At 50.7% G+C, this 205,722-nt stretch overlaps 3 protein-coding genes across 19 annotated transcripts; 1 reads left to right on the plus strand and 2 right to left on the minus strand.

Annotated features, from left to right (window-relative positions):
- The first annotated feature begins 638 nt into the window (after positions 1–638).
- Positions 639–73,709, plus strand: Srcin1 (SRC kinase signaling inhibitor 1). 5 transcript variants are annotated; one of them, XM_074045905.1, is made up of 23 exons: positions 2,243–2,260; positions 14,035–14,097; positions 29,772–30,073; positions 33,015–33,113; positions 39,844–39,867; positions 43,772–43,967; positions 44,579–44,777; positions 45,183–45,276; positions 45,828–46,681; positions 47,569–47,661; positions 47,916–47,959; positions 48,267–48,454; positions 49,522–49,697; positions 56,137–56,267; positions 56,405–56,552; positions 56,859–57,105; positions 57,587–57,821; positions 59,294–59,448; positions 59,759–59,911; positions 60,670–60,792; positions 63,045–63,620; positions 64,448–64,594; positions 70,312–73,709. In XM_074045905.1, the coding sequence occupies exons 3-23, from the start codon at positions 29,795–29,797 to the stop codon at positions 70,444–70,446; spliced, it is 4,296 nt and encodes a 1,431-aa protein (XP_073902006.1). In that variant the 5' UTR covers positions 2,243–2,260; positions 14,035–14,097; positions 29,772–29,794; the 3' UTR covers positions 70,447–73,709. The 5 variants fall into 5 exon arrangements, with proteins under 5 accessions (XP_073902005.1, XP_073902008.1, XP_073902007.1 ...); XM_074045904.1 differs by lacking the exons at positions 2,243–2,260; positions 14,035–14,097 and adding an exon at positions 639–1,040; XM_074045906.1 differs by lacking the exon at positions 14,035–14,097 and having other exon boundaries at positions 2,017–2,260.
- Positions 73,710–80,887: 7,178 nt separating this feature from the next.
- On the minus strand, positions 80,888–169,505 carry Arhgap23 (Rho GTPase activating protein 23). Of its 11 annotated transcripts, none has more exons than XM_074045910.1 (25): positions 142,195–142,665; positions 140,405–140,555; positions 129,059–129,220; positions 126,331–126,370; positions 124,925–125,020; positions 124,648–124,726; positions 124,468–124,522; positions 120,463–121,627; positions 118,825–118,980; positions 118,497–118,608; positions 118,289–118,346; positions 116,838–116,981; positions 110,019–110,336; positions 108,813–108,874; positions 108,449–108,579; positions 107,469–107,590; positions 106,957–107,112; positions 103,462–103,540; positions 100,506–100,579; positions 100,183–100,272; positions 99,443–99,568; positions 91,465–91,506; positions 90,888–90,984; positions 88,920–88,951; positions 80,888–83,199 (listed from the first exon to the last, which is right to left on the minus strand). In XM_074045910.1, the coding sequence occupies exons 2-25, from the start codon at positions 140,522–140,524 to the stop codon at positions 82,183–82,185; spliced, it is 4,533 nt and encodes a 1,510-aa protein (XP_073902011.1). In that variant the 5' UTR covers positions 140,525–140,555; positions 142,195–142,665; the 3' UTR covers positions 80,888–82,182. The 11 variants fall into 11 exon arrangements, with proteins under 11 accessions (XP_073902011.1, XP_020014777.2, XP_073902013.1 ...); XM_074045914.1 differs by lacking the exon at positions 142,195–142,665 and adding an exon at positions 90,468–90,490 and having other exon boundaries at positions 83,094–83,199; positions 140,405–140,771; XM_020159188.2 differs by lacking the exons at positions 140,405–140,555; positions 142,195–142,665 and adding an exon at positions 169,368–169,505.
- On the minus strand, positions 167,308–205,176 carry Socs7 (suppressor of cytokine signaling 7). 3 transcript variants are annotated; one of them, XM_074045915.1, is made up of 10 exons: positions 204,116–205,173; positions 196,912–196,976; positions 193,990–194,094; positions 193,446–193,547; positions 192,469–192,599; positions 191,802–191,970; positions 188,795–188,923; positions 174,292–174,427; positions 173,741–173,894; positions 167,308–172,703 (listed from the first exon to the last, which is right to left on the minus strand). In XM_074045915.1, the coding sequence occupies exons 1-9, from the start codon at positions 205,087–205,089 to the stop codon at positions 173,771–173,773; spliced, it is 1,935 nt and encodes a 644-aa protein (XP_073902016.1). In that variant the 5' UTR covers positions 205,090–205,173; the 3' UTR covers positions 167,308–172,703; positions 173,741–173,770. The 3 variants fall into 3 exon arrangements, with proteins under 3 accessions (XP_073902016.1, XP_073902017.1, XP_073902018.1); XM_074045916.1 differs by lacking the exon at positions 193,446–193,547 and having other exon boundaries at positions 204,116–205,170; XM_074045917.1 differs by lacking the exons at positions 193,446–193,547; positions 193,990–194,094 and having other exon boundaries at positions 204,116–205,176.
- Positions 205,177–205,722: the final 546 nt, after the last annotated feature.

The raw sequence follows: 205,722 nt of genomic DNA on the forward strand, positions 1-205,722 counted from the left end.
TCCCTCTGAGACAGACTGAGAAATTGACTATACTTCTCCAAGCCTCAATTCTGTAATGTCATCCTCTATAGGGTTGTCCCAATTGGAGACCATGGGCAAAGCACCTGCTGATTCCCCTTAGGTGGGCACAAGTGGGGGAAGGAAGAAGTCTTGTCACTTGAGGGGAGAAAAGTCTTGTGTAGCATGAGTGGGAGCCTGAGCAGATGAATGGTGTGTTCCTAAGCTCTGGATTCCCAAAGGCTTGTGGTGTCCTGCAGATGAGGGGAAGTTACCTCTACCCACTCTGACCCCTCCCCTGCACAGAGTCTGCTGCCTCACATGCCCAGCCTGGGCAGGCAGCCAGGCAGGGAGCTGGAACGGTGCCCATTGGGTGCTCAGAGGCCAAAAGATGGGCACCATCCAGTTGGCAGAGAGAGGCGCAGCTGGCTCAGGAGGGGAGAAGTCAGGGTGCCAACTGCTGGGGTCGTGTGCCCAGACGGTGTGTCAGGGACACAGCTCTTGGCTGCCCTCCTGAACTGTCCAGCTGGAGCTGGGAAGGGCCCCTCCTCCAGCCCTGGCCCTGCCACCTGAGTTACTGCAACTGGACATTGATCTGTAAGGGGTATCTGGGACCTTGCCCCTAGCTGGGCATGTGGCTGGTTTAGAGGCAGACCTAGGGGCAGGCAGGAAAGCAGGAGAGCCCAGATTAAGTCTGTGACTGGGTGGATCAAGAAGTGGGGAAACCGGTTTTTTGTTTGGGCCACTTGGGGTTGGGTCTCCTCTCCTGGGCTCCCTGCCTGCTTACCACTCTGCTTGGTGGCCTAGTGCCTAGTACCTAGTGTAAAGAGATGTATGTTCTTGCTCACCTGAACTGGCTTTGAGAATGCCAGAAGTAAATGAAAGGGGAAAGGGGGTCAGCCCACCTTCTGCTCCCCAAGACAGGCTCAGGAGAGAAGGGACAGGCCAGACAACCAGAAGGAGGGAGGGGCAGAGCATCCAGAGCACAAGGAGGGGTCAGTGCGTGTCTGGGTTGAAGCTACAGAAATCTTCGGAGTCAACAGGTAGGCCAACCAAAGTGGGCCAGGGAGGGGCGGGGCACAGATGGTGTTTGGAGGGCTCTGGCAGAAGTGGCAGTGACGCTGCCAACCTAGGAGTGAGAAGACAGTATCTGGAGGATCCCATTTTGGGGTCCCACTTGCCGGAGGAGCATGGAGTCCCCTCCAGCACGCGCCGCTGCAGTTCCTACACGCGCCTGCAGTAGGGGCAGCAAGGAGGGTGTGTGTGGGGGTGCCTAGGAGGCAGTCCGGCAGGGGGCGCCGGGGAGCAGGGTCGCTCCGGAGGAGAAGTGGCGGAGCAAGGCCGGGGGGGTGGGGGGGTGGGGGGGTGGGAGGGGGGCGGGGGGGTGCGGTCGAGGGGGAGGGGCGTGCCAGCAGAGGTAGAAGAGGGTCGGGACTCTTAAGTGCGTAGAACTGCTGCTACGTTCCGAGGTCACCTTGGCTGAAGAGTCCCCTCTCCCGCCCCCAGTCTCGCACCCGGCTTTACCTCCCGCTCTGCCTTGCGCGTCCCAAGTGCTTTTCCATCCTAAGGCCCGCTGGGGCATGGAAACCCAGGAGTCCCCTACCCTCCAGATAGCCTCCCCCCTTTGGCAGGTGCCTCCTCAGAGGCTAGTAGCCGGTCAATATATTTGTCTCTATTGTGGTTCTAGGAAAGCATGAGGCGGGGGAAGCAGGTGGAGTGGGGAGGGAAGCGTGAGTGCGCCCCGCACCCTAGCCCCGGCCGCGCGCTGCGGGATCCCGCGGTGCTGCTGGAGGGTGCGAGAAGGCTCAGTGCCCCTTCCCTTCCCCGGCTCCCCATCACCCCCGGCGGCCCTTTGTACCATCCGGCCACACGCGCGTGCCCGCGCCGGGCGGGCTCCCGCGCGCAGTGACACACCCGCGCCGGCTGCACGCGCGCGCGCGCGCGCGCGCACACACACACACACACACACACGCTCTCGCACACTCAGTGACACACGCGCGCGCGCACACACACACACGCCCGGCCGCCGGCGCCCTCCCAGCTGGTCCACCCCGGCGGGGCACGCGCCCCCGGCCCGTCCGCCTGGCACAGCGTCCCGGAGCTGGGGCCGAGCAAGAAGCCCACGAGGCGGCGAGAGGGAGAGCGCCTGGCAGGCCGGCCCGGGGCCCCCGCCCCCCGCGCCCCCGCCCGATGGGGAACGCTCCGTCCCAAGGCATGTCCCTGTCTCTCTCCTCCCTAATGTGCCTCCATGCTTAAGTGGAAGGTATTTCTGTTTTCTTTGTGTGTTTTCCCCACGGCCGGGGGCGGGGGCGGCGGCCGGGCCCGGGAGGCGGTGGCCGGCTAGGCAAGGGATGCTCCGGGCGCAGGTGTATGGGGGGAGGGGAAAAGGGACAGCTACGCGCCGGGCTTGGGGAAGGATCCGGGCGGGAGAGTGCTGGGACCAGAGAGGGGATCAAGGGTTGGCGAGACTGGTGACCGAGCGGGGATGGAATCGCGATGCCGGGGGAAGGGGGCTTGAGGGGTTAAAATGTAGAGAGGTTTATGTGGAGGGGGAGGGACGGGAGAAGAAGGACGGATTGCGAGAAGTGGAGGGGGAGGGGAGTGGTCCATCTGAGGTAGAGGCCAGATAGATTGAAGGGGGAGGGGGAGGGGGAGGGGAATGGAGTAGTGAAGAGCAGCACCCTTACCCCAGCTCCCAGAATAAGGTGCAGGCACTGGGTTAGTGGTGGTGGGCCCTTTGCGCCAGCCCCCCCCCCCCAGGGAAGGAAGGGGCTGAGTGCATTCTGGGGTTGGCTGTGTTGCCAGGATACAGCCTGTATTCCACACCCCACCCCCTGCACCTCGAGGCCCCAGCCCTGGAGACCTCTGAGCCTCAGCAGCAGTTGCAGAAACTGGGGACCTGCTCCCCGCTCTGCTGGTGGTTAGGGAGGGCCCTCCAGAGGGATGGGCTAAGGGAGGGGCTATTTGATCTTAAACACTCCCCCTGCAGAGGCCAGAGGGCAGGGGAGGGCGCCCCCAGCTGGCAAGGGCGTACCGGGTGAGGAGGTAGGGACTGGGGGGGAGGGGCTGAGAGGCAGAGGGCGGGACTGGGGAGGGGACTCGCTGTGGCTCCCCCTCCCCTCCCACGCACCCCCCTGCTACGTCAGAAGCTCCCAGGCCAGCTCCTAGTCCTGTCGGTGGGGGCAGCAGGATGCTGGTGGCAGCAGAGGGGGCCGGCCGGGTGCCTCCGCAGCTCGGCTGGCAGGGCCCGGCGGGGCGTGTGCTGTTGCTGGTACGCGCCCCCCGCCCCACACCTCCCCATGCAGCCCTGGCAGTGCCTCCGGCGCTTTGCCCTGGCCTGGTGGGAGAGGACCGCGGAGGGCCGCGCCCGTTCTCCCAGGGAGGAGGCTGGACCAAGGGACGCTGGGGGCCGAGGGGAGCCAGGTGAGCTAGATCAGCGGAGTAGACAAGGAGGGAATCCTGGACTTCCTTTCCCAGCCCCTCTCCTCAAATACTACAGGGCCAGGAGGTCCTGCAGCCCTCAACTTTGGGAGAAGTGGGATCCCCGAGCTGGGCTGAAGCCCTTCAAAAGGAGCTTCTGTCTGTTTGGGAGAAGAGGAGAGAGATGAGGGTGGGGATGGGGGAGGCTGACCAGACTTCAGGTCTGTGGTTCTGAATATTCCTTTGGGTGGGGCGTGAGCACTTTTTTGGGGGGTTCATTAAGATACCTTTTTCCTGAATCTGGGCTTCTGGGTCTGCGTGACCTTGGACTAACTGCTTTGCTGTCTAACTCTGGGCCTCAGTTTCTCTCATTCCCTTCCCTATCCCTCTGGTTGGTCTTTCAAAATTGATGATGCATTTGATGGAGACTGTCACTGTGAAAATGTATGGCTGTCATCCCCGGTGGCAGCTGGGACGGTGGCGGGTTCTGGCGTGCTTGTGTGTATGTGGGGGTTGTTGTGGTGTATGTGTTTGGGATTTGACTGGTTCTGATTGGTGTTGGGGACCTCTGGGCAAGGGTCAGGGGCCACATTTACACAGGAATGAGTGCTCCAGACAGACTGAGATTGTCAGGGCAGACTTAGCTAGTGACCTGGTGTAGAAGCAAGGGATGGGATGAGGGTTCTGGGCATAAGGGGAGGGGACTCCAAGAATAATATGCCCCCCCAGCTCCCCACCCAGGCTGCCTGGCATCCATGCACCATTGGCAGCAAGTGTAAAGGCTTTGCCCTGGCTTCCTGCCACCCTGCCTTGGGGACAAGAGGGTCTTTGTCCAGCGCCCCCCCCCCCACCAAAGTCCTGCTCCTTCCACCCTTTCAGTGGTGACTGGTTCTCTGTGATGACCCTGAGGGCTGGCATGGAGATGTGACTCGTACTATCTGTGCTCTGAGATCTATCTGGAAGAAGCAACTGTGGTCTCAGGCAGAGTGCAGAGGGGCACCTCATTAGGAGAAGGGTTCTAACATGAGCCATTTGAAGGCCTACCCCCATCTCAGCTTCACCCTGCCACTCTACTTGCCTTCTTTGCCTAATGCATGGGGCCTGGGGTCAGACTTCTTCAGGACTTTAGGCTTCTTAAAGATGTATAGCGTACCTGATACATGTATAGATGTATAGGGCTTCTCTGATACTTTCTTCTCTCTCTGGCCAGGGACCCACCCTGGAAAAAGGGTTTAATTAGAATCATTGATTCCTTCTTTGGCTGCGGGCATTGATCTCAACAGTGTGGTCAGAGCTTGGGGGTGTGTGTGGCATGGCTGCTGTCTGCCCAGTGCCAACCTTGCCATTCTCTGCCAAAACCCCCAGTCTTGGAAGTGCTGAAGAGGGAAGGTCTGGGTTCTTTGAAGTATTTGATTTGTTTAGCTCCCCATCCCCACACCAGGTTAGGTCTTGGGGAAAGGCAAGGAGACAAGGCTGAAGATCTGAATTGCAGGAGCTGTGTTTGGGGCTAGAGGAGGGACAGTTCCTAGTGTCTCTCCTCCTGAGTAGTGGGCTAGACCAGGGTCACAGGAAAAGGCAGCGTTTGTTGGAAGGAGTCTTACCAAGGGGAATTAGGAGGAATGGAGGGGGCCTGTGGGGGCAAGTACAGAGTCTAGGGAGGGATCCAGAGCTGGCCATAAAAGCTTCTCTTTCGAGGAATCCCAAACACTTATCTCCTCCAAGCCCTGGCAAGATCTGTTTTCTTCCTTCGTTGATGTCTTCCAGGCCCAGAGAGGGACAGAGACAGTCCTAGGTGCCCAGTAGGCTCAGGTCTGGTGGGTGAGCCTGGCTCTTGCTTGGGTGTGTGAGGTGCTGAAGGTGAGACTCCTGGCAGCCTAGGCTTGGTCCCCAAGGTAGGAGGAGTGGGGACAGGTCATGCCCCCAGTCCCCTGAGCCTGCCACGGGTGGGCCTCTACAGGTGCAGCTTCAATGAGGCACTCAACCGCTCTTTGAAGAAGCCCTCACTGGCTTCCCAGGGCCCATTCGAGCAAAGATAATAAAAATCTGGCCGTCAGCGGGTTTGAGGGCTGCACTCACTTCCCCTTCTTTCATTCCCAGCTCTGAAAAGCATAGATGAAGGCTTTGGATTTGGCTGGGAAGCAGTGCCTGCCCCCAGGGAGGGAGGCGGGTGGGAGGGAGAGCAGCAGGGAGGGAGGATAGATTTCCTGGCAGCCAGGATAGTTGCTGGGGAGGTGGACAGAGGCACAGACCCCAACTCCTGTCTGACAACCTAGCACCTCACTGTCAGGGCTCCTGTACCCAGTACTTGAGCTCCAGCATTATCTTCCCAGTCCCTGGGCTCCTGAGCACTCCCTCTCTGCACTGTCTTCCACTAGTCCCCTCTGTGCCCCTCAGGGTGCCCCCTCCATCTCTTCTCTCCATTAGTCTCCTCACTTTCTTCCCCCACCCGTCTCCCCTCTCCCTGCCCCTCATTTCTCTGCTCTTTCTTTCATGATTCCCTTTCTCACCCCCTCCCTTGTTTCCCCCTCTCCTTTCCTTATTCTCCGCCTTTCTCCCTCTGGCTGCCCCTCCCATCTGTCTGTCTTCCTTTCCTTCCCCTAGCTTTCATTCCTGCTTTCTAGGACTGTCTGCAAGGTTGTAAGCCAATGGTGGGGGGTGTGTGTGGAAGCTACAGCTGCAGCCTGGGAAGGGATGGCCTGAGCTGACTATTATGGTCTGTCCGGTGCCATAGTTATCAGAGTCCAGGCGGGAGAGGGCTGCTGTGCACTTAGGGGTGTGTGTGTGTGTATGTGTATGTCATGAGGGCACTGGCCCCTCCCTGCACTGCAGCCAGCACCTACCTTGCCCCAACATTGGGCTCTTTCTCCCCTGCCTCAGATACTTCAGGAGCTGAATTCCCAGTGACTCTAGCCCCTGACCCCTCAACCCCTCAACCCCTCTGCCCCACCCGCCCTCCAGCTTTACTGCTGCCCATGTGCACTGTTCCCTTTTTGCCCATCATAGTGCCTAGACTCGGGAGGGGAGGAGGGACAGAAGGATCCCAGAAGCCACTGGGCTCTGTCTGTCTCTCCCCACGCCACCCCTGGTCTCTGACAGGTTGGCCTGGAGCCCCAGCCAGGCCCTGGGGCTCCTGATTGCCCTGTTGTAACCCCCCCTCCCCACAGAAGAAAGACAAGACCATCACAGAAAGAGAGCTAGACAGGAAAGCTCACTCGGATCCAGCCTCAGTGCCCTGGTGTCTGTGTGACCTTGAGCAAGTCCCTTCCCAGCTTCCCCCTTTCCTCACCTGTGAAATGAGGGGGTGTGGGCTGGATTATCTCCAAGCTCTCTTCTGACATTCCAGTGGTGTTGTGTCTCTCTTCTGGTGGTTTGCATATGCTTTGCATATATTAATAGTGCCTGTTCGAAGGAGGAGGGCACCACCCACACTGGGCCCAGAGTCCCACCCACTGTTCTGACTCCCTTTGCCCATTGGCCCAGGCTCACACTGCCCCAGTTTTCCAGAGGAAGGAAGCTGAGCATTCCCCAGGGAGGTGCATCTGGCCCAGGTTTGCCCAGGCAGGATGGCAGGATGGCCATTCCTGCTCTAGAAAGTCCAAACAGAAAGTGAAGTGGTATGTGAACTCAGCAATGCTGCTTGGGGCCCCTCTAGAAGCTAGGAACTTTGCCAGATGCAAAAAGTCTCCTCTAGCTCAGTGCCCATCCATAGCCCACAGCAGGTCCCACTGCGTCCTGCCCCTGCCTGCTTCTGCCCAGGCCCCTGGACTCTGCAATCTGTGGGCTGGAACATGCACCTCAGAGATGGTCCCTTGGAGAGACTAGGTCATTCATTGTCTCTCTAGGCCTAGTCTAGCCACCACACCAAAGGTGGGGAGTCACAGACCTCATCAGGGAGGGAGAACCTGCAGCCTGGACCCAGCACTTCCTCATGGTGACTTACCCCAGGGCCTCCTCTTCTGCCACTTGGTATGTGCTCAAAACCTGGCGCAGCGCAGGGTCCGATCCCAGCCCTCAGTCCTGCCTTGGTTCCTTTCACCCACATGTCACCTGTCACATGGGACAATGCTGGGGTAAATGTTGGTAGCCTGGAGAACAGTATTGATGAAAATCTTGAAAGGGAGGGAGGGAGGGAGGGAAGGAGGGAGGGAGGAATGAAGGAAGGAAGGAAGGAGAAGGGAAGAAAGGGAAGGAAGGAAGGAAGGAAGGAAGGAAAGAAGGAAGGAAAATGTCCTCTACCACCAAGGAGAACTGGACCAGAGGAAATGCAGCACGGGAGATCAAGGTTAGACTCAGGCTTAGGGAGGGAATGTCCCAGGAGGCAGATTCATTTCTGAGCATGGAGTAGTTGTGAAGGACAAAAGCCATAATAGATAAAAACACCCAGCACCATGCCTGACACATAATAAACAATAAATGGTGTGGAGAGGGGCAGGCATCTGTGAACTCAGGCCTGAGCCGAGTCTTAAGATTTGGCAAGGATGAGGATTGGAAGAACAATTCCTAGAAGATCTGTCTCTTCCACACTGAAGCTACTGCTCCTCCATCTTGCCCTTCATGGCCCACACGTGCACCAGGCTCAGGGCCAGCCGCCCTGGGACACCCTGCCCTCATTCTCTCTGTTGGGAGTGGAAAAACAGAAGGGTTTGGAGGTTGGAAGCTTGCTCTTCTCCCCCTCCCCCATCTCTGCACAGGACAGCTTGAGAGGATACAGGCCCACACTGCAGCAAGAGGAACCAGGGTTAGATAGAAAGAAAAACTTCCCATGTGTGAAGGATGGCCACTTCCAGGTGGTAGTTTTGCATCTTTCACCTCAAGCACAGGTGTATGAGAACAGCATGATCTTCCAAGGTGACCTTAGAGCATCTTGAGGACTGTGGTTGTTGTGGTTGACAGAATGCAGGGGTTGATGATGGGGAGGGGTCCAGAGCAACCGGAGAAGAGAAGGGATGGGGAATTTACTCTTCCATTCCCCAGGGCAGAGAGGTAAAACACAGTGTTAAGGAGTAGCATGGAGCTGGTGACTCACACATGTAATCCCAGGTACTCAGGAGGCAGAGATCAGGAGGATCTCAGTTCGAAAGCCAGCCCCAGGCAAACAGTTCTTGAGACTCTATCTCGAAAATAACCAACACAAGAAAGGGCTGGTGAAGTAGCTAAAGTGGTAGAGCACCTGCCTAGCAAGCTTGAGGCCCTGAGTTCAAACCCCAGAACTGCCTGGTGTCAGGATGCCTCTCTTTACTGCTGCTGTGTGACCTTGGCAATTTCTTTATCCCCTCTGGTCTTCAGTGTCCTTGGTGTAAATAGAAAGTAGGACTAGAGGGTCTTAACTTCAGTTGTCAAGGTTCTACATACCTCCTCCCCCCTGAGATAATAAAATGCCTTGCCATATGAGGGTGGGAAGAATATTTCCCAGCTTTAACAACCAGGAGAAATGGAGATTTGAGCCAAGAAAAAAGTGGGTGTGCGTGCACACAATCTTGTCTTACAAATGTCTGTCCTGTTTCAAAGGCACACCTTGTCTCAATCTGTCCTTTCGTCTAGGGGATGGTTAAGGAGTGGTTAGACAGTTTGACTATCCCCTGAAAAAACTCACTGTTTTTTTCTCACCCCAGCAAACTGTCTTTGCCACAGTCCATTCCATCCAGGAACCAGAATCCAGTCTATGTTTTCTTCCACAAGACAGGTCCAGCTGGTAGCTCAGCTCCCCACCACTTCTGCCTGGTTCCTGGTTTTGTCAGCCAGCAGGCTCAGCTGCCTGCGTATCATGAAATGGAGTAGCCTGAGCCTGGAAAGGAATTGGGATTTTCCCTGTGCCTCCATCCTCACCTCCACAAGCATCCTCGTCCCAGCACCCTGACTTTTCTCAATCCCAGCCACAGAGCATGCTGGGGACCCCAAACTCAGAGACTAACAGAGAGGCCCCATCTGGAAGTATTTGTACAGAGCCTGGGAGGGCTAGTCTCCCCCATCCCAGGGTGCCTGCGCCACCAACAGGCACAAACAGCTGCCTCATTGGGGGAAGAATTAAAGATCCCAGCTCACTGGGAAGGCATTCAACAGCTCATTGCAGCCTTTGCAGACACAGCCCAGCCCATCTGCCTCCTCTCCTGGACCCTCCCCTACCTCCCCGACCCTGCCCAGTGGCCAGGGTGGCCTGAGTCGCACCCTGTTCTTGTCCTTAGTCCCTTGTAAATTGCAAGTTAGGCTTCTGAGGAAAAGCAGGGGCTGTTAGGACTGGCACAGATTCTCAGTGTGTCGACTCCCAGATCTTTTGACTCCCCAGCCAGGTCTTCTGGTAGGTTCACCAAAAAGGGACCTCTGAAGACTTGCTGCAGTTGCTCTCAATGGAGGTGGAGAGGCAGGAAAGGGGCTCCTGGAGAGCCAAAAGTCACCCAAAGACAAAGCTCAGGAAATACTGGACCTGCCTCTTCTGAGACTGACAGCTCATCTCCATCCCCTGGCCCATCCCGAAGCCCAGAGTCAGAATCATCTGTCTTCATCTGGGAAGATTCTCTCTGATTGGATGAGACAGAACCTGTAGGCCAACTCTGTTTGGTTAATACTCTTAGTGGGAATCAACCGAGGAGAAAAATGGATTGATATGGCTCTACCAACAGTGCAGTCAACAGACTTCCATTTCAACACATTCATCTTTATGGGGTTCATTGTCATGTTTTTAAAATTGTAACTGAAGAGCCAGGCAGGGTGGCATGGCCTGTAGTGAGCTATATGGAGGCTGAGGTAGGTTGGTCACTTGAGTCCAGGAGGTCTAGGCCAGCCTGGGCAACATAGTGAGGGCGGGGGGCACTGGGATGTAGTTTAGCAGTAGTGTTCTTGTCTTCTATGAGCAGGGTCCTGGGTCACAGCTCCAGCACTGCAAAAAGTTGTGACATAGGCCAATCTTCTAGTTCACTAATCCTCTCATATATGTATCGTGGTTCTGGGGATGGAACCCAGGGCCTTGCACACACTTGCTAAGTGCATTGCCACTGAGCTACATCCTCAGCCCTTAGATGTATATATTTTTCAAATGTTTAAATCTCATTTTGTTCTTTTCCAGTTGTGGCTTATAATATTTGTAATCTCTTGCTTTTTATGCATTTTTCTCATTTCTTATTTTTATCTCTGTAATTTTTTAAACTTTTTTGTTTGTTTGTTTGCTTGCTTGTGGCACTGGGGTTTGAACTCAGGGCTTCCTGCTTGTAAGGCAGGTGCTTATTGCTTGAACCATGCCTCCAGCCCTTTTTGCTCTGGTTATTTTTTGAAACAGTCTGGCTTCTTGCACAAGTCAGCCTGGACCTCCTATTTTAAGCTTCCTTCCAGGGCTGGAGTGATGAACACTGGCCACCCAGCTTTTTTCTGTTAGATGAGGGGTTTCACAGACTTTTCTCCCCCAGGCTGGCCTGGACCCAAGATTCTCCCTGTCTCATTCCTCATGGTAGGAATACACACATGAGCCCCAGGTGCCAGCTTAATTACTTAAGCTTCTAAGCATAATTCCAACATCAGCAGATTTAGGGCTATCTAATTTCAATGAACCTTCATTGTGACTTACTTCCTGTGTCCCTCCTAATTCCCAATTTGAACTCAGGTCTTCACAATTGCAAAGCAGGCGATCTACCACTTGAGCCAAACCTCCAGTCCAATTTCCTCTGATTATTTTGGAGATGGAGTCTTAGCAGCCAGGCTGGCCTTCAACCTTAATCCTCCTGATCTTAGCCTCCCAATTAGCTAGGATTACAGGCATGAGCCACTAAGGCCCGGCTCCAAATTGATTCTTATATTTGGGAGATCACAGTCCTTGGAACATCTCCAGTTTGTATAATTCTTTGTTTATTCCAGTGGACCGGAGAGTAAGCTGGACTACTCACTCACACAGGTGTGAGGAACACAGGATCAGCCAGTGTCCTGTGAGCTGGCTCTCAGTTTGATTTTTCCTCTAGATCATTCTCTTGATGTAATTTTATTTTAAATTTTTATTTCATTTTTATTTTTTCAGACAGGGTCTCACTATGTAGCCCAGGCTTGCCTCAAATTTGTTAACCTTGGGTCTCAGCCTCCTTAGTCCTAGGATTCCAGGCGCCCTCTCTGTGCTTGACTTAGTTTTGTTCCAAGGTAGTACCTGTATTTGTATTACAACTCGTAGGGAATTTGAGAAATCCTTCTAAGTTTTTTGGGTATTTTTAATTGTTCTACTAAAAGAGATTTGGGATTACATGGTATATTTTTCCAAAAGCATATGTAAAATATTTCACATAGATCTTTTGTGGAAGACAATAACATCTCATGAGAAATAAATTTTAATGAAAATTAATGCAAATACTATTTTTTTTTTTTGAGGCAGGATCCTGCTCTGTAACCCAGGTTGGCCTTGAACTTATGACCCTCCTACCTCAGCCTCCCAAGTGCTGGGACTACAGGTGTCTGACACCACATCCAATGACAATCCTTCACAAATACTTTCAGAAAAATTGAAGCCAAGGGAGCACTTCTCAATTCATTCTAGTAGGCTAGGGTTGTCATAACACGAAGAGTACACAAAAGCATCAAAAGAAAAGGAAACGTGAGAACAATATCGCTTCTGAATGTAGACAAAGGAATTTTCAACATGATATTTACTAACTGAATACCACGGCACATGAAAGGGATTATATGCCATGACTGAGTGGGATTGTGCCACAAATACGTGGTTTAATATCTAAAGCCTATTCATATATCCATCATAGCCATACTTCCAGAAGTTTCTGCATGTGTGTGTGTTTGTGAGTTGGGGTAAGAACACTTCACATAGAGGACTGGGAGCATGGCACAAGTGGTAAAGGGTCTGCCCAAGGCCCTGAGTTCAAACCCCAGTACTTCCAAAAAAAAAAAAAGAACACTTATCATGGATATGTTTATTACCCTGATCATGGTGATGTATCATGGGTGTATGCCTAAACTTATTAAATTGAATATATTTTTTAAAAAAAAGAACCATCTGCCAGGATGAGTCAGATGAAGAGAAATCTTGTCTGGAGCGTGCAATTGGAAGATGTTAGATTTTAGGCAGAACTTCCCTGTGGACACGAATTGGAGCTACCCAAACACTGGGGAGGATAGGTGGGAAGTAGTTTAGCTCTGGGCTCTGGAGTCAGATAGGGATGGAACATGATTTGCTTTCAACGAGTTTCTTCACCTCTGAAGTTGTTTCCTCATCTGTAACTTGAGGGTATTAACAATGACTTCTTCACAGGGTGGGTACTCAGATTTAATGAGGTATTTAGGCAGCATTGCTAGTGCAATCTTCAGTTAATGGTTCTTCTCCTCCTCCTCCCTGTCTGGTTGAATGACCCTCCACTGAGGAAGGGGCATGCATGAGAAAACCTCTTGACTTTTCTAAGACCCAGAGCCTCACCTTAGGCCATCTGAGGCTGGGCTCTGGGGCTGTCCCTTAGCTCCGAGCCTCTGCTGTTACCCTGTGTCCACCCTTCTGCCCCTGTCTCCTCCCAGCCTCGGTCCCACTGCACCATTCAGGGAGCCCGCCAGAGCCAGATCTGTTAAGAGCAGTCTCCTCTCCCTAGTCAGTGTCCTGACATCTGGGTACAGCAGCTGTTTCTCCCTGGGATGTCCGTGTGTCGGGTAATCGGTGGGAAAATTGGAGCCGTGAGATTGGCAGGGGGCTCGGAGAGTGCTCGCAGCCAGACGTGATGTGAGTGTGGATGGGCCTGCGCCAGCCCGGTGAGGGCTGCACCCAGGTGGGTGCCCAGGCTGCAGTGTCTCCAGGCAGGGATGGGCAGTACAAGCAATGGACAGTGACTGCAGCGTGAGGGAGTTGGAGTAGCTGAGGAAGGACTTCCTGCAGGGTGAGGAGGGCATGATGGACAAATGCAGGGACTCTGGCACGGCTGTTTGAGGGCTGGGACTGGTGAGGGCAGGCAGGAGCTGGGGGAAGGGCTTCGGGCTGGTTGGGGCACAGGTGTGTTTTCCCCATGGCTGGTTCCTGTGTGGATGTGAGTGCCTGTGGCTGCAGCTGTGTAATGCCTGCTCCTCTGTTGTGGGCAGGGGGGCCTTCCTCAGGGTTAGGGGTGAGTGGACAGAAGGGGTGCCTTGAACTGGGTGATCATCAGAGCAATGATGGCAGGTGCCTCTGACCTTGAACCCACCAACTTCCTAGAGTGGGTGATCTTGAATGGGAGAAGCAGGTGGACCCCTCAAGGTGCTGTCATTTGGGGTCTTGCATGGGTGCCCCGTCAAGAGTCTGCCCCTGTCTGGGGGGGAGAACCAGGCCTGGCTCACTGTCTGTCCTGGGAACCCAATCCTGGGGACCCCATGTTTTGCGTGTTGTCCTGCTGTCTGTCCTCCTGTCTGTCTCCTGCTGATGTCTGTCCATTAGTCCCCACTCTTCCTCCAACACCCAGTTGCTATCCTGCTGTCCCTGAGACCCTGGTGACCCCTAAAGGGAACAGCCCCTAAGGCTTGGCCTTGCTCTGTCCCAGCTTTCCCCCTGCCCTGTGGTCTGGCCCCACCCCAGTCCAGCCCACTTTGGGAGCCCCTGCCCAGCCCCTCTCTCCAGCGCCCTCCTCCAGGCCTGTCTGGGCATTCATTCATTCATTTCCTCCTTTCCTGTCCCTCACCCAGGGCTCCAGCGTGCTTCGGGAGGGAAGTCTCCAGGACTCTGTTCCCTCTGTTTAAAGTCTCCAGGTTAGTAAGCCAGAAGGGAGACCTCCCACCTCCATCCCACCTCCTAGTCAGATGCCCTCCCCAACCTGGAGGGCCAGATGGGGGAGGGGCTGTCCCTGAGGGACCCAGGCTTTTGCCAGGGGAGGGCACAGCACATACCTGACTTCGGGAGGGCACCTTGCCTGGAAAAAAAATGTTTCTGTGTGTGCACGTGTGTGCATGTGAGTGTGTGTGTGCAAGCACGTGTGCATGTACGTGTGTAAGGTTGCAAAGCCTTCATGTTATCAGGGGCTGGGGAAGGGACAAGAGGCAGGAGTCTTCTGCTGGGGGTGCTGACAACCTGGGGAGGGGGTCAGGTGCCAGGGGCTCTTCTATGGAGGATGCCCGGTGATGGCCAGAGGTGGGGGTGGGAGATGGCCCCCCCAATGTCAGGACAGCATTGTTTGGTTTATAGGCAATTGCAAATCTCTGCTCTCATTTCATTTATTCAATTGATTACTCACTCACTCCCCCCATTCACTTAATTCAAGATATATCGAGCGCCTTTTCCCAGCAGGCACCAGGCTAGGCACGGAGTCCACAGAGAGCAATCTGTGGAGTGAGCGAGCCCATGTGTGCTCTGTGCCTCAGTAGGAAGCGAGCATGGGGAAGGGCAGATGAAATTTACTGTCCAGCTGATGGCAGGTGACTTTATGTCCCTGGTAACTATTGGCCCCTGCTGCTGTTGGCGGTTCCTTTGTACTTTTTGTCCCTATAGACAAAAAGTCCTCTCATAGCGGGACCCTACCAAGCAAGCAGTGACTTGGGCTCCAAGCCTCCGGTGATTATGGGCAGCATGGTTAGGCCACTGCTGATGCCATTCCAGAGGGCCCAGGCTGGGGAAGGGTTTGGATAGGGAGTCCCCACCCTGTGCCCAGGACCAGCAGCCTGAAGCACTGGACTTAAGAGTCAGCCTGATCTGGGTTCAAATCCCCACTGACGTCATTTCCTAGCTGTGCAGCCTTGGACAAGCCCCGAGCCCCTTTCCCTCTCTGAGTCCAGTTGTTCTGTGCTGTAAAATGGTACACAAACACCCACCTGCAGGTCCAGCGCCCAGCCCCAGCAGGGGCTGCCTAAGCGCAGGTTCCCTTTCTGTCCCCACGCCCTGGAGTTGGGCAGACTGTGGCCTGGTACTGTCTGGGTGCTCTTGCCTCTTCCTGGAGAGGGAGGATGTGGGAACCCATGTCTTGGCAGTGTGCAGGCTCTGCACCTCCATCTCCCCTCCCAGAGCTGACAGTCAGCCCCAATCCAGGTAGGCAGCTGGGAGAGGCTGCCCTGCTCGCAACCGTGGCTGCCACTGCCTTGATGTCTTTTTAACAACTTTGCTCTCAGACAATCTGCAAAGCACTCATTTGTCTGCCTCTTAATTAAAATTACCGTTTTCCTAAAAGAGCTGAGATGCTGCTCCCTGCCCTTCCCCACCTTCGGCTACCCAAGGAGAAGATGGGAGCCCTTTTCTTCTACCCTCTCCTGGTCACTTGGGCCCCCCTAGACAGCAGAGGGGCTGAGGCTCAGCCTGTGGGATGGGCTCGGGCAGAGAATGAGGGAGAGGGCTTCTAGTAGAGGCCTGAATACTCTTCTTTCACCCACCCACTTCTGGGATACCCTGGTGAGAGCGAGCTCAGTACCTTGGAAGACTTCCTTTCTACCTCTGTAAAGAGCTGGAATAGCCTTGTCTTGCTTTTATCACCAGAGTGGAATTCGATGTGGATGGGCTTTGGGAACGGCTTGTTAGAATGCCAGTGAGGCGGAAGTGGGTGGTCAAGGACTCAGCCCCTCACTGCTGACCTGGTGTAGGTCAGAGAGCCCCCATGAGGGAGTGGGGGCCTGGCGAGGGTGTGGGGCACATTCAGTCACTGTGTTTGGAAAAAACACTCCTCACAGCTATCACGGAAACACTAGTGACCAGCTCATACTGCCTGTGGCTTAATCGCTGCACTGAGCTAGTTCACAACTTCCCAAGATCGCTGTGCTGAGGCTGCTGGCTCTTTTCTAGGAGAAAAAACAGAGACAGAAGGGGTTCAGTAATCTGCCTGATGTCAAATAGATAACCCCAGACTCCAGCAGGGCAGCTCCAGCCCTACACCCTCTCCCTCCATCCTGCTGTCTTCTGAAGCCTGTCTCAGGTCCAGGCTTTCTGCAGGTACAGTTCCTCTGTTGTTTGTGACAAGGAAGACTGACTCTGAGGTTCACCTCTCCCTTCCTGTCCCAAACCCATTCCTCCTGAAACATCTTTACTGTGACCAGGTGGGGGTGTCACCTGCTCCACTAGGCTTGACCATTCCTTCTGTGAGCCTGTGCTTCTGTGGCTCCTCATCTTGGACTGTGCCTGGTAAATGTATGGTTATATAGTCATTCAATAAGCATTCAGCACATGCCTGCTGTGTACCTGGGGATGGAGTGGGGAGGCGTTGGGGGGGGGTCCCAAGATCAAAAAACACAGTTTAGCAGGACACTATGGCCTCCCTTTATCACCTCCCCTTCCTGCTCTTCCTTTAGCCCTAGCTCCTTCCCTGACTGCTTCTGTGTTCATCCCTCTCAGTTTCAAGAACACCAGCTAATGTCTCACAGCTGTTTTTGTGATCTGTCTTGAACAGTAGCCAGCTCTGTATATCACTAAGCCTAGTAGTGTGCTTTCACTCATGATGGAAGCAAACTCAGTGCCCTCAGGAGCACAAAAATGTATGAAGCAATGATGAGGACAATAGGGAATGGTGGAGACTGTGGTGAGGAGAGGCACATATATGCTGCTATAGGCACTAAAATTCAAAGAAATAAAATACCACCTGCCACATGATAAAATCAAGGGCATACAAGGGAGGGGTGAGGATAGGTAAGACACCTAAAAAATTAGCTAGCATTTGTTGCCCTTAACGCAGAGAAACTAAAACAGATACCTAAAAGCAACAGAGGCCAATAGGAAAAGGGGACCAGGAACTAGAGAAAAGGTTAAATCAAGAAGAATTAACCTAGAAGGTAACACACACGCACAGGAAATTAATGTGAGTCAACTCTCTGTATAGCTGTCCTTATCTCAACCAGCAAAAACCCTTGTTCCTTCCTATTATTGCTTTTACTCTCTCTACAACAAAATTAGAAATAAGGGCAAAATAGTTTCTGCCGGGTATTGAGGGGGTGGGGGGGAAAGGGAGGGGGTGGAGTGGGTGGTAAGGGAGGGGGTGGGGGCATGGGTGAGAAATGACTCAAGCCTTGTATGCACATATGAATAATAGAACAAAACAAAAAACAAAAAAAAAATACCACCTGCCAGACAAAATGCCTGGCTGATCCCTGCTAAATCATGTTTCATTAATCTCGGCATCCCTCTATTGCCTAGCACATAGTGTGTACTCATTGTTTGTTTAGTGACTACATGACCATGAGTAACCAGGCATTCTGCTAGATATTTTGCATACCTTATTTCTTCCCAAGGTAGGCATTATTTGCCCTTGGGGGAAACTGAGGTTTCACATATGGGAAGTAGCAGGATTGAGATTTGAGTGGTGGCTTGAAGCTGTGTTCTTCTGCTTGCCTTTTGGTCATGGTTGTGTATCCAGATGGCAAGTGACACTGTATTCAGAGCCTGCCTTGGGTAATGGAGTGGTTAGTGGCCACGCGGCGGACATGCACTGCTCACCTGTAGGAAAGGAGGGTTGGGAGGTGAGGATTGCAGAGGCAGGAAGGATTTGGCACCCCTCAGCTTCCGGCCCATCCCAGCAGCCCGGGATGGCGGCATGGTGACAGGTGCCGAGCTGCAGAGATGACAAGCATTGCTCATTCCCCCATAATTACTGTCTGATGAGACGCCAGAATTAGCCACTGTGCAAGCATGGGATGGCGACGCGGGCATGGTGTGGTTCCGGAAGCAGCTGGGGGAGGGGGAGCCTCTTCTTTGGAGCCTGGGGCCCTTGGCAGCAGGGTAGGGCAGCACTGAGGCAGAGGAAGGAGGTTAGCAAAGAGGAAGCACTGTGTGGTTATTGTGCATCATTATGGGCTGTGGTTTTCCAGTATTAAGGGTGGCTGGGCATATCCCTGAGATGCATGGCAACGGAACAGAGCACACAGGACCCCAGGCCACTAGCCAAAGAATTACAGGCGGAACAGCTGCTCACTTAGACCCCGGCCATACCCTTTGGTGTCTACATCTAGGGGCGGCCTTGCTAGGAAAGCACAGCTGCTGGGAGCTCAGATTCAGAGCAGGGCCCTCAAATCACTGAGTGAGGCCTGTCACCGAGGCAGACGGAAGGGCATGGGGGGAGCAGGCATTGCAGCCAACTTGATCAGGAGAGCCATCCATCCCGGGCAGGAGGAACAAGTTGGCTCCTGAGCTCCAAGCTCAGGGGCAGCCTGAGACTCAGGAGCAGGCAGCAGGGAAGGTATGTGCTGAGCCCAGAGCACTGCTGCTCATATCCGGGGCATCCACGTGGGGGCAGGAGGGCTGGCACTGGCATTTTAGTAACAGAAAGGAAAAGAAGGGGGTCATGTGCTATGGTGCTGAGACCTTGTCCGAACCACTGGAGCGGTTTTGAAGGCCACTAGCTAAGAAGGGTGGTGACATCAGAGGACTTGCTCAACCAAGGGTAGTGTGATGGTGGGGGCTGGAGGCCCGATCACACAGGGAGGACCTGGGCCTGTGGACAAGGTGCCAGTTCAGGAGAGTCTGAAGGGACAGGTCATGGCCTTCCTTAGACCCCTGAGGGCCATGGGCTCAGACTCCAGCCAAGTTCAGGAAGGAGGAGGCCTGGGTCAGGGATGTGGTTCAGTGCTTGAGTGCTTGCCTATCAGACACGAGGCCCTGGGTTCAAGCCCCAGTACACAAAAAAATTTTTAAAAAAAGGAAGGAGATGCTTCACAAGATGATGTCTGGATGTAATGAGGCCTCCATTCCTGGAGGCATTGAAGCCCTGGCTGCTGGGGTTAGGAACAGAACAGGGAGGATTTCAGTACTGTCTGTGCTCAGCCTGGAGTGGCTTTGTACCCACGCAGTTCGAGAAGGGGCCTGAGGAAGGAAGTCTGGGGATAGCTCTTTCAGGATCGTGTTGCCCGTTATCGCTGGGCTTTGTGTTCCTGGGTGGCTCTTTTGCCTGTTCTCCTCCTGCCCTTCATCTCCACCCTGCATCCCAGGCCTGGGAACAAGGGCTCCCCTAAGGACATGGTGACATCTCTGTTGTGCTGGGAAGGATGTTTGTCTGAGTGCTTCTTCTTGGGGAGTTGGGCAGGCAGGGGCATGAGGAGCTCTGGCCCAGTGACTGAGACAAAGATTCAGGGATGAGGATGGCAGAACCAAGCTGTGCCTCGTGGACTGCAAGAAGTGTATAGAGAATGATGAGGGGTCTGGGCTGAGGACTCCATAGGTGAGATCAGGCTCCTCTGCTTAACCTCGTCTACCTTGGACAGGTCACCCCTTCTTGAGCCTCAGTCTCCTTACCTGTATAAAAGGGAGAGCAAACTCTCAAAGCAACTATGAGAATTAAGTGGCTTACAGCTGTCAGTGCCCTTCATAGATGGTCAGGACTGTAGGGGCTTGGGGGAGGGGATCAGGAGAGAGGCGTCACTTTATGGCAGCTCCTCCCCCAAGCCCAGGGCCATTTCAGTCTCTCTCTCTCTCTCTCTCTCTCTCTCTCTCTCTCTCAGCCATTTCATTAATTTATTTTGAGGTGTTAGGGATGGAACCTAGGGCCTGCCACATGGTCTGCTAGTGCTTTACCGAGCGCCTAAAGCCCCCAGCCTGGGGTCACACATCATTCAAGGCTGCTTCACCTAATGGATGTGCGAATGTGCGAAGAGGTGGGATTTGGAGACTCCAGCAGATTAAAGGAGACTCCACTTATTTTCCTGGCCTCCAGCTCTACCTTCCCAGATTCTGCAGTGATGGGTGATGAAAGGATTTAGGGTGGACAACAGAGAGAATGTTCCCTGGTATTACCTGGTCAGGCCCAGTTTCTCCTGTCTGTCTAGACATGATGGCAACCAGGCAGGAGAGTCTCTTCCAGCTCTGAGCTTCTCTCTTTCCCCCTCCTCTCAGTCTCTCCACATGCTGACCTTGGTATCCCTAGGGAGAGGAAATAATAGGATACAGCTTTGGCTGGCTTTTCTCAGTTGGTTTGCAGGGTGGTGGAGTGGTTAACCCTGGAGGTGAGGGCTGGGAGCCTAGTAGCCCTGTCCTCTACCCTTCAGCAGCAGCTGAAAGCTGGAGTGACCACCTGCCCTTGGCTAGGCCTGGGGGAGAGATCTGGGCACTTGTAGAGGCAGGACCAGGGTTCAGGGTGCCAAGACTCCAGAAGAGAGTCTCAGCCTTGGTATTGCCTTGTTGGTTAGAGCCGAGAGGCCTAAGCCCATCCTTCTATTTCAAGACAGAATGGAGGCATTTCAGTAAGAAGCCCCTGAACTTGGCAAAGTAGGAAAGGCACCAAGGAAGTTTCCTCCATGAGGAGGCATGACTGGACCCAGGATGGGCAGAGTCTTTCATGCCAAGCTGGCACGTGTGGTAGCCCTAGGTGCACAGCCATCTTTCTGGATGACCTGCATGCACTGACATGGGTGTGTAGGCACAGTGCACTGGCTGTCCAGGTGGCTCTACGATGGCAGAGCAGTGGGTCAGGGTGTTGTCTGGTGACCTTGGTCCTGGTCAGGCTCCTATGGGTCCCTCTGCCAATATTTGTGCAGTATGCAGACAGTGCAGTCTGGGACTGGGTCTACACTGGTGGACAGGACCGTGACACAGGTAGGATGACAGGAGCAACAGCCAGCAGACGAGTGTGCCTCGGCTGCTGAGCACATGCTGTGGGCCTACAGGAGCCCTGGTCACCCTGGTGGCTGAGGAGCTATCTGGTGCTGGGGCCATAGGGGCTGGGACAAGCAGTCTGAGGAGAGCCTGACCCTAGGGAGGATGGTGTCTCTGAGGACACTGAGGGGTCTGGGCAAGGCGGGGTCTTCTGCCCAGTACTCATGAGGCCCTCCATGAGTGCTTGACATGGATACCACACCCCTGTGGAAGGATGGACTGGCCACTCGGGCTTCTCCCCCACTTCCCACAGATTGGGGTTTCGGTCATGGAGACAGATGTCTTCCCTGGCCATGGTCCTCAGCCAGATACCGCTTTGGCTTCACAGTCTAAGGAAAAGCCCTCTGCTCAAAGTGCTGGCTCAGGTGTACCCCTGGGCTTCAGTGCCCTGGGGAGAAGACACTCTGGTAGTCTCCTCTAAGCTGCGAGGACAGACCAGCACCTGCCGCCATCCCTTCCCAGCCTTGCCTGTTCCTTCCCTCTCTCCTGGCCTGCACTCCTTCTTTCCCACTGCCTCTCCAAGGAGGCGTGGAGCTTTCAGGACACCTTCCCTGGGTGCCTGAGCAGTGGAGATGCCATGCAGGAGTTAGCTTGTTAACACAGCATCGTGTGGGCATACGCCAGGGCTGTTCCCAGCTTTTCCAGCTCCGGCTCCAGACTGAGGTTGACATGCTCCTTCCTGAATCTCCACCCCCTCCATTCCCCAGGAAGCCAATTAGCCAAATCTTCATTAGAAGCAAAAATGCAAAAGCCCAAGCCCTGATATGATAGCAGCTCTGACAGTGGAGTGAAAGCAAATGAGGCTATGAGCAGAAGGAACTGGCCCCGACTTACCCCCTTGGCCAACGCCCTCGTACATCTGTGATTAGTTTTGTTTTGTTTTGTAAACAAATGAGAGGACTGAGGCTCAGACAGGCCCCTGACCTCCTCAAGGTCACATAATTCATCAGTAGCAGAGCTTGGTTTGAGCAGAGCTTGGTTTGAGCAGAGCTTTTTTACCCGAAAATTCAGTGTTTTTTTGCTAATGCCATAGCTTTGCCTGCTGTGTGTGGGAGGGGAAGAGCTGGGGGAAGAGGGAGGGCTGTGTGTCTGAAATTCCAATTTGTAGTCCTTTTGGAAAGAGGGGGGTCTTGTCTGAGAGTGCAGTGGGATTGTCATCCCTACCCAGCTGGGCTGGGCACCTGGAGTCTCACTGGGCTATAACCCCTGCTCATGTTTTTTGGGCCCCGGGTGCTGCTGTGTGTTTTCTGACTTGGAGGTTGTTAGTCTATGTCCTCTTGGGGCCCTAGGCCTGGAGAGGAGCTCCCCTGACAGTTTCTTTCTGGGAAGAGGCATAGTGGAATGGAAAAGTCCTGTCCCTGAGGCCCAGGACACCTGGGTTCCACTTTGGGCTCTGCTTTCAGCTCCTGTATGACCAAGTCAGGTTCGCTATCTGAGTCTTGGTTTCCCTACTGAAAGGCGTTGGGTGCAGCAAGACCTGCAACACGGTTTTCTAGGTGCTGAGGGGGCCTCAGCAAGGTTAGAGTGCAGTGTGACTGTGTCTGGGGTCCTGGGGAGTAGGATAGGGGTTGGGGAGAAAAGCATGACTGGCAGAAGAGAACAAGGATTCCACCACCATGATAAGCTGAGGAGCAGGAGGAGGTGGCACCAAGGCCAGGCTTGGCATCTTTGTTGTCCATCACCTCAGGAGGTGGTTTCTGGGTCTCCTCACCACTACTCCAAATTTTGTTGTTCAGAATCACTCAATCTAGGCTTGAGGGTATGCGGAATGGAAGTGAGGCTCCAGCTTCAGTCTGGTGAATGGACAGAGTGAGCAGGACAGCAGCCAGGGAAGGGTGAGAGGAAGAGCTGGCAGGGGAGCCATCTGCTGCAGCCATGCCACCCCCACCAGGGAGCCCAACCCCACCCCCAAAATGCTCCCTCTCCTCCCAGTGGAAAGCTCCAGAATCTCTGCTTGGCAGCTACTGCTGAGGCCCAGCCCCCACCCTCACAGCACCTCCTAGGCAGGTGAGCGAGCTCTCCTTCCGCCCCCAATCCTGACAAGGTCCTTTAATTAGACTCCAACTCGTTTACCAACTAAGTGGCCTTCGGTGGGTTTTAAATCTGTGCAAATTGGTTTGTGTTTTTCTGCCTGCGTGAAGCTGTGACTGGCAGTGTGCCCTGCACCTTCCCCCACTTCCCTCTGCCTCCTCTGCTCCTGGCTTCCTCCAGGGCTCTGTCAACCCCTGTCCCACCGGAGTCTTCAGTCTTCGTGCCAGGCTTCCTGGGACTGGGGCAGCAGGGGGCCTTGGGCCTGGGCATGGAAGCACAGGGGGACGTAGGTACAATCCTATCCCAACCCTGTGGGAGGGAGTCCACACGGTGACTCAGGCTAAGTCACCTCCCTGGCCCTCAGGTCCTCTGGCTGACTCCAGGGAACTGGCTCCAGACTCTTCTCCATCTTAGCTCTGTAGACTAGCACAGGGGTGGGGGAGGGGCCCCAGGTGGGTCACCAGCCAAAGACCTCCTGACACCCTCTGACCTTGCCTGTCTTTCCTTTATCGCTGCGGAGCCCAGGTAGTGGGCAGGGTCTATCTGGGTTGGGGGTGAGCTCTGCCTGGCCTCTTCCATCTTCACTGTCTTCCCAATCATAAATTATATCTGGGGAGAGGGGAGCTGACCTTCCTTGGTGACCCAATGATGATAGCTTGCCTAGCCTTGCCCTGTATCCTTAGAGCCTCTGCCTCATGTCACCAGGAAGTCACCTTTATTGTCTAACCATCTCCCTCATGCTTTCAGCTCCTTTTCCTCCCAGTCCCTTTGTCCAATGGCCTCCCCTTCTTTCTCTCTGTCCTTCCTTCCAGCCCAGACAGGCTCTTCAGAGGTGGCCTGACATCAGGCATGGTGAGTTGCCAGGGGTGCAGGTGTGGGGCTCTCAGGCTGGGAACTGGAGCTCCTGTCTTGATCCAGCTGCCTCCTTTCCTCCAGTCGCTCTCACCCCTCCCACCCTATCGCTGAAGCTCTTGTTGGAGTGACAGGGAGACTCAACAGGGCGCTGGGCATTAGCAATTTGGGGGGATATTACACAGGAATGTTTACAGAAAGGCAATTGCCCGGAAAATGACTTTGGTTGCTGTGGTATGGGGCGGAAAAGCTGGTTCTAGAAAACAGACGCAGATGGGCTTCTGCTCCAAGGACTCAAAGACTGGCAGTGGGGTGGGGGGTGGGGCCTGGGCACCCAAAGGCAGAGGCCAAGTCCTTTGCTGGGCAGGCAGGGGGAGGGTGGGCTAGGGATGGCTCCCAGAGCCCCTGCCAAGCATGAGGCATCTGGTCCTGGTTGACCTTTGTCCTCTCACCTTCAACCTCCAAGCTCAGTGTGCTTCCTGACCATAGCAGGTACAGCAGGATGGAGTCATCAGGCACAATTGATGGTGGCAGTGCCTCAGGGCTCCTCCTGGGTGACTCTTGCTCTGGCTGTGGAGGGGGACAGAGGGAGCCTTGTGCTGCACGTGTTTTCCCGTGTTTGTGTGTATGTGTGTACATGTGAGTCTACATGTATGTGTACATGTGTGTGTGTGTGTTTGTGTGTGTGTGAATAAGCAGGCACTTTGGGATGTGAAGGAGGCCTTCTCCCCTCCCAGCAACTCCCATTTACCCCTCCCTTCCTGCTGCCTAGTACTCGCAAGCTGGTGCCACCCTGAGGGCTTCCTGCCCTTCCTTTCTGCCATGACCACAGCCCAGCTCCTACCTCTATCAAGACAATGGGTCAGGGGACACATATGTGACAAGGGAGGGACTTTACCTGGCCTCTGATCCCTTTAGGGAGACAAAGTCCTAAGCTTGGGGCCAGGAGAGTCCTGCCAGCAGAGTGCCCTGCCCCCAGTCCTTTTCCTTCCCCTTTCTGTAGCTTGCAGCTTTGTTTTTCTACTTTCTCCCCTTTGTCTCTCCGCCTTCTCCCTCCGCTCCCCTCTTCCCATTCTCTTCCTCTGAAGATGATGTCATGTGTGAATGTTGCCCAGCAGCAGCCAGAGGACAGAGTAGATGGTGACATCCAGGGTAAAGATGTAAAGATGCCAGGTGGGACAAGCCTGATGGCTTATGAGATGGTGTCACTAAGATGCTGGCATCTTAATTCTCATAATGAGCTTCAGTGATCTCATGCAAAAGAATGCAGTGAAGGACAAAAATAAATCAGGCCCATAAATAAACGTGGAATTTGGAATTGGTGGAACAAATAACAATGTCACTCTCCTCCCAAGCACCTGCACCCTTATCCTCAGCCAGCCACTGGGGGGCGCCCATGCTTCCTGGTTACCCCAGTCTCAGCCACTTTCATCTTCCCCATTGCCCAGACTGAGCTAAGGGTGACAGAGCCCCCCTTCCCCACCCTCTGCTTCTCTTTGCTCTGATGCCTCATTCACCAGTCCCTGGGATCTGCCAAGATCTGATTCAAGCCGGACAGGAGGCTGAGACAGGAGAATTGCGAATTCGAGGCCAACTTGGACTACATAGTGAGTCCCTGTCTCAAAAAAAAAAAAAAAAGCCCAGCATTGGTGGCTCACATCTATAATCCTAGCTACTAGGGAGGCAGAAATCAGGAGGATCGTGATTGGAAGCCAGCCTGGGCAAATAGTTCACAAGACCCTATCTCAAAAATTCCCAACCCAAAAAAGAGCTGTAATGGCTCAAGTGGTAGAGTGCCTGCCTAGCAAGCATGAGGCCCTGAGTTCAAACTCCAGTACCACCAAAGAAAAAACAACAAAAAAAGCAAAAACAAAAAAATCATTGTGATTCTTATATGAAGGACCTTGAAGAGAAGGGAAACCCTGCAGCTCCTCCCTTATCTCTCTGGCTCCCCTAATCCCTATGCCCTACCCCCCAGGAACCCCTAGTTCTGCCACCTTGGAGTTCCCCACTTTCTGCCTCTCTTCCTCAGGGTCCTCAATCCCCATAGCCCTCCCTGTATATGCGTCCCTCCCTGCCATTGATCTGCCAAAGGTCAGAGGTCTGCTGTTAGAATTGATCTCCCTGGCTTTTCCCTGTGCTGGTCAGTGCGGAGAGGGTCAGGGTCATTCAGGGTCTTGCTGGTGGCTGGAATAGGACAGGGAGAATGGGGGTCATCCCTTCTGGGGCCCAACACCAATAGGTCAGGAATGTCTTTCACAGAAAACAGTATTTCTCCTCCATTTCACAGCTTCTCACTTATCCACAGAACAGGGTTTGGAGGTTAACACCCTGTTTTCTAGATAAGGACTTCAGTTCAGTAGGGAAGAGGTGTGTTGACTGAATGAATAAGTAAATGAATGACCTGGGTTCTCTGGGAGAAGAAGCTGACTAAACCCAAGTGTCTCTGGCCTTGGGCTTTTTTCTTCCCCTGCTCTAGGAGGTGAGGTCCTGTCAGTCTTCAGAGCTGGTCACAAGGCTGCACTTGCCTCCTCTCCAAAGGGCAACAAGGCCAGGCACCGGTGGCTCAGGCTTGTAATCCTAACTACTTAGGAGGTAGAGACAGGAGGTTCAAAGTCAGCCCTAGGCAAATAGTTCGTGAGAACCTATCTCAAAAATACCCAACATAAAAAAGGGTTGATGAAGTGACTCAAGCGGTAGAGCACCTGCCTAGAATGTGTGAGGCCCTGAGTTCAAACCCCAGTATCACAAGAAAGAGGGGGAGGGAGCAACAGGATGGCTCTCCAACCAGAAGCTTAGGCTAGTCCTCCCAGCTCCAGCTCCACCCACCTCCTCCTGGCCCTGCAGAAGCACATTAAATGTGTACCCAGTGGGAGTCAGGAGGCCTGGGTTACCCAGGCTTGTCCTCCCTGAGCCTCAGGAAAGAAATAAAAAAAAAAGCCTAGGATCTTGAAAGTTCTTAAACTGATTCTAAAGCTTCTCAAACCAAAGCACTGCTCCTCTGAGGTAGCATATTATCTTTCCCACTCCTCTCCTTTCTTTGCTATACCAGGGATACCTCCTGCTCGCCTTGCCTGTCCCAATGCCTGGGCACCTAAAGGGTGAGCCCTGCCTTCAGGAGGCAGTGAGAGGCTCATTCCCGCTCCCCTCTCTGCTCAGACCTGCTCACCAGTCCCTCCTCCTGCCACCAGGAGGATTTATGAGACCGCAGTCCTAAACACAGCAACGCAGTGGAGTGCTTCCATTTTGTCCTCACCTGCTTTGGCAGCTGGGATTTCTCCCAGTCTGGAAAAGCTTGGGGTGACTCCCTGGGACCCCACAGCCACTGCCTGATTCAGACTGGTACTCAGTTTGCCCCACCCTAGACATGACAAGATCTCCCATGGAGGTAGGGAAGGAGGGCTGGCATGGACGGGCAGAGGAGAGGGTGAGGAGCTCTTCTGGGACCAGGAAGGAAGCAGCTGGAAGATAGAATTTGGACACCTGTCCTAACAGCAGCCATCTGTGTTCACAGCCCTAGGAGGGCAGACTAGCTTGACTGCTGGCACAAGGGGAGTTGTCCTAGTTTGGCAGGGCGAGGGCTGGACCCCAGAGCAAGGCCATGGACAAAATGTAGAAGGCCTAGGTGAAGAGAAGGCTCTGGAGGGTCCAAGGCCCTTGGCCTTGAAGGTCTCCTCCTGCTCAGACCTCCAGCTGGTGGCAAGGGTGGGCAAAGGCAGAAGGAGGTCAGGGTCACGGGAAGTAGCCCTCTGACTTTGGGGCTATTTCTCCAGTATCCAGAGTGCCCCTGGCCTTCTCTAGGATGTATTATTCAAGTGCTTCCTTTCAGCCGCACTTATGGGCCACCCTGGCTTGCAACAAGCTATCCAGGATCAGGGACAGTGCTCTCAGGAAGATGGCCCTGGTCAGTGGCATCTTCCCCAATTTCCTCCCTATCAGAGAACTGCTTGCACTATATCAACTCAATGTCGTTTTTGTTAATTCAACTCACTTTAAGTTTAAATACATTTATCTAAGAGGAATCCTTATCTCACTGCCATCCCAAGGAGCAATATCCATGAAACCATGGATGACCTTCTCACTGGGATTTGTTCTAATCCTTGTGAAAATAGAGATATAATTATTAAAATAGAAAACAATGTTCCTCTCAAAGTCATCTCTGTATCTGGACCTCACTTTGGGGAGCACAGCAGAGGATAGTTACTATAAGTAGAGGGATAAAGGATGCCTGGAGGGTGGAGGGAGTGACCCTAGGCCCCCAGCTGTGGTGGGAGACCAGTAGGTAAAGTCCACACATTGTGGTGCATGGTGCTTGGTCAGTCAATGCCTTTCTGCTCAAGAAATAATCGTCATCCTCAAGAGAAGATAACTGGGGTCAAATGGAGCCTCAACCACTCATGTTGGACTTGTCACTGAGCTTCTGAGCCTTGGCAGCCATTTTTCAGCCATATCTGAGATGGGGACCACATTTCAGAAATGTGGAGTGTTGGGGGCTTTTAGGTCATGGTGATGGTGGTGGTAGAGGCGGGGCGGGGCTGGGGGGGAGACGCAAATAACTGCTGCTCTTGGTGTCCATAGACCAGGGAGATGTGTGTGTGTGTGTGTGTGTATGTGTGTGTGTGTGTGTTGGTGGCAGGGTAGCTGTTCTTGAAATGTGGCTGAGTCTCCTCTTTCCTACTGTGGTTGAACAGGGGCTGACTGTGGCCTGGCAGCAGTCCTGATAAACAGTGGTTATGTGGAGGGGGCGGTGCTGGGGACTCAGCCTCATCTCCTTTTGCCCATTCAACCCTCGAAGGATCCCCTAGGGTATGGGGCATGAGGGTGGCAGCTGGCTGACAGGATCTGATGCCCCAGTCCTAGGCTATACTTGGGGGATTGCCACTCTGAGTCTGGTGGATGGTGGGGCTGTGGGTGTGCTCTGGAGACTGCTTGTCTCCCACAAGGGGTGACTTCTGGAGAAGAGGGTAGGCAAATCTACCTACCCTACCCATAAATTCCTGTTTTATGCCCAGAAATAGGGCTGAGGAAGGCCTCTAGCCAGGCCTCCACCCCTCAGGAAGGGAGGGTACCATTTGGCTAAAGGGCAGGGAATAGCAGGGCTAGGCCTGGGGAGGCCAGAAGCAGGGGGGTTGGCATTTGGGGAGGAATTCAGAGTTTTGCATGGGGAACCCCCGGCCTTCTCTTTTTTTCCTTCCTGCTTTTGTATTGTCCTTTGTCCCCTGTGTGTCTCTTATGAATCTTGAGCCTGCCTATGTGTTGGGAGGAGAGATTGAGGAAGGGGAGGAAAGGGTGGGGAAAGGAGGAGGGGGAATGAGCTGTTCTGTTTGCTTTCTTTCCCCTTTAAGTTTGTCACAAATCCATCTCTCACTGTCCTCTTTGTACCTAGCCTCTCCTGTTTGTCCATCTGTCTGTCTCTGGGGAGGGAGGGAAAGAGAGTTCCTCTGCCCCAGACCCTGGTCCTCTATCCTTGTCATAAGCCCTAGACAAACCCCAGCTTGAGGATCCTAGACCTGTGGATCTGAGGGAAGAGGCTAGGGCGCCCAGCTTCTTAGAGGATGATCTAGAACCAGTGCAAGCTCCACCCCTCCCTTCAGGAAGCATCTAAAGGACAGCTCCCCTCCCCAGCTAGAGAGGTGTTCAGGACACCTTCCTCCACCTTTGTTTTCACACACGCCCCTTGGTCTCCAAGGCAGCACCACCTGCAGTCATTAGGGCCCCAAACCCACGGAGAAAAAGCAAGCCCCCTACTGGTCTGCTTCCCACCCCACCCTTGGGCCCCTAGGTGAGATTTTCATCCCACCCCATCTACCTTTTTGCCTCCTTTCATCCCCAAGTGGGGAGTGGGGACCCCAGAGGCTTCTCTACCCGCTCAGGCCCGCCCCACCCCACCCCACCCCACCCACCCCACCCCAAGGGACCTCTTGTGGGGGATGGGCAGCCCCATGCCCTGCAACACCTTGACCCTTCGCGCCCCTCTCCCTTCCCGCAGATCCAGAGCGGAGCAGCCCCCCCATGCTGTCTGCGGACGATGCCGAGTACCCGCGGGAGTACCGGACCCTGGGGGGCGGGGGCGGCGGGGGCAGCGGGGGCCGGCGCTTCTCCAACGTGGGGCTGGTGCACACGTCTGAGCGGCGGCACACGGTGATAGCCGCCCAGAGCCTGGAGGCCCTCAGCGGACTCCAGAAGGCGGATGCGGACCGCAAGCGCGATGCCTTCATGGACCACCTGAAGAGCAAGTACCCTCAGCACGCCCTGGCCCTTCGAGGCCAGCAGGACAGGATGCGAGAGCAGGTGAGTGGGAGTTCGCCGTGGGCTGGGTGCTGCGGGCAGGGGAGGCATCTGAGCCAGAGCGGGGAGTGGGGAGTTGGGGAGCTGGCTCTCCCCAGGGCAGTGGTCCTGGTTATTCTTTTCTGGAGCCTGGGGGTAGGGCTCTGGTCTTGGAATTTGGAGCATGGGGTTGAGCAGAGGTTGTTTGGGCAGAAGGGCAGGAAGGTGTGCCTGGAATCCAAAGGAGTGGCTGGGAGGAAGGGAAGGGACAGTTTTGGGGACTGACCTGCTGAGCCTGAGGTGTGTACTCAGCAGTAGCATTGGGATGCTTGGTTATGGCACCTCTGTGAAACTGGTCCTTAAGAGGTCGGTCTTCAGAAGCTTCAGTAGGCTAGATCCATGTGTTCCCAATCCTTGTAAGAAGGGGGCCAGAACTGTGGGCCTGTCCTCTATAACCCACCCCCAAGACTCGCTGTGTGACTTTGAGCTGGAGGCCTCCTCTCTGTGCCTTGGTTCTCTCCTGCCACCAGGAAGGCTTTGAGAAGAGTTAGAACCTCAGCCTCAGACCAAGACCTGTCTCCTTCCAGATGGGGTGGGTGCTTTCTGGTCAATCTCCTCCAGATCCCTGCGCTCCTGAATGCGTCTCTCCACCCAAGTATGAGCTACTCTTTTGTGAGAAAGTTCTTGCTGTCTTGGAACTAGTATTCTGCCCTCAGTCTTTCATTGGGGAGGTGCCTTGTGGGTCACTTCTGCGGCTCAGGCATTGTCCCCTCTGGGAGACGGGACCAAGGGATAGTGACACATCCCATGAGCATACTGGGGTGTCAGGCCCTGCTCCCTTTTCCAGGCACTAGTGGGGATCTGTCGCTTCAGGGACATTGGGATATTTCTGGTACCTTGTCTGCCCCTAATATTACCTCCAGTTACTTGTGGCTTTGCCTTTTCCCAGCTCCAGAGGCCTCCTGGGAGTAGGGTCCTGGTCAGGATGAGGAAGAGTTGCATTTGGGCGTGTGTCCCTGGTTCTCAGAGAGCCCCCTTCAATGGGATCCCCTCTCCCTCCCCGGGTTCTTTGGCTTGGGAGTGGGACTTGGTCATTTGTCGTCAAACATCATCCATTCTGTCCAGCTAGGAACATTTGTCAGCAATGCCTCTAGCTGGGAAGAAAGAATGCTTAAACTTTGTATAAAGGACACAGTATACTGGGAAGGCATTTAGAGAAAGTACATCAGGGCTGGCAGAGTGGCTCAAGTGGTAGAGAGCCTGCCTAGTGACAGTGAGGCCCTGAATTCAAACTCCAGTACCACACACACACAGAAAGAAAAGCAAGCATAGAGGAAAGGCATCAAGTGGCAAGCTTGCTGAGGGAAGGCTTCCTGGAGGAGGAGGTAACTACACTTATTAGAAAGATGAAAGGGATTGAATAGGCAGAGGAAGAGAGTGTTGCTTTAGGAGGTGGAGGAGGTGCAGCATGAGCTCAGGCCTAAGTTGGTTTTGGAAATGGCACAGGGTCCCCCTTTACTGGTGTGGAAGATTGGGGAGATGTGTGGGGCCAGGCTGACAATATGGGGCCAGTCAGAGATGGATGGGAGGCAGGAACTGAGACTAAGCAAGGTTTTTGCTGCTTGGATCTAGGAGGCCATGACAGAAAAAACTAGGTGACAGGGAGATGTTGGTGCCTCAGAGAGAAACCAGAGCGGGAGGAGGGAAGTGTAGAGAGGTGGGGGAGGGGTGTAAGGAGAGGAGTTGAGTGGATGGGGCCTTCACAGGGACCCCATTGGGCACCAGATGTAGTTGTGGACTTCAGAGGGACTACCTGAGAGGAAACCTGAGCAGTTGAGGCAGATATGGAAGTGGGACCATGGGACCAGGGACAAAAGAGTCATCCAGGCCAAATGGAGTCTGAAAAGGGAAGGGGGACCAGAAACTTGCCTCCTTGGGAAAAGGAGAAAAATCCCTGAAGGAGGAGTTTGCAGGAAGGCAAACTGCACTTCAGAAGTTCAAATGGATAGGGAAACAGCCATAGGGACCAGGCAGGAACTGTGGATCCAGTTGGGGCTGAGAGTTCATATGTCATGAAGTAATGGTCAACTCAGGAGTTATGGAGACTGGGGGTGGTGAGGAACCAGAGCTATCCGGAGAGGTTTAGCTGGAAAAAGCTGATAACAGTGAGGGCAGCAGTTTCAAAGGGTGACAGGCCCTGGGAGGGAAGATGGGGCCATCTTCCTCATAGGCAGCTGGTGTGCTCCCTGACTTGAGAAGGATGACTGGTAAATACTCAGTAAGTACTCAGCAAATACTTAGGGAGTAAATGCAAACACAGCCGCTCATGAGTTCATTCCTTTCCTCTGCCATGCACCCATTTGGTCCCTCAGAGGGTAAGGGGCAGGGCCAGCGTGAGGTCATTGCCATGGAGTGGCCAATGCCATAGCGTGACTCTGGCTTGGCAAATAGTTGAGTGAGGGAGGAGTGGCTGACTGAGAGAGGAATGAATCTAGGGGTCAGGGGGCCATGGGGAACAAATAAATTCTGGGAGGATTAGGGTGAGTGTCCTTGGGATAGGAGAAGGAAGTCACTTGCATCAATATGGCAGGGAAGAAAGATGTGCTGTTGCAGTAGAGACAACTGGGGTGAGGCCACTCCTGCCCAGTGGGTCCCATGTCTGTGAGGTTGGAGGGGCATCCACAGTGAGGAGCAGCTCTCAGGGAAGCAGGGAGGAGCCAGAGGTCAGGATTTCGAGACTTCTGGTGGAAAAGGCTCTACCCTGTCTGAGAGGAGAGAGAAACATCCAGAAACAGACCTGGGGCTCTGGTTAGAGATCCAGCCAATATTGAGGGACCCAACACCCCTCTGCCGTGTGAGTCCAGTGCCAAGGCTTGCCCCAGGAATGCCCCTCCCTGCCCTGTCCCAGCCCTAGCGGCTCCTGCCCGCTCCCCCTAATGGGGTGTCCCCCGCTTCACACACACAGGTTGGCGGCTGGACCGTGGACCCTGTGTGCCTCCTCAGCTCCCTCTGCTCCCACCTCCATGGCGACTCCGCCCCCTCCGGGGCTGGCCAGCCGGCCCAGGTGAGTCATCCACCTCCACCACCACCCCAAACCCATGGTGGAGCTTGACTTTGGGGAGGCTTTTTTTTTTTTTTCAAGATGGGGGAATATTCAGAATTTTTATTTTGCATCCCTTTCTCTTTTACATAGGAGCCCCCCATTTTCAGGAGACTTCGATGCACTGTACTCACATCTCCCCTGATTGTCTAGTCCTTACCACTACTTTTTTAGGGATGTTATTCAGGATTAAAAAAAAATAATAAGTCTCTCCTTCAAACAGGAGAACCCTGTCTTGCTCCATGGGTTTTCAGGAGCCTCTTATTCTTTACCCCACTAAGATCATCTTAATCCCCTATTCACACCCTACTCTTCCATTTCTGAACAGAGCCAACCTTTCCCTGATTTCTGACCAGGAAGTTCTGCATGATGTCTCTCTCCCATCCTTCTTGCTATGTTCAAGGTTTAATCTCAAATTTTTTAAGAGGACTTAGGCGTTTAGCCATTGGTTCTGAACTTATTTCCCTGTTCCTCAGCAAGCCTCAGTTTCTCTGATGGAAAGATGGATCTCAATATAGACAGGGGCACATATATGGTGCTAAGTTGCTGGTCTCTCAGCTCAAGACATTGCCAGGGAAGAAAAATAGGCATGTGAGGCCCAAGTGGGGAGGAGGGACCAGGGAGTCAGAGTTGAATGGGAAAGGCACAGTCCAGGAAGGTCTCAACTTGAAGATGTCTAGCTGTACGTGCATGTGGGGGAGCAGTAGCAATGAATCCAGAGGGTGAAAGGGGTCCAGTTCCCCACACACCTATGTGTGAAAAGGCTTGACTTTTTCAAGGAAAATTAAATGAAAGGCAGTTGTGAACTGGGCATAACTAAAGTCTAGCAACAGATTGGCACACTTGGCGTCATTCACAGGGCATTGAGCCCACTTCTTTTCCAGCTCTCAGCTTCATCTTGGCTGAACTTGGAGAACAGGGATATGTCTGCCCCCAAGGCTGGATGGCAAGTTGGAAGGACTTGTCTTGAGTGACCAAGTATGTTTTGGAAACCAAACTGTGGTTGAACAGGTGATGGGGCAGAGGACAAGCATGGTCCAGAAGAAAGGTTCCAGGTGCCTGGAGTCCTCCAGATGTCCTCCCCAGATGGAGTGTCTTGGGATTAGGCTAGGGTTGGGGTGATGGGCAGGAGTGAGGTTGGACTCCCTGAGCTCTGATGTCCTTAGGGTCTGTTCACTTCTGGAATCTGCTGATGGAGCAAAGAGGAGAGCTTGAGGGGATCTTCACTCTAGGGGTTTGTAATTATCCAGGAAAGTGGTTGTGTGCACGATCTTGTCACCACTTCATACTTAGAGCTTAACATACTCCTTGCCCCCAGGAATAAATATGAGTTTCCTTTCTGTAAAGTGCAGGCCCAGAGGCGTTCAGCAAAGGGCCAGAGTCACACAGCAGGGCAGGATCAGAGCCTTCAAAGAAACCTGCATCCTAAGGCTCCCAGACTCAGCTGGGGACTAAGTCATGGAAGGATTAAAAGGGCAAAGGTGTACCGCTGAGACCCTAGTGAAGGGAGGCCGCGGGCTCAGAACGGGGCCGTAGGTCAGACCTTTGGGGAGGGGGACAGTGAAGAGGACCCTGGGAAGAATGAGAGGTTAGACCAAGCCACAGCCCCTCCCCCCCGCTTCCACGAGGCTGTCTAACCTCCCTCCCTCCTGCTGCAACCCGAGTCCTGGGCGGCGGGCAGGCATATCGGGTGACCGCGGCGACGCAGCCACCAGCCTCCGCCGCTCCTCGGCGGGGCTGCGCCGGCGGGGCCGCGCCGGGGAGGGGGCCGAGAGAGGGGATGTGCACGGCCGCGCGCCGCGCCGCGCCAGGTGGAGTCGCGGTTACCGGGGCGACCGGGGCCCGGGCCGGCTCGGCGGCAGCGGCGGCTCTCGCATTGCAGCAAAGGGCACCGGCGGCGGCGGCGGCGGCGGCGACGGCTGCGGAGGCGGCCGGGGGAGGGGAGAGTCCGGGCGGGTGGGCGTAGGGGGCTGCCCGCCCTGCCCCGCCCGACGCAGGACCTGGGGTTGGGGGGGGCCCCCCGCGCATACACCTGTAGCCACAGGTAAGGGGGACGGCTGTGGGAGCTCTGATCGCCGCCTCGAGTTCGGCGGGGGCAGGGACACGGAGATGGGGGTTCGGCCCCGCAGTACCTGGGGGCGGTACAGGGCTTGGGTCGCGCAGCCGTTGCGGGTTCCCGATCTTTGAGGAACGCCCCTTCCCGCTCCCCACTGCATTGGGTGCCTTCCACGTGGGCCGGCCCCCACCCCAAAATGCGGCAGGCGCCCCCTCCTCTCAGCCTCGCAAAGTCATGACCTTCCCCGGGTGCGCTCTCGCCCCCGGCGCCCGCCAAGCGGCTCCCGCAGCACATCCCCCTCCCCCACACACTCAGCGTCGGGCAGGGGTAGGAGGTGGGGTGCAGATCCCCACACACGGGGCGGGGGTCGTGCGTGTGCGTGGCGGTGGCAGGCTGGCGCCCGCGGGGGTGCATTGCGTAGCCCCAGGCTGGGGGCGGCTGTTTACGTGAACTCGTGTTCACGGGAGTTGAGAGGTGGGTGTGTGCGCCGGGCACACGGACTCAGGGATTAAGGAGCTGGGGGTGCAGATCGATCCATTGGCTGTCCTTCCTCCCTGGAAGATGCCTGGTCGGCCTCGAGGTCAAGGAGGGGTCACACACTCACCTAGCCCACAGGGGACGTCGACTCAGGGGAGGAGAGCGACCTCAAGTTGGCTGGGCGGAGGCAACGATGGGGCTCGGTCCTACCCCTCCCAGAGCTCGGATGGCCAGGAGGGTCAGCTGCAAAGGGCGGGAGGAAGCCCAAGACTAGAGGCCAGGGAGGGGGAGAGCAAGAGGTGTTAATTCCTCAACCCCTGGCAGGGGGAAAAACTGTTTTCTCTAATCACCACGGAGTTAGTTTGCTTCCCTGAGTCTCTGGAGAAGTCCCCTCCCCCATGAATGACAGTCTTGTCCCGAGGGATGGTTGACTTCCATATTATCCTCTTAGCACCCACTCATGTTGCCCCAGCTCCTGCAAGACTCTGGCACAGGTGGCCCCTGGCAGGGTCTCTCCTGCTCAACTCCTTATTTGTCTTCTCCCAGACTTCTGGGAAGGCCAGCTTCTCTCTGAGTGTGGGGGAGGGTCATAGCTTGGCCTTGGTGTTGAGGTTTTTGCTGGGGTGGCAGCCACACCCCTCCAGGGCCCTCCTGCCTTCTGCCCTCCTTCCAGGGGCTTTCTGGTGCTGGGGATTCCCAGAGAATAGGCCCAGAAGGCTGAGCAGGCTGAGTGCCAGGAGATGGAGATGGAGGGAATGGGGCCAGGCTGAGTATTCAGAGCCACCTCCTCTACTGTGGGCTGGTCCTACTTTGTTGGCATTTATTCATTGCCTCCTATTTGTTGAGGACATGCTACATACCAGGCACTATGTTGGGCACAGCAGGAAGTGACAACCAGGAAAAAGGGACTGGAAGTTGGGTGGGGAGTGACTTGGGAGCCATCCCCTTAGAGAATAGGGGAGGAGCCTCTGCTCTCAATCACCCAGGGCTGTCCCATGGGGTAACACCTGGAAAGAGAGAGGATTGGATGGTCTCTCCCCAGAGGCCTCTTCCCACTGCAGTGTTGTCCACCCCCTCTCCCAAGGACTGTGAGTTGCCAGCAAACCATGTGCCTCATTCCTGGTGGGACCAGTTGAAAAAGGATCATTCTCCCCACTTTTTGGAGGGAGGATAGGAGGCAAGATTCACTTCAAAGACGCTCAGCAATTCAGAACCAGAAGTCTCAGGATTTGTTCATAGCATCACTCATTCATCCAAGTTCATTGTATACAAATGCACTTCCTCTTCCTTCTGTACTCTTTTCCTAGGGTTAGGCTGACTTTTCTTGGGGGCATTGATGCCACCCATCCTCTCCCTTAGGCTTGCTTGTGACCTGTCCCTTCCAGGGGACTTAGCTGTTGATGTGTGCAGGCTTAAGATCCCCCAGAGAAAGGGGAGGGGGGCGCGGAGCAGGCCCACGTTGAAGGCATAGCGCTGAGTGACTGTAGTCAATCCCTGCCCCCTCTCTTTCTCCCAGGGACAGGAAGTAGGTCCTAGTCATCTGCTCAAGGTACCCTAAGTCCATTGTGCTGACACTGGTGTCAGCGTTCCAGGTGGAACATTTTCTTTTTTAATTCAAGAGGTCATGTCTCTAAAACATGATGTCTGGGACATCATAGTCATGGGATAGTGGCTAAAGTGGCCAGAGGCACCCGGACCTCAGCTAGTAGAATGAAGGAGAGGCTATGAGTGTGTGGTACTTTGTGTGTGTTTTTACAGCGGGAGTGTGTGTGTGTGTGAACAAGTATTCATGTTGTTGTCTGACTGTGCTCTGCGGTATGCTGAAGGTGGGTGTGAATGGTCCCCGTGCCTCTGCATTCTGTGACTTGGGTGTACTGCCTGTGAGTGTATGTGATCCAATCAGGGTCCTGGGGACAAAGGTGTGCATGAGTAGGGTGGACTCTGAATGGACTTCTCTGAGTAGTTTGTTTCTGAGGGTGTTTCTCATGGCTTCTCTCTCCTTGCAGTGTGTCTTGGTGGGTGTGTTTTGTTGGTCTAGGTGTGTTTGTGACATCTTTATCTAAGGATGTACCTGAGAGTTTGGGCATCTCTGTGTGGAAGGAAGCCTGAGTGTTTCAGGGAGCTGTGGATAGCCCCTGTATCTGCAGCCTGTGCCTGATGTGGTGGTGGAGGTGGGTGAGGGGCATGAGGCCTCCTCTGCAGAGTCGTCCATCACTCTGGGTCTGCAGACCTGACTTTCATCCTAAACCTTCCAGTGCCCTCAGCCTGCCTCTGCTGCTCCTATGTGTTCACTCCCTCTGCTTCCCCTCCCTTCCAAGACCACAGTAACTGTGGCTTGAGCCTATTCCCCTGGCTCTTCCCTCAACACCCGTGGACATACCCTGACCCCTGTGGGGGTGGCCTGTGTCCATGGATTATTCTAGGCATTAGCTAGGTACATGGCTTGCTGTCTCCTTCCTTTGCCTGCTATGTGACTGTTTTTTCATCTTTTGTAGCCAGTGCTGGACGGAGAGAGATGGGGAATTGTAACTCAGGTGAGGGTGGTACTGGCAAGGCAACTTTTTTTCTTTTTGGTGGCACTGGAGTTTGAATTCAGTGTCTCATACTTGCTAGGCAGGCGTTCTTATGGCTTGAGCCACTCTGCCAGCCAGCCCTCCACCCTGCCTTTTTTTCCCCCAGTACTGGAGTTTGAACTCAGAGCCTTGCATTTGCTAGGCAGGTGCTCTACCACTTGAGTCATGCCCTCAGCCCCAAGGCAATTTTTTATCCCAGCTCTAGCCTTGTGTCACCCCCACCCCAAAGGGCTGCCTCAGTTAGACCTCTATCCAACCATACCCCTCCTCAGCCTCTCTCCAAATCCTCCCCACCATGAAAGCATTTGGGTGGCACAAACACCTGAACTTGCTGTCCTTTCCCCTTCAGGGACCCTCATTGTCCCTCTCCTCTGCCAGTGGCTCCAAGGCCTAGGGAATCTTGTCTGCTTGTGCCAGGCACCCCAGGGCCCAAGCCATCTGCTCCACTGTTGTCCTGCTGAGGCTGGCACCGGTCAGCAGGGTGCCTTCAGCTTTGCCAAAAGCCAGCCCGTTCTCAGGACTGCTCCCTCTTTGTCACTAGCCATCTGGAAGGGCCTTCTGGTCTCTAGGGAAGGCAGAGAGACCCCAGGTTACTGTGAATAAGGAGGAATCTCAGGCCCCCCATGTGAGGAGGGATGCAAAGAACCCTTCTTCGTCATCTATCCAGCCCCAGGCACTCCCCAGGCCTCCAGACAACTCTCTTTGTTGTCCACAGCTCCCCATCTACTGCCCAGTGCTAGGGGGCCACTAACATCTGTCCACTTTTCTCCACAAACCCATCGTGGCACACAGGTCTGCTTGCCCTGGCCTTGACCTTAGCTACCCTCTTTCATTCCCTGCCCTCAGTCCTCCTGGCGTTCCATGCTGATCCCACTCTGCTCCATTCACTATCTTCTGCTTGCCCATGCAGTGAAGTCGGTGCACTTAATTCTTAGCATTAAAGCCCACTCACATCCCACCTGAGCCCCTTTGCAGCCTAACCTGCCACTTCCCAGGCTGCAACCCCATTGAACTGGACTGTGCACTGTTCCCTCACACAATCTCTGCCTGTTTGCCCCTGGGTGTTCTGCCATGTTGTCCCTTCCCCCTTAGCATGACTTTCTTCCCAACCTCCAGCTGGTCAGATTTTAAGACCCAGCTCAAATGGCATCTTTTCTAGGAAAAAAAGATGGCTCAAATGCCATCTTTTCTAGGAAAATGTCCCCTGGCCTGCCACAAACAGGTGCTTTCTCTCTGACCTTACAACCTATATGTATCTTTGCTCCTCTTTTAACTGTCTCACAGATTCTCTGTATCATGGTCATCTGTACCTTTTCATAATTGTAGCTCTCTGAGGGCAGTTATTATACCTAGAATGTGGCTTATAAACATCTGGGATGTTCTTTCCTGCCCACCAGCAGATCTGTAGCCTGCCCGTCCTGGGTGCATCAGGGTGTTCAGGTCTCAGTAGAGAATGGGATGTACTGCATTACTTCCTTCCTGCTTCTGGGAAGATGGAGGACCATGTCCCATGGCTGAGTACTGAGCTCCAAGGGTCTCTAACCTGCTCCCGCTCCCTCATAACCATCTCTTCTCTTATTTCCATCAGCAGCCAAACTACTGGAGTTTCAAGGTCAGTGTGTGATGCTTCTGCTCCCATGACAATTGCATGTGCTGCCCTCCCTTGCCCCTCCCCTGCACATGCTTTGCACCGGGGTGTGCCATGTGTGTCCGCACAGGCCCCCTCTGATGTGGGAGGTGGGCCTGGGGCTGCCGGCTGTGGCTGCTGCTTTGGGAGAGTCTGGGTTTGCCTGCCACGGGCTTTAGATCCAGAATGAGAGTTTGGCCACCCCTGCTGGAGGTCTAGGCTAGAGATAGATGCTCAGTTCACAGGCTTCCCCAGCGTACCAGGGACATTCTGGAATGGAAAGGGCTTCCTGACATTTCCTCCATCCCAGAGAGACTGCTGGATGGAGCAGGGACCTGGACTCATGATTTCATTGTGAGACCTGTTCCTTGAATTTAAATTTCATCTCCCAGAGAGGCCTTGCTCCATGTGGGGAACTGCTGGTCATTGCCAGGCAAGGCACTCACAGCCCTGCACTCTTAAACCTGATGTCCAAGTAGAGGGCTAAGCTCAGGTGTAGGGGTCTTCCTGCCTCATCTGGAGAGCTTGGATTATCCAGAGCTGGAGAGCGGTCTCTCCTTTCCCAAGACATCCTGCTGATCCATGGGGAAACACCCTTGGGCACCTCATCCATCTTTCCCAGCACCCAGTTCTAAAGCCAGGTGAAATAAGACTGCTGCTTGTTTCCTGGAGTCCCATGCACCATGACAGGCCACTATCCAGACTCCCTAAGTGTCCTGTTTGCATTAATTCTGGTAGTAGTAAATTCATAGGCCTGCTGGATGTGGTGGTGTACATCTATAATCCTGGATACTTGGGATTGTGGTCCAGGGCTGCCCCAGAGCAAAAGCACAAGACCCTGTTTAAAAATAATTAAAGCAAAAAGGCTGGGGGTATGGCTCAAGTGGTAGAGTTCTTGTCTGGCAAGTGTGAAGCCCTGAATTCAACCCCACACACACACAAAAGGGATACTAACTAGCTTGGTGACCTGAGGCAACTTTCATAATCCTTTGGGCCTTGGTTTCTCCTCTGTAAAGTAGATCAATGTCTACATCACTGAGTTATAAAGACAGAAAAGATGAGAAAATGTATGTCCTAGGCAGTGTCTGCTTATAGCGAACCTTACCTGGTAGCTAACCTCATTAGCTATCCAAGTCATGAGTTCTAATCTGATTCTAACACCTGGATACAGAATCACCTTAGGAACCTATAAAAAGTCTTGATTCCCAGGCCTCAACCTGAAGAGATTCTGACTTAGTGAATAATGGGGTACTAGAAGAATGTAAAAACTCCAAGATGCTTCTGCCCCAGTGTAGACAGCCTTTAGAACCTCAGATCCTGGACAGTGCTCATTGCCTCCCATAGCAACCTCTTTCTTGTTTTTAGAGAGCTCTGCTTGAATCACTGTTTTGTTTTCTTGCCATCTCCCTAGTGGTTGGGAAGTCCTTCTAGATGTCTCACTTTCCTCTGCTCTGTTGTCTCAGCCCAGGGACGGAGATGAGTGCTAACAGGTTTTCCCTCTTCTCAGGAGGGCTGTGTGTACAGCCTGTGAGAATGGAAGGGTGCCCATGGGGCCAGGATGGAGGCAGGAGCAGGTGGAGAAGGGGATGTGGCCATCATCCCTCCCAGGGCTTCTGCTTCCACAGTCAACCATCTCTAGGGTCTCTGCCCCCTTCATTCTGCTCATCCTATCCTCTCCCTGACATCTCACTTGTCCCTCCCGCCCTGGCCCAGTGGCCACCCTCTGGCTAGCTGCTAGCTTCTGCATTTCTGCCTCATTCTGTAGCCCCTCATCCACCTCAGCCTAGCAACCACTGACCTTTCAGTTGCCTGGCAACCCCATGCCCACCAGCCCAGCCCTGGCTCCCTACACTGCTGCGGAGCTCCCCATGTGTGGCATCATTGCTGCTGAGAGAGGGGCACAGGCTGGTTCTGGTTGCCAGCCTAGAGGTGAACCACAGGGTGTAAGTCTGGGCCCCTGCACAAGGTCCCTCCCATTTGGGCCCAGTTCCTACATTGCCTCCCTCCTTCCAAGACCTGTGCCCACCCACTTAGTCAAGGCATTGTGCTTGTGGATGGGAGCCCTTGATGACCTCAAACCCAGGCTTTCATGTCCCAAGCCCTCAAGGCCACCTTGGGATCAGCTGGGCACACTGCCCATCAGAGGAAGATGCCGTCTTTTCCAGAGTGCTAATCCAATTGGAACATTAAATGAAGTTAATAGGAAAATGAAGATTAACTGACAGTTAATCAGGATTTGGGGAAAGAGGGAGCTGGAGAGGAAAATAAATTATTCCTTTTTAGAGATACTTTCATTGTCTTTTTAATTATGAAAGTGATATATATATATATATATATATATATATATATGTATTTTTTTCTTTGTGGGATTGGAGTTTGAACTCAGGGCTTCACATGTGTAAAGCAGGTACTCTACCACTTGAGCCACACTTCCAGTCTTAAAAATGATATATTCTGACTGTACAAAAAATTCACTCAGTTTCATAAAGAAATATATAAAGTGAAAAAAGAAAGTTCTCTCAGCTGGGTGCTGGTGGCTCATATCTACACCTAGCTACTCAGGAGGCAGGAATCAGGAGAATCAGGACTCAAAGCCAGCCCCAGGCAAGTAGTTTGCCCAGCACCAAAAAAAGACTGGTGGAGTGGCTCAAGTGGTAGAGCGCCTGCCTAGCAACTCATGAAGCCCTGAGTTCAAACCCCAGTAGCAAAAAAAAAGTTCTCTCTCAGCCTGTAGATAGTCAATGTTAATGGTTTTAAGTGATTTGTTACAGATAATTTATTTTACAAAAAAATACATTTGCACAATGGTTTTTTTTGTCATTGGCTATAAATATATAAATATATATAATATATACATATGATATACATAACATAGAATGATGTAGGTCTGATTCATTCTTACTCTTTTAAATAATTGATTTTCTGGATAGCAACCAGGTTTTAGGGGAGGGCCTGGGTGACAGCCCCAGGCTTCAGCCAAAAAGTAGGCTCTTAATGTACAATTGAGATCATAGTGAAATACACCCCTTCCCAGGAGACAGCAATCAAGCTGTCCTGTGACAGCCTTCCCTACCTCTAAACAGATACCACCCTTGGCTATAGCTTCAGGCAAGGGACTGTCATGCTGGGAGCTTGGGAGTGAGAGAAGCCAGCCAGGTTGACTGGCCAAGTGGCAGCATGTGATTCGCAGGGAGGGACCCACCCCGGAACACATACTATGTATTCGTGTGCACTGTATATGCTATGAAGGTTGTCTCCTTGCCACTAGGACCCAGCTGGCTCTCCATGGTTTGGGATAGTTGTCCTAGTCACTTTAGATGAAGGACACTGGCTAATCAAGGACATTTTCACTGCCCAGCTCTGTGAGGGCCCACACCTCCCAACACTGGGATCCTGCAGGTCCTGACTTTTTTTGATTTCTCCCTGGGTCCTTCCCCCCATCCCCACCCCAACCCTCTGAACTCCATGAAGAATAAATTCGCCACTCACAAACTCACTGTTTAATTAATGTCTGGAACTAATGCCCCAATTTGCTCAATGATTCTGCTGCTCACCTCGGTGTCAAATTTGTATTGTTGTTCTTTGGAAGCTTAAAATAGCAGGCATGCCTATGGCTCCCGCTCAGATGGTTTCTTGTCTGGCTTCCCAGGGTGCCTGAGGCCTTTGCCCACTGCTTACCTGCTGGGTGTCCCAGGGAGGCTAAGGACCTGAGAAGTGGGGTACTTTCTTGCAGCCACACAGCGAATCTGGAGGCCAAGAGACCCTCCTGTGAATGTGTGTGTGTGTGTGTCACTGGCTGGTGGGAGCTCCCTGGGCCTGGATGGAGGCAGTGGCAGAGCAAAGGGGGAGGCTCATGCTTGGTGCTTCTTGCCATGCCCTGCTCCCACAGACCCGCAGCTCTCGTCACACTCAGGGAGCCCAGCCAGGGCTGGCAGATCAGGCAGCCAAGCTGTCCTACGCCTCAGCTGAGTCGCTGGAGACCATGTCTGAGGCAGAGCTGCCCCTGGGCTTCAGCAGGATGAACCGCTTCCGACAGAGCCTGCCCCTCTCCCGCTCTGCCAGCCAGACCAAGCTGCGCTCACCAGGTACTGCCCATCCTGTCCATCTTCCCTCTCAGCCATAGTCTCCTCCATCTGCTCTTCTCCCCACCCCTTCCTTATGCCTTGCACTGCTCCATCTCTCCTCCAGCTCCTATCCACCTCCCCCAGCCACTCCTTCCCCTCAGGGCTTCTCTGTCCTCAGCTCTTCTCCCCCTCTTGTCTCTTCCTTAAGCCCTGCCCTACCCCTTCCTCTCACCCAGCTGCTGGTCTCCTCCAGTCTTCTTCACTTTCACTTTTCTCTCTGTCTTCTCCCTCCTAGGACAGTCCCCACTTCCTACATCCCTCTCTTCTTTCTCTCCAGCCTCTTTCTTTACCAACTGCCTCTCAGGTCTGCCCCACTCCTGCCCCCAATCTCATTTTCCCCTCCAGGCCCCCACCTGCTTTGAGTCGAGCGGGTGCTTTGGGGGGCTGCCCACCGCCTGGCGCCCCAGCTGGCAGCATGAGTAGCGCCTGGGTGCACCTGCACTCTGGGGCGGCATCCAGCCTCAGACCCTGCCTCTGTGGCACCAGTGCTGCTCCGAAGGACCCCTCTCGCTCTCCCAGCGGGAGGCGTGGTGTTGGTGGCAGTGACAGTGGGGACGGCGTCTCCTTCGCAGGGGTGCTGTTCCTGCAGTTCGGGGAGGAGACCAGGCGCGTGCACATCACGCACGAGGTCAGCAGCCTGGACACGCTGCACGCACTCATCGCGCACATGTTCCCGCAGAAGCTCACCATGGGCATGCTTAAGTCGCCCAACACCGCCATCCTCATCAAAGACGAGGCGCGCAACGTCTTCTACGAGCTGGAGGACGTCAGGTGGGCGTGGCCCTAGGGGGATGGGTGGGCTTGCCTCTACTTTTTCTCAAGAGTCCTGGACTCTGGAGGCCCTGCCTCAGATACTTCCTGACCCTCCCTTTCCTCTCAGAGCCCTGGCGCCCCGCCCCCTCCCGCTTAATTCTCCACCCCTGCTGGTTCACTCTGGCCTAAATTAACTTGAAATTGGCGCCTGAAGCTGAGGAAGTGGATGGGGTGAAGGTTGTCGTGTGTGCTGGTGGCGAGCAGCCCCAGGCACCAAAAGTCACTGAGCGAAGTACTTAGAAGGGATTGGGTATCCTGGTCCCTCTTGCCTCCCTTTTCTCTCTGCCTGGAGTAGCTACCCTCTCCTCATTGTGCAAGGCTAGGGGCTGCATGGTGATCCCCCTGCATCTCTCTCTCCTCCAGGGATATCCAGGACCGCAGTATTATCAAGATATACAGGAAGGAGCCTCTGTACGCAGCTTTCCCTGGCTCACACCTCACCAACGGAGACCTCCGGGTATGGCTGGGTTTGCCCGGGGCACTGAGGACACTGGGCAGGTGGGGCCGACACAGGCAAAGAGTGTTTGGCAGTTGCACCTGTCATCAGGAACCAGGACCTGGTGATGGGAACAGGGCGCGGGGCCGGGGGGGTGGGGGACGGGGCAGTTGAGGTAAAGGTAGCCTTTCTTAGATATGGCTTTACAGAAAAAGCCTCTTCCCTACTGGCTACTTTCCCCTCTGTCCAGGCTTGTCCAACCAGGATTTCTCTAGTAGGCCTCTAGATATTTGAAGACTCTTTCCGGAGCCAACCCTTCCCCTCCCCCACCCACCATGGCTTGGGCTTGCCCTTTTGATGCTTCTCTGCTAGTCACTCCCGCCCTCCCCCCACACACCCATACTGGGAGCCCTGATAGAAAAGGGGTACCAGGAGCATTAGGAAAGAGGGAAGGCAGAGAACAGAAAGACCTCCTTAAGTGTTAGCGGGTAGATGCTCGCTCCTCAGGCAAGGGGAGAAGGGGACCACTTTGTGACTAGCCCCGTGGTGTTCCGGGGTTGTCTTCCGCGCAGAGAGAGATGGTGTACGCGTCGCGGGAGTCGTCGCCTACGCGGCGCCTCAACAACCTGTCGCCAGCCTCGCATCTGGCGTCCGGCTCACCGCCGCCGGGGCTGCCGTCGGGGCTGCCGTCGGGCTCGCCGTCGCGCTCACGCCTCTCCTACGCCGGCGGGCGCCCGCCGTCGTACGCAGGCAGCCCGGTGCACCATGCGGCCGAGCGGCTGGGAGGCGCCCCGGCTGCCCAGGGCGTCAGCCCCAGCCCCAGCGCCATTCTGGAGCGGCGCGACGTGAAGCCCGACGAGGACCTGGCGGGCAAGGCGGGCGGCATGGTGCTGGTGAAGGGCGAGGGCCTCTACGCCGACCCTTACGGGCTGCTGCACGAGGGTCGCCTGAGTCTGGCGGCGGCCGCTGGCGACCCGTTCGCCTACCCAGGCGCGGGCGGGCTGTACAAGCGCGGCTCGGTGCGCTCGCTCAGCACCTACTCGGCCGCCGCGCTGCAGTCGGACCTGGAGGACTCGCTGTACAAGGCGGCGGGCGGCGGTGGCCCGCTCTACGGCGACGGCTACGGCTTCCGCCTGCCCCCTTCGTCGCCGCAGAAGCTGGCCGACGTGGCGGCGCCCCCCGGAGGACCACCGCCGCCGCACAGCCCCTACTCCGGGCCACCCAGCCGCGGCTCTCCCGTGCGCCAATCCTTCCGCAAGGACTCTGGCTCCTCGTCAGTCTTCGCCGAGAGTCCCGGAGGCAAGACCCGCAGCACTGGGAGCACCTCGACGGCCGGAGCCCCTCCTCCTGAGCTCTTCCCCGGGCCCGGGGAGCGCTCCCTCGTGGGGTTCGGGCCGCCGGTGCCAGCCAAGGACACAGAGACCAGGTGAAGGGCACTCGAGAGGCCTCAGGGCGGTGTCTGTAGACGGGAGAGGAGGCACCGCAGAGTTCTTTGCACTCAGAGACTAAGTGATCTGAAGGGGAGGCGCCCTGGTTTCCTCCCACATCTCAGATGTGGCAGGGAGGGCACTGGAGAGAGGGCGCAGATAAGAAGGCCCCAGATGAGTACTCTGGAGACCTGAGTTGCATTCTCCCCCCACCCCCCGCCCCGCGGGCGTCAGTTTCCACAGCTGTAAAATCAAAGAGCTGACCCAACCCTTCCTAGGTGCCTTCCTTGCTGGGACACAACTTGTGAGAGCTGTCCAGCACGGGGCCAGCTGAAGTCTGCGGGGGTGGGGGTGGGGGCTGGTAAGAAACGGGGATGGAGAGAAGTATATTTGGTTGCACACCTTCCAGGCTGGGCCATCAGTCAGTGCTTTCCTAAGAGTGCAGGGAAAGAGGACAGTCAGGGTGGGAGACACTTTATACCCAGGGCAGTGCTGCTGAGAGATGAGAAGCTATTCATCTTCACACAGTTGTCTGTGGCCTGTGTGCTAGGCCCCTACCCAGTACAAAATTGGGCAAACCCAGTTTCCTCCTTTGATCTAGTGGGGTGAGACACTAAGAAAAAAAAAAATCCTTGCACTTCCCTTAGATGGGGTGAGATGCTCCTTAAGGCTCCTGGGACTTTGGGATGGCTTCTGAAAGGAGGTGGGAAGGAAGACATGGGGGAACATAAGCAAAGTATGGAGAGGTCAAGGTGGGGCCCCTCCAGAGGCAGTGGTGAGAGGTGGAGTGGGCTTGATCCTTAGGCATTGGGTCTCTGTGTGCTGGCAGTCCAGGTGGGACCCCATAATCAGAGAAGAGATTGCTCAGAGCTATCTCCCTCCCCAGAGAGCGCATGGAGGCCATGGAGAAGCAGATTGCCAGCCTCACAGGCCTGGTGCAGAGTGCCCTACTTCGAGGCTCAGAGCCTGAGCCGCCAAGGTGAGGCCTCTTTCTCAACACGATGGCCGGGGTCTGTGCTTTGGGCAGGATGAAGGGCCTCGGGCATTAAGAACCCTTGGACTTGGTTCTGTGTCTCACTGTGTGACCCTGTGTGAGTCCCTTCCCTTCTCTGGGATTCCATGCTAACTGAGATGGAGGGGCTGGAGAAGATGACATCTAACGTCCACTCAGCTTCAAAGGTCTGGGGCTGGCCTGGACTCCCTGATGGGCATCTTCTTTTCCCTGTGCCACAGTGAGAAGATTGAAGGCTCCAATGGAGCAGCCACCCCCTCAGCACGTGAGTGACTCTGTCCCCCTCTTCCCCTCGGGTCCTTGTCCTCTCCGATCCTCAGTGTCCTTATCTGTAAAGTGGGGCTCAAACAATACCGCTTCACTGGGCTTTCAATGGAGAAATCAATAGTCACCTTCGTCCAAGCTCTTTGCTTCGTCCTGGCTCTTTGCTCCCCACAGTTAGGGGGAGGGATTCCCAGCCACATGCCTCCCTGCCTGTTGTTTGGGGTCGGGAGTGAGGAAGATCTTGCCCCAGCCCTTCTCAGGCTCACTCTTTGCTCCCTTTCTCCCATCCTCCTGGCCCCTCTCTGTAGCGTGTGGGTCAGGCAGCAGAAGCAGCGGGGCCACCCCGGTATCTGGCCCTCCCCCACCCTCGGCCAGTAGCACCCCTGCGGGTCAGCCCACCGCAGTCAGCCGTCTGCAGATGCAGCTGCACCTGCGTGGCCTGCAGAACAGCGCCAGCGACCTGCGCGGCCAGCTTCAGCAGTTGCGCAAGCTCCAGGTACTGCCCCCTCCGCGCCCGCCTTTCAGTCCTTCCCACAAGTTCCGTCCTTTCCTCTATCGCCTCACCTTTCTCCCTTGCCGCCCCCACCCCCACCCCCCCGCGAAGCCCCTCACTGCTTACTGGTCTCTCACGCCCTCTTCTCCTTCACCTTCCTCGATCTCCAGCTCCTGGGTTAAACCTCCGCCCCCCCTCACCAAGCCCCATCCCTTGCTCCCGTCGCCCTTTCTGAGCCCTCCTTCTTCTTTCCTGAGTCCCCACCGTCCCCCCTCCCCTGTCGGTATTCCTTAGGACAGTTCCAGTTTCTCTGGCCCCGCATCCCTTTTTCCCCAAGTCCCCTCAGCTTCCCCTTCCTGAGCCTGAACAGTCTGCCCCGACTGGCAGATGGTCCCGCCTGTCAGGAGCCTGGCATCGCTGTGCCTGCTCCTCGAAAGGGGCCCAGGGCCCATCAGGTGAGGATAATGAGCAGAGACAGGCTGGGACAGAGGGGACACAGTTGCCATCTGGGCCACTGGCGAGATCTTGCCCCACCCCCGCATTCAGGGTTCTGAATCCCGTCCTTAGTCTTTCCTTCTCAACCTGAGAAACTATCAACCCCAGAATCCGAGTTGGGTCCTTCGTGCCAGGCCCGTCCCCATTCAGTTCTGCCCGAAGCCATAGCCACGCGGTCACAGTGTCGACAGGGCCCTACGTAGGGGACCCCTGGCCCCACGTGTTCCCATTCCGTTCTTCTCTGGCCTTTATACTTCTTCAGAACTTAAACCTTTCATTTGGCCCCTCCCCACTCCTTTTGCTGCTGCTCACGGCCACAACCATGCAGCGGCACCTTCTATGAGGCCCAATATAGCAAGCCCTACCAAATCCAGATCTCCTGTCTGTTTTTCCCAGAACTTAGCCCTCGGCCCCAATCCCCACCGTGCCACACCTTCGCAGTGGCTCGCGGCCGTGTCCTCTGAGGAGGCCCGGGCGCACAGAGCTGCCCTCTGCCCGCCCCGCCTGTCCTTTCCCTTCTGCGCGCCTTCTTTCCCTCCCTCCCGAGTCCACGCGTCCATCCTTGCGTCCTGCAGCTCCAGAACCAGGAGTCGGTGCGCGCGCTGCTGAAGCGCACTGAGGCGGAACTGAGCATGCGCGTGTCGGAGGCGGCGCGGCGGCAGGAGGACCCACTGCAGAGGCAGCGCACCCTGGTGGAAGAGGAGCGGCTGCGCTACCTCAACGACGAGGAGCTCATCACCCAGCAGCTCAAGTGAGGCTGGGCCCCGCCGCGGAGGGAGGGTGGGGGGCGCGGCCCGAGTGACCCGCAGCCTGGTTTTCCTGGGAGGCTCAGCTCCTTTCCTTCGGAATCACGGGTGACGTTGATCTGTTCTGAAGCCGATTTCTTTTTTTTTTTGGGCTCGGTGCTTGCTTTTGCTGTGGTCTTGCTTTCCTGTGACCTGCAGCTTCACTCTCCTGTGGTCAGCTGCCTGATTTCCCTCTGCCTACTTTCCTTCTGGCCTGTGACCCACAGACATTGACTCTGGTAGAGCATGCAAGAGAGAAGTGCTTGTGTATTGTCACCACTTCAGCTTGGTGCTGACCAGCTACCATTGCCATTTACTCCTATTCCCTGATTTCTAAGACCAAAGCAGCTGAAACCGCGTTCTAATGTTCTGGAAGGAAGGAGGACTAGAGAACACCTCACCCCAAAGGCTTAGAAATGGAAAGGTTAACAGAAGCCAGTCTGTAATCCATATTTAGTATATGGCTGTCTGGCCACAATTCGATTGTCTGGAACCTCTGAAGGGAGAAACTGCCCTTCACTTTCCATTCAGGGAGTGAGCAGCCCCACCCCACTGCATCCCTCCTCAGTTACCTGGGTCCAAGGCAGAGGCCCTGCTTCTTCCTGTGGCCTCCCTCTTGGTGACACAGGGCACTAGGGGATCTGGGGGCCAGCTCTAGTACTGAGCAGCTATGTGATTAGAGCTGTTCCTGCCCCTGTCTGTGCCTCAGTTTCCTCCTATGTCCAGTACTAAGATGTTTGCAGTTCTTTCTGGAGAGGGGTTGGGTACTCAGGGAGCCAGGAGAGCTGCATAAAAGAGCCAGGTTTCCTCACCATGTTGTATCGGAAGCCCTTGCCATGGGCTCCTTGAAAAGGTCACTGCTCATCAGCCTGGACTCCACACAGCCTGTATGCATTTCAGCAAGGTACAAGGCAAGACACCATGTGGCTGAGATGAAGTAAGGGGCTACCCTTGCATGGAAATAAGTCAGCAAGTGTCACCCCCATCACTCTAGTGTGATAGCTATGTGAAAGCTCCAGCCAGATGTCTAAGCAGACTAGCAGCTGCCATCCACCCTCTCCCAGGGAATTCCGTTTGCCCAACTTCCCTGTCCTTTCCTGGTCCCTTTCCATTCTGCATAGAGGAGCTGGGTCAGAATATTCTAAAGGAACTTTACCGAGACATTAAAGGAAAATGAAAAGAAATTTCAAAGCACAGAGGTAGAGAGATGAAAGGCCAGATTATAAGTGGCTTCCTGGGGGCCTCACTTCGCCAGAAACATTCAGATTTCCCACCTCCTGTCTCTTATGAAATCTATTCCTTGGACCATTTACTTATGAGAGCCCAGGACCTGAATAACTAACTGCTTCTGGCAGCGTTCTTCATCTTAGAGTGAATGCCTTTCTCTTTTGGGAAAGGCAGGGGTAGGCTGCGTGCCAGCCCTGTGTGCCATGTGGCCAAGGCCTTCCCTGCCTAGCTCCTATAGCTTCCCCATGTATTAACTCTGAAACTCATCCTGACCTCTCCTTTGGCTGCAACCCCTGGATGCTTGCTCTTGCTTCATTTTGCTGTGCCTCTTCCTCTTTCCTGGCATCTTGCTGACAGTCAAAACTGTTTCTGTGTTTTGTTCTGCCTGGCTCACTCATCTGTCTGTCTAGCCAAGCTCTTGAGTTCTGTCTTGAGGTTGCCCTTTAGGGCTGTCCCTGCACAGTGAGACATGTCCACCTTTGCCTTACTCAGGGCCAGCTTTGGAGGTATCTGACCTGTGCAGTTACACTGGGATCCAAGCTTAATATGGCCATTGCTTGGTTTAATGCTCCATTACCATCTTGAAATTCTGAATAATTTTTGAACTGAGGACAAAAATTCTCATTTTTCAGTGGGCCCTGCAGATTATTAAGGTGGTTTTGTTCTGACCTTTCCCTTTCAACCCTTCTAGGACTAAATGCAGGTCTGGAAAGCCCAGCCACTGTTGTTTGTTTTGTTTTGTTTGCAGTGCTGGGGATAAAAATCAGGCCCTCCTGTACGCAAGGCAAGCACTTGACCACTGACTAAACTATACGGACAGTGGTCAGCCACTTTTTTTTTTTTTGCAATACTGGGGTTTGAACTCAGGGCCTTACACTTGCTAAGCAGGCGCTCCACCATTTTGTAGAGCCTGTCCAAGTTGGGTGCCCCAAAACTTTGGCAGATTGAATGATTAGAAAACTAAGGTGCTGATGGAGCCTAAGCAGGATGACTAGTACTTTTTATGTGGTCCTTGGCTCCATGGGGACCTTGGTTCTCAGGGGGCCTCTGCCCCCACCATCCCACCCCTTTGCTACTGCTCACAGCCACAGCCAAGCAGCTGTGCGATTTGCAGTGTTGTCCTCTCCTGAAGCTCACCTGAGTCCTCCCTTAAATAAGAATCTCTTCTCCCCCAGAGTGATGTTTGGGAGTGACCATTTAACACAGCTGGCTCAGCCTGAACAAGTCAGGAGTCAAACACACAAGCAGGGCAGAGCTGTTTTTTTCCACATAGAGGAGCAAGGGCAGGGTAGGACAGCTGGTGGGCATGAGTGGTGTTAGTCCATTTGTGGTAGAATCAAGATGCAGCAGAACCAAGCTGGATGCCAGTGGCTCACGCCTGTAATCCTAGCTACCCAGGAGGCAGATATCAGGAGGATCACAATTTGAAGCCAGCCTGGAAAAATAGTTCCTGAGACCCTATCTCGAAAAACCCTTCACAAAAAAGAGCTAGTGGAGTGGTTCAAAGTGTAGGCCCTGAGTTCAAAATCCCAGTATGGAAAAAAAAAAAAAAGAGCAGCAGAAACAATGGCTGACGTGAATGAGATGTGAGATGAGTAGAAACCGCTTTGTCACAGAGTAGTTGTGTGGCCTTGGATTAATGTCTGAGCCTCTTTTTTTGTTTTGTTTTGTTTAATGTCAAAGCCTCAGATAGGGTAGCTTATTTTTTTTTTTTTTTCATTTTTCTTTTATTATTCATATGTGCATACAAGGCTTGGTTCATTTCTCCCCCCTGCCCCCACCCCCTCCCTTACCACCCACTCCACCCCCTCCCGCTCCCCCCCTCAATACCCAGCAGAAACTATTTTGCCCTTATCTCTAATTTTGTTGTAGAGAGAGTATAAGCAATAATAGGAAGGAACAAGGGTTTTTGCTGGTTGAGATAAGGATAGCTATACAGGGCATTGACTCACATTGCTTTCCTGTGCGTGGGTGTTACCTTCTAGGTTAATTCTTTTTGATCTAACCTTTTCTCTAGTTCCTGGTCCCCTTTTCCTATTGGCCTCAGTTGCTTTAAGGTATCTGCTTTAGTTTCTCTGCGTTAAGGGCAACAAATGCTAGCTAGTTTTTTAGGTGTCTTACCTATCCTCACCCCTCCCTTGTGTGCTCTCGCTTTTATCATGTGCTCATAGTCCAATCCCCTTGTTGTGTTTGCCCTTGATCTAATGTCCACATATGAGGGAGAACATACGATTTTTGGTCTTTTGAGCCAGGCTAACCTCACTCAGAATGATGCTCTCCAATTCCATCCATTTACCAGCGAATGATAACATTTCGTTCTTCTTCATGGCTGCATAAAATTCCATTGTGTATAGATACCACATTTTCTTAATCCATTCGTCAGTGCTGGGGCATCTTGGCTGTTTCCATAACTTGGCTATTGTGAATAGTGCCGCAATAAACATGGATGTGCAGGTGCCTCTGGAGTAACAGTCTTTTGGGTATATCCCCAAGAGTGGTATTGCTGGATCAAATGGTAGATCGATGTCCATCTTTTTAAGTAGCCTCCAAATTTTTTTTAGGGTAGCTTATTAATTAGTGCAGCTGCTGTAACAAATAAGCTCTCAAATTGTTTAATGGTTCAAAAGTAATAGATGTATCTTTCTCAGACAGGTTTAGGTGGGTTAGCTGGGTGGCTCCATGCAATTATTCAGGGACCCAGGCTGATGGTTCTTCCATCTTTAGCATGTGCCTTTCAAGATCACTCAGAGGTCATAGTCTTTCCAGCCAGCCAGCAGGGGAAAGGGCATGGGGGTGATCATGGGCTCTGACTGGAAGCAGCGTGTACCCCTTCCACTCATACTCCATTGGGTAACCTCAGTGGGATGGTCACTTTCCAACTGCAAGGGACATGTAGTCTAGTGTTTGAACCATTGTTTCCCATGTGTAAACTGGAGGTGAATAATTGTGCCCACGTCCAGGATTTGTTTTACGGTTAAAATAAGGTCATGAATGTCAAGGGTTGAATGTGGCACCTGGCATATTGTAAGTGCTTAATGCAAGATAGCTTTTTAACCGGTAATGATGGGGGTCAGGATTTTTTCCCTTGGCTCCACCATGGTCTGTCTTTTCACCTGCTAGCAGGATGAAGATGTCTTAAGGCGTGCCGACGAGATTTGATGATGACACAGAGCTTTAAGGGCAATTCAAATCTGTTGAATGGTAGAACAGATTTAAAAGTTGTTCACACCTGGACTGTTGAGCTGAAATCCAACAGATGGGATTTGACAGAAATAGACATAAAGTCAGGCATGTGGGTCAGGGATCTCAGTGACCTAAGTGCAGAGCCGTGGTGACCTGCCTGTGTCAGGTCTTTCCTTTACTTCTTCATTCATGCCACAGTTATTTACCAGGCATTTTGTGTGTGTGTGTGTTTCTTGTTTTGTTTTTTAATTTTTTTTTATTATTTATATGTACATACAAAGCTTGGGTCATTTCTCCCCCCTGCCCCCACCCCCTCTCTTACCACCCACTCCACCCCCTCCCTCTCCTTCCCACCCCCTCAATACCCAGCAGAAACCATTTTGCCCTTATTTCTAATTTTGTTGTAGAGAGAGTATAAGCAATAATAGGAAGGACCAAGGGTTTTTGCTGGTTGAGATAAGGATAGCTATACAGGGAGTTGACTCACATTAATTTCCTGTGCGTGTGTGTTACCTTCTAGGTTAATTCTTTTTGATCTCACCTTTTCTCTAGTACCTGTTCCCCTTTTCCTATTGGCCTCAGTTGCTTTAAGGTATCTGCTTTCGTTTCTCTGCGTTAAGGGCAACAAATGCTAGCTAATTTTTTAGGTGTCTTACCTATCCTCACCTCTCCCTTGTGTGCTCTCGCTTTTATCATGTGCTCAAAGTCCAGTCCCATTGTTGTGTTTGCCCTTGATCTAGTGTCCACATATGAGGGAGAACATACGATTTTTGGTCTTTTGGGCCAGGCTAACCTCACTCAGAATGATGTTCTCCAATTCCATTCATTACCAGACATTTGTTCTACACCAGGCACTGTGCCAGGTGCTAGGAATAAGACATGAATCTGGAAAACTTAGTCCTTGCCTGGTAGGAGTTAGTGGTCTAGAAGAAGTTTAGGGGACAAGAAGACCCCCAACCCCAAATGGAGAGATTGGAGGAGAGCTTCCTGATAGAACTTAAAGAAATTAGTGTGTGTGTGTGTGTGTGTGTGTGTGTGTGGTGTTTGTGTGTGCATAAAATTCTTGATAGAGCCCCTGCCTTGCATTTTTGCAAGGTCCTGAGTTCAAACCCTCCAAAAAGTTGTAGGCAAAGAAAATGGCAAAATAAAGGGCCAGAGAGAGCATCACATACAAGGACCTTAGAGAAGTTCTGAATGGCTTAAACAGAAGCAAGCCGGTGGGACTGGGGGTGCAGTGGGAGGGAAAAGGAACAGCTCCCAGGGGCCAACCCAGCTGCGTTACCTCATCTGATTCTCACGAGAGGGCCCTCTAGCACCCCATTTCTTGATTGAGACTATTTGAGACCCAAAGATATTTGGTAACTGTCCAAATTGTCCTTGGAAGGCAGAACTAGGATTGAGTGTGGATCTTGCTGACTCTGGAGCCGCATTTTCACCTGGCACCCACATGTCCTCCTTGGCTGCTCTGGGAAGTTTGGGTTGTAACCTCAGGATGATGGACCCAATTAGGGTTCAATGCAAGGGGTGGTGACTTGGTCTGGTTTACATTTTAGAAAATGTGGGGCACGAACACAATATAAACCAGCTGAATAGCCCTGTAACTTACAGCCTCTGGTTCTCCTTCTACCAAGAAGGGAGCAGAGAGGCTGGCAGCCAAGGTAGGTGGGCATGGCAGTATCTCTCGGATGGAGACTCTCAGGGGTGCATGCAGCTGCCCGCAGCCCTCTTAAAGGCTGCAAGTTACACAGAGGGGGATTTGGGCTGGTGTTGCTAAAGATCAGTGTTCCTGGTGGGGCGGGGGGTCAGACATTTTAGGGAGGTCTCTGGAGGCTTTTCATCTCTGAGATTTGACATTCCTGTTTTCACTCAGGCATGTGGCCTGGTAGCTGACTTACAATTTTGATCCGACTGATGGCCTGATTTCTTTCCAGCTGCCCAATTTCAGGGGGCTGGGCTGGGGCCGGAGGGGTTGAGAGGGTCTCTCTGTGGCCGCAGTGACCTAGAGAAGTCGGTGGAGAAGATCCAGAGGGATGTATCTCACAGCCACCGACTGGTGCCGGGTCCTGAGCTGGAGGAGAAGGCACTGGTGCTCAAGCAACTGGGGGAGACCCTGACGGAACTCAAGGGTAAGTCTGAGGCCACAAGGGGCTGCTCCATGGCCAGGGGCCAGTGTGAGAGTTCTGCTGTGCTCCCACCATCACCCCATGCCCCCCCAGTTCTCAGTGTTCCCTCCCGCCCAGCTCACTCCTTCCTGTCCCTTCAGCTCACTTTCCAGGCTTGCAGAGCAAGATGCGGGTAGTGCTGCGTGTGGAGGTGGAGGCAGTGAAGTTCCTGAAGGAGGAGCCGCAGCGCCTGGATGGGCTCCTCAAGCGCTGCCGTGGGGTCACGGACACACTGGCCCAGATCCGCAGGTCATTCTCTCCCTGACCTCTGACTCCTGTGGGGTCACACCCGGGGCCTAGATCCATAGGAACACCTTAACCCTTATGCTGACTTCCCAGAAGGACACTGGTGTGCCCTTCAACTGGATGTACACTTCAACTCTGACCTGTGACCCCTACACGCTACAGGCTTGGCTTTCCCTGACCTCCTCCTCCCCACCTTCTTTCCTGCAAAATCCCACAGCCCTTCTCACACCTTGCCTCCCTCAGGCAGGTTTCTTCTGATGGGCCACCACCCCCTGTCCTCACAGCTGTTCCCAACTCTCCCAACCCCAGGCAAGTGGACGAGGGTGTGTGGCCGCCCCCCAACAATCTCCTAAGTCAGTCTCCCAAGAAGGTGACTGCTGAGACGGACTTCAACAAGGGCTTGGACTTTGAAATGCCACCCCCCAGTCCTCCATTGAACCTCCATGAGCTGAGTGGGCCAGCAGAGGGAGCCCCTCTTACTTCCAAGGGCAGCAACCCCAGCAAAGGCCTGGATACTCCTGGCAAGCGAAGTGTGGACAAGGCTGTGTCTGTTGAGGTGCTGGGGCCTGGGACTGGGTGGCAAGGGGCCTGAGCTAGGTTCTCAAGTTCTTGCCACCAGTGCAAGTACCAAAGGAACATGTGGGTTCTTTTTCTTGGGGGAGGAGGGTCAGTTCCCTAATGGAAGTCTGAGAAGCATAGTCAGAGTGACATTAGTTCTTCTAGACAGAAAGCATACTATAAAGCTCTAATAATCAAAGCAGTATGGCGTTAGCATAAGAATAGGCGATGTGGTCAGTGAAACAGAATGGAATGCACAGGAACGAGCCTAAGAGTGTAGTATTTAATGTCAACAGCATCCCTCACCTGTGGGGACAGTGTATAAACCCAAGTAGAAGGATGAGGGTGTGCGGGAGACTGGTTCACTGTGAAGCTCCCTTTTCATTCTTTGCATGTCTGGCTGGGGGATGGATGGCGCCCTGGAGCTCAGGAGGGGCATGATCAGGAGTCCTGACCCTCACTCAGCCCCTCCTCTCAAGGCTGCAGAGCGAGACTGGGAGGAGAAGCGGGCAGCGCTGACCCAGTACAGCGCTAAGGACATCAACCGGCTGCTGGAGGAGACACAGGCAGAACTGCTGAAGGCCATCCCTGACCTGGACTGTGCCAGCAAAGCCCACCCAGGCCCTGCCCCCACCCCAGACCACAAGCCCGCCAAGTCACCCCATGGCCAGAAGGCAGCCCCCCGAACGGAGCCCACTGGGAGAAGGGGCTCAGGTATGAGAGTAGAGGGCCTAGGGAGAACCCAGAGTTGGGGGAGCCCATCCTCAAGGCTCTTGATGTGGTGGAGGTACTAGGGAGTGAGTACCATGGTGGCTGGAGTGCCAGAAATTGGGGTATTTGCCATCAGTAGCCAACCCTCAGCCACAGAAGGGACACCAGGACCCAGAAGGTCAGGGCAAGCTGGATCCCATCTGGGGTTCTTCCCACTGCCCTGAGAGCTGCTGAGAACCATGCAGGGAGGACAAGTCCATCCAAGCAAGGTACCAGGCTGTGCTGAAAATGTGTGCAGTGCTAAGCAATGTTGTGGTTTGTTCATTTATTCATTCCAGCAACACATGTTAACTAAGCACCTACTGTGTGTGAGGTTCAGGGGAAATGGAAAGAAGTCAGTGCTTGCCTTCGAGGCACTCAGGATTTAGTGGGGGATAATCTCACATTCCTTTTTGCCAAGCACTTACTACATGATGAGAACGGCCCGAACAGAATGCCTTCTGTATTAATCCTTATAATTTCACAACAGTCCCAGGAGGCAGAGACTGTCACTACACCCATTGTACAATGAGAACATGAAGACTCCAAACCATCAAGTAATCTGTGCACAGCCATACCTAGTGTGTAATCCAGAAAGAGAGTGCAGGGTCACATGTGGTCAGTGAGGTGAGCCATAGCTGTGAAGTCCTAGAGGAGGCCCTGGACAGCCAGGAAGGGTTTCCAGAGGAGGGGTCATTTCACTGGAGCCTTGGAAATGAGCAGGCACTTCTCCAGCTGGCCAAGGAGCAGTTGATCCAGGGAGTGGAAAAAGCTCAGGGGTTAGGGGATGGGTTTGCCTGACCAGGGTAAAAGCTGGGCAGTGATAAGCAGGGCAGAGGCTAGAGGTTGGCAGGGCAGAGGGTGCTGGGCTATGGAGCTTGGACTAGTTTGGGGTAGTGGGGAACCAATGGAGAACAAAAGGCAGAGGAGAGTCATGATTTGAGTGACCTTCAGCAAGTTGCCATGGAAACAGGGCTGGAGGAGGAATTGGGCTAAGGGAGAGCCTGGTGGGTGGGGACAGGCTCCCTAGAGAAAGGATAAGCCTAGCAGGGGCTGAGGGGTGGTGGCAAGAAGACAGATGGAAGCAGTGCTCCCCGCACTTGACTGAGTACATGACTCAGCCAGGAAGCTGTTCAAATGCATATACTGCTTTAGCAGCCCGAAAAGGAGCCCGAGCAACAGTTCTAATAAGCTTGTAGGGTACTTTGAGTAGCAAGTGCTTCGAGGGCCATTGGAGGTGGCAGACAGGATGGATGACTGGGGAAGTAATGCAGAAGTAAGTGGAGAGGGAGGGGCCCTGTGTCCTTTCCCCTGAGCCTTCCTCTCCTGATCCTCCCTGGAGGAGGGAGCAAGGTTTATAAAGCCCTTGCAGTCAGATGCAGTGCTTTGACTTCAGGGTTGCGGGTCCCCTGACTCAGTCCCTTGGTTGCTTACAGATGAGCTGACGGTGCCCCGATACCGCACAGAGAAGCCCTCTAAGTCGCCCCCGCCACCCCCTCCCCGCCGGAGCTTTCCTTCCTCCCACGGCCTGACCACCACACGCACTGGTGAGGTGGTGGTCACCAGCAAGAAAGACTCAGCATTTATCAAGGTACCACCCCCGACTTGGGCAGGGACCCCAAGGGCTTGAGTTAGAGACAAGCCTGAGGTGACCTCTGGAGTCTCTGGGTGGGAGGAAAGAGGGCGTGGCCAGTGGGACTGGACTTCTAGTTTGGGATCCTGGGTATGAGTATTTGCCCTCATTCCACCTGCCCGCTGGGGGTGGGAGACTTTCTGGCAGAGGACAGAGGCAGTGGAAGATGTAGAGCGGGGGTAGGTAGAACTGATGGGTGGGGCCTAGGAAGTGAACTGGTGCTGGAGCAGGCAGAGCCTGGTCTTGATGGGGCGCCCCGGCCTTGCAGAAGGCTGAGTCCGAGGAGCTGGAGGTGCAGAAGCCCCAGGTAAAGCTGCGCCGGGCTGTGTCTGAGGTCGCACGGCCTGCCTCCACGCCACCCATCATGGCCTCTGCCATCAAGGATGAGGATGATGAGGATCGAATCATCGCAGAACTGGAGGTGGGTCTGGGGCACACCAAGCCCTGAGGCCTCAGCCAGGTCCACTTCCCTTCCAGGCTGGCCCCAGGGTGAGGCAGCAGGACCAGGGCAGGTGATGAGTGCTGGGCCCAGGACCCTATCTTTCTTGTCTCCTTTTTTTCTCCACTGTAAAATGGGGGACATAAAGTCACTATTTGAGCCAGGTGTGGTGGTGCATACCTGTAATCCCAGCACTTGGGAGTCTGAGGCAGGAGGATCAGCCCTGGGCGACATAGTGAGACCTCCATGTCAATAAAAAAGTTCCTCTTTGCAGGTTTGAGTTTTTTTATTATAGTGTGCAAGAACTCCAAGTACCCCAAGACACCCATATTATGACAGCCCCATACCTGCATATTCCAAGATCACTGAGTGCTGAGACCTCCCCGCCCCGGCAGATATTCTGAGAACAGCTAGTGCTATGAGACCCTCACACCTAAGTATTCTGAGCACAGAATGCTGGAGACCCCCCCTCCCTCACTGCCCGAGGGTTCTGACCTCTCCAGCACTGTAAGTGCTCCAGTGTCCTCAGCACTCCAGCCCCAGCCAGCCCCCTCCCGGGATGACCAGGGGGCGATGGAGGAGGGAGAATGGAGGGCAGAGCCAGCCAGTGGCCATGGTGAGTGGCCAAATGGGGATGCCATCCCAGGCCACTGTCCCGTGGGTGCCTGGGCCATTGGCCAGCACGGCCATCATCCCAGAACTCCCATCCTCCAAATCTGCTCCCGCCTTCTGCTCCCCAGGTGTTTGAGAGAAGTTCAGTGTCTTCCCTCCCCCCCACGCCCCGCCGCCAGCTGATCCCCACCTTGCTGTCCCCCCAGGACCTGGGGCCCCCCGGGGGTTCAGCCCTGGGACCCACACGGAAGGTAACGGGCTTCCCCCCACTTCTCATGGCTCTCTTTGCCTGTGCCTCCACAGCTTCCTCTCTGCACTTCTCCCGCTAACCTGCTAACACGCATCACGCCAGTCCCGCCCGCCACCACCCCGGCTTCACACACATGGACTCTCCTTCCCCTGTGCCCTGGGAGTGCATAACTCATCTTTCTGTGGCCTTCTAGGTGGACCATCCCCTGAGACACCAGCAACCTGAGTGTCTAGTGACTCTTTGAGTCTGTGTTCTCTTACAGGCGTGGTGCTGAGTCTGGCTTGAGACAGCCTGGGTGTTTTATTCCAGTTTGCAGCCTGAGTTTAGGTTTAGCCCAAAGCCTGAGTGTTGTCTTGGGCTGAGAGTGGAGTTTGGATCTTGCTTACAAGATGACTTAGGGTCCAAGTCAAAATCTCATTTTGTTCTGAGCTCTTGCCTATCCCCCTCACCCATGCCCTGCTCTGCTGCTTGTGCTGGGGGAGTGGGCTCTGCTTTTTCTACTAGAATCTGTGCCTTGTACTGAGGGGGCCAGGGCAGCCTGGGGGAAGGGCTCCCCTACAGCCTTCCTCTTCCCATGGCCCATCTTGTCCCCTTGGTCAGGGAGCATGGAATGGAAGAAACTCATGCCTGCCCTTGGCTGCTAGTTCTGTCTTTCAGCATTGGGAAGTTCTTCCTTCTCTCTTTAACTTCAGTACTTGCTGCTATCCTGCTGCACTTATTTCTTCTCGGGAATTTGGGGGTGGACCTATTGTCTATACCCCATGGGACTGTGCTTGGGGAGGAGGATGGAGGGAGGGTTGGGGACCAGTTGCTCCCTCTGCCTGGCCAGGTGGGGCAAGAGGGCCTTTGCCCTGGGGAGGGGCAGCCTCTAGGACACATATCCCTCACCTTTCTTGTGTGATTCTTCCTGGCCCACAGTGGCCTCCATGATAGCAACCATCTGAATACTGGCCTGGCTCGAGGCCTGGTGGCACTTTGGTGTCCTGGCAGGGAAGCAGACAGGCATTGGATCCTGGGCAGTGCTGTACTGGGCCAGGGTGGCACACGGCAGTCTGAGGAGCCACTGGGGGCTGATCAGTGTGGAAGGGGCACTTCGTGGCTGGCTCTGCTCTCAGTACCTAGCTCTGACCCTTTCTGGTTCTGGGGACCAGACCTGAAGGGGTCCAGCAGGCAAGGCCCCTTCCTTGGCCTTTGGGGCCTAACTGTCCCTCTGCATCCTGAGATGCCATCAGGCCATGGAGCCGGGCAAATGGGAGATGCTCTGTCTTCCTGCCCAGTCTGCACCCCCCTCACCTCCAGGTAAGCAGGCACAGGACTGGGTGGATTGCATCAGAGGGGTGGGTGAGCTCCCCTCAGTCCCCCGTAGCTCCCCACAGCTCCCTTTAGTGGAAAGAGTACTAGACTTGTAGTCAGGCTGTCTGGGTTCAAATCCTGGCTCTGCCATAACAGCGACGGTGAGTGAGTCACCTAAAGCCCTCACCTAGGAGGTAGGAGTGGTGAGGGGGTCATGCCGTGCACGGAGGTAAACGTATATGACGGTGCCCGGCATAGATTGGTGCGTGGAATTAGGACTGGACTCACTCAGCTTGGGTGCTCTTTGGGGCCCTCTCTGGGTCCTCACATAGGAGCAGGCAACCAAGGGGGTGTGGCAGAGGAACCTGGCCAAGGCTGAGCTCCGCCCCTTTGCTGTGCAGCCCCCTTGGGAAGTGCTCACAAAGATGGGAAGGACTAGGAATGTCTGGCTTGAGGATGAGCCCCCCCCCACCGCCCGAGGCTGTGTCTGCTTTATGTCCACATAGGGCTGGAGGTCTGGGTCATTCAGTTCACTTCAGAAAATAGCTTGTACTAGCTCATGACGCACCAGGCACTGGGCTAAGCTCGTTCCCACATGGACTCATGAAATTTGCTACCAACTCCACATTGTTGTCCCATTGCACAGATGGACAAACTCATGGGGGTGACCCTGAGACCAGCTCCCAGGTTTAGCCTGGGCAATAAGAAATGAATGTGAATCTGTGCTTCAGTGTAAACTGTCTTTACCAGGAAGTAGGAAGGTGTGGGGTAGGGTGGAAAGAGACCTGAGCTCAAGTTCCAGCTTTGCCTCGGCTTACAACATCAGTCAGGACCATCCTCTGCCTCAGTTTCCCCATTGTGACAGGGAGGAGCTGGACTCACCCATTTCTAATACCCCATCCTAGCTCAGGGTTTGGCTTGTAGGGATCACGTTCTTCCTCACCTTCCTTCTACCCCCAGGCTGCCCCAGGCCCCAGGGTGTTTTGTGTCCCACGGATCATCTTGACAGAGTGCCCCCACAACCCTCCCTCCATACCAGAAGCCAGCTTTGAGGAACCAGATCCCAGGAAAACCCCCACACCAAGACCCCGGACCCTGGCTGTCAGCAGGAGGGCCTGGAATTGCCCACAGGCCTTGCCAGGGCAAGCAGCTGAGGCTCCCCAGTCCAGCAGCAGCCTGGTAATGGAGAAGGAAGGGTCAGCTCAGAAAAGCCTGGCCATAGGAGGTTGCAGCCTAGAGGATACAGGAGCCCGAGTTTCCCGTCCTCCGGGACCAAGTATGGCTGAGACTCAGAAGCCCGCCTCTGTTGAGACCCACTCAGAGGAGACCTCCAAGGATTCTGGATGGGATGACCAAACCTGCAGTGGGGAGCATCCTGTGGCCAACCCAGGCTACGCAAAGCAGAGCGTCACCCCGCAGCGGATGGACAGCCTGGAGGAGACACTCCGGGAGCTGGAAGCCACCCTGAGCGAGATGGGCACTGCCCCCACCATGGGGCATCCTGGCAGCCCCCCACCCCTGCCCCTCAGCCCCCAGGTGGCTGCTTTCCCCCAGTCCTCTCCTGCTTTCCTGCTCCAGTCTCTGGGCCTTCAGTGTGGAGGGAGTGGAAGCTTCTGGAGGACCATGCCAGCCCTCCTCCCTTCTCTCAGCTCACCACCTCCTGAGAGCCTGCTGTCAGGCCAGGGCTTGTGGCAGAGCCTGAGCAGGCTGGGAAGCCAGCCCGCCCAGGACTCAGCCTTCCCAGCCTCAGCAAGGTCCAAGAGGGGCCTCTCTTTGCTCTGTATCTTTAAAGTCAACAAATAAAGATCTCTTCTCCCCTTGTCTACCCCACGTTCCCCACACCTATCTCTGATTCTCTCTGTCGCTGTTATTTCTCTGCTTGCGTCTCTAGGTCCTCAGAGTCCTTCTAAGCAGGCCTGGTACCTGAGGGGGACTTGCCCATATCTGAGGAGACTTCATCTTCTGCCTCCCATTAGGGGGGGCTGGTGTAGGTGGACCTGGGGTCTGCCAATCCTGCACTGTCTGCCATTAGGGAATCCCCTAACCCTGTGCTCCTGGGCCCAGGGTAGTATTTCTTGCTGGAAGTGATGTGGTGCTGGGGACCCTCACTGTAGAAGTGGCCTCCCTGGGAAGGCACCAGATGCCCCTAGGCTACTCAAGAAAACCACAAAGGAGGTTCCATGAGGCTCAGGAGAAGCCCCGAACCTGAGTGGGACTGAGTGCTGGACTGGGTCATGTTGCCAGGGAGGGGTCTTAAGGTCTCCAAAGGCCTGACCACGGAGGTCCCAACCCCAGGGGCTCCACTCAGCACCTAGAGTTCCACACAGGAGCCTCCAATTGCATCCCTATTTCTCTTCCCACAGAGTGGCAGTGGCAGTGTGCCACCCATGAAGGTGGTGACTCCAGGGGCCTCTCGGCTGAAGGCGACCCAGAGCCAGGCAGGCAGCCCGGACAAAAGCAAGCATGGCAAGCAGAGGGCGGAGTACATGAGGATCCAAGCCCAGCAGCAGGTGAGGGTGTGGATGGGAGGCCCGCTGAGGCTCACTCAGGCCATGGGCACTGAGCCTCTGCCTATTCCCGTGAGCACTGTTCCTCACCGGCTGCCCAGTGTGACCCTCAGTCCTAGGCATAACTGGCCCCCCCTAACTCTGGAACCATCTTCTCCCTCTTCCCAGCCCTTAGATGTGAGTTCTCAGCCGGCTTCCCCACCCCAGGAGCCCCTGCTCGAAGGCAGAGAAAACCCACACCCGAACTGTGCTTTGCTTGCCCCTGGGGAGGGGGCATGGGCTGATTCATGATTCCACCAGCCCCAGTGACTGGGTCCCTTTTAAGGCCAGCCTGCCCGGGGCCACCTCTCCTTCTGCCCTCCTGGCTCCTCTCTGCTTGTTCCTTCCTGTGCACTGCTCCCCACCACTCTTTGGCTCGTCTCCTATCCCAGCCTTCCCCAGTACAGGGAGCAGCCAGCGTCGCACGTGCCCTTCCGCCTGTGTGCGGGTTTAGCCGTTCACCGCTGATCTTTGTAAAGAGGCTGGGGGTGAAGCAGAATAGAGAGGAGGTAATTTGGCCCCCAGGTAGGGGCAAATGCCTGTGCATTTCATTGGCAAGCTTGGAGCATGGGTGTTCATGGGCTTCAGCCTGCCATGTGGCCTGGTCAGAGGGCACAGGGTGATCCATGGTCTAGATATTGAGAGACCTTCCATGCACTTGGTCAGCTCAGTAACTACCCTGAGCAACCCCCGTATGTCAGGCTCTAAGGTGGGCCTTGATCTGACTATATGCTTTGATTTCCAGAAAGTTCTAGGCTCAGAAACAGGAGGTTAGATTTGGATGAAGCAAGCCACCTCCTTTACAGATGAGGATAGAACTCAGAACAAGAAAGGGACTTTCCAAAGGTACCCAGAAGATGCCATCTGTGAAATCCAGAGCCACTTGCTACCACAGATAGGCACCAGGGCAGCCCTGGGCACACAAAGCCCTGCCTGCCCGTCGGCTCCCAAAAAACACTTGGCCTTCCAGCCTCTGCTCGCCAGCCCTAACCTTCTTCATGGCCCCTTAGACACACCCCACCAGTCCCGTCCTCAGCTCTTTTTCTTTCCACCACCATGGATGAAAGGGCCAGGCTGGTTCCTCCTTTATGCCCATAAGAACAGCTAACATTATAGGTGTTCACTTGTTCCAGACACATACGTTATCTCCTTTCCCACCACTTAGGTAGGGTCTTACGCCCATTGGATAGATGGGGAGACTGAGGCTGGGGAGCAGGATGCAAATCAGCACCCCCCCCATGCATACACATGCTTTCACCTCTTCAGCAGCCCCCCAGCTGTGATTACATGCCAGTGTACCCACAGCCCAGCCCCTCTGCCACTTATGGAATGTCCTGCCCTGAGAGTCAGGGCACACATTTAGGCCTGACTCTACCAATGATCCTCGGCCTCCTTCAGTCTTTCGCCAGGCATGGCGAGGTCTCCAGGGGCTAACAGGTTCTCTTCGTCCCCTCTTCCACAATTGTGGCTATATAGACACCTACACACATGTCTGTGGACTGTGTGACCCTTCCTGCCTCAGCATCCTCCCCAACCCCCATCAGCCCTCACATCAGCCCTCCTGCTCCTTTCTGGACATTTCTCCTCAGCCCACCACTTCACTTCCCTATCCCTGGGTACATCAGCCCTGTCTTCTCTCATCACACAGTTCTTTCCCTGGGCCTGAGGCTCCACCTAGGCTCTGCCTCTCCTGCCCAAGTCTCTGTGCTAGGCTGTAGTCACCCCTCACCTATCTGCCAGTCCCTAGGCTCCTCCCCTCCCAGGGTAAGGGCTGCCCACCCCTGGGGCTCTTCTCTGTTCGTCATGCCTAAGAATGCTCAGTTGTCCTCTCTGTACCTGACCTCTGTCACTCTCACTATGCCAGTAGCCTTTCTTTTAAAAGATTTCTTCTTGGGCTGGGGATATGGTTCAAGTGGTAGAGCACCTGCCTAGCAAGAACAAGCTCCTGAGTTCAAACCCCAATAGCACCAAAAAAAAAAAAAAAGCAGGGAGGGAAAACCATAAGTGTCATATCACCTAAATACATGGTCTTCTAAGGTCACCCTGTGATTTCTGTCATCTCTGGCTGATTTTCTAAAACCTGCTGGGACTTGATAAAGTGCAAACTTGATTCTCTCTTTCCCACACACAGGGGTTTAAAACTGACCCCAACCTGAATCCCTTCATTGCTGTCCAGGACTCTTCATGGCTTGATTCCCCTTGCCTGGTCCTCCCACCAGCCCTCCTCCTTGTGATGCCAGAGGTGTGCTCCAGCTGCTTAGATCACATGGTTTTGCCTATCCAGGCTGTGGCCTGTCTTCTCCAGACTCTTTCTTTCCTCATCTGTACAATGGGAGAACAAAAACAGCCAGCAGGGTGCTGAGATCACAGGGAAGAGCTTTGAAAACCCACGCAGTGCTCTACAAAGGGAAGAGTTGCCAGTGTCCTCTGTGGGTGTATGCATTTGCCAGGGCCAACTCTGGCACTTGGCACTCAAAGCCACCTTTGACAATGATGAGATGAAGGAATAGAAGTGGCGGGACACAGAAATGGGGGTGGAGGAGAGAGCGTTCCCAGAAGGGGTGCATTGAAACGGCTCCTGATACTACAGAGGAGATGGAAGAAATGACTAAGAAAGAGTCTTGAGTGTTGTGCTCAGGATTTGGGGGGAGGTTCCAGAAGTAAGGCAAGAATTAAGGGCTTGGTGTAGACAAGAAGCCATGGATAACCCCCTCTTCTTTTAGGACTAAGAAACTCGATAGACTACTTATTCTGTCCCTGATGGCTCAGATGAAGAGACCTTGGTGAAGGGACTGCCCCAGAGGGTGGAGGGATAAACAGGGGATGTTGAAGCTCCCAGGAATGAGCAAGAGGGGGAGTAGTGACCTCCTGAGGGGGAAGAGCAAAAGGACATAGCACAGCTTCCTGCTGTTGCTCAGCCCTGGGTAACACAGGGAGTGACCAGATGAGGATCTACCTCATCAGGATAATCCACCTGCATCAGGATGGAACTCTAAGCAGAGCATGTGGTTCATTTCCATCGCTGGGCAGCGAAGGGGTGCTGGCCTCAGTCCAGCTAAGTGTTCTACGTCTCTCAGCGAAAACCTGAACATTTAGGAAGTTTCTGCCTTGTGACAAAGGAGACAAAGTTCTGCTTCTCTGGACAAAATTGGGATCCACAAGGGAGACTGGCAGGTGACACGGAAGCGAGAGAACCCCTGAGAGACAGGCCATGATTCCTGAGAATTCTGAGCAGCACAGGATGGAGTACCATTGGACCTACTGTCTCAGCTTCAGGACAAGGGGTTTTGGATAGAGCTGCAGCCAGAATCTCCTTGAGGTGGGGAGAAGAGGATGGCCCCTGAGGACCTCACAAAACACATGCTACATACAGAGTGACCCCCAAGTAGTCTTTGAGAAAAGAGGCTAGGGAGGCATCATAGAAACTCATGAATGTGGCCAGGTGCTGGTGGCTCACACCCATAATCCTAGCTACTCAGAAGGCTGAGATCAGGAAGATCATGTTTGGAAGCCAGCCCAGGCAAATAGTTTGTGAGACCCTATTTCGAAAAATATCCAACCAAAAAAGGGCTGGCAGAGTGGCTCAAGTGATAAAAGTGCCTGCCTAGCAAGTGTGAGGTCCTAAGTTCAAACCCCAGTATCACCCAAAAAGTAAGAAAGAAGGAAAGAAAGAAGTTCATGAATGCTAGATGTCTATGGTGGCATCTAAAGGCCTTGACTGGCTGTGAGGGGAGATGGGCATGTCTACTGATGACGACAGAAGCTGGAAGGCAAGCGTTTAGAAATCCAAAGCTTGCAACAGACCAAGGCCCTTGAAAAATGCTAAAGGGAAGGAAGAGAGAAAGCTTTCAACTAGAAAGGGCAGTACAGAACAAAGAGGACAGCCAGGAGGGAACCGACACCTTGCTTGGGGACGTGGCGAGATATGAAGAGACTCCCGAGAGAAAGCAGATGTCCTCTCCTATGTAATTTTGGGAGGAAGAACTTTAAGTAGGGAGGGCTGGAATGAAGGTGGGGGGTGCTGGGCTGAGCCCAAAGTGACTCAGTGGTAAGAGGGCTCTTGCCTGCCTCTTTTGAGTTTGTCTCCAGGCTCAGGTACCGGAGCCCCTTGAGGGCCAGGTCATGTCTGACCCATAGCAGTGGACAAAGAATGCTGGAAATCAAAGGTCGTGCGGCTATGGCCCAGGATCCCCGAGTAAAGGAGGAGCAGCCATGGTATAGAGGACAGCCGAGAAAACCTATACTGTTGCCTTGACCTTCATAAAAAGGAAACGTTGGCTGCAAACTGCAGTGTTGTAAAACCCAGATGAGTTACTGATTGGATCATCTGACTAGAAGAAGAGAGGTGATCCCTGCAACAGGGTGGCTCCCCAGGAACCAAGGCCTCCTGTTGCTTTCTGGCTGCAGAAGGCAGGACTTGCTTAAGACATTGTTCCTCCTTCCCCTGCAAGATACCTGCAAAGCCAGGAGCTTGGTGAGCACATAGGGCCCAGACCTGACCTCAGGGAGGTCTCTGTGACATGCTACAGGACTCTGCTTTCAGTCTTTGTTTGTTGTTTTGTTTTGGGGAGCTCTTACTATGTAGCTCAGGCTGGCTTCAACTTCTGTTAACCTCTTTCCTCGGCCATGTGCCACCATACCTGGCTTTTTCTTTTTTTTAAATCAAGGATGTTCAGTTATCACATTATTCAGCTACAAGGTGAATACACTTACAGGGAGAACTCAAGCCTGGTCTGCATCACTCTAACTCAGGGATCCCAAAGTTAAATGTGCAGCAAACTCTCCTAGAACACCTGCTTAAAATGAACACTCCTGAGCCGCACCAGAGATTCTGGAGGGGGTCCAGGAATCTGCATGAGTGACACATACATGTTGTCCCCTAGAGATGATGCTGATGTTTCTCGAACCACTTTGAGATCACAGATCCAGAGAGCAAGTCCCTAAGACCATTAACAATAAGGAAGTCTGTGGGAAGTGGGGAGGGTGAGTGGAATGCTCTGACCATCAGAACTGGCTAGGAGTACAAGTGGCCTCCCTGCTACCAGTGTGGGCATTTAGAGCTGGGGGACCCTGCCCTTTGGATGCACTGGGACCTCCTATGCTGGGATGGAGGCTGGGTGCTACAGTGCCTTCTCCCCCAGATTCCTAGCTGGGTCTAGGAAGGACAAGCTTACTCGTGCTTCCCCCAGAGGCCTCCTGCCAAGGCCGGAGGGGGCCATGAGTGCTGGGCTGGGCTGCTGATCTCTCTGCTTCCAGCTCTAGATGCATCCCTGTTGCAGCTAACATTTTTTACTTCTTCTCCCTCCCTTCCCCCACCCTCCCCTGCCCTTATGTCCCCTTTGCCTATCCTGGGCTGGGTTTCTCTTGTGCTCTGGTGTCTTTCTTCTGCCTTCTCTCTTTCCTATCAGTAACCGTGGACAGACCTCCCCCCACACTCTGGTTTCCAGGCCCTTTGGTCCAACCCTGCACCTCTCTCCCACCTTTCTGTCCCTGCTAAGCATTACCCCCCTCCAATTTAGGGGACCCCTCTCTCCAGATGCCCCTCTGTTTTCTCGCTTTTGCAGTTAACTTCCTCTTGGATTTGTTGAGCTTTTCCATTTTTCAAAACTTCAGCTGGGAGCTAGCATGAAGGCTCTCCTTTGCTCTCTCTCTCTGACCCCTGAACCCTGTTTTTGTTCCAGGCCACTAAACCATCTAAAGAGATGAGCGGGTCGAATGAGACCTCGAGCCCAGTCTCAGAAAAGCCCTCGGGTTCCAGAACCTCCATCCCTGTATTGACTTCCTTTGGGGCAAGGAATTCTTCCATCTCCTTCTAGAGGCCCCTCATACCTCTGCCCCAGCCTGTCTCCTCCCTCACTCCTGCCATCTCTCCCTACTTCTTCCCTTCATCTCCACCCCACCCCCCCTGTCCTCCAGACCCTCGGAAGGCTTGCCAGGGCATGGCCCTCTTCAGCCCTCTGTATTCATCACTTGTTGGTGTTTTTGGTTTTTTAGATGATTCTTTTTTAATTAACTTTTTTTTTAAGAGCAAAATTCAAGTAAAAACCAAACACACCACTTTCCCTTGACTTCCTGCTCCCAAATGGCCTGTCCTCAGCCCACTTCTTGTCATCCTCTCTCCCTCTTCTCTTTCACCCTGTTCCAAGTCCATACTGTAGTTCCTGCCTCCTACCTCCTTCCTGCCTTCCCTCTAACTTCCCAAGAATACTCGGAACACACTCTGAGCCACGGAGACTTGGAGCAGCAAGAGTCCCCTCCCCTTTCTGCATCCCTTCCTGGAGGATCATGTGGACAGCGGACAAGCCCAGCATCAGGCTGGACAATGTGACATCTCTGGGAGACCCTGGCCCTGGAGATGCCCCTCTCCCTGTCCAACCTTGGACAAGACATGAACACTGCTGCTTCTCTGCTCCCCTCCTCTCGTGCCCCAGTGGGCCTGGAGGCAAGATGGACAGATGGGAACATGGGACCAGCCAGAGACAAGGCCCAAATCTGAGAGGCCTCAGCTGGGCATGAGGCCAGAGGCCTGTGTCCCTGGGGAGGAGATGGATTACTGGAGCCCAGTGTCTTGTGCTGGTTGCTGCTGGGACGGTGCCATGGGAGGAAGGAGACCCTGTGGAGGGTGGGCTTGTGGACAGACTGCTGCTGGGGCTCTGCCTTGGGAGAGGGCAACCCAGAGAGGGACATTTGGTACTTTTAGTTTTCTAATTTAGCACTTTAAATGCCATTAACTTATTTAATGGGGTGGGGTAGGCAAGACTAAAGGGCCTAGAAAATTAGGTTTGGAGGCCTGTGGGGGGGGAGGGTCTAGTTGTGAGGGTACTGGGGAGAACAAAGGGGACTGGTGGGGGGCAGTGAGGATGAGGACAGCTCTGGCCCTTCAGCTGAGAATGACCTGACCTTCAGCCTTCCTCTGTAATTTGAGGGTTTTCAGGGAGGAGGTAAGATCTGTGGGGATCTGGTGACCACTAGTAAGATGTTTGAGGGTCCCCGAGGCCTGAGCAGCGGGCCAGTGCCCCTGCCTGTGAATGCTCTGCCCTTCAGACAGCAGACTGGCTTCTGGCCTGGCCCAGGAGAGGGGAGGAAGAGAATGATTTTGGTTCTCAGTCATGGCACCTGGGAGCACAGAGTGGAGGGGAAGCAGGGAGATGATGTGGAGCGGGTGGAGGAAGAAGACTGAGTAGACTCCTGAGGGAGCAGGTTCCATTTGGAGCACAAAATGAAGTAAGCACAGGGAGAGGGGGGCATTGGGTTTGGTCCTCCAGTAAGCACAGAACGGAAGGAGCCATTGAAGGGGACAAAACCCCAAGACTCTGGGGTCTGGTGGGGAAAGTCAGTGCATGGAGACAGCTGGGGGGAGCTGCCAAGGGCTTGGGGAGGGAGGGGAAACTGAGTTGTGTTTCTTCATTTTTTTTTTCTTTAATTTATTTTTTTGTTTCTGTTTTTGTGTCTGTTGGTTCATCCTTGTTTTCTAGCTTTGGATCATTTTTGTACCAAGGCAAGCAAACCTTTTTGAAAAATAACAAAAGAAGAGGGGGAAAAAAATCCCTCCCCCCCCCCCAAAAAAAAAGAAAAAGAAAAGAAAACCCTAGAAAATAGGAAGAAAAAAAAAGGACCTCATAAATGATGCAATTACTTTTAATTGCAGGCAACTCTTTACATTTAAGTGAAGTGTCTTAACATTTTATATTGTTTTAAAAATATATTTACATATTATATATATATAATATACGTAATATAAATATATAGAAATATTTAAAAAAGAAAACAAACCACGTCACTCTCCCTGGCCGCTGTTTCAGCAGGGGAGGGGCTGGGGGCCTGGCTTCTGTGTCCAGTGAGGCGGTCTGGTTTGATTTGGCTGTACAGAGACCCTGACTTGGAGGGGAGGGGGCGTGGTGCCCCCTCCTCCCTCCACTCCATTATTCTCTGCTTGCTTCTCTTTGCTTGCCCCCACACCCACCTCAGCCCTGTGACCTGAGTGTGTGCCCCGCTGTCATAGTCCTAAGTTGAATGTCCCTTTGTGGGGGTAGGGGATTGATGGGGGGCGTGTCCATCCATGCAGGGGCTATGCAGAGAGCCAGGTCCTGTCCCAGCTGCCCAAGTTGAGCCAGTGGCACTTGTGGCTGTCTTCACTTTGGTTCCTGCGCATTTATGGGCCAGGAGGCATTTGTGTGGGATTGTGTGCAGCCTGCGTGTGTGTGTGCGCATGAGTTGTGTATGTGACGTTTGAACGCTGGCACAAGTCTTTACCCATGTGTGCAAATGCAGGGAACGTGCGTGCACAGGCATGACCTGTCACTTGTGTGGACCTGTTTGAGCATCCATGTGGGGGTGAGAGGAGCTTTGCAAGAGAACACATGTAATGTGTGTGCACATGTGCTGGTTGCTTTGTGGGGACCACATATATATGGACATGGAGGTGCATGTGACCTTGTATCTCAGGTGTGTGTGTGTGCTGGTGCAGACAGGAGCGTGGGCGTGCTTGAGAGTGCATGCATGTGTGTGCGTGTCTACCATCCCTGCACCACTCGTCCGGCTCCTCTTCCAAGCCCTCCCTCCCTCCCCCTGGCCTCTCAAAGCCCACAGCACGTCGATGCCCCCAGCTGCATGCGTCTCGCTGCTCTGTCCATCAGTGTGTGCTTGACCAAGAAAAACTCTGATGTCCAGGGGACCCCTGGACCTGGTCCCTTTGCCCCTGCCTCTGCCCACTGTGCTGTGTTACTCGCATGGGGGGATTTCTCTCCTGCCCCTTCCACAATATGCTGTTTCCGAGGAGCCTCCGGGCCAGGGCTCTGAGTGGGGTCCCATGCAGGGCCCCCAGAGCAAGCCCAGCTCCACCCGCCCCGTCCACCCCGTAGGGCCCGTGTTGGTGTAACAGTGACGGCTTCTGTGGATGTTGTGTGACCTCTGTTGGTGTAACTTGACAATTTCTAAATGGAAAAGGGTTGCTGTGTTTTCTGTCTCTCTTTTTTAATGTCCTTTTTCTTCTCCCCACCTCCCTGCTCTCTTTTCTTTTTGGTTTTTCTAGCCAAGTGTTTGGGGCTTTAATAAAACTTTTTCTTTTTCTTCTCCTGGATCTCTTTCCTGTCGGCTGCTGCCTCATTATTTCTCCTCTTCCCCCTCATGGCCCAGAAGGAGTTGGGGTGGATGGGCAGGGTGGACAGTTAGGGCAGTCCTCAGGCCTCAGAAGGCAGGACATGGAAGAAGAGGGACAAGATGGGCCAGAGGACTGGTGCTGCTCAAGGTCCGTGAGAGCCAATACCATCCCAGGTGCTGAAGAGGGACCCCATGAAGTCTTAGGGACTAGCTCCAGGCTGGGACCCCAAGAGATGCACGTTTAAATTCCATGACCATCATCAAGGTGGCTCTGTCACTCCCTATGCCTGCAAGTAAGAAAGCCAGCCCTCAGCAACTAGGGAGCTGGAGATGTGGAATTTGAATCCACTCTGTCTGACCCCAAGCTGATGCTGTCTCCAAACCCAACAGGATCAGTGACCTCCAGCAGTAGCTTTCAGATTTCTGAAATTTTAACGGGAATACATGCACTACCCTCAGTGCTGAAGCTTGCAGGCACACATGCAAACACACATAAGGAAATGAGACACCAGGTACTTCTTTCACCCTTCAAATGCCACCTGAGCAACTCAGGCAGTGACATGAGGAGACAGGCCTGCGATGGTCATGTCAGTGAGTGATGGGGACCTCTTCAGGATGACTGGGCTCTGAGGTCCCTCCATCTAAGTGAAGAACTTAAGAACAAGGATTGGCTTTGTGGGAGCTGGTTGCTGAGGATCCAGGCCAAAGGTCCATGGATGGAGAGTTCTACAAAATGAAAACCATATCAAGCGAGGAGGGAGAGGTTGGGAGTTGGGCAGAAGCCCATCATGTGTGGTTGTGGGCTGTATTAAGGAACGTGGATTTCTTCTTGGAGAAAAGGAAAACGATGGGAAAGTTTCAAGTGAGAAAATGTCAGCAATCTAACAACTGTTTCAGCATTGGCTTCAGCTGCAGCGATGGGGAGGCAGAACCATGGTTTTGGGCCAGAGCCAGCTCCTGGACTCACTAACATTAACAACCCAAGCCGGGCACCAGCGGTCATGTCCATAATCCTAGCTACTCAGGAGGCAGCAATCAGGAGGATCGTGGTTTGAAGCCAGCCCAGGCAAATTGTTCATGAAAACCTAACCCAAAAAAGTCTAGTGGAGTGGCTCAGAGTGTAGGCCCTGAGTTCAAGCCCTGATACTGAAAAAAAAAAAAGCTAACAACCCAGTGGTTGAGGTAGGGAAGGCCGAGGTTTAGAGGCTATAGTGAGATAATGGAGCAAGAATGGAGCCCTGACTCATCCCTTCCCTTAGCTGCTCTTCACCCATGCTGGGTTTTTTTTTTTTTTTTTTGGTGGTATTAGGGGTTGAACTCAGGGTCTTGCATTTGCTAGGCAAGTTCTCTACCACTTGTGCCATTCTGAGAGTCCATTTTTAGGTTGCCTGTTTTTGAGATATGGTCTTCCTTTATGCCCAGGCCAACCTGGACTGAATCTTCCTATTTTTACTTCCCCACTTAGCTGGAGATGACTGGTGCACACTGTCACACCAAGTCACTGGTTGAGATGGGGTCTCCCAAACTTTTTGCTTGGCCTGGCCTTTAATTGTTATCCACCTGGTCTCTGCCTCATAAGCGGCTAGGATTATAGACATGAGCCACTAGGCCTAGCCTGTTAATACTTTGAAATACTAATCACTCTCGTTTATAGAATGGTCATTTGATCTTCTTATGACTCTGGCAGGAGACGCTGTTAACCACCATTGTGGTGGTTGGGGAAGGAGAAGCAAAACAAGGGTTGGAGTCAGGTCAGCCTGGCCTTAGAGCTCAGGTCCTACTGAGTAAGAGACGAACAGGAACCTGGGCGAGCCGTCTTCTCCTCTCCTTACCTACTCCACATCTTCTCTGGGTTCCTCAGGGTATTTTTCTTCCTTAGTTTTTAAATTTTTTTTTTTACTTTTAAGAGATGAGAGTTTCACTCTGTTGCCTGGGCTGGCCCCAAATTCTTGGGCTCAAGCAAGCCTCCTGCCTCAGCCTCTGAGTAGCTGGAGAGAAGTAGTTCTTCCCTTTGATTTTGTTTTTTTTTTTCTTCTTTTGCTGTACTGCTGAGGTTTGAACCCAAGTCCTACACTTTGAGCCACTCTACCAGCCCTTTTCATGATAGGTATTTTTGAGAACTATTTGCCCAGGCTGTTGCTAGGATTACAGGAATGAGCTGCCGGCACCTGGCCATGATGGTTTTTTTTTTTTTTCGAGATAGGGTCTCAGGAACTATTTGCTCAGGCTAGCTTCAAACCGTGATCCTCCTGATTTCTGCCTCCTGATCTTTGAGTGCCATAAGTGATCCCTAAGCACAAAAGGTACTGAGCTCAATCTACAGAGTTGGGGCCTTGGGCTGGTGACCTCTGCCCTTACCTGGTTCCCACAGATGCTGAAGATTAATGCTACCCATAACAACACACTTGGAAGGAGGCTACATCTACCCCATCACAGTACTCAAAAAGCTCTCCAAATTTTGTGACTCTGCTTTAGTTCAGTTGGTGGTATGGTCCTATCCTTGCCTCTGCCAGAGGGCAGGCTTCCCTGTGCCTTGGCCAGGTGCTGGTGGCTCAGGTCTATAATCCTAGTGACTTGGGAGGCAGAGATCAGGAATATTGAGGTTCCAGGCCAGCCTGGGCAAATAGTTCATTAGACCCAAAATCCAAAATAACCAGAGCAAAATGGACTGGCGGTATGGTTCAAGCAGTAGAGTGCCTGCTTTGTAAGCGCAAAGCCTTGAGTTCAAACCCCAGTCCTACCAAAAAAAAAAAAAAAAATCTATGTCTTTTCTTCACCCACAAGATTTGGAGTTTCCCCAAAGAAATGTTTGCTATGAAACATATCACACCCCATGCACAGGCAAAGAGAGTTTTAGAGTACAGTTTAAAGTCTACAGGTAAGTGATTTTTGGCATGTCCACGAAATGTGCAACCACTATAATCTAAGAATTTTCAACACCCCCAAAAAAACACTGACTCCTAAACAGTCATTTCCACTCTAGCTTCCCTATCTGTCAATTCCTTCCCCCACCCTCAGACCTAGGTACTAATTTACTTCCTCTGTGGATTTGCCAGACAGTTCGCTTAAATAGAAGTGCTCGTGTGCTCTGCCATAATCTTTTCTTCTTTTTTCTTTTCTTTCTTCTTTTTCTTTTTAATGGGGTTTGAACTCAGGACCTTGTTTTGCTAGGCAGGCATTGAACCATTCTACCAGCCCTTTTTTTGTGTTGAGTATTTTCTTTTTTTTTTGGCAGTACTGTGGCTTGAACTCAGGGTTTCACTCTTGCTAGGCAGGCACACTAACACTGAGCCACGCCACCAACTATGTTGGGTTTTTTTGAGATAGGATCTCAAGCACTATTTGCCTGGGCTGGCTCTGAACCTTGATCTTCCTGATCTCTGCCTCCTAAGTACATAGAATTACAGGTGTGAGCCACTGGTGCCAGGTTTCTTTCTTTCTTTTCTTTTTTTTTTTTTTTTAAGTCAGGGCATCACTATGAAGTGCCTGGGCTGGACTTCAACTGGTGACTGTTCTGCCTCAGTCTCCCAGGTATGAGACACCAACTTGGCTTAGTGTTTTCAAGGTCATCTGCACTATAGCAGATACTTCATCCTTTTATAGCTGAGTAAGTTTCCACTGTATGGATATTCTGCATTTTATTCATGTATTCATCAATGGCCCTTTAGAATATTAGTATGTAAGCAGTCATGTACATGTTGTGTGTATGTGTATGTGTGTGCCTGGACATATTTCAGTTCTGTTGGGGGGTTATATGTAGGAGTAGAACTGTTTCATAGTAGCTGTATGGGTCACATCTGAGGAGCAGCCAAACTCTTTTCTAAGGCAGCTGGTCACTTCATATTTCCACCAGCAGAGGGTTGGATTTCTCTATGTCCTTGTCAACACTTGTAATTGCCTATTTTTATTTTTTCACTCTCCCATCCTAATTTGTGTGAAGTAGCTCATTGTGGTTTGATTTGCATTTCCCTGATGAGGAAGAATGCCGAATAGCTCTTCATGTGTTTATTGGCCATTTGCATCTCTTCTTTGGAGAACTATCTTCTCAAATCCTTTGCCCATATTTAAGTTGAGTTGCTTATCTTTTATTTTTGAGTTGTAAGAGCTCTTTATATATTCTAGCTATGAGTCCATCAGATATATGATTTACAAATATTTTCTCTCATTCTATGGTTGTATTGTCTTATTTCTTTTCTTCTCTCTTTCTCTTTCTCTCCTTCTCTCTCTCTCGCTCTGCTAGGGATGGATGCTAGCATGTTAGGCAAACGTGCTACCACTGAGCTACCCACCCACAACCCTGTCCTCATTTTCTTGATGGTGTCCTTTGACACATAGTTTTTAATTTTGATGAAGTCCAGTCTATCATTTTTTTTTAGTTTATTTCTTACACTTTTGGTATTATGACAATGTCTAACTCAAGGTCACAAAGATTTATTCCTGTGTTTTCTTTCATAAGTTTTAGAATTCAGTTCTTACCTTTAGGTCTATGATCCATCTTTTTGTTTATTTTCTTTTTGGACTGTACTGAACTAGGACCTCACTCTTGCTAGGTATGCACTCTATCACTTGATCCATGCCCCCAGGTCCTATGACCCATTTGGATTTAATTTCTGTGTACATCGTGACAAGTATTCAAATTTATTCTGCTCGTATGTGGCTATCCAATTGTCCCAGCACCATTTGTTGTTACTTGTGTGTATGTGCATGTGTGTGTATCTGTGTGTGTGTATGTGTGTATCTGTGTATGTGTGTATCTGTGTATGTGTGTGCGTGTGTGTTGCTAGGAATTGAAACCCAGGTGTGTGCTGAGCATCCACTCTACCACAGAGCCACACCCTCAGCCCATCCAGTACTTTTTGTTGAAAAGATGATTCTTTTCAGGGGCTTGGGATGTAGGTCAAGCTCAGTGGTTGAGTGTTTGCCAAGCATGCACGAGGTCCTGAGTTCAATCTCAAAAAAAGAGAAGAGTCCAGGGCAGGGTGCCCATGGCTCATGCCTGTAATCTTAGCAACTAGGGAGGCAGAAATCAGGAGGATCATGGTTTGAAGCCAGACTGGGCAAATAGTTCTTGAGACCTATCTGTCCTGGAAAATGTTCCATGTGCACCAGAGAAGATGTGAATTCTGTTGTGTGGAATGATCTTTAGAACACCCTGTTGGGTCTAGTTGGTTTAGGGTATTGTTCAAGCTATCTCTTCCCTTGTTGGTCTTCTGTCTAGTTGTTCTATCCATTGTTGAATAGGGGTACTGAAGTCTCCAACTAGTAAACTGAATTGCTAAAATTCTTTTAGTTTTTGTTTCATGTATTTTGGGCTCTGGTGTTAGGAAAATGTTTTATCTTCCTGAGTCAAAAAAATTTATCATTATAAAATGTCCTTCCTGACTCTGGTTACAATTTTCATCTTAAAGTCTATTTTGTTTGTACTTGGATAGCCACCCTAGTGTTACTGCTCACAGTTTCTTTTTCCATCATTTTACTTTCAACTCTTTTGTGCTTTTGAATCCAGAGTAAATCTCCCACAAACAGCTTGCAGTGAGTCATGTTTCTTACTCCATTCTGACAGTCTCTGCCTTTTGATTGGGATGCTAAATCCACTTAGATTCACTCACTAAATTATTGGTAAGATAGGATTTAAGTCTGCCATTTTGCTACTTCTTCCTATTTCTTATGTCTTTTGTTTTTGTTCCTCTAGTCCTCAATTCCTGATTTTTTGTGTGTAAAATATTTTCTAAGTTATCTTTTTAATTCTCTTTTTTGTTCCATTTGCAGTATTTTTTTTGAGTTGTTTTCTTAGGGTTTGCCCTGGGGATTACAATTAGCATTTTAATTTCTAGTTAAGCTCTAAAACAATCTAGTTCAGATTAATATTGATTTATTTTATTTTATATTGGTGGTGGTGATACTAGAGTTTGAACTCAGGACCTTGCACTTGCTAGGCAGGCACTCTACCACTTGAGTTCCAATATCGATTTAACAGTATAGAGAAAGTTTGCTCTAATGTAACTCCATTCTTTCCCCATGCCTTCATACTGTGTCATGCAAACTACATCTCTATAAAATATCACAGCTTTATAATTATCTCAACAAAAATGTTTCTACTGCCCTCCATGATGTCCATGTAGTAACCCTCACTGCCGTTCCTTATTTCTTTCTGGGAATTCAAGCTATTATACAGTGGATTTCATTTTAGCTTGAAGGCTCCCTTTAGCATGTGTGTGTGGCAGATCTGTCAGCAATGAATTCTCTTGGCTTTTCTTTATCTAGAGTTGTCTCCATTTCTTTAGAAAGAGAGTTTTGAATTCTTCTCATCCAAAACCTACTACCATATGGAGAAGGCCCAAAGAGCAGATCACCCCATCTCTGTCTTCTCCCTGGACTTAGACTTCTGCCACTTACAGGTAGAGTGACCTTGGGCAAGTTATGTCACTCACTGCTTTGTGCCTTAGTTTGTTTGCATACAGAATAGACACAATGGTGCTGAGCTCAAGAGTGTTGGGGACATGATTTAAGACAGGCAAAGTCCCTGGGGCTGGTGCTGAACCCACACCAGCACTAGCACTTAACTCATGTGGGGTCAGGAACATTTAGTGAGCTCTTCCCAGCCCCTAGTGCTCCTGCTTAGATTCTCTCTGATGAATGTCACCTGCTTTTCCTGAAGTCACTATAGGCTCATCAGAGGCAGCCTGGAAAGTGGCAGTAACAGGTACAGAGCCATGACAGAGAGGGAGGCCCAACTTTCTGTTGCAAGTTACATGTGACTAAGACAACAAGCAAACCCCAGTTTTTTGGTGGCTGGAGTGCCTGTGATGACAGCTGGCTAAGCCTCCTGTCTGTCAGGCAGCATCTCTGAGACCACTTCTCTGGTATGCCGGAGAAGCAGGAGCCAAACACCTGCCTGGACTGCAGGAGCCCCGGTCCCTGGAAGCCTTCTGCTACAACGGGGACTTCACCCTCCCTGCTTGCATGCCAATCGCACTGCTAGTACCAGTCTCCCGGGAAATTTTTAAAAAGCCACCAGTTTGCCTCAACCCTGCCCCCTGTACCATCTAGCTAGCCCTGTTGCCTTCCTTCTGTGAGCCAGGTCCCTCACTTTTCTCCCATCCCTGCCCTGCTGTCCCTCTCCTCCCTCCCAAACAAGTGAGACAGCTGACTCGCGCCTCAAGGAAAGCCATTTATTTCCAAGATAGAGACTGTACTTTTCGACAGGACTTTTCAGAAGCAGGAAATCTTAGTTGTTGCCTAGAGGGTGTGCCAAGGACACGGTGAAAGGAGCCATGCACGCAGTGGGGTGAGGGCGGGCTTTATCCAACACTGTTACAACACGTTTTTTTAAAATGAGCAAAACATCTTTAAAAATCCTTATAAATTCTTTATAATATGTTACACATTTAGAGACAATATTTACAATAAAAGGATGGGGGAGGGAGGAGAGAGAAATCTACTTTACAGCAAGTCTTTGCATAAAACAAGAGAAGTAGCAGTGGGGTTCCCAACCCCACCTGGGCTTCCACGGAATGAGTGAGGGGTCAGGACCTGGTGCTCTGAGGTTTATTTACAAAATGAGAGAAGAATGGGGGCTGGGTCCCCACCCTGCAGGAACAGCCCAGCTCAGAGCCCCGTTAAGTCAGTGTATGAAAGAGACACACCCCGGGAGTTCCGACTGTCTCCTCCTGAGGGGAAGGAAGGGGTCTGTGTGCTGAGCTGTGGAAAGAGCAGGCACAGCTGGAAGAACAAAAGGGAGGGGGGAGTTGGCCAGCAGGTGAGACTCTGAACCCTCCCAAAACTATGGGGAGCAGGCAGCCCCCCATGGTCAAAGCGTTTAGAGGGGTGACTGAGAGGTTGGCAAAGGGCGTGGGGATGATCCTGCTGAGGGGTTCAGTCCTGCCTCTATGGAGTGGTTCCAGTCCCCCTCTGGCTCGGACAAGCATGGGGACAGGGATCCTGTGTGCACCAATGGCAGGGAAATGAGGGAGTGGGGCAAAAGTTGCTACTGGAAACACCTTTAGACAGTGACTACACACACTCACACACACACACACGCCTCCTCCCCCACCCCTCCCCCACCCGAACTCCCCTCCTTAGCCAGGAGCTAAGGGGGGGGAGGGCAGGGGAAAGAAGCCGGAGTCACGCAGTCAGTATCTTTCGCTTAGCCTGGAACTTGGAGCTCCCGCCTCCCGTGGCCAAGAAGGGTACCTAAGTGCAGCCATAAAAAGGCCCAGTCACATACCCAGGGGACACAGACACCGGCAGCTCCCCCCCTCTCACTACCTCGGGATCCCCCTTGCCGTCACCCCTGTCCTGCTCCGGCTTTCCCTCTGCCGCCCCCCTTCCCCGTCCCAGCACACAAACCCCAGGGATCCCTCGGACCCCAGAAGCCTAAGTCCCCCTGCCACCCCCACTGCGTCAGAGGCAGCCGAAGACGGGGTGCCAGCCAAAGGGGTTCTGGGATAGTGTCACAGACAATGATGGAGGCGGGAGGCGGCCGAGCGGCGCGGAGTCCCCGGGTCCCCTGGCGGCAGCGAGGTGGCGGACGACGAGGCCCGCGCCTTGGTGGACTCCAGGCTGCTGAGGCCGGAGTCCTTGTTGTCACTGTGGGCGAGCGCGCCCGCGGGCTCTGGAGGACCCCCTCCGCCCAGCTCCTTCCACTCGTTGAAGTTGAGGTCTGTCAGCGGGCTCTGCACCACCACGGTGTGGCGGCGCCAGCTGCTCCGGCGTCGCCGCGTCTCGGGCGACAGCGGCCGCCGCAGCCGCACGGCCAGCATGTCGTCGGCAGTGCCGCGGAGGCGCAGCCGCAGGGCCTCCATGCGCGAGGGCCGCACGCTCAGCGCCGCCACAGCCGGGGGCCGCAGCGACTCCTGGCTGCTGGACGAGGCGGAGCCGGGCGGGTCTGGGGCGCGGGGTGTCCCCCGGCCTGCACCAGCGCCCTCGCCATCCGGGCGGCTCCGGGACAGGCGACGCCGCGCCAGGGTGTCGCAGGGGATGAGGTGGTGCGAGCTGAAGGAGGGCCGGCGCGCCAGGCGTCCCCCCGGGCCCGCGCCGCCTTCCGTGTCCGTCTCCACGTGGCTCAGCTCGCTGCGCTCGTCGTCCGCCTCGTCCCCCGCGCCCGCCCGCCGGCCCCCGGCGCCCGAGCACACGCTGCGGTCCATGGTGGACAGGGTGGAGTAGCCCGAGACGATGGAGCGCGTGTCCGCCGCCGGCCTCTCCTCGGGCGCCGCGGGGGGACTGAGGCGCCCGGGGGCGGCGGGGGCGGGGACGGGGACGGCGGTGGCCGGCAGCTGCCCCTCGGGCCGCTCCTGGGCCCCCGACGCCCCCGGCGCGGGTTTGAGCGCCTCCTGCTCCGAATCGTCGTCGGTGCTGCTGCCCAGCCCCCGCGCCTCCCGCCGCTTCTTTCGCTTGCGGTTGACGGCCGAGATAAAGGAGATCGCCAGCATCTCCCGGGTGTACGGCTCCTTCTTGGGCGCCCACGAGCCCTGTACGGGGAGACAGGTGACGATGAGGGGGAGCCCTGATTGCGGGCTTCACCACTCTCCACCATACGTACACCTCACTCACACCCCAGGCCCCAGCCGCAAGGGTCGAAACCTAGCCGGCACATACGATGTTCCTCTCCACCCGTGCTGAGGTCGCAGCCCCCAAGCCTGATCAGCAAGCCCTCTGGCCCCAATCCCTGTTGTTCCTACCCCCTTCCAGGTTCCACATCCAGCCCTGGATAAATCCTTTCAGACACAGGTCTGATGATGGCCTCAGAAAGTGTTTGAACCCACTTCAGGAACACCATCCCAGGTTGTAGTCACCAGAGTATCCAGCACACCAAACCCCAGGGCAGGCAGGCGCTCTCTTTGACCACAAGCTCCTACTCTCCTTCCTCTCTACTTCCCTCACCTAGGAAAGCTGCCTTCCCACTTAACAAAGTTAGGTGGCAGCCTCTCCAGGGCCACTGCCTCACTTCCTCCCTTTCGAAGCTCTGCTGCCAAAGGTGGCTGAAGCCCCCATACCACCTGATGGTTTGGATGGAAGCTGCCCTGGCTACTCTCACTAGCTGCACCTGAATCTGAACTGGCTCTCACTGCGGGCATTTTGGTCTGGGTCTTCCACCACTGCCCAGCAGAACCTGGCTGTCTGCCACCATGGCCTTTGGGACCCTGCTTTTTATCCTCCCTTTTGCCTCTCCTCTGCTTCTTGAGGGAATTCCAAGGATTGGCCTCAGCCACTTCCCTGTCCTGTTCACATCCCCCTGGAAAATAATTTTTCCAAACATCACTACACCAGGCCTCCCTGTCCAATACTAAACTCTCCTTAGAGCTCCAGACTTCTTCCAACTGTGAATCCATCCCTACCTAGTATCACACACCTCAAACTCCCTCATCTGGAGCCATGTTGTCCTACCTACTCTGCCCCATACTGCCTCCATTCACGTTCTTCACCTTAAGGTGGTCCTGCTGATTCCTCCTTCTCCCCTCTGCCCCCTCAAGGCCAACTCATTCTCATCATCCTCTCACAGGCCCTCACTCTGCCTTTTCCAGGCCCTTCTGCCCCTTCCTAATAGGGTTCCTTGCCCTACTCAGTTCCTCTGGAGGGAGCCATCTTTCTGAAGCAGGAATCTGATCTCCCAGCTTTGCTGGAGACTTGCATGATTCCACCCCCACCAGGACAAGCACAGGTTGAAGGGTCACATAGGATCCTTAACAACTGGCCCCGACCTCAGTCCCCATCCAGCCTCACTGGAGTCATTGCCCTACTGACCCTTCCTGTTCAGTCCCTTGACTTTTACAGTTTGGGCAGCCCTTTTTGTTGGATCATCTGATCAAATTGCCCTCTTGTGCCAGCTGGTTCCAGTGCATGAAGTCATAGTGAGTCCTCGAAGGGAAAGCAGAGCCAGTAGATTCACAGAAAGATCAAGGGGCGATCAAGGGGAAACTATGGGAACATGGGGGCTAGCAGAAGCAATGCCTGCAAGTGACAAGCAGTTAGACACAGGTCACCGGAACAAGCTTTCTCCCTGCCATGTTATGGAGTAAGCTCCCTGTCACTATGGTGTGCAGGCTGAGACTCCTTGGAGAGCTAAGTTAGACTCCGGGGAGAGCTAAGTTAGAGGGGACCCCTGCACCAGATGCCAGCAGCCTTTTGTCCAGTGCACACGTCTAACACATACTGGACACTGTCAGGTGTCAGGTCGTGAACCTGGCCAGTGCTGAGAAACCTAGTTCAAGCTGCCAATGGTTAGTTGGTTTCACCCACTGCTATGGAATGAATTGTGCCCCTCCCAAAACTTGTATGTTCTAATCCCCAACGTGATGGTATTTGTTGATGAAGCCTTTGGAAGAAATCAGGTTTCAATGCAGATGTGGGCGGAGTCCAATGTTGGAATTAGTGCCCTTACGAGAGACACACTCTCCCTCTTCCCTGTAAGGACAGCATGAGAAGGAGGCCATTTGCAAAACAGGAAGGGAGCCCTCACCAGAACCCAACACTCTCTTAAACTTATCTTGGACTTCTAGCCTCTACGACTGTGGGAAATAAACGCCTGGTTAAGCTGCTGGTATCATAGCAGCCCGAGCTGACTAAGCCATCCAGTCTGGCCATCAGCTGTACTCTGACAGTTGGGCAGGTGTGGTAATGGGTTCTGGGTCAAAAGGCAGGCTCTGCAACAAGCGACTAGGTGGCTGTGAGATGTGGAATAGGATACAGAAGTTCTTCCTGTTTTCTCAGCTGCAAAACAAGGAGAATGCTATCTTAAGTTCACAGGGCATCTGTGAAGGTTAATAATTCTGAGCACAGGAGTGTATCAGAGTGCTCAAACAATCGTAGCTGTTGGTATTGCTGGAAGCAGTGATGATAGTGGGTGTCACTGGTGAGGATGAACTGTTGCCACAGCCTCCACAGAAGCTCTGAGCTGGAGGCCTGGGTGGGCTTGAAGGTTTGTAGACTCGCTGAATTTGCTGCAGGGTTTTTTATAGGTAGGACTTCCTGGAGCAAAGGTGCAGAGTTTTCCTCTGATTTTTGAGGAATCAGACAGAGGCCCAAAGTGTGGGGGAAATCCATCTTTCCAGTTTATGTGATTAATGTAAGTATTTTCAGGCAGTTCTCCCTGAAGGTCAGGATAATGGGGAGTTTAGTTCTGGAGCTTGGGGAGGGCTGATGGGATATGAGGAACTTGGGGTGAAATGGATTAAGGCTGTGCTGGGGAAGCCAGACAGCCCAGTCCTCATACTGAGGACAAATCCAATCCCTGTACCAGGAAAGAAACACCCAGAACCTCAAAGCCAAGGATCAGAACTGGGGCCCCACAGCATTCACATGGAAAGAGGCCCGTGACCAGCCCACCCACCTCCCATGCCTGAGCACCTGCCCAAACAGCTAGTTCTGTGAACTCTCTGAGCCTTGGTTTCCCTGTTTGTGAAACAGGGATGGTACAAAGCCCAGAGGCTTTTGTAGGATGGCATGAAATAGGCATTGGTGAAAGTTCTCTGTGCAGCTGCTGGCACCTGGCAGGTGCTCAACAAATGTGTTTGCTTCTCTGTCTCACACCAGTGATTCTGAGTAGCTCACCAGGTCATGGTAAAGTCTGAGTCCATTTACAGTGAAGACACGCTTTCTGAGAAGCATGTTTTCCGTGTATGTTCAAGGTGTTGTGGCCAAGCAGAGGCCTCCTGAGGAGTCCCCAGGGTAATGCAGAAGTCAGGCAGGCCCAGAATCTGCTGGCACCTTGGAGGCAGAAATCCTATGGCCAGGAGACTCCAGGGAGGCAGTGGCCTATGAGCTGTATGGAGGTCAGTGCCATGTCCATTGCAGATAAGTGTGGTCACAGGGGACAAAAGAGGATGCCTTTTGGCTAGAAAAACCACTTCTACTTTCCTAGAAGTGTGGATGACAGGACTGCTGAGCAAAGAGCTGGCTCCTGAGCAGAAGCCACGGCTGCCACAGCAGAGACCTCCACCCCACCCATAACAGACTCCATCAGGAAATTCGCCTGGTTTCTTGGGACCCATTTGCAGATTTCCTTCACTCTGCCCAACCTACCCCACCTCCTTTGCTCAGAGCTGAGGTCCTCACCTACTTCACCCAAGAAAGAGCCATCACTAAGGAGGGTCCTGCTACCAACAATCAACACTGCCTGTGGCTGTGCCACCTGTTTCCTCCCTCCTTTGCTGTTTCCCTGGAGAGGGGTCTTCTCCTGCCTGGGAGGGGGGGGGGGCTCAGTGTCTCATCTCTCCTAAAGCAAGCTTCCCTCCACCCATGTGGCTTTGCATTTTTTGCTCTGAATATCTCTTCACAGCCAGGCTTATCAAAAGAGCTGTGTGTGGAAGCTCCCTGTCTTCCTCACCTGGGAGCTGGCTTGTTCTCACCTGGCTTCTGCCTCTATTGTGCCTCAACCTCCCCACAGGGCTAGTCCTTATTTGCTTATCAGCAGAATGTCTGTCCCCCCTCGAAGATAAGTCGAAGATAAGTCTTGCAGGCTGGGGACCTCTGTTTGGCTCATTATTATATTTTCAGTCCACAGCACAGTTCTGACACGCAGATGTTCAGTAGGTATTTATGGTGTGATTAAATGAATAACCCTATCTGCAGAAACACTGTCAGATTTTGTTAGCAGGGTAATGCTGGCCTCATAGAACAGTTTGAAAGTGTTCTTCTTCTGTCTTCCAGAAGAGATCACGGAGAATTGATATTTTAAAAATAAATATTTAAATGACATTTAAAGAATTAGATTTTGTTTAAATAATTATTTAAATATTATTCAATTATAGTTGTGTGCTGCTTAATAACACGATGCATGTCCTATGTCTTTAGGTGATTTTGTCATGTGAACATCACAGTGTGCACTTCTACAAACCTGATGATATAGCCTACTATGGTGCACCTAGGTTATAGGGGACCATTGTCATATACACGGTCCATTAATGACCAAAATGTCATTATGTAGTACATGATTATTTTAAAATTACATTATTTTTATAATTAAAATATTTTAAAAATATTTAAATATATGAACTGTTTAAAATAAAAAATAAGCTGGACATGGTGGCATACACCTGTAATCCCAGCACTCAGCAGCAGGATTATGAGTTTAAGTTGAGTCTGGGCTATATACTGAGGTCAAGGCCACCCTTGAGACGCTGTTTTCAAAAAAAAAAATTGTCTATTTATCTGTCTTCCTAGAATATTTGGTAGAATCCACCAGGGAAATTGTGTGCATGCGGAGTTTTCAATTTCTTTAGTAGAACTTGAATTTCTACTTATGTGGGTTTTATATAGTCTGAATCTTTCAAAGAATTGGTCTGTTTCTTCTAAGTTACAGAGTTTATGGACACAGAGTTGCTCATCATATTCTCTGATTATCCTTTTAGTGACTGTGTGGTCTCTACTGATATCTCTGTGTCATCCCTGGCATTGGTAATCTGTACCATCTCTTTTTGTTCTGTCAATCTGGCTTGTAGAGGCTTATCGATTTTATTGGTTTCTTTTTAAAGAACCAGTTTTTGGTTTCACTGATTTTTCTGTGTTTTCAATTTCATTAATTTCTGTTCTTATCTTTATTATTATTTTTGGTGGACTGGAGTTTGAACTCAGGGCTTCACACTTGCACACTCTACTGCTTGAGCCACACCTCCAGCCCATTTTGCTCTGATTATTCTGGAGACGGGGTCTCCCAGGCTATTTGCCCAGACTGGCCTTGGGCAAATCCTCTCGATCTCAGCCTCCCAAGTAACTGGGATTACAGGTGTGAGCCACTGGTACCTGGCTTGCTCTTATCTTTATTGTTCCCTTCCTTTTGCTTGCTTTAGGCTCCCAAAGACATTAAAGAATAATTATTTATTATATCAAATATACCTATTATCCTCATTTTACATATGAGGAAGCTGGAGATCAGAAAGAGATTACATAATTTGCCTAATGTTCCAAAACTACTAAGTGGTAGAACCAGGACTCAGGACTGTCTGACTCCAGAGCTTGTGCTTCTATCCACTGCACCACACTGCCCCTTGGCCACTGAACTCCCAGCCCAGACCCTTCTACCACATCAGATGCCTCACCATGCACTGCCAAAGTGAGCTACTTCTTAGCTTGGACACGGTCTTTCTCACCTTTTCTCATGGTCCAACTGCCATTCTCCCAATTCTCTTGACCACAACCCAAAGTGGGCTGGCTTGAATAGGGAGAAAGCCTGTAGAATGGCCTCGTTACTTACCTTGGACTTGGCTGAACTACAGGTGGTAGAATCTGTAAAGAAAACCGAAAGCGGAATCAGGACTGAGAAGGCTGAATCTTGTGAACTCAATTCCCTTGCCTCAAAGGCTTCAGAAGCCAGGGCATTCTTCCCAGACCCTAGGAGTGTGATGGACTCTGATGGCATTTTCTACAGGATGGAGCTGAAGCACAAAATGATGTCAGTCACCATTTCCTTTAGAGACAGGAAATGACACCAGGCTGTCTACTCCTGGGCCCTCATTTGCCCGGGTTAAGGGCAGTGAGGAGGGGCTTTTCTTTGGACCTGGCTCCTTTCCCCTACCGCTACTATCCCTGTTACTTGGAAGCACTGGAGAGAAAAATGCCAAATATCAATGCAGTCCACAGAAACGACAACAGCCAAACACAGCAAATCACAGATGCTCTGGAGAAATGGAGACCACACAGTGCATAGGAAAGTGGATGTCTACCGACCCCTACATCCCCTGCCCCCCCAAGACATGAGAAGGACGAGGGGCCACGTGAATGATGAAGTAATGAGGCAGAAATGAAGGTGGGGGGACACAGTGGGGGTACAGTGGGCTGGCAATAAAGCCAAGGTCAACGTGCCCTTAGGGGCAAGGTCCCCAATTACAATGAGTTCTAAAGTATGGAAAAAGCATCACATCTGTGAGACTAGGGTCCCACTTTGTTAATATCCCTGGGTGGAGAAGGAACCAGAAACAAGTCCTGACAGCATCCCCTCCAAGGCTGGAGAGGGAGCAGGTTGGTCCAAAGGTCTCCCAGGGTGGTGGGCAGATATAGTTAATCCACACTCTCTGGCAGGCAAGTTAGAGGCCCCCTCCCCAGCCCCCTTCCCCTGCACACGGTGAGAAGAGCAAGATGGGCTGAGCACACGTGACACACACCGGGCGGGTGGCAGCAGGTGATTAGAAGAGACGGGGGGCCTCTCTGCCACCACCCCCAGCCTGGGTCTCACAACTAGGGCTGCTGTAGGGTGCCTCTGTCTGAGACAGGAGCTGGACATACCAAGGACAGGGTGTCACAGTGTGGGAGGAGCTAGCAACTGAAGCCAAGAAGGGAAAAGCAATTCATTTGCCTCTGAGCACAGAAGTTATCTGTCCTCTGCTGTGAGAGGTCCCTGAAATAGGACTTAGTAGCTGAGTAACCAGAGCCTGAACTGAGGCAGGAGTTACAGCTCTAGAATGGTTTCTGGGGGTGGCATTACTGGTCCCTGCAGAGGCTGGGTCCTTGGCTAAGCTTCCCTCATCCTCGATAACCTGAGGTGGCCAGGCTCTACTTAGAGAGAAGGCCATGGAGCTTGGGAGCTGGGAAGGGCAGTCACCTGATGGCCAGCTATCCCCCGCTGAAAAGGAGCATTAGGACAGGGAGGGGTGCCCAGGGTCAGGTGTGTATCAGCACAGGTAACTTGTACGTCAGGGGGTAGTCCTCCCTGCCCAGGACATTTCTGTCTGCCCCTCAGGCCTGCCCAGCCTTCTTATAATCACCGGCTACTGTTAGTGACCGAGGCCGCAACACTGCACTGTACCCTTTAAATCTCCAACAGGTCCGCTGGAGGAGGGAGGCGGTAGGAGAAGAGAGGGGTCGGGATGGAGGGGATGGGGAAGGATAGCACAGGAGAAGAGGAGGGGCAGGGTGCAAGAAAGAAAAGGAAGAAAAATTAAAAGGAGGAATGTACCCAGAAGACACTGCCAGCCCATGAGAAATTGAAGGCTCAGGAAAGAGACCAGTGAAAGAGGAAGAACAAAGCCCTGCCAAACTGGGCAGGGGTGGCTGAGCAGATTTCCCCAGAAAGGAGAAGGTCTGCAACAGCCCCAGCTCAGGCTGAGGCAAGCCAGGGCCCCGCAGGGGTAGAAGCAGGGGAACTGGGTGTCTGGCCAGGCATCTGGGACCCTCAGGAAGGCAAAGGCCACCCCCACCCTAACCCCTCCCAGGCCCCTGCACTCACCTGAGCCTGGGTCACCAGAGGGCACTGTCCTGCCTATGTTGGGCAGGAGGTACTCAATGTTGGGCACCGATTGAGGCTCCTTGTCATCCACAGGGGTCTGCAAACAGAAGGAGTCAGCCAGCAGGCTCAGATGACTAGACTTTGACCCCTCAGAACAGGGTGCCCTGGTGTCAGACCAGGGCTCGCAAGGGGTGGGACTGTCTCCCTCAGCAGGCAGGTCCTCTGGAGGGCAGGTCTACATGGCTCCCACAGGACTGTTTTGTGCCTTTCCTAGAGATGCTTCCCTTAGCTGAGGACAACAGCCATGCCTCCCCCATCAGACTGGAGCTTCCCACACCCTTCACATGAAGCTGGAGGGCTGGGACAGCCTGCATCACTGAACTGAGTTTCCTCAGAGCAAGACCTGTGTCTCTCCCCGTCAGACTGGGGGCTCATGAAGGAAAGGACTGTGTCTTCTCCATCAGATTGAAGGTGGTGCAGAGCAGGGACCTTCCTCTGCTTAAGTCTTGCTGCCCACTCCTACCCCAGGACAAGGGCCCACCTCAGAGCAGACCTCACCCATCCTCTCATCACTTACTCTCTCTCCCTTGTCTTCATCATCGCTGAAGAACCAGTCTGACTGCAGAGGAGACAAAAGGATGGGGCAAAATCAGTGTGGGGAGGTCTGAGGGAACAGCAAGACAAGGGCTCCTCAACCTGCTGGCCCGAGGACCCACAGGTACTAGGGTGCCCCCCTCTCTGAATTAGCCCAGGCAGGGGGGTTCAGAGGGAGGCTGATGAACCCTGGAATACAGCTCCACCAACTAGAGACCTCAGTGTGGGAGGAAACATAGCCCTGAGTATAAGAGGGGCCACCACAGACAGGTGACAGGCTCGGGGAGACCAACCAAGGTCCTCGGCACTTCACTGTGCAGTCTTCACAGCCAGACTGAAGGCTGGGGGCAGCAGTGCCCTCTAGTGCCAGCCAGGTGCACTGGCGAGAAAAGGCCAGACATGGCTGCAGAAGCTGCGTGTGCCCAGGTTTCACACTTCCTGCCCAGAAAAAGGTCTTAGGAGGTTCCCTCAGGGGCGGGCAGGCAAGAGCTTTCTCATAAATGCCAAACAGGATAGAAAATAAAAATCTTGCACTTAAAAATATCTTATGAAATTTGAGAATGTTGAAGAAACATTTCTAAATGTTTTCTTTAAAAGAAAAAAATCAAGGCCAGGCATTGTGATGTACATCTGCAATCCTAGCACTTAGGAGCTGAGGCAGAAGGCTCGCAAGTTTGAGGCCGGCCTAAATTATATAGTGTGTTCCAGGCCACTCTGGGCTACATAGCAAGACCCTGTGTCAAAAAAAAAAAAGGAAGAAAAAAGAAAAAAATCTGATCGTTACAAATGATCAAGTATGGCATGTCCTTAGAACTTCAGCAGAAACAGACCTGGAAAGGCAGAAAAGTAAGGCTTTTATGTGTTGAAGGAATATTGAAGTGAGGAAATTTTTACCTTGAGTTTTATACCTGCTAAACTCTCATTTAAGGTGAAATGAAGCTATTCAAAGAAATCAGAAAGTTTACTACACAAAGACTCTCTGAACAGTACTTGAGCAAGTAAGGAAATAAATCCATGCACGAGGAAGAGACGAGCTCTGAGAAGGATGAAAAAATAGCACAGGAAAGACAACTGTTATCAAAATAAGCAATGAAACATACACACAAAACCACACAGAGTATATTCGTAACAATCTGGAGATCAAATTCAGATTGGGAAACCAGTAACAGGTGAGAGTAGCTAAGGTAGATGTGAGAGAAAGGCGTTGACACGGTTGGGCATCGGTGGCTCACCCCTGTAATCTTAGCTACTCAGGAATCAGAGATCAGGAGGATCTTGGTTTGAAGCCAATCCGGGCAAATAGTTCCCAAGACCTATCTCAAAAAAAACGCTTCACAAAAAAGGGCTGGTGGAGTGGCTCAAGGTGAAGACCCTGAGTTCAAGCCCCAGCACTGAAAAAAAAAAAAAAAAATGCACTGACACTAACAAGCTTTGGAAGTTGACAGTGAAGAAACATAAACATGGGGTTCTATGGTGATAATTTCCAGAATAAAAATAGAATGTATAATTTCATATTAGGAAATCAAATTCCATCTATCTGAAGCTAAATAGGACAGATAAAAAGGAAATAAAATGACAATATATGGTAAACAGAAAATAAAATTTAAGATGGCAGAAATAAGTCCTACTGGTATAGAAAGTACAAAAAAATGAGTTAAACTCAAAAGTTAGAGACTAATTACATTTTTTAAATTAAAAAGGTGTTGTCTATAAGCATTTAAATAAAACAACATAGGAACTATAAAAAATCATGAGTCATAGGAATATTACATTCTGGTATAAGCAACAATAGATCAAGAAGCACTGTAAATCACAGTATATATGCATCTAACATATCTTAATATACGTTAAACAACAATTCATAGAACTGCAACAGGACTAGAAAAATTAAATATTATAGCTAATTGAGCAGACAAAAAATAAAGATACAGATATTCGGGCAAAGAGGGGAGAAATGACCAAAACATTGTATGCACATATGAATAAAAGAAAAAAATTTTTTAAAAAAAGATACAGATATTCTGGACAACACACTTAACAAGTGTGACCTAATAGATATACTTAGAACCTTGTCTTCAACCATGTGAGAAAATATATTCTTTCAGAACACACATTAAAAAAATAATAAATGAAAGCAAAAATAAAGAAAGAAAGAAAAGAAAAAGAAAGAACAGAACACAGGTGAATCATTCTAAAGCCAACCATTCTCTGGGCCACTGTGGAACCCTGTGTCAGAGTTCCTCCAAGTCAGCATTATGCAGACATTCTCGGCTCATAATGGAATAAAATAAGCAATAAGCTGGGCACTGGTGGCTCATGCCTTTACTTCTACCTACTCACAAGTCACAGATCAGGAGGACTGAGGTTCAGAGCCATCCCGGCAAATAGTTCATGAGACCCTATCTTGAAAAAACCCTTCACAAAAAAAAAAAAAAAATGCTGGTGGAGTGGCTCAAGGTGTAGGCCCTGAGTTCAAGTCCCAGTACCGCAAGAAAAAAAAATCTGTGGAGAAAACCCAGACACCCTTGAGCCCTGAGTCTGAAATGACTTTTTAGATATGGCACCAAAGGCACAATCCACAAAGAAATAATTGATAAGATAGAATCCACCAAAATTAAAAATTTTTGCTCTGCAAAAGATAAATTAAGAGGATGAAAAGACAAGCTACTACAGACTGGGAGAAAATACATCTGATAAAGGACAATTATAGGAAACATACAAAGAACTCTTAAAACTCACAAATAAGAAAACAAAGTTCTATGGCCAACCACCCTGAACACTCCCGACCCCGTCTGATCTTGGAAGCTGACCAGGGTCGGGCCTGGTTAGTACTTAGATGGGAGAAAAACAAAGAATCTGATTTAAAAAAAAAGGGGGGGGGGAGCAAAAGCCTGAACACTCATCAAAGAAGAAACCCAGATGGCAAATATGTTGTGAAAAGGTTCTCCCCATCATATGACATCAGGAAATGCAAATGGAAGAACAATGAGGTATCACTACACAGCTCTTAGAATTAGGCCAAAATCCAGAACACTGACAGCTCCAAATGCTGACAAGAATGTGGAACAACAGGAACTCTCCTCCTCTGCTGGTGTGAGTGCAAAACGGTACAACTGCTCTGGGACATAGTTTGGTGGTTTCTTGCAAAACTAAATATGCTCCTTCCATATTATCCAGCAATTGTGCTCAGTGGCATCAACCCAAGGGAGTTGAAACTTAAGTCCACACAAAAACTGCAGGCAGATGTTTACAGCAGCTTTATTTATAACTGCCCAAACTTGGAAGCAGTCAAGATGTCTGCGATGGCTTGTTTGGATGTGTCACTGCCAAGGTTCATGTGTTAAAGACTTGGTGCCCAGATGGCACTATTGAGAGTCAGTAGAATTTTTAGTAGGTAGGGCCTCATGGGAACAATTTGGGTCATCGGGGGTGTAACCTTAAGGAGACTGTGGGACCAGCCCACACTCTGTTCCTCTTCCTAGCCTGGAGGTGGGAGATTTTGCCCCTCTATGCACTTCAGACATCATGGGCTGGCTCACTAGAGGCTAAAAGCAATGGAGACACTTAGTCATGAACTAGAACCTTCAGAATCATGAGCCAAAATAAACCTTTTGCCTAACAATTGTTAAGTTAATCATCTCAGATATTTCATTACACTGACAAAAAAGCTGATGAACGCATGTCCTTTGGTAGGTGAATGGACAAACCATGACACATCCAGACAATGGGATATTAAAGAAATGAGCTATCAAGCCCGGAAAAGATTTGGAGGTAAATTCTCTGCACATTACTAATTTAATCTATGCATTACAAATGTGTGTACCAGGCAATTCCAACTATACAACATTCTAGAAAAAGCAAAACTATAAAGTCAGTAAAAGGGTTATGGTAGGGATGATGAGCAGGCAAAGCACAGAGGAGTTTTAGAACAGTGACAATGCTTTGTATGATACTACAACGGTGGATAGACGGCATTATACATTCATTCAAAACCATAGTTGACTCTAAGGTCAACTATGAACTTCAGGTAATTAAGACATTAAGCCGTCAGATTTAGGGGGGCAATGCTAAGGTTTTGAACTCAGGGCCTTGCAATTGCTAGACAAGCACTCTACTACTTGAGTTACACCTCTAGTCCTTTTTCCTCTGGTTATTTTTCAATTAGGATCTTGTGTTTTTACCCTGGCCAGTCTCGAACCTCTATCCTCTCCAGTAGCTGGGATTAGATGTGAATCACCAGGCCCAGCAGATGTTTTTTCCAGTGCTGGGGATGGAGCCCAGGCCTTGCGTGTGCTAGGTAAGCACTCTACCATGAACTGCACCCTAGTCCTGGGTGATTATAGTGTGATCAGTGTGAGTTCCCTAATGGTATCATTGGAGGGTGTGGCTAACGGGGTACATGTGGGAGAGCCGGGGGTATATGGAAAATCTCTGTATCTTCCTCTTGATTTTGCTAGGTTTTTTTTTTTTTTTTTTTTTTTTGGTGGTACTGGGGTTTGAACTCAGGGCCTCACACTTGCTAGGCAGGCATCCTACTACTTGAGCCACTCCACCAGTCCAATACTTCTTAACGTGTGGTTGAGTACTTAGGGGAGGGGAGAGGTCAGCCAGGTCAGCAATGGCAGCAAAAACAAGGAGGACTGTGCAGCCACACACCACCCACCTCCATTGTGCCTAATCACAGTCAGGCAGGATTAACTCGAACGAACAGCACAGTAAAAAAGTGACAGAAAGAAGTTCTGTCAAGTTCAAGTCGACCTTGAGTGAGGTCCTTTACCTCTTCGAGCCTACTTCTCCGCAAAGTGAGTGTAATGTGAGCACCTACTTCCAGACTTGTGGTGAGGATTAAAATGAAATACTGTATGTAAAGCACTGAGTATGACACATTGGCATATGATAAATGTGAGCTAAGGCTGGAGCATGGTATAAGTGCTACAGTACCTGCCTCGCCAAGTGCAAGGCCCCAGGTTCAAATCATCACAGTACCACCAAAAAAAAAAAAAAAGTGAGCTATTATGAAAAGGTGTGGTCCCCAGAGACAGGCTGACCAAAGAAAGCTTGAGGACTGACCCAAAGAAGCAGCTCCAGCTCAGGGTGGAGAGTGCAAAAAGTGGCCCGGGGACCAGGGAGGTCACAGGAAGCTTCTGGATAGCTAATGGCTCTCTGGAAAACCACTAGTTCATGTCACCCAACTTCTGGATGTGCCATTCCCTCTTTCTGCCTGGAATGCTTTCTCCCTTTTCTGCCTGGCTAAGTTCCTGTGGTCTTCCAAGACAGTTCCAGAACTCCCTGACTACCTCTAGGGCTAGGGGAGGAAGAAGGGGTGTCCTGCGGTGCTTCCCAGGGCATAGCACAGAACACAAGAAAACACTGTCCTCAAGACAGTGTTCCAGTCATCGCCGTGTCTGCAGAACCGGCTCTGAGTCTTGCATTGACTAGGGCTGATGATGATGACAGCTAATGAATACAACACTCCCTGACTGCTAGGCTGTTTTCAGTGCTTTATTGCTATTAACTCGTGTTATCTCCACTTTACAGATGAGGAAACTGAGGCATGAAGAGGCTGAAAGACTTCTGGCTCCAGAACCTGTGCCCTCAGCCTCTACACCAGGGCAATTTTGACCATGGGGGAGGCTTTGGCAATGTCTGAAGACATTTTTTTCTTGCGGTACCAGGGTTTGAACTCAGAGCCTTACACTTGCTAGGCAGGTGCTCTTACCACTTGAGCCACTCCGTCACCCCTTTTTTTGCGATGGGTTTTTTCCAGATAGGGTCTTGTGAACTATTTACCTGTGCTGATTTCGAACTGCGATCCTCCTGATCTCTGCCTCCTGAGTAGCTAGGATTACAGGTAGGAGCCACTGGCACCTGAAGACACTTCTTTATTGTAGGGCCGTCAAAAAAAAAGCATCTGGGTTGAAGGTGTGGCTCAAGTGGCAGAGTGCCTACCTAACAAGGACAGGTCCTCAGTTCAAAAAAATTCTATGGCATTGTCACAATGAACCCCTTGTACTATTAATGTATGCTAATAAAAATAGCAAAGAAAGCAAGCGTCTGTCTCTTGAGGTCATTAGTGCTAAGACTGGGAAACATCAATGTCACATGTTTGATGAGTAGTAAGTGACTAATTGCCTTGAGGTGGTGGCCTTTGTGTTCCAGCTGACTTGGCAAACAGGGATGGGCTGATCAGTGACTTCTGCTGGGAGAGTGAACATTTGGGTCTGGGGTTCATCTCCACTCGGCCACTGCCTTGCTGTGTGAGCCTGAGCTCCTTATCCCACCTCTGTCCATACCATCTTTACTGCATGAGGTTTGGTCTGGATACTCAGATGCCCTAGGCTTCTCTGATGACAAGAGATCCAGGCAAAAGTTGAAAGTCCCAGGAAGAGTAATGTTACCCACTAACTCCAGCAGTCACAGATGGCCAGGCTCAGTCTCTGCAGTCTAATCCCTGCCTGGCTATCCAGCTCCTGCTCATAGCCCCTGGGCCAGGCAGCTCCCCCACCCTTGGGTGGGCAGGCTCAAGGGCTGTGGAGGGGTGGCTCATTTCCTTGACCATCATCTAGGGCTACTGATGTTCACATGCCAAGGAGGCAGAGAATGGTGGTTATGGACTCAGCAGGTTTTCACGAGTGGATCTCAGAGTGGAAAAGCCCAGTCTGACATAGTCTCAATTAGCAGTTCACTCACTCACTCAATGAACACCAAGAGCTCACTATGTGCCAGGCACTAGGCTAGATGCTGAGACAGATATGCTCCCTACCACTGCCTTGTAGGAAAGGATGCCCTTCTGGGAGTCTGGGAAAGAGTAGCTTTGGGCCTCCTTTCTCCCTGCTGTTCCTGACATTTCAGCTGACCACAGGCCTCAGCTTCCAGTGGCTTCTCCCCCAGCCAGGGTGCCAGGCACCCTTTCTTCCCCACTGCTGACCCCCACAGCACACACTCATAGGAGACTCTAGGACTCCCAGTACTTGGGAACCTAAACTCAGCCAAGAGCTCATCAGGATTCCAGCAATATGCAATGGCCTCATCTCCCCTATAGCCCTGGAGTGGTCCCCATGCTCCTTCCCGTGGCCAGACGGACTCTAGGCAGACAGAACTGGATTAAAAACCTGGGGCTGTGTGACTTTGAACGAGTCAGCGCTTCTCTGAGCCCAGTTTCCTCATCTTTAAAATGGAGGAATAGGATCTGACTTTTCTCGGGTAAAGCATCTGTAAGGTGGAGGCTGCTGCTCGCTTCCTCAGACCAGCTGCCAATCTGGAGGGTCTCTAGTCAACCCTTGTGGTTGTATTGCAACAGGATTTGGAAACAGGAACTCTGATGATTTATCAAACCATCCCAAAGTCCCCACAAGGGGCAGCGCTGTCTTTGGGTTTGACTCTGGAAGACTGAGGCCTCCTGTGCCCTCTGCTGGCCAGCAAGAATCTGCAGGAGCTCGGGGTTCTTGGCCTCTCCAGGGAGCCAGAAGAGAGGAGAATCAGTCCTAGACGTGGGCGGCAGTGTAGAATCCTGCCTTGTGCCCTGCTCCATCTGCCCCACATTACTCCAGAACCGATTGGGGCTATGGGGAAAGTGGTAAAGCCTCCTGACACCCAGGTGAGACCTCTGCACCTGTGTGCCTCTCTTCCAGACACCTCTCCTGAGGCTGCCTTCTGAAGGACTTCTGCATTCACTACTTCCCCCCTCCCGCTAGCGGCGCCTCCTCTACCTCTCCTCCCTGAGACTCATGTAAATCTTGGAAGCTTGGGGGGCCTCCTGGTTCCTCTGCCAAGGATCTGACATCCTAGGGTTTCTTTTTTGCCTGAAAATGTGGCCTATCGCAGCTGAAGAGCCCATGCCACCCCAGCAGCATTCTCTTCAGATGCCAAGTACTGCCCTGAGCAGGCCAACCCCGGCCGAACAGGAGGAGCATGGGGGTCCAGGGTGTCTGGTGACATCCACGCACACAACAGGTGCTTACGTGCTGGATCAGTGTCTCCACAATTTTGTAGCGGTCAGGCATGTGGGTCACCATGTCTGTCATGTTGTCCTCAGATGTTCTCACCAGTGTTGGCCCGAAGACAAGGGCCAGGTTCCGGGGCTCCATCTGGGTAGGGGAGGAAGCAGGCCAGGGTCAGCACTATGAGCGCTGACCATCACCTCCTGGTTCTCCCTCATTCCAGGCTCCTGAGACCTCCATCCCTGACCTCATCCTGAGCTGTCCCTAGAGTAGGAGCTGGACATCTTGTATGGGCATGGAGATGCTTGGTAAATAGAGCACAGGCCAGATTTCCATCTGTCTCCTCCCCAGGCTTGGCAACCACGTACAGTGCCCAACCTGCACACCTGTTCAGGATAGCAGAGTGGTTCACGCTGGAGAGGGGACGGGGGACGAGGGGGCTGATGTGGGAGACATATGGAAGTTCCAAGGATATTTTAGATAGGAAATCCTATCACTTCCCTCATTTTCTCCACTGCAGAACTAAAAGATGTAGGTGGTTTGATTAGGAAAACACAATGCAAGGGTTTTGAGCGAGACCGGAGGACAGATCTCCAATCACACACAGACTGTGGCCATCTGCCTTCAGGTGACCCTCAACAACTCAGTAAATGGCCGGCACACAGTGGGTGGCACAGGGATAGGATGGCTCTGGGAGGAGGGCAGGTCCCCATTGAGTCTTTTGCTTCCTTCCCCAGATCCCATGCAGGAGCCCCACTCACCTTGTTCTTCTCTGAGTGGTCAGCAATGGTCTTGAGATGACCCACAAGGAATTTGAGCGTTTCATAGTAGTGTCCTGGGAGATCCCGGATCTGGGTGGGCAAGAAAAGGCAGGGTCCAGACCGTGACGGCCTCTCCCACCCCACCGTTGCCATGCCCCTCTGCCACACCTCTGGGAGCCCTTCTTACTTTATAGATTGAGAAACTGAGGCCTACAGTTTTTGAGGGGAGGAGGGCTTCTCCAAGGTTGTTGGGGGAACTGGCACTGGGCTCCGGGCCTAATGCCATCCACCCTCTTCTGCCCTTAAGCACCCCTTTTCCTCACCAGCTTCCGCAGCGTCTTCATCCGCTCCCTGGAGTCTTCAATGCGATTGGCCTCAATGAAGTCATTGTATTTGTCTAGAACACAGCGAGGGTTTCTCAGAGGTGGGAGGCAGCCCCTTCCCACTCTCGGTGGGGCGGCGCAGAGCCCTGCCAGGACAGCAGTACTCTGTGCCCACACCAGCCCAGTTTGGGGGCTGCAAGGCCTTTAGTTTCTGTGGCCAAACCTACCACAGCTGCTCAGGGGTGCACCTGACTTGGGCGGCCTGTGGTCTTCACATAGGAAGAAGCAAGGCCTGAGCTGCAGATTGATACTGGAAAAGGGTCCCTGCCCCAGTCTCCAGGACAAGGACCCAGTGGCTCAACAGGTCAGGAAAAAGCACAGGGAGGGGCTTTTGATAGTCCTCTAACTCCTGAAGTTCCCACAGAAGTCTACAGGGAGCCTTAAAATGGACGGTAATGAGGCTGCTCTGATGTCCTTCTGGGGTTGGGGAGGCTCCGTGGCAGAGATGTGTTTAACTTGCACAAGGTGGTGGGATCCACCCCCAGCACCAAAAAATAAAATTCATCCAGGTAAGAATATCCACAAGGACAAGTAAGATTTTTTTTTTTTTTGGCAGCACTGGGGCTTGAAGTCAGGGCCTCAAACTTGCTAGTTAGGTGCTCCACCACCTAAGCCACTCCACCAGCCCTGTTTTGTGATGGGTTTTTTTGAGATAGGGTCTCAAGAACTATTTGCCAGGGCTGCTTTGATCCATGATTCTCCTGATCTCTGCCTCCTGAGTAGCTAGGATTACAGGCGTGAGTCACCAGCGCCTGTTTTTTGTTTGTTTGTTTTGTTTTGTTTTTTGAGACAGGATCTCACAGTTTGAGTTTTTATTTTTGGTGTGGGAGGCAGTACTAGGGTTTGAACTCAGGGTCTCACATTTGCTAGGCAGGTGCTCTACCGCTTGAGCCACTTCGCCAGCCCTTCAGTTTTGAAACTAAAAAGTTAAAATGACAGACCAGAGCAAATATTTGCAAAGACCAACAAAGGATTATTATCTACAGTATATAAATAATTTGTTCCTGCAAATCAACACCAACAGAAAAATGGGCACATAGTATCAACAAGTTATTGCTGAGGAAATAGAAAAGGCAATAAATTAATGCAAAGAGCTGGGTGTGGTAGGGAATGCCTATAGTCCCAATGCTCAGGAGGCTGAAGCAGGAGGATCTCAAGTTTGAGGCCAGCTTGGGCTATATAGCAAGTCCTTGCTTCAAAAACCCAAGAAATAGTCGGGGACATGGTTCAAGTGGTACAGTACCTGCCTAGAAAGGATGAGGCCATGAATTCAACTCACCAGTACTACCAAAAAAAAAAACGCACATCAAAGTAAATATAGGTAAAATCTTTTGGGCTGATAGAGTGGTTCAAGTAGTAGAGTGCCTGCCTAGCAAGCAAAGGCCCTGAATATAACCCCAATACTGCCAAAAGAAAAAAAAAAACAAAAAACAAAATGTCCAAAACAAATGCAAAGAGATTTAATCTCCCTAGTGACAGGGGGGAAATGAAAAATGAAAATAATGAGATGCCATTTCCCCTATTGATTGTCAAAAGTTTAAAACATTAATCACATTAGTCTGTGCAAGGTCCCAGGTTTGATCCCCAGTACCACAAAGAAAATAAAAATAGAAGGTAAGCAACATCCCATGCTGTTAGGGGAGTGTGTGCTAGAGCCTCCTTCTCAGCATGCAGTGTGACATTAGCTCTCAAAGGTGTTCAGCAGTCTACGGACCCTGCAATTTACCTCTAAGCTCCAGAGAGCACAGACCCAGGCGTGCAGGGCGGCTCCAAGACAGCCATCGCAGCAGGGTTTGTAAGAGCAAATATTTGAAGTCAATCTAAACACCCATCAGTAGAGGAGTGATTAGAGAAATTACAGTCTGATCAGGCTGTGCACTCCTATGTGGTTGATTTAAAAGAAGAATGAAGTAGAGCTCACTGTGGTGACACGAATGAGTGTCAAAATCACAACGCTGCTTCTGTTCAGAACAAATTAACAGTGGCGTGCTGCAGCTCACTCATACCAGCTCCTGAGAGGGAACTGTGCATCTCTTCCCAATCCCATGTTGATGACATCATGTGGGTGGCTTGAAATAGGCCACAGTGGGAGTTTTTACACCATGCAAATTGGAAAATGCTATGAATCCAGGCTTCCCCCCCGCCCACCTTCCTGGAGATCCAGATGTTAAACATTTACCAGCACACCACTGAACACTCCCAACTCAAAGCCACTGTATGCATAGGTGTCTTTCTCATGCTATGAGGGTCAGGAAGGAAACACAACAAATTATTAAGCAGCTCAGCACAAGGTCAAGAACTGAGCTCTGGGGAAGAATCTTGGCTCTGTTACATACAACTGTGTGACCTTGGGCAAGTTTCCTCACTTCTCTGAGCCATTTTCTCATCTGTGAAGGAGTGATAGCAGCCCCCACCCTTAGGGAGCTGTTGTAGGAAGAAGTACTTGGTGCATAGTGCATGCTCAGAAAGTAGCTATGACAGTGTAAGGTGATAGGGACCTCTGCTTCTAACTGGATTCACATCTGTATCAGCTCAATGTTTAATTTTTTATATTACTATTATTTTTATATTATTATTACTTTGGCAGAACATACAGGACTGGAGGTGTGTCTCAAGCAGTAGAGCACCTGATTTGCAGAGCAAAGCCATGAGTTCAAATCCCAATCCCACTAAAAAAATGTTTAGTCTAAAAAACAAACAAACAAAAAAACCAAACAAAACAGGGCTGGGGGCATGGCCCACGCACCTGCCTAGCAAGTGCAAGGCCCTGAGTTCAATCCCCAGTACTAAAAAAAACAAAAACAAAACTAAAGCCGACAACCCAAATAAGAAAGTGGCCAGGTGCAGCGCAGACTGGTGTTCCTGCTCCCACCTCCCACTCCCGCTTCTTACTCACCATCAGTGAAGAGGGGCTCAGGCAGTTTTCGGAAGAAGGACTTGAGCAGGCTGCTGATTACATTGAGGTCTTGCCAGCGCTGGGGAAGTACAAGTATGTCAGCACACAGGGAGGCCACCCCAAGGTGTAGGTGCCTGAACCCCTACACCTCCAAGTCTGCGATTGGCCAGGTCTCTACACCAGTCCAATCTTTGGACCTGGCCCAGCCCCTCTCTGCCCCAGCCAGTCTATGGGACCCCAACACTTGCCCATCACAGAAAGTACCAGGGGCATCCATTGGGCCAGGCACTGTGGAGGACAGAAGTGAGCAGGAGCCACCTCCCATGAGCTTGTCCTCAGCACCTCCACTGGACCTGCAAGTCAGGCTCCTGCCTGAGTCATCCTCAGACTCCCCTCCCTACCCAAAGTCTAAGCGCTCATGGTACAACATTCGCATGCCTGGCTCCTCCATGTCTCAGGCCCTTTGCATAAACTACTTCCTCTGCTGGACCTCTCCTCCATTGCCCTTCACATGACTGGCTTGTCCTACCTTGCTGGCACAGCCAAAGCAGCCACTATGGCCGCTGCCCTGTCACTGTCACTACAACCTGACCTCGTTTCTTCCATGGCATTTGCCCCATTGGTCATTACTCATGCCTTTGTTTCCTTGTTTGTCCTTCTCTCCCGTGGGACTGTGTGCTCTGTGAGGGGCAGGAATTCATCTGCCTCATTCCTAGCTACATTCCTATCACCCATCCTGGGCAGTTAGCCTGCCACTTACATGGTATCAATGGGGGTGGGTGATTTTTTGCATTTGGCAGTTTCTGGAACTACTTTGGTTTCCACAGCTGGCGGGGGAGGAGAAGGAGGTAGAGGAGTGTCACTCACATCAGTTGATAGAACCAGGAATGTCAATAAATTTCCTCCAATGCAAATGACAACCCTCCCCACACACACACCTCTGCCAACTCATAATTATTTTGCCCAAAATGTCAATTGTATGAAATTGAAAAAATCCTGGTCTAAATGGTTGAATAGAAGAATGAATGAATAGCAGGGTCACTGCCCCTTTTGTCCACAAGGGGGCACCATTACACTGCACCGCAAAATCGGGAATGATCAACCAACCTGCTTGGAACAGCTGTGATCTGCCCAGAAAGCAACCGAAAACCCTCAACAAAGAGACACAGCCAAACAATATGCACACTCGTCACAACAGACCTGCAGCTTAATGCCAGACAATCCCACAAACAACACACTCCCCACAGGCTCAACATACAGCGCTGACTTTCAACACACCCCATAGCAAATGACGTGAGAGATGCCTATGACCAGACAGCACACCCAATGCACCCGGCACACCCCACTCTGGACCTGGCTCAGGCCAGTTGTCCTTCTAGCTTTGGTCGCTCTTCTCTCTGGCTAAGGTGATCCAGTGTCCTCCACTGCAAAACCAGTTGCCTCCTTGCCCACCTCTCCCCTTGAGGTCCTTGCCCTGAGGGACCAACTTTTCATCTCCCAACTGCCCACCCTAAGACTTTGGCCAATCCTTCTGGCCTCCTCCTGTGTGACAGTGTCTGCTCCCCACCCCCCAGCCTCCTAAGCATCCCTCTGCTGCCCCACGTCAGGCTGGTCCTAGACTGCTTGCTGCCCATCCTCTCCCCAGGTAACAGCTCCCTCAATCAGGCCCTTGCATGATCCCAGGTTACTCTCTAGTCCACTCAGTCTAGGCTCTGAGGATGCTGTCACCCTACATAGGTGACTTATCATCACCCCAAATCCAATGAGGCCATGACTTGACTCATCCCCACTTCAAACTCTCCTAAAGCTGCCCTATTCCTCACGTCTGTCATCTGCCGGAGTGGGTACCCTGCCTTCAGCCAAAACTACTGCTCTTCCTGTGCCTCGTTCCTCACTCACTCTCTTCACAGCCAGCTCTTCGACTTGCTCTTCTCCACCCTCAGGGCCTCCAGCACAACAGGAGTGTCTCCCCTCCAGGCTAAGCTAGAGCATCATTCTTCTCACACACTTTTCAGCTATGCCTTCTCAGTTTAAAAACCACTGAATGCTCCCTACTGTCCACAGGCTTCAATGAAGCTATTACAAGTCTTCTGTTCCCTGGGCCTCACCCTCTCCCCTTCCGAGCCTGGAGAACATGCATCCATTCTCTGCCTAACCCTCAAACCCTTCTCTGGAGCCAGGCACTGGTGGCTCATGCCTGTAATCCTAGCTACTCAGGAGGCAAAGATCAGGAGGATGATGGTTTGAAGCCAGCCCTAGTTAACAAGACCCTATCTCAAAAAAAGCCATCACCAAAAAAAAAAAAAAAAAAAAGGTAGAGCACTTGCCTTGCAAGCATGAGGCCCTGAATTCAAACCTCAGTGCTGAAAAAAAAAAACCTTCCCTGGTTTTGGACAAAGCCATCACCCCCCCTTCCCCAACCTGCGCTGTCCTACTTTGCATCCTTCAGGGACGTGGCCTCTGGGAATGGGAATGTCCTCAGCCCTCAGCTCCTTCCCCTCTTCTCACACACACTGGGCTCCACGGCAACCCTTTCCTCTTGTCCATGATGTTACTCCTACTTGTCTTCTCTCCCCATTTCCCAAGGACATGAAGAGTGTGTGTGACTCATGGCACTTCACTGTCCAGATCCATGGTCTTCTTAAACCCTCATCAAAGCCCCTTCAGTCAAGTAAAATCAAACATCAAAACCCAACATGACAGGCAGAGCAAGGCAGGATGGCTCTAGTTCTGGCAAGGACAGGAGGTCCTGACCTGTCACCTCCCACAGCCTCTGGGAGCCCTAGGACTCTCAGGAACACCATCTGAGAACTGCTTGCCCTGCTACAAACTCCTAAGTGTGATTATCAGCTCCCTTTCCAAGCTGGTCTCATCTCTTTCAGCATCTCTCTCCGCATGCTGCAGCCATCTGTGACCAGCCCTTCTAGAGAACATGGCATGTTCCTCCTCCTTTTAAGCCAGGGTCTGCAAACTTTCACCTGCACACAAAATCCAGCCACCAGTCTGTTTTTGTATGCCTCTTACACTAAATACAGCTTTTACACTGTTAACAGACTGCAAACAGGACTAGGATGACGAAGAGAAAGGGGAGTTAGGAGGAGGAGGGTCTGCAACAGAGCAAACCAAAGTCTCACCTGTTTGCTAGCTGGCCCTCTACCCAGAAAGTTTGTTAATTCCTGGCAAACATTCAGAGTCTATGCCGTTGCCAAACCTTCCCTCTACCTGGGACACCGTACCTCGCTTTCACTGGCTGTGAGTGAACACCTGCCATTCTCAAGGCTCATACAAGAAAGCCATTTGCAAGCCTCTGCCTTGGTACTCCCAGGCCAGGACCATGTTTGTGTGGACTCAGCCTTGGGGAGGTGCCCACCTGGAGTGAGTTGCATGGGCAGGTCCCTTCCTGCCATCTCGGCACGCTGGCCATCATGGAACTCTCTCAGCAAAGCGCTCACACATGCCACTTTGTCCCCTCCCACAAAGCCCAGCTGCACCCACCTCATCCTGCAGGTTGATGTCACCGGGCCCGCGGTTGAGCTGCTCCTGCAGGCTGGACACCACTGCATTGTTGCCGGGCACCCGGTAAATGCCGGTGCACTCCAGCCCCCGTGCCTCTACGATGCGACAGCAGGCAGCCACGATCAGGGGGACACGCTGAGAACATGGGTGGGGCAGAGGGGTTAGGGTGGGTACTACGAGAGCAGGTGGAGAGGCCAACATGAGGGCAGCACGAAGCCCAGAGCTGCTGCCAGAAACCCAATGCGGGGGACAGAGCCTCTTGCTGCCTCCAGTCTGAGGGCCGTGCCTTGTCATGGACCAAGAAGGAGCAGGGCTGGACCTCAGCTTGGCTATGCCCTCTGGAGGACTGAGGGGCAGGGTTCCCTCTTTTCTGGGATGTCCCTCAGCTATGTCTGTAAAAGACACAGGGCTGGCTTCACATTTCCTGCAGCTCTGGCCTCCTTGCCCCAGCCGCTCCTGCTCGGCTGCTCTGGAGCATGGTAGGGACCCACCTGGTTCTCTATGGCGGGCTGACACTCCTCCAGTCGGACCCCAAATGCCCTGGGGGGGACCTTTTTGTTTTTCTTGATGATATTGATGCCCCAGGGGGTTCTGGGGGCAACAGCATTGTCATCTGGAGTGGGAGAGGCAGGAAGAGTCGGGGTGAGCTAGGGGAGTCCAGGAGGGTCACCCACACTTGTCACACTCACACACATTGGAATATAAAGGGACTTCACTAGAGAAGCAACCAGGATGCTGAGGGGGATGGGAAATTACAGCCCAGGAGGGATGAGATGCCTACCCCACAGGAAGAGCTCAGGGTCACATAACGACTGCTGTGTGGCCCCAAGGTCCAAACTGCAAGGTGAGAGCATAAACCACAGATTCTGATATGACCAAAGGAAGAGTTTTATTTTCTTTTCTCTTTTTGGCAATACTGGGGTTTGAACTCAGGGCCTCAAGCTTGGTAGGTGGACAGGTAAGTGCTCTATCACTTGAGCTGCACCCCAGACCTTTTTGCTTTAGTTTGCTTTTCAGATAGGGTCTTGTGCTTTTGCCTGGGCCAGTCTCAGACTACAATCCTCCTATTTCCCACTCCCAAGTAGCTGATATTACAGGCATGTGCCACTATGCCAGACTTGTTTTTGACATAGGGTCTGGCTAACTTTTGCCCAGGCTGGCCTCCAACCATGATCTTCCTGTCTCTGCCTCCCAAGCTGGGATTAAGAAGGAGCTTTATAATAAACACAAGTATACAAAGAGGGATGAGGCTGCCTCCAGAGAGGGTGTGCCTCTCACCCTCAAGGGGCGTGAGCAGGGACTGCAGGGTCACTCAGTAAGGATGTAGAGAGCAATCCAGACCCTTCCAGCCCTGAAACCCTGGGTCTTTGGACCCTTACACGCTCACGTGTGGGCAGACACTCCAAGTAACACCCTTAGCACACAGCCACACGCACAGAGCATGCCACCCATCCCACAGCCACCCTCCTACCCTTGCTCCCTGCTGGTGGGTCTTGAGTCCTGAGACCACGGGCTGCACTCTGCTTGAGGAACTCAGACTTGAGGCCTCCCAGGCCCCGAGAGCCTTTTGGGGAGGAATCAGCTTTGGGCCCAGAGCTATGGCTGTGAGGGAAAAGGAGAGGAGGGGGTCTTCAACTGGGCTGGCTCAATGTGCTACCCCTCCTGGTTTCCCACCCCTTAGGACCTCCCCTCCATCCTGAGGCAATCTTCCCATGCCTCTGGAGACTGGAAACCCTCCATGGCCCTGCCGCAGGCTGGAGGTGGGCGAGGATGACCACTGCAGCCTGGAGCCCCCAACCCCACCATTGCAAGGTGCTCTGAGGTCTGGGCCTCACCTCACTTTGCGGTAATCATTAAGCTTCTTGCTGATCAGAGCTTGGTTGGCACAGCCGGGGTCCTGGAACAGGAGGGGAGGAGAGAGTAGCCACATCAGTGCCCACGGCCCGCCCCCCCCACAGCTTTTCACTGACCCCAGCTTTGGCTTCCCCTCCCCTCTCCTCCATCTGCCAGGTGGAGAGCACAGACCCTGGAGTGAGAAAAGCCAGAGCTGGACTCCTGGACTCCCCTCACCATTGTGTGACCTTGGGTAAGCCACTTAGCTTGTCTGAGCCTCAGTCACCTCAGCAATAAACTACAAAAGCAACCTGCAAGTTGGAGGTTGCACACAGCACTTATTACAGTCCCAGCAGGCATGAGGGGGAGATACTGCAATAATGAAGGTGTCTCAGGACTCCCTGACCAGGCCCTGCTGGGGATAGCAATAATCAGGCCTTCAGAGCAAGGGCCCTAGATTCCAGGTGCTTCTCAGCCTTCAGTGAGGAAAGATGCTGTCCTGAGGAGGGCAGGGCCGGGTCAGCAAGAGGACTTGTCCTCAGCGAGAGGGCTGTGGCCTCTCTTCCACAGCCAGGCAGGTTCCCACCTGGATGGAGCCCAGTCACATTACCCTATAGGTAGTGACCAGCCTTCAAGCCCAGGACCCTACCTAACTCCATGCATGTGGCAAGGCACCTTTGTGCAGGCACAAAAGCCCTAGAGTGTGGCTCTGACTCCCAGGAGGGCTACCATCTTTTTCAATTCTGTCCCCAAACCCTTCCAAAGTGCTCCACTCAACCCCTAATGCCAAAGGCCAAGCCTCTGGCCTTCTCCCAAGGTCACTGTTCACCTCCTGCATTGGGGCCAGCCCTGGTGCAGTCTGAGCAGGGGCACCTCAATCTAGAACCCACCTGCTCCACAGAGGCTACCATTGGCCTGGAGGTAATCTCTTCGAGCCAGGGCCCACAATAATAGTAATTACTATCATCACTAGAATTGTTATTGTTCCTGCCAGTCACTGAACCCAGAGGGCACCAGGTGCTCTAGGAGCCACTGTTTCTGCACTTTTCCTCACACCCAAACCCAGGTAGAATCTCAAGGGAGACTCTCACTAGCCCCATTTTCTAGGAGAGGGAGTGAGGCTCAGAGTGGCTACCTGGGTTCACAACAGCTACGAGGCACCCTGCCCTGCCCTCAAGGTCCGGCTGGTGCACTGGCCTGGGCCTCACCTCGCCCTCGGCCCTGCTGTTCTCCCGGATCGCTCTGATCCAGTCCAGCATGTCATCCCGGTCCTCAGCCTGAAAGAGATATTCACAGAAGTCAGCGGTGGTCAGCCGGAACACGTGCCTCCTCTTGGTCTCGCTGTAGGAGATGTCCACCAGGCAGGAGCCGATGCAGACGGGCGCCGCCTCGTCCTCACCTGCGCCGGCCGCCGCAGCCCCCGCCGCCGCCGGCCCGGGCTCCCGCCGCTCCTTGCTCAGGGAGAGCGAGCGCGCCCGCAGCGCGGCGTACACCCGCTTCCACTGGCGCAGGCCGCTGCCCGCTTTCTGCAGGGAGACACAGGTGGGGGAGAGATGGAGCAGTGGTGAGAGCCAGGCCTGCCCCCAGTCCCTGAGTCAGAGGACCAAGATCAGCAGGCCGTGGACAACAGTGGAAACAGAGCCCAACCCACTCCTGCCAAGAACCCCAACCCATCTCAAGTGCACTTGAGTAACATCTTGCCCACTTAATCTCTCTCAGCTCCACTGCTAGGACCCACCTACCCATCTCTCAACCTCCCAGAGGACCCCCAACTTCCTCCCACTCTAAAGGCCAGCATCTTCATCCAGGGACCTCCTAGTAGAGGCTCTGGGAGGGCACATCACCACCCTGAGGGAACCTCCTTAGATAAATTTTCATCAAGCCATTACTGGTGCACGCCGCCCTTCACAGCAAAACTGGTCAGGAGCTGCCCACACTCTCAGGGAGAAGCTGTCCCCAATTCTCTGCCTGTCACTCAAGGCTCCATTCATTCAGCATCCCCTGCTCAGAGGCTCCAGTCAGGGTCATCTGGGACTACATATGGCCAGGCCACTTCCTCCCTTTGTCTTAACTACTCCATGGCATCTGACAGGGCCTCCCCCTCCTCCCTCCCCAAGGCATCTGGGTTTGTTTGTTTCAGGACTGGGGCTTGAACTCAGGGCCTTCACCTTGAGCCACTCCACCAGCTCTATTTTTGTGAAGAGTTTTTCAAGATAGGGTCTCTTGGAACTATTTGCCTGGGCTGGCTTCGAACCTCGATCCTCTTGATCTCTACCTCCTGAGTAGCTAGGATTACAGGTATGAGCCACCAGCATCCAGCTTCCTAAGGCATCTGGGATCCATGTTCTGTGGTTCCTCTTAATCTCCCTAACTCCTTCTTGGGCTCCTCCACCGCCCTCCACACATCCTGTATGCCTACAGTTCTCAACTAGGGCAAACCGTCCCCGGGGGACATTTGTCTGGAGACGAGGGAGGGAGGAGGGCAACTAGTGGGTAGAGGCCGAGGATGAACAGCCACCATGCCCTAGACAGCCCTCCACAATAAAGCATTATCCCACCCAACGTCAACAGAGGGAAAAGTAAGAGACCTGCTCTTAAGGATGAGGCATCCAGAGCTTTGTCCTGGGCTCTCTTCTCCCTACACACCTCAGGGCTTTACACCAACTCCGCTTACAATGGTGATTCCCACAGCCCTGTCCTGAACCTCTTGCAGGGGCTCAGCGCCTCCACCTGCATGTCCCACAGGCACTTCACAAGCTACATGCTCACTACTGGACTCAGGATTCTCAAACTTGTTCTCCACCCCCTGCCCCCACCTCTTCCAGCTGTCAATCCACTCAGTTGCCCTGAAACCTGGGAGTTCCCTTGACTCCTTTTCCTCACCCTTGATGTCTAACTCATCAACTGTTCTGCTTCCAGAGTATCATTTTCTGTTTTTTGTGGTACTGGGGGTTGAACTCAGAGCCTACACTTTGAGCCACTCCACCAGCCCTTTTTTAATGATTTTTTTTTTTTTGAGATAAGGTCTCAGGAACTATTTGCCTGGGCTGGCTTCAAACTGAGATCCTTCTGATCTCTGCCTCCTGAGTAGCTAGGATTACAGGTGTGAGCCACCAACACCAGAGTATCACCTTTGCTGCCACCTTCTTGTCCATGCCAACAACACCCCTCACCTGGACAATAGCAGACCTTCCCAAGTTGTCTTTGCCTCCTCAGCCCCTGTCTAGTGATCATTTCCTAAAGTGAGAGTTATAAGCACACCTCTCCCCTGCACAGCACCCTCTCACAGGAGCCCATCACCCTTGAACTAAATCAAAGGCCCCAGAGGTCCAACACAACTCTTCTTCTCCCCCCTTTCTCACTCTGTCAGGCTGCAATGTCTTTGCCCATGAACTGCCACACCATTCCCTTCCTGCCTTTGCACTGATTGTTCCTTCTGTGGGAAGGGGTCTCCTCTCTCTCTCTCTCTCTCTCTCACACACACACACACACACACACACACACACACACACACACAGGGAATCAAAACCAGTTCCTTACACATGCTAAGCAAGGGTTTTACCAGTGAGCTACACCCAGTTTTTTTGTTTGTTTTGTTTTGCTTTGCAGTACTGGGGCTTGAATTCAGGGCCTACACCTTGAGCCACTCTGCCAGCTCTTTTTTGCGAAGGGTTTTTTTGAGATAGACTTGCAGAACTATTTGCCTGGGCTGGCTTTGAACTGCAATCCTCCTGATCCTGAGTAGCTAGGATTACAGGCGTGAGCCATCGGCACCTTGTCCTCTCTCACTTCTTTATGTGGCTGCCTATTTCTTGTGTTCCAAGGTCACCAACGTGGTCTCCTGGGGGAGGCCTTTTTTGACCATTTTCTCCTCTAAAGCAGCCCCTGCAATGTCAGGACATCCGGTTGTGGACTTCTCTAGTAAACAGCAAGCTACTGAGGGCAGGAGGTTGTCTGTGCTCTTACCTTCACAGTCCACAGCCTGGTGCAGGCTAAGTGCTCACCAATGTTTCCTGAATAGCTGGATCAATGATCCTCAGCTTCTCCTGAGTGCAGGGTCTCTGTGTCCCCGTCAGGTAAAGGGCACGGTGGATGCAGCCTGCACTTAGCCTCCCTTTGGGCTGATCCCCACCGATGAGCCCCGCTCACCACCACAGAACTCCATGACAGGGATGCCCAGAGCAGAGTTAGCGGTCCTCATAACAGAATGGCTAGATTTCTCCAGAGAGAATATAAGTGTGCCAAGGCCCTCTTGGGCTAAATCAGCTGGATAGCACTGGACTGATGCGTCCATGATTTAATCCTTCCCTGGCATTCGTGTCTCCTGCCAGTAAAATGAGAGGTTCATCTGGTAAGTCTCCACAGTGGCATCCAGCTCGAATGCTAACACTGGCTGCAGAGATGCGCCACGCAGAACCTCCTTGTCCTCTGCCTGATAGTCAGCACTCTCTGAAAGGAGGCTGAGGGGCCAGGTGCAGGTGCAAGAAGCAGAGATCAGGAGGATTGAAGTTCAAAGCCAACCCCAGACAAATAGTTCTCGAGACCCTATCTTGAAAATACCCAACACAAAAAGGACTGGTGGAATGGCTCAAGTGGTAGAGTGCATGCCTAGCAAGTGTGAAGCCTAGTACCAGTACCACCAAAAAAAAATAAAGGATACTGAGGTGGGAGGGGTTGAGATGACACCATACCAGCAAACAGGACCCTGGACAGACCAAGGGCCTGAAGCTAAGTCAGGACCATTCCTCTAACTCCTAGGCCATTGGCACCAAGCGAACAAGTGACATTGGGTTTGGGCCATGCCCGTATACTCCACAACTGGTCACCAGTATCAGTTCCTGCCAAGAAAGCTGGGCTGCCAAGGGGCCACCAAGAGCTTAAGACAGGTTACTTGGGAAAAGGGGTCAGGAGCTTTTGGGAGATGTTCAAAGTGGCTCAGAATGTAGACTAGAGGGCTTTGTCCACACGTGGCTCCCCTTGCTCAGCTCACTTAGCTGCCCTGTCCCTCTCAAGGCCTCCCACTCCTACTGTGACTGCCATTTGATGGTTCTTTTTGGTCTCCATGGCCAGTTTCACTTCCCTATTCCCTACTTCCTCTCAAGGCCTTCTCCTTGAGAAGGTGTACATATATCTATGTATACTTGATGGGCAAAGGCTCTCCCCAGGTGGACATCCCCCAGTGCCACACCCTAGGAGTCTCTGTTCTCAGGTCACTACTGCCAGGTTATGTCCCTAGGTCCTCTGACTTCACATAGCCCCAGTGGCTCAGAGGAGGGATCCACCACCCTCTACCTATCTCCCAGCGCAAGCCAAAGACTCAGGAACCATGCCACTTCCTCTGCTTTCCACACCCCCTCCTAGTCATCAACAGGCCCCAGCTACCCTTTCCCTAGAATCTCTAACTGGACCCCTCCCCCAGTCCCACACCAGGACCTTCATCAGCCCCTCCCCTCAACACACCTGAACAAGAGCAACAACACTGCCTCCTGTCACAGACACACTTGTCTCCTGGGTCACACATCTCCCCATTCCACACCTCTATAGACTACTGGATAGGGGAAGTTCCCAGGGTTATCTAGGTTCCAGATGCTTCAGCAGCCACCAACTTCCACCTAGTTAGTTTTCCACCTCTTTCCCAGAGTGCTCCAGACATCCTGGCTTCCAGCACACATACCCTGCCTTTTCCCCAGGCCCTCCCTAAGGGCAACTCCCCCAGACCATTCCTCTCCCTCACTGCTGTGTAGATTCCTGCTCTTTCATGCCTCAGCCTTCTGGACACCTACTTGCCTCACACAATGAGACCCCTGAACTTCCTATTCTGACAGTCTGTGCACTTGTCACAATTGGGCAACATGTATTTTCTGTGCATGTGGTCATGAACCCCAGGAGGGCAGACTGCCTGCTCCCTTACCCTAAATCCTTAGAACCTCAACAGAGACTGAGCGGGGGACCTTAGCACACATCAGTGGTGTTGGTCCTGTCTGGACTCACTTCATCCCCACAAATACCCCTGAAGGAGCGTAACATTGCCCCATTTTACAAATCAGAAAATGAAGGCTTAGCCAGGCACCAGTGGCTCATGCCTGTAATCTTAGTTACTCAGGAAGCAGAGATCAGGAAGGTTGCGGTTTGAAGCCAGCTCTGACAAACAGTTCAGCAAGACCCTATCTTGAAAACACCCATCACAAAAAGGGCTGGAGGAGTGGCTCAAGGTGAAGGCCCTGAGTTCAAGCCCCAGTATCACAAAAAAAAAAAAAAAAAAAGGGAGGCTCAGAAAAGACAAGGACACTTCCAAAGCCATGAGCTTGATAATGTGGCTGGGCAATAACTTTGTCTGTCTCAAAGCTCATGTTCTTTCTAGATTCCACAAGACTCCCAGGAGCAGGGTGGAAAACCCTGGATCCACAGGATCAGCCCCTGGATCCATAGATTCCACATCCACAGATTCAACCACCATGGACCAAAAATATTTGGAGAAAAAAAATTTGTCTGTACTAGACACGTACAGACATTTTCTTGTCATTATTCCATAAGCATTATCAACTTGTCATTAACAACTGTTCAATGACATGTACATTGTTTACGTCATCTAGAGATGATGGGAGAAGGGCTGGGAGCATGGCTTAAGTGGTAGAGCACTTGCCTAGCATGCACAGGCCCTGGGTTCAACCCCAAAACCACATTAGAAAAACAAACAAACAAACAAACAAAAAGCATATGGGAGGATGTGCAAAGGTTGAAAGGCTGACTATTACTACATTTTCTATCAGGGACTTGAGAATCTGCGGATTTTGGAATCTACAGGGTCGGGGGACTGGAGCTGATCCCTCACAGATACTGAAGGACACCTGTAATAGCAGTAAGGCAGAATAGCAGCTCCCAAGCATCCAGTGCTGGGAAACCTTTGCATAGACCACTTCTTTAAATCCTCAGCAACAGGTTTCAGAACAGGGATCGTCAGCTCCATTTACAGTTAAGAACACTGAGTCACAGGTAAGTGAGTCCTAAGCCCCCAGAAAAATATGCCATGCCATCCAGAGTCAAATCCAAATTTGTCCTAACCACTCTGCCAGCTTTGTGTGGATGACCTGGAGGGCAGCAGAGGGCCGCAGAGAGCTCTCCTCTCTCTTTCCCAGCCCAGGGCACTGGCCTGAGGTTCATCCTCCAGGGATCCAGGCCCATCTTCTCTTTGGGGTCCTAATTGTCCTCACTGTAACCCCTTCCCCAGTCCTTACCCCTCTGGGCCCCAGGTTCAGACTCCTGTCTCACCTGGATCTCTGTGGAGGCTTCTAAATGGTCTTCTTTTCTTTTTGCAGCACTGAGGTTTGAACTCAGGTTCTCTCGCTTAAGACACATTTCTAGCCCTTTTTGCTTTAGTTTATTTTTCTGAAAAGGTCTTGTGCTTTTGCCCCACTGGTCTCAGATTGGGATTCTTCTACCTCTACTTCCCTAGTAGCTGGGATTACAGGAGGGAGCCACTATACCCAGCCTAACTGGTCTCCTTACTCCAGGATGGCCCTTCTCTAAGTCTTCCCAGGAAGCCATGTGAACATGGTGGAAAGTTCTACCTCCCTCCCCAAAGAGCCCCAAGGGTTTCAGTTGCTCTTAGGATGAAGACTGAGCACTCTGCAGCCCTGTGAAGATTTAAGCTCTGCTTTCTTTTTGGGCCTCGGTTCCCCTATGAAGATTGCTCTGGCCTTGCTCTTTTTTCATGAGCCCCAGTAACCATTTTCAGGGAGATCTGCCAACCAAGGATCACTGTGGGATGGTTTTGGCAAGATCCAAACACAACTTAATCAGATCCATCCCACAGCAAAAATTGCCTCTCTTGCTAATTACTTTCCAGTGCTTCTTTAATTTCCCCTTCCCTGGAAGTTCTTCTGAGCCTCTAACCTCTATCATTCAGGCTATAGCCTTAACTGGTTCTTCCTGGCTCCAGAGGATGCAGGGTAGATGTAGGAGGGGCTGGAGAGTTCCACCAGAGTCAGCTTCCATCCGCCCCCACCTCATTCCTCAGCCCACCTTACCTTCCCCTTCTTGGTGAGGATCTGCTTATAATACAACCAGCCTTCTCTCCTGATATCACTGAAGGTAGCATCTGAGAGGTCAGAAGTTGAATGTCGCTTAGAGGGAGCATCAGCATCTTCGGAGGTACCCCAGCTGTCCAGAGACTGCAGAGAGACAACAGAGGGCAATTTAGGGTGGCTCCCACAGAACCAGCATCTCAGGAAACCCATGGACCACTCCCAGCCACACAGGCCTGGTGTATGTCTGTGCCACACTCTGATGTGCTGTGTGACCTCATAGGCCCTGCTTGTCCTCTCTGGACCATTTCTGTTCAGGTCATGAGATGTAATGGAGAAGCCAGAAAGGAGGAAAGGCCAGCAGGCCACATGCCTCACCATGCTAGAAAAGCCAATCTGGAACCTCCTTTAGTTTTACAGCCTTAAAGGAATTAAGGAAACAGAGGAAGCGATTGTGTCAACGAGGAGTTAAGTAAACAGGGGAAGTGGGAACATCAACAAAGACTGAGTGAGTGGAGCAGGTAGTCATGTCCACAAGGAGTTAAACAGAGGAAGTGATAGTGTCAACAGGACTCCAGTGACAGAGGGACCATGTCAAGGGAGAGTTAAGTAAGCCAAGGAAGTGATAAAGAACAAGCCAGGTGGCGATATCTTGAAGGTGCTAAACTAACCACAGATATGGAAGGTTTGCAATTAAGACGACTTTTGCAGTCTATCAATAATCAAGAAGAGTTGCGGGACTCAGGCTGTAGCTCTGTGATAGAGAGCTTGCCTAACATATGTGTGAGGCACTGGGTTTTCCAGCACCACAGGAAAAAAAATAAAAAGAGCTGTGGCCCTTACAACCCTGATTCTTTGCCATCCAAGGTCCAGAGACTAGAAACCCCAATTTCTCTGTCAATCTTTCCTGTGTCCCCCTAAATTCCAGGGTGAATTTCAGGCTGTCCGCTGAATCCACCAAGTAAACATCACAGTGCCTCCCCGGAAAAGTAGAGTAGCAGGCACTAGGATCCAGCAGGGAACACAACAAAGGAAAGACCACTCCTTTGAGCTTGTCCTCAGCAGAGAGGTGGGCAAGAAGACAGGCCTAAGGGTGTACATAGCCTGAGAAGTGTGTGGGGAATCACACAAAGTAGCAAAGGGGGACATGAAATGTCGGGACAGAGGCTGGCATTTTAGAGCAGGCCTAAAAAGTCCCAACCAAAGTGAAAAAGTGAGTTGTGCAGTTTTGGGGTAAAGGGCACTAGAAAGGGGCTTTCCAGATGAGACATAGTGCTTGGGTGGGAGGCACAATGTTGTAAAGTCACTTCTGAGCCTGCAGAAAGGGGGTGGATCATGTGAGCACAGCAGTGAGGGGAGGAAGGAGACAAGAGCCAGAGTGGCTCAGTTTGGGTCACAGGAGCCATAGGCATGGCTGACACCCTTGCACACACACGTGCACACTTGCTGCTCACCCCATCCGTGAAGAAACTTCGGAGCATCCGCAGGCTGGGTACGCGGTTTGGCAGACGCCTGGGAAGCAAAGGCCAAAGGTGAGGGCTGTGGGAAGCATAGGCAAGGACCTCACTCTCTTGTCATCCACCCAACCCCAGGACCCTGCCTAGGGAGCAACTGGCCCAGGTGGCAAAGGCATCCCCACCCCACATCCACACAGGGCCTCACCGCAGCACCCGGCCCTCATCCCGGAAGGTGTTGAGCCCGTCGTCACAGGACTTCGAGCGCTCCGTGGTGATGGCCAGCAGGTAGGAGGAGCGGCGGCCAGCCTTGATGCTGCCTGCAAAGCCACCCCCATGGGGTCTCAGGGTCAGCGGCACAGCAGCTGGGGAGCTGCCCTGGAGCTCTCCCTTCTGGGCAGAGCCAGGCAGGACGCTCCCCATGGGGCCCCAAGAGGACCAAAAAGCAGCTGAAAGAGGGTAGCAGAAGACCCAGTAGAGACCCCTGGGGACCAGGCAGCAAGGGAGAGGGAGTTCCAGGGGTGGGAGACACTCACTGCAGTCCTGTGAGTAATGGCGACCAAGGGCGAAGGTGAAGGTTGGTGAGGAGGGGCTGGTGCCCAGGACAGGGGCTGAGTTCATGGCACTGGAGACAACCGCGGAGGCGGGGACGTGCTTGGCCTGGAGGTCAATGCTGGGGCTGGTGGGCTCATCTGGGAGCAGAGGATGGGAGGTATGAAGGCCACTCTACTTGACCCTCCCCAACCTTACCAACCCCAGGGCCCCTTCCTTCAAGGCTGGCCACATGCTCTCTGCCAGTGTTACATGTCCACCTGACTGTGGCCAGGAAATCTCTCTCTTCAGCAGGGGATGAGCCTCCCCTCACAATGAGGGCACCCAGGAGTGGGACTGAGCACGATCCTCCAGGTGGGCTACCATCAGACTGGGAGCTTCCTGATGAAGGGACTGTGTCTCCCCCATCATACTGGGAGACTGTCTCCCACTGGTTGGAGGCTCCCTGAAGGCAGGGGCCATATCACCCCCTCCTACTGGAAGTATCTGACCTTGTCCTTAATCTGGTGATTTAGTAAAGCAGGCTCTGCTTCCCTCAACTGAAGGCTACTGACAGTGTCTTTCCACCCTCCCCAGGCTTCTTCCTTCATCCCTCACTTCCCAGCTGCAGCGACTTTCTCTGGACCCCTGTTCCCAATGTCATTATCTTGCATCTTTGTCTTTCTCTCAAGCTCCTAGACCTAGCCCAGCCTAGCCTGCTCCCTCACAGGTGGGAGGCCTCATATCCAACAAGCCCTAAACTTTTCTTTCTTTTCCTGCCACTCCATTCCCAATGTGAGGGTGAGGTACTACCTTCCAACTAGGCCAGAGAGCTGGGAATCACCCCAGCCTCTCTGCCCTCCTGCCTCCCCCTTATTCACCATCCATTCTACAGGCAACTTTGCAGCTCCCTCAGCTCCAGAGTAAAGTCCAAGGCACTCACAACCTTGGACAGGAAGGGCCCTCAGGACCTGAAAGAGCATCCTGCCTCTCCCACTGCAGTGTTTTTGGATATCCTAGTCTTTCCTTACACATTCTTCCCCTAACTACCTCCTTCTCATCCTCTAAGTCTTAGCCAAAACGTCCTTTCTCTAAGATTCTCTCCATACCTACCACGCCCAGTCTGAGCCACACAGCCCTTCCCTGTCCTCCTGGAGCTCCCCATGACACTCAGAGGCCACTGGTTTACTGTCTATTCCCCCAGGACAACCCAGAGCCTAGCACAGTGCCTGACACAAATATTTGTTAGAGAGATGAAGGGTAGATGGAAAGAACAAAGAGGGCAAAACACAAAGAAAGGATGGAATAAAGAAAGAATGGAAGCAAGGAATGAACAAAGGAAGGAAAGAAGGAAGGAGGAATGGCTAGCTGCTGCATGGATGGATGGAATGATAGGACAGGAGGGAGGGAAGAAAGAAAAATTGGATGGAAACATAGCTGGAAGGATGAATGAATGAGAGGTAAGATAGAAGAATGACAGAAGAATAGATAGATGGATGAACAGATGGATAGACAGGGAAACAAGACGACTCTATCAGCACCTAGCCCAGAGTGCATAGTCTTGTGCATGGTAGACAAGTGGGTGGGGTACAACAGGGCACAGACAACTAATCTCCCAAGACAGTCCCAATGCCATCACTCACCAATGAAGGGAATAGAAGCCAGAGAGTCTTCGGTAGTGGCCAAAGGAGCTACCTTCCTGCCCAGGCGTTCCCCTCGCCCACTGGCCTCTGGCTCTGGGGACTCATCACTAAATCCAAGATTCATCTGTCGTGCAGGAGTCAGCTGGACCTTGCGGCCCGTTGGAGGCTTCTGCCTCAGGACTACCTCATCTCGGCAATCCTCAGCAGGAGGCTCCAAGGCCCGGGTGCTGGCTTCTGGCCGGACAACCCTGGGTGCTTCAGAGGCCTCTGGTGGGAATGATGCAGGAGACTGGGCCAAGTTGAAGGTGGGGAGCCCCCCAAAGGGTGAGTCCCGGAAGGAGAGTGCATGCAGAAGGCCAGTCCGGCGTTGGAATGATGGGCTGTAGCTCCGGTACCCGATGTAGCCGATGTCATCCAGGCCCTGCAGGCCAAGTGGGGGTGGGGCCTGAGGCCCCGACAGGTCCCGAGATGGGCAGGCAGAGGTACGTGCAGATGGACGCTGGGAAGCCCACCCACAACGCTCGAGGCGAGGTGACACCAGTGCTCCTGGTCCTAGTGCTTCAGCAGAGCGAGTGGCCCTACTCAGGTAATCGTCTGAGCGAGCTCGGTGCCAACTCTCCTGTCCCAGCTGGCTCAAGGCATCCTGGGAGGTGGAACAGGGCCATGGGCGGTGGACAGTCACATCTTCCAACCGGTCTTGAGAGGCGCTGCGGGCCCGAGGTGGCATGGCTGGGCACCGTCTCTCCCCCACCCTGCGGGGTACCTGGTTCGACAGCCAGTGTGACAATGCTTGCTGGCACTCCAGTTTGCTGGGGAGCACACGGCTGCCAGGCTCTGGGAAGGCATGGGGCATCCGGGGCTCCGAGGGGAGGTGGGGAAAGGCACCAGGACTGGGGCGGGGCTGGTTCATCCCCAAGGAAGAGTTATCCAGATGAGTACGAGTGGTAGGCGGGATACGGGACCCTGGGTCACTCCAGGCAGCAGGACTCCGCGGGTCACTGGGCAGTGCTGAGATGGACTCAGGCACCATAGTGGCCCAGGCAGATACCCGGGCTGGCAAGGCGTAGGTCTTTCGGGGGTAGCAGAGTGGGGGAGGCTCTGGGATGCTGCGCGCCTCTCCAGAATACGGCTCGTTTCCCTTCAAGTAGGCATCCTGGGAGTAGGCCTAGCCAGAGATATAGAGGTAAATGAGCAGGGCCAAACAGGTGCCACACAGCAGGGCTTCAACAGCTCTAGGAGGTAAGATCCCCTGGAGACTGAAGGGAGAGGCATCCTAAGACTAAGCAGGGACATCCTGAACAGCTGAGAGTGGTGATGTAGACTCCACAGAGAGTCCAGGGCAAGGACAAAGAAGTAAGAGGCCTCAGAGAGAAAGAAAGAGAGAAACACACCACACACACACAAACAAACACACACACACACACTCACACTCTCTCTCTCTCTCTCTCAAGAAAGAGTCGGGAATTCTCTAAGGCTTATGACAAGGACAGCCTTTAGCCACAAACATTCCAACATCTGTTTCCTGGGGTCCTCCCCCTATCCTGGCCTCTGCCTAGTCCTCGCTGCTCCCTTATGTCCCAGGATGCCCACAGCCCCTGTGGTGGAGCTGGAAAACTCCAGCAGAGACCAGTCAAGGTGGCTGATGACAGAAGAAAGCAGGCTGAGGGGCGTGTCCAGGGTGGGGTAGGCTAGGGGTAGGCGGAGACTGGGAGAGCCTGCTATTCCTCCAATCCCAGGATGGGGAATTGAGGCCTGGCCTCTGTGCCTGGGGGTGATGAGGAAACTTGCCCACTCCTTGCTCCCTAGAGGCCAGCTTGGAGGATGGGTCAGACTGGCTGAGGGGCCTTGGGCCACCTTCTGTCACCCTTAGGCCTAGAATTTGGTGCTGGCTGCTGAGGCTGACGCTGCATTGCTGAGTAGTGACAGGGCCTGTGCCCAGGCCCAGCCAAAAAAGGAGGCAGCCCCCAGGGACAGCAGCTTTGTACTCCGGGCCCAGCCTGGTCCTAGATAAGCTTCCAGGGGCCTGTCTCAGGGTGAAGTATCAAAGGGTGAGAGGAGGAACCCAAACACACCACACACCACACTACAGGAGACACAGGAAGGTACACACCCTGAACACACACACACACACACACACACACACACACAGAGCAAACACAATGAGACACACAAATAACTACCCCTCCAACTCCAGGCACAAACATCATGTGATGAGGACAAGCTAGTCGCACCCCCGCACACTTAGCCCCTCCAGCAGGGACACACATACCTCTCCCTTCTGCCATCCTGTGGACTCCCGGTGCTCCCTGTATCACTGTGGCGGCCACAACATCCTGCCTACTCCCATACCACCACCCCTGCCCTGGCTGGCCCTCCCACACACTGCCGCTGCCCTGGCCAGGCCTCTGGTCCCTTGGTCTGCCCTCCCTGCTGCTCCCCCTCGCCCCCTCTCTCTCCGGCTGGCTGGCTGGCTGGCTGGCTGGCTGGCGGGAGGAGGAGGGAGGATGGGTGTGGAGGGCCTCGTAGCGTCGGTGGTGGCGTCAGCAGCTGCTGCCGCCCGATTGGCCTCCAGCCTTGGCTTCCAACCACAGGAATGCCTGGGCCCCACCCTCTGGCTGCCTGGAGATGGGGGAGCTAGTAGAGGCCCCCAGATGCTAACATCTGGGCTGCCAGCCCACTTGAGCCTGGGTAGCAGAGCTCAAGGTTACTGCCCTTGCCACCCGCTTTGCCCCTGCCATCTGGCGGGGTGGGGGGGATATCCTAGACCCCTCCCTGTTGTGCCCGCATAATTGGTCTCACCTCAGCATGGGGGGAGATGTACAGGCTGGGCCTTTGAGACTTGGGATGAGCCATCCACCTCTCTGGGCCCCATTCTTTCCTCCCCTTCCGAGGAAGAGCAAAGGGACAATTGAGGTCGGGGTGGAGGTTATCAGAGGGGTATGCCAAGCATGGCACTGTGATTACAGTGATTATGAGAGCATATCCAGGGCCCAAGCCAGCAATGGGCTTGGCCCTAGCTGTCCCCCAGGGGGCAGTGACCTCAGGGGCAAGGAAGCTGACATCTGGCTGGAACCCATGATGCCAGGGAACTGGGCACTGGGCAGGGAAGACACAGCTGAACTCGAGGCACAGAGCTCTGGGTATGCTTTATGCACCAACTGTGGGCCATGCCCTTGAGTAGTGCACTCCATGGTGAATTCTAGGTGCCTGGGAGAGTGGGTACACATCAGTATGGGGTAAGTTGTGGATTCTGTGATAATGATGTTTGTGGGCGTGAGTGTATGGTAACATGCCAGTGGGTGTTACATCATGGTGGCATGGAGTCCAAATATCCACATCATGATATGTTGTGTGTGTGCTGTGGGAAATGGAGCTGATGGTGAGCAAGTGATGAGGTCTTGAGTGAGGGCAGAGGTACTGTGATGTGCTGTGGTGTTTGGGGGCAGACTACCATTGCGGGGTTCTCTGTCTTGTGGCCTGGGCCTGGTGTGGTATGTGTTGTGGTCTGGGCCTGGTACACTATGTATTATAGAGTACTGCTGTGTATGAAGGGTGGTACTGTGGTAGTTTATTTTGAGTATCTGGTGTTCTCCTTGTGTAGTGAGTGATGCCCATGACAGTGTGGTGTGCTGCATAAGGATTTGGGGGGGCTGTGGACACACCTGCAAGGACACTCAGGTAAAGTGAGGAGGGGGGCATAGGGAACAAGTCTTTCTCACAGGAGCAACAGGAACATGCCAGTCTTGCAGGGCCCGCTGGGCCACCCTCCTTCTAGATATCCTGGCAGAAATTCTGCCTGCCAAGGCCAGCACCTCCCCTCTCCCTAACACAGAGCAGCCCTGAATGAAGCAACAACCAGCCCCAGCCCAGGGATGGGCCTTACAGCCCCAATTGGGCAATCCCAGGCTGTGTTTCCTTCTCTGCCTCCTGCAGGAACCAATGAGAACTAGGGAACCAGAGAGAAGGGCTATATGCTGCCTCTGAGGCTTCTGGGGCAGAACTCACCAGTTGGAGGATGTCCTCATCCTTGGGCATGATGGAAAGTTCTAGGGTATCCTCACTGCAGAGACAGGGAAAGGGTCAGACCAAGCCAAGACAACAGGGTCTGGGAGGATAGGGATCCTGGTGGCAGGGAGTGGGGTAGGCTGGAAGCTCCTGTGGGAGGAGGAAGAAGGAGGAGCTCACCTATTCTGGATCAGAGCTATGACTTGGGAGTAGGTCTTCCCAATGACACTCTCCCCATTCACTTTCACCAGCCGGTCTCCTGGAGACAAGGAAAGGAGCCACATGTGAGAGGCCAGGGGTGTCAATGGCCCCAAGTGGGGACACCTGTGCCAGGTATGGATAACAATGGGGGATAGGTGCCTCCCAAATACCTAAACTCAAGAATCTCATCCTAACCCGAAGGTAGGGAGCAGAGCCCCAGAAGGGTGCAGTGAACCAGGAAACTGGGACAGCTTACCTGTGCGAAGCCCTGCCCTGTGGGCAGGGCCACCACCCTTCACATTCTTGACAAAGATGGTATCCATGGGTTCCAGGCGGTGCCGGGGGGAGGGTCCTGGTGGGCATCAGCCAGGTTAACTGGGGGTGGCTGCTGAAGGTCACACCCATGCACAGCTACACACACAGGGGACACACACTCAGGATGATCACACTCACAAGGACACAAGCACACAGAGCCACACAACTATGGGACACTGGGAACAAACTCTTTTTTTTTTTTTTTTTGGTGGTGGTACTGGGGTTTGAACTCAGGGCCTCATGCTTGTAAGCAGGCCCTCTGCCATTTGAGTGCCACTGGAAGCAAACTCATGGATGCACAGAGCCAGACAAGAAGCCACCATAAGAAAACAAAAACCTTCATGGAAACACAAAGCTGCCCTGAAAATACCTGTCGTGTCCCTATCATGCTAGAAACCAGGCTAAATCAGACACATAGACACAGTCTTTGCCCTTCTGGAGCTCACTAGCTGTGGAGACAGAGTCATACATACAAGTCACAAGACCAAGGAAAGGGCACCATACCAGGGGCCCATGTCAGGTCCTAAAGACACATGGCAGGGGAGACACCCACACCACAGACCCAGGGAGACACCCAACACTCCCATCTCCCACCCTCTCACTTCCCCAGGGGCAGGGGTGGGAGGGGCTCCACACAGAGGCCTGAGAACACTGGAATGGACACAAATCCCTTTATACCCCCACAATATTTCCCAGCTGGTCCACCCTCAAAATAGGCCTGCTCTAGGGGAGGTGGCTCCTCCCTCAACACAGCCAATGGCACAGGAACTCAGGAGGACAGTGTCTGCATGGCTGCACAGCAGCAGGGCAAGAAGGCTGCCTGTTTAGGGAGTTCTGCCTTGACTCCCTGGGGAGCCTGGGAACTTTCAGTAGACCCCTGGGGTAGCAAGGGTAACAGCAAGAGGGTTAAGCACACATTTTATGAAAGATCTCAGGGTCCCCTTACTCCCAGCAAGACCCTTACTGACTATCTACCAGGAAAGCCCTTGCTCAGTGCACCCCACCCCTGGCCCCCAGCCCTGCAGACCCAGCCTGGGAGGCTGGGACTTTGGTCTGGGCTGGGAGAAACTGGAGGGAGGGGAGGGACCAGGTGGCACATGCCCATCTGCTGCCCTGTCTTTGGATTGTCATATGTCTGTGTAAGGGACAAGCCCACAGGGAGACAGATGTCAGGACAGAGAAAGGGAGGACAGAGAGAATAAGGAGGAGATGCTCAGAGTGGGCCAGACCAGGAACACAGAAAAGAGAAAGAACATGAGAGGAAGGTGGGGCTGACTTGGGAAGTAGGAGAGAAAATGAAACCAGAGCTGAGTGCTGGGACCACTGCCACCCTGCCCCACCCCTTACCTCCTCCTGGGCTTCTGCCTTTGCTTCCATTTTCTTCCTCCTGTACAGGGAACAGAGAGGTAGGTGTGGCCCTGGGTCCAGCCCTTAGCAGCATCAACGGCATGTGGCATGAGAGGGCCCTCTGCAAGCTCCAGCTACCCCTTATCTCCTTCCAACTTAGCCAGCAGGAAGGAGTGGAAAGGCTGTCAGCTGGAGCACTGAGCCCAGGGCCAAGTTCCCCAGCAACATACGCTTCCTTCTCACACCTGCCAATCCCACCATCCTAGCATTCCAACCAGATGTCTAGGAACCCCCAATCCACCTGGGACCATGCCCCTACCCCTTGGAGAGCCCCCAAGCAGAGGGAGAAGGTTCCACACCCTAACACACAGAAGACCCAGGCAGACACAGATAAGCAGCCTGACAAGTGCAAACAGTGCTATCACTCCTGGAGAATGGGACAGGAAGGGCTGATTAGCAGCCCTGAGGGGGAGGGAATTTTAAGACACATTTGAGAGTGTCTGGAGAAGGCAATCTGGGGGAGGGGAAAGGGGTATGCTGCTACCCCCCGCCCTGCTGCAGGAAGAAGTAGGCACATGTAGGGCTTGATCTTCTGAGTTAAAGCAGAAGGTCAACACCAGCAAGTGGCAGAAGTCAGATTAAAGCATTCAGTTTTGAAAGGAGAGAAGAGGGAGCAGTCAGGGGACAGGATCTTAGCAGCCACGTGCAGGGGGTCAAGAAGACATACTGGAAGGCCCTGGGAACCATTCTGGTGAGGAGGAGGGCACTGGCTTTGAGGAGGAACTAGGAGGATGTCAGATAGGCAAGGCCAGTAGGATGTGGCATTTCAGAGCTGAACCGGGCATTTTGGCAACATTTTTATCATTCTGGCAGTACTAGGGTTTTATTTCATTTTATTTTTTTAATTTTTTTTTTTTTGGTAGTACTGGGGTTTGAACTCAGGACTTGTGCTTGCTAGGCAGGTGCTCCACCACTTGAGCCATGCCCCCAGCCAATGGCAACATCTTGTCCAACCCTCTCCACAGGTTTTACAGAAGATAGGGTATGACTTGTCCAAGGCCACTCAGAGACTCAGCAGCAAAGCTAGGGTTAGAACCCACAACTTGTTGGCAATCCAACCAGGTCGGGATAGATCAAGGAAGGCACTGGGCACTGCTAGAGCGCAGGCCCTCTGCCCTGCCTCCTGTGTGCGGTATGCTACCCCTGATGTAAACTGACAGTACAGAGAGCGGGTGGCAGAGGCAAACGGATGCATTTGGACAGCTGAGCTCCTGCAGGCTTCAGGATGGGAGAACTGAGCCTCCTCCTGCCTCCAGGCCAAAGCCCCTCCCAGTCCTGGGCAGGTTCTGGAAAGGAGATGGAGCCATCTCTGTCTTGTCCTGCCTCAGAGTTTGCCAGTGCCCCCTGGGAGAGAATGCTCATTGCCCTAGACCATTGCACATAGTTTCTGCCACTGTCACCCCTTAGCAGGATCCCCCTAAGAGAAGATGGCAGGGATCAGAAAGGAGGGACATTCTGGGGAAGGGCAGAAGGAAGGACGGGGTTCCAGGGAACTAAGGGGCTGGGGCATCCAGGGGTGGGCAGAACCATACACCATCAGCTGATGAGAACGGTTATGCAGGCACCCCCCCCCCATTCAGACATACATAAGAGAGTTGCGGTGACTTGTACGCACAACATGAATTTGCAGACACCATATGTACACATACACGCACATGCAAGTCCATGCCCAATATACATGCATGCATGTGTGCACTCAGAGACATGCAAACACACAGACACAGTCACATCCAATGCCTAGGGTTTCTGGCAGGTGGGACCAAGGTCCTCAAGCTAGAGATCCCCAACAGCTATGCAGGCTGATCCCAGACCTGGGAGAAGAGGAGAGGGAGCTCACTGACTCCAACATAAATCTGTCTCCTTCTCTGCAGGAAAAGTGGGGGAGGAGCAGGACCCTTGTGGGGAAACCTGGTTGCTGCCTGGCCCCCTTCCTGTGTTCTTCCCACCTTCCTCTTCCCTCATCGACCCCTTCCCCCAGCCCACAGCCTTGGGGAGCCCTGGTTCCCTGAGTCAGAGAACTTGACTTTCACATTAGGGCTAGTAAAGCTTTTAGGGATTAAGTCAAAAAATACCCTAAGGCTACATTAGGAGCAAAGGGGTCAGAGAGGGATGAGGTGGCCCCAAGTTCACAGTAAATTGGGAGTTGCATCAGGACTGGAGCCCAGGGCTCCTTCATCTCTGCCTAGGGCTCCTTCTAGCACACAAAACTGTGACCAGCACCAGCCTGGGGCTCTAAGGGAGGGGTCCCAGAGGTGTGTTGGATAGATTCTCTGACAGCTCAAGCTGTGGACAAGGCTAGGAGACCCAGATCAGAGGCAGCCAATGGACAAGGAGTCCTGGGAACTTCATCTTTCCCAAGACGGTTGTTCCCTTTCTAAAGGTTACCATGCATTACACTGGAGGGTGAGTGTTGTGACTTTCCATCTCTGGGTCGCTTGCCCTGAACCAGCTACTATTCCCTTCTGAGAAGACACAGTTCAGAAAGTTAGGGAGTTTGTTTACAGCCTCACAACACCAATGTCCAGTCCCAGCTGGCTCCGCTTTTCTGCAGTCCTCCTCCTAGGCCTCAGCAGAAGGGCCCAGGAAGGACTGCCACTCTGAGAGGGTTCTAGCACAAAGAAGTTCCATGAAGCTTCACAGGACTGACCGGGAAGTGAGCTAGGCATACCTTCAGACTGCAGTGCACTGCCGACTCAGGTGGGTACACGATGAAATGTCGCAGGGTGAAACCAAAGCCATCCTGGAGACTTTTGTGCAGTAGCAGTGTCCTCGGCCCCTGCCAGGGGAGGTGGCGCCCAGGAGAGAAGCCATCTCTCGGGCCCAGTGGCAGCTGTGGAAACACAGGGAGACAGAGTGAGTGCTGTATGGCTGGCACCTTTACTCCTGTCACCTAGGACCTGAGAGGGATTGCCAGGCTTCCTTGGCCTCAGAGAGCCAGGCACCCTCTCTCTGCCCTGACCTCTTTGCTCTTTCCTTCCTCTTTACCTTCATCAACCCAACAACGTCTTCATTCTTTGTTTTCCCTTCAGTACCCTTTGAAGCCTTTACCTCCAAGGAAATAACTTGCTGAGAGCCAGGCATTCATTCAGCAAACATTCACTGTGCACCTACCATGTCCCAGGCACTGCACACACCACCTTCCTGCCAGGAAATGCCTGCTGTTGTCTAAGCACTCACACACGTGCACCCACAACACACACACGAATGCACACACACGCACAGCACAGACACACATCAGTGCACACAGACTGGCACACAGATGCAGCCAGGAACCACAACAGGAACACATGGGGAAGAGCCATGAGAGAGTGGACAGAAAACTGAAGGGACTTCCCGAGGTCCCAGAGCCCAGTCCAGAGGCCTGGCTGGTTCAGTGGTGCAGAGGGACACTGCCCTTTGTCCAACCTGCTAGAATACTTGGGATTCCCCTAGATGACATGGCAGGGTGTCTGAAGACAAGAGTTTAGGAGGCCACAAGGGGCTGTTTCTCAGGCAGGAGGCAAGAGGACAGACATTCCTAAGAGAAGACTGCCTTCAGAAGAATGATGGGAGACAGGAGGGTGTCAGAGATTGTGTACAGAGGGGCTGACAGGAGAAGATAGGAGCAGAGAAGTGGTTGCAGGAAAAGCTAGGAGGCCTCTCCCAGAGACTCTTCAGCTCCCACATAACGCAACCTGAGCTAGTGGTGGCCCCTAATCCAAACCCTCAGGGGGCAAATGTCTCCACCCCTCATTCCTCTGCCCAGCCTGACCCTGCAGCTACAGGGAAAAAGACTGAGGGTTGGGTACCAGAGAAGAAGCCTGACAGATCTGGGCTGAGGAGCTCCTGCATAGTTCTCCTTCTACCGATTGGAGAAAGCTCAAAAACACCTGCATCCCAGCTCTGTCCACTTCAGACTCACCCAGCCAGTGGAGGGAGAGCCATGCTGCATGTGTGAGCAGCCCTTTGCTAGGAATTTCTGCATGGTCTGGGGAAGGGATAGATCCTTAAATCTCAGAAGATGAAGAGAGAGAGAGAGAGAGAGAGAGAGAGAGAGAGAGAGAGAACAGGGCAACAGGCAGCTGCATACAGTCCCAGAGGACAGTCCCAGAGGACAGATCCAGGTATTGGACACAAGGAAGCTGAGTGAAGCTCCAGGTGAGGGCAGTATTCTCGTCATACATGTTCTGGAAAAATACAGGGGTGAGGTTGGGAACCCCCATTCCCAGAAGGGTCCAAGCAAAACTAGACCACTAACAGTTCAGGGATTCAGAATCAGGCAGGGGATCCAGTGATGTCCCTTCTACTCCTTCCAGTTGTAGCTTTAGTATGGCCTCTTCCACTGAGCCTCACATCCCATGGGGGTCTGGGGAGCCCAGAGGAACAGAGTCGCTGGAAATTCTGCTGAGGTCTGAAATCCCCTGGATTTCCTATCTCTGCTGAGCTGACAAGGAACTGACCAGGAAAAGAAAAGGACCTAGGGGACCCCCACCACTGGTCCTCCTGCAGAAGCCCGTGTTCCTCCTTAGTGTGAGCTGCCCCACTCCCACTCCCTCTACCAGCCCCACACACAGCTGGGAGCAGAAGCTGTTTGCAGGACCCATTGTTTTGCTGGTGTCCTGGATTAAGGTTTAAGCCACCAGCTGCCCCAGTGATGAGAAGTGGCTGGGACAGGTCCCCACACGCCCCCCTACTCCTCCTCCTGCACACATCCTGCCTGGAACTGCCAGCTGAATGGGGGTGTCACTCCCTGGGGGGCCTGCCTATAATCCAGGGTAGTGGGTCTGCCTTCCTCCCACAGGTCCATCCTCTCCCAAGCTCTACTGGTGCCCCCTCCCTTATCTCTGCCTCTCCCCCTTCCTCACCCTTCCTCACCCCTCCCAACTAGGCACCTGAGAATGTCAATAATCTCTTGCCACAGCTACCACACCCCTGCCTGAAGAGGAGACACCATGGACCCAGACCCAGCTGCTGGCTCCCCTGTAGGAAGTTCTTCCTCATATTTAACCTCAATCCTTGATGCTACTATACATGCAGGTTTCCTCTCCTCCCCTCTGACCTGGGGACAACACTGGGTGACAGGAAGAGAGGTGATAGGCACAGAAACAGAAGAGAATCCAGCAATAAGAACTAGGAAACGTGATTTGATTGGGAAAGCGTACAGCTCACTTCTCCCTAACTTTGCCTCTCTGATACAGGCACAGAGACAGGGGAAGGTCAAGGAGACACCCAGGGGGCCAGGAGACATTACTGATTAAATTCTCCTGGCCCAGATCTATTGCAAATACTCTCACCCTCACCATCCTGTCAGCAAAGAAAAAGACAGCCAGAAATAACAACTGATCGGGGAGAAGGGCAAAAGACCCCAGGTCACAAACTGGGCAGATGTGGATACACAGTGCATTGGCAACACCAGGAACTAGAACCCAGGAGTCCTGCTCCTCCCCCCAGGAGCATAAAGAGGTCATTGCAGAGAGCATAACATTTAGGCTGGGCATGGTGCCCACTGTGACTCACGCCTACCAGCCTGGTAGATCCCGGACATCAGAAATACTGCCCCCTACCCCAGCCTCCACTACTCATTCGCCCTGAGATCACTTACTACCTTCCAAGGTTCAATCTGAACCTGTCTCCTTTGCCCACTAGGAAGCCCTCATGTGCCCTGTGCCCAGGGTCCCACCAGGGGGAGGGTGGGGTGGAGCCCGCTGCTCAGGTTAGTGGCTCTGACTGGACTGCCTGCCAGCCCAAATGCTGCAGGATTCCTGGATGCCTGGTCTCTCTTCCAACAATCAGTTCCCTTCCATCTTTCCACTTCCTGTAAACCACCTGGGAGGCCACCACCCAGACTGGAGGAGTCTCATCCAGAACCCAGGGAAAAGTCCGAGCCACAAACCTTGCCATTTTCAGCCCCATCTCTCAACCTCACTCACTCCCCACGCTAAGGACATCAGTCCTGGAATGCAGGGAGCACACAGCTCGAAAGTCTCAGTGAGTTGGGACCCTGGCCCCCAACCCAGCTAGCTCCAAGCCGCTCACCCTGGCTCGGCGCTGCCCGGGCGCTTGGTGGTCGCTGTGGCTGAGGCAGGGCAGCCAGAGGCAGCGCGGCTCCGGGGCGCTGCAGTCCACGCCGACGGCGCGCTCCCAGCGCCAGCCCCCGACCCCCGCGCGCTCCACGCGCCACAAGGAGCTGCCCACGAGCGCCGCGGCGGGAGGGGGTCCCCGGGCGCGACCGCCGCCCCGGCTCCAGCGCGCACAGGGCCTGGGTTCCGGAGCTGGGCGCGCCGCGCGGGGCACAGCGGTCAATGCTCTGCGCGCAACAGGCGGTGTCCTCGGCCCCTCGGGCGGCAAATGGACCCCGTGGGTCCCCGCCCGCCCCCCGGAGCCGCGGGCCCGGGGCCCAGGGGCCCCGAGGGGACGGACGGCCCGCGCAGACGGTGGCAGGACTGCTGGAGCGGCGCCGCGCCTCCCGCGCCGCCCAGCTGAAGGCGCCGGAGCTGGGACACGCCGGCGAGTCGCGCGGGGCAGACGCCTCCCCCTCCGGGGCGGCCTCGTACAGGGGCCGCCCAGTGCGAGGCCGCCCCATCCCACACACTCACATGTCCCTATACACTAATACTGTAGGGGTCCGTACCTTTCCCGTATACGTACTCACATCAGCTTCAACCCCACCCGCATTGCATGTGCCTCATAGAGCTGCACATACCAAAACATACCGTCCACCCCACACCCTCCTAGCCGCACACACTTATCCTGGTCCACACACCCCACAGAAATACACAAACACACCAATCCCTCACATATAATCAATCACATTTACACACACACACACACACACCAGACACCTTTCAGGCATATACAGTCAAGAACTCCACAGACACACACTTGCAGCAAGCACATTCCCCATGATGCTGAAAGTACACCAGGCCCCTACAGATTCCAGAGACACCACAACCCCACAAAGGCAGACTGGCAACAGGTACCCCCTGGCCAGCACGTGCTTTTCATGCATCACTGCCATGTGCCCTCAGGTCTCTCAGTGGTCAGCAGAGAGCACAGTGCCCACTCTGAGCCCCCCATATCAGAGTGATAAGATACTCCCTAAGATGGAGTCCCCACACGCCACCCCCATGAGGAAATGTGTCTGTCTCTCTTCATTAGGACCCCTTGCCCATTAGCTCAAGTAGAGGGGCCACCACCAAGCTGACAGTCAGCTCCAAGCTGGCCCCTACTCTACCTTCTGAATGTGAGTCAGACAGGAAGCCCAGAGGCCAGAACTTGCCCTCCTCCCCTCTTCCTGGCTCTCTTTTCCTGGGCCCCTTCCCCTATCCACCTTGGCTAGTGGATGTGTAATCACCAGCACCATTCCAAAATCACTTGACTGTGTGTTGACAAACAATGCACTTGTCACTACAGCCACTCACTGGCCCAGGACTGTGACTATGGCCTAACAGAAGGAAACTAAGGCCCAAGGGCACCCAGCTTGTCATGGCAGCACTGGGATACCAAACCCAGAGCCCCTCATTCCAACTTTGGATCTTATCCCCAGATCCTACTAGCCAGCAAGGGGGAGGGAGGCAGCAGTTGTAACCTAACTCTGCCCCCAAATCTAGGAGTCTAGAAGGCATCTTAAGAGCGGAGGGAGCCCCTGTCATCCACTCCACTGTCCCTAGCTAGGGAAGGTGGCCCATGGGAGAGGTACTTGATTCAGAAAGAGGAGGGGAGGTGGAGGAGGAAAGGAATGGAACAGACTGGGAGGGGGAGCAGGATTGAGGGAGGAAAGGGAGAGAGGAGGAAGGGTGAGGGTGAGGCCCAGGCGTAGTGTCAACCAGGGAGCAGTTTTGTTCTTCTGTTTCCTGTTTGCCACTAGTGGGCTCGTGCAGGAGCTGGACTCCCACCCCCACGCTGCGGAAGCCCGACGGGAAGAGCAAGGCTGCCATAAGCTGAGTCAGGAGGACTTAGGGGAAGAGTGGGAAAGGACTGCAGTCAGGGACAGCAGGGCAGTCAGGGACAAGGGATTGCATCTCCATCCGCACCCTCTCCCTGTCCCTCAATCAGTAAAAAAAAAAAACAAGAGTTCTGGGTCTGACCAATTCCAGCACTGTGCCTGCTTGTCAACCCTGCACCCCCACCTCAAAGGTCAAAACCCTCACAGACCAGCTAGAAGCACCACCAAGATGTCTTCAACCATACTGAATGGGGCCCTAAGTGGAGGACAGAGGCTGTGAGGATGCCTGCAGCTCTCAGTCTGGTCGGCTTTCCCGGCAAGCGGCCAGTAAGTCCTTCCAGCTGCCTAATTGCCTTTCCTCTTGTTGCCAGTCCAGGCCCTGGATCTGAGAAAATGGAGGACTGTCTACTCTCATGCCCCCGAGTCTCTCATGGCCAACAGGTGCTGCTGTGTGCCAGATCAAGACTTCGGAGGATTCTTTGGGCTGCAGGGAGGGGACAGGTAGTGATGGGGACTGGTATTTCTGTGTCCAGGACTTTGGAGACCTTAAAAGAGACCAGCAGTCTCCAATGTCCACTTCCCGCCCTCTAAGCTGGCAGGGGCAGCAAGGCAGAGAAAGTAACAGACCCCTCCCACATCTCCCCACCCTCACCCAGCTGCCCCAGCAGGGACTTACTCAAGAGGGGTTATGTATCGTAGAACCTCAAAGATTGTACATAGATTGAATAAATGATCCTCTGGGCCTGGGGAGCCTGCTACCTCCCCTCATTTCCTCTGGGAAAGGAATGTGGGGTGGACCCCAGAGGCAGTGGGGGAGGGGGTCAAGGGCTGGGAAATACCAGGCGTTGCTGAGATTCTATTCCAGGCCTTCCTGCCCAGTGAGTCCTCCCCCCACACCCTGCCTGGCTTCCTCCCCCCACAGCAGGAATTACCCCACTGAGCAGCCCCTCCCACTCCCCTCTAGTTTGACCAGCTTGGAAAATCCACTCAACCTACCTTCCTAAGGGTCCCTGGGGAGGGGCACAGAGGGTGTACCCCCAAAGGGAGGGTATCCTTCTTCCCCAGAGATAACTATCCTTGAATGCTTGAATGCACTTTCACTTGCTCTCATGTGACTCTTCCTTAAGACTTGGATATCCAGGGATTGTTCTTAATACCCATTTTTTGGTTACAGAAACTAAGACTCACAGAGGACCAGGGTCTGGTTAAAGGTGTCATTGTTATAAAGCTGGGACCAGATCTCAGGGTTCTGAGCCCTCATCCAGATCTCTTTGAATCACCCTCTCCCTTATCCATTCAACCACTGGAGTAGGGCTGTGGGCCAGGAACTAGGACCAGAGATGCAGAACTGGGACCCCTTGAAGGGTCCCATAACATAAACAGTCTCTGCCACCAGAACTCCACGGTTCTTTCAGGAGGGTCTCCCAGCTCCAATGCCTTTGGTGGGGGGTAGGGGGAGGTCCCTAAGTTCCAGATTCAAGCCTAGTCAGTGCTTTCACCTCCACCAATGGAGATCCCCACATACCAAGAGAGCCCTGACAAGTCATCAGGGGCCCTGGCCTCTGAGAGGGACAGTGTTGGGGAGAGGGCAGAGGCTCTCAGCTTAGCCCTCAGAAGCCTTCAGAGCCAGAGCCTGGCCACAAGGAACTGGGGAAGGGGAGGAGAGAAGTCCTGAAGCCCAAGGGTCAGGGATTTCAGAAAGAGTGACACTGATACTGCTACAGGGTGTGTGGCTCAGGAAATGAGAGAGAGGGGCTCAAGGACAGTCAGCTTGCTTTTCCTTCCTCTGGCTTGCTCAACACCTCCTCAGAACGTATGCCCCAAACTACAAGGTGATCAACAATACTCCTGTTCCAAAAGAATCATCCAGCATTTATGAAGCTGTATCTGGTCCCACACACCACCAAACACCCACCTATACCACCCCACAGCTCACACACGACAGAAAATCCACCCCCAGCATGGCCATCTCAGGCATGCAGGCAATGCAATACCCAGCGCATGTCCTCCAGCCCACGCCTCTGACCCCTGCTCCAGTCTCCTCCCTTACAGGCAGCCGCCTTCTGTGCCTCCTCCACCCTTTAGCCCCATTCAGATGCCTGGTTCCCAGCACTGCTGGTACAGAGGCCCCCACCTGACATGCCCCAACAGGCCAAGTTGACAGGCCAGCCAAGCAAGCCTGCACTCCCAGCACTCTCCATGTGAATTCAACCCATATCACTGGGAGCTTGGGGGCCCTGCAGCAGATGGAGGTGGTTCAGTGGTCTCCCCAGACCCTATGCTCTCTCCTTCTAGGGCTACTCTGCCCTGGGTTGGGATGAGATACCACTCTCTGTTCCTCCAACTGAGCCAGAGCCAAGGAAGGCTGGGACAGGAGAGGCAGCACATGAGATGCCAGTCATCCCACCACCATCTGGGGACAATCCAAACAGGACATAGGCTCTGAAACCCTCTTGAGGCCAGAATCCCTGGGTCTGAGTCCTGTTTTTATCACTGAGCTATGCGACCCCAGTGAGTTACCCAACCTCTTTGAGCCTTGGCTCCTCACCAGTAAAATGGGGACAACAAGAACTTCTACACCTTAAAGGTCATTGGGAGGATTAAATCAATTAAAGAAGGTCTTAGCTGGGTGTGGTGGCACGCCTGTCATCCCAGCTACTGGGAAACATAAATAGGATTGTGATCCAGAACGGCCAGAGCACATGAGGGTCCTGAGTTCAACCCCCAATACCACAAAATAAAACAAAACAAACACCCTGGGTGCATGCCTATAACCCTAGCTACTCAGGAGGCAGAGATCAGGAGGAGAGTGGTTTGAAGCCAGCCCTGGCAAATAGTTTGTGAGACCCTATCTTGAAAATACCCATCACAAAAAAAAAAAAAAAAAACAGACTAGCCAGAGCAAAAATGTGAGTCCCTATTTAAAAAATAACTAAACCACTGGAGGTGTGGCAGGTGGTAGAGCACCTGCCCAGCAAGTGTGACGCCCTGAGTTCAAGCCCTAATATCACTAAGAAAAAAGGTCCTGCATAGGCCCAGAGCACACAGTAGGGGGTTTGATGAGGTACAAGTTGTTTTGATTGCCTTGGAATGGTCACTCTTTCACACTCAGTCAAACTTACATTCAGGCATACAGACACTTGCCCAAATATGCACAGAACAGACACATGCAGACACTCACAGAGCCAGGCAAACTCACTGGAATGAGCATCACCCCCGCCTCGCTCCCACCACTAGCCCCAGGCTGAAGGAAGTCTCAGGAGCTCCACTTCCATGGCAAAACTTTGACAAGCCCAGAGCCCTGGCTTGTAGGCCCTCTGGGAGGGCGAAGGGATGGGCCACATAAGACCCCTGGATGAGGCTTCTCCTAGCAGGCAAGGAGCATGGCAAAGGTGCCAGGCTGGCAGGACCTCCACCCACCAGGAGGGCTGGTGCCCGCCTCAGGGACGCCAAGGGAGGGGAAACAAAAGTGGAGCATCTTTGCTCAGAGTGGGAAATGAGCACTTTCAGAAGAGGTTGAGCCTGGAGCCAGCCACAAAACAAACACCAGGGCCATTACCCAGGCAACCGCAGGCAGCGTGGGACAGGGCCTTAGGCAGAACCCCTCCACCCTGGGTCTCCTCCACCCAGTAGTCCCTGGGAGGTCTGAGGCCCTCCATGTAACCTTTCCAGGCTCTGGGCTGTCAGGAGGCTTCCCAATGGGAAAAGGCTATGCCTGCCCATCAGACCAGGAGCTCCCGACCCTGAGAGAAAAGGCAAAATCCCACATCAATCTAGGATTACCCAGAGGGCATGGCCCATGTCTTTCCCCCAGATAGGAGACTGTGACTGCTCTAAGGCATGGCCTCAGTGTCCCCTACCGGACTAAGAATAAGGGCTATTAGATTTTCAGAAATGGATCTTCCCTGCTTAATTGTGTACCTTGTCTAGGTTCTCAAAGATTATTTGTGGATGGTGATGACGTGGGGAAACTAAAATCTTTGTGCCCTTCTGATGGAAGTACACCATAGTGCAGGTGCTATGAGAATTTTTTGTGGATTCTGCAAAAAATTAAATACAGATTTACTATATGATCCAGCAATTCCACTTCTGGTTATATACTCAAAACAAGAGAAAGTAGGAACTATTTGTTCACAGTAGTGTTACTCGTAATAATCAAGAGGTATAAAGCAGCCCAAGTGCCCATCTACACCTGGGACAAACAAATACACGTGTATTAGAAATGTGTATATCCATATAGTGGAACGTTATTCAGCCTTAAAAAGGAATGAAATTCTGACCCAGGCTTCAACACTAATGAAACTTAAAGACATCATGCTATCTGGGCACCAGTGGCACATGTCTGTAATCCTAGCTACTCAGGAGACAGCGATCAGGAGGATCGCCATTCAAAGACAACCCAGACATAGAGTTCATGAGGCCCTATCTCAAAAAAACCTTCACAAAAAAAAAAAAGGAGGGGCTGGTGGAGTGCCTTAAGGTGTAGTCCCTGAGTTCACCTTAAAAGACATCATACTAAGTAAAATAAATCAGCCACAAAAGGACAAATATACTATTCCATTTATATGACACACTAAAGATTCAAAGAGACAGAAGGTAGAATGGTGGTTGCCAGGGACTGGAAAAGGGGAGAATGCAAAGTTACTGTTTAATGGGCATGGACTGTCATTTGGGGAAGATGAGAAAGTGCTGAAGACGAGGGTGATAATAGCTGCATAACAATGTGAATGTACTTACACCACAGAGCTGTGCACTTAAAAATGGTTAAAATAGTTACTTTTATACTATGTATTTGACAACAATGAAAACATTTGGCAAAGTCAAAATTCAAACACAAACGGAAAAATGGTTGAAAGAACATGGAACAAATGTGCAGGTCTCCCCTTGGTACCCGGGAGCAAGTCCTGCTTACAGAGGTTGCCCAGGATAACTGGGCATCTCCTGCTCGGAGGACCTGTAGCTCCCATCTCTCAGTCCACACCTTTTCAGGGCCCCAATTATCATCTTTGGGATTCTAGGAATCCTTTCACAAAGGGGCTGCCAGGCTGCCAGGGCCTCTGCACCCTGCACACAGAAGGTTGTTGCTATTGACTTGGGAGTGGGAGAGGGGACACCACCCATCCCTCAGAAACTGGACAGTGGATGTACTTGTCAGAAGCCTGGCTCAGTATGGGGGGCGGGGCTCCTGCTTGAAGACCCAACCCTGCTGAGCACACAGTTTCAAACACACTCTGTTTAAAACCCCATGAGTTTGTGCACCATCTGTAACACACACACTGGGTGTACCCACAGACATGTCCCTGTCCTGGGATGCTCCAAGGAAACTGCACCTAAACACACACTGCAGGGTGCAGTGTTGGAAGGCAGCCAGAGTTGGCAGCTGGGAGGGCAGGTCTGCGGGCAGCAGAGCCCCCTGCTGGCCCAGCTCTGGCTCATCTGCCTTGTCTCCCTTGGAGCAGAGAGGCAGGGTGTCCTCATTCCCTGCTTCCTGCAACTTGCAACCCACCCCCATGGCACTCTCCAGACCCAGCTACACCCAGGAACCACCCCATTCTTCCTGCGCACACAGAGAAGAAGACACTCCCCTGCAGGACAGACTCAGTGTAGGGCTTGGGGTCTCCTTTTGGTCCAGGAGTACTGAAGAGACCAAAGCCCACTTTAAACCAAACTGAATGATTCCAGAGCAGTCACTCTCCAAGGCAGGAAATGCCTGCCTGCAGTGACTCTGCTCCCAAGTCATCACATCCATTCCCCACTGGACAGCTCATGTCAGAGAGACATGTAAATCACATGAATCATCTGATGGTCGCCCTCCTCCAGAAGTTCTTCATATTGTCTGACCACCTGGTCGGTCAGACCACAGGTGACAGGTGCACCCACTGCTTTCTTTCAGGGGAGAGCTTAGTCCTAGTTAAGGTGAGTCCACATCCCCTCCCAGGACAGGTTTTAGCAGATTCTGAAAGTCCCCTCAGGGCACATGAGGCTACCTGCAGGGAGAGGCTCTCAGCCCCACCCCTGAAACCACCCACCCCCTCACACTAGCCCTGCCCAACCCGCCCATGTTACCTCTACATTCCCCTTCATACTCACACATGGCCCTGCCTGAGCTGAGCTCTTTCTAGTCCAGCCTGTGATGAGCAGAGGCAGCTGGAAGGGCAGAAGGGATGGTGGCTCTGCAGGGACAAACAGCCTCTCCAGGCCCCTGTCCATGAGGGAGCTAGGATGGCTTCCAGGCTGGATTCTATGGTCAGAAGAGGGCAGAGGCGACATCTTAGGTTCAGACGCTTCCCTTAGTGTGGGCCTGGCCCAGGCTTGGGGATGCGACAACGGGCACAACAGTAGTGGCTACTTGTTGAGTGCTTATGGTGTGCCAGGCCCTCTGTGCAGCAGCACGTGCTGACAGCACAACAGCCTCTTGAAACAAAGGTGCTGCTACCCCATCCCCGCCACCCCAACTTCTTGGCCCCTCACCTAGGTTGAACTAGGCAGGGAATGCTGGGCTCATCCCCGGAGGCACAGAGGGACAGGGGACAGGAGGTGGGTGAGAGGGACCACTGTCCCAGCATTGAAAAAGGGCCACATTCACCATTGGGACTGGCTCTGCTCCTTTTCTGGCTATGTGACCTTAAGGTCATCACTCAAGGTCACACAGGCTTTCTTATTTGTTCAGCTATGAAATGAAGGTAGGGCAGAAATTGGTGGGAATGCACTATGGGAATGGATAAATGGGTGATGTTGTGGCTGACCTCAGCCAACATCCCATCATCAGGGTGGACTCTGCCTTCCAAATGCCCCCCAGTCCACCTACTTCACATGTACCACCTGCTCCAGGCTGCTCTGTCACTACCCAGCCACCAATAGGCCAGATTCTAAGATTCTGACCACGAGGCCCTGTGAGACAGGCCTCCAGCCTCCACACTGACTACACACCCTTCCTCTGTGCTCCAGCCACCTTGGCCTCCTTCCAGTTCCTGTGATGACCAGGCACCCTTCTAGCTTCAAGTCCTTTGCACATGCTGTTTCTGGAATGCTGTTCTCTCTTCCCCAACTCCCTCTTGGCCTCACCAACCCACAACCTGATTAACTCCTACCCACCCTGGAGCACTCAGAAAAAATGTTGCTTCCCAGACACACCTCCTCTGGCTCAGACCAGGTGAGGTCCCTGCTCATAAGTGCAGATATATATATATTTATGAGGCTTTTTTGTGTGTGTGTGGTACTGGGGCTTGAACTCAGGGCCTACTCAGAGCCACCCCCACCAGCCCTTTTTGTGTTGAGTATTTTTGAGATAGGATCTTGCAAACTATTTGCCCAGGGCTGGCTTCAAACTGTGATCCTCCTGATCTCTACCTCCTGAGTAGCTAGGATTATAGGTGTGAGCCATGACACCCAACTATGAGGCTATTTTGACCAATATCTTCTCTCAGCTATGAGTGCTAAGAGGCCAGAACTATGTCTGTTTTGTGGTAGGCCAAGCATATGGCCCAGGGTAGGGGTTCAGTACACTAATTCAGAATTTGGGGGGATAAAGGAGCCTCTCCACAGAGTCAAGGGTGGCTACCCCACCCCCCAGAAAGGTCTACCAAGGCAGAGGCTACTTTAGCATTTTTTTTATCTATTTGCAGCCCCATCCCTTCTTCAGTGGTAACTGTATCCAGAAATGGGGCTCTGGAACAAGGACATGAGGGGTGGGAAGACAAGGGAAGCTGCTCTGTCCTCTCTACAGCTCTGCGTCACTCCTGTGGCCCATGCTGCAGGCACCAGTCCTTCTCATAGGCTATCAAATATGCCAAGCCCTTGTCCCAAGACATAGCACTTGCCCTTCATATCCACAGTCCCCTCTCCCTGGAATATACTTGCCTCTCCTCTCCCCATCCTACCTTGACAGACTCCCTGTCCTCCAGGTCTCAGCTTGACAGTGTCCAAACAGCTTCCCCAACTGGCATGCTCAGGTATGTGTCAGGGTCCCATAGTAGTGTTAGCTCAGATTCCAGCCCAGGTGTGTCCTTCTGTCTGCTGGCAGAGCCCAAGCTCTTGCCACCTCATCTCACAGCTCATTACTACCAGTTCCTCCCTCTAGGCCCAGCCTAGAGGAGGACTGAGAGGAGAAAGGTGGGAGAGCAGGTAGAGAGGGGAGGGGAAGGGAACGCAGAGAAAGGAGACAAGGAAGTCTAGCCAGAAGTGAGGAGCGCCAAGTATGCGAAGTACGCCAGCCCCAGAGCTATGAATAGTGTGTGTCTGGGCTAGCAGCCCAGGTGGGCCCTTTTCTCTGCAGCCTCCACTCCACCCTGCCCAGGAGAGTTTTGCACAGGGGGCCTGAAATGGGGCATGGGTTGAGGAAGCACACTTCTGGGAACAAAGATCATATCTGAAAAATAAACAAAAACAAAAATGGGCTAGGAGTGTGGCTCAGAAAACCCTGAGTTCAAGTTCTAGTACTACAAAAAAAAAAAAAACCTTATCTTATAAAGGTGAAAGAGACAGACGTAACAATTAAAGGAGCCACAGAACACAGAGTTTAAAAGTTCCTAAGCAGGATTCGGAACCTGGATTTGAATCCCACCTTATTCACACTTTGCAGCCTTATGTCCTTGGACAAACTACTAACTTCTGCTGGGACATCCCAGGACTCATCTTCCAAGTCTCAATAAGCCCTACCTTCTCAGTAAAGCCTTCCTCCCCTTAGAGGTGGGGCATCAGGGCACATTTACTGATAGAGCCCTGGGGTCCCCCAGAGGAAACCCAGACTGTACATCAAGTCACAGCAGAGTCACAGAAGTAGAACATAACCATGCTCTACATCCAACACCCCCCCCCTTCATTATGCCAATCTCTACTTGGATTTCAAGGCTCAGCTCTGGGCCTTGAAAAGAGGAGGGTCCACTTTTGGGGGGTGCATGGTGTCCTCCCAGGCATTCTCTCTTTCTGTCTCTCTCTCTTTCTTGTGGGACTGGGGTTTGAACTCAGAGATTTGCACTTACAAAGCAGCCACTCTACCACTTGAGCAACGCTTCCAGTCCACTTTGCTCTGGTTATTTTGGAGATGGGGGTCTCAAGAACTATTTGTCTGGGCTGGCCTGGAACCAGGTTCCTCTTGATCTCAGCCTCCCAAGTAGCTAGGATTACAGGCATGAGCTACCAGCACCTAGCTCTCAGGCTCTTTCTTGTCAGGGAATATAGCAGACCACAAGGACAGGATTAAGATTCAGAAAGGCCTATTGTTCAATTTGGATGCTGGGTGATCTTGGGTAATGTTATTTATCCTATCAGGATCTCACTTCTTGAATCCATAAATACACAATCACCTCTGGATGCTGGGTGATCTTGGGTAATGTTATTTATCCTATCAGGATCTCACTTCTTGAATCCATAAATACACAATCACCTCATGACAGCCCTTGAACATCCATCAGAAGGCATTGTACTAAAGAATTCTCAACTTGAGGACTGGGAGTGTTGCTCAGTGGTAGAGTGCTCGCCTAGTATGCATGAGACCCTGGGTTCAATGGAAGGGGGATCCTTGACTTAACAATAGGTTTGGAAAGAGGAGATGAAAGGAGATTAGTGGTATCCCCAATTATTTTAGGATTTTGCTTTTGCTTTTGACTTTGAATTAAGCCCAGGCCTTGCATATGCTAGGCAAGCACTCTAACACTTGAGTCACATACCCAGTCTTTCTGTTTTAACTTTGTTTTTGAGATAGGGTCTTGCTAACTTTGCCTGAGACAGGCCCAGGGCCTCAAATCTGAGATCTTCCTGGTTTTGCCAAGTAGCTGGCAGTAAGATTACAGGCATGTGCCACCATATCTAGTCACCAACTGGTTTTAAACCAATCCCTGTGGCAATTCTACTCAGTGACTCCCTCCATCTTTAAACTCCAGCTACCATCTTTGTGATCACATTCACACTCATGTGCTATCATAGGAAGGCACTAGCCTGTGTTTGTGCCGTGACTCTGTCTGCCATCAAATGGGACCTTTTTTACATTAATATCTTGAGCAGGGAGGCCACAGGAGTGTTCTGGACAGGCAGATAGGGGAGATGCAACTCTCATAAGCTATGTTTATAAAATCTCAGTGGAGACTTTTATCTGGCTTTTGCACAGTAGGAAAAGCAGACAGGGAACCCCTTGAGGGCAGAGCTGTGTCTTATTCATCCAGGTCCCAAGATCCAGAGAGCAGGGAGGGAGAGCGTATAGTAATGACCACCTGGGTTGGAGGCCACTTTGCTTTAAAGTGCCTGATTTTTCCCAAGGACTGAGCCTCCCATGCTGCCCCAGGATGAAATCAGGGAGAAAGCAGGAGGGATACTCTATGCCAGCCCTGCCTGGGAATGTCCTCAGCAGCCCCAGGCCATGACTGGCCTCTCAGATAAGCTTCTCCTTAGCAAGAGGGGAACCAAGGCCTCTGCGAGCCAGTAAAAGAGGCAAAAGCCACAGGGGAAGGAAGGGAGCTGCTCTCCCTCTCAGCAGCAGCCCCAGCCAATCCCATGGCCCCTATTTCCTATCTCCCCTCCTGCAGACATTCCCCTCCCTGGGCTCTGGGTCCACCCTCAGCTGCCCCCGCAGCTCCCCCAGGTGCAACAGGGTGGAGGGGTTCGGGGCCAAGGCCTTATTAGAGCTAATGAGGGCTCAGTTCTGCAGATGCCAGTGCAAGATACAGGCAGCACCAGAGTGGCCCACAGCTCCTCCGCCTCAGCTCCCTCCTCTAGGGGAGGAACCAGGGGCCAACTTCCAGAAGATTCTTACCAAGTACAGCAAGGACAGTGATGTATCACTTAATGATGGGGATATGTTCTAAGAAATGCACCACTGGGTGATTTATCACTGCGAACATTGGGGGGTAGGTACTAAGACAAACTAAAATTGCTACGATTTCACTAGGTGATATAATCTCATGAGACCACTGACTTATACTGGATCCTTTGTTGACCAAAATGTCATTATGCAGTGTATGACTTTACAGAGTCACAATGCAAGGAAAGATGGGTATGGGGGCTTTAACTAGAAAACAGCACCAGGTTGGGGCAGGGTGCCCATCTGGGCTGCCCAAGGGGTCCCTGTTCGCTGTTCGGTCCAATCCAAACCCCAGAGCCCACTTCCTCCTTGAACCCCAGGAACCGACCCACAGAAAACTGTCCCTTCCTGGTCTCATAGCAGGTCAGAGCACAGAGACTTCTACCCCACATCCTCTCTCTTCCTTCCATTCTTCCTTCTCCTGTCCCTTCTACTCCATCCCCTTGCCTTGTTCTTTCTCTAGGCCTCAGTTTCCCCTAGGGGGAAATGGGGAGACAGAGGAAGGGTTGGCCTTCAATATTCTCTAGTTGAAATACATGAAGATGTGCCCTCTCTGTTTGGCTTCTTTCCTCCTTCCCTCCCTCGCCTTTGCAGAATCCTCCAGTTTCTTCACACGGAGGGTAAGGGAAACTGGTGAAGGGTAGGGGGGTCTCCACTCAGCCATCCTTTCCTTCAGCCTTCCCAGAACTCCAAGGAACAGGGAAAGCTGGGATGGCCCAGTTCTCCATTCTTGTCCTCCCATGGTCTCCAAGCACTATGTTCCCAACCGATTCTGCCAAGGAAGAAGAAACTGCCAGTTCAGGAGACCTGTGTCAGACAGAAATCAAAGTGGAGACTGATAGAAACCAGGCACCAGACCAGAATAAACTCTGCCCTTCCCTACATTGACCCCCATTTGGCACTAAGACCTCTGGTGGTTATCTTCCCACAGGTCTCCCATGTGTTCCCCCAATCTCCCACATTCCTCTACCCCATATGCCTCCTACTCCCTGCCTGCACCACAGAGGCCAGCACTGGGTCTCTGTCACCCCTCTGCCCCGCCTGCCCGAGTTGTTTCCTCCCTGGGATTCAGGCTGAGCTTTGAAAGGGTCACTTCAAAGAGGACCTGCTTGCAGAGGGCCCAGCCAGACCCAGAGCCAGCTCCTCGGCCAGATTCCCGGCAGCTTGGGGACAAAGGCCCCACTGTTCCCCCGACCCCCAGACGCCCCCAAATGCACTTGGACATAAGAAGGCTTTCTTTCCATAGTTCCGCTCCTTACAGACCCAGAATCCTTGCCACAAGGAGTAGTCCTGGCCCCTTGTTCAGGAGAGGCTGGGGGTGGGGGACAGTGAATTCCCACTTTCCCCACCCCACACACCTAAACCCCTTGGACATCCCAGATGATGACACAGCCTTGGGACTGGCTTCAGAACCCATGATTTCAGGACCAGTGGCCCTTGGCCACCAAATCCTCTGGAGAAGCAATGGCCTCTCACCTTCTCCCACCCACTAGATCCATGCCCATCCTTCCAACCCTGGAGGAGGTCCAGGCTGCCCCTTGGGGACTACTGTGTTCCCAGGAGGCCAGTGTCTACCTCACTTTCCAGACTCCCATGCTGGGAGCCAGGAAATAGGTCTGTAATGACCGGTCCCAGAGACTCCCCCTCAAGCAGAAGTCTGAACTGACTTCTCACCCAGTGCCTGAGTTCTCTCTAGTCTATGTCACTGTCCAGCCTGGGCTTGTCACCTCCAGAGATGAGGCCTCATTACCTCCAGAGGCAGCTTACTTCCTCTTCACAGTACTCTGACATAAAGAGTTCTTTATGTTGAACCAAAAATATGTTCTTTGGGACAGGTTGTGGCTAAGTGGTAGAGAGCTTGCCTACCACTCTATCCATTGGTTATTATTTTGTTTAATAATAGTTAGCGTCAATAACTGAGATTACCAACAGTCATTCAGGTAACTGATTGAGGTAACTCCTCTCAATAATTTTGAGAGATTATTTCAGGGATAAGAAAACTGAGGTTGAATATTTAAATTGTCCAAGGCCACACAGTGAATAAGGGGTAGTCATATATGCACCACAGTGAGCTCTTGCCTAAGGGGCCTGAGGTGCCTGAAGGACCATGCCAAGCTCAGGCACTCATCCTCATGGCTGGCCTGCTGGGTTAGAAGTAAATGGCATCTGTCACACCTTCCATCTTGTCTGAGCAGCTCCTTGGCAGCCTTAATAAGCAGATGAAGTATGGCCAGGGACACTGACTGGCTAATGTTAATCCAAACCAGGGAATGGAGAACAGGAAGGAAGAGGTCACCTGCCCAGGTCTATAAGGGTTGGAGGAGTTTGAGGAGATGTCCCTGGGCCTATGGTTTAGGACTGAAGCTGGCTGGAAATTCAACACCTTTCCTCAAGAGGGATAAAGAACTGATAGTTATTGTGGGATGTAGTTCAGTGGTAGAGCATTTGCTCAGCATACACAAAGCTCTGGGTTTGATCCCCAGCACTAAAAAAAGAAAAGAAAAGAATTGAGGCTGGCGGAGTGGCTCAAGAGGTAAGACCGCATGCCTAGCAAGCGTGAGGTCTTGAGTTCATACCCCAGTACCACACACACAAAAAAAAGAATTGATACTATGGCAGACCCTGCCCCAAACCAGACTCAGGCCACCCTCCAACTTGACAGGGACAGATGTCTCTTCCACCACAAGATAATCATTAAGGTGAACATACCAAGGCAAAAGAGATGGAGGAACAGGCTTCTTTTTCATGATGGTACTGGGGTTTTGAACTCAGGGCAAGCATTCTACCACTTGAGCCATGCCTCCAGCTCTATTTGGTTTTTTTTTTCAAATAGGGTCTTGTTTTGTTTTATTTTGGTGAAACTAGGGTTTGAACTCAGGGCTTCACACTTGCAAAGAAAGTGCTCTACCATTTGAGCCACACCTCCAGTTTATTTTACTCTGGTTATTTTGGAAATGGGGTTTCACAAACTATTTGCCTTGAACCACGATCTTCCTGAGCTCAACCTCCCAAGTAGCTAGGATTACAAGCATGAGCTACTGTACTGATGCCCAGCTAGGGTCTTGCTTTTATGCCTGTGCCAGCCTGGATTGTGATCATCCTATTTAGATTTCCCATAGTAGCTGGAATGGCAGGCACATGCCACCATGCCCGTCTTTTATTGGTTGAGATGGGGTCTCACTTTTTGCCCAGGCTTACCTTGAACTATGATCCTCCTGATCTCCACCTCCCCAATAACTAGGATTATAGGTGTGCCCAGCTAGAACGGGATTTTTTGATTCAACCTATAGTCTTTTTCCACATGCTCATCCCTCAGCACTGCCCCCTTGGAACTTTCGGGGTGGAAGAGAATGAGTGAGAGCAAAAGAGAAGCCAGGAGCCTGGGGAAGTACCCAGTGATCCCCACTAGCCTTAGGGGCAGATAACCAAGTTTTCCCTCTGTCTCGAGATTTGGCTTAGGCACTGTTGGTGCAGAAAACACAGTGAAGCACCTCCCAGCTACCTTCCCAAGACCCCAACCACTGCTTCCAAAGGGTTAGATTATAGGAATCTGTGGATGTGCCATACTCTGTCATGTCATTCATGAATTCAGTCACAATCAATCAATCAACATTCTCAGGGTGCCAGCTGGGCACAAGGCTCTGTGAGCAAGAAGACAAAACATAACACATTTGGACCAATTAGAATAAGATTAAGAACATGGTCAACTTACTTGTGTATGACTTAGGAAGTCAGCTTCTTCATCTGTCCAATGGGATGCCAACAATGTAATAGGCAGAGGCAAGCACTATGGGCATAGTTGCTATTATTGTTTTTTTCTTTCCCTTAAACAACTCCTGGTTGATGGAGACACTGACCTATAGGTGGACCAGTACCAAGAAAGAGCTGGGCACTGGACACCTCAGGAGACCAGGGGAGGGCTGTTCCCTGGCTTTCACTTCACAAACATTTATGAAGAACTGCTCTGTGCCAGGCACTGTACTGGTCACTGGGGACACAGAGATGAACAGGACACATTGTCTACTTATTCATGCCCCTCCTTGCCCTCCCCTCTCCCTCTCAGGGCACAATCCCAGAACTCTGCATGTGGCAGAGGGGTGGGGACATGAAGGACAGAACCATGGGGGGAGAGACATGGCCTGGCAGCCTGAGGGTCAGAAGACCCAGGTTATTGTCTGCACTTACAGGCTGAGGGACATGCGCAGTGTCTGGCATCAGTTTCCCACTGTAGCATGGGAAGTTGGACAAGATGGCACCTTTGGTCTTGACCACTCTGACAGGTGATGAATACACCCTACCCCCAAAGGGCTATAAACTTGCTTCAAAATCCAATCCCAAGGCCATCTCTGCTTCATGTCCCACTGAGGCCACTGGGAAGGAGATGCCCTCCTGGTACAGCCTGGCACTGCCCTGCTGACAAGCTGGCACAATTTCACAAGACACAGGGGCCTAGATCGGAAGGCAGGTTGTTTGAAGGGGGGAGGAGAGGTTGGGGAAAGGCAGTGCCAGCTCCGCAGGCCCTATTCATGGTGCTGTCTGGGAGGATGACAGAGCAAGATAAATAAAACCAGGCTTTGTTCAAATTCCTGACCAAGCCAATACCTCACCTTTGAAGCCCTACAGCCAACAGAGCAGGACTGATGCACCTTTGGAAGGAGAACATCAACCAACGGAGCCAGACCCTGGGCACTGTGAGCTGGCATGGTCAGGGTGGGGAAGGCTGGAGGGGCACCTGATCCTATTCCCACCCTGCAACCATACAGGACACCTGAGGCTTCACTGCCCCCAAGGACGAGAACAGGATGAGTGACTGAGCTCCAATCCAGCAAGAGGCTGACTTGATTTGGGGCCTATCTAAGATGGAGGCAGACTCAGGGTGAGCCAAACAAGACAAGGCAGATCCTGGGAAGCAAGGGCATAACATGGAGCTGGATGGCCAGATCACTAACCTGGCTCTGCTAGTTACTAGCAATAAGATTTTGGCCAAGCTATTAGTTCTCTGTGCCTCAGTGTTCTCATCTGTGAAATGGGGACAATAATGGTACCCACCTCATGGTGATACTATGAAGATGAAATGAGGTGATCTGTATAAACCCTGTCCCTCACACTGTCAGTCCAATCTCCTGATTTGTAGTCTGTCTTTTAACATTACACATGGAGAAGTCCTTCAAAGCATCCCTGCAATGAAGAATGAAGCAACCTGCTACCTACTCTGTGACCAGCCCTCTCCTTCTCCCCTCTCCCATCTATGCCAACAATGCCGCACACCTTCGCCATGGGTTCAGGCCTGAGGAGGGGACAGAGAAGGCCCCCATCTAGGCTGCTCTTGCACAAGGCCTATTCCCCAGGTCTAGTGTTCTTCCACTTCATCTGGAAACTGCGCAAGCCTGCCCCACCCCCATAGTAGCACAAAGCCATGACTTTCCTCCTCAAACTTAACCTTGTACCTGACTAACACCCGGAGACTCAGGGTCTGGCATGGGGATGTCAATGAGCAGGCCAGAGCCTCCGTAAAATCTGATGCTAATAACCTCCCTTGCCCACTCAGGGCGTTTGAGGTCCTTGAATCCAGCATTGCATGAGGGGGCCCACCACTCTTATTATTCCTAAAGACAGGGCAGAGTCTGTTCTGGGACACAGGACCTGGGAGTTCCCAGCCACCTGGGGACAGACCCAACCACACTGTGAGCCAAATGGAAGAAGCAGCCAGGACTAGGGGCCTTTGGGCCGAGTTTGGAGGCAAAATGACTGGTTACATAATGGAGATTCAAATCGCATGCCATGAGCCCATCCCAGCAGAGCTGGCCACTTTTGAGAAAGGGGCTGTTACCCTGGCAGAGGGGAAAACCATGTGGGATCAAAAGCCATCCACCCCCAGCTGGGCCACCCTGAGGGGGTGGAGATGTAAGGGGATAGAGATGAAGTATGCCTTGTTGGTGGGGGGAGAATCTGAGGGACTCATGCTTAATGACCTCCACCCCCATCCCCTGTCCATCCTGAATTTCAAGTTCATAATTAGGAAACACACTTTGTAAGAAGGGGAGAGAGATGCAGACTGAGGGAGATCTGAGTAACATTCAGCTCCAGAGAAACTGGGCAGTGTAGGAAAGAGTTTGCAAAGCACACGCCCCCAGGGTCAACTCCCTGAGAGGGCTGAAGAGGAAGGGGTGGGGGGGGGCCCTAAATGGTGCGTGGTGCCCTGTCAAAAGAGAAAGAGGCCTTGACCCCAACCTGGACCCCAGCGAGTTTCTTTTCCAAACTCAGTAGAACTACTGGCCTGACAGCGTTCGGCCGCTCAACTTGAGATGCGACTGTGTGCTGGGGTGCTTGAGCACAACTGGCAGCAGAGCTTGGAGGAGGTAGGGGACTGGCCCTGTTGGGGGGATGGGGGCCAGGAGGCCCCTGCTGGCCTCTCCCCAGCCTCAGCAGCTGGCAGACGAAAGAACCCAAGCAAAGCAGCCCAGCGCTGAGTAATGCCCCTGGCACCCTGTGCAGACCCACCCACAGTCAGCCGGGAGAGAAGGGAGGGCAGCCCGCCTACAGGGTTGTGATCCCAGGACCATAGTCTCTGCCCCAGCATCCCGGGGGCGGCGGTCCCAAGCCTGGCAGTCCGTCGCGCGACTCGACCCTGCAAGGGGCAAGGGTAGTGCGGGGACAGGGTGTCCGGCCACCGTGGCCGAGGACGACCCGCCCCGGGAACCCCCTCCCCCACTCCCTCTCCCTCCAGCTGTGCCGGGGCCTCACCAACGGAAAACGAAAACTCGGGTAGAGGAAACGGCGGCAGGCGCCCCGCCTGAAAAACCCGGACAAAAGGCGCGGGCCTACCGCCCCCGCTGCCCAGCCGCTGGGGGCCTGGCACCGCCACCCAGGGGGTGGCCCCGGCTGGGGCAGACCTTGGCCCATCCAGGCCCCTGCCTAACTCCCTCTTTCCTGACTCTGTCCCGGGCGAGCCCCGCCTTCCGCCCCTTCCCCAGCTGGCCACTAGCCCAAGTTCCCCGCTGCGGTGCCCGAGCCCCGCGCCCCCGGCCGTGCCCTCGAGCCGAGGTGCAGTGACCCCGACCCACCGGTAGCCTCCCAGCCGCGCCCGGCCCGCCCCTCCTCTGGCCCAGCGCCCTCACCTGGGGGGGCCGGGGCTCCGGGCGCGGCGGGATCCCGACCAGGCAGAAGGCGACTCCATTCATCGGGTGGCAGCGACAGCTCTGCGGCCCCGGCACTGCTTGGGTCGCAGGCAGAGACCCGGGGGGGGCGTGGTCGGGGCGGGGCCAACGCAGGGTGTCCCTACCCCGCCCCTCCTACTCCCTGCGCTCCCGATGGGGCGCCCCGCTGCTTCTCCAGACCCCTAAATCCAAGGGTAAAGCCAGGTCTGCTATACTGAGTGAGGATGGGGTCTGCGCAGGTGGTGGAACCAGGGGTCAAAACTGAGCCTGGTCCAAAGAGGAGGTCTCGGGCAGGCAGGTATGGCAGCCTCCAGAGGAGCCATCCAGACAGACGGTGTTCCAGCACCAGGAAAGAGAACAAGGGCACCAAACCCAGAAGCAGCCCAAAAGAGAGGCAAAGGGAAACAGCCAAACAGAGATGAACAGAAACAGTGACCCAGAGACCCAGAAAGGAGAGCAGAGACAAGATAAAGCGACTTGGAATGTAAGAGAGGAAAAGATGGGACAAAGCTTGGGGACTCATGAAAATTGAGGCACAAGGGCCTCAATATGGTGATAAGGGGTGCTTCTCAGTTTAGGGAAGCCCCCTCCCAGGGTCTCCAGTGGCAGGGAGTCAAGATTAAAAGACAGAGTCTGGCAGATGGCCAGGCCTTCAGACCCCATCTCCTGTGAGTCCTGTGGCTTAGGCCTCTGGATCCTCACCAACCTGTTTTGCATTGGTCTGCTAGCGAGAAACTCCCCACAGCCAGCCCTCCTGGCTTTACTCTGAGCTGGACCCAAAGGGATACCCCTGGGCTGAGCCAGCTTCTCATTTCCCTGTCCCCAAGTAGGATCCCTCCAACTCATCCTCTGACAGTACAGGGAGGAACAGTCTCTTTACCCTTCATTGTGCTGGAAAGTTCTTTCTGTTGTCCCATTCTTCCTCCTCCTTGCTTTCTACATCCCGTGCTGACCTCTTCCCTATGCCTTCTTGCAGGTCTTTTATTTTTATTTATTTTTTTTGCAGTTCTGGGGTTTGAACACAGAAAAGCAAATGTTCCCTTTTTTCCTTTAGTTATTTTTCACATAGGGTCTTGCTTTTACCTGGGCTGGTCTCTGGCCACAACCCTGCTACCTCTGCCTCCCATATTGCTGGGATTACAGAGGTGCACTATGGCACCTGACTTGTTCTTTGCGAAAGGTCTCACTAACTTCTTCCTCAAGCTGGCTTCCAACCTCAGTCTTCCTGTCTCTGCCTTCCAAGTAGGCCTTCTTGCAGTTTTAGAGGTTCCTGTGTACCTTTTCCCAGGTTATGAGGAAAAGAAGATGGAGGCATTTGAGAAATAGAGTAGACTTGAAGAAGGCAGGCAATGAAAGTAGAGGGACTGACTCTGCAACTGGACCCACCATCAGCACCTCAACACTAACTGGTCAGCCCTAAGCCCCCAGCTTGCACCCTTGACAAGGTTCAGGAGCTCAGGTCCTGGCAGGGTGCAGTGGCTCAGACCCCAGTGGCCATCTCTACTTCTTCGAGCCTTAAGGAGATACAGATGTTTCATTTTGTTTTTAATTTTAATTTTATTTTTTTCTTTTGGCAGTACTGGGATTTGAACTCAGGGGTTCATGCTTGTTAGGCAGGCACTTTACTGCTTGAGCCACTTCTCCAGCCCATGGATGGGATTTTGAATTATATGCTTAATTTAAGTCTTCTACAATCAACAGAAAATAATTCTCTTTTACAATGATGGAGGGGCAGTTAATGACTCCTCCTCCTTCTCCATCCCTTTTCATCAAGGTCATGTGCAGCCAGAAATATCCCCCTCTTCTAGAAAGTCCTTCCTGTTCTGTAACTGCAAGCCATCATAATGCTTGGATTTTTTTTTTTTTTTTTTTTTTTTTGGTGCTGGGTGCTGGGGTTTGAACTCAAAGCCCCACACTTGCTAGGCAGGTGCTCTACCACTTGAGCCATTCTGCCAACCCTATTTTGTGTTGGGTATTTTCAAGATAGGGTCTCAAGAACTATTTGTCTAGGCTGGCTTCAAACCACAATCCTCCTGATCTCTGCCTCCTGTGTAGTTAGGATTACAGGCATGAGCCTGCTTGAAATATTCTTGCTTACTCTTCAACTTGGTCTCTGTTCCTACCTCTTTCTGCCCTGTACCTCGAAGTGTTCCAAGACATGTTGCCTCTTGGCACAGGGGTCCCTGCCTCCCATAACAAAGGGTTGTCTCTGTAAGGGGAGGGTTGACATCTGACATGCAGACTGAACTGAGGCTGGGGGGCCGGGAGGAGGGTGGTGACCCCTGAGGTACCCCTGGCTCACTTTTTCCAGAGCCTGATGCCCTCAGACCCTACAGGAGGCAGTGAGAGGAAATGAGCTCACACTGACCGGCAGGCAAATTCCTCCCTCCACAATGCACTCACATGCCTCCCCCACCCAGTCCCACTTCCCAGAAAGTGTGGCTCTCCCCCCACCCTGCTGCCCTTCCCTCCTCTTCCTGCACCTTGACCCGCACCCCCATCCTGCCCAGCCCTTTCTCAGGGGGCCCTTTTCCCCCCTCTCCTTCCTGTCCCTCCTGCCTCCCTGTCCCCTCCCTCTGAATCTGTGTCTCACTCTCTGCATCCTGCTGTCCACCCCAAGACCTTTCCTCCATGGGCAGTTTCTCTGGGGTTTGGGGCAATAGCGCCCACACAGGGAACACTGAGAACTCCTCTCCCAGCCCAGTCACCTTCCTTCTTTCACAAAGGTTTGTCAGGGGCCTTCATCTTCAAGAGCCTAGGGGAGGGCAGGGGGGCAGGCTAGGTTGCCTTGGGGATGTAGAGATGGCCAAGCTCCTCTATAGTGAGAATCCTGACTCTACAGTGGGATCTCAGAGAATCAGCAATGGCAGCTTGGAGAGGCAAGAGGGTTGCCTGCAGGAGGTACCTCTTAGCTCTTCGACACTTCCTGGCTGGAGCAGGGGTGATGGGGGAATGGGAAGAAAGGCACTCCAGGGAGAAGGTTTATTGTGGACAAAGGCAAGGAGGTGGGAGAAAGCAGGCTTCAGTGGGTTGGTGGGCAGGAAGTGTGGAAGGATGAGAAAGGAAACTCAGGCGGGATGTGACAGTAGAGTGACTGGGCCCAGGCACTGAGATTTTGGCCTGGTTTGCACAGAAACTTGAAGTGAGATGTGTCATGTCCCCTCTGGCAAGCAGTTGGGACAAGAATGGAGAGTGGGTCAGAGGAGGGGGATGACCAGGTCAAGGAGCAGAGGAAGCAACAAATATCAGAGGTTTCTGGAACTTGGGACCTACTGAGCATAGGAGGAAAGAGATAGAAGGGTCTAGAACAGTTCCAAGGCTTGGAATATCATATAAACCAGTTGTCCAGGGTGTTTGGGGTGGAGGGAGGGAGGGAAGGTGGTGAACAGGCTAGATGCTAAATCCTTTATATGCATTATTCTAATTAAATCTTAAAAAGACCCTATAAAACATATTTTACTTAATGGATAAGAAAACCGAGGCCTACAGAACTAAAGTATCTCACCCAAGCCCACACAGGATTTGAATACAGGCATATGGCTTCTGGAGTCCACACCACTTTATCCAGAGGCTGAGGAGTAATGATTGGTTGCTTAAACCCTGGTCCTTCACCCAGAAGACAGGCTTGAGCTAGAGGGTTAGCTGTGGCAATCTAGTGGTCCCTGAGACCACGCGTGTGGCTCAAAGTTTCCAGGGAGAGTGAAGAGTGGGGAGACCAGATGAGGACAGTGCAGGGGGAGTAACCAGCCTTTAGGGACAAGCACAGGAGGAGGCAAGGTGAGAAGAAGCAGGCGGCCAGGGGGAGTGGCATGTGTTGGACAGAGAGGGCTCCTTCAGCAGGTCAGTGGGAGGTGGATTAAGGTCAGACTGTGCAGGGAGGAAGAGCCACAGGGGGAGGAAGTAGAGCTGACCATCACAGAAAGGGAGCGAGACAAGGCCACAAGGCAGCACAGATGATCCAAGGGAGAGGCAAGCTTTGCTTCCAATAGGGACTTGAGCAGGTTGAGAACAGGTATCTGAAAAGAGCCTGAGGACTTAAGAAAAGACAGAGTGGATGGAGGAAGAGCATCCTGTTTTCTCCAGGGCCGGGAGAGGCCAGAAAGAGAGCACTGGGAGGTCAGGGAGTCCCCAGGCCAGAGCTGTTGTCAGAAAAGCCTGGTCCTGAGCTAGCAAGGGGTTTATGGTATCATCAAAAGAAATAATGAAGTGGAGTAGCTCAAGTAGAATGCCTGCCTAGCAAACTGAAGGCCCTGAGTTCAATGCTCCAGGACAGCAAATAAATAAACTAGCATCCTTGCTGCTCTGGTTTGTATTCTAAAAAAAAAAAAAAAAGAAGAAGAATACTGTGCCAGGCACTGGTGGCTCACGCCTGAAATCCTAGCTACTCAGGAGGCAGAGATCAGGAGGTCGTAGTTCAAAGCCAGCCTGGGCAAACAGTTTGCAAGACCCTATCTCAACCCTTCAGAAAAAAAGGGCTCAAGGCATAGGCCCAGTACTGCAAATAAATAAATAAATAAAACAAATAAATAAAAGGAGCACTGAAATGAGAAATGCAGAATGCAGACCCAAGTTCCAGTCCCCATCTGGCCCATGGGGCAGCAGTCTGACCTTGAGGATAAGTACACTTTCTAAATCTCAGTTTCCCTCTATATACGATAAAAGCATGAAAGTGGTAAGGCCTTCTTGGCCTGCCTCTGGAGGCTCACATTGAGTAATGGACTCACAGTGCTCTGAGAGCTGAAAAGGAAAACAACACAGATGCTTCTTCACTTAAGGTGGAGTTCCACCCCCATAAACCCATCGAAAGTTGAAAATATCATATGTCACAATGCATTTAAAACATGTAACTCTTTAAACACCGGAACTGCCAAGAAAACTAAAAACAAACAAACAAAAAGCCCCCACCTAACTCATGGAACCTCCTAGCTTAGCAACACAGCACGCTGCAGAGGACAATTGTGTCCCTTCCCCCCACCCCCATCGAGAGGCTGGCTGGCAGCTGTGGCTCACTGTCACTACCCAGCATCTCAAGGGGATTGTGCCACATATCACTAGCCTTAAAAAAGGCCAAACTTCCAAATTCAAGGTACAATTCCTACTGAATTTGTATTGCTTTCACACAATCATAAAGCCAAAAATTTGTAATTTAAACTACAGTAGTACTGAGGTCAGGGACTCTCAGTAATGTGTGAGTTGTGTTACAGGACACTGGGCCATGAACTTGGTAACAGCTCAGGCCCTTTAACTAAAGAGGAAAGAGCCCCGCCTTGTGGAGAATGAGAGAATGGCAGGACTAGAGGAGAGAGCCAGTCTTATATGCATGGTTTTCAGCCCCCAGGTCTTTCTGTCTCCTAAAGACAACTCCGTCCCTTCCCTAATTTGCATTTCCAAAGACCAAAATTCAATCCAGTTCAATCGAGTTAAAAGACATTTATTGGGCACCTAATATATGCAAACTGTCATGTGGGGTGGTGGGGACAGTTTGACAAACTGTGCTTGTCCTCAATGAGCCCCTATTCTGGGGAGGAGAGTTAACCCAACAAACGACACCTGGTGCTGTAAAGGTGGTACAATCACAGTCTTCAGCAAAACAGGAAGGATCAGGCAGTGTCTGGCCTAGATCTTGAAGACCCTGACTGGCAAAGAAAGGTGGGAAGAGGTAGGGTACAGGTTCTGGCAAAACACCAGGCACCTCAGTGAGTGGACTCATTAAGCATCCCTGACAGTGTCAGGTGAGGCAACAATCCATTCAGGATGATGCAAGTTCCTGCTCTTATCCCTGCTGCCAGGTTCCTGATGGGTCTCGTGAGAGGAATCCTAACCTGAACACCTCTTGGAGAGGGAGATAAGGACCCCTTGCCAGGCTGGGACCAAAGGGCATTGAAAACTTGCCAAACAGCTGGAGTTCCCAGTCCAGCAATCTCTGGACAGCTGGCTTAGGGCAGAAGCAACAGACAGGCTGCAGCTTCACTTGGCTGGCAGTAGGAAAGCAAGCCAGGCCCTGTGTTGGGGCAGGAAGTTGACAAAAGACACCCATGCCTGCCACTTAACACTAGCTATCCCTCAGGAGAGCCATGCTTGGAAAACCTATGTCATGGGGCCAAGAGAGGAAGAAGAATTGTCTTACTGTAAGCTCCTAATTGTATGTCACCAGCTCCTGAAGCTCCAGTGGTGCTTTAGGGCTGTGTGGATGAATGTGTGTGCAAGGCTACATGACTTACAAGGACCATGATATCCTCCAGCAAGTCCTTGGAAACATCAAGATGGAGTAGAAAGGACCTGAAATGTGTTGAGCACCTCCTATGGGTCATGCTCTTTCCAAACGTATTTCATTTAATCCCTATGATAAGGCTGTAAAGCTGGTATTACTAGCCTCACTGTGTAAGTGAGGAAACGGGCTCAGAGAAGTTAACTCACTGATCTAGGAACTCCCAGGACTCAAGGGAAGTCTGATGCCAAGTCCTTGCTCTTTCTACTGCAGCACGTTCCCTCTAAGGGAGTCAGGCCAGGTAGATCCTTCCAGCTCCAGGATGCTGGATCCCATGGCTCTGCATCAGGACTACCCGCCCTCCCCCAGACTCTGCTTAGCCCCCTACATCACTGCACACAGAGGGACTTATTCTACTCTCCTCCTTGTGTCCATTCTGCCCTTCTGGAAAGATGGAGGAAGGGGAGAAAAGAGGAGAGAGGAGGGAAGGGGGATGTGGAAGAAGGAAAGAGAGAAAAGGAAGGGGAGGGGAGGAGAGGAAAAGGGACAAGGAGGGGTGGCTCCCACCTCACCCTGGAAATCCCCGACAGCTGCTCCTCTCTCCTGTCTGGCCCTGAGCCAGCTCTGGGCTGAGGGAGGGGAGCCCAAAGGGGAAAAAAGAGGGGCATCAGGCCACAGGGTGGGGGGAAACCCCTTAGTCCCGACACTCACCCCACCCACAATTCCAGCCCTGTGAGAGATTCCAGGCATGCTCCCCTTTAAGAAAAGTCTACATGCCAGAATCCACACATACCAAGCAGACACATCAGGGGTGGTTCTTGCACTATAAAAGGATTCTTTGCTTTACAAGAGGGCTCAGCACATGAGAAACTTAAAATAGGAGCTTCCCCAGTGCGTGGAAGGCAGCTCCGATTTCAAAAGCACCCATAGGAGCTGCTTCCCGTGTGTCCTGGAGCACCACTGGCTGGCCCTGAGGCCCTAGCCACCCAGGCCTGGTACATCCAAATTGTGTGCATCATGAGAGTGTGTATCTGTGAGGGTCAAGCCTGGTAGTCCGGGGCAGGGGTGTGGGGTGGTGTTGGGGGCAGAGAGGCTGAGCTGATGTGTTCCTCAAGACAAGTATGCGAGGGCATCTGGAAAAAACCTAGAGAGCCACACCTTGACATGGCTGGCTGAGATTTCACAGCAGCCTGGAAAAAGTATACACATACAGGCTCTCAATGGAGCCAGGGCAGAAACTCATGTCCTAAAGCCGCGCATGGTGGCACACATCTGTAATACCAGCACTCTGGAGGCTGAGGCAGGAAGACTGCAAGTTTGAAGCCAGCCTGGGCTACATAGTGAGACCTCAAAAAAAATAATAATAACATAACATAGCATAAGCAATGAGTGGCATTTAGTAGCCTCCTTGCTAGCCTTTTTGTGCTCCAGTCAGTAATGACAACAGCAGATAATGAGGAACTGAGTCCCTTTCCCCTGCCAGGTCTAGTGCTCCAGGGAACTGCTGCCACTGGCCATTTAAATAAATGACCAAGATGCCAAACAGGCCTGGAGACTAGAACAGCCCACAACCCCTCCCCAAACATCCAGCCCAGCCCAGGAGAGATGCGCACAGCACTTCATGCCTCCCCAGGACTCCTCTCCAATCCCCATAATTTAGGATCCATCTACTGATGCCTCACTATCACAGGTAACCTGCACAGGAACCTCGTTGCCACAGTGTAGAGGGCCTGAGCTTGGTCTGGAGGGGAGGGGTCTCAAAGGACAGAGCAGTACCAAGGAGCCCAGTGCAGGAAAAGGGGCCACCTCTCCAGACTCCAGAGCAGCTGGGCACTCAGCTCCCACAAAAGGCCAGGACAGACCCCTCACTCACTGACCCAAAGGGCCAGTTTGTCTGGGATTTGCTGAGGTCCATGCAGGGTGACAGCTCTCACTGAGGGGGGACGCATTTTCCCTTGGCCACTATGCCCAGCCCACCCCATACCCTTACTGCCATGCCAGAGGAGGCGGATGTGGGAAGAAAGGAAGCTCTCCACCAGGCCAGGGCTGCAGTGCTACATTTGGGGCCCATGTGGAGCACCTCTCAGCCCACCCCATCTTCTCACTGTCACGAAATGGTGGCAGCAGCTGCTGCAGCTGCTGTAACTGGGAGAGGAGGGAGCCTGGCTGGGAGAAGTCCCTTGAGGTGAAGGGGGAAGGGCGCTATATATGGAAGTCCCATAGGGAGATCTGGGGGCCAGTGGAGTTGTATGGCAAGGAGCCACCCTCCCCTTCACACCTTCATTCTGCGGAGCCTGCTGCCCCCTCGGGCCTAGTTTCAGAGAACAGGTGCTGGGACCTTGCCGAGTGAGAATGGTGGCTTCTAAATGTGGGTGCTCTCTTTCTGGAGAGGGGGCGGGGAGTGCCTCCCTGGGTGTCAGTGATGAGATAGTACCCATGTGTGTGCATCAGCTCTGGGTCACATCAGCTCTATCCGGTGCCCGGGCCCCGCCCAGAGCTCCCGCGCCCCCACCACTCCCGCGTGGCCGGGCTCCCTCGCTGCCGGCGCGCCCACCCTCACCGGGTCACAACGCCCGCAGTCCCGGCTCTCAGACATTCACCCGTGCCCCGCGCCCGCTGACCTGATCCATGCTGCGCCCGCTATGTCGTCCTCGCTGCGCCGGCCCCGGGGGGCACAGGGGGCGGCGGCCCCTCCATGCGCCCTGACCCGGCAGCTGCTCCCGCTGACCGCGCGCGAGGAGCTTCTAGTGTCAGCCGCCCAAGCCCCCTCCCCGCTCGCCGGCCCCGCCCCGCCGGTCGACCCCGCCCCTCCGCCCGCCCCCTCCCCCTGCCCGTGGTGGGGGCGCATTCACTCCTCACATGCAGTCACCCAACCACTCATGCGCGCAGACACACACACACACACACACACACACACACACACACACACACACTCTCTCTCTCTCTCTCTCTCTCTCTCTCTCTCTCTCTCTCTCTCTCTCTTTCCATACGCGTGACCTCACAGGTCCAGGGGCTCCTGCCACCACCCCCATTTCTGTCAGTAAAGAAAAGACAGCCTCCAAGAGAAGGCCCTTTCTTTATTCCTGAGGGTTATGGGTGTCAGAAAGGGGCTTGACCAAGGTCACCAAGCAGTTTGGTGGCAGAGCTGACCAAGATGGCCCAGACCAATGGCCTTCTAGGCCAATGGACCACTTTGGAAGTTGCCTGAAAGCAGGTTGACATACCCAGGGAACACAGGAAGAGGCTGTGCCACCTCATAGGGTGATGGTGGTGAGAACAGGCAGCAGACAGTGTTGTTGTCAAGGTCCAGCCTCTATGTAAATGTGTCCTGAGGCCTTTGGCTGGAGAACAGGGATGGATGGAGCTTCCTGTCACCCACCAGTGTGGCAGGCCTTGGGCATGTGCCAAGCAGGAGGATGCTGACCTGTTTATCCACTGCCAGAGAAGGGAATGTGGACCCCAGATGCTACCTGAGAACCTGACTCTGGGGGGGCATAGTGGGGACACCCACTCTGGCGGAGACCATGACCTGATGTATCAAACTCCTCCCCCATTCACAGCCCCTCAACAGGGCAGGGCCAAACTGAAATAGGCATCATATGAACAGGCACCTGAGAGGGGGGCATGCTGCCCAGGGCAGGGACGGAATCCAGGGGAGAGGGGCAGGAATTCACCTGCCCTGAGGCAGGCAGTGGGCAGGGTGCATGCATGTGCAGGGGGCATGCATGTGCAGGGGCTGGCTTCCCAAGCCTCTGGGCCAGTGTCCAGGCTGGCAGGGAGTTGACTTCACCACTTCTTGCCCAGCCCTGGATTTTTCTTCAGGCACGAGAGAGTGAGGACGAAGGGGTGGGGAGCCAAGATGGAGAGCTAAGATCCTCTGTGGGCCAGACAAAGGACACTTTATAGGCTGGGCACTGGGGGCCTGCTGGGGGTGGGGAGGCAGGAATGTGGGCCTGAGGCCCAGAGCTCCTAGCAGCTCATTTTGGGGTTGGGTTGGACTCCCCAGGCCCTACCATGCTTTGTCCCTGCAAGGTATTGCCAGCTTTGCTGCTGGGATTGCCCCTTAGGCACTCACCCTTGGCTGCCCTGTGAGGATCTGGTTGGCACTGCCCACACACTCCCCACGACCCCATTCCAGCTCACTGAGGCCTCTCTCAGCTTCCCTGCTGTGCCCCTAGGTGGCCTCATGCCTCCTGTCTGCTACCCCGAGAGAGCCCTGCTGGTGGCTGAGGAAGGGAGGGCAGACATGGTTGGGGTCAGAAGGCTATGAGGTCAATGAGGCCTTTGTCCTTTCAGACGAAGTGTGTCTTGGACTAAAGAGACAAGAGACAGAAGAGTTCCCGCCAGCCAGCATATCCCAGACTTGGTGGAGTTGGCCCAGAAACCAGGCTCCATTCTTTCCCACTGGCTTCCTTCTGGTTCTCCTTCAGTGACTGGAAAGTGAAAACATAGGAGGTAGCAGCAGTAACCCATTCTGAGCCTCTGAAATAGCTGCTGTTTGGCCAGATCTATGTTCTGGTATTGAGTTTTGCAAGGTCAGGGACTGTCTATCGCTAAAGATGCTGATCTCGTGCCTGAGAACTGGACTCCTACTAGTCAAATTCATGGTGGCTAGATTGTAAACCCCAGCGCTATTTTATGAACAACCTGACCACCATAGGCAGCTTCACAAGCAGAGCCCCTGTAAAGGGAAGGCATGGTGCCATCCACCATCTCTGTCCCAGCTTCTGGGGCCCGTAAGTTTAGTCGCCCAGTCTACCATCTTCCCTGGCATGCTGAACTCCTGACAAGCTCCTGCTCTTCACCATACATAGGCCAGAGCTTGCGGCTGCAGCAGCATTGCCTCAGAGATACAACAATGGGGGGCACAGGGGCATGTGTGTGTTGGGGAGTGGGGGAGGCAGTCCAGGTCATTTGAAATGTATCCTATTATGGATCTTTGATAAAAATCAAAAGACATTCTTATCTCTTAATGAATGTCTTGGGCAAAACCCCCCTTTAAAGAAAATGTCCGTGTCTGGTCAACATCACATTTTCCAACCATCTTTTGGTGAGGTTTCAAGTCCCACTAGAGGGAGACAGATCACAATTCCAATGTGAGGTCTGCCACATTCAAATGCCTGGTGGTCTTCGGTAATTATTCTCACGTCTCTGAGCTCCAGCTTCCTCTCTGCAAACCAAGAATGATAATAGTTCCTGAAAGATTAGATGAGAATGTGGGCACCAAGTGCTTGGTCCACTGGCGGGTGCACACATGACCAGTATCAGTTAAGTACTTTCTGCAAGGGATCATTCATCTGATGTTGATCATTGCTAGATTTAGGTCGGCAGGTGACAAATCTTGCCACTCAATTCTGGGAGGCCATACCCTGGCTGAAAGCCGGTGTTCCTTCTGGGGGAGGGCAGAGAAATGATGATGGGCAATCTCCAGCCTAGTCTCCATCCTCATCTCCCTTCCTCTGGTTGGGGAGCTGAGAGCCACATTGAGAGGGCTGACAACTCCCGGGTGTTCTGGGCCTGGGAAGGGATGGAGGAGGAGAATTGCCCAGGAGGGAGTGGAAGGGGATGAGAGGGAGGGGGCGCTGGGCCCAGGCCCACACCTGCTGCTCTGAGAACAAAGCCAAGCATGATGCAATTCTGGCCGGGTGCCGTTGAGGCTGCCAGGCCTGAGGGAGGAATGTGGGTATTGGGTGGGGCAGTGGACAGCAGGGTAGACACAGGTGTCTGTGGACACCTGACACTAGATTCACAGACCAATATGTGGCTCTTTCATGTGATTTCTGTCCCCCTCCCAAAACCTCTCACCAAGGTGTGGTCCCTTTCCAAATAGTCCCAGCCACCTTACAGGTGGGAAGGAGTATGACATGATGCAAACCCGACATCACTGCAGGCAGCCTCCTCCCCTGGGCAAAGGACAGATGAGAGGCCCAGTCCCCCAATGGCCCTTCCCAGCAGGCCTTAGGCTGCAGTATCAAGTCAGCAGAGGTAGGGCAAGGGCAGGCACACAGCTGGCACACCCACCAACCTGGGGTGCTCTGTCTCAGCTACTCACCCAGCAGGGAAGCCCAAACAACAAATGCTTCCCACTCTCCCTCTTGTACCACCCTCCTGGGCCAGGTGGAGGATGTGTGTGTGATAAGCCAGGGCCCCCCAGGGGGGCAGGACAGAAGAGGACTGGAGATACTAAGTATTAAGCCTGGCCTCACTCACCACCGCCCAGACCTGAGGCAGCAACTAGGTGGCAGGAGAAGACAGAGAACTCAAGGGCCCCACCCACTCCCACCACAGTCCTGGAGCTGCCCTTCCTAGAAGACTTCCCACCTCCTGACAGCAGGCCTCTGCAGCCTCCAGCACTGGGCTCCAGAAGTCTGTGCATTCTCCCTTGTGCTGTTTGGAAAGCAGAAAGTTCCCAATCCTTCTCTACTAAACACCACTAACAATAATTATCAGAATTAGTGCATGTGGCTATTTATCGAGTGTTATTTTGGTACTGGGAATTAAATTCAGGGCTCTACCACTTGAGCCATGCCCCCAGCCCTTTAGTTCCTGTTTTGTTTTTGAGATGGGATTTGCCCACTACCTTTGCCAGGGCTGGACTCAAACTCAAGATCCTCCTGGCCCTAGATCAGCAGCATGACCCATTCAAAGAATAGTAACAGCTTTATCTTTTATGAAACCAGAAAAAAGTGTTTACCCATCCCACTTCCAGTGGGACCCCAGCTTCAGTGGGACCCATGCGTAGGGGTGGCATTGCATCCCTTGGGAAGGGGTCCCATTAGAAATCAACAGCCCAGCTAGTGCCTCCACTGAGCTGGAATAAACTCATGCCTTTGATTGAGAACCAGAGAAAAATGGTGGGTGTTCAGAATTCATGTGGTCCTAATGTGAAATGAATCACTATGCCTAAGCTGCCCAGCTGGCAGAGTGGCTCAAAAGTGTAAAGTGCCTGTCTTGCAAGAGTGAGGCCCTTAGCACATAGCGTGAGGCCCTGAGTTCAACCTCCAGTACTGCCAAAAGAAGAAAAAATAATAATGTTCAGACTACTAGAGGTTGGAGGAAATCAAGAAAAACAGGAAACTCACTTTTCTCAGCCCATCTTCAATCTGGGGAACATATGACAGACTGGCAGGGGGAATCTCCTATAATATTTTTGCCATGTGCTTACAAAGTATGTGCATGACAAACCTTGGCTGTAGAGGGGAAATGGAACAGTCATTGGGACAGAATAAAGGTGTAGACAGGGAACACAGGAAATGAAGGTTTAGGTTTCGGGAGTGTAGAGGGCAGAAGGGGACAGTTTTATTTTTGACCCACTGTTTCCAAAAGGTTGCTTGCTCTTGTCTATGGGCTTTGTGGCCCAAGTCAGAAGGAACTCGGACTTTTCGTAATAAACCCAAGAGTCTTCACCAATTTGATGCCAAATTGAAATGATGAAACTAGTACCCCTACTTGGCATGTGCATGCTGCTAATACACTTGACCAATGGTGTCTGCCCAGGCCCAGGTGCTGCCAGCAATAAAGGCTCTTGAGATTGGACAACTGCCTAAATAGCTATGACTTCCAAGTGAAGCATTTTCCTCATAAGGTTGTTCACACTTCACTGAGGCACACTTCCTTTCCCTTCCTCCTTCCCTCCGCTCTTTTTTTTGGTGGGCCTGGGGTTTGAACTCAGGACTTCACACATTCGAAACAGTCTCCTCAAAGCAGGCACCCTACCACTTGAACCACACCTCCAGACCATTTTGCTGTGGTTATTTTGGAGATGTGGTCTCGTGGACTATTTGCCCAGGCTGGCCTTGAACCACAATCATCTTCTCTCAGTCTCCCAAGTAGCATGGATTACAGGCATGAGCCACCAATATTCAACTTCCTTTTTGTTTTCTGAGACAGGGTCTCATTATATAGTCCAGGCTGGCCCCAAACTTGTGATTCTCCTGCCTCGGCTTTCTGAGTGCTGGAATTAAAGGTGTGTGCCACAATGTCTGGCAGAGGTATTTTTTCTTCCAAGAGGGAAAGGAACTTTAAGAGTTAACAGCATTACAGAGGGCTATCAGAATTGATAAGATACTGTTTCATCCTGACAGGGCTGTATTTGTGCATGAGGTGACTGAGGTAGCAGAACTTCAAGACTCCCTCCTTCTGATCAGCCCATGGAAATGCAACTCCTAAGACAAGACTCATCTCACTTGCCATGCTTTCCTCTGAGAGTGCAGCAGGAAACCTGCAGACAATTTCCAAAAATGCATCAAGGTGGTCCATTGGTTCCTTAAGGAAGGAACTTGAAGACTGGGTGGCAAAGTGAAGCCAGGAGATTTAAGTGGCTCCAAGTACACACTAGTGTAAATCAAAGGAATATACTGGGTCCTCTTCTCTCCAAAGAGTACATGAAGTAATAGGCTAAAAAAAGCACCAGGAAGAGTTGGGTGTGGTGGTACACATCTGTAATCTCTGTACTCAGGAGGCTGAGGCAGAAGGATAGAGTTCAAGGTCCAGCTGGGCTATCAAGCAGGACTCTACCTCAGAAAACAGAACAAACCAGGAGGAGGGATGCTCATGAGATTTACAAAAAACCTTGACTGCTAGTCTGGGTAACTACCAGGGATGACTACTGCCATGGGAAAGTGTGAGTCTCATGTGTGGAAACTACACATGTGGAATTCTCCTGCACTACCTGTAGGTGAAGGCAGCTCTGAGCAATGGTCATCAGCCTCAGGAATTTTCCAACATCTCTATTCACAAGCTCAGTGCTGGATGCAGGGATCTCCCACTCCCTGGGGCAGGTAAGGAGTCAGAAGATGGGGAGGATTGAAAACACAAACCCAGTATCATGAAATAATTTCTAAACATTTTTATTTCAAATCTCTTTTCACCCCTCCCCAAAAAGACATGGGTCGGTACAGCAATCATAAAAAGGAGATACAAACACAAGAGTCAAATGTCTCCCGCACTGACACTTACAAAAAACCGGGAATTATACATGGGGTTTCCAAACAGGACCTGCAGCAGCTACTAATGTCCCTTTACGAGAGTCAAACATGCCTATTAATACAGTATATACAGACACCCCATTCTGGAACTAATCTACAGGGACATCCCAACACCCGCCCCTCTACACCCAGAAAAAATACCAAAACACACCCAAAGTGCATTTATTTTGTTTATATCAAAACATCTTTCCCTCTTCCCATCCCTCCCCTTAAACCCTCCCATCCCCATTTAAGATTGGCCTGCAAGTCTATTTTAACCATTTAGTCATTTTTTATAGTTTATGAAAATAAATTATACAGCAACTATTTTAATAAATTAAGCACAAAAAGGGAGAGTAAAGGAGGACAACTAAATGGGAAGACAAAAGCCAGGCCACGCTTTGGCTTGGAGGGCAGGGGTGGCTAACAGGGACAGAGTGGTTGCAGAGGGTGTGGTTCCCCTTCTGGTGAGGAAGTGAAAACCACAGTGAGCCAAAAATGACACTCCCTCATCATGGAGTTTCTTAAAAACAACCAAAAATGTACAGCAGTGGCTGTGCCACAGGCAGCACCAGTTTAAGCATCCCAATTACTGGCCTGCCCACAGAGCGGTGCCTGGATCCTGCCTGTTCCACAAGGGAGCACCAGGGATGAAGTGGTCAAAGCAGCCTTACGCTCCACCTGAGCTGGTTAGGAGCTGAGAACGCAGCTGATCATGGCTGCGGCTGCGTGCGCCTTAGGTGATTACTCAGGGTAGGTTCTGATGAAGAGTGTCCTATTTCCTTATACTCTGTCTCTAGGAGCAACTGAGATCGCAGTCCAGCTGCGACCAGATTTTGACGTCTTCCCGCCACAACTGGCTGCTTTTGCCTGCCCCCAATGCCTCCTAGCATTGCAGAAGAAGGGTAGGAGAGGGGAAGGGAGTAGTTCCAAGGACCCTCTAAAACCCACTGAATGAAATGGGAGTGAACGCATGTCACAAACTCAGCATGCAGGACTGGCTTCCTGGGAGGTAGATGAGAGTGGGAAAGGATGAGAAAAGGTGCAGAGAGTACAAGAAGGGAGACAGGAAAAACCTAGGTGACCCCCTACTCCAGGACATCCAAGAAGCAATGTAAAGGACAAAGATGACATGAAACCTGCATGTAAAGAAAGATCTCTTCCTCTGGCAGATTAGGTAATTTTCTAAATGCAATTCATTCCTCTATTTCTTAACTGCAGTATCTGGGTCCCCAGTGCCTGTCTCTGTGATTCAACCCCATCTCACTTCTCCAAACACTTGTTCTCCATTTGCTCAAGGCCTCCTGTCATTCTGTGCTGAGCATGAGGGCTCCAATGTCAAAACAGGATATATTGGGCGGACTTTTGTGGCCCAACAATCTTATAGCTATTGTAGTAGGGCACACTTTTCTTTTTTTTTCTTTTTTTCTTTTTTTAATAAAAAAGGTTTTACTCCCCAGGAGCAAATAAATCATTTTGAACTACTGATAAACACTGCTGCAGTGAAAAGAAAGATGGCTACATGTATGCAATAGCACAAATTCAGTGTAAGGACAGCTATGTTGACTAGAGATAAAAACCACTTATCCATTCCTCACTTTTCCACAAACCAAACCAAGAGGATTCCCATAGGGAAAATGTCTAACTCAAAAGTTCCTCCCTTATGCACAAGGGGCATGTCATTCTCTTAAAGTGGAAAACAAATCCCAGTCCCTCCAGTGGAGATACTGTCAACACCCCAACTGGTGGCAAGACTTCTACAAATGAAGACGAAGAGACAGACACACACACACACACACACACACACAAACACACACACACACACACACACACACAAAAACCCCTTTCCAGCAGCCACAGAGCTACATCCCAGAGCCTAGTCCTCTTAATTTCTAGGCTCAAAGCTAAGGGAAGGGGAAGATCTTACCTTGGGAAGAAAGGTTCCACTTATCCCCACTTCTGGCTGAGACAAGGGCATCAAGCAGGCCATGTTCTTCTGGGGCCCACGGTAACGGCTGAAAAGTCTGGCTCCCAGAGCACTTCTGGTTCTACTCTGGCCTCTCATGTCTCTGACTCTGGGGACTCTAACCACACCTACTTCCCAATTCTTCCAGATGTGCCCTAGAGGGATGCATGCACATTACTCCCAACTTCAAAAAGGGGCGTATGCAATCAACCCAATGAAAAAATAGGAAAGGAGGGAGCAGGTACCAGGGGGCAGCTCTTCAACAAGCCTTTTTTCTAGGAGGCAAGTGCTGCCATCACATTCACTTTATCTTGGCATAGTGGGAGACCAGGCCAAGGTCATCATCCCAAAGTCCTTTAAGGGCCAGCTGTCACCCAATTACCTAGTTCTCCACACCAAACCCCTCATCCTCCTACTCCTGTGCTCCCAACAAATCACATGCATTTCAAGTAACAGCAGGTTACAGCAGTAGTTGTCACTAGTTCACATTGGCTCATACCCGTCCTAAGGAAGTGATCTACTGATCTACAGTAGATCAGTCATATACAAGTAAAGGGCCTGAGAGTACTACACACACACACAACATAGAAATCAACAGTGGGTCCCTAGAAGTGAGAACTTTTTTCAGCTTTAGCATGAAACAACCAAAGAGGAATGAGTCCTCTCTGTAGACTGCATTTCCACTGGCACTGCCCTGCACTGGCAAGAGGTGAACTCCAAGTGCTGACTGCTGGCCCTCCTCCTGCTCCCTCTGCGGACTCTCTGGCCAGCCAGCAATTCAGTCAATTGCCCCAGCCTCCTTGCCCCCACTGCTTACCTAACTTACTCTACACAAGGCCACCTCTACTGGCACCAAACACATGCCTGATAGAGACTGTCTACTGCACTGCTGTTTTGCAGCCCATTCTATTGAGGAAGGGTCAGGCTATAAAGCAGACAGACCACAGATGCAGTTAAAACACTCTTCCCTAGGAAGACAGAGAAGGGGAGTGATGAGGTTGAGTCATTCCTCTGCAGCTGGTTTGATTTTGTACCTGAGTGTATGAATTCTCCAGTGGAAACCTCAGTGCCACAGGGATACTCACTATTAACTACTGTCTGCTACCTCACAGAGCCTGAGCTGACAATAATCAACAGTGAGGTCCTGGGTGATGAACAGGCACCACACTGACTTCTGCCTTTGGCTTCCACCTCCCATCATGTCCCTTCAGTCTTCAAACCTGCCTCATGACAGAAAGTTTCATTGTACACCACTGTGATGAAGTAGGATTCTGTAATGCTGTTGTTTTAAGGAGGCCATGCACTGCTCAGAACATGCCATACCATTTCTGCTTCCTTGCTTTTATTCCATGTAGTTCTCATCTCATTGTGCTGCCCTTGCCTACAACCCAAAGCCTCATCACCACAGAGCTTTCCCAGACCATCTGGTCTACCCTAATCTCACCCACTCTAAATGTCTTTAAAGACAGTCCTTGATTCTCTGCCACAGTGAGTCGTTCTCCAATTGCTTCATGCATGGCAGTCACTTAAAAGCTCTCCTAGACTAGGGAATATGTCTTCTACTTCCTGTTTTCCACATAATCTAGCCCAGAGCCACACAAACATATATTAAAAGAAGTAGGCTATAGGCTGGGTTGATGCTGCAAAGCCCATTTTGTGGGCCATTTCTTTATGACCAGGTAGTGATGCATATTTCTTCTCTGTTAAACTACCAGGAAAACTGGCCAGCCAATGCTTTCGTATGAGGCAGTCCGATAATATAACCAAGACACAGGAGCCCCACTCCCAAACCATCAGGAAACCACAAACCCAACAATGTTATTTATCTCATGATCTGAGGCAGATATAGCACAGGGAACCCAAAAGGCAGTCTCATGGAGCACTTACTGCAGAAGAGGAATAGAGCTCAACTGTCACATCTCAACAGCAAATCTTTCCCCAGAGTAATTCTATGGGAAAGCAAACTCGCAATGTTATATGATTGGCAATGGACAGCTGCAGGCATAATTAAAGATCACTGAAAAGCACTGAGTTTTTCTCCTCCCTCTTCCCTGTTCACCTGGGAAATAGGCAACTCTCAAATCAGCACCTGAGAAACCTCCCACTGAATGGAGGACAACAGGATCTAACTCAGGAAATGTCTGATTGCTAGAATGAACAAAGGAAAAAGAAGCCCTTGCCACCTTGTCCCAGAAGTGGGACAGTAATAAACTAAAAAACACGAGATGTGATGTTCTAAGGAAATCCCATTAAGGTTGAGACACTGAGGATTCCTCTGGGAAGAGCACAATAGCTGTTTCTCACCTTCCTCCACATTCCCTCTTACTGGCTGAAAGACAGATATAGGCAACACTGACTCCTAAGCCATGGGTACAGTTTGCTATGAAGAATTTGGAAGCATGCTCCATTAACCTCAACAGCCCAGGACTGGCGCTCTGAACTGCTCAGGTGATGAGAAACACTATTGCTTTGACAGCTGATGAAAGCAATAGGAATGTCATACCATGACTGGAGTGAAATGTACAGTTATCTTGAGGGGGAATGAACTGAGGGTGGAGAGAGAATGGGGTTAACTTCAGGTCACAGAGCTTAAGGAATTAAATAAAACAAAATAAATACATCTTCCAAGAGAGGTGATTCTGAAATTAGGTTCCTAAGACTTAAAAGGAAAGGGTGCAGGGAGTCACTACTTCCTAGCAAAGTATTTGCCAGTTTCTGTCTAATAATTTCCTCTTCTGATCACCACTCTCTCTTTTTCTCCTGCTCCTACTGAAGCTGGCAATGAGAAGCAGTTTCTCCTTCCCTTAGAAACTTCCAATCCTGTTTTACACTTCTCTGGCTCCTCCCTCCCTCAAGGCCCACAGTGTGGACCCTAACTCTGCCTTTGGCACCATCTGAACCACCAACCCCTCTGTGCTCCTTGTCCTTTGGACCTGCTCACCCTTCGCACCACTTTCAATTCAACAGGCACAAACCCCAGCTGCCTTCAAAGTGAGTTTTCCATTCTAAGAAATACAAATATCAAACCCAAAACTTCTTGGTGTGTGTGGAGGGACAGTGTTGAGACTACTTCCAGTTTTCCAAGGAGCTCATCTAGTTCTGGAGTACTGGGGGGAGTTGAATGGTGAAGCCCCACTCAGAATATGGCTGTGTGCTTCTTCCAAGCCCCAGGACTGTGGGGGAAACAAAGTCTGCGCAGAGAATCCTAACCCTTCCTATTCTCTCTTTTTTTTCCTAGTTCTTCTTTCCATGGTAGCTTCATTTGGTTCTTCAAACTAGAGCTTGGCAACTAAATGCCTAGGTGAAAAAGGAAACAAAAAGAACAGTTCATCAGAGTACAACCAAAATGAAGTGAAAGAACAGACTAGCAGCTAGAGGTGGCTTTAGTACAATTATTTAATTTTTTGAGAAAAGGTCTTGCTATGTAGCCAACAGGCATGCCTATAGCCATTAAAGGCATGTTTTGCATTCCAAGTTTTCTTTTTTCTTTTTGGTAGTACTGAGCTTTGGACTCATGGCCTAGCACTTGCAAAGCAGGTGCTCTACCACTTGAGCCATACTCCCAGTCCTTCTTTTAACTTATTTTTTGGATAGGGTCTCTCCTTTTTGCCTGGGCCCATCTTGAAACCTTGATCTTCCTATTTATACCTCCCATATAGCTGGAATCACAGATGTGAGCCACCACACTCAGCTTGTTGGTTGAGATGAAGGTCTCACTAACTTTTTGTCCAGACACTGTCCAAGTTTTCTTCCCCTTTGGTTTCCTATTTTATATCATTTTTTATAATATCAAGGAAGTAAGCCAAGGCAAATATGAGAGAAGGATACAGATTTCAGCAGCTACACTTCTGTGTCCTTATTTATATTTGGTGATTAGCCTGTAGGTTGCTTGGCAAATTTTTAAGCACTTCTGTGGTTTTTTTTTTTTTTTTTTTTTTTTTTTGCAATACTAAGGTTTAAACTTAAGCCCTTGTGTTTGCTAAAAAAGCACTCCATCTTCTGAGCCTCATCCCAGCACTTTTTTTTTTTTTTTTTAACTCTTTATGGTTTTGAGACAGGGTCTCTCTATGTAACCCAGGCTGGCTTTGAATTCACGATTCTTCTGCCTCAGCCTCCTGAATGCCAGGATTATAGGTATGCACCACTATGCCTGGCTTAAGCATTTCATGTCTGTCTGCTTTTTTTCCAGAGTAAGTGCCCCTTAGGGAGTTTATTAGCAAACAGATGGATGGATCACGGGAACAGATGGAGGACTGGGGAGGGGAGTAAGAAGCTCAAAACATGATGAGAACTGGCCAGTCCACAGGCTGTACAGGGAAGCAGAGAGTCCCTACCCTTGGTGATGAACAACAAGGGGCCTCTCGCTACGTGGAGGGCTCCAGCACCTCTTGCTTCTGTTTGGAAATGAGCTGCGCTTCCTTTAGAGACAGGTACACCTCTTCCTGAGGATCATAGTAGTAGAACTTTCGGATATAAGAGATCAGGGGTCTATGGAAAAAAAAAAAAAAAAGAGACACACAAAGTATTATTTGTACAGATCATAAAAGAAATACCTCCTTTGTTCAACCCTTCCTCCTTCATTCCCTATAAGGCTCAGTCTAGACTCAAGACTCTCTGCCACCCTTACAAAATTCCTGCCTTCTCACTCATTACATTTCTGTCTCTCTTTCTTACAGGGCCTGCAGATACCAGGTTGGCACACTCTTCCTCCCTTTTGGCTGCAGTGTAACAGCTCTAGAGTTAAGTGCTAAGACACAGGAGAAGTAAAAGGATGCTGCCTGTGAATGTTTTATGCCAGGCTCTGCCTCTGTGAGTAACGTGCAGGGCTCATTACATTTGTAACTTATTCCCCCTTCCTGCCCCAACCCTAATGACCCCATTGTACTTAGGCAGTGGGAGATCCGGGATGTGATCTATCCGGACAAGCTGTCGGATCCGGAATCTGCAAAGGTGCTGGAGAGATTTGACATTGCTGAATCGGGACACTGGATAGAGCAGTTGGACTGGGGTTGGTGGCAGTCCTTTAAAAATGAACACAAAGGAAAATAGTCAGAGGGAACAATGCAACTAACTACAACTTCCCTAGGAAAAGAATCCAGGGAGAGGTAATGGGGCTTTTTTATAGTTCTTTCCACAAAAAAGCCTTTCTACAAAAGGCTACTGAATTCCACTTGTAGAAGGTACCACTACCATATTTCACACTCAAGGAAATTTGTTCTCCTCTGCTGATGACCTCTCCAGCATCACTTGTCCCAGCCCCCCAGCATCACTCTTAACAGTTGAGAATCTTGGTTCTCAGAAGGGCTCAATGAATAATGCTTAGCTTTGCTGGTAAATAGCAGGCACAGTTGGAATCAAAGTTGACAAGCCGATCACTCCTGCCATTTACTTCAAGTCAGGAAGTTCAGGTTCAGTCACCTTTTATTCTGACCCACCCTGCTGTCCCCACTTTCACTCCTCTTTCTGCTTTTGCAATGTTAGGCTGGATTACAGGAACACAAAAGGATGATGATGGTTTTAAAACAAGAATTGCCAGGCACTGGTGGTCTCACCTATAATGATAGCTACTCAAAGGATCACAGTTCAAAGCCAACCCCAGGCAAATAGTTTGTGAGACCCTATCTCAAAATAAACCATCACAAAAAAGGGCTGGTGGAGTGGCTCAAGCAGTAAGAGTGCCTACCTAGCAAGCCTGAAGCCCTGAGTTCAAACCCCAGTGCTGCCAAAAAAAAAAGAAAAAAAAAAAAAAAGGAACTGCCTGGCACCTGTGGCTCACACCCATAACACTAGTACTTGGGAGACTGAGATTGGGAGGACTGCAATTCAAGGCCAGCCTAGGCAAATAGTTTTCGAGACCCCCCATTTCCAAAATAACCAAAATAGACTGGAGGTGTGGCTCAAGCAAAAGAGCTCCTACTTTGTAAGCATGAAGACCTGGGTTCAAACCCCACCTAACCCCTCCGCCAAAGTTTTTTTTGTTTGTTTGTTTGAAAAGAACAAGAACTACAGTAGCTCAGGCAAGCTGGGATTAATGCTAAAGTGCCTGCCAGCCAGGCTCAATGGGAATACTACACCCTATGTATCAGCAGGCTCAGTGCTGGCTAATCTCAACCCACAGTAAGCAATAGCATAGACACCCACCCAGAATGGCAGGGACACTAAAACATTTGTAATCCAAAAGAACTAAGAATATCCTAGTTTCAACAAACAAAGGAACTATGAAAGGTAAACAAAACTGTGAGAATCTGAAATGAAAAATCTTTGAAAAGAATTCTTTTCTCAGCCACTGTCATATCAAAAGAAATTCTATAGACACAACTGGTTGGAAAATAAATTATTATTATTTGGGATTTAATTTCAAGCTTACCTGATTATCTTAGAAACATTTAACTGAAAACTGTATTTAGAGACTGACATTGCCATTCCCTATGAAGAAACTGAGGCCCACTGAACTTAGAGAACCAGCTAATAGCACAGAACCAACAAAAGTGACCTGCCTTGAACACCTGTTTTAAGAAGAGTCAGCAGTGGCTCTCACCACAGCTCAGGGAACCACTGAGGGTTCTCCAGGAGTGTCCTTAGAGCACACGATAGGGCTTTTCCAGGATAGTTAGAGCACAGATTCATGTATTACCAGCCTCTCTGGTCCCCTCCCTCTCCCTCCTTACATTTTTAAACACTTTAGCACTCCCCATTGATGTGGTAGGCCATCTCTATTTAAAAACATTCACACATAGCTGGCACCCATGGCTCATGCCTGTAATCCTAGCTATTCAGGAGGCAAATATCAGGAAAATGGAGGTTCGAAGTCAGCCCAGGGAAAATAGTTCACAAGACCCTATGTCGAAAAAAAACCATCACAAAACAGGGCTGGCAAGTGGCTCAAGTGGTAGAGTACCTGCCTTGCCAAGTGTGAAGTCCTGAGTTCACACCCCATACTGCCATGTTTCTTTTTTTTTATGTTCCAGTTTCCAGTCATGTCACTATTTTTCTCTTCTCTGAAGGAGATTAAGATTAGGGGTATGAACAAGCACCCCAAACACAGTCCTTCTGCTCCTCAAAAATCAGAATCAGATTAGGAATCATATCTGCTTCATAATCAAGGCCTCATATTCTTAGAAGTATAGGGCTGGGGATGCAGCCTAGTGATAGAGGCTTGCTTAGCATGCTCAAGTCTCTAGTTCAATCCCAAGTACCATGAAGAAGGAGGAGAAGAGAGAGAATAAAATAGAGACTGGAGGACCTTATGTATAATCTTTCAAAAAAAAAAATAAATAAATAAACAGCCAGGTGCCAGTAGCTCATGCCTGGTTTTGGAAGAATCAAAGTATGAGGCCAGCTGGGGGCAAACAGTTCATAAGACCCCTATCTCCAAAATAACCAGAGCAAAATGGACTGGAGGTGTGGCTCAAATGGTAGAGTGTCTGCTTTACAAGTCTGAAGCCCAGTCCCACCAAAAAGAAAAAAGAAAAAAATAAGATCAAGGTCAAGTAAGTTTTTAGTGAAATACTGTTTCTTAGTATCTCACCTGATTCTTCAGCTTGAAACAGCTGAAGAGAAACTGCAATGTAATAAATCTTTGACAATGCATTTCCTAGGGAATGGGAGAAAGGATGATAGGCAGAAGATTCACTCTTATGTACCCTTTTGTGTTATTTGACCTTTTTATTACATACATGTTATTTTCACAATTTAAAAAGAAATACATAGTAAAATCCTGCATTACAGGATATAAAATGAAAATACATGAAGCAATTAAATTTCTATATACTAACAATGAACAATCCAAAAATAACTAAAATTAAGAAAATTCTAAAAATAATAAAAGACTTAGGAATAAATTTAATAAAAATGGTACAAACTTTTCATTATGAAAAACTATAAAACATTGTTCAAAGACTTTAAAGAAACTGGGCATGGTGGCTTCTTTAATCCCAGTACTCTCGAAGCTCAGGTAGGAGGATCACAAATATAATACTAGCTTGTGCTACATCTCCAACCCTATGTTCATTTGTTTAGTATTCAGAATAGTGTAATGAACCCTGTGTACCCAATACCAAATCCCAACAGCAAGACCCTGTCTCAAAAAAAAAAAAAAAAAGTTTACAGAACAGCTAAATAAACAAAAAAACCTCAAGCCTATGAATCAGAAGACTTAATATTGTTAATATGGCAAAACTCCCCAAACTGATGTACAATTTATTTCCTATCAAAACGTCAGATAACTTTTTTTGAAGAAAATGACAAGCTCATCCTAAAGCTCATATGGAAATGCAAAGGAGCCAAAATAACTCAAACAACCTTGAAAAAGAAGAACAAAGCTAGGTGACTTACTACAATTTAAACTTAATTTAAAAACTTACTACAAAGCCACAGTAATCAAGATAGTGTGGCATAAATGTAGACAAAACAGCTCAATGGAACAGAACTGAGTGTCCAGAAACAAACCTGTACATTTACAAACAACTGATTTCAACAAGGATGCCAAGAAAATTCAATGGGGAAAGAATTCAACAAATGATGCTACCAAGAATATATAAAGAACCTTAGTAACTCAATAATAAAAAAATAAATAATTTAATTTGGAAATGAGTAAAGGGAAGCTGGGAGTATGGCTCAATGGTAGAGCACTGGCTTAGCATGTACAAGGCCCTGGCTTTGGTGCCCAGAACCAAAAAATGAATGATTTTTAAAAACACAATAGCAAAAGTTTTGAATACATATACAAAGTAGCACATAAACTCATGAAAAGAAGTCAAGATCATTAGGGAAATGCAAATCAAAACTACAGAGATAGATATAATATAGCTCAATTGTAGAAGTACTTGCTTAGCATGTGCAAGGTCCTGGGTTCAATCCTTAGCACCTCAAACAAAACAAAACAAATAAACAACAACAACAACAAACCCGTAAGAAGATCTATCATACTTCACACCAGGATGGCTACTTAAGAAAATGTGTTGGCAAAGATGCACAGAAATTGAAATCCTCCTGCATTGCTGTGAGAATGCAAAAATGGTTCAGTCATTTTAAATTTAGCAGGTACTTAAAAAGTTAAACATGGAGTTAGGATACGATACAGCAATTTCACTCTTAGGTATATAAAAGAAATACTTGTAAAATGACCCAAACATTGTATGCACGTAAGAATTAAAAAAAAAAAAAAGAATTACTTGTATAAATACTTGTACAAAAATGTTCACAGAAACCTTATTTCATAACAGCCAAAAAGTGTAAACAACCCAAATGTCATCAACTGATGAATGGATAAACAAAATGTAGTATGTTCACACAATGGGTTATTATTCAGTCAAAAAAAAGGAATTGGGGTTGGACCCCAGTAGCTCATGCCCGTAATCCTACCTACTTGGAAAGGTGAGATCAGGAAGATCATGGTTCAAGGCCAACCTGGGCAAATAGTCTACAAGACCCCATTTCCAAAATAACCAGAGCAAATTGGACCAGAGGGTCCATTTTGTGGACCTACAAGTGGTAGAGTACATGCTTTACAAGTGCAAAGCCCTGAGTTCAAGTTCCCCACACCAAAAAAAAAAAGGATTGGAACCAGAGATATAGCTCAGTGATAAGAGTACTTGCCTAGCATGGAGAGGCCCTGGGTTTGATAACCAGTACAGCAAAAAATAAAAATAAAAATTCACCATCTAGATGAGATTCAACAAAAGGAATTAAATTCTGACACATGCTACAACACTAATAAACCTTGAAAACATACTAAATGAGAGAAACCAAAGAGCCAAATCTGCAGAAACAGAAAATAGATTTTTGGTTGGCAGAGGTTAGGAGATGGGTGGCAATAAGAAATAACTGTTAATGGTATGGGGTTTTCATTCTACTGTAATGAAAATGTTCTAAAGTTGATTGTGATGATCACTGTACAGCTCTGTGAATATACTAAAACCCACTGAATTGTAAGCAAACTTAAAATCAGTGAATTTTATGTCACATGAATTATACCTCAATGAGGAAAGAAGAAAGGGAGGAATGGAGTGAGGGAGGGAGGAAGGGAGGGAGCTTGCCAACATAAAGAGGCTTCTACTGGCCAAAGATAGGATAATACGAACTTCAATAATAACTGTAATGGCTTGAAATCCATTGTATGAGTCAGTTTTCCACTACTGTGACAAAATATTTGAGAAATTCAACTTTTAAGCAGGAAAGACTTATCCTGGCTTATAGTTTTAGAAGTTTTATTTCATGGTTGCTTGACCCCATTGCCTTTCAGCCTACAGCAAGGCAGTATATCATGGCGGGAACATGTGGCAAAGGAAGGTACTTACCTCATGGCATCTAGAAAGCAAACAGAAAACAGAGGAAGTGGCAAACATACCAACATTCCCTTCAAGGGTACACCCCCACTACCTTAACTTCTTTCCACTAAGCCCCATATCCTATAGATTCTACAGCCTACCAATAGCACCACAATTGGTAACCAAACCTTTAACACATGGCCCTTTGGACTTGATAAAAGGGCTGGTGGAGTGTCTCAAGTGGTACAGTGCCTGTCTAGCAAACCTGAGGCCCTGAGTTCAAACCCCAGTACTGCCAAAAAAAAAGTATGTTCAATTCTATGAGTTCATAATTTATTTTTTTTAATGGTCACCCTCAAAGGATGATGGGGAACCAGTTCGATATGAAAACTAACAAAGAAAAAGAATCAAAGCTGGGTGTGATGGCTCAGCCTGTAATGCCAGCTACTTGGGAAGTAGAAATCAGGAGGACTGTGGTTCAAGGCTGCAAGGGAAAACACAAGACCCCATATCTCAACAAATAAAAAGCTGGGCATGGTGTTGCATACCTGTTAACCCATCTACTGGGAAGCATAAATAAAAGGATTGAAGTCCAGGCTGGCCTAGGCATAAAAAGTAAGACCCTTTTTGAAAAACAAAAGGACTGGTAGCATGGTTCAATCTGCTTTTCCTATATGAATTTGGTAAGCAAATAATAGATAAGGGGAAATGTCTCCATAAAATTATTTAATCTAAGAACAGATAACAGTGACACTCCCAGCTACTCAGAAGCCTGAGGCAGGAGGATTGCCAAATTCAAGGCTAGCTTAGGCTGCATAGTAAGATCTTGTCTCAAAAACAAAACAAGATAAAAACTCATTCTAAGAAATAAAAAGTGATAAAATTAAATATCATTTTATAACGTTCAATAGAGGGCTGATAAGATCATGGAGACAGAGTTAGACATTATTCTTTTCCTACAGACAGGTCAAACACTATCTATACAGTCTTGCCAAAAGGATGAAGCATGAAATTGGATCAAACTCCTGCTAATTTTTCAGATATACAGAGGAAAGAATGACATGCTGAACCACATCAAGAGTGTGCAATAACTACATTCCAGTAACTTCTCTATTTCAACAGATACTATTTATCTACTCTTCAATAGATAAATTGTAAGGAAATAAAAATCTAAAAATTAAGAGATGTAAAAGACATCACATTTCTGAAAAGGATTAAACTAAACAAGTTCAGTAGTCATGGATACACATTTGGGTGACACAAATATTGATAGAAAAATGAGAGAGGTGTTGACTAAAAACAGCAGGGGGAGACTGGGATGGGCACATGGGAGGATTTCTGCAGGGGCTGTCAGAGTTCTAGTTATTCTTGCTTGAGAGGTATTCACCAAATAGTATTAAACGTTGCACTTGATTTGTATACTGTTCTATTTTACAATTAAAAAAAAAAAGACACTGTATCACCTATGAAGTAGTATTATTGCCTCTTCCCCTGCAAAAATCCAAACTCAATTAGTCAAGCCTTTGGATCCAATTACCAGTTTATGGGAAATTCAGACGACAGAGGAACATATTAAACTATACCATGGGGATGTTATTTTAAATATATAGATAGGGTAAAGGTGCAGATCAATGGTACAGCACATGCTTTAGCATACAAGAGGCTCTGGGTTCAATTCTTAGCACAAGAAGGGAAAAAAAAAAAAATATATATATATATATATATATATATATATAAAGAAGAAAAAAACAGAAAAGGAGCTAGGCACCAGTGGCTCACACCTATAATCCTAGCTACTCAGGGGGCAGAGATCAGGAGGATCACAGTTCAAAGCCAGCACAGGCAACGCAAGTGGTGGAGTGGTTCAAATGGTAGAGTGCCTGCCTAGCAAGTGTGATTCTCTGAGTTCAAACCCCAGTACTGAAGAAGGGAAAGGAAAGAGGAAAACTATAAATTAAAAATAAAATTCTGGCCAGGTGCCAGTGGCTCATGCCTGTAATCCTAGCTACTTGGGACCCAGAGGATCAAGGTTCAAGACCAGCCCGGACAAATAGTTTGTGAGACTCCCCCCATTCCAAACTAACCAGAGCAAAAATCAATAATGCATAGTCTTAACCAATCTAACCACAAGAAAAAATAAACTTAAGAAAAAAATTAAATAAGCCCAAATTAAGGAATATCCTAGAAGGTAACTGTTCGATATTCTTCAAAACTGCCAATATTTGAAATACAGGAAAGACAAGAATTGTCACAGACTGGAAAAGACTAATACAAGACAGCTACAGAAATGTGAGACCTTGGAATAGATCCTAGAATTAAAAAAAAAAAGACATTAGTAGAAAAACTGGCAAACTAAATAGTTTAGTTAATAGTATTGTACTAGTTTAATTTCTTAGTTTTAGTAATTTCACCAAGGGAACATCAGATGTTAACATGAAATGATCTAGGTAAAGGATATATAAGAATTCTGTACTAACTCCCTGTCTAATATTACCTCAAAATAAAAACCTAAAATATAAACTATGACATATATAAGATAATTGGAAATGTGCACTGAGCGGATATTTGATATTAAGGACACTGTTAATTTTTCTTGTTGTGAAATGGTATCATGAATACATTTCTCAAAAAGTTATTGTCTGTTATAGCAAAGAGGAGTCTAAGCCTAGGGAGACAACTAAATATGATGTGGTAGCTTGGTCTTTAGGTAAAAAGGAAATCTGAATGAATGATGACTATGTTGATAACAATAACTTTTTAATTGTGACAAATTTATCATACTAATATGTTTCTAATAGGGGAAATGACATGAAGATGTATGAGAACTGTCTATACTATCTGTGTAGATTTTCTATAAATCTAAACTTTTTTTTGCAGTTTTAGAGGTTGAATTTAGGGCCTTGCACTTGCTAGGTAGATGCTCTATCACCAGCACCTAAACATGTTTTAAAATAAGTTATTTTAGAAGTTAGAAACTTTTTTTTGAGACAGGATCTTGCTTATGTAGGCAAGGCTAGTCTCAAACTCCCAATCCTCCTGCTTCAAACTCCCGAGTGCTAGGATTACAGTTGTGTACCACCATGCTTGGCTCCAGAAGTAATTCTCTTTAAGAGAAACATATTGAAAAAAAAGAGGACTATATTGAAATATTTACACATGGCATCTGGGATTTGCTCCAAATAATAAAGACAGTACATAAAAATTGATTTGTGCATTTTAATGTATGTTTCATTTCAAGAAAGTATACTTCAATAAAAATAAGGGAATGGACAGGTATGTTGACAAGGCAGGAATGACCATGAGCTAATGGCATTGGGGTTGAGTACAAGGGGTTTTATCACACTAGTCTGTATACTAAACAAATGAACATAGGGCTGGAGATACAGAGCACTTACCTAGCATGTGCAAGGCCCTGGGTTCAATTCCCAGCATGGTGTTAAAAAAAAAAAAGAATATAAGGAAGAATAAAAGCCAAAGAGGCCAGAAGTCTAGTTTGCAAACATTCATGTGTGAGTCTCACACAGTTGCTATGTAGGCAACTGTAGCCATATAGCCAGAGGAAGAAGGAGATCCCAATCAATGATAGGACTCTGTGCCCCTAAGTCAAGGACAAATCAATTCTCAGGAGATGCCAGAGACTCCGATTACAAATCTCCAGGAAGAATCCTGGCTTCCTTTACAAGCATCCATGAACCTATCTCTTCTGAGTATGTTTGATATTTCATCAGCAAATATTTGCGTGTTTTAATAAGCAAAAATATAATATAGGGCAAAGGAAAAACAGTTCTTGCCTGGAGTACCTGGCAATAAAATAGGGAGGATCAAACAACAAAGGTACCCAGGAGCTACCAAGAGTGTCATTCAACAAATAAATACTGAATAGTGACTCCTTTATAGGGCTAGGAAGGCACTATAGATATCACTTTAAACTCTTCTATACTCTTATATCTTAGAGACCCTTGAGGGAAAAAGCACATCTATTTAGTGTTTATATGAATTATTTCTTGTACCTCTTTTTTTTTTTTTTTTTGGTGGGACTGGAATTTGAATTTAGGGCTTCACACTTGCAAAGCAGGTGCTTTACCACTTGAGCCATAGTTCTAGTCATTTATTTTGCTCTGGTTATTTTGGAGATAGGGTCACGAGAACTATTTGCTTGGGATGGCCTTGGACTGCAATCCTCCTGATCTCAGCATCCTAGTACTGCAAGCCACTGGTGCCTGGCTCTGTTGCATTTCTTGAAACAACCCTGTAAGGGTTGAGGAAACTAAGAAAGGATAGTTTTGGTAACATGCCAAAGACCACACAGCTAGTAACAAGCAGCAGGGCTGGTGGTAGCACTTAGGTAGCTCCAGAATCGATACTTTTTAACCCCCAAGGCATATAGCAATGGTTCCCTACAGGAGATGATTATGGCCTCCAGGGTCCTATGAAGACAATTTTGACTGTCACAACTTGAGGCGGAATGCTACTAGAACCTACAAAGCAGGAGCTAGCAATGCTGCTAAAACTTCCTCCAATGCAAAAGACAGCCTTCTACAACAAAGAATTATCCAGACTAAAATGTCAAGGCTAGAGCTGGTGGAGTGGCTCAAGGGGTAGAGTGCCCACCTAATAAGTGTGAGGGCCTGAGTTCAAACCCCAGTACTGCCAAAAAACAAAAAAACCCTAAAATACCAAGGCTACTAAATTGAGAAACCCTGATATATAGGGAAGCCATGTTACAGAATAAGTAATTATAATCTTAATGATGGCTACAAAAGAGAAAATAACTGACTTTTTAAAAGAATTGTCCAATTCAAAGTGTGATTTTTTTTGGTGGGATGAGGATTGAATAAGGGCTTCACACTTGCAAAGCAGGCACTCTTATCACTTGAGCCAAACCTCTAATCCATTTTGTTCTGGTTATTTTTTAGAGATAGGGTATTGAGAACTATTTGCCTGGGCTGGTCTTGAACTATGATCTTGACAATCTCAGCCTCCCAAATAGCTAGAATTACAGGGATAAGCCAAACCACTGGTGCCCAACTCCAGTGTGTGTTTTTTTTTTTTTTACTTGAGTCATTGCACTTTGAATCTGATCCAGCAGCAGCAGAGGTTTTGTGCTAAACCAGTCACACTCTATTGAGAATGCTGTCTGGTGTTGGGATTGTTCATAACTGTGAAATGGATGGGGCCAATAATCATTAACTGTAATGCTTACTGTAATCAGTATCCTCAGATCTGAGGCAAACATATACCAATATTATTATAAGGGTTAAGGGAGAAAACAAACTTAGGTGCCATCAATTTTAGCAAGGTGCTTCACCCAGGTGCTAATTTTTCACTTTATTCTACTTAATTTCCTTCCGCTCCTTATTTGCTACCATCTAGAACTTTCCCATTAGTCCTAGCGTGGCAATTCCTGTGATCCCTGGCTTTCCTTATAGATCAGTCTTGATGCCCTACTTGTGTATCTGATTTTGCATCTTGTCTCTGCAATGTACTGTGCCTCACTTTCAGTGTGTGTGTGTGTGCGCGCGCGCGTGTGTGTGCGCGCGTGCACGCTACTAGGGTTTGAACTCAGGGCCACGTATTTGCCATACAGGTGTTCTACCACTTCAGTCATGCCCCTAGCCTTCAATTTCTTTTTCTTTCTTTCTTTTTTTTTTTTTTTTAAAGGTAGGGGCTAGCCCAGCACTAAGTAATCATAGCTACTTGGGAGGCTGAGATCAGGAGGATCACTGTTCAAGGCCAGCCTGGGCAAATAGTTCAAGGGACCCCCCCCCCATCTCCAAAATAACCAGAGCAGAATAGACTAGAGGTGTAGCTCAAGTGGTAGAGAGCCTGCTTTGCAAGTGTGAAGCCCTGAGTTCCCAGTCCCACCATAAAAAAATTAAAAAATAAATAAGGAGGGGACTGGAAGTGTAGCTCTGTGGTAAAGGATGTGCTTATTTAACATATGTAAGGCCCTGGATCCAGCGTCATAGGAAAAATAAAACAGGATAGGAGGCTCTATTATTAAATGAAGCAACACATGGCCACTTGTAGGTGTGCAGTTATCATCATTACAAAGCCTGAACTCACAGACTCCTTTTTAGAATCTATTGAGTTAACATCCCTGAAGGAGACTGAGTTCCACCTAAACGCTAATGCTTACCTCCTCCCTCACTCAATCCTCTCTCCTAATAAATCGGCTCATATATGACAAACTTTTATGATAGCAAAGGAGGGCAGCAAACAATGGTACAGGAGAACACTCTGGCTTTATTTCTTGATCCTAATCCTTAAAAGAAAGGTAACTTGGGCCAGCAGAGTGGCTCAAGTGGTAGAGTGCCTGCCTAGCAAGCATGAGACCCTGAGTTCAAACCCCAGTATCACCCAAAAAAAAAAAAAAAAAAAAAACAGGTCACTTACAGTTGAGGGCAAATATTAACTGCTTTATCTTCTTAACTTGATTATAATTTTAAGTGCAAACAGGTATCTTACCTGTGACATTCAATCATCAGTCCTAATAGACAACCCCCACTAATAAACATGATTCTACTTTCTCTATGCCATTTTCACAAATACCATCAAGTTCAAATTGCAGTTTGATTATTGCTACCTCTTCCTGTAACAAAGTAATGGTGAATAAAATGCAGGACTTATAGTTGGGCCCAGATTTGATTCCTACCTTTGGTACTGATCATCTAAGTTGCCTTTAAAGTAAGTAACTTAACTTTTGAGCTTCAGTTTCCTCAAGGGCAAAATGAAAATAGCTGTATCTATATTTTTAATACACTGATCTATTATCTAACTTTGAGGTTTTGTAAGAAATCAAGAGATATTTAGGGGCCAGGCAAGGTGGCTTATGTCTGCAATACCAGTTACTCAGGAGGTGGAAATCAGGAGGCCAGCCCCAGGAAAAAGTTAGCAAGACCCCATCTCAAGCAACAAGTCAAGCGTGGTGATGTTTGTCTGTGATCCCAGCTACTGGGAAGCTGCAGAAGGTAAGAGGATCACAGTCTGAGGCCTGTCTGGGCAAAATCTCGAGATTCTACCTAGAGCCAAAAAAAAAAAAAAAAGCAAAAACAGGCTGGGAATGTGGCCCAAACGATAGAGCACCTGCCTAGCAAGCATGAGGCTCTGAGTTCAAACCCCATACTGCCAAAAAAAAAAAAGACATCGGAGATACTTAAAACAAGAATTTGACCAAATTCCAAGCATGACAGGTACTTAATATAGAAGAAATTTGTTTTCTGTCTTTTCTTATTTTTGGTGCTGGGGATTGAACCCAGGGCCTTGCACATGCTAAGCAACCACTCTACCACTGAGCAATAGCCCAGGCCTAACAGGCACTTAACATAAATATGAGAAAATACTTGCTGGGGATGTGGCTCAAATGGTAGAGTGTCTGCCTAGCAAGCACAAGGTCCTGAGTCCAAACTCCAGTACCTCTAAAAGAGAAAAGAAAATACTACAAGTTCTAACTCTTTTACAATGTTAAGAATCTTAGTTAAAATTTCTGCAGACAGGGCATGTTTGTGGAATGAAATGAGCTGTACCTGAGGAATCCAAGATTCCATGAAGTCTCTCAAAACTCTGAAAGCAGAGAGCTGCTCCAAGAGTCCAGACTTCTGACAGTTACCTGGTTTGCCTACAAGCAGAGCTAATTACCCTGCCCACCACCATGCTTAGTAATGAGCTGCACATGTGCTCTTGCCTTTGTCGTCCTACTGTCCCCTTTTTTAGACTCTGAGCTCTCAGAGGGTAGTGATGTGACTTACTTTTTATACTGAGTTGCAAAATACATGTTTGCTAAATAAATGCTCTCAAAATCCAAACTTTAAAAACTGCTAAGCATAGTCAATTACTATTATAAGAAAGAATTCTAAGTTTTCCCTTCAACCAAGTCAACTGCATGAGACTCAACTGTGTTGACAGCACTAAGGCAAATACTAAATGAAGTGTCATGCCTTATTTAAATCACCAAGATTATACAAAATATTCCTGTCACCTGGTTCAATCCTGTTCCTGATGTTCTGCCTGAGGCTCCCAGCAACTCCTACTTTTGAAGAGCAATTTCTTGGCACCCTGTTTAAGAATCTTAATTTGATTCAATGAGGGAGCATGAAGTTCTCATTTTAAATTGTTTGTATCCTACAAATTCCTCACATTAATGTACTTATCAGTTTTCTTTAAACAATTCTATACAATCAGGTTCCCTTAAACCATCCCTTTTCTCTGGGCACCAGTGGCTCACGCCTGTTATTCTAGCTACTCAGGAGGCAGCGATCAAGAGGATTGCAGGCAAATAGTTCAAGAGAACCTATCTCAAAAATACCCAACACAAAACAGGGCTGGTGGAGTGGCTCAAGTGGTAGAGCACCTACCTAGCAAGTGATAGGCTCTCAGTTCAAATTCCAGTGCCATCAAAACAAAACCCATCCCTTTTCCCCCCTCCAACAGAGTTTGTGCAGATACCTTCCAGAGTGGACAGGAAGATTACATAACCACATCAGCAAAGCTGGGAACAGCCCACTGCTCCCAAATACAGAGAAGTCTTTGTTTTCAACAATGGTAGGGACAGCAAGATAAACACACACACACACACACACACACACACACACACACACAAAACACACAAAACACACACACACACACACACAAAATCTATTCTTTGCCAGCAAAGTTAGCACAATGTGGACAAATCCACAACAGATAATGCCTAACAAATAGCACAGCAAGTGAATCCAGCCTCCCTAGACACTCATTCACACTGCCTTTTTGGTGAACTCACTTTCACATCTACTTGCTCCTGTGGAAATGACCTGAGAGCTTTCATTGCCCTGTGTCAAGATGCCTAGATCAGCAAGGAAACATTTTAGAATGCCAAATGTTCACATGATGCCTGGACATCAAAGGTGGGAGCATTTCATTTATGTGGTCAGAGAAGCAAATATTTCTCTTCAGTATGTTTCAGAATTAACGTACAAAGGCAGATTAGCCACTGGACTCTGAAGGAAGAGTGGTTGCTATAACCGGCAAGGAAAAAAAGCTTCAATAAGTGTGGCCTTTGTTTGGGGGTGGGAGACATTCTGATACTATACTGGATCATACCTAAGTTGATTTAAATAATTACTATAACTACAGCCTTACCTGGAACCCTGGACCTCAAGAAATAGAGAAACTTTCCATTCTTGGAGTGCATGATGGCTCTCTTAATGAACTCTACCACGGACTGACATCGATCCTCAAACTTGGGATGGCACCATAGGCTGAAGGTTCCTGAAATGGAAAGATGTAAAAATTTTAAAGCTTACCTTTCTTTTTTCTTTTTGGCGGTACGGGGGACTTGAACCACAGGCCTCACACATGCTAGGCAAGAGCTCTATCCTTTAAGCTATGCCCCCAGCTCTTTTTTTCCTTAAGACAAAGTCTTGCTACCTTTTCATGAGCTGGCATCAAACTAACAATCTTCCTTCCTCTTGAGTAGTTGAAATTATAGGTCTGCACCACCACGTCTGGCTAAAAACTTTAGAAAGATCTGAGCCAGGCACTGGTGGCTCACGCCCATAATCCTAGCTACTCTGGAGGCAAAGATCAGGAGGATCATGGTTCAAAGTCAGCCCCAGGCAAATAGTTTGAGAGACCTTATCTCCAAAATATCCAACACACACACACACATACACACACAAGGGCTGGCATATTGGCTCAAGAGGTAAGAGTGTATGCTTAGCAAGTGGGAGACACTGAGTTCAAACCCTAATGCCACCAAAAAATCTGAAGCCAGATTAGGAAGATTATGGTTCAAGGCCAGCCAGGGCTAAAAGTTTGTGAGACCCATCTCAACTAAAGGCTGGTGGGTAGCATATACCTATCATCCCAGCTACTCAGGGAAGGACAAATAGAATTGCAATCCAGGCTGGCTCTGACATAAAGCAAGACCCTATCTCAAAAATAACCACAGCAGGGGCTGGCAGAGTGATTTACATGGTAGAGCGTCTGCCTACCAAGTGTGAGGCCCTGAGTTCAAAGTCCAGTACTGCCAAAAAATAAATAACCAAAGCACGCGGTGGCTCCTGGCTATAATCCTAGCTACTTGGGAGGCAGAGATCAAGAAGATCTGTTCAAGGTCAGCCAGGGCAAAAAGTGAGAACGTATCTCAAAAATACCCAACATAAGAAAGGACTGGAGGTGTGGTTCAAGTGGCAAAGTACTTGCCTAGAAAGCATGAGACCCTGAGTTCAAACCCCCAGTACTGCCAAAATAAATAACCAAACAAAAAGGGTTGGTATTGTGGCTCAAGTGTCAGAGCACCTGAGCATCAAGTATGAAGCACGGAGTTCAACCCCCAGTACTACCCCAGTACTACAAGTGTCCCTAAAAAGCACAGCAAAAGCATGTTTAAATGACATCCCCCTCAGAAGATCTAAGTATTCAAATATTTACAGAATAGTTGAGAAAAGACAGACATAGTAGTTTTGTGGGTCTCATTCATTCTTGTATGTGTTAGGCACAGAAAACCAAACTCTTAAGTCTTTAATTTCTAAAATCCCATTCCCCAGCATGTTACAAAGTTCTACCTTAAACATCAGAATCCCAAAGACAAAAGGAAACCTGAAGTCCTGTGACTTAAAAAAATAAAATCACAACAAAAACTAAAAAACTAAAGCACTAGATTCTAACACAATCACCCACAAAAAGGGATACAAAGAAAGGATACTAATCACTCCTGAGAACAGCAGATTTGTGTCTCTCTAGCTACTCTTACAGTATCACTTAAAAAGATGAAGACAAATGTTCCACAGAGAACTAGCAACAGAAAGACCCATAAGGCTTCTATTAAAAACATCGTTTATTCAAGAAAGGAAAGTCCCTTTGGACAAAAATTGGAGAACGATCTGAAAGAGCCTTCATTCCTGTCATCTCACCTATCAGGAACCTAAAGGTCAAGCATTTATTCATCATTTTTATAGCCTAGTCACTTACCATTTTTTAATAAGTTTAACAAAATACTTCCCTCTGAAATGCCTTATTCTGCATTTTGGCTTTGTCTGTTTGATTTTGGGTTTTAGGAACAATAGGAAAACAGGTAGCACTTCTCCCTAACAGTCAGTTGTCAAATTCATTCTAAGGTTCCTTTCTCTTTATGCATCTCTAAGGTAGAGGTGGGGGCAGAGGAAACCATGGCCAAAGCTATACTGATCTAAAGAGCTAATTCCTGTCTCACAAGAGAAATGGATGCAAGTAAGTCAAATGGAACAGGAGCTGATAGTGGGGAAGAAACCCCAGTGTCTGAAAGGAATAACACAGGGCTCTTACTTGAGCTGCAGAGCTTATTTAAGGCTGAATGCATAGGGGAAGGGAGGGATACAGAGAGAGAGGCAAGTCCCAAAAATTCTCCCAAGTTCTCTATACATTTTCATGTGTACATATGCAGGTATTTTGACAAAAGAATATTACCTAGCCCTACCACCAATGACCACCACAAGTTTCTGGCCTAAGACAAATACAGACTGCCCCGATACAGAATCAGTCCACAGAACTGTATTTAACAAGTCAGCTTCTAGACACAGCTGGAACATGAAACACTACCTGACCACAAAGGAAGAGGTACTTTAGCAGAAGTCTAAAGCACGTTGATCCCACAAACTCTCAAGGTTCCATGAATATTTCCTAAGAGACTACACACCAGACCAAAAGAGGAAACTGTCATCACTATGCTGCCTGGCAAGAAATGACTATCAAGCAAAGAAATTCAGAACAGAACAATCACATAGTAAGTTTAGTTATGAATAAAGCTTAGGAGAATCTATCTAATAATCCTAGGTTATTTCTTCCTTCTGTTCTCTTCAATCATTTTTGTTCCTCTTATTTAGAAGAAAAGATGTTGAGGGGACTTTTTTTTGGGGGGGCAGTACTGGGTTTAAACTTAGGGCCTCATACTTACTAGGCAGGTGCTCTACCACTTGAGTTAAGGGGACTTTTAAATGGAACCTTTACTCTCCCTTTCCTACCCCCTCCAACATTCCTTCTAGTGACTGAAACCAGAGCTCATATTAACACTTAAGATTTTTTCCCCCTATTCCTAGAAATCCTTCCTATGAAAAAGTCAGATAGCAAAAGGTGAAGAAGGCTCTCTTACAACAGCAGCCCCTCTTACCTCTGTAGTGCTCCATTCTAGTGTGATGGGTAATACCCTGTGATCGGAAACTGAGGCTCAGGATGTAACGAGGATCAGAACTGTCTCGTACCAAGAAAGAACCATCTGGCTTCCCTTTCAGCTTCATCTCTGCATCTTCCCAATTCATTGGCCCCCAATACCAACCACACTATCAAAGATAAGAAAACAACCAAGTAGTTAACAGAACAGAGAAATGTCAGTTTTCATGACAATCTGTCTTACCAGGGGAGAATCCCCCAATCCCCATTTGAGTAGGTAAGAACCACTACAAGTGTCTCAACTATCAGCAGTGAACATCAACCTCATTATATTTCTAATCCTCCAAAGTAACAGAAGACTAATTCTACATTTCATTACCAAGGGCCCTACAAAGAAGAGAAGAGGGAACCAGGTCAGTTAATTTATCAAAATCATTTTAGACCAGGTAAACATTTCTCTACAACCTTCCTTCATCATGTTCAATTTTTTTCCACTCAAAATTCAATGTTATTACATCTCTTGTGGAATTAACAAGAGCAGCATACTGTTTTGTCACTGTAAATATGGAGATAAGGAAACTACTCTTCCTCTAAAAATAATGAGAGCCTGGGTACAGAACTCAGGAGTAGGAGGAGAGGTGGGCAGCCAGTCCTTAGGTACTACCTACCTTCTCCAACTCTCGGAGGCTAGCTGCAAAGCTACTCGAGTCAGGCCGATAGAGGGGACACTGGAGGTGCTGGGGGGGCTGGCTGTGCAAGGACTCAGCTGCTCGGATAGGAGCAATCCGGGGAAACGCATCTGCAGGGCAAGATAGTGGTGGATCACTTGTTTACCCTCACTGCTCCCACCCACAGGCAAGACCACCCCCCCAAAAAAGAGATGCTAACTGAAGAAGGGCAAGGCATTAGAAGCTAAGCTGGAAAGGGTAGAAGCCAAAGCAGTGGGAAAGAGCTGGATGGGCTGGAACAAAAAGCTATGTGGGCTTGTGTAAGCTGTGAAGGATGGGTGGGGGCATTTAACCCCAGAAAAGAGGTAGGGGAGCTGCTCACTAACCTGACTAAGGTGACTACTTCTGGGACTTCACCAGCCTAGAGCGATTCCAACTTCTCCCACCTCGAAGTGAAGTACCGGTAAAGCACCCTTGGAAATAGTGACTTGTTCACTTGCCCAAGAAGAGTAACGATTTTGCCAGGCAAGTAGAAAAGAATGCTGATTTCATTTATTTTATTCCTTGGGTACTGGAGGCTGGCAAAGTAGGTATGGGCTACTAAATGCTTGGTACTTATTTACAAGGCTGTAATAAACACTAAAAACTTAGAAAAACCACAGAACTTTAAAACCAGGAACATATTAAACCTCCTCACTATCCTAACATTAAGGCAGTTTTGTGATGGCTACTTAAGAATTGCAAAACAGTCTCAGCAGCAGAGATAAAAAAAAAATTCAATAGTCTTTTATTTCTAAGTAAAATCACATTCACTTCCAAAAAGAAACAGGTTAGAAAAAATAGTTCTCGGCCTCATTTCCAAGTTCTGGTCCAGCCAAGGGGAAAAAGATTTAAACTTCCTCATAACTTGTTATTTCCATAATTAGATTTCTCCCAACCTTCCACTCTTACAAGTCTTGCATCTAAACTAAGCTAACCTGGGGCATGGGGTGGAGGAGGCGGAGGTAGGGGGAAAGACTGCAAGGAAGACCCCATCGGAGCCACAAGGACAGATGTAGGCAGCGTCCCACTGATATCATCTAGAAAAGAGAACAAAAGCAAAAGGTTCAGAAGAATGAGCACAGAATGAGGAAGGTGAAGGCAGAGGAGAGGGAGAATTGTCAGGCTGCCCTCTGGGGCAAAATTGCCTGACCTTCACCCCAGCTTTTTGCCCTCTAGGCAAGTCATCTTAATCTGGTTTGCTCTGCTTGGAGAACAGAAAAGTAAGGATATTCCTAAAGCAGCCCAATAGCAGTAGATTAAAGGCAAGATAAATGTAAAGCGAATTAATATATGAACAGTAGCATGTAGGTAAAAGACCCATTTAGCTGTCTACAGAGATGACAGGGTGCTGAGAAAGGGACAGGAAATAATTGGGTCATCATTAGAAACCCAGAAGTTTGTATGGTCCCCAGAAAAGAACAAGTCCCTAGGACTTACCCTCCCACTAGGGCAAGAGAGCAGAAAGGGAAGAGACTATACCTAGGAGGCTGAGGCTTCTTCTTGGAGGAGGAGGGGGAGTTGGAGGATGTGGAGAGGTCAGGCCCCGCTGAGAAATGTCCACATCTACAAGTGACACCGTTTCACCTGAGGGATGCAAGCATGTTATAGAAGCACCTTACCCAAAGATGAGGTTAAAAGCAAAGGGAAACAAAGAGCAAGCAAGGGAGATTAGAGGTTCATAGCTCTCAAAAAGCTCAAAATATAATGCTCCCCAGGACTGGAATCACTTCTGAATGTCAATTTAAAATTTTATCATTCATTTGTCCTATTATTAAGGGCCAATGGTTTTTTAGGAGGAAACAACATGGCATCGACAGTAGAAAACACACCCAATACTGGTCTACCACTGACTTACCTTGAACAAAGAATATAACCCTGAATAAAGTATCTTCTTTACAAATGAAAACCATACCATTTGTCTTTACAGACTTTCATTAATAATTTCTGCCTTAGGGACGTGCACGGTAAGTGGCTTGTTATATGCCAAAGGACATGGAAAACACAAGTGCCAGATAAATGTTAAGAATTGCAGGGTAAGCTGAATACAGATAAAGGCCCCACAATTGGTCTAGATGGCTTTCCACATCTAGATTTTCCAGAAGATTAATATAAGAGAATCTACCACTAACATATCAGTTCCTAATAGCTAAAGCTAGCTACAAAGTCTGAAAGTGCATGTGTAGCCCTAAAAATTAACTACTTCCACAGTCAGTCAAAAGTTGGGTAAATGTGGAGGAAGTTCCACAATAAGGACTTGATGGGAATGGCATATGGTTTCTCTTAATTTCCAGCATGTCATGCTGTTCTGTTCTTTACCATATACCCATATATTCTCCTTGCTAGACCCTCGTCAACTTGAATCATGAGAAAATGAAGGGTATTTTATTATCACAGGTTGGTGGCCAGGAATAAGTTGTTTTGGTAGTTCTGATCTACAGGTCACAACTTAAGACTTCTCTAGTTTAGGGTGTTATTTCTAATACCTTTTTCTTATTCCAGGATTAACTAGTCCCTTGGCTAATATTTTAATGTTCCCCTGTTGAGAAGATGAGATAACTAATCTCTCTGTAACCAGGAGCTAGGTTTTCAGCTTTTTACAAAGATTTTATTTTTTTAGCTAGCTGCTGGTGACTCATGCCCGTAACCTTAGCAACTCAGGAGGCAGAGATCAGGAAGATGAAGGTTTGAAGCCAGCCCAGGCAAACAGTTCCCAAGACCCTATCTTGAAAAAACCCATCACAAAAAAGGACTAGTGAAGTGGCTCAAGGTGTAGGCCCTGAGTTCAAACCCTAGTACTGCAAAAAAAAAAAAAAAAAAAAAAAAAAAAAAGAACTCAGGACCTCTACAGGCACTCTACCACTGAGCCATGCTACCAGCCCTCAAAGGTCTTGAACACTGATTAAGGTAAGTAGAGGGCTGAGGGTGTAGCTCAGTGGGATACCGTTTGTCTAGCATGTACAAGGCCCTGAAATTGATCCCCAGCACTAAAATACATACATATATATATATATATATATATATATATATATATACACACACACACACATATATATATATATATATATATATATATTTTTAATACAAGTAGATTTAAGAAAGGCTGTTCTCAAATCAACAGAAGTTCCAGGAAGCTGGCTGGACTCAGCACAAAGCTGAGAGTCTCACTGTCGTGAGCAGTGCAACAGACACAGACAAGTATGCCTCCTTACAGATCAAAGAGGTATAGGGTGCATGCAGGTGTAGCACTTAAATAAAAGATATAATTCAAGAGAGCTAAAGTTTTCTGAGTCTGAAACTACAAAAGTGAGTGTTCCTTACTTTAAGAAGGAAGTAATTGTCGACTAGATAAACATGTTGCCAACAGGATATGAGATTCTGGAGTAAGAACAAAGACCTCATTCTCCACAGGTGCCAACTCACTTGTTCTGACAGTTCACCACAGTCTACCCAGTTGGGGCCCCGCTGGCCGTTTAACATCTTCTGAAAGCGTCCACTCATAATTCATAGTGCTTCCAATCACCTTTTTAAGGAACACAAGATCCTGAGTGTTTTGTTTGTTTGTTGAGACAGGGTCTGTTTAGTCCAGGCTGGATTAGAACTTAATATCCTCCTGCCTCAGCTTCCCCAGTGCTGTGATTACAGGTATGTGCCACCATGCCCTGCAGTAGGCATTTTAAAAAAGGCTTCTCTGTAACAACCAATGACAGTATCAGTTACTGAGACTTGAGGCAATGTGGAAAAGACCTTCTTTTCTACAGCTCATTCAATCAGGAGCTTCACATCCAACTGAGAGAAGGTCTCCCTCTCTGAAAAAGTTCCCCATAAAATGAGAAGGCAGTTACCCGTTACTTACAGGACATTCAACAGCCTTCCTACTTTAGCTGCAAGGAAACTTAAATTAGATAGAAAGAACACTAGCAGCTGCAAGAACTGCTAGTTCCTAAAATGGGTAAGACAAGAGTTCATGTAATCCCCTTTGCCTAAAGTCTTTAAAAATAGACCAGATACTCATGGATCTTTTTTATTAGATAATCTATGAACTCCCTTGGAAGCAGGGACAGGAATTATATGACTTCTAGAAAGTCTTTTATGCATTGTGAGCCAAAAATTTATAATTCCTACTTTTAATTTATAGGTGATGACCATGAACTAAGCACTCAAACTTCTTGGGCCACCCAATTACCAACAAGCAGCATTTATCTCCAAATATAAAACATCCAAATTTAAGAATACATTCCAACCATAAAAATAGCCTGACCCCAAACCCAGTGGGTATAGAATGAAGGAAATTACTGCAGACATGCCAGAAGCTTCCCCTGTAAGGCATCTGCTTCCCCTGTGAGTTTCCTGATAGGTCTCAGAACTAACAGATTTCAGAAGAGAAAGGCCTCTCATCCTTACCTGTGAATAGGGGGCTGAAGGAGACTGGAGAAAAGGCACTTTGAGTTCTTGTCAACCTGGGTTTTCTAGGAGGTAAGAAAGCACACAGAGAATAAAGGGGAGAGATGAACACGTATGCATTTAAATTACTACAACACTCAATTCCAGATGCACCAAAAAACAAAGCAAACCCCAGTCACTGTTAGCAATACTTTTATAATAAAACCTAAAATTTAGAAGAGGAGAATGAAATAACTAAGATAATTCCTTAAATAGATTTGGCTACCAAACTTACCAGCCTACAAAGCAATGAGAAATCCCAGTTAAAAGAGCAGTGCACCTTGAGTGGTAGTTAGCAAGTCCATTTCAACAAGGGACTTAAATGCAGAGCTGATTTTCATTTGGGATCAAGAAAAAGCATCTAGATGCCAATGGACACCAGCTTAGAGCAACAGCTTTCCCTCTGGGCCTGACTCCAAAATAGGAGTTCCTAAAAGAAGCCAGGGAACCAGAGAACATATTCAGGCCTGAGAAGAGCACTAAAGGATATTCTGCAATCTTCAACCACAAAGACCGCTGATTTCTGCCCAACTGCCCTGGGACATGAGCCAAAGCCCTGGCTAACAAGTAGACCTCATCAGGGTAGGGGCTCTGCCTGGCACCCAAACACACCCCTTCCCCTCTCTGAGCTGTCAGTTACACAGCTCTGTGACTCCTCCTTGATGCTGCTCCAGGGACTACCTTTTGATTACACACTAAAGGTAACTTTGCTTTGTACCAATTTCAAGTGTCTTTTTAGCAAGAAATGAAAGACATGCAAAAGACTCCAATATAGACTTCCTAGCCAGAAATGTGATTAAAAAAAAAAAATCACCTCAGGATGACTAAATTAGCTACAAGGCAAAAGATCCAGTTGAGGTGATAGAAATAGGCTACATGCTCACTGAGGTAGTTCTGGTGACTATGTAAGTTTGTCAAAATTAATAAACTGGACACCTAAAAACGGTGAATTTCATGGCATATAGCAATTATACCTCAAATCATATTTAAAGAAAAAAAACCCTACCCTAGAATTAACTGACTGACTGACTTCGGGCATTATAATACTACAGTGCCTAACTCCACGCATAATCACTAGCTCACCTTCCAAAAATATTCTTACCCAAAGGACTAAATAGAATATGAACTTTTCTTTTTTCTGGTGTTACTAGGGTTTGAACTCAGGGTCTCATGCTTGCTAGGCAAGCATTCTCTACCACTAGTATCATGCCCCCAGTCCTTCTGGCTTTAGCTGTTTTTCAAATAGGATCTCATGTTTTTGCCCAGGGCCAGCCTCAGATTGATTCTACTACCTATAGCCTCCATACAGCTGGGACCACAGGTGTGCATGACACCTGACTTATTGGTTGAGAAGGGGTCTCATTAACTTTTTGCCTGGGCTGGCCTTGAACCATGATGCTCTGTATTACAGGGGTTAGCCACCAAACCTGGCAGACCATAAACTCCTTTTTTTAACTATCAACTGTACTAACAGGAGGGAGCAAAAGCAAAAAAAAAAAAAAAAAAACAAAAACAAAATGATGAAATTCTATTTAAAATTATTTGATTTTAGAAGATGCTTATGGGAGCCAGGTAGCAGTGGCTCATGCCTGTAATCCTAGCTACTCAGGAGGCAGAGAGCAGGAAGTTCGAAGCCAGCCCCAAGCAAATAATTCGGGAAACCCTATCTTGGGGGTAAAAAAAATCACAAAAAAGGACTGGAGGAGAGGCTCAAGGTGTAGGCCCTGTTCCCTCTCCAGTACCAAAAAAAAAAAAAAAAAAAACCCATATTTATGCATTCATCTTTTAACATGAAGCTTTATCTGAGCTTCTCAAAATTCCCAAACCACACCTAACTTAGAAAGAGCTTAAATACTGGTAGTTTCCTCCTTCTGACCTGTCTCCACACTCCCTCCATGCTGAGGTTTAAGGGGTCTAATGATACACACTGTGAATTCCACACCCACAGCACACAGGAGCTATGGCTACATAAACATAAGACAAACCACACACAGTCCCTCTGTTTATAAAAGTTGTTGGTGACCATCTGCAGCTTAGTGCCAACAATCCAAAGGGCTAGAATGGAAAGTTAATTCCACTGGACATGAACTTTAAGGCTGCTGAAGAGCTTTCAAGTTGACTTTTATGTGATAAAAGTGGGTACATGAAATTCAGCAAGTAGAAACCTAAAGCACTGGCCTTTCAGAAGGTTTACACCTCAGCCATTTGGCTGTTTGCCTCTTTTCAAAGGAAGCTGCATTACTCTGCCATCTGCCCATGTTGGGGACGAGTCTCTTCAGTGCTTGGCACTGAAGAATGGCAGTACCCAAATGCACACATCTTGCGGAGGCCTTCTCACTTCAGCTCATCTTCTCCCCCACCCCCGACATTTTGAAGAAGAAAATCATAGCTTCCAGGATCTAGAAAAAGAAAAACATCTGAATCTAAACCCAGGCAGAGCCATTTGAGAGTTCCAGGATGGTTTTCTTGGCAAATAAGGGTGCCTTGTGCCTGGAAGCTAAGAAGTAGAAAGTCTAAGAGGCTGAGAGGCTAATAATATGTGTGTTTCATTCTCTCTTGGGGAGATGCTACCTAACTAAAAACCCAAAGCAGTTTCTGTCTTCTAATGGCAGGGTTCATGAAAAGACCAATTTAAATGACTATTAAAAAAAAAAAAAAAAGTAAGGGAATGATTAACATAAAATCCAAGAGTGGCCTGTTACCTAGGAGAAGGGCCAAAAGTAAATCAGGATGCAACACTCACGTCTTCAAAGGTACTGACAATATAGTACATATTTGCTAAGCTTAGTGACGAGTACCTAGGTATGTATTTATTACTCAAGCACATATATTTTACATTTTTTTTTTTTGCAGTGCTGGAAACTGAACCCAGGGCCTTCTACCTGAGCTATAACCCCAATCCATCAAGCACATATATTTTATATATCCCCTTTTGGTATATAAGAAACATCTGGTATGATAAAAGTCCATTCTAAGCTGATGTGCTATTTTATAGAGGGCAACATGAATGATATGGGTCCAGGTAAACATTTTAAACTAATCCTCTATACTACATTGTCATATTATTTATTCCTCCCCAGATCACCTTGACAAGCATTGGGGTACAAAGTTAAGCCACTGCAATTTTTCCAGTGGACATTTGCATCTTAGCAACAAAAACATTTGAGGAGTAGGTTGGGATGGGGGGAGGGGGCTGGTGAGCTGTACCTCAGGTTAGAGAACATGACAGGGCAGAAGGCCTTAGGCAAAGGTCTTCTTTGAGGCTAGTAGTCCTTTGTATCAGATGTATCATTGCCTGTGCTGTAGCTAACAAAAAGACAGAATGCCTCTGTCCATTCCACCCTGCAAAATATTACTTGTACTGCAACAGATTTATGAGATAAAAGGAGTTTTAACCACTAGACTAGACAGGATAATACACAGATATAACCACTGGCCAGTTTTCAAATTCCTTGAAACCTAAAATATAAACAATGAAATAGAAATGCCTCCCATGCTCTTGTCCATAAATCCCCTCTACTGATGCCCTAAAACTTACATGTTTCTTTTTCTAAAGTAACTTCCAAACTAGGATACCCAAATACTGGGTTTTGTGGCCTCAATGTACCTCTTTGCCCCTGCTAAAGAACACAGTGCCAAGTAAGGCAGCCTGTGCCATTTCCAACACATCATAAGCCAGTGTCTGTTCATGTGCTACAGGCATAAAAACCATGTGTTCATTTTTAGTTCCAATACACAGACATCTGTGCAGCAAGGTCAGATCCAAAACTCCATCATAAACCAACTATAGAACCTATGGAGGGAACTTCCAGGGAAAAGCCAAGAAGTATAGCCCAACTCCTAAAACCTTAGGAATGATGTTGGCTGAGACAATGTTAAAAAGTAAAAGGCACAAGACTCAAAGGACAGATAAGAGATTTCTAAAGCCAAGGAGCTAATTCTAAGAGAGATGCCAACCATAACCACTTTGTGTAAAGATAGTTAAAAAGATCAACAGTGTGTGGACCCAAAACCCAAACATAGTCAAAACTTCATCACCACACCATATAAAATAATTTTGCTCTCAGCATGTCAAGTTATGACTCAGAAAGACACCTCTGGACTTCAAGTCCCAAGGAAACAGTAAAAAAGGTTTCTCATGTCTGTCAAGTCTGTCTATAACAGTAGGGCCCTGAACTAATAATACCAGGGCAGTCTGACTCTCTACCCAGAATTTTATCTTTTTTCCAAACAAATATACTGAAAGTCACTACAGAACTGTTCTCCATTTCTCCACCTCACAAGTATAAATACTGCCTATAACAGCCTCAACTGTTAAATTTTGAAAAGAGAACAGGTTACCCATTCCCAATCAAGTGTGTATTATGTGCTTCAAGAAGGGCAGATCAAATGCTATTTTTCACCAAATTCAAAGGAAGACAATCAATCCAACATATGTGAAGCAGACAAGGGATCTCCACTGGTTTTCCTGAAATAACAAAATTCTATATTACACCAAGGCCCACAGGCATCAAGCCCAGCTCTCTGAATTTCAACATATGTGTAGTACAAGGCCTAGCCCAGTTCTGAAGAACAGAAACCTGATTAGTTGGCAGGCTCATTTCTTACTGCACTTAAAAAGAGTTCTCTAAGCTAACTCATACTACTCTTTAAGACTCAGTATATCCAGGCAGGTCCACTTAGCAGACCCAAACACATCTGAAAGGAAGTCAAGTTTTGCTTAGTGTTAAAATATGGGAAATGCTAAGCCTTATAAAATAATGCTAGGAAGTACTTTCTAGCCAATAGCTGTGGAAAGGTAGATGTTGAGAACAGCAAAGAGAATTATGCCTAGAGGTTATTGTAAATGCCCCAAATTATATAGCTAAGACAGCAAAGGCCATAATTAACTCCAACCAACAATGAGGGGGAAGGCATATATTCTTTGGCAAAAGACTGAGATTTCTCACTGCTTCCAGGTCCTACCTATTGAAACAAGAGAATAAATTTAAAATCCAAACTCATCCTTCTTCCCAATAAGGCAGACATGCTTAGGAGTTGCAGATCTACAGAAATCACAACTACCCTGGCCAGACTTACCAAGTTTCTCACAGTAGTGAAGCTGCCAGCAAGACTGGCACATAGTAAGCTGTGGAAAAGCTAACAAGCAGCACCAAATCCTACGCACAGAAAAAAATTTACCAATTTAATCTATTACTTCTCTTCCAAAAAGCACAAGATATTTCATCCAGATTTCTCTTGTCTTCATTCTATTCCTATAAGAATAGAAACAAGATTGTCATCACTCTCCCATTTTACAGATGAAAGGGAAGCAGGAATTTGGTTTCCGTCTCACTACTGATGTTGGAGTTCTAAATGAACTCTAGACTTTCACATTCTCTATAAATATGCTTCCTCCAAACAGCAGTCAGCCAAAGGTTTATACACAAATACCTAGCTCTTCTCCAATTCATCAGAAAAAGCCCTTGGGCCAAAAAATGTAATTCTCCAGTGCCCTGAACTAAGCTTCTTTGCAGAGGTAGAGCCCAATTTGCTCTGCAACAGAAATTTGTATTGTGCTTAGTGTGAGGGCTGGTGACAGAGCAGCCAATGACCATTAAATTCTGCTTCCAAAAGCAAAAAACCATATAATGTTATATGCCTTTTCCTCTTCCTAATCTATTAGACGTAGCAGCTAATTTCACGCCACACCTCATTTTTGGCATCTCTGGAATCTTAGACCAAGTATTGGTCAATATGGAACAAAGGCAAGACAAACCGCAAGAAAATTAGCAATCTATCCTATGTCATTACACACAGCTTCAGTCCTGCCCTTTACGAAAAATTTCATCTGTATTGGTAAGTGAAGCATAGAATGCAGAGTTTACCACAAAAAAAGCTGTTTCAGCAGCCACACACTTTTTAAGACCTAAATGCCTAGCATGAGTTCATCAGGAGACAAATGGCCTACCTGAAGGGCAACACGCTGATTTCTTTAGAGAGTATGGATTTAACCTGATCCCTCAAGAAAAGCCAACAACAGCTGGCACAGCTGTTCAGAAAGGGCAACAAGCCAAATTGAACCCACACTTTCCTCTTGAAGTACCCAAATTTTCATAAGAGGTCCATGGGTGAGGTGTTCCCAGTCCAGCATCAACTAAGAGCTTTTTAAAAATTCAAATTCTTGGGCACCACACATACCGATCTTAAAACAAAAAAACAACAAAAAACTCCACCAGTGATTCTAGTGCACAGCAAGGTTTCCAATGCGTAAGGTCTACCTGTTCTTTAGCCTTGCTTTGTGGCAGTATGTCTCAAGAATCCATCACATTAAGCAGCACCAAGACCAATTCCAATCTTTTTAAGACTCATTCAGAATTACAATCCATAATGGCAATCTCATCAAAGGAAGACTCATTTCACTGACACAAAACTTCAGATCTAATATTGAATGTCAAAAATCAGTCCACCTTTGAGGAATTCGGGGGAAAAAATATCTAAGTTTGGAATTTTCATTCATTGGCCTAGAACTCATTTATTAATGTTTAACATCCCACTCAGAATTCTCACATGGGCTTGAAAGAGAGCAAAGCTATTTTCTATTCTGGCAGACAATGGTCAACACACAGGCTTGAGATAGCAAGTACTTCTAGGGGAATGACCAGAAAAACCATCAAAACAGAATGAAGATGCCCAGTTGACTGCTGTAAGTTCCCATAAGTTCCTTGGGTCATTTGTATGCATGGATATGAAGGGAGTGGAGTGCAGGTACAGAGACTAATAAGCAAGGTGATCAACACCAGCTTTTTGCCCCAAAGGCAGACATTTCCAGAACCCCTTCTGCCAGACAATGGTAGAGAGACACCTTGGAAAACTTAAAAAGTGGGGCTAGGCCTAGAGGGGGGGTGGAGGTGGGCTGGGGGTTTCACATCATTCCCAACAAGAAAGATGCCAACCAGCTGAGAAGCGTCAGGAGTGTGAACTCTCTAAGAGGGAAAGCTGTTTCCACAATTAGCTCTGATCTAATGTCACCACCACCTTTAGTCCCAAGTCTGCCTCCTAGGGTCTTAAGACTCTATCTTAAGAATTGTCAAGATCGTACTAACAGTAGGAAAAAGGGGGAAACGATGCAAGAAAAGGAAGTTTGTAGACAGTCAGCGCCCCCCCGCCCCCCAGCTGGTCTCACCTCCCCGCGTTCAGCTCCCGGCCCGCAGAGCCTCCCATGTCCGTCAGGCTCGCAGCTGAAGCAGCCAGCTCTCCAGAAGGCCTCTTGCCTGTCCCATCCCCACCGCCTGAGCCACCGTTGCAGCTCTTCGTGCGAAAGAGACGACTGAGGCGGATTTTAAAGGAGCCCTTCCGAGATGGGCCCGCGAGAGGCCGGAGGGGTCCAGGAGGCGGCGGCGGTGGGGGAGGTTGCTGCTGCTGCTGCTGCTCCCCTCGACTCAGGCGCCCTGGAGGGACCAAGTCCTGCAGCGGAAAGGGCACCGGAGGTAATTCGGAGCCTGGAGGCTGCAGCAGAAGCCGGCTGCCCCCTCCTCCTCCACGGCCCGGGCTGCTGAGCTCCTCTTCCGAGCAGCTGTTAGTCTCCAGGCTCTCGGCCTCCGATTCCAAGCCTTCCAGGACCAGCAGGGCGTCGCTTGTTTCCGTGGGATCCTCCCCGGCCTGCGGGGCGGGAGCAGACAGCTGGGGCTGCGGAGGGGGCGGCTGCGGGGGACACGGACACGGGCAGCAGCCCCCACCGACCGTCTTGACCCCCGGCCCTGCCGGCTGCCCGAGACCCAGAGCCGCCAACTGCGCCTCTAGCCCAGCCACCGGGCCCCAGGACCGCTCGAGCGTCAAGCCCGGCGGCAAGGCCTTGGGGTCTAGGGCACAGCGGTGCCGGGAACACAGCAGTTCCGAAGGTCCCGGCTCTGGAGCCGCCTCCGCGTCCTCCTCCTCCGGCGGCCGACCCACGTTGCGGAACACCATCAGCTGCGGCGGCCGGGAGCCCCGCGGGCCGGACCGCGCAAGGAAGGGTGGCGGCGGGGGGCCATGGCCCGGGGGCGGCGGCGGTGGGCCTGGCTCCGGGGCCGCCTCTCCATAGCCGAGAAGGCGGCTCAGGACACGGTACGAAGCGGCCGCCGCTGCCGCCTCGCTATCCCGGAGCTCGGCCCCCTGCATCGGGGAGAGGGAGGGAGGGCGGGCGGCTGGGAGCCGGGCTGGGGTGGGAACTAGGCCGGGCCCCGCCGGAGCCCCGCCCGCCGCGGCCCCCGGAGCGACAGCGCTAACGGCCGCCGCGGCCTCTGCCTCCTAGAGGGGCACCGGGGCCGGGGGGGGCGGGGGGCCGAGGGGGCGGGGGTGTGCGGAGCCCTGCGCAAGCCCAGGCCGCGCACCGCCGCCGCCGAGGACCGCCCCCCGGAGTGGCGTCACTTCCGAGAGACTAGGCCACGCCCCTTTCCCCAGGGTGTACTTCACCGGCCTCCACTGCGCGTGACGTTGCGCGCACCGGACCGCTATTGGCCGCGAACAGGTTTTCTACTCGCGTGGGTCTCCTGCCCCGACCCCTGCTTTTCACTTCCTGGGCGCCCAGGCCCAGGCTCTTTCTCTCGGTAGAGTAGGGTGGGCCCTGGCACCGCGGTCTGGTCCTGGGAGAGAGTCGCTGGCCTTGGAAGTGTCTGTAGTTCTTGTTCCGATTATGCTGCTTGCAATGTTTGTCCTGCCCCAATCGCTTCTTTGATCCGTTGCCCTTCCTGGCATCCACAGAATTATGGAATGACTAAATGAACAAAGTGTTCTAGATCCAGCGGTGTACTA

Source organism: Castor canadensis, chromosome 11 (assembly GCF_047511655.1).
Source record: "Castor canadensis chromosome 11, mCasCan1.hap1v2, whole genome shotgun sequence".
NCBI lineage: Eukaryota > Metazoa > Chordata > Mammalia > Rodentia > Castoridae > Castor > Castor canadensis.

Coding starts and splice junctions, on each gene's coding strand:
- Arhgap23 (XM_074045909.1), bottom strand. CDS start 140,584: ATGTCGCCTCTGCCCTCTTCTGACCATAGAATCCAGCCTGGAAGCCAT. Junction 116,982..118,288: donor GAAGTTTCTTCACGGATGGG/GTGAGCAGCAAG, acceptor GTCTCTCTGCAG/TCTCTGGACAGCTGGGGTAC. Junction 99,569..100,182: donor ACCACTCAGAGAAGAACAAG/GTGAGTGGGGCT, acceptor TCCCCTACCCAG/ATGGAGCCCCGGAACCTGGC.
- Socs7 (XM_074045915.1), bottom strand. CDS start 205,089: ATGCAGGGGGCCGAGCTCCGGGATAGCGAGGCGGCAGCGGCGGCCGCT. Junction 193,548..193,989: donor AAGAAGCCTCAGCCTCCTAG/GTATAGTCTCTT, acceptor TCTCTTTTCTAG/ATGATATCAGTGGGACGCTG. Junction 173,895..174,291: donor CCGGATCTCCCACTGCCTAA/GTACAATGGGGT, acceptor TTTTTTCCATAG/ACCCCTGATCTCTTATATCC.
- Srcin1 (XM_074045904.1), top strand. CDS start 863: ATGCCAGAAGTAAATGAAAGGGGAAAGGGGGTCAGCCCACCTTCTGCT. Junction 57,822..59,293: donor CACTGGGAGAAGGGGCTCAG/GTATGAGAGTAG, acceptor GGTTGCTTACAG/ATGAGCTGACGGTGCCCCGA. Junction 59,912..60,669: donor GAATCATCGCAGAACTGGAG/GTGGGTCTGGGG, acceptor TCTGCTCCCCAG/GTGTTTGAGAGAAGTTCAGT.